Source organism: Nomascus leucogenys, chromosome 22a, assembly GCF_006542625.1.
Source record: "Nomascus leucogenys isolate Asia chromosome 22a, Asia_NLE_v1, whole genome shotgun sequence".
In the NCBI taxonomy this organism is placed as follows: Eukaryota; Metazoa; Chordata; class Mammalia; order Primates; family Hylobatidae; genus Nomascus; species Nomascus leucogenys.
In genome coordinates this window covers 11467643-11756000 of record NC_044402.1, presented here as the reverse complement: position 1 = coordinate 11756000, position 288358 = coordinate 11467643, and the positions used below count along the sequence as shown (strand labels likewise).

At 41.1% G+C, this 288358-nt stretch overlaps 6 protein-coding genes and 1 non-coding gene across 11 annotated transcripts in view; 3 read left to right on the top strand and 4 right to left on the bottom strand.

Moving 5' to 3' along the window:
- Positions 1-16869, top strand: part of OTUB2 (OTU deubiquitinase, ubiquitin aldehyde binding 2) — a 23252-nt gene extending 6383 nt beyond the window's left edge. Inside the window, exons 2-6 of the mRNA XM_003260916.4 lie at positions 4631-4726; positions 6203-6321; positions 11223-11307; positions 11833-12027; positions 12938-16869. Of these exons, the coding sequence (XP_003260964.1) occupies positions 4631-4726; positions 6203-6321; positions 11223-11307; positions 11833-12027; positions 12938-13144 (702 nt within the window). The 3' untranslated portion in view covers positions 13145-16869. The remainder of the gene's footprint in view (positions 1-4630; positions 4727-6202; positions 6322-11222; positions 11308-11832; positions 12028-12937) is intronic.
- Positions 16870-18164: 1295 nt separating this feature from the next.
- DDX24 (DEAD-box helicase 24) lies at positions 18165-46978 on the bottom strand. Its single transcript, XM_030803792.1, has 9 exons — positions 46851-46978; positions 44793-45509; positions 29339-29863; positions 28155-28308; positions 27331-27846; positions 25053-25128; positions 22239-22427; positions 20243-20372; positions 18165-18708 (listed from the first exon to the last, which is right to left on the bottom strand). The coding sequence occupies exons 2-9, from the start codon at positions 45502-45504 to the stop codon at positions 18440-18442; spliced, it is 2571 nt and encodes an 856-aa protein (XP_030659652.1). The 5' UTR covers positions 45505-45509; positions 46851-46978; the 3' UTR covers positions 18165-18439.
- A 79-nt stretch (positions 46979-47057) lies between these two features.
- On the top strand, positions 47058-72782 carry LOC100592736. The gene is made up of 3 exons (XR_004028000.1): positions 47058-47177; positions 61881-62042; positions 72213-72782. It is a non-coding gene; the product is annotated as an uncharacterized LOC100592736 (transcript).
- Positions 72783-78406: 5624 nt separating this feature from the next.
- On the bottom strand, positions 78407-80325 carry IFI27L2 (interferon alpha inducible protein 27 like 2). Its single transcript, XM_003260917.3, has 4 exons — positions 80184-80325; positions 79906-79935; positions 79140-79301; positions 78407-78618 (listed from the first exon to the last, which is right to left on the bottom strand). The coding sequence occupies exons 1-4, from the start codon at positions 80188-80190 to the stop codon at positions 78425-78427; spliced, it is 393 nt and encodes a 130-aa protein (XP_003260965.1). The 5' UTR covers positions 80191-80325; the 3' UTR covers positions 78407-78424.
- Positions 80326-117350: 37025 nt separating this feature from the next.
- PPP4R4 (protein phosphatase 4 regulatory subunit 4) lies at positions 117351-238745 on the top strand. Of its 4 annotated transcripts, XM_030803400.1 has the most exons (25): positions 117351-117617; positions 119067-119140; positions 152036-152138; positions 177171-177318; positions 177829-177902; positions 180250-180356; positions 181150-181257; positions 184146-184267; positions 187242-187364; positions 188356-188525; positions 188858-188977; positions 191528-191605; positions 192478-192561; positions 193245-193427; positions 197051-197156; positions 198608-198755; positions 205930-206074; positions 208261-208302; positions 208772-208846; positions 221339-221408; positions 221848-221934; positions 222252-222345; positions 223417-223487; positions 234431-234578; positions 237691-238745. In XM_030803400.1, exons 1-25 carry the CDS (start codon positions 117501-117503, stop codon positions 237713-237715), a joined length of 2622 nt encoding a protein of 873 aa, XP_030659260.1. In that variant the 5' UTR covers positions 117351-117500; the 3' UTR covers positions 237716-238745. The 4 variants fall into 4 exon arrangements, with proteins under 4 accessions (XP_030659260.1, XP_030659261.1, XP_030659262.1 ...); XM_030803401.1 differs by lacking the exons at positions 221339-221408; positions 221848-221934; positions 222252-222345; positions 223417-223487; XM_030803402.1 differs by lacking the exons at positions 177171-177318; positions 177829-177902; positions 180250-180356; ... (17 more) ...; positions 234431-234578; positions 237691-238745 and adding exons at positions 173896-173999; positions 174107-174829.
- A 3612-nt stretch (positions 238746-242357) lies between these two features.
- SERPINA10 (serpin family A member 10) lies at positions 242358-252283 on the bottom strand. Of its 2 annotated transcripts, none has more exons than XM_004091844.3 (5): positions 252207-252283; positions 248902-249669; positions 247313-247586; positions 245137-245287; positions 242358-243205 (listed from the first exon to the last, which is right to left on the bottom strand). In XM_004091844.3, the coding sequence occupies exons 2-5, from the start codon at positions 249617-249619 to the stop codon at positions 243014-243016; spliced, it is 1335 nt and encodes a 444-aa protein (XP_004091892.1). In that variant the 5' UTR covers positions 249620-249669; positions 252207-252283; the 3' UTR covers positions 242358-243013. The 2 variants fall into 2 exon arrangements, with proteins under 2 accessions (XP_004091892.1, XP_003260970.1); XM_003260922.4 differs by lacking the exon at positions 252207-252283 and adding an exon at positions 251627-252040.
- An 11008-nt stretch (positions 252284-263291) lies between these two features.
- On the bottom strand, positions 263292-283002 carry SERPINA6 (serpin family A member 6). The gene is made up of 5 exons (XM_003260919.3): positions 282933-283002; positions 273466-274097; positions 268775-269045; positions 265115-265262; positions 263292-263647 (listed from the first exon to the last, which is right to left on the bottom strand). Exons 2-5 carry the CDS (start codon positions 274076-274078, stop codon positions 263462-263464), a joined length of 1218 nt encoding a protein of 405 aa, XP_003260967.2. The 5' UTR covers positions 274079-274097; positions 282933-283002; the 3' UTR covers positions 263292-263461.
- Between the last annotated feature and the right edge of the window lie 5356 nt (positions 283003-288358).

Genomic DNA, 288358 nt, shown 5'->3' with positions numbered 1-288358 from the left:
ATAAGAAATTTTAGGTTATGTATGTTTTACCATAATCATAATAAAAAACAAATATACTCATAGAGACGACCTATAGAGGCATGGTGGGATGGAGGAATGGAAATAGGGATCAGGGACGAAGGAGACAAAACCTGAAAAAATTCCTTCCTGAGGCTGGTGCCGACAGTGTGTCCTGAAGGTGTGGTGAGCTCAGCTCTTAGCAGCTGAGAGGGCTCCGAACTGCTATGTAGTATTTTCTTTTTTTTTTGAAATGAAGTCTGTGGCCCAGGCTGGAGTGCAGTGGTGCGGTCACTGCAACCTCTGCTGCCTGGGTTCAAGTGAGTCTCCTACCTCGGCCTCCCAAGTAGCTGGGACTACAGGTGCCCACCACCACACCCGGTTCATTTTTGTATTTTTAGTAGAGACGGAGTTTCGCCATGTTGGCCAGGATAGTCTTGAACTCCTGACCTCGTGATCCGCCCGCCTCAGCCTCCCAAAGTGCTGTGATTACAGAGTTGAGCCACCAGGCCCTGCCTTATGTAATATTTTTCCTTAACTTGGCTCTTTTAAAGAGCTTAAGTAGATTTGTCAAAAATGCAAATTTTATGTTAATAGAGCAAGTGGAAACCTAACTTGACTTTCCTGGCATAGGTGCCACCCCCGTTCCTAATCCACCTTTAAATATTCCTCATTAAACTGTTGATGGCAGTTTTCGGCATTGAAGTACTTAACTCTGCCTGTTGAAGATTAATTCCTTAAATCCATTCCACTCCTCCATTGATTACCTTCTCAGACACTGCAGAGGAAATGTAGCTGATTTTGTGTCCTCATTCCGCCATTTTGGTTTCGGTTTCAGGCAGTCCAAGCACAAGCAGTATTAACTATAGTTGTTCTACTTTTTGATCTATGATTTAAAAAGACCCAAGCCATCATTTTAAGTCAGCTGTCTGTATAAACAACAAGGCTTTTATACAGTATAAACAAATTGTTAGATAAATAATGGGACTTTGGAATCAAGTCAGAGGGTGCGTGAGTGGGAACGAATTGGGCAGAGCAGGTGTGCTTGTTTTTCAGTATTACCTGTTTGTCCTCTTACCATCCACACAAGGCAGCAGAGGGAGAGCTTTCATTCTGAAACATATAGAATCCTATGAATATATGCTGTATTAGCACGCAGTATGAGTGCCAAATTAATTGTACAACTAGCAATTGTTATTATGCTAGTAATGTCAATCTTTCATGATTTAGAATAGACCAAAACATGTTAACTTTTTATAAATTTGCCTTTGAAGTCAATAAATCTGGCTTGGTTTAAGTTAAAAGAAAAAACACAAATGAAAATGGAATGATTTTAAGCTCCGAGTCAGAGGCCTGCCCACTCTTGAGAAGAGAGACTAGCAAAGTAAAAAGGAGTTCAAGGTATGCTAGAGGCTGTCTTTCTCCTTGATGCAATCAGAAGGCTTGAAGGAAGTGGAAAGGCAAATCACTTTCCTTCCAGATATCACTGATGTATTTTACTGCCATGTCTGGATATTGCCTGTAAATCGTGTCCTGTTCCACCTGTGATGAGCATCTCTTGGACCAGAAAATGCTGTTGTGGACACTGAACCCCCAGGATCAGGAGCTGGATGGAGAACTTTCCTGGGGGAGGCCTCAGGGGCAGGAGGTGGGGACCTGGCCTGTTGATAAGGCGGCCCTAGGCTGCCCTGCGTGGAATGTTCCTTTGTGTTTAGCAGCCTTGGTCCCTCAAGACCTCTGTGCTCTGCCTGCCTAGCAGTTTGGCATGGTAGAATTTCCATGGGCTTCAGAGTCAGAGAGATCTGCCTAAAATTACTTCTTAGCACAGGGCACCTGACCTTGTCAGTAGAATGGGTATAATACCCATCTCAGGAGGTGGTCGTGAGGATTAAGTGAGATAATGGGGACGTGTCAGCCTCTCTCCCTGAGCCTAGCACATAGTATTTGCACAATAATGGTACCTGTTATCACTTCATACCTCTTGGGCCTAGGGTAGCAGATCGCCAGATCATCTTCCGTGTGTTGACTTTCAGCCTCACACTCGCAGGATGGCTGCTGTAGACATTGCATCTGCATTAGTGGTGGGAAGGAGTAGAACATTCCATCTCTGTTCCTTTTATCCAAAACCAAAAGCTTCCCCAGAAGTCCCAGAAGTCCCCAGCAGACTTTTCATGGGTCCAGCTGGCCAACCCCAGCTACCTGGCTGCCCATAGCTGCAAGGGAGGCTAGGAAAATGGGAAAGAGGTAGGATTGTTGTGACTTACCCAGTCATTTTTCATCATGTGGGATTCCATTAGTGGGGAGGAAATGGGTCACAGCTGATGAGACAGAAGCCCTCGGCACCTGCCCCCAAGTGTTGTCTGATTCCTCCTGATGGTTTTCCTGTTGCTTTGCCAGCCCACGCTATGATGTCAGGGCAGAAGGAAGGAAGGAGCCTGGGGCTGGATTAATTTCGCAAAGAAGGGTCGGTACAGAGTGGAAGCTTCTAGAAGCAAAATCCAGAATCCCTTCTTCCCACCCCCGAAGTGTTTGCATGCCCTGTTTCCTCTTTCCTCTTTTGGAAACATTCTTCATCCAGTTTTTTTTTTTTTCGAGACAGAGTCTTGCTCTGTCACCCAGGCTGGAGTGCAGTGGCGCAATCTTGGCTCACTACAACCTCTGCCTCCTGGGTTTAAGAAATTCTCTACCTCAGCCTCCTGAATAGCTGGGATTACGGGCACATGCCACCATGCCCAGCTAATTTTTTTGTATTTTTAGTAGAGATGAGGTTTCGCCATCTTGAACAGGCTGGTCTTGAACTCCTGACCTCGTGATCCCCCACCTTGGCCTCCCAAAGTGCTGGGATTACAGGCGTGAGCCACCACGTCTGGCCCATCCAGTTCTTTAGGACAAGGAATTCATCCTCTATTCTTAAGCTATCTTCTGGGAAGTTGCCCTGAATCCCCCATGTCTGGGGGAGATCATGTTTGGTGCCACCAGAAAGGGTGAAACGGAATAAAGTGTAAGTTCAAGGGAGAGCCCAAGCCTGACTCAGATGAGGTGGGGAGATTAGGGAGGCTTCATGGAGGAGGTAGCTTTTATTCATTTGTTTGAAAAATATCTCACCTCCTTCTCCGTGCCAGGCCCTGGGTGAATGGAAGATGGCAGACAGTATGACAAGCTGTCATTCCAGGCCCCCTAAAAACACCCCTGCCCAGTCCCAGCTTCTCCCCTGACCTGACACTGGACACAGGATCTGGGCCAGATGGAAGTTTGCAGTCTGTCCCATGTGGAGAAAGGAGCAACAAAAGTCATTTAGGCCTCATTATCGAATCTCATGGCCCAGCTTCCTGCTTCTGTGTGCTGAGCTTTGGAAAAAGCTAATCATAAAAATCTGGATATATTTCTTCAGGTGGAGAAAGGGGTTTGTAGCATCAGAGGGCTCCTCTCTGAGCAGGATGGTGTTGGGTTGAGATCATTATCTAGTCAGTGATGAGGCTGAGAGGCTACCAGGGAAGGCCACTGTGGCCGGTGTGACATGAAAAAGGCCAGTTACAACTGCATATCAACAATGATGGTGATAAATGCCTGGAAAACTAGATTACTATTTACAAAAATCCCAATTAACAGTGACCATCCACCATGCTCTATTGCATAAAAATGGTCTGCCTGGGTTGTGTGCAGGAGCCAGCCTCATTTATTTTAAGCTGTAAACTATAAGTGACTTTAACACCATGTCTCTCACAGTATGTTCATGCTGCAATCAAAGCGGCTCTGGGTGGGTTGGAGGCTAAAGCTGCATCTCCCGCTTGTTTGAGCCCTGCTGACAAGATAGCACAAGGCGGAGACCAGGCCCACGGGCAGTTGGCTGCTAGAAGGTGTCTCCTGCAGTTTCCTTCACCCCGAAGCTTCCTCCTCTCTGTCCGCCAATTTCTTCTCGGGCCTGGAGAGACCCTGCCTGTAGGAGGCTTGTCTTTCTGGGTTGGAATTGACCTAGACCTAGAGCTGGGCTGTAGTATAAACTTTCGCCGGTAGGTGGTGCATGAAGACGCCCTCCCGCCCTGTGCTCCCTGAGCTCAGATCTCTGACAACTTCTCTGGCATCTCTATGTACCAGTGCCACACAGTGTGGCCTCTTCTGGTGACCTTATCGCCCCCTATCTTGATTGTTTTTCCCTGTAGTCTGTGAGCCTTGTGGGTGGGGGAGTGCTAGACGTCCTTCCTTCTGTATTTCCAGCATGTGACACAGTGCTGGGCACGTGGATGTCCAGGAATTGTTGGATGAATAAAAGAATGAATGAATGAATGAGAGAGGAGGGACGGAAGGAGACAAAGGGCCTTATCCTCTAGGATGAAGGTTCATTAGGTTCGAGGTATACATTCTGTGAAATGAATCAGGCTTCCAGTAACAAGATGAGTTTCCTTACAACCAGGGCTATCTCTTCACGATGGCCCCGACCCTGACTATCCCTGTCCTGGAAATGTGGTGATCCCAACAGGCATCTAGGATGCTGGTAACATACGCCCAGCATGAGAAGGTGGGAAGGTCTCATTCATTGTTGTCTGTAACCGGCAGTTCAGAGGCCACCAGCTCGGGGAGTCCCATCCGTTGCTTTTGAAATTGTCACAGCATTTCTTCCTTCCCTGTCTTTCAGAGTGAAACATCTTTCAACCTAATATCAGAAAAATGTGACATTCTATCCATTCTTCGGGACCATCCTGAAAACAGGATTTACCGGAGGAAAATCGAGGTGAGGCAGAGGGCAGGGAGAAGAGCATCCTAAACTAAACGGGCTGGAGTTGGGAGTGTAAAGGTGATGCCTCTTTGAAGGCTGACAGTTTGGGCCAGGTTCCTGGGCAAATGAAAGATTCCTAGGATATTTTGATGCTGGACATTTGCCTTAGCAATAAATCCTTTCATTCCTCCCCCCCAAAAAAAGAATTTTTTTTGTTGAAAAGTTTAGCACTATCCTAATGTTTTGTTTACTCACCAAGACTTCATTACCACTCTGTGAGATAAGTACTTTTATTACCCCCATTTTACAGCTGAGGAAACTGAGGCACAGAAATTAAGTGGTGGCCATTTAGTTCATGAGTGGCCAAGCTAGGATTTAAACCCGGGCAGCCGAGTCTCAAGCCACATTCCTAACTGCTGTGCTGGGAGACCTCTTGGAGGGAAAGTTTACTCCAGTGAGGCTAAAGGGATTTGTGGGAAGGCTGCAGGGATCGCTCACGGAGCACTCACCCGTGGGTGGCAGGAGGACCCGGGTGCCCACTCTGTCCCTCTGGCCGTAGGCCCCAGCTGCTCTCTTCACTCTGCGGGACTTCCTCTCGCTGCAGGACACGCTTGCTCTGGCACTGGCCCCCTTCAAGCTCCTCTCAGACACGCAGCACCGTTGCTGGGCCCCATTACTTATCCTCAGAGACTCTGATAGGTCCAGCTTGGGTCAGATGTCCATCAGCAGCCAGGGGTAGTGGTGTGGGCATGATGTGATCCGAATGCTGCTGCGGGGCATTTCCAGGGCAGGAGCTGGGCTCTGCAGCCCACTGACTTTTGTGTCCGCCAGAGCCCTCCTGGGAGATGAGCCAGGGGCTCCAGATAGTGCCTGCCTCCCCACTCCAGCTGGCCTCAGGTGGGCCCAAGTCGGCTCTGAGCCTTCTCATGGCTATGGGGGGAACAGGAACTCCAAGACCCCTTGAAAACCATCCTCTGCTGTCAAAATGCTGCTTATAGTCCCGTGAGGCAGGAAAGGGGATTCCAGGCCAGTTCAGAGGGACACCTACTTACTGCTAGGCGTGGACCTGGAGCCCACCCCTCCTGCCCCTGCTCACACACGCAACACCCCACCCCCTACTTCTGCCAGCTCCCGATTCTCAGTGCCGCTCCCCCAGGAAGGCTTCCCCAACTTCCAAAATCCAGTGCAATGCCAGTGCCCCGTGGCACCCAGCCGGGCACTCCTTCTGTCCTCACAGTGCCACTGTCTAATTATCCATCTTCCCTCCCAGACTGTAGGCTGCCTGGGGGCAGGGACGGACACACAGGACAATGCAGTGTATTTTTTTTATCAGGGGAATGAACGAGGGTGGGAGGCTGAGGGGATAGCAGCCTGAAGGGAGGCAGCAGGCATTTCCTGGGAGAGATGGGGGGCACCTGGCCAGTCCCAGTGCCCAAACCACACAGAGCTGTTGTTGGTGCACATGCCCACATTTCTTTCTGTCCCCCTCAGGAACTCAGCAAAAGGTTCACCGCCATCCGCAAGACCAAAGGGGATGGGAACTGCTTCTACAGGGCCTTGGGCTATTCCTACCTGGAGTCCCTGCTGGGGAAGAGCAGGGAGATCTTCAAGTGAGTGCCGGCATCCCCTGGGCTCTCAAGGCTGTGTTCTCTGTGCTAGGTCAGCCCCAAGTCTCTCGGAGGTTTTTGTTACACTCAGGCTGGTTAACCCAGAGAGTGAGCTGAAGGGCTGCCTGGCAGAGGCGTTTGATGTTGGGGGGGCCCAGCTGCCCACTGTGGTGGAGTTGGGGGCAGCCAAGGGGTGGAGGATGGAATCTGTGACCTCCCAGATGCTTTCCAGCCTCTGCTTCCACCACAGGCCTGGGTCAGCCCAGGTGAGTCGCATGGAGCAGGTACTTCGTGACCCACTCTGAAAAGAAAAGAAAACACAAACAAAAAGAAGCTTTGCCCCGGTGTTCTGCATAATTCCTGTTGACCTTGGTTTGGAGTGTGTGTGACCCAGGCATTCAGCTGGCTGGGTCTGTCCCTGAGGTTCATGCTGGAGAAGGTCTTTGTCCAGAGCTGCCCCTGTCATCTCGGCTAGTTCAGGGCTTCTCATATCTGAAGTTTGTACAAGGCCCCTGGTTCTCTAGTCCATAGCAAGAAAAAAAAAGCAAAGACAAACAAACCCCTGAGAGCTGGCTAGGCCCCGAATTCCTGTTCAGTGGGAGCAGGGCAGAGCTGGGACTGCTTTTGTCACTGGCTGCCAGGAGATGCTGATGCCTCTGGGCCTCAAACTACGCTTTGAGGAGCAAGGAGCTAAGAGACCCACCTAGCTCTTAACCTTTGGGGGTCTCAGAGCCCTTAGAGGCTTTGGCGAGGGCCATGGGCCCTGCTCATCCGAGACCCGCACCCACATGCTCTCTGGAAACAGTACGGGGGCAGTGGGTCACAGAGCACTTCTTTGGCTAAGGCAGGTTTCTCAACAGCGGCATGACTGATGTTTTGGGCCAGATCATGCTCATGGTGGGGGCTGTCCTACGCATTGTAGGCCTCTTAGCAGCATCCCTGGCCACCACCCATGAGATACTAGTAGTAACCCCCTCCCCAAGTCATGAGAATCAAAACTGCCTTCAGAGACTGCCAAGAATCTCTTTCGGTGGAAAAAAGTCGACCCTATCTGGTTGAGAACTACTAGGTTAAGGCCATCATCTCCTGTTCATAATATAGATGATCTCAATGAGGGTATAAGTTGAGCCATCTGTTCCTTGGTGGAACTGTTCAGATTGTTTTGCCAGTGACAGACTGGCAAAGCCCCTTTTCATGGAGAGTCAGCTATCTCAAGCCATTCCCCTCCCCAACTTTCTCACAGCCCTATGGGGACCAGCACAGCACAGTGCAGGGATTATGACCCCAACTTCATTTCCCCACGACCTGTGTCCCCTGGAGTTGTGCCATGCAGCAGCCCTGGGCTCTGAGGTCAGACCTCACTCTCTTGCTTACTTGCTGTGCGACCTTGGGCAAGTGACCTGATCTCTCTGATCCTCAGTTTTCATGCCTGTGGAAGGTGGACATTATAACACACTTCAGGGTGCTATTGTGAGGACTCAGTGGGTGATGCTGGCCAAGCCCAGCGCCTGCATCTCTCTCTGCACCAGCCCACGTGCTCTGTTTACCTTCACTCCATCCTGTCTCCCCACTCCAGTCAGCAAACACGGGTGCCATGCTCGGACCCTGCTCTAGGCTGTGGGGATACCGCAGTGAACAAGAGAGACAAAATCCCTGCCTTGTGGGGCTTGCGTCCTAATGGGAGAAGATGGACAGTACATGAGTATCACGTTTGAGGTGTCAGATGGTGATATGTATTGTGGGAAAAATCAGGCAGGAAGGAGGCCAAGGAGTGCAAGGTCTGGGGTTGGCAGTTTCAAGTAGGGTTGGAGAGGTAAGGGCGGCAGGGCACATAGGGCCTCGGGCCTTTCTAAGGACCTTGGCTTTCAGCCTGAAGGACACGGGAGCCACGGAGGGATTGCGCAGCACGGGGGACCTGCCCTGCTGGCTGCTGTGTGCAGGACAGACGGGGGCCGAGACACAGCCAGGGAGATGTGGTTGGGGAGAGATCCAGAGGGGATCTCTGGATCTCTGGCTGTGGCGTGAGCAGGTGGATGCAGTGGGCATGGCAAGAAGTGGGCAGGTCTAGACACCTGTGAAGGTGGCGAAGACAGGATTCGTGCCTGACTCACATGTTGGACATGGCAGAGTCAAGAATGGCTCCCAGGGGTTTGGCCTGCGAGTCAGCAGGATGGAGAAGCCGTTTGCTGCAAAGGAGGGCTGAGGAAGATCAGGAGCTGTGTTTTGCGATGCTGTCTGAAATGTCCGGGAGCCATAGAGTGGGGGTGTCTGGTGGGCAGTGGAGGTGTGAGGCTGGCGTTCAGCAGGCAGGCCGGGGCACACAGGTGATAAGTCAAACCAAAAGGCTGCATGAGACCACCAGCATTTTTCCTTTTTTTTTTTTTTTTTTAAACATTTTCTTTTCTCTCTTTATTTTTTCTTAAGAGATGGGTCTTGCTATGTTGCCTAGGCTGGCCTCGAACTCTTGGGCTCAGGCGGTCCTCCCTCCTCAGCCTGCATCTTCTTACACAAAAACCGAGATCATGTCACTCCCAAGCTTGAAATATGCCCCTGACCTCTAGGAGCAGTGGAAACCCCTGACACCAACGCCCTCCACACCAGGCCCCTGCCTCTCCTGCCCCATTGCCTGCCCACCCTGAGTTCTAGGCACAGGGACTCACTTATCCTACACACACCAGAGCTTGCAGGCATCACATGCCGCCTGACGCTGCCTGGGCCTAGGTAGCCTTGCTTCTGACCCGGCTGTGGGTTCCTCGGGCCCCAGGCAGGTTGCTTCACTCACTCCTCTCTAGCTCCTTTCCCCAGGTGAACAGTGGCCATAGCCCTGTCACGGACATTAAGTGATTGACTCTTGAGTACTTGGAACACTGACTGGGGTGTTCCATGCTAGCTTTTAGCGTCGGCGTCATGCATCCTCCACAACCCGCTGTCTCCCTGTGTGCAGTGAGCCCAGAGCCACCCAGGCAGACACTTGTTCTCTGCTCAGTGCTGCTGCAGGGCTGGAGCAAGCTTGTTGCAGCAGTATGCTTGTTCCAGCCCTGGATCTTGCATACTTGCTTTAGAAGTGTGCGAAGTACTTCTGTGTGCCAGAGGCTTGGAGAACACGCTCTTCCTTTGAGGACAGCCACTGTTACTACCCCATCTGATGAGCAAACAGAGCCTCATAGAGGTCAGATGACTTGCCAGAGGTCCCACACAGGCTTCTGTGCAGCCCCAGCTGTCTGAACTTGCCCCCCCTCCGAGCCCCAGTGCCATCCTTCTCCGTATCCCTGGCTTACCTCTTGGGGGTGCATGTCCTGGCCTGGGGCCTTGCCCCCTTCTGATAGGGCCTACGACTGCATGCTGCTTATCTCCGTGCCCCCAGTGCCTGGCACAGAGGGGCCCACAAGTCACTGGTGAGGAATGAATGTGGAATGAGGCAGAGGTTTGGGGGTGGGAGGGACGGCAGGAGAGCTGGGAGCAGAGCAGTGCACTTCATGGCCATGCAGGGACAGAGTGGCTAGAAAAGGGTCGGGCCCTTGGAGTGGCCCTGGAGGATTGCAGCTGCTTCCTGGAGCTGCTTCTAGTACTCTGGCCATGGGCCACCTAGCTGCAGCTGAAGACAGAACAGGGGGTGCTGATGAGGGTGGCTCCTGAGCGAGAGGCGTTAGCCAGCACTGACCATCAGATCCTTGCTCTGGCCTGGAGGGGAAACCCAGGCAGCAGGTACCACCGCAGTGGAGGCCTTGTCCTCCCAGGCAGCTCTCCGTTCGCCCTCAGCACCCCTGCAGTCAAGGCGTCATCACCATCCACACTTGTGCCAAAGTGGAGCCTATGGCCAAAAGCCACAGGGGGACTTGACAGGGCTGGAGGGGACGGCGGCTAGAAGCCAGCACAGACTCCATCCCTCCAATCCAGGCACCTCACCCCGCAATCAGGACAATCTAGTCCTGGCCCAGGCAGGACTGTTAGATATGCCAGGACCAGCCAGGGGTGAGCGGCATCTAGGCAAACACTCCTCCTTCTGAGTTGAGACCAGCTTCCCGTCCACACCCACCACCTTCTCCCTCCTCACCGCCCCGTCCTCCTACAAGGCACCAGGCTTTTCTGGAGCACAGCAACTTCTGAGGTGGCCCAGGCCTCTGTATTCCCTTGTGAAACCTTCTGCCTCCTGGGTGCTGCCAGAGCCTCATCTCTATTCCCAGGGAAAGTGAGGGGCTGGAGAACTAGGTGTGGCCTTAGTGTTCTGCGCCTGCCAGCTGGTCACCCAGGGCTGCTCACCTGGTCCTTGTGGGAGGCAGCCCTTCCTCCATACCTCATTGCTGCCACTAAACTTGGGAGTGTCCTGGAGCCAGGGCCAGGCCCAGGCCTGGATTTCTTGCCATACCCCCTGAGGGCACCAGGACAGGTCCCAGAAAGGGGCTGCGCCATGAGGGGGCCTGCAGTGGGTGCAGAGAGGAACAATTCAGCATGCACAGAGCAAAGGTCTGTGGAGCGGGTCCCCAAGGGTGACTCGGTGCTGGCAGATGCTTAACAGCCAGCTGTGGGCATGCGGGAGGCCTGGTGTGTGTTGTCAGCCAATTGCTGTGGTGTCAGTGTTCAATATTATCATGATTGAGTCAAGCTGCCCTCATGAGGTCACTGAGTAGGGAGTTGGAAAAGATGCAAAATCACACACGCCCTTGTCATGTTGTCTTTCCACCATGCACACACACACAATGCAGCTCAGTCACCAGGGCCCGGCAGGGCGGGGGTGGAGATGTGCATGGTGCGTGTGGCTGTGTGTTGGGGGCAGGGGCGGGAGGTTCTGCGGCTGGACTAGAGATGAGGTTGGTGGGCACAGTGGGTTGAGAGGGGGACGCAGTTGCCAATCACAGCACTCTTGCTGTGTTTCCCTATAAACACTCAGTCTACCCCCTCTGTAGGTTCAAAGAACGCGTACTGCAGACCCCAAATGACCTTCTGGCTGCTGGCTTTGAGGAGCACAAGTTCAGAAACTTCTTCAATGCTGTGAGTTCACCTGGTCCCTCCTTCCACACTGGCAGAGCAGACAGGAGTGGGCACTGGCTGGAGCCCCTGCACAGCCCACAGCTCTGCTCCTCCTGGCTGGGGAAGGACAGAGGGTTGCTTCCTGCTTGTGGGGGTGTGTGGGCACAGGGAGCCCTCACCCTATTCCCTCACCCTATTACATCTCCACGTCGTGCCTCCCTATCCAATTAGTGGAGGGGTGGGATCGAGGACTCTCAGACGCTTGCCACTCTGAGTGTGCACGTGAGAATCCCAAGCCAGGTAGTCATGGCGGGGAGACCCAACTGCTGCTCCCTAGACGTGCCTCTGGGCTAGCGTACAAAGTCTTGCTAACTCTGGGTTACTTAGCTTAGGCAGAATCTCAGACTGATTTTCTACCTCAACCCTGAGAATCTACAAATGAAAACGCAAGTGAGGGCTTCACGCGAAGGGAAAGAGCGGAGGGAGAATGCAGAGGGAGGGCTGGGGCTTGCTTGGCCTCCCTAGCTGAGGGCTGGGCGGGTGCAGTTTTACAGTGTGGTGGAACTGGTAGAGAAGGACGGCTCAGTGTCCAGCCTGCTGAAGGTGTTCAACGACCAGAGTGCCTCGGACCACATCGTGCAGTTCCTGCGCCTGCTCACGTCGGCCTTCATCAGGAACCGAGCAGACTTTTTCCGGCACTTCATTGATGAGGAGATGGACATCAAAGACTTCTGCACTCATGTAGGTGCTTGGGGTCTCAGCTCCAGCCCTGGGCTGTTCCTGTGGCCCTCTCCTGGAGACTTCAGCACCCATCCGTAGCCAAGGGACTCGGGTGTCACGACTGCCCTTGCAATTCAAACAGAGCTAGGTCAGCAAGCTGCAGACAGGTCCCCCCTGAGCTGCCTGAGCTGTGTGGCCTGAGGCAAGGCACTTCCCCTCCCTGAAGATTTCCCATCTGAAAAATAAGGGATTTGGACTGGCCTGTTTACAAAACCGGAGTCACAGTCCAAGAGTCACATTTGCTTGACGTGTTTATGATGCATGGTATTTACCAAAAAGAGTTGCCGATATTTAAAAATTAGGCACGTCTCATATGAATATTTGGATTTCTGCTGGAAAATCAGAAGATCCAGCCCCCAGGCCCTTGCTTTTGCAGGGCAGTATCAGCAGCTGCCCTCTCTATGTGGGACATACGCCTGCTTGCCACCGCCTCTGCCTCTTCCATCGTCTCTGCAGCAACCGGACTCGCACCCTCACTCACCAGCCTGGCCTCTGTAAACATTTAAGCTTGAAAGGCACCCCTGGATGACAGGGTGCCTTTTATCTCTAAGATTCTTTGATGCCCAACCTGAAAAATTTCTGCCCCCCCTTTCCAGATCCCTCTAAAGTGGTAGCCTGCTCGCAGGTGTAACTATAAGCTCTAGAATGGAAAAGATCCAGGTTCTTGCAATTGTAGTGATTTCTAGCTGTGCTGCCTCTCAGTGAGGCTGTTTCCTGTGTGACATGAGAATGTCCATACCCAACTCATGGGCTGTTGTGAAGATGACAGCACAGACGCTGTGACCATGACCCTGAGAGCCAGAGTTGAACTCACTTGTCCTTTGCCAGACCTCCCTCCTAAGCTGGCTTGTTTTCATTTTGGCCCCTGCAGGAAGTGGAGCCCATGGCCACGGAGTGTGACCACATCCAGATCACGGCGTTGTCGCAGGCCCTGAGCATCGCCCTGCAGGTGGAGTACGTGGACGAGATGGATACCGCCCTGAACCACCACGTGTTCCCTGAGGCCGCCACCCCTTCCGTTTACCTGCTCTATAAAACATCCCACTACAACATCCTTTATGCAGCCGATAAACATTGATTAATTTTAGGCCATGCAGTGGAACCTGTCACCTAATGGGACTGCATTCTGAATGGAACATTCCGGCTCTTCAATTTTTTAAGCAATTTAGACTATAGCAAGAAAATGTGCAGCCTTTTGGGCTGCACCTAGGAACACCTAGGAACGAGGCCTACCCATTATGGACTGTGGTAACTTGGTGGGATTTTTAGTATTTATTTTAATGGAGGGACAAATGCTTTCTAACTGGGCCCCTGACTCTGCACCCCAGTTCGCAGTGAGGCCTGGGTGGGTCACCTGCCCTCTCTGGACTTGCTTCTTCAACTGGAGGAGGTCCCCGCCTATGTTGACATTCCATTGTAGAAAAATAGGGCCTCTGGTTTCTCTTTACCAGGGGCAGTGCCTCTCTGCTGGGGAGGAGAAGCTCAAGGTTAGCTGTCTTAGCTCAAGTGACTTACCAGGCCTACAAAGAGTCCAGTCCTGTCACTTGTTGGACTGGGCTCTGACAGATGGCCTGTTGAGGTCAACTTGAATGTGAGGGCTGTGGTGTGGTTTCAAACATTCACGATGGATGTATTTTCCTACCCCTAACTTAAGGAGAAAAAAAAAAAAAGACTTCCTTTTTTTGCCAAAGTCCAGAAAGGGGCCTTTAGCCTTTAGCAGGAGCTCAAATTGTTGGGGCCCCTCTACCTCTCTGAGGGCCAGAAGTGCCTGACTTTTGGGAGACGAGCCCTTCAGGGTTCTGCTGTCAGCCCCACCTGGACAGAGGCTTACAAGACTAGGATCTGGACCAGAATCTGTGTGTTTCTGTCTGGGACCAGGAAGCTGCAGCTGTCCCGTCATCCCCAGCAAATCCTACAAGTGGAGTCTGGATACTTCAAGGATAGAGGTGTTGGCACACACAGCCATGGACCCAGCTGAGCAGAGCAGACGCTTTGCAGGCTGCCCCTGGCTTCTTTCTCCCTTTCTCGCTTCTGCTCTCTTTATGGACTGGTCAGAGGGTAGGTGGGAAAGAACAGACAAGCCATGGAAGTTGGCAGTGGGGAGATTTCCACTATGGAAACTGCCTGGGAATTCTGGCCAGCAGCTTCCTCATTCAGCCACCTGGCCATGTCTCTTAAATAAGCCCCTCACCTTGCTGCCTCAGGACCTTCAAGATTCCATCCGTGGGCTGGCCAGCGAGACGGCACCAGTGGGGACCCACACCCTGGCTGGGCGGAGGTGCTGCTATCAACCTCTCTTCCTCTGTAGGAGGAAATGGAAAATGCAGGGTGTGGAACTGCCCTTTGGGGTCCGTCCTTAATCGAAGGCCACCTTCTCACAGGTTTCATTCTGCAGGGATTTACTGGAATCTATTGGTGCTGCTGCGTGAGTCTGCTGACAACCTGACTACCCAAGGACTGGGTAGCAGACTCCTCAGAGTCCTCTTGACACAAATGTCAGATTTGTGTCACTCTTCTGCCTTCGTGAAAAGCCAATAGCACTTTTAGATGTCAGGGGATTTTAGTTCCAAGCAGGTCCCCTGGTTTCCATATTGCCCTCAGCTGGAGTTTGGATCCAAAGGCTCTGGCTAAGTCATTATGTCACTTTTTCACAGGAATGTAAATTTGACCATCATCTCTGAATTTGTTCAGTGTCCCACCATGGTCTATGAGAAGTACACTGGAAGCGCGGGTGGAACACATGACATGATTTGTGAATAGCATCATCTTTGCCAGACGAGTCTCCAGGGGATCCATTTCCCAACTGAAAGGTGTCAACGGACACACACAGGGCCTGGATGACGCCTTGGCTGTTCTAAGGGGCTGTAAGGTGGGCTCTGGGCCTTCCAGCTAGGCTCTCAAGCACAGCAGACGCCTCACTGGCTGCTGTCTCTGTATTTGTGGCTTGTGTGGTGGCCTCAGAAGCAGAGCTGTTTGGCAGACTGGCTGGAGAAATTCCCTCTAGGAGACTTGCCTGTGCTGTGCTTCCAGGTCACAGAGCCCCCCAGAAACTCACAGGGGCCCTCTTCCCAGGAAAGAATCTATTCTATCACTTCAGAATCAGGACACTCAAGCTCTGGCAGAGGCAGGCCAAGTTACTTTCATGGTCTTACCCTCTGCTTTTCCCCTTTTTGCAAAAAACCATTGGCCAAATCCGAACCATTGCCCTTGTTCCCCCCACGTTCCCTCTCAGATACTTGTCTCAAAGGGAACACATAGTGGATGTAAAGGTGTGGCAGGCTTTGGCAGCTTGTTAAAATCTAGTCATCTGTGGATGTTACCTTGCTTGTCCACAGCAGCCAGTCACCCTGGCCAGTCACCCTTCCTGGATAATTCTCCACCCTCACCCCATAGAGCCATCTCTCTCCAGACCAAAAGCTGGAAGGAGAGTTGCTTTGAGAGCTTGTTTTTACAACTGCATGTTTATTATGATACTTTCTCTCCAAAGGAAACTTTATAAATCAATGGGAACAATTAGCAACAGAAAGAGCACAGTCCCTGCTTTTGACTGGGTTCCTGTTTTAAGCACAAATGAGAGCTCTGGAGCCAGAATGTCAGGGTTCAATTCAAACCTCAGCATTGCCACTTACTAGCTGTATGATCTTGGCCAAGTCGCTTCACCTCCCTGAGCCCCAATTCCCAAGTTTGTGAAATGGCGACAATACCTATGTATCACTGGATTATTGGTTAAAATGGAATGAGATTCCTTGTGTGAAAATAGCTATTATACTTGACACACTCATTGTATGGGCTCTACAGAGGGATGTTCCCCAACCTGTCCTTCCCGACAGGAAGCACAGGGCACTGCAGATGGGGAAGTATGTCACCTTGGCAGTGACTCCATGGCTTCCCAAGCAGGAGTGTCAGGGGAACCATTAGAGAGAGTCTAGGAGCCAAACACATCGCCACCCTGAGCAGATACAGGAGTGGGGAGGGGGCTGTAACTCAGTGAGTGGCTTCCAGGGGCCCCAGGCCCTGTGGGATGTGGGCCAAGCCCTACAGCTTCCCTGGGCGGTAAGTAAAAACATTCTCCTAGCATTAAAATGGTTTCCATAACTACTTTTGTCCTGGCTTCTTACTACTGGGTACCTGGCATGCAGCCAAACTCTGCTTTTCCGTGGTGCCTATGTATTAAGTAGATTAGCTAGGGAGGGATATTCCTTGTTTAATGGCAGATCCAGGACACTGAGGAAGTTCTGCCCACCGACTTCACCTTACCAGGCAAGAGTAGCACTGCTTGGAAGGCTGCTCCTGTCTTTTAAAGCCTGTCTTATTAGCTCCTCCACCAAAAAAAGGAAAAGAATTTGCTGTTAGATGGCTAGGGCAGGACACCAACAGTCATCAGGGGATCTATCAGGGCATCTATGTTTGGCTTATGACAAGTGGCTTCACTCCCACGGCTCAGGTGCTATTAGGGGATATTGAGCATGCTTACTAACCCCACTGACCACCACTGCATCATTTGGAAAATGGAGAGTCTCCCTGCCATTCTCTGATAGCTGTCAGTCAGGAGCTGACCTCACAGACAAGGGCACTTTCCCCTCCTATCCAGGTCACTGGTGACACTGGGGGATGGGAGGCCATTCCTTGGCAACACTTCTGAGACTGAAGTAGTTTTCTGAACTTGTCCTGGGCCCCAGAAGGAAGATACTAATCCCACCTCTGCTACCTGGCTGCTGTGTGGCCCTGGGCAAGTCTCAATCACTGGGTGTCTATATGCTCAAGTACAAAACACACTATTAAGACTTATAGATGGGCACAGTGGCTCACACCTGTAATCTCAGCACTTTGGGAGGCTGAGGCAAGAGGATCACTTGAGGGCAGGAGTTTTGAGACAAGCCTAAGCAACATAGTGAGACCCCATCTCTACTAAAAAAAAAAAAAAATCAGCCAGGTGTGGTAGTGTGTGCCTGTAGTCCCAGCTACTTGGGAGGCTGAGGCGGGAGAACTGCCTGGGCCCGGGAGTGTGAGGTTGCAGTGAGCTATGATTGTGCCATTGCACTCCAACCTGGGCAACGGAGGAAGACCCTGTCTCAAAAAAAAAAAATTATTTCTCAGGACCTTCAAGACTAAATGCTAATTAGATAAAAGTGCCAACCATGAGGCTGAGAGAGGCTAGCTACTTAGATCTTGGGGCATCTTGGTCCATTTGTGTATCCTCTTCAATTCCCTAGCACCCCTTGAACTGAACAGCTGTATTATATTGTGCCCCGATGAATACCTGTTTGGAAGCCACACAGCTGTGCAGAAATCTATGCTTCTCCCATGGTTGTGGGAGTTGTGGATACTCACCTACACTGATCCAGACAAAGCTGGGGCAGCACTGGGAAGTCCCTAGTTCCCTGAGCACACATTTATACCAAGCTGACCAAGCCTTGAGTTCCTCTTCTCCCAAGGAGCTCAGCTAAGGGAACACAGCATGGCAAGTGCTATGAAGAGGGTAAGCACAGGACACTAAAGGAGCCCCAGGAGAAGCACTGCTCCCCCTTAGAGGCTCAGGACTAGAGGACCCATGGAAGTGCTCCAGGATGGAAAAGGCCAAAAGGCAATCCAGACCGAGGGAAAAGCCTATTCTGCACAAAGGCTCAGGACAAGAGAAGGGGTGCATGTAACCGTGGGCAGGAGCCTGCTCTGTCACAGAGGAGGGGAGTAGAGACAAGGCTGGGGCTAGATCCTGAGGGCTTCACACGCCAGACCTAGTGACTGTTACTGTTGGCTCTGTGATGTGAGGGAAGCCTGAAGACAGCAACCTTATCCCTGCCGGCCTCCCACGGTGGCTCAGACAATAACCAGAAGAGTGGACAGAGCTAAGGAGCTATTAGGATGCTGCTCTGGGTAAAGCAGGAACATGCACCTCTTGAACATTCCAGCCTCTTGCTCCATCCACACTGTCCAATCTTGGCCTGCAGCCAGAGGCCTGACACTATTCCTGTCCTTTCAAGGGCTTAGCACTGTGCTGGCCCAGGAGAATCACTAAGTTAATAATGAAACAAACTACACCACCACCCCCATCTTCTAGCTAAAAAAAAAAAAAAAAAAAAATCAGGATGACACAATGGCTCTGACCATTGTTTTTAATGTATGAAATCAAGTTGAACACACAAGAAGCCTATAAACACTGCAATACAGAAAAATTAAGCTGCTGCATAGAATTCTTACTCCAAAACAATGCAAATCTGCATGAGGTCTCTCCCGCTATGGGTGTGAGTGGAAGAGAGGGAGACTTTTTTACCTGGGGTTGGTGGTGGAGTGAAACACAAGGGTAGGAGAGGTTTTGCAAATAGCCAGAGAACAGAGACCAATGTGTAGTCACTGACACACTTGACCAGGGCAGTTAATTTGCACTTGTACTTGGCTGTGGCTGTTCCGGCTGCGGCTCCTTCGGCTTCTTTGTCTTCTTCTTCTGCCTGGAGAGACAGCTCAAAGCAGACTCACTCTTACTTGGGGCAGACACAAGCAGGGGCGGCTTGCCAGACTGAGTGGGATACTTGGTTTTCTGGCTCTCCGTAAACAGCGGCTGGGAGAGCAGGTGGCGCAGCTCCTTCTTCAGAACCTTCATCTGCTTTTGTCTCCGACGCTCTTCTTGCTGGTCAGCTTTTCCTCCTTGAAACACAATACAAAAAAGATCCTATTTACTATGGTTTGTAGGAACATTTTGTTTCCCTTGATGGATAACACAGTGAAAAATGTTTTAGAATTACTTTAGGGAGGCAGGGTTCAAAAGTTCTCTGAAGAAGCTAGTGGTGGCTTAGCAGGGGCTGTAAATGGATAATGTCTAACCATTTGCGGGGGATACGCAGGACCGCTCTGTCCTTTTTTACTTCATAAAAATCCTCCAAGACTGGAATTATCTTTACAGATGAGGCAACTCAGGCTTAGAGAAGTCACCTGGCTCACATCACAGAGCCAGCCATCAGACAGAGCCCAGAACCCAAGTCTCCTGACTGAAGATCACTTTTCTTCCTATGACCCACCCACTTACTGCCCACCTGGGGTTTGATGACTTCACAACTACAACCCCCTACCTGCCCCAGGAGACACTGAATGCTTCTTTGTAGGCCAGCTCTCCTATGCCTTGCCACCAATGCTGTGACTGCACATGGAGAGGCTGGCAGAGCCAAAAGGTTCCACCTCAGCCTGTCCTCAGGAAGGGAAGCCAGGGCCTCCACATCTTCAACCCAAGCCCCAACCCTGAGCCACCAGGAATAATAAGCTCACTGTCATCAAGCCCACTCGTTTGGCTCCTGGCTTCCATGCTGAGCAGAGAGCAGTAAGTCTGCCTCTGAATTTGCTGACTTGGGCACCGAGGTGTCAGCATCTCTGCTGAGCTGCATACTTGGTGGTGTGGAAGGAGCATGGAGTTCTAGATTTGGTTCTACCACTTTTTAGACCAGGAGCTTTCTCAAGCAGGGACTGAGCAGATTCATCCCTGAAGCCTCAGCCTCTGGTCACATATAGAGTAGCAGCTCAGTAAATGCCTTGTGACAGAGCTGTTTCCCTGCACAAACTGCCTCTGCTGTGGTATCTAGTTCCCATATGTAAAAGAAGAGTACTTCCTGCTGTGTTCATGTCATGAAAGTGGAGAAGATCAAATGAGATAAGCATGGAAGTGCTTTGTCAGTTTGGAAGGCAGGTGTAGTAGGAACCATAATGACAAATAACTTAAAATGTAACACTTTCTATTTGCCAGGCAATGCTGCAAGCACTTAACATTTTTTAACTCAATCAGTCTTCACAACAATCCCAGGAAGTAGGTAGTTGACTATTTCCATTTTATGGAGGAGAAAGCTGAGAACACAACAGAGGTTAAATAACTTGACTCAGTCATACAGTTAAGGCAATGAGCCAGCATTCTAACACAGGCAGCCTGGCCAGAGAGCCTGCTCCCTTCCTCACTGTACTCCACTGCCTGTCCATGTAAGTAAGAGGCGGCAGTTGAGGGCACAAGACAGTGACAGAGGAAACAAAGACTGACCGAGGGCAGCAGGCTCATCTGGGACTGGGGCCTGTTAGCAAAGAGGGGGAATGAGGTCTTGCTGATTTTGACAAGACCTACAGTAGTAGAGATGGTTCCAACAAAGCAAAAGTTAAAGAGAGATTTCAACTTCCTCAATTCCCATCCCGCCCAAGGGCTTACCCTTATACATGTCTTCTTCCAGCTCAATCTCCAGGGCAGCCGCTGCCTGCTCAATCCAAGAGTTGTGCAGGCAAGCCTGGAAGTTCCGATACTCAGACTTCTCAATCTGTCTAGCTAAACGGATTCGCTCCTGGGGGGAAGTAACAGAAAATATTCATCTGAAATAGAGTTCAGGCCTCTGGGAAGCAAAGTCTCACTTGAGTTGTGCTTGTGTGTTTAAGGCAGGTATCACTCTGCTGCCCAGGCTGGAGAGCAGTGGCATGATCATGGCTCACTGCAGCCTCAACCTCCTTGGATCAAGCAATCCTTCCACCTCAGCCTCCCAAGCAGCTGGGAGGCACCACCACGCCTAGGTAGTTTTTTTTTTTTTTTTTTTTTTTTTTTTTTTTTTTTTTTGGTAAAGACAGGGTCTCACTGTGTTGTCTAGGCTGGTCTTGAACTCCTGGGCTCAAGCAATCTTTCCACCTCAGCCTCCCAAAGTGTTGGGATTACAGGCGTGAGCCACTGTGCCTAGCAAGTAGTGTTTTTAAAAAGCTCTTGAGCTGGGCGTGGTGGCTCACACCTGTAATCCCAGCACTCTGGGAGGCCAAGGCGGGCGGATCACCTAAGGTCAGAAGTTCAAGACCAGCCTGACCAACATGGAGAAACCCCGTCTCTACTAAAAATACAAAGTCAGCTGGGCATGGTGGCGCATGCCTGTAATCCCAGCTATTTGGGAGGCTGAGGCAGGAGAATCGCTTGAACCCGGGAGGCGAAGGTTGCAGTAAGCCAGGATTGTGCCATTGCACTCCAGCCTGGGCAACATGAGCAGAGCTCCGTCTCAAAAAAAAATAAAAAATAAATAAATAAATACATAAAAAGCTCTTGAGATCAGTGGTGAGATGCAGTTCAGTTTCTATTGAAATGCATTTGTTTCCTGATAAAAGCCCAGTGGGCAACCATTACCTGTCTGTGTGTACACATCTAAACATAACCACCAGCTTTCCCAACAATCAACCTGAACAGCCACATCCTTTGGAAACCCTTACTGGTTTGACTGCCAACCTAAAGGTAACCAAAGTGAAGTCTTTATGCAGATACCGCAGCTCGCTTCCACAGCTGAGATAAGATAAAACATTACAACTCTCCCTCTAGGGGGTTTTGGGGCTACATTGCAGTGGCAAAATGAAAAGGATCTTGTGATGTGGGGAAAGAAACCACGGGAAGCCTGGGTGGCTCCTAATCCTCCTTACTAATGGGAATTCTCTATGATTTCCACTTTTCCATCCTTATCTCCACCCTATTTCCCCACAGAGCTAATATTCCTTTTGAGCCAGAGAAGCCAACATTCCTTGAACTGTGCCATGCTTTTGCTCCCTCAATTCCTGGAAATTCCACCTCCTCTGTACCCTTCCACATCTTTGCCAGCAGGAAGCTGGGATAGAACCTCTTCTCCTCCCAGTGTGACTATATGCCCAGTAATTCCATACTGCTCCATTGTACCTGAACTTTATTCACAGCTGGCAAACCTCTGGGAAGGAGAACCCACCCACTTTGGTCATTAATACAGTGTCCCACAGTAAGCGGCACCTACCTGGGGAATGCCTGCTGAGTTAAAACCCAAAAGACAGAATTTACTGGTACCTGCTCCAGGGATGTGCCACACCTGTAGCATCTGCCTCAGCAAGAAACGCTAACTACACCGTCTACAACCCTCTGACAGGATATCCAGGCAGCCATGACCACTGCACTGTCCGGTGAGGAGGGGGGACTTCAGGGCAAGACAAGGAACAAATGGTTCAGGAAGAAAATGCCTCACACCTTCGGTCACTCCCCTTTTCTCCCTTTTCCCAGATATGCTGCTTTCAATCCTTTCTATAAGTCTCCTTGTTCAGCTGTTGGCAGAATCATTCCTTAGTTTTCAAGGGTTATACTGCCAGAGTCCCACAGCAAGGTGCTCTGCAAGGGAGCAGCACAATCCCTTCATTAGCACTGGGGTTTTAACTTTGCTTTCTACCTTGACCACATCCATGTATTTTGTCTGCACGGGGAACAGTGGGATGTCTTCATCTTTCTTGAGGGTTTTGTAAATCTTCTTAAAGTTGATCACATCCTCAGGCCCAATGAGCATCAGGCTGAGGCCTTCATTGGTAGCTCGAGCAGTTCGACCACTTCGGTGGACATAAATCTCTGAGGTACGTGGGACCTGCCACAGGAAGAATTGGGAGATCAATACATGGCCACTGCCAAACACTGGTCGTCTCCTCAGGGCCACATCCCCAAACCAGACCCTCCTACCTCCCAGCCAGGCAGGTAGAAACTTCTGCAGCATTGTAGAGCAATCTAGCCCTCCTCTCTTGGCCCCACATTCAAAATGTTCCCAGGTTTAGCGCATTCACTGTGCAGGCTCTTCCCTCCCATGCCCCTGACCCTGGTTCAGGTCCTCAGGACCATGCAGCCAGACCACAGCAGTCACTTCTTATCCAGGATTTAAGCAGCCCAGCTCCACAGACCATGTTAATCCCTGGGTTATACAGTCTCTACTCCTATATATATATTATCCATAGATAATGTGGCATGGTTGCTGACACACCCACTGAGCCCCTGGCACACACCATTAATCAAGCACAACAGTCTTCTCCACTGGGCCCAGATAACATCTAGGAATCCTTTTCAATATAGTACTTTAAGCAGCCACTATGAATTGTTCATAAGAGTTCTAGAAATGAGATTTGCCATTCTTTACTTAGAGGATAAAGGCCCAACTCTTCAACCTGCCACTCAGGGCCTTTAGTGACTTGCCCTCAACTTACCCCTCCAGCCTCAGCAACTATTCCTTTCCCAACACATCCCCTCTTCTCACTCTGAGCCAAGTGCCCCTGAACACTGCCCATTTCTTTGCTCCTTCCTTTAATGCCTCTACATGTCCAAATCCTCTTCACCCTTAAATGCCAGGCATGTTTTTAGGAAGTACTTTCTAACCTCCCAAACGAGAAGTTACCTCTCTCTTCCACTGTATTTTGTAATTTTCTAATACCTTCTGCCTTAAATTATGGCTGTGGTCATCTCACCTCCTCTGCTGGATCCAATACTTCTTAGGGACTGGGGCTGTATTTGATTCATCTTGACTCCACAAAGGTTGACCCAGCTCCTTCCCCCAAAAAGGGAAGACTACAGAGATTTGCTAAACCAAAATTAGCACCTGTGATACAGTGAAATATGTATTTGCTCTTCATCCTGTTTCCTGGCAAAGGAATCTCAAAAGTAGTGTCTTTTTGTATGCTAATGACAAACTATTGACTGATGGCTGATAGCCCCCTAGGTAGTTTTAGCATGGGGGCTGGTCACCAGAAAGGCCAAAGCAGGATTAGAAGGTTGGGACTTGTGGCACTACTTCCCAAATGCCAATAGTTTAATTAATCATCTTACCCAATGAAGTCTCCATAAATATTCCAAAAGGACAGAGTTTGGAGAACTTTTGAATAAGCTGAATATGTGGACATTCCTGGAGGGTGGTGTACCCAGGAGGGCTATGGCAACTCCATGCCCCTTCCCCTGTACCTCTGCCTATACATCTCCCCATCTATATGCTTTGTAATATCCTCTATAATAAACTGGTAAATGTGTTTTAGTTCTGACAGCTGCTGTAGCAAATTAACTGAACCCAAGGCGGGGGGTCATGGGAACCCCAACTTGAAGCTGGTTGGTCAGAAGTTCCAGAGGCCCTGACTTATTGACTGGTCGCAAGGAGGGACATCTTGTGGGATCTGAGGCTATCTCCAGGAAGACAGCATCAGAAAATGAAACTAAATTAGAGGACACCCAGCTGGTGGCTGCTGCTTGATATGTGGTGAAAAACGCCCACACATTTGGTTACAGAAGTCTTCTGTGTTGATTGTTGTTGTGAAGTGAGAGAATGGGAAAAAGCACTTTGAGTTTGTTGTTTCTCTGAAACAGCAGCCTAAAAGATTTTTAAAAGCACAAAGAGGAATTAAAGAGGAAAAATAATAATGCCATACCAGCTACCATTTATTGAGTACTTACACTGTGCTACCGGCTTCATCAGCATCAGCTCAATTTAATTATCAGGATAACCCTATGGGGTAGCTAGCGTTGTTACTTCCAGTTTACAAACAATGACACAGAGGTACTAAATAACTTACCTAAAGCTAACCAACTATGAAGCAGCAGACTGGGGATTCAAAGCCTGGCAGTCTGGCTCCGGTGCCCATACTCCTAACCACAACTTTATGCTGATATTCACTAGATGCACACACTAATATTACTGCTACTATCAATGGCGGTTAACCTGAGTAAGTGCTTGCAATGTGCCAGGTGGCTTCTTAAGCTCTTTATACTTAGTAACTTATTTTACCTCAATAAGAACCCTAAGAAGCAGGTACTCACTGCCATTTAATACATAAGAAAACTGAGATACAGAGAGTTTACATGACTTGTTCAAGGTTACACAGCTGGGATTTGAGCCCAGAGAGATCTAAACTACCACACTCTTCTATTAATACTTCTCTACATCAGGGTAACCAATTACATGCTTTACTTATGCCCATTTCACAGAAAAAACTAAGACTCTAACCTGACAATATCAAGTAGCTTGGAGAGAAGGGCTACTTGACATCAGACAAAGCAAGGTTTTCTGGAGACCAAATCTCAGCAGTGTTCCAAAAGTGGGAGTAGTGGGCACTCGATGCCAGTGGTATTCTCTGATGCAAGAGCCTTGCAACCAACAATTCCTCCTCCCTCCCCCAACCTTTGCCTTAAAAATTCCCCATTCAATGCAGGCAGATGCCTATACATTTTCAGATGCCCCTACCTGGTAATGGATGACATGCTGGACTTTAGGAATATCCAGACCCCGAGCTGCCACATCTGTTGCCAAGAGAACACAGCTGGGGTAGAGAGAGAAAGTTTATTAATAATAACAGCTATCTTTAATCAAATTCTTACCAACTGCTGAGCATCCTAAACATTACAGTCCTTACCAATACTCTGTGAGATATCACTTGTATACCCTTTTACAGAAAAACTGAGGCTCGGAGAGATTAACTTCCCAAGCTATGTACATGGCTATTCAGTTGTGGAGTCTGGATCCAAATTTGGGACTCACTGACCCCAACCAACATGCCATACTCTGCAATGATAAAGACTCCCTCCAGTGAGTTAAATGAGGCCATACATATTCTGGGTCAGTGAACTCCTCTCCTGGCACCCTCTCACTTACTTCCTCCCAGTGGCACACAGACTTCCTTGCTCTTCCCCAAACAAACCAAGCATACTCTCACCTCCAAGCCTTTGCACTTGCTACCCCTTAGGCCTTAAGAGGGTCTTGCCTCAGATATCCATATGACTCACTTCATTACTTTTTTCAGCTCTCTGCTCAATTCTCACTTCCTCAGAGAAGCCTCCCTGACCACACATACCCAATCTCTTTTCTCCAACCCCTGCTCGACTTACTTCTTAGGATCACTTGGTAGACTGTGGGCTTACTTTGCAATTTATTATCTCCCTCTACTAGAATGTAAGCTCCATGAGAGCAAGGACTTCACATTACTCATTGCTGTATTACCACCACATAGAACGTCTGGTTCATGGTAAGCACTTGATAAATGTGTTGGATGATGTTTTTCAATGTGTGGTTCATGGAAAGTCAAAAGTACTTGAGCTGCTTCAAAACATAAGACTCTCGCCCTTTGGGGTCCTCACTCCCTGCATTTCTGAGCTGAGGCCGGGAAATGCAATGCAAATCCTAGTTTGTAAAACATTAAACCACTGCTCTGGGTCAAGGTCAGCAAACTTTTTCTGTAAAGAGCCAGACAGCATTTTCAGCTTTGTGATCAACTTAGTCTCTATGGCAACTATTCAACTCTGCCGCAAAAGTGGATATTGACAATACATAAATGGGTCTTGCTGTGTTCCAGTAAAACGTCTACTAAAAAAACAGGCAGCAGCCAGGTGTGATGGTATGCATTGGTGGTCCCAGCTACTTAGGAGGCTAAGGTGGGATTGCTTGAGCCCATGAGTTCAAGTCTAACCTGGGCAACATAGCAAGACCCCATCTCAAAAAAGAAAAAAAAAAGGGCAGCAAGCAAGATTTGGCACGAGGGCTATAGTTTGCCAAGCCTTGTTCTAAGCTAATCTCAGTAAACCACTGGTACTACTTACCAATTTTTAAAAACAAGTAAATCAAACACTTGTTCTAGAAACTACCCCGTGACCTGACAAAACACTGGCAAAAGACATTTTATAGTCTGCCTCAACTTCCCAGGCCCTCATCTTGACAATCTGCACCCCATTCCCTGAGCATCAGTCTGGTTCAAAGGCAGATGGACAAAGACATCAGGAATAAGAAATAGCATGGGCTCTGAGGTCCGACAGGCTTGTCTGAGGCCCAGCTCTACCACTTCCAGGCAGAGAAACCTTGGACAGACAGATCAGCTTTTCTAGACCTCATTTTTTCATCTATAAATGAGAATAGTGATAATGGTAATAAGTAGTAAAAGGACTAGAAATTATTAAAGCTAACATTTAGCAATATACACATACTATGTGCTAGAGACTGTTCTAAGCACTTTACATGCATCAATTTACAATCACTTAATCTTCACAACCCTAGAATGGGTTCTATTATTATCCCAATAATGAGAAAATTAAAGTACAGAGAAGTTAAATAACTTGACCACCTAAAGAGTGACAGAACTAGGATTTGATTTCAGGCATTCTGGTTCCAGGATCTGTGCTCTTAACCATGAATCTATTCTGTTTCCTCTTAAGGATGTTAGGAGAGTAACCGAATGTGATTCTGAATCTAAAGTCCCAGCATAGGACCTAATCTATTGTCTATATATTCAATATTATGTATTGTCACCCATATTCATTAGTACTGAAGTTTCTGTATGGCATTTAACAGCAACCAAATCCACTAAATGAGAGTAACCTTGCCAAATGCTGTGCAAAAAAAAAAAAAGGCTACCTACTACTGAGACAAGGTCCCTATGACAGAATGTGGCTTTTCTACCATTTCCTCACCATCTTGACCCCTTTTACCCCAGTAACTAACTAGAAGTTAAGCCTCTGGGACAGTCCTAACTTACTCTTCCAGACGGGCAAACTGCTCCAGGTTTCTGAGCCTCTGCTTCTGGTGCATACAGGCATGTAGGGTCAAAGGCATGATATCAAGGACTTTGAGGAGCCCAGAGAGGCGTTTGATGCAGGAGATGCTGTTGGCAAACACTAAGCTGCGGCCTGGATACTGCATCAGGAAGTAGTACAAGTAGAAGTCTTTCTCATCAGTCTCACAATGGATTTTGGTCTCTGTTAGCGTCTCCACCGTGGCCTCATTCCTTGTGAGGTCAATGACCTTGGGCTTGCCCCTCATGCCAATTTTCTGCATAAGGAGGTCAAGTTTGGCTGTTTTATCCATTTTCTTGGTGTGCTTCTTATGAAGGATTCGAGCAGGAGCCTGATGCACCAGGGTGAGTGTGGCAGAAAAAACAAGCGTTTGTCTCTTTGGGTTGTATTGGGAGTCATTGAGCATCTCTAGCAGCTGTGAGAGCTCAGCAAAATGGCCTTTCTCAACCATCCGGTCAGCCTCATCCACTACCAGGCACCTGCAGATCCAGAGAGACCCATATCATTGGTCAGCAGCAGGTTAAGAGGAATCATCTATAGCACACCCTACGTTCATCCTAAACACACACACACACACACACACACACACACACACACACCCCACTACCACCACCATCAGGGCCTCAACTAATCTCCCTCATGCACTCTTGGCTTTCTAAAGGCCAGGGTCTGGATGATACCACACCATGGCATTCTGCGATGGGAAGAAGGCATTGCCCACACCATGTCACCTGAGGCTCATTTCAGAAAAGGCAGTGAGGGGGAAAAGAGAAGTACCACCTATTACCTGAGCTGCCGAAGGTTCCTCAAATGATAATGCTTTTCTTTAATTAATTCCCACAACCGGCCTGGAGTAGCAACCACAATCTCAGGACGACGGTTCAGCATCCTCTGCTGTTTCTGTGTGGACATTCCACCAACCAAAATAGCAGTTTTAATTCCTATGGGACAGAAAACATAAGGGATACTTATTCAATCTGGGTGATCATTTTCTTACATGGCTGACACAGGCACCCCAGATTAGCAGAGACAGACATCAGCACAGTGTAATGCTCTAGAGCATTGCTAAAAGAGCAGGCCTGGCCAGACTGTTGATGCCACCCCTAGAGGGCTTACCAAGTCTTCTGTGATCTGGGCCCTACTTCTTCAACCTCATTTCTTTTCTACTCCCTCCCCTCCAACCACACCAAAGGGGCTGAATTTGAACCCAGGTATGCTTACCTCCAAAGCTCTGGGAAAACTGAGCACTGGGGCACCATAATGCTGGGGGGAATATGACCTGCAGCTGTGCTACACCTCTCCTAGGAAGCCCTTCCATTCCCTCAATCAGAATTATTCTGAAAGGTCCTCTAATGCCCTGTTGTTTTCTTCTCTGGTGCAGAAGTTCTCATAGTATCATGCAGGTAAAGGGCTTAGCAACAGTAAGAACTTAGTAATTAACTACTGCTTTTGTTATAAAATTAAAATTCCCAGAGTGAAGCCCTTCCCAGAGTGAATTCCCTGAGAGAATTAAATCCTAACTGCTTAGAGCAGGGATCAGCCAACTTTTTCTGAAAGGGTCACTAGTGAACATTACTGACCTCATAGGCCAGATGGTCTCTGTCACAACTATTAACTCTACTCAACTTCACCTTTGTAGTACAAAACCAACCACAGACAATATAAAACCAAATGAGTGCGGGTGTGTTCCAGTAAAACTTTATTTACAAAACAAGACAGTTTGTTAATCCCTGCCCCGAGCATCTATTGTATCCAATAAATTTCCTATGCATCCACAATGGCACCAACTATGTATTATCCTTGAGGGAACTGAAAAAATGTCACTCAATCAATTTTCTGTAGGGCTTAATTGTCTGGCTCATAGATGAGAGTGGCTTACCCTAGAGGGCAGGAGCCACAGCTCATTCATCTTTACCAACGAGCATTTGGGATTTGCCTAGAAAACATTTATTAAATGGAACTAAACCTCACCTGTAAACCTGGCCACAGCATCAATGTGCTGTTTGACCTGGACAGCCAGCTCTCGAGTAGGAGTCAGAACCAGTCCAAGCAGAGGACGCTTTGGGTATGCCTTACAGGTGGTGCTTTTGTCATCCAACTCTTGTTTTAGATTTCCAGTCTGCTCTTTATCAAGATTTTTCTCCTCGTTCTCATTCTGTTTGGGAACAGGCTTCTCCCTGATCAGGGAAGAAGGCCCTTCACCAGCATCATCGTCACCAAAGAGCAACGCCTGGTCTGAGATAGTGCCTCCAGTCTTGGCTCTGGCCTCGGCTGCAGTATCACTGGGCAGTGCTTCACTCTCAATTACAGTATCGTCAGGCAATGCACCAGACTCAGCTTCAGCCTTGACTGGTGATCTAGTCTCAGCTCCGGCCTCAGTTCTGGTCTCTCCAGGTGGTGCTTCAGTGTTACTTGGAGGAGGGGCAGCATTCCTCTTCTGCCACTGCAACACCGCATGAATCACTGGGATGGCAAAGGCAAGAGTTTTCCCACTTCCTTAAAAGTAAAAAAACAAAACAAAATAAAAACAGTGTGAATCAACAGATGAACATACTTTAGTCTAGAATTCATTCTTTTGCACAGAATAAGGTAGCCAAGTGCCACCCTGACCGACCCAAAGCTCCTCCACTCTACACAGATTTCCCCAGAAGGAACCAGAAGGCACATGTAAATTAGAACATGAAGAAAAGCATGGCAGGCTAGCACTGAAGTCTTAGGTCACCAGTAATGAATTACAAATGTTCAAGAAATGAAACAATAAAGAAATAAAGGGCAAGTTTTGGGTGTTTATGTGTTGTTTTTGTGAAGAGTGGGAAACAGTAATCTATACAATACTTTCCCAAGACTTTTCTTTGGTGAGAAAGGAGGGAGTAAAAGAAAATTTTCTTAAGTTTTCAGAAAATGTAAATATAAAACTTTTGTCTATGCCTGAACATTTTCAAACTGGCCTTTGAATGTACACAGTCCAAATCATCTGGGTGGTCAAAACAAAACATCTCAGGCTGAGAATTTAAAGAAGTTCCAAAGTGATAATGCCCTAGGCAGAAGCCAATAAATACTTTCTCAAGGGAGAAACCATTATCATACATCTCCAAAAATGTTCACAATTTTCAAAGGAAATAAGCAGCTCTCAGTAAAAAATAACCATACACACACAAAAATAAGATACTATAAGGAAAAAAGTGGGCAAAAACAGACACATAAAACTTTCGATAAGAAGAAAAGCAGACTTATCAGAAACAATGAAAAGCCAGAAGACAGTGTAGCAACATTTTTTATTTGAATGCCTAAAAATAAAACCCTGACGATCTATAACCCTACACCCAGCAAAACTCCCTCTCAAAACAAAATGTGAAATACAGACTTTAGGCATATAAAAGCTGAAATAATTCACCAGCAGCAAATGTGAGCTATCAGAAATATTAGTCTTTCATGCAAGAGAAAAGATAATATAAAATGAAAATCTGGATGTACCCAAAGAAATAAAGAGCAATCAAAACAGTAACTATGTAGGTAAATATTTAAAAACTTCTTTTTATGGCCAGGCATGGTGACTCATGCCTGTAATCCCAACACTTGGGGACGTCTAGGCGGGAGGATCAAGACCAGCCTGGGCAACATAGTGAGACTCCCATCTTTAAAAAAATCGCCAGGCATGGTGGCACACTCCTGTAGTCTTCGTACTTGAGGCTGAGGCAGGAGGATTGCTTGGGCATGGGAGTTCGAGGCTGCAGTGAGCCATGATCATGCCACTGCCCTCCAGCATGGGTGACAGAGGGAGACAATGTCTCTAAAAACAAACAAAAAAACCAAACCCCTTATTTTTCTTATTTAAACATCTTTAAAAATAATTGTTTAAAGCAAAGATAATAAAAATGTATTCTGGAATCTCTAACACATATGAAGCATACAACAAAAAGCACAAAGGAGGGAAGAAATGGAAAATATTCTTGTAAGGTTCTTACGTTGTATGCGAAGTAGTAAATTACTTGAGGGTAAACTATAATAAAATTAAAGATATATACTATGAACCCCAAAGCAATCACTAAAAAGACCTAAGAATTATAGCTAATAAGACAACAAAAAAGATAAAATGGTATCTATGTATATATATATAAAATAGTCTCTGTCCCTAATTCTTGACATAGAGCTTCTAAGAGCCTTGTAACTTTCTGAGTGACAGGAGCATTTTCTGTTGAAATATTTGGTCTTAGTCCTCAGTTGCTGATATAAAACCTTGTGATACCTTAAAAATATTTGTAGTAGTAAGAGCATCTTTTCGTACGTTAATAAGATGACTAGTGGCTGGAGTCCCTAGACAGCTTTAGGATGGGGGATGGAACTTTCAGCTGCCTCTCCCCACCAACCTCCAGGGTGGGGAGAGGGACTGGAGACTGAGCTCAGTCACTAACAACCAATGATTTAATAAATTATCAATCATGCCTATGCAATGGAACCTCCACAAAATCTCTAAACAATGGAGTTCGGAGAGATTCCAGGGTGGTGTACCCAGGCACCATGGAAACTCCATGCCCTACCTCTTCTGACTTCCGACCCCAGCCCATACCTTGCCCTAGTCATCTCATCCATCTGGCTGTTCCTCAGTTACATCTTTTATAATAAATTGTTAAATGCAAATAAAGTGTTTCCCTGAGTTCTGTCAGGCATAGCAAAGTGCTGAACCTGAGGAAGGTGTTGTGGGAATATCCAATTTGCAGCCAAGCTAATCAGAAGTACCAGTATTTGTGATCAGCATCATCAATGGGGGCAACCTTGTTGTGGGACTGAGCCCTTAACCTATAAGGAATGACTCTAGCTCCAGGTAGATAGCGTCTGAATTGAACGGAATTGTAGGATAACCAGTTGGTGTCCACAGAGTTGCAGAGTTGGCTGTGAGTGTGGGAAAAACCCACACATTTGATGCCAAGAGTGTTCTGTGGGTAGAAAATCTTTTTTTTTTTTTTTTTTTTGAGACAGAGTCTTGCTCTGTCGCCAGGCTGGAGTGCAGTGGCACAATCTCAGCTCGCTGCAACCTCCACCTCCAGGTTCAAGCGATTCTCCTGCCTCAGCCTCCCAAGTAGCTGGGACTACAAGCATGCGCCACCACACCCAAGTAACTTTTGATTTTTTTTTTTTTTTAGTAGAGATAGAGTTTCACCATGTTGGCCAGGACGGTCTCGATCTCTTCACCTAGTGATCCGCCTGCCCTGGCCTCCCAAAGTGCTTGGATTACAGCTATGAGCCACGGCGCCCGGTAGAAGATCTTAATAGTATCTCTCTCTCTCTGACACACACACACACACACACACACACACACACACACACACACACACACACAAATTCAGTGCCAAAGAAGGAAACAAAGAAGAGCTGGGACTAATAGAAAAGTAACAGATTTAAACCCAACCATTGATGCTGCTCCCGGGATCATTGCAGAAGGGAGGCAGGACTAGATTGCAGTTCCTGAAAGAGCAGCAAGGGGAGGCTTGCATTGTGAGTTTTAGCTCCAGATTGACTGCAAGAACAAACCAGTAATCCTGAGAGGACCCATAGACCCTCTGAAGGAAGCGGGCTGCTCCAGCAGGACCCGGGAGACCCCCACATACTGAGGGCCCCAACTGTGGAGAGGAGGGAGACTCTCCTCTCCCAAACACACATCCCCACTGGAGAACATGAAGGTCTGTTTGTAGGAGAAGTTTCTGACCTTACCTGGAGCTGAGTCAAGTTAGAGAGCTGAGCAAAATACAGGGGTAGGGGAAGCAGCAGAAAGGCCCTGGGAGTTTGCTGGGTTCCCAAGCAGCCCATTCCTGCCTGGCACTACAGGGATCCATTGGGAGGGTGGCCAGAGGAGCAGGGGATAAAACTCCACAGAAAGAAGGCATTCTCTAGCCAAACTCTGTAACAATTTGATGTAACAATCAGAACAGGAGGAGAAGCCTCCTGGCCAGAACTCGGGGGAGGGCACGAATCCAGACTTCACAGGCAGGGGAAGAACTAAAGCCCCTTTTCTTTCAGAGCTGGGAAGCGGATAGCCTTGGGAAAGTTTTCAAGCCCTCCTCCTGGAAACAGACTGGGGCTGCTGGGGAGGACACAGTGGGAGTAAGACCGCCCTTTGCCCTTCGGTTTGTGAGGGAGCTGGGTGAGGCCCGTGACTGCCGGCTTTCCCCCATTTCCCTGACAACCTGCATGACTCACCAGAGGCAGCCATAATCCTCCTAGGTACACAACTCCAGTGACCTGGCAATCTTACCGCCATCCCCCACAACAGCCACAGCAAGACCCACCCAAGGAGAGTCTCAGCAGGCGTAGACCTGCCCCCACCTGATGGTCCTTCCCTATCCACCTTGGTAGCAGAAGACAAAGGGCACATAATCTTGGGAGTTCTAGGGCCCCACCCACCGCTGGTCCCTCTCCATACTATAGCTGATGCTTTCTGGAAAGTGCCACCTCCTGGCAGGAGGCCAACTAACACAAAAATAAAGCATTAAACTACCAAAGCTAAGCACCCTCACAGAGTCCAACGCACCCTCTGCCATCTCCACTGGAACAGGCGCTGGTATCCATGGCTGTGACCCCCATAGACGGTTAACATCACAGGACTCTGTGCAGACAACCCTCAGTACCAGCCCAGAGCCGGGTAGACTTGCTGTGTGGCTAGACCCAGGAGACAGACAACAATCACTGCAGTTTGGCTCACAGGAAGCCACATCCATAGGAAAAGGCGGAGAGTACTACATCAAGGGAACACCCCATGGGACAAAAGAATCTGAACAACAGCCTTCAGTCCTAGACCTTCCCTCTGAAACAGCCTACCCAAATGAGAAGGAACCAGAAAACCAACCCTGGGAAAATGACAAAACAAGGCTCTTCAACACCCCCCCACCAAAAAATTATACTAGTTCACTAGCAATGGATCCAAACCAAGAAGAAATCCCTGATTTACCTGAAAGAGAATTCAGGAGGTTAGTTATTAAGCTAATCAGGGAGGGACCAGAGAAAGGTAAAGCCTCAATGCAAGGAAATCCAAAAAATGATACAAGAAGTGGAGGGAGAAATATTAAAGGAAATATATAAAGAGAAAACAATAAAAAAGTTCAGGAAACTCTAGACATACTTTTAGAAATGCGAAATGCTGTGGAAAGTCTCAGCAATAGAACTGAACAAGTAGAAGAAAGAAATTCAGAGCTCAAAGACAAGGTCTTCAAATTAACTCAATCCAAGAAAGACAAAGAAAAAAGAATAAGAAAAAATTAACAAAGGCTCTAAGAAGTCTGGGATTATGTTAAATGACCAAACCTAATAATCGGTGTACCTGAGGAAGAAGAGAATGCTAAAAGCTTGGAAAACATATTTGGAGGAATAATTGAGGAAAACTTCTCCAGCCTTGCTAGAGACCTAGATATCCAATACAAGAAGCACAAAGAACACCTGGGAAATTCACTGCAAAAGAGTCTTCACCTAGACACATTGTCATCAGGTTATACAAAGTTAAGATGAAGGAAAGAATTTTTAAGAGCTGTGAGACAGAAGCACCACATAACCTATAAAGGAAAACCTATCAGATTAACAGTAGACATCTCAGGAGAAACCCTACAAGCTAGAAGGGACTGGGGCCCTATCTTCAACCTCCTCAAACAAAACAATCTTCAGCCAAGAATTTTGTATCCAGCAAAACTAAGCATCATATATGAAGGAAAGATACAGTTGTTTTCAGATAAACAAATGTAGAGAGAATTTGCCATTACCAAGCCACCACAGGAACTGCTAAAAGGAGCTCTAAATCTTGAAACAAATCCTGGAAACATATCAAAACAGAACAACCTCTTTAAAGTATAAAGTAAAAATCACACAGGATGCAGAAATACAAGTTAAAAAAAAACAAAAAACAAAACTAAAGTACATAGGCAACAAAGAGCATGATGAATGCAAGGGTACCTCACATTTCAATACTAACACTGAATGGAAATGGCCTAAATGCTCCACTTAAAAGATAAAGAACTGCAGAATGGATGCAGAACTCATCAACCAACTATCTGCTGCCTTCAGGAGACTCATCTAACTTAGGACTCACATAAGGACTCACATAAACTTAAAGTAAAGGGGTGGAAAAAGGCATTTCATGCAAATGGACACCAAAAGCAAGCAGGGGTAGCTATTCTTATATCAGACAAAAACTTTAAAGCAACAATGGTTAAAACAGACAAAGAGAGACATTATATAATGGTAAAAGGCCTTGTCCAACAGGAAAATATCAAAATCCTAAACATATATGCACCTAACACTGGCGCTCACCAATTTACAAAACAATTACTAACAGACCTAAGAAATGTGATAGACAGCAACACAATAATAGTGGGGGACTTCAATACTCCACTGACAGCACTAGACAGGTCATCAAGACAGAAAGTCAACAAAGAAACAACCGATTTAAACTATACCTTGGAACAAATGGACTTAACAGATATATACAGAACATTTCATCCAACAACTGCAGAATACATTTCTATTCAACAGCGCATAGAACTTTCTCCAAGATAGACCATATGATAGGCCATAAAATGAGCCTCAATAAATTTAAGAAAATTGAAATTATATCAAGCACTCTCTCAGACCACAGTGGAATAAAACTGGAAATTAAAAGAAACCTTCAAAACCATGCAAATACATGAAAATTAAATAACCTGCTCCTGAATGAGCATTTGGGTCAAAAACAAAATCAAGATGGAAATTTAAAAATTCTTCAAACTGAATGATGATAACGACACAATGTATCAAAACCTCTAGGATACAGCAAAGGCGGCACTAAGAGGAAAGTTCATAGCCCTAAATGGCTACATCGCTACATCAAAAGTCTGAAAGAGCACAAACAGGCAATCTAAGGTCACACCTCAAGAAGCTAGAGAAACAAGAACAAACCAAACCCAAACCCAGCAGAAGAAAGGAAATAACCAAGATCCGAGCAGAACTAAATGAAATTGAAACAAACAAACAAACAAACAAAATAAATGAAATTGAAACAAAAAAGATAAACGAAACAAAAAGCTGGTTCTTTGAAAAGATAAATAAAGTTGATAGACCATTAGCAAGATCAACCAAGAAAAGAAGAGAGAAAATCAAAATAACCTCACTATAGGAGATGTTACAACTGACACCACTGAAATATGAAAGATCATTCAAGGCTACTATGAACACCTTTACACAGATAAACTAGAAAACCTAGAAAAGATGGATAAATTCCTGGAAAAACCCCTCCTAGCTTAAGTCAGGAAGAATGAGATACCCTGAACAGACCAATAAAAAGCAGCAAGATTGAAATGGTAATTTAAAAATTACCAGTAACAAAAGTCCAGAACCAGACGGATTTGCAACAGAATTCTACCAGACATTCAAAGAAGAATGGGTCCCAATCCTTTTGACACTATTCTACGAGATAGAGAAAGAAGGAACCCTCCCTAATTCATTCTATGAAGCCAGCATCACCCTAATACCAAAACCAGGAAAGGACACAACCAAAAAAGACTGATATCCCTGATGAACATAGATCCTAAAATCCTTAACAAAAGACTAGCTAACCAAATCCACCAACATATCAAAAAGTTAACCCACCACGATCAAGTGGGTTTCATGCCAGGGATGCAGGCATGGTTTAACATATGCAAGTCAATAAATGTGGTATACCACATAAGCAGAGTTAAAAACCAAAATCACATGATCTCAACAGATGGAGAAAAAGCATTAGACAAAATCCAGCATCCCTTTACAATTAAAACTCTCAGGAAAATCGGCATACAAGGGATACACCTTAATGTAATAAAAGCCTTCTATGACAAACCCACAGTCAACATAATACTGAACGGGGTAAAGTTGAAAGCATTCCCTCTGAGAACTGGAACAAGACAAGGATGCCCACCCACTCTCACCACTCCTCTTCAACATCGTCCTAGAAGTCCTAGCCAGAGCAATCAGACAAGAGAAAAAAATAAAGGGCATCCAAGTCAGTAAAGAGGAAGTCAAACTGTAATCCCAGCACTTTGGGAGGCCAAGACGAGCAGATCACCTGAGGTCGGAAGTTTGAGACCAGCCTGACCAACATGGAGAAACCACATCTCTACTAAAAATACAAAATTAGCTGGGCATGGTGGCGCATGCCTGTAATCCCAGCTACTTGGGAGGCTGAGGTAAGAGAATCGCTTGAACCCGGGAGGTGGAGGTTGCAGTGAGCCAAGATTGCGCCATTGCACTCCAGCCTGGGCAACAAGAGCGAAATTCCGTCTCAAAAAAAAAACAATGTTGGCATGGATGTGGTGAACAAGGAACACTTCTACATCCTGGTGGGAAAGTAAACTAGTATAGCCACTATGGAAAATAGTGTGGAGATTCCTTAAAGAAATAAAAGTAGGACTACCATTTGATCCAGCAATCCCACTACTGGGTATCTACCCAGAGTAAAAGAGGTCATTATATGAAAAAGATACTTTCACACATAATTTTATAGCAGCACAATTCACAGTTGCAAAATCGTGGAACCAACCCAAATGCCCATCAATCAATGAGCAGATAAAGAAATTGTGGTATACATAGGATGGAATACTATGCAGCCATAAAAAGGAATGGATTAACAGCATTTGCAGTGACCTGGATGAAATTGGAGACTATTATTCTAAGTGAGGTAACTCAGGAATGGAAAACCAAATATCGTATGTTATCACTGATATGCAGGACTAAGTTATGAGGATGCAAAAGCATAAGAATGATACAATGGACTCCGGGTACTTGGGGGGGAAGAATGAAAGAGGGGCGAGGGATGAAAGACTACAAATATGGTGCAGCGTATACTGCTCAGATGATAGGTGCACCAAAACCTCACAAATCACCACTACATTGGCACAGTGGCTCATGCCTGTAATCCCAACACTTTGGGAGGCCGAGGCGGGCAGATTACTTGAGTTCAGGAGTTCAAGACCAGCCTGGCCAATGTAGTGAAACCCTGTCTCTACTAAAATTACAAAAAGTAGCTGGGCATGGTGGCACATGCCTGTAGTTCATCTACTTGGGAGGCAGAGGCAGGAGAATGGCTTGATCCCAGAAAGTGGAGATTGCAGTGAGCTGAGATTGCACTACTGCACTCCAGCCAGGATGACAGGGCAAGACTCCGTCTCAAAAAAAAAAGAAAAACAAACAAAAAATACTTGCTCATGTAACTAAATACCACTTGTACCCCAATAACTTATGGAAAAATTTTAAAAAATTAAAAAATAAACATCTAAACACAGAAAAGGAAAAAAAATTTAAAAATAAAAAACAGAAATGTGAAAAAAATAAGTATCAGGTATGCTATCAGTCAAAAAATAAATAAGTAAATCCAACCATTATCAATAATAATTAAACGTAAATAATCTCAGTAACTCAATTCATTTTTTTTCTTTTTTTTTTTTTTTTTGAGATAAAGTCTCACTCTGTCACCCAGGATGGAGTGCAGTGGCACAATCTCAGCTCACTGCAACCTCCGCCCCCTGGATTCAAGCAATTCTTGTGGCTCAGCCCCCCAAGTAGCTGGGACTACAGGCACATGCCACCACGCCCAGCTATTTTTTTGTTATTTTTAGTAGAGACAGTTTCGCCATGTTGGCCAGGTTAGTTTTGAACTCCTGGCCTCAAGTGATCCACCTGCCTTGGCCTCCCAAAGTGCTGGGATTACAGATGTGAGCCACCATGCCTGGCTTCAATAATTCAACTCAAAGACACAAATTGTCTGATTAAACAGCAAAACCCATTTATATGCTGCCTATAAGAAATTCACATTAAATATAAAGATATAAATAAGGAAAAGTAATAGTATTAAAAAACACACATCATGCTAACATTAATCAATAAAGCTGGACTGGCCACATCAATACCAAAGCACATTTTAGAACAAAAAAATTACCAAAGATAAAGGGGGCCATTTCATAACGATAACAAACCAATTCATTCAGAGGATATAATAATCATCTAATGTTTTAATCCATAAAACATTTATTCACATAAACTGATCATCAGAATACATGAAACAAAAACTAATAAAACTGCAAGTAGAAAATTGTCACTCAAGAAAAAAATAAGTGGCCGGGTGTGGTGGCTCATGCTTGTAATCCCAGAACTTTGGGAGGCCAAGGCGGGAGGATCACAAGGTCAGGAAACTGAGACCATCCTGGCTAACACGGTGAAACCCTGTCTCTACTAAAAATACAAAAAATTAGCCGGGCACGGTGGTGGGCGCCTGTAGTCCCAGCTACTTGGGAGGCTGGGGCAGGAGAATGGCGTGAACCTGGGAGGCAGAGCTTGCAGTGAGCCGAGATCACGCCACTGCACTCCAGCCTGGGTAACAGAGGGAGACACTGTCAAAAAAAAAAAAAAAAAAAAAAAAAAAGTAACACAAATATCTCTAATCTATTAAACAAAGTAAATTTGTAGTCAAAACTCTTCCTACAAAGACAAGTGCAGCTCAGATGAATTCTACCAAACATTTAAGTTGGGGATAAAATGTCAGTCCCATATAAATTCTTTCAGAAAACTGAATACTTCAGAAATCATTCTGAAGCTATATTACTGATTCCAACACCAAAGACATTATGAGAAAACTACAAATATCCCATGAACATAAATTCAAAAATTCTCAACAAAATTTTAGCAAATCAAATCCAACAATATATAAGTAGAATAGTAAATTGTGACCAAATTCAGTTTATCCCAGGAATGTAAGTCTAATTTCATATTTGAAAATCAATGTCATTCACCATATTGACAGACTAAAAATGAAAAACCACGTATTTCAATATATGCAGTAAAAAAGCATTTGAAAAATATCCAACATCCATCCCTGATAAAACCTCTCAGCAAATGAGAAATCAGAGAACTTCCTCAACATGATAAAAAGCATCTACAAAAAACCTACAGCTAAGATCAGACTTAATGGTGAAAGACTAAATGTTTTCCCCAAAAGATCAAACACAAAGCAATAATGCCCACTTTACCACTACAATTCAAAATTCTGCTAAAGGTGTTAGCCACTGCAATACAACAAGAAAAATAAAAGGCATCCAAGACTGGATAATGATCATCTTTGCAGAAAATACCATGGAATCCTCAGAAAACTACTTGGTGGTACTAAGTTGCAGGACACAAGATCAATATACAAAAATCCATCATATTTCTACTTACTGGCAACAAACAATTGGAAATAAAAATTTTTAAATTACCATGTACAATAGAACCAAAAATATAAAATGCTTAAGGATAAATCTAACATAAGATGTGAAAAATCTATATACTGAAAATTTTAAAACATTGCTGAGAAAAGTTAAAGACCTAAAGAAATGGAGAGGTACCATATTCATAGACTGGAAAATTAAATATTGTTAAGATGTCATCTATCCTCAATTTGCTCTGTAATCAACAGAATCCCAATCCAAATATCAGCTTACTTTTTGTGTAGAAATTGATAAAACGGATTCTAAAATCCATATGGGAGGGCGAAGGCCTATAACAGTCAAGATAACTTTTAAAAAGAACAAATTTAGAGGACTCATACTACCTGACTTTAAGACTTATTATAAAGTTGTTATAACCAAGAGAATAAGAAACTGACATAAAGACTAGACAAACAGATAAATGGAAAACAAAAAGACTTCAGAGAAAGACCCACACCTATATGGTCACAGGCTTTCAACAAAGATGCAAAGTCAACTCAGTGGAGAAATAATGGTTTTTCAACAAATGGTGCTGAAATAATTAGCCATATGAGGAAAAACCCACAAACTTTGATCCATACTTCTCACTCTAAATAAAAGTTAACTCAATAAGGATCAAAGACCAAAACATAAAACATAAGACTATTAACACTTCTAGAACAAAACACAGGAGAAATCTTTGTGATCTTGAGTTAGGCAAAAGGTTCTTAGATAAAACACCAAAGGCATCAAAAGCATAAATTCATAAAAGACAAGGCTAATTTGGATTTCATCAAAATAAAGACTTTCTGCTCTTTGAAAAACACTGTTAAGAGAATGAAAAGGTAAGCCACAAACTGGGAGAAAAATTTGCAAATCTCACATCTGATAAAGGACATGTATCTAGAATACACAATGAATTCCCAAAACTCTGCAACAGAACATCCCTATTTTAAAATGGGCAAAATAATCGAATAGACAAATAAGCATATGCTAAAATGCTGAACACTGCTAGTCACTGGGAAAATGCAAATTCAAATGACAAGGAAATAACAGTAAAATTTTAAAAGTCTAAAATAAAAAGACTGAGCATACCTAGTTATTGACAAGAATATGGACCAACTTGAACTCATACCACCTAGTGACAACGTAAAATGGTATAATCACTTTAGAAAACTTTTTAAAAGTTACATTTACCACAAGACCTAGCCATTCCACACATAGGTATTTATCCAATAGAAATTAAAGCACATATCCATACAAAGACTGGTACAACAGTATTTACAATAACTACATTTCTAATAGCCAAAAACAAGAAAAAGCACAAATGTCCATCAATAGATGAACAAACTGCTCTATCCACACATTGGAGTACTATTCATCACTAAAAAGAAAGGAACTATTAGTAATTGTAATAACATGGCTTAATCTCAAATTATGCTGAGTCAAAGACTCAGATACCACCCCCCCAGTACATATTGTATTATTTCATTATATAAAATTCTAGAAAACGCAAATTAGGCCGGGCACAGTGGCTCACGCCTCTAATCCCAGCACTTTGGGAGGCCAAAGCAGGCAGGTCATGAGGGCAGGAGTTTGCGACCAGCCTGACCAACACAGTGAAAGCCCGTCTCTGCTAAAAATACAAAAATTAGCCAGGTGTGGTGGCAAGTGCCTGTAATCCCAGCTATTCGGGAAGCTGAGGCAGGAGAATCGCTTGAACCCAGGAGGTTGAGGTTGCAGTGAGCCGAGATTGTGCCACTGCACTCCAGACTGGGTGACAGGGCGAGACTCCGTTTGAAGAAAGAAAGAAAGAAAAGAAAGAAAGAGAGAGAGAGAGAGAAAGAAAGAAAAAAGAAAGAAAGAGAGAGAGAGAGAGAGAAAGAAAGAAAAAGACAGACAGACAGAAAGAAAGAAAATGCAAATTAATCTATAGTAATAGAAAGCCTATCAGTGGTTGCCTGAAGAGGAACAAGAACTGAGGGAGGGAAGGACAACAAAAAAAACCCAGGGCATCTTTTTGGGGGTAATGGATATACAGTTGGCCCTTTAACACAAATTTGAATGTGGGGGTCCACTTATACACAGAATTTCTTCCACCTCAGCCACCCTGAGACAGCAAGACCAACCCCTCCTCTTTCTACTCAGCCTACTGAAAGTGAAGATGAAGATGAACACATTTATGATGATCCACTTTCATTTAATTAATAGTAAATATATTTTCTGTTCCTTACAATTTTCTTAATAACATTTTTTCTCTAGTTTATGTTACTGTAAGAATAAAGTATATAATACAAAATATGTGCTAATAGACTGCTTATGTTATCTGTAAGGCATCCAGCCAATAATAGGCTATTAGTGTTTAAGTTTGGGGGGAGTTCAAAATTACATATGGATTTTTGACTGCACGGGGGACCGGTGCCCCTAATCCCCACATTAAGGGTCTATTTATTATTGCATGGGCAGTGGTCTGTTCACAGCCCCAGATGGAAGTCGTTTTGAATTCTGGACTTGTAGATTCACAACCTGACAGGAACTGTGGTATGAATCCAAATGTCAATCTCTGGCCACAATGGCTCATATAAACCTTGTTTCTGCCTTCCAGGGACTTACTTCCAGGACTCTGCTGCACATACCAAAGCAGTGCAGCAGAATGCTTAACAACACACAGAACTAGCCTGGAATCCAGACACTACCATTTCAGTTGTGTAATTTTAGGGAAGCTGTCTATGCTCTGTGAGGCTGAGTTTTCTCATCTGTAACATGGGAATAATGGTACTTAACCCAGGGTGGTTGTGACAACCGATTTCATCAACATAAAGCACTTAACACAGTGCATGACACATCTTAAATGCTCAGTAAATGTTCTAAGTTATTATCTCCATTCCCCTTTCCTGTAGTTCCTCACTCTTCCATCTATATGTCTGTCACAGAACGTCATCCTGAGTTTCCCGACCACTGTTCCAGAAACCCAAAGCACGTGTCTACTGAACACTTAAAATGTAGTTACTCTAAAATGACATGTGCTGCAAGTTTAAAACACACCAGATTTTGAAAATTTGGTAAAAAAAAAAAAAAAAAAATGTGAAATATCTCACTAATTTTTAACTTTTAAAAAATGTGGCTCCTAGTAAATTTTAAATTACATATGTGTTTCACATTATACAGTCACCCTTCTGTAACCATGTGTTCTGCAACTGTGGATCGACAATATACGGGGGGTTAAAAAAAAAACAAAACTGTGTGTGTACTAAACACTGTACAGACTTTTCTTGTCGTTATTCCCTAAACGATATGGTGTAACAATTTACATAAGACCTACGTTGTATGAGATATTGTAAGTAATACAGAAATGATTTAAAATATACAGGAGGATGTGCATAGGTTATATGTAAGCACTACACCATTTTATATCAGAGATTTGAGCATCCCTGGATTTTGGTATCCAAGGGAGGTCCTGGAACCAATCCTCCATAGATATCAAGAGATGACTAGATGTATTTCTAATGGACACTGCTGGTCTAAACAGACCAATAGTTCCAGGCAGTACTAGTTCCTCCCCCAAGTCAGCAGTCTAGTCTATCCAGCAAAGTCAACCTGTCATTGCTTCCAAGTCTTGCAGGAACCTCAAACACAGCATAGTCCTAACACTTCATAGCTGAATCTGTTTACAAAATCCACCCAATGACTATCCACCACACTCAAATCCTTCCAATGACCAAGAAACTCTTCAACTCCCAAAGCAGCAACCCTTTTCACCTTTGCACAACTCCTGAGAATTAGACAGTTCTTCCTTATACTCATGAAGATCTACCTCTCCAGAGGGCTGATCTTAGCTTTACCTTACCCCTTTGAGCCATTTAGAAGAGGCTCAAGAACAGCAGAAACTACCATTTGCAGACCACTTCCAATGTACAGTGTAAGCTTTAGTTTTCTGTAGCATTTAACCCTCATAGCAATGCAAGAGGTAGAAAGTGTTATCTCCATTTGGTTGATAATGGGGTCTACAGAGCTGAGAGAGATAAAAGTGATCTGGCTAGGGTACCATTCAAGAAGAGCGTATTTCAAACCAGAGGGGGCTGACTTCTTAACACCTTTATTCAGCGTTGCTTTTGTGGTTATGTTCTCAACATTCGTCTCTCTCCCAATTATCTGGCCTATTAGCAGCTATCGGCTCAATCCAGAAGCAATCCTGCCTTGGCGGGAGTTGCCCTTACCTGTCTCAGCAGCCCCAAGGATGTCCAGTTTGTCACGGATGGCAGGTGCCAAGGTCAGGGCTTGGATTGGTGTGGGTGCAGAGAAGCCTAGAAAGCTGAGTGCTCGGAGAACCGGCCTGGGAACAAACAGGTCCTTCCAAGCTGACACATCTGCCTTCTGATCACGAACTTCAAGAATCCATGTCTTTGCTTTTTTGGGCACCTTGGCAGCAGTGCTCTGAGAAGGCTCCAACCCTTTTTTCCCTTTATTTTTCTTCTTTTTTGGAGCAGTTTGGACCAGGTTTTCTGATGCCATCTCCCCAGCCTCCGGATCATCACAAACCACGCCATCTCCCTGGGCCTCCAGCTCAGGATCTTTGACTTCAAATTCTTTTTGGGTACTGGTTCCTTCAGTTGCTACATTTTTACTTTTCTTCAACTTGATCTTTTTCTTTGGTGAGCTAGACTCTCCCTCCTCCTCTTCTTCTGAAACAGCTTGTGCCTTTCTCTTGGGTGCTTCCTTTGAGAAGAGACTGGAGGGATTCTTGGCAGGGGAGACCAACTGGTAATCTGTCAATTCCTCAAAGCACACCAAGTCATCCATCTGTCCATCTGCAAACATATTTGGGTCAATCTTCACTTCCTTCCATTTTCCCACAACTTTGATTCCCTTTGTCTGAAATTTGCCATGGCTTGATGGCTTTGAACTTGATTTTGTGTCCTTCAACTTCATGGTTGCTGAAAAGGAGATATATGTTCTATTAGGTTGGTGTCTGAGAAGCAGAGGGTTCTGATGCAACAAACATTTTTTAAGCAACTAGGCCCTACAAAGAACTGAGGATACAAAGATGGCTATCACACAGTTGCTCCCACCTAGAGAAGAACAAAGAATACCACAGAACAGACAGCTCTGCCTGGAACACAGGGTACACATGTGATGGAACAAAGACATATGAGCTAGACCCGGTTAGAATTCCAAATCCAACACTTACTGCGTGTGTGACCTTGGATAGTGCCACCCACTCCTCTCTGAACTTCAGTGCTCTCATCTATAAAAAGGGGGGAGGGTACCTAACAATATCTAAGTTGTATATTTTATGTAAATAAAGGAAATTATGTAAAGCACGGAGGATGAAGCCTGCCACACCTAAGTCGTTCTGAAGGCAGAGTAAGAATCTGACGGGTTTTTCTTGTGGGGGCAGGAGAGGTGAGTTTTATTAAAAGTGTACTGCGCTTGCTTCCTTCTCAAGCCTTGCCTGAGAAAGCAAATGCCTGCTCCACCATCCTTTCCTTTGCCAAGCGTCTTAAAACCCATCCAGCTTTTTCATATTTTAAGTGGCTTAATGGCCATTTAGGCCCAACTCGTTTGGGTGGAACTTGATCCAGGTTTTTCCTTTTCAGAAAGGCCAAGAAAGGTAACAGATTCCGTGAAAAAGACCAAGGTAAACCTTGGTTCAAATCCGGATCCACCACTTGTCAGCTGTGGCTCTGCGGTGGACGTATTAATTTCTGAGTATCTGTTTCCCAGTCTGCACATTAGGAATAACGAGGACATCTGTCCACGGAATCGTTATACGCCACTACGAAAAAGTGACGCACGTCAAAAAACCGCTAAGCATGGCGTCCAGCGAGGAGAGCACGTCCGCACACAGTGCCCGCCGGACCCGCTGCGCCACGGCAAAAAAAAAAACAAAAACGCGGGGTTCAACGAGGAGAGGGCGGGGGGTGCCATGCGAACCGGGCGAGGGCACGGAGAGCGCCAGGCAGAGTAGAAGGGCCTGTGTCTCCTCGTGACGCCGGTCCCGCGCGGCGCTCTCGCTTTGTCTCAGGCACGAACGCGCGCACGAAACAGAGAAACCGAAAAGCCGAGAAGCCAAGGCCGTCAGACTCTGATGCCCGGACAAGGAGCCCAAGGCGCGGGGGCCGTGACACGCAGCTCGGTTGGACGGCTTGGGCCGGCGGCCGCCCTCTCTGGACCCGGGAACCCACCGGCCCAGAGAGACCCGCGATAGGAACCCGGGTTCCTGGCCTCAGCCCCTCTCCAGAGTTGGCTCCAGCCACGCTCGTTTTGGTACTCACCGTGTGGAGACGCCACCGCAGCTCCGTCGGTCGCCGGTCAGGAGCCTCAGAAACCGCCGCTGTACCTCAGCTGCAGCAGCAACTGCAGTTCCGGGGCGGGACCGTCCACGCACGTCCTCGTGCGCGCTGCGGAGGAAGTCCCGCCCCTATGGCAAACGCAGCTACCTGATTGGCTGCCTCGCGGACCGCCGCGGTGCTGTTGGGAGAACTGGCTTGGGGCGCCGGCCCCTCCTCTTACAGCTTTGCTCCTGCTGGCTTAGGAAAAGGCCGGAGAAGGTGAAATTCTGTGTGCTCCCTCCGGCGAGAGACTTTGTCAGCTCCTGCACGGTAACGTTAAGTTTTCTTGTATTCTTGGTGTAGTTTTGTTACCGGAAAGGGGTCCCGATCCAGACCCCAAGAGAGGGTTCTTGGATCTTGCGCAAGAAAGAATTCAGGGCGAGTCTGCATAGCAAAGCAAAAGCAAGTTTATTAAGTAAAGTGGTGGAAGTGCAGCTACTATTAAGTAAAGTGGTGGAAGTGCAGCTACTCCGTAGACAGAGTAGGGCGCTCCCGAAAGTAAGAGGACGAACGCGTCCATCCTAGGTACAATGCTCGTACCTAGATCTTAGGGAGATGTGCTCTGCTACAAGGGTGACCTGTGATGAGTGTTCCTTGTATTGTAATTGTTTCGGGGCGCCATGGACTGTGCCCATATAAGATACAAACGTAATTGATAAATGTTGTGTGTGTTTAGACTAATCCACTGACAGGCCGTTCTCCCTTCTCTCTCTCTTTCCTTGGGACTCTATTCCCTGAGACACAACAGTATTGAAATTAGGTCAATTAATAACCCTACAATGGGCCTCTAAGTGTTCAAGTGTAAGAAAGAGTCGCACATCTCTCGCTTTAACTCAAAAGCTAGAAATGGTTAAGCTTAGTGAGGAAGGCATGTCAAAAGGCAAGATAGGCTGAAAGCTAGGCTGAAAGTTTGCACCAAAAAGTTAGCCAGTTTGTGAATGCAAAGGAAAAGTTACTGAAGGAAATTAAACATTTTACTCTAATGAACACATGAATGATGTGAAAGTGAAACAGTTTATTGCCGATTTGGAGAAAATTTTAGTGGTTTGGATAGAAAATAAAACCGGCTACAGCATCCCCTAAAACAAAAACCGAATCCAAAGCAAGGCCCTGATTCTCTTCTATTCTATGATGACTGAGAGAGGTGAGGAAGCTATAGAAGTTTGAAGCTAGAAGAGATTATTTCATGAGGTTTAAGGAAAGACGCCGTCTCCATAACACGAAAGTGTAAGATGAGGCAGCAAGTGCTGATGGAGAAGCTGCAGCAAGTTATCCCCAAGATCTAGGTAAGATCATTGATGAAGGTGGCCACTGAACAACAGTCAATGTAGACAAAACAGCCTTCTATTGGAAGAAGACACCATCAAGGTCTTTCATAGCTAGAGAGGTCAATGTCTGGTTTCAAAGGCCAAGCTCACTCTTTTGTTAGAGGCTAATGCAGCTAGTGACATTAAATTGAAGCCAGTGCTTGTTTACCATTCTATTATAAAAATCTTAGGTCTCTTAAGAATTACGCTAAATATAATCTGCCTGTGCTCTGTAAGTGGAACAACAAAGCCTGGATGACAGCACATCTGTTCATAGCATGGTTTACTGAATATTTTAAGCCCACTGTTGAGGCCTACTGCTCAGAAAAAAGGATTTCTCTCAAAGTATTATTGCTCATTGAAAATGTGCATAGTCACACGAGAGCTCTAATGGAGTTGTATAAGGAGATGAATGTTGTTTTCATGTCTGTGAACACAAGATCCGTTCTTCAGCCCATGGATCAAGAAGTAATTTCGCATTTCAAGTTTTATTACTTAAGATACATTTTGTAAGGCTATGGCTGCCATAGATAGTTATTCCTCTGATAGATCTGGGCAAAGTATATTGAAAACCTTCTGGAAAGGGTTCACTATTCTAGATATCAATAAGAACATTTGTGATTCATGGGAAGAGGTCAAAATATCAAAACTAACGAGTTCGGAAGAAGTTGATTCCAATTCTCACTGATGACTTTGAGAGGTTCAAGACTTCAGTGAAAGAGGTAACTGCAGATATGGTTGGAAATAGCAAGAAAACTAAAATTACAAGCGGAGCCTGAAGATATGACTGAACTGTGGCAATCTCATGAGAAACTTGAATGGATGAACAGTTCCTTCTAATGTATGACCAAAGAAAGTGGTTTCTTGAGATACAATCTACTCCTGGTGAAGATGCTGGGAACACTGTTGAAATGACAATGAAGGATTTAGAATATTTCATTAACTTAGTTGATAAAGCAGTGGCAGGGTTTGAGAGGATTGACTACAATTTTGAACATTCTACTGTGGATAAAATGCTACCAATCAGCATCACATGCTACTGAGAAATCTTTCATGAAAGGAAGAGTCAATCCATGCAGCATACTTCATTGTTGTGTTATTTTAAGAAATTGCCACAGCACCTCACCTTTCAGCAACCACCACCCTAATCAATCAGCTGATTTCAGAAAAAAAGAAAAGTATATTATGGCAGAGGGAGACATAGTCAAAATGTTAATAATGGGTGAATTCTTGGTGCTACAGTAAGGGTACGTGAGTGTTCATTGTACTATTCTTTCAACTTTTTTGAGGTTTAAAACTTTTCAAAATAAAGAGTTGAGTAAATTATTTTGATTTAAAAATTATGAATTAAAAAGAAATTGGCTTAAGCCAGGTGTGGTGGCACATCCCCATAGTCCCAGCTATCCAGGAGGCTGAAGAGGGAGGATTGCTTGGGCTCTGGAGTATGAGTCCAGCATGGACAACATAGCAAGACATCATCTTTAAAAAAAGAAAAAGAAAGGAAAGAAAGAGAGTCAATTTTAATTTTTAAAAATGGGGTAGGGGGAGATGCCAACCAAGAACAAAATGATGGCAAAAGTTCCATTATAGTAGTGGGAACATAGGTATTTTTTTCCTTCTTCTCAATATTCTAATTTTAAAAAATAGTAAGAATAAATTATTTTAATGTTATTCTTATTTCACGGATGAAAAAACAGATACAGGAAGATTAATTTGCCAGAGTCATACAGCTAATGTTACAGAGCTCAGACCTGACTCGGAGATCTGTGACTTTAACTGGGTGCGGTGGCTCACACCTGTAATTCCAGCACTTTGGGAGGCCCAGGTGGGTGGATCACTTGAGCTCAGGGGTTCAAGATCAGCCCAGGCGACATGGTGAAACCCTGTCTCTACAAAAAATACAAAAATTAGCCAGGCTTGGTGGCATGTGCCCTTAGTCCCAGCTACTTAGGGAGCTGAAGTGGGAGGATTGCTTGAGCCCAGGAGGTCAAGGCTGCAGTGAGCCATGTTCATGCTGCTGTGGGATAATTAAGGAACCAAAGAGACCAAGGGGTTGAGGAGGAATTATTTAATTATTTAGGTGCACCAACCCAGTCATATTAACATCCAAAGGACTGAGCCCTGAACAAAGAGTCAAGCTACCTTTTAAGCATTTCCTGGGGCAGGGGGAGATTTGTGCAGTGGGAAGCATATTACAGAAGTGAGAAACAAAGACAGTTATTCAATTGAGACATGCATTACATTATTTCTTACTTTTCAAGGAACAACATGTTTTACGACTTGAGAGTATCTGTCTAGTGACCTTGCAGCTGCACAGCTAGAGAAACAGAGTCTTCACAATGCCTGGAAAAGGGAGAGATAAGGCTCACTAGCTTCAGAAAGAAAAACAGGCAGTTAATTTTAAAGGACTCCAATCCTTTCTCTTCCTTAAGGGGAATTGGGTTTTTTACATACAGCTGAGTTTTTGCTTACACAGTTTTTAATTTCTTTTAATTCCTGTTCCAATGCCACTAAACTCAGCCTGAGTGACAAAGCAAGACCCTGTGTGGGAAAAAAAAAAAAAAGTAATCAAGATCAAGAAACCCTATAAGGAATGAGTCCCAGTTTCCAAGGGACCCATACAGAAGCCTCTGTTACCAGTGGCTGGAGTGGGAGTACTTATGAATGTGTTGATTGACTTTGCAAAAAGACTGAAGGGTAGATGTGGGCCAAGGGGAACCAAGAATGCATATGGAGAAGTTGGAACAATTGAGCTCATAAATTCCCCAGCAAGAAAATGGCTCATCTAGCCAGGTAGGGCATCTAGAAAGGTGGGAGAATCAGATTGCCTGGAGTCAGGTCTGAGCTCTGTAACATTAGCCGTGTGACTCTGGCAGATTACTTACTTTTCCTGCATCTGTTTCCTCATCTGTAAAATGAGAATAACATTGTTGAGAAGATTAAACGTAAATGCATGTAAAGTTCTCGCTACAGTGCCTGGCACATGGTGAGCTCAATTGACCTTAGCAATTCCTTTTGTCATCACACGTTTCTTTCTAAGCATACACATACCTTTCATATAGTATAAATATGAAAAGGTGAGAAGTTGGGGGAAAATACATTTCGGCGAAACATCCCACAGTGTTAAGTAGTTGTTTTAAGGTGATGGAACTGAGTGTAATTTTTTCTTTTCTATATTTCAATTTTAATGTGATTATTTTAATTATATATATTATATGGAGGTATAATTAGTGTACAATAAAATGCAGAGTGCAGCTTTTCGGTTCAATAAATTTTAACATTTCCATATCATCATATAAGTATTGTACAAAACAAGATAAAGAACATTTCCGTCACCCCAGAAAATTCATTCATCCCCATTTCCAGTTAGTTTTTATCCCTACCCAGAACACAATTATATTTTAATTTAAAAATTAATTGGCAAATATTTCTTAAATGGGAACCATTTTGGTATTTTCATTTATTGTAAAAGTGACTTATGCCTGAGGCATTGTAATTCATCTAGCACCAAAAAACATACATATGTATAAGCATTCTACATGGGTGATATAGTTTGGATATTTGTCCCCACCCAAATCTCATAGTTGAATTGTAATCCCCAATGCAGGAGTTGGGGTCTGGTGGGAGGTGTTTGGATCATGGGGGCAGATGTCTCATGAATGGCTTGGGCCACCCGCTTCATAATAAGTGAGCTCTCGCTCTGAGTTCATGTGAGATCTGGTGGTTTAAAAGTGTGTGGCGCCTCCACTCAACTCTCTCTGACTCTTGTTTTCACCATCTCATGTGCCTGCCCCCCTTCCACCTTCTGCCATGATTGTAAGCTTCCTGAGGCCTACCTAGCACCTGAGCAGATGCCAGCAGCATGCTTCTTGTAAAGCCTGCGGAACTGTGTGTCAATTAAACCTCTTTTTTAAATAAATTACCCCGTCTCAGATATTTCTTTATAGCAATACAAGAATCGCCTAATATAATGAGGTCTTTCTTTACCACTGTTTTGTAAGTTGCCTCTTTCACTCAACAATATCTAATGAACCATTCCCCATTGCCAATAAATATAAATCTATAACCAGGGACGGATCCAGTCTATTTAGGGACCCGAAGCTTATGTAATTGGTGGGGCAGAGAGCTTAAAGAAAGAGAGTTATAATACAAAATACCAGTAACCCTACAATGTCACCTCAAACCAGGGGAAGTATGGCAGAGGGAAGCCAGATTGGAAAGCAATTACAAGACAACAGCCCTAATCAATTACTCTTAGAAGAACTTTTGCAAATAATAATAATAACAACAACAACAACAAAGTGAGCAATGGCTGGAGCTGCTCTTAGGGTCTTGGAAGGAACCAGTGCAAGCGAGGGTCCCTGAACTCAGGCTTCTTTTGCTTCAAGGTAAACGCATTTCTGCTTCTATCATCAGTGGCTACATATAATTATTTATAGAGGAGTATAAAATTTTATTTATTCAATTTTTGTTACTTCATACTTTTGCTGTGTCAACCTAAATAACAAACAGAGAGAAGCCCTCTAAAAGAAAATGACATTTATTTGAGAATACAGCATGGCAGTGGGAAAATTCATGCCATAGTAAACTATGTACATATTCAAGGACATAAAGGAAGACAAAGGTTTTTAAAGGAAAAATGAAGACAATTACATACTTGTTTTGAAGCCAGATTAGAAAGCAATTAAAAGACAACAGCCTTAATCAATTACTCTTAGAAGAACTTACTTTTACAAATAATAATAATAACAACATGTTTGGCTATAAGAATTAACAGCAAGGGTGACACCAGTCCGAGGCTGGGCAGGTAGTTTCTGGGCAGATGTGCCCACGGAAGTATTTTTTGTGTAAGGTTGTGATGGCTTTTGTGCAAGATTGCAATTTTTGCAGATGATAGTTTTCGTTCTCAGGCATACAAAAGTGTGAAAATCCTCTCTTCTTGGGTTTTCCCTAGCTGTGTTTGTCAGAGTTTGGGTGTGTTTTTTGTTATTATTATTTTTGTTTTGTTTTGTTTTGAGACGGAGTCTCGCTCTGTTGCCCAGGCTGGAGTGCAGTGGCGCATCTTGGCTCACTGCAAGCTCCACCTCCCGGGTTCACGCCATTCTCCTGCCTCAGCTTCCCGAGTAGCTGGGACTACAGGCACCCGCCACCAAGCCTGGCTAATTTTTTCTGTTTTTAGTAGAGGCGGGGTTTCACCATGTTAGCCAGGATGGTCTCGATCTCCTGACCTCGTGATCCGCCCGCCTTGGCCTTCCAAAGTGCTGGGATTACAGGCGTGGGCCACCGCACCCGGCCGGGTGTCGTTTTTTTTTTAACACAAGCAACTCCATTTGGACTCTGACTGCTTTTATAGCTGTCATCAAAAACACTGTGATCATAATTCATGTGCAGATATTTGTGCACATCTCTGATTCTTTTCTTGTGATGAATTCCAAGAAGTAAAATTTCTAAACCAAATAAACTTTCACGACATGCTGTCAAATTGCTGACCAGAAAGTATGGGTTAGAACACGCCATACCCAGCAGCGAATGAGGATCTCTATTCCTTGCCTCATGCAAACACCTCGTGTTCCGGTATTTGCTTCCTGAGGCAGATCATAAGGATGTAGTCACTCAGCTCTGTTTCATGCTCTGCTGTGAACCCTCAAGGATAGAAAGTTAATGACTCTATTCCCCTGGCTTCCCCATATGCCAGTTCTGCAAATGACCTCAATTGTGCCAAGCTGACTCCCCTGTGCAAGGATGTGAAGGTGGAAGGGACACAGGGGCTGTGCTTCTGCTGCTTCTACTGCCAAGCATTGTAGTAGGGACTTGGTTTTTTGCAGTAGCAGAAGCAGAGTCCCAGGATCCATTTCTTACCTTACTATGCGAGATGCAGAAGGTGAGGTTTCATTTTACTGGCATAGATGCCCCAGAGCCAACAGGTGTGGCAGTGGCTTCCCGATATCCCAGTTTCGTGATCATGGCACTGGCTGAAGCATTCTTGGTGGCCCCCTTCTAGGGTGGAGCCACATTCTAGGGGTGGGGCCATTCCTGGAACATCAGCCTAGACCCTCCTCCTCCAATCCTGGAACAATCTTTTTTTTTTTTTTTTTTTTTTGAGACAGAGTCTTGCTCATTTGCCCAGGCTGGATCTCGGCTCGCTGCAAGCTCCACCCCCTGGAACAATCTTATAGTCGCCTAATTCCCTGTGTTAAAACCCACTCTGCTTAAGTTGGCTGGAGTGACTTCTGTTATCTGCAGCTGAACTCTGACTAATAGATGCATGTGACACACATACAAAATGTTACCTCCTTTAAATCTTTTACTATTAGTAAGATTGACCATCTTTTTAAGTGTCTATTAGTCATGTGTAATTCTGTCTTGGGGAGCTGTCTCCTAGTCTTCAGAGTTCCTTGTTAAAGGCAGCTCCTTTTAAAAATTGATTCATAAGAAAAACTCTCTTTGAGTTGGGGATACTAATCGTGCAAAGGTATTATTTTGTTTGGTTTGTTTTCCCCTCAGTATGTCACTTGTCTCTTAACCTTCATGGTAAATCCATTTTTCACCACGAGGGACTTTGTTCATGGTGTTTTTTTGTTTGTTTTGTTATTTTGTTATTTTTATTTTTAGAGAGAGTGTTTTGCTCTGTTGGCTAGGCTGGAGTGCAGTGATTGGGTCATGGCTCACTGCAGCTGTTACCGGATAGAGGTCCCGATCCATATCCTAAGAGAAGATTCTTGGATATCTGCAAGAAAGAATTTCAGGTGAATCCATAAAGCGAGAGCAAGTTTATTAACAAAGTAAGGGAATAAAAGAATGGCTATTCCGTAGTCAGAATAGCAGCTTGAGCTGCTTGAATGATAATACTTATAGTTATTTCTTGATTATATGCTAAACAAGTGGTGGATTATTCATGAGTTTTTGAGGTGGGCAATTCCTGGAACTGAGGGTTCCTCCCCCTTTCAGACCATATAGGGTAACTTCTTGATGTTGCCATGGCATTTATAAATGGTCATGGTGCTACTGGGAGTGTCTTTTAGCATGCGAATGCATTATAATTAGTATATAATGAGCAATGAGAATGACCAGAGGTCACTCTCATCACCGTCTTGGTTTTGGTGGGTTTGGGCTGTCTTCTTTACTGCATGCTATTTTATCAGCAAGGTCTTTGTGAACTGTATCTTGTGCCTATCTCCTATCTCATCCTGTAACTAAGAATGCGTAACCTCCTGGGAATGCAGCCTAGTAGGTCTCAGCCTTATTTTACCCAGCTGTTATTCAAGATGGAGTCACTCTGGTTCAAATGCTTCTGACATATTTCCCCCCTCCCTTTTACAAGAAAACCCTTAAGCCTAAGGGTTGTAGAAGTATGTAGATCCATCTTCTGTAACTTCTTCAGACTGAATAGGGGCGATGGTATTCCTGCCTAACTATTAGGGTCTCTTGTATTCAGGGTAGAGTGGAGCTCAGTCAGAAAGTGTCGGTATGGCAAGGACCATTCATAACTCTTGAGTTCTGACAAAAGGTGATATATGGAAGATTAGTAAGTGTTCAATTTAAGAAAACATTGAGTAAGCTCATCCTACATTTCTATACAAAGAGTACAACAGCAACATATTCCACAACAGTAAAGTAAAATGAGCAAAATTATCCCAAGTAAACTGAATAAGAAGGCTTTCCAGGAACTGGGCAATTATTGGAACCAATCTCTAGCTGATTCCAATATGTGCCCAGAATTAGAATATTGATCCAGATTTTTACATTACCCATCCCTCTTGTTTCTTCTGAGCTGCAGCCAGAGATCACTGATTGGTTCACAGTAATAAGCAGGGTCAGTCTAAATTGCAGAAAAAAACTCCAAAACAACTGATGAGACTAGAATTTAATAACAGGTGTGCCATAGTTTTTGAAACCTAATTTTTCTCTCTCCAGTCCTCATTTTAATATAAAACAAATCATAATTCGACAAATTTGGTTTATTTACGGTATAATAATACAATACTTTGTATAAAGTGCAGCAAGAATGATTATTTTTCACATAGGCTTTTTAAATTGACTTTGGTGGAACTTTGTTCCATAAAAGGAATCTCAGATAAGCCATTTTTAAAGCTGAGGCCAGCCATGGGTTGGTAGCAGATACCTATGAGTTTGGGTAAATTCCTCTCCTTAAGAGGTTTCAAGATAACTTGGGGCTCTCGGGCCTGTCAGAAAGTGACATTCTTTGGTCAGGAACCCTGTACAGTGACTGTGTAGGCAAGGTATGAGGCTAGTTTTCCCAAGGGGCTTTTATTGGCTCTATAAGTCAAGTTTGATTCCTTAAAGGAAAGCACATCATTACAGTCAAAGCCTTGGTAAAATAACCAATGTCTCCAATTGTGTCCACTTACAAAATAAAATGGATTTTTATTGTACTTATGCAGATAACTATATTGCCATAAATTAAGAATATGCAATTTCCAAATTCTGGAGAAATCAGGTAGAGAGAAGCAAATATACTCCAAATTTTGTTCACAGGAGCATGCTTTACTCAATTATCAAAAGTTGTAAATAGCTCAAAATAAAAATTTTTTTGGCTCTGTAAAAGATCAGCAAAAAGTCAAAAAGATTGGTTCAGACTTCTATTAGTTTAGTTCATGCACTTAATTCCTGTTCTGTCTGATGCTCATGAACATTTCAGCTCTCCATGAAAGTCCTGAAAGATTTTCTCTATTCTAACATCACAATGTCCAAAGTTATCAGAAACCTGCATTCATGAACATCTGTCAAAGTCCTGTAGCTGATTAAGGGTCACCTTTCAAAGAGGATCAAAACAAGATAACAGTTGCCTGTGGATGACAAAAAGTTTTAGGACAGCCACTATTATAGCCACAATTGGCTAGAAATTGTGGTTACTTCTATGGCATACAACAATTTTACATAACAATGATAACTATTAGTAGCATACACTAAGTCATATCATGATTATAGGAGTGTCCCATAATTTTAGAACACATACCAATAACTTAGTTATACAGATACAGCCAAGAAAGCGAAACACCCAGCCATTTCATATTTAGCCATGCTTCCTATATGATTTTTATACCAAATAAGGCAAATATGTCATTTTTGGACTTGAGGAGACCTAATATCTAAAAGACTAATTAGGAGGTCAGAAGAAGACATAATTTATAATTTGATTTTGGAAATTTTGTCAAATATCGAAGGTTTAAAACACTTGATATTATAAAATAAAATCCCAGGTCACCATAAGTCATTTACTTAGCCGAAATAATAACTCAGAATTTTTTAAAAGGCAAAACCTTTACTCATTAGTAGAGGGAAGATTTAGCTTTCCAAACAGTCTGTCTCTTTCCTTTCCCTTTTTTGTCTATAGCTTATTCAAAAGGCAAACAAAAATCTTTTTTTTTTTAATATAACATGAAAATCAGCTGAGCACAGTGGCTCATACCTGTAATCCCAGCACTTTGGGAGGCCAAGGCAGGTGGATCACCTGAGGTTAGGAGTTCAAGACCAGCCTGAGCAACATGGTGAAACCCCGTCTTTCCTAAAAATACAAAAAAAATTAGCCAGGTGTGGTGGCAGGTGCCTGTAATCCCAGCTACTCAGGAGGCTGAGTCAGGAGAATCACATGAACCCGGGCGGCAGAGGTTGCAGTGAGCCGAGATTGCACCACTGCACTCTAGCCTGGGTGACAGAATAAGACTGTGTCTCAAAAAAAAAAAAAAAAAAAGAAAAAAAAGAAAATCTTGTTTAAGGGAGAAAGCCAGAGTTCACCTTTGCATTAGTGTACTATTGATGTCAAACTCAATTCTTAATAAAACCGGGCCGTGCACAGTGGCTCACATCTGTAATCCCAGCACTTTGGGAGGCCAAGGTGGGCGGGTCACAAGGTCAGGAGTTCAAGACCAGCCAGATCAACATGGTGAAACCCTGTCTCTACTAAAAATACAAAAATTAGCCAGGTGTGGTGGCGTGCACCTGTGATCCCAGCTACTCAGGAGGCTGAGGCAGGAGAATTGCTTGAAACCGGGAGGCGGAGGTTGCAGTGAGCCAAGACTGTGCCACTGCACTCCAGCCTGGGCGACAGAGCGAGACTCCATCTCAAAAAAAACAAAACAAAACAAGGCTGGGTGCGGTGGCTCATGCTTGTAATCCAAGCACTTTGGGAGGCCGAGGCGGGCGGATCACGAGGTCAGGAGATCGAGACCATGGTGAAACCCTGTCTCTACTAAAAATACAAAACAAAAAAAATTAGCACAAAACAAAAAAAACCTTACAGACAAATCAATCTTAATCAGTTTGTCTATGAGGCAAGATTCTCATAAACCTTTTATAACCCTTTCCAAATATTTGTTAAAGAGATCAGTGCTCTAAGAAAAACTCTGTGTGCTTTTATTCCAATGTTCAATTTACAGAAAAACTGAAGAATACCCGATATGGTTTAGCTGTGTCCCCACCCAAATCTCATCTTGAATTGTAGCTCCCATAATTCTGACATGTTGTGGGAGGGACCCAGTGGGAGATAATTGAATCACCGGGACGATTTCCCCCATGCTGTTCTCGTGGTAATGAGTAAGTCTCACGAGATCTGATGATTTTATAAGGGGTTTCCCTTTCTGCTGCGCTTTTCATTCGCTCTTTGCTGGCCACCCTCCTGGGTTCAAGCGATTCTCCTGCCCCAGCCTCCCAAGTAGCTGGGACTACAGGCACACACCACCACGCCCAGCTAACTTTTGTATTTTTAGTAGAGATGGGGTTTCACCATGTTGGCCAGGAAAATCTAACTCCAACACATCCCGATACCAGGAGCGTTACTTTTCCCATCAAAATGCCCTTCTTGGAGATGTGAGGAATTCAAAATCCTCCTTTTCATCAAAATTTTTGACTGTATTTCTTTTCTTTTTTTTTTTTTTTTTTTTGGGACGGAGTCTCGCTGTGTTGCCCAGGCTGGAGTGCAGTGGTGTGATTTCAGCTCATTGCAAGCTCCGCCTCCAGGGTTCACGCCACTCTCCTGCCTCAGCCTCCCAAGTAGCTAGGACTACAGGCACCTGCCACCACGCCCGGCTAATTTTTTTTTTTTTTTTTTTGTATTTTTAGTAGAGATGGGGGTTTCACCATGTTAGCCAGGTTGGTCTCGATCTCCTGACCTCGTGATCCGCCCACCTCGGCCTCCCAAAGTGTTGAGATTACAGGCGTGAGCCACAACGCCTGGCGCTGACTGCATTTCTTATGAACTTCATTTTGTATGGAGAACATCCCTCCATCCCACATAGAAGATTTATAGTACAAAACATGCTACACTAGCTGACAAATGGCATGGAGCCCTACTCCTATATTTGTGATAAGCAGGAAGTCAGCATGGATTGGTGGCTAACAGTATGATCTCTGACCAGTGGCCCTGGTTGAAATCCTTAGAGCTGTGGCCTTGAGGCAAGTTAATTAACCTTGATGTGCCTTAGTTTGGTGACAAATAGGGACTTAGTAGATATGTACTATTGTTTTTTGCATTTGCTTGTTTCTGTCCTTTTCCCCTACTGGAATACATTTCATGAAACAAGGATGTGTCTATCTTTTTCTCTTGCATCAGTGCTCAGGAGCTTGGTAAATATGTTTTGAATGAAAGAATGGATGAAGAGAAAAAAGAGGAAAGTGAGAGTCTCAGTGTGAAGTCTGTGGAGAGAGGAATACAGAAGATTAAAGAAGTGACAGAATCAGGGTGGGAAAGGCTCTGCTTGGGATACCCTCTAATGTCCTGGAAATGAGGCTGTGTCCCTTGTGCAAGACAAGGAAGGGAGAGAAAATGAGCCCTGCACCCCAACCCCAGTCCTGCAAGGATGCTTGACCAAACTTGGGTTTGAGGCCCAATTTAGGAAGGTTAGAGTCCTTCCTAAGATTTAGGGGGTTAGAGGTCCCTCTCAGTAAAGTCTCCCTTGGTTAAAAATGGATTTGGCACTACGAGGTATTAACTGCTATTCTCTTTGAGTTAATCTGCCTCGCACTCTTTGCTGATGGCTGTAGGTGGCAGGATTGAGCATGTAGAGGATCATGGGACATGGGGAGCTTTTTTCTCCCTAAAGGAGGAAACTTGAGAGCTGATCCCTTCAGGATGCAAGTGGCCCCATGAATTTTTGAGTCAGTGTTGCTGCAACGGGTGGGTCTTTCTGGCCTCCCTGAGCTCCTGGGGTGGTGGCTGAGCTCTCTCCAGCAGGCCCTGAAGTCTCCAGAACTTTGGTCCCAGCTGCCTAAGCACCCCAGTCCCTGCCCCTGCGGCATCCATTGTCAGATGTTCCTGCCAGCCCTGAGAGCTCAACAACTCAAGAGGCCCAGGCATGCTCTGCCCAGTGCTGCAGGGGGTGCAGCCACAAGGCTGGGCAGAGGAGACAGGTGACTTCTGATGTGGGGACCTGGGGAGGCTTCCTGCAGAAGGTGCCATGTGCAGAGCCCTGAGGATGGGGCCTTCACCTCTGACCTATGGCCTAGGAGGTAGGAGGCTTTAGAAGAGGGAAAGAATAGCAAAGTTGAATTTGAGACGGGGGTATCAGAGTGGACCCACTGTCATAGGTTTGTGTTTGTTTGTTTGTTGTTGTTGTTGTTTTGTCTCCAGGCAGGGCTGCTGTAGCGGCTGTGGTCGGAGGAGGTGAGTCTCTGTGGGAAGGAACTCAAGCCCCCATCCCCCGCCTCCCCCCAGCCCTGAGCCTCTGGGAGAAACTGGCTTTGACCAAACCCAGGATTCTCCAAGACATAGCTGGGTAGCGGTGGAGTGGGCAGAGTGATGGGAACCTTAGAGCAGCAGGAAGCAAAGCAAAGCCATTAAAGGCACAGGGCTTTGGAGGCAGCCAGAGCTGGGGCTACTCTCAGCTTCCACCAAGTACAAACCATGCAACCCCAGATGAGTCATTTGAGCAGTCAGAGCCTGGGATTCCTCCCCGTCTAAAGCAGGGCCCATGGTATCCTTGGGGACTTTTGTAGGGAGTTTGTCAGCTGAGCTGTGTCTCATTCCTCAAAATTATTTGACAAATGCTGGTAGCCCATCCACTGAGTCAGAAGCTTTTGAGCTGCTATGAAGCAACGTCCTCCAATGCAATGGCCAAAACTAAAGAAAATCTTAATGTTTCTCTGTCACCTGCACCACATTTCAAGTGCTAAACGTGGCTACCCTAGTAGACAGTACAGAAAACAAATGTGGCTATGATTGCAGATGGCTCTCTGATTGCACTGCTCTGGAGATTTTGGGGAGCCCTAGAGGACCCCCGCATGCTGCTGCAGGGCCTTCAGGGCCTCCATCCCCTCACCTCTCCAGAAAAGCAGCTCTGATGTTGTCTGCTGTCAACATTTTGCTTGGAGAGATCATATTTTCCTCGCCAAAAGGGAAAGTTTGAAGACTGCTGTTTGCTTCAGTGTATTTATTTTACATTAGGGGAACAGAGGCCCAGGGAGGGCCAGTGAGCCCTCGATGGTGTCTGTGAAACAGGCATAAACAAGCCTCGGATTCAGATTATCCTGAGAGCTGGTCCACTGGCTGTTTTACACGTTGACTGCCCTTGTTTTGGGATCCCATCCCTGCTCAGAGGCTTTCCTGAGAGCACAGCAGACCCCTCTTCCTCCTCATTGACACAGGAGGATGTCAGGGAGGTCTGGGGAACTCCGTCCCATGGGACCAACCCCAAATCTCCACTTCCTGCAGTTGTGGCTATGGGGACTGTGCCCGTGGCACTTGGTGCCATGGGCTTCACCTCAGTAGGAATCGCCGCATCCTCCATAGCAGCCAAGATGATGTCTACAGCAGCCATTGCCAATGGGGGCGGAGTTGCCGCGGGCAGTCTGGTGGCTATTCTGCAGTCAGTGGGTGAGTGTTCTGGACAGGATGACCAGAGCCAGGAGATGACCCAGCCCCAAGGCTGAACCCCAGGGAGGCCTCTCCTCTCCCTGCAGGTCCGTGATCCTCTGCCTCCTGGGCCCTTTGTCTTTCTGTCACTGTCCCCTCTTCTGGTTGGAGGTGGGACCAGGGGTGCAGCCTAGGAGATCTGCGTTCCTGGTGAACCCTACAAAACCCAGGCAGGTCCCCTCCCCTCTCTGGCCCTTTGGAAGATAAGGAACCTGCCATTTCTCAGAGGGTCTGCCCTGTTGCTGGGATTCCCCACCAGAGTTCTTGCCTCCTCTCCGGGCAGTGGCCTGCAGCAGCCCCTCCCAAAGCAGAAATCCTAGGGTTTTAGGAAGCAGAGGTGGGGAACAGGGTTGGGCTGCCTGGGCCTCAGGCCTCTGGAGGGACCCAGAGTCTCTGGCCTCCAACCCCCTGTTAGGAGCTGCTACCCCTCCCTGTGTCCTGTGCTCATCCTTTTTTCTCCCCAGGGGCAGCTGGATGCTCTGTGACATCCAAAGTTATCCTGGGCTTTGCTGGGGCAGCTCTTGGGGCCTGGCTGGGTTCACCCCTTCCAGCTGAACACCACACTGAGGCAGGGAGGTGGCTGTCTTGGTGGAGATGACTTTCCTGGGCCTCTGGATGATGGTCTTCCAAAGGGCAAGTCCCCTACTCCCAAAATTATTTAAGGAAGCATGAAAAATAAAGATGCTGGTGATCTTCTCCTAGTGTCGGTTCTCTGTTCTTGTGGTCAGGATAGGGTACAGCGCTGCTACAGGAGTGTGGGACAGGGAGGGACTCAAGAGGAAGCAGCATGGGATGTCCGTGACCGGAGCCAGGTCTGGCCCCAGGCTTTCCACTCATTCTGTGGTCCTGAGCAGATCATGTCTGCCCTTTGAGCCTCAGTTTGCTGCTCTTCAGATGGGAGAGTCAGCCAGAGTCGGCGTTATAGGATGGTGTGGCTCTTGGGTCATTGCTTGAGCCATTGATCCTCAATTATGAAGCCCTTTGTCCTCTTGCATGAATGATCCCTTCCTTTCCCACCCAGGACTCAGGGTGTGACTGTATGGTTATTCTAGAAGTTCAGCAACACTGCATTTCCCTGGCCTATGGGCCTTCTCCATATAGGTAGAGAAGTTTCATTCCTCCAGGGAGCTATGTCCCTCTCAGCACAGAGCCCAGGCTCCTCAGCCCCCAGGTGGACTGAGCAGAGCCTGTGAGGATGGGCAAGGGGCTGGGGCTCCTGAGAAGCAGGCCACTGCAGAATACCCATTTCCAGAGACCTACTGTGTGCCTGGCCCCAGATCAGGTGCCAGCTGTCCGATGCACACTGACCTGGCATCTGCCACATGGCACCTGCCTGGCCGTGAGGATAAGTAAACCACACTTGACTTCTGGAAGGCCTGTTTAGACTTGGCCTCTGACCTCAACATCAGTCCGACTCTGGGCTGTTTGACCTTCACACTTATTTTTCCTTTACAGCTGCACTCCTACAGGGCTCTCCCTGGGATGCTGGCTGAGCTGACTCCCACAGCTCCCAAAGGGGCCCCGAGGCTCCATCCCACAGGATTGCCCTGGCTACAGAGGATCACAGAGGTCCATCTCTGCCCAGGGTGCACAATGTTGGGGAAGCCAGCCCTTAACCAATGATGTGAAGGGACTTGGGGTAAATTACAGAAATGACCACATTCTCCGCCCTTTCAGCATGGCTGTACAGCTCCTCCCATCAAGAGGTAGGAATTTCTTTCCCCTCCCTTTGAATCTCTTCTGGCCTGGGGAGTTGCTCTGGCCTGGCTGATAGAACACGGTGGAAGTGATGGCGTGCTAATCTTGAGCCTAGTCCCTAAGAAACCTTGCAGCCTTCTGCTGTACCTCCCAGACCCCATCACTGCCGTGAGAACAAGCCAGGCTGGGCAAGCACACAAAGTCCATTCATTCCAGACAAGACCCCAGACATGGCAGCGAGCCCAGCCAAGTTCTGCAAAGCTGACCTGCAGCTGACTGCAGATGGATGAGGGGCCCAGCAGAGACCAGAAGAACCACCTGCCTAGATTGCTGACCCACAGAATCATGAGCTACATAACTTTTTTAAGCCACTAAATTGTGTGGTCACTTTTTATCCAGCCGTAGGTAACTGACAACATAAGACAATGTGTACAATCACTGAAGAGGATCAGGCTATATGGCTCGTAGGACAGAAAAGGAAGTGATAGATTCTAATTGTAGTGACCTGGGAAGACTTCCTGGAGTAAGTGCTGTTTTACTTAAGGATTATGGAGTTGTAAGTACTAGAAACTTGATTGCAACTTGCTCAGAGTTCAATGGACTTCATTGCTTTACTAAATGGAAAGGTCCAAAGGTAAAGTATGCTTCAGGCAGGGTTTGATTCAGCAACACAACACGGATGCCAAAGACCCGTCTTTTCTATTCTTTGTTTCTGAGGCATCAGCTTCATCCTGTGGCTGCCAGCTCTCGTGGTTACAAGACAGCTGTTAGCAAGCTCTGGAAGCTACCTTCTTTATTCATGTCTCCCAGAAAGAACATTTTTTCATGTACTTTCTCCTGAAAAGCAAAGAAACATCCTTCCCAAATACCTCTAGTAAATGTTCATGCGACTATCTTAAATGGAGTCATTTACTCATTCCTAAAACCCTTTAATTAGGCCCAAAGGATGGGTGGGATGTGATGACTGGTTTAAGTCCACCTGGATTCACCTTTAGAAAGTGCGAGGAGAGCCCATGCCTCTGATACACTCATAGGTCAGGGCAGGGGCTCCTATACCTGAAAGAGGAGGTTTCTGTTTCAAAGAAGAGAGGGAGGTAAGAGACGCTGAGTGCCCAAACACAGCGTCCTGTACAGACAGCATGGGCATTGTTCTCAGGGAAGACTGTGCCTCGAGGATCCCTGGGGGAAACCAAAGTGGGCTCCCAGCCAGATTCGCGGATTCTGTCTCTGTCTTGTTATCCCCACTGCTCCAGCCATTAAGGAAGAGCACACCGGACCCGAAGGCAAGTGGACAGTAGGTTACTGTCTTTTTGTTTTTAACTTTACAGTATGGGATTATATTATTTTCTAATGAAAACCAACATTTTATTGCATTTAAATTACTTAAGAAATCTTGAAGTAGCTTCTACTCTTAAAAATCTAAATTCGTATAGGTAAGGCTAAAGCCCCTTTGGCTCTGATAAGCATCCTTGCCCCTCATTACAGCCCCTACTCCCACTCTCAGAAGTAAAGCACTGCTGCAATTTCATACATTCCTTTCCATGGACCCCCCCTTTTATAGTGTGATAAAAATTCATAAAATTTACCATCTTGACCATTTTTTAAGTACAGTTCAGCAATGTTAGGTATATATTCACGTTGTTGTGAAACATCTCCAGAATTTTTTCATCTTGCAAAACTGAAACTCTGTTCCCATTAAACAGCTCCACTTTGCCCCTCCCCCTGCCCCTGGTAACCACCATTCTACTTTCTGTCTTTGTGAATTTGACTACTCTAGGTACCGCTTATTCGTAGAATTATATAGTATTTGTCGTGTGTGTGTATATGTGTATCGAGATGGGGTTTTTTTCTCCATGTTGCCCAAACTGATCTCAAATTCCTGGGCTCAGCTGATCCACCCACCTTGGCCTCCCAAAGTGCTGGGATTACAGGTGTGAGCCCCCATGCCTGGCCAAAATTATATAGTATTTGCCTTTTTGTGACTGGCTTATTTCAGTTAGTATAATGTCCTCATCCATGATGCAGCATGTGACAGAATCTCCTTCCTCTATAAGGCTGAATGACATTCCATTGGAGGTATAGATCACATTTAGTTGATCCATGAAGCACCCATCAATGGACACTTGGGCTGCTTCCACCTCTCGGCTATTGTGCATAGTGCTGCTATGTACTTGGGTATGCAAATATCTCTTTAAGATCCGGCGTCTTAGGCCGTTTGCACTGCTATAACAAAATACCGTAGACTAGGTAGCTTAAAAAACAGAAATTGATTTCCCACAGTTCTGAAGCTGGGAAGTCCAAGATTAAGAGGTGTCAGCCCCCTTGGTGTCTGGTCAGCATCCCTTTCCTGGTTTGTAAATGATGCTTTCTCTCTGTGTCCTCACATGGTAGTGGGATAAGGCAGCTCTCTGGGGGGCCTCTTTTATAAAGGCACTAATCCCAGTCATTAGGGCTCTGCTCTCCTGATTTAGTCACCTCCCAAATAGTTCCATCTCCCAATACCGTCACCTTTGGGGTTATGATTTTAATGGATTTGGCAGGGCCATGACATTCAGACCATAGCACCCTACTTTCAATTCTTTGGGGTATATACCCAGAGGTGGGGTTTCCGGATCATATAGTAGTTCTTTTAATTTTTTATGGAACTTCCATACTGTTTTCCATAGCAACTACTCCATCTTACGATCCCACCAACAGTGTACAACGGTTCCAATTATGTAACGGCCAACGCTTTTTATTTTCTGTTTTTTTGATAGCAGCCATCCTAATGGTTGTGAGGTAGTATCTCATTGTGGCTTTGATCTGCATTTCCCTAATGATTAGCAATCTTAAGCATCTTTTCATGTGCTTTTTGGCCATTTGTATATCATATTAGTTCATTTTGCACTGCTATAAAGGCATACCCGAGACTGGAGACTGAGTACTTTATAAAGAAAAGAGGTGTATTTGGCTCATGGTTCTGCAGGGAGCATGGCACTGGTATCTGCTCGGCTTCTGGCGAGGCCTCAAGAAACTTGTACTCACAATGGAAGGCAAGAGGAGCTGACATCACACAGTGTGAGAGCAAGAGGAAGGCAGGAGGTGCCAGGGTCTTTTCTGCAGTCAGGTCTTGCAGGAACTAATAGAGTGAGAGCTAATTCATTACTGTGAGGACAGCGCCAAGCACCCCCATGACCCCCGACTAGGCCTCATCTCCAACAGTGGAGATTACATTTTAACACGAGATTTGGAGGGGTCAAATATTTAAACTATAGCATATGTCATCTTTGGTGAAATGTCCATTTAAGTCTTTTGCCCATTTTATTTATATATTATTTATTATTATTATATTATTATTATTATTATTATTATTTCAGATGGAGTTTCACTCTTCTTGCCCAGGCTGGAGTGCAATGGTGCAATCTCGGTTCACTTCAACCTCTGCCTCCCGGGTTCAAGTGATTCTCCTGCTTCAGCCTCCCAAGTAGCTGGGATTACAGGCACACACCACCACGCCTTGCTAATTTTTTGTAATTTTAATAGAGACAGGGTTTCACCATGTCGGTCAGGCTGGTCTTGAACTCCTGACCTCAGGTGATCTGCCTGCCTCAGCTTCCCATGGTGGGATTATAGGCGTGAGCCACCACTCCCACTTTTGCTCATTTTAAAATTGGGTTATTTGATTTTTTGTTGTTGAGTTGTAGCATTTTTTGGTATACTCCGAATATTTACTCTTCATTGCCAAGTTTGATGTCATGAATAATTTCCCCTATGTTTTCTTCTAGGAGTTTCATAGTTTTGTGGCTCACATTTGGGCAATTAGTTCTCCATGCCCTTTTAAAGTTATTTCTGTGGATAGATGATAGAAGAGATATATAGGTATCTCCATAGAAAATATTTGTATGTAGTTCTGTTATATGCATTTTATTGCTATGGTTTTGTTTAACCTAATACATACTGTTCTGATGCTGGCTTTTTTTTACATTTTATAAGTCTTTTTCATTATTTTTAATTGCTGCTTAGTATTCTACGGTAATGATCCACCACATTTTATTTTGTCTTTTCCCTTTTAATGGTACTTGTGTCGCTGGTTGTTAAAGGACCATTTCCTAATTTGGAGGAATTTCTTTCTTTTTTATTATACTTTAAGTTCTAGGGTACATGTGCACAACGTGCAGGTTTGTTACATACGTATACATGTGCCATATTGGTTTGCTGCACCCATCAACTCATCATTTACATTAGGTATTTCTCCTAATGCTCTCCCTCACCCAGCCCCCTCCCCCCAACAGGCCCAGTGTGTGATGTTCCCCTCCCTGTGTCCATGTGTTCTCATTGTTCAACTCCCACTTATGAGTAAGAACATGCAGTGTTTGATTTTCTGTACTTGGGAGATTTTGCTGAGAATGATGGTTTCCAGCGTCATCCATGTCCCTGCAAAGGACATGAACTCATCCTTTTTTATGGCTGCATAGTATTCCATGGTATACATGTACCACATTTTCTTTATCCAGTCTATTATTGATGGACATTTGGGTTAGATCCAAGACTTTGCTATTCTGAATAGTGCCACAATAAACATACGTGTGCACGTGTCTTTATAGTAGCCATTCTAACAGGCGTGAGATGGTATCTCATTGTGGTTTTGATTTGCATTACTATTTACTAATGAAATTGTGTAGAACTGCTGGACAAAAACCGTGTCCCTATGCTGGCTGTGTATTATTCCATCCAGAAGTGATTTGAGCCTCAGCATTAGGGTGACCCCCACCCAGCCTTTGGTTAGGACATGGAGCCTGATGATGTCACATACATACATTCATTATGCTAATTTGCAAAGTCTCTGGTACTGATGTAGTAGCTGCACAGGGGCGTGTAGATTTCTGAATATACTGCCTCCCCGGGGGCCCTTCCCAGAGAGAAAGCCAGAGTGGACACCTGCTGGACCCCTGAATAGGAGTATAGATTGCCAACAGTGTGGCTTAAACTAGTTGAACCAACATGTTGATGTCACACTTGTGTCAACATAAAAAAAAAAGAGAGAGAGACGGGGAGACAAATCTTTAAGTAAAATAGTTTTACTTGGGAATAATACACAAGAAGTAGGATTGCAATCCCACAATATAAATATGGACCAGGGTGGCCTTTTTGTTTTGGAGAACAAAGGAAAAAGCTAGGGATTTTTTAGAGAAAGAGGCTGTTATGCAAGTTGTTTTGAAGGAAAGTTCAATGCAATTTGTTTTATGAAAGTTATGCAAGTTGTTTTGAAAGAAAGTTTAATGGCTGTGATCCCACAGCCGAAAGCTCACACCTGTAATCCCAGCAATTTGGGAAGCTGAGGCAGGAGGATCACCTGACATCAGGAGTTTGAGACTAGCCTGGCCAACATGGTGAAACCCCATCTCTACTAAAAATACAAAAAATTAGCCAGGCATGGTGGCAGTTGCCTTTGATCCCAGCTACTTGGGAGGCTGGGGCAGGAGGATCACTTGAACCCGGGAGGTGGAGATTGCAGTGAGCCGAGATTGCGCCATTGTCCTCCAGCCTGGGCAACAAGAGCAAAACTCCATTAAAAAAAAAGAAAGAAAAGAAAAGAGACGAAAACAGAAAAGAAAAGAAAAAGAAAGAAGGAAGGAAGGAAAGAGAGAGAGAGAGAAAGAAAGAAAGAAAGAAAGAAAGAAAGAAAGAGAAAGAAAGAAAGAGAAAGAAAGAAGGAAAGAAAAAAAGTTTATTGGTGCTGGCAGCATCTTACAAGACCTGGCGAGTTCTGACTGGCAAGTGTCAGTAGTTGTTAGGTAGGACTGGGAATCTTGGAATTATGGTCAGGTTCCTGCAGTTTTGGATTGGGTTTGTGAGACACTGTGCCAGGCAAGTGTTTTTGCATAACTGGCTCGCTCTCCCTGTGCTTCTAGCTGTCCTTGTGTGGCCCATGTGATAAGCTGCAGTTTGGAAACATTTCTTGTGATAGTTCCTGTTAGCAGGCAAACAGGAGAGCCTCATCTTGCCTGAGAGCCCTCCCTTTATAGCCTTGCTGGCTCTGTCTGCTGAGGTTTGACCCAAGTGACTCCATTTTGAATCTTAAACTTGCACACTACTCATGTGGAAGATTTAAATGTACATTTCAGGACCTGGTGCTTTCTCTTCCGCGTATTCTCAGAACAGCTGCAGAGTGAAGTTTGATCTTACTTCTCTTGACTTCATTATGTGTAGAGCACACTCCCATACCTGAATTAAATGACAAAGCATTTTATATTAACTGACAATGACTGATGCCGTGGGCAAATCCTATTTCTATAAATAACTGAATTTTCCTCTGGACTGTGCATGAGGGGAGAAAGATGTCTGCAGTTTCGGTTTCCTGGAAAACGAAACCTATCTCATTTGTTGCCTGTGTCAAGGGGCTGTGCCTCAGTCGGGGTGGAGCTGCTTAAAAGGCCTGGGATCAGCCCTTTGGGAACACATCCAAGCTTAAGACCGTGGGGTCAGCTTCACATTCTCAGGAACTCTCCTCTGGGTAAGACTGGGAGGGTGGGCAGGAGCTACCCTTCCCGTGGCCCTGAACCTTGGGTGGGCTGTGGGCTCAGGGAGCGGAGGGGAGGCCTTGAGCATCCACTCTCTGCCCGGTCTTTTTGTTCTCATCAGGGAGCCTTGGATGGGAAGGGACTCGAGCCCCACTTGTCCCTGGACTCTGGAATTTAAGGACAATTAGCTTTGTCCTTGCCCAGGTTTTCCTCAGGCCTTGAGGGCGGCTTGGGGTAAAGTGGGCAAGGGGAAGAGATAAGTGTTAGGAGAAACCAAGTCGAAGCCATTGCAAGTCCATGCCTGGGTGGGGTGTTGCTGCCCTATGGAAAGCTTCTGACCTGGAGCAAATCACGGAGCCAGATCACGTTCCCTCATCTGTAATATGCGGAGGAGGAGGGTCCCATCTTTTTCACCGTTAGTGAGGAGATTACACAAGAGCAGGCGCCTCGCCTGCCATATATGCCTTAAAAATGCGATTGGTTCTGATTTCCTAATTTTGGTGCCTTTTCAATTGCTCTGTGGAGAGATAAGGGAGTCCTGGAAGTGTCTAAGACATTGGCGCTGGGACTTTCAGGAGAAAGAAAGCAGCCCCCCTGGGGAAATAAAGTCCCTCAGGGCCCTGACCTAACACAGGTCCTTCGGTAGCCCCAACTCCCCAACATCCCTCCCTCCCTCACCCCAGGATCCTTTCCAGGCCTGCTGCCCCACAAGCTCAGAGCCGCCTCCCTAGCCCCCTGGAGCCCGTCACATTTTTCAGGACAGTGGGAAGCAAGCCAGGTTGTGTGCCCATCCCGTCCTCAGAGCTCCTTCCCTTCGGCAGGTCTGGCTGAAGTTGAGGATCTCTTACTCTCTAGGCATGGTGGCCTCTGCTCTTACCTCATCAGCAGGGACCAGTGTGGCCAAAGTGGCCAGGGTGGCCTCTGGCTGGGCCGTAGTTTTGCCCGTGGGTGAGTGTTCCTGGGAGGGGCTGGTGCTGGGGGCGAGGAGGTGCCTTATAAACTTCCTTGTGGTGACCACCTCCTTATGGGACACCTAGATACCACCTACTTGATTCACCTCTCAATCACAGTGTGACTCCACAGAAGTCACGCCTGCATGCTCTAAACCCACCAATTAGAACCCCCAAGGGAAACCTGCTTGGGTAATGCCCTGGACCCTCATAAAAGCCCACATGTCCCTCGCCCCCTCTCTCTGGCTGTCACCTGCTGTTTGAGCACATATGTCCTGGAGGGCACCCTGTTCCCATTGGCCCTGGGTGGCACTCTGCCCTCTTCTCTCTGGGACCTGTAAGCAATAAACTGTTTCTGTTATTTCATGCATTTTGTTGAGTTGCCTCCTCTGAGTCTCATCTGACTGATACACATAAACCTGACCCCTCTCCTAGAGTGTGACTATCTTGGTAGGAATAAACTGGACACAAGTCAGACAATAGCCACAAGGGCATGTGCCAGTATAAACAAGTTTCCTGTGACAAGACTGCCTCATCATGGGTTGAACATTTAGGCCTTAGGCTGTCCTCCAGGACAAAGAATAAAGAAGTTTCCTGTGCTTTTATGTTGTAAACATCCAAGACCAAATTTCTAGAGCCCCATCAGCACAGGGCTAGAGTTTATAGCCACTCTCCAGAGAGAGTGAGAGAGAATGAGAGGCCAAATGAGAGGGGAAAAAAAAGCAAAAAATGTGTATGTGGGTTTAGGGGGAGATTCTTCCCAGGCATTTTACCAGCCCAGGAAATGAAATGCTCACGTTCTGACACTCTGGGAAGAAACTGGCCATTGAAAGCCTGGGTCAGATCACAGTACAGTCCTCAGGTTGATGAGAACAGTCCCTGTGGCCAAGCCTGCCATTGGATATCTACAAAGGCTCAGATATGACAGGGAAGCAGGTGTGACCCCCTCATGTCTCTGATCCTCTCCCGCCTATCACCACCAGCTGCAGCCCATCCAGGAGCACTCACCCTCTGACAGCTGTGAAGCTTCAACACTGGCTTTCCCACCCACCAGGAGCCTCAAGGGACCCAAGGGAGACTGGAGTGGCTGCTCTGAGTTTGTGGAAAACAGTGGGCACAGAAAGGAGTTATGAGCTGTGAGGACTGCAATGAGCCCAAGTGGGAGATGGCTGGAGTGCTGTGACTTCCAAAGCACCTGGACTGGGGAAGGGAGGAAAAGAGCTTCTATGTCCTGCCACTCTGCCCTCTGTTCTCCTGAGTCCCCATACCAACCTCTGGGTCACCTGTGGGACACCCTAAATAGCCACAGGGCAGTCCTAAAAGTGCTGGAACAAGAAGATCAACAAGAAGATCAAAACAAATAACACTTACATACACACACCATGGTCAAGTCACTGCCCATGTCTCATTACATAAAATCCTCACGCCATTCCAAGAAAGGTGACGCTCCTGGTCCTATCTTACAGACGTTGTTAGAAGAACTTGTAAGAAGTGGATCCAGAGAACCCAACTCCTGCTGCTATTAAAGATGGGCATCTTTCCATGGCTGAAAATGATCAACTTTGCAGGTTATTTCCAGTAGATCTGCAGCCTGAATCTGGTTGCCTGCCCACTAGCTCTCTCCAGCTGCCTCCTTGAGCAACCAGCCTGCACTCAGGGAGGTAAATTTACTTTTACAATGAATCAAACAATTTCAGATTGATGAAGAGGTCTGGGGTGGGAGTGGGGGCAGAGTAGTTCAATAATTTTAACCATTTTGGGACCAGCCTCAGCCAAACTCTCTTGAGTGTCTTTGGTAACAGGGATTTACTAGTGGAAAAGATAACTGAGAAGAAACATTTAAAATTGAAATTGAACCAGGCTTTCCCTTGACAAATTGCAAAGACCTAGGGATCAATCACTGGTTTGAGTGATTTACCCCATTGCCCCATGCCTTGGCACATGGCACTGCCCAGGGTAGCCCAGCTGGGGACCAGCCCCAAAGTCGAGCTGTATCCTCTTTTAAGATTCTGACAGGTCAGGGGCTACCTGTAGTGCTAAGCAGGTGAATCATTGCACAGAGATGGCAAAGCCACCTGTCTGAGCTTTATCCCAAGGGAAGGAGATGGATAAGACCTGAACACAGCCAGATTTCAGGAGCAATATGATAGAGTGCTGTGGCTATCTTAGGCTGAGGCCTATGGGCTCCTGAGTGGGGACAGAGAAGAGAGTGGGAAGCAGCCTTATGCTGAGACCCCAAGACGAGATGTTATGTTTTGGCTGTGTCCCCACCCAAATCTCATCTTGAATTGTAGCTCCCATAATCCCCATGTGTTGTAGGAGGGACCCAGTGGGAGGTAACTGAATCATGGGGGCTGTGCTGTGCTGTTCTCATGATAGTGAATAAGTCTCATGAGATCGGATGGTTTTATAAAAGGCAGTTCCCCTGCACACGCTCTCTTGCCTGCTGCCATGTAAGATGTACCTTTGCTCCTCCTTAGCTTTCCGCCATGATTGTGAGGCCTCCCCAGCCATGTGCAACTGTGAGTTCATTAAGCCCCCTCCTTTTTTTTATAAATTACCCAGTCTTGGGTATGTCTTTATTAGCAGCATGAGAACAGACTAATACACAAGGATTTGAGTGCAAGTGGCTTATTTGGGAGGTGATCCCAGGAAACACCAACAGGGGAATGGGGAGGTGAGCAATAGAAGGGACAGCAGCCCAGAAAGGGTCGATTAATGAGTGACTTTGCAATGTAGGCCACTGAGGCTCAATCCCGCTGGGGACCACTAGAGACAACATGGAACAGGCAAGAGTTGTCCCACCTGTAGGGTGTTAATCGCCCGACTCCCATCCATCATTGGCTGAGGTCTATTCTGGATCAATGCGTGGACACTTTCAGCCTGTCTTGTGGGCCTCATGAGTGGGACCCTGGGAGGGAGGGTCAAAGGTGTTGGATGTAGGGAGCAGTAGGCAGGGACTAGAAGACAGAGTGTAGTGGGTAGGGGCAACAGTACAGACAGGACAAATGATGTTCATGCTGGGAAATGTGTATGTCTTTTCTTCTGGCTAGGCCTTTCCCTGGGGGTTGAGTCAATCCAAGCAGGAGTTGAGCTGGACTTGGGTTTTGTAGTTGCCCTATGCTATGGTTTGAATGTTTGTCCCAACTCACGCCGACATTTAATTGCCATTGTAACAGTATTAAGAAAGAGGACCTTTAAGAGGTAAGCCGCAAGGGCTCCACCCGCATGGGTGAGATTAATGCCATTATAAAAGGGTGAGTTTGGCCCTCTTTTTCTCTTTCTCATCTTCCCACTTTCTATCATGTGATGATGCAGCAAGAAGGCCCTCAAACATACTGGTACCTTGATATTGGACATCCCAGCTTCCAGAACTGTGAGCCAATACATTTCTATTAGTTATAAATTAACCAGTCTGTGGTTTTCTCTTACAGCGGCACAGACTAAGACACTGTGGTTGCTGTGAGTGTGCCACTGGCTTCAGATCAGTGTTACCCTGTGCTTAGGGCGGAGGCTGGCCTGCAGAGGAGTTTGCTCAGTGTCTTTTAGCTTCTGCACTGCGCCTGAGCCTTGGATATGGTCTCTGTACATCTGCCCCATCCCCAGTGGTAGACATCTGTTTGCTTGTTATTTGCTAGCCTGGTTGGATGGGAGAAGTTGGATTCTCTATGATCCTCAGCCAGCCTCAGTCTAGGCAGGCCCTGTATGTTTGGGGCTTAGGGGTGGCATTTTCTCAAGATCCCTGCCCCTCTCCTAAGGGTAGCAGGTCTCCAGGTCTGGGCTCAGGATGGTTTCTTGCTCTTCTCCAAGGGCGGAGGGTTTTACTTTTTCTTCTCCTTCTGCAATTGTCTTTGCATGAGCTTTGGAAGCTACAGGGTTGGCTGTCTTTCCCCCGTGGCTTAAGGTTCTTGTGCCCTTCTTCTAGAAGAGAAGGAAGGTGGAGGTAATTTGATGCCCTTCCTGCTCCCTTCCTCCAGTCTTGCCCTTCCCAGGGAAGCTTTCTCCAGGACCCTGCAGGGACCCAGTCCGCAGGGAAAAGGGTCTGCAGGTTGGTAGGACCCATGCTGTCTCTGTGGCTTCTGAAGGTCCTATGCACTCATGTGAGTCTTAGGTGGCCTTTAGCAATCACTTAAGACTTTTAGCTAATTCCTTACTCGCTTGTGCAGTGGACCCCAGGGGGCTCAGTGATCCAGAGTTCTGTCTCTCCTTGGAGGCACCTGACTGTCCTGAGAGTTCAGGCCATCTGGTGCCCCTGCAACCTCAGCTGTCCTAGGGGTTCAAGGAATGTAATGATTTTGTAGACTGGCTTTTTTTTTTTTTTTTTTTTTTGAGAAAGGGTCTTGCTCTGTTGCCCAAGCTGGAGTGCAGTGTGCAATCTCGGCTCATGGCAACCTCCATCTCCCTGGCTCAAGAGATCCTCCCATCTCAGCCTCCCAAGTAGCTGGGACCCAGGCATGTGCCAATGCACCCAGCTAATTTCTGTATATTTTGTATAGATGGAATTTTGCCATGTTGCCCAGGCCAGAACTCCTGGACTCAAGTGATCCACCCTCCTTGGCCTCCCAAAGTTCTGGGATTACAGGTATAAACCACTGTACCTGGCCAGCTCTTCCTTCTTGATAGGTTACCAAGTGGTCAATAAGATGCCTTGTGTGCACCCAGAAGGCTGCCTTAAGACCATCTGTTAGAGTGTGGGCAGAAATTTTAGAACTTGTATTTCTACTTATACCTCATTCTTTGAAACACCTCCAGGGAATGAGGCTTCTCTGGCAGGAAGTGAGACTTCACCCTAGCAGTGAATGGAGCATCAGGGGACACCCAAAAATGCCTGTCACCAGGGTAGGAGCTGTGAATACCCACGAAATTCCTCCTTGGGGAACAAGGGAATCAAAAAAAGTCTAACTTATAAATGTAGTCATCTCCCATCCTATGTTATTTCTCTTTTTTTAAAAAAATTATTTTATTTTAATTTTAAATTACTTATTATTTTTCAGTTTTCCAGAGGCTGAAGCTAAGAAATTCTCTCCTGTCCTTTAGGTCTTAGGCAAAGCGTCTTTGTTTCAGAGGCCTTCTTTGACCATCCCATCTAAGGAGGGCCTCTGTTATTCTCACATGATGACATTCATCACACAGCCTGGCTTAATGGTGGTGGGAGCCAAGGGTTAGAATAATTAAGGGAAAAGTTTCCATCCCGGTCATATCTGGGTCTCCAGACAGGGAGGCTGGAGCTGTCTCATGGGTTATGGGCAGCAGCCCTCAGTGGTGACGGCTTCTGAGGGGCCAGGAACATGGCGGGAAGGAGCAAGATGCTGAGACCTCCAGATGAGACAGAAGTAGACAGATGCCCCTTCTGCTCTGTTCTCTGTGTAGTTGATGCTGATCTGTTGGAGGAGAGGAGAGGCAGCCTTCTCAGTCACCCCTTCATACCTGAGCCCTTGGGGAAAAGGCCCCAGCTTTTGTTCCTGGACACTTGGCCTCTCTTTCCTAGGTTCAGCTGTGTAGGCCGTCCTTGGGAGGAAGATGGAGACCAGGGTGCTCCCCTTGTGGAGTCTGGGGTGCCGTTGTCCTCTGGGGGGCTCAGAGCCTAGGTCTCTGTCCCACAAAATAGAGGGGAGTTTCAGGAGCAGCAGACATGAATGTGCCTCAGCATAAGGAACCTAAAATGTATGGGGGCAGAAGGACAGCTGGGGGTCATCCAGACCAGACTTGCTTCCCTGTAAAACCTCCAGGCTTCGGAGTTCCCTCCTGCCTCTGTTGCTCTCCATGGCTGCCTAGAGGTCCCCTTCCTCTCGCTGGCTTCTGGGAGGTATTGCCTTCCACCCACGCTGCCATGGAAATGCCTAGTTACATCTCCCTCTCTAGTTCTCTCACTGAGCAGCTGGGACTTACTTCCTCCTGGGACACCTTTCCTTTTGCCTCCCTCCTCCTCTGTTAGACTTCCAGTCACCTTTCAAGGCCCAAGCCTTTTGCCTCCTCTTCCGGGAAGCCTCCCCAGATGTGAGAATAGATCTCTGCCTCCTCTGTGCTCCCTGCTTGTGGCTGGTGTCCATCACTGCACTGAACGTAATGCTCTGTGTCACTTTTGTTTGGGTAAGTGCCCAGTTTCTCCTGACATCATAGTCTCCTGGGGGTCCGTGTGAACTCCTCCCATCCACTGTAGCACTCGTCACATGAACAAAGACTGGAGTCTTTAGGTGACTGATATAGTTTGGATGTTTGTACCCTCCAAGTCTCATGTTAAAATGTGATTCCCGTGTTGGAAGTGGGGCCTAGTGGCAGGTGTTTGGGTCATGGAAGCGGATCCCTCATGAATGATTCCATCTCCTCCCCACAGTAAGGAGCGTTTTCACTCTATTTGTTCACAAGAGAGCTGGCTACTTAAAAGAGCCTGGCATCTCTCTTGCTCCCTCTCTCGCCACATGACACACCTGCTCCTCCTTCCCCTTGTGCAATTGTAAGCTTCCTGAGGCTTCCACCAGAAATAAATGCCGGCTTGTACAGACCATGCTTCTTGTACAGTCTGCAGAACTGTGGGCCCAAATAGACCTCTTTTCTTTATAAATGACCCAGCTTCAGATATTCCTTTATTGCTACCCAAAACAGACTAACACAGTGAGGGTGTGGTCAGGGTTCCAGGTCCTCATGCATGAACTCAGCCTCTCCTTCAGTTTTCCAGACACAGTTTGGTGACCATTCCTGACTCAGCCTCCTCCCCTCAAAGTGCCTAGAGCCTGAATGTAACACTGGACACATTGTCTTTTCCTGCTGGCTTGCTTATCAGCCTTCTGACAAGGCTTTGGGGTTGGGCAAGGGAAGGACGGTGTCCTGCTCATTCTGGGTATCTAGTGCCATTAATGAAGAACAGAGGGCTCTACAGTCAGTGGTTCCTGAAGTGCCCTGGCTACCCCTCACCCCTGCCTCCCAACAGGAGCCTGTGACAATGCCAACATTGAATAAGGGGGAAACTGAGGCCCAGAAAAGGCCCATGAATGGCCCTGGGTCACACAGCCCATCCCCGTAAGGCTGCGACCAATCAAAGCCTTCTGCCTACTGATTATCTGCATGGCCAACCACCTCCCTCTGCCCCTCCATGACAAGGCAGTCTAGGAGAGGGGGAGAACTGGAAACCTCCAGCTCAGAACTCCAACCAGAGCTGCAAGAAGCAAAGACAGGGAGATGCATCTGCATGTGACCTTTATTCCTCATGTTTCTCTGACTTGAGTGGGGGTTTTGGAGGTTCACCTTGGGGTACATTTTCTCTTGCCTCATCTCCTTTAGCCTTGGGTTCAGCTGGGAGAGAAGAAGAAGGTGAATTCCCCAAGCAGGCCCCCAACACTGACCCAACAGAGGCCAGGAGGATGTTGGATGATGTGGAGAGTCCGGCTGCTCCTGTGGAGGAGACAGAGAATGAGCACAGGGGTCGGGCAGTGGCCCAGAAATCCCACCCGGATCCCTTCTCCAGGTCCTGAAAATCCCAGGGCTCTGCCTTGGGTAGAAGCTGCTAGAGGCAACTAAAAGACAGCTCAGGGGTGAATTCACGGAAACTGAGACACAGAGGGAGAGTCATCTACAGACAGACCCTAAGAGCTACAGGGCCCCTCACTTTACACAGGAGGCCACTGAGGCCCAGAGAGGGCAGGGGACCTTGCCCAGGTCACCCAGGTGTCACAGCCCAGGCATCGCTCTTGGCCTAGGTTCCTTTCCTCTTCTCCCTACCCAGCACCCCATCACCCCTCCACTCCCACCCCAAACCTCACTCAGAAGGAGCCAGAAGAGGGGACAGTGAGGGAGAGACTGAAGACCCAGGAAGCTGAGGGTCACGGAACTGCAGGGTGAGAAGAGCTTCCCTCGGGCTCAGCCTCAGGGCTGGATCTTCTCGCAGCTCTGGTGGTCCTGTCTAGGACACTTACCCACGGACTGCAGAGTAGCCACCAGGCTCCCCGCAGAAACCCCACCCCCGTTGGCAATGGCTGCTGCAGACATCATCTTGGCTGCTATGGAGGACGCGGCGATTCCTGCCCCAGTGAAGCCCATGGCACTGAGCACCACGGGCACAGCCCCCACTGCCAGGGCTGTAGGGAGAGAAGCTGAGTGCAGAGGTGGGCTCAGGAGAAGGGATCCTTCCCCCCGCCCCCCGCTTAGGAATTCCTTGACAGCTTCTGGGGACTGTCAGCTTGAGCAATAGAGAGGTGGCAGCTTAGGGGTCTTCTGGTGAAGAAAAGGTGGAGTGTGGAGCCAGGTGAAGCAAAGATGTCATAGAAGGACCAGGCATAGCCCTGGTTTGTCTCTAACTTGCTGTGTGATGCTGAGGAAGTCAATACCCTTCATTGGGTCTCAGGTTTGTGTGTGTGTGTGTGTGTGTGTGTGTGTCCACTCATAAATGTGAAATAAGCCATGTGGAGTTTAGCTGCAAACCCTCTTTCAAACGATCTTCCTCCTATGCTTATTCGACATAAGGACTGGAAGAGAAGCTGGGGCAGGAATGGGAGTGAGCTTTTCCCTGGAGTATTTTGATGCTGCTCTCGGCCCCTATGGCTCACTCAGGCTCCTCAGGCAGCTTCGGAAGTGGAAGGTGAGAGGATGAGAGCCAGCCCAGTGCCTCATCTCTGCGTTCTCCCAGCACCCCCGGGACCAGGCTAGGTGAGGGCCTGGAGACAGGCGATCCGGGTAACTTACCTCCTCCCACTGCAGCAGCAGCTGCCCGTTCTAGAGAGAGAGTGCCAGGGGAAGGCAGAGGGAGAGGGGAAAGGGGAGAAAGAGGAGAGAGAGGGGGAGAAAGGGAGGGAGGGAGAGGGAAGCAAGGAGCGGAGGGGGGAAGGGAGGGAGAGGGAGTCAGTAGGTCAGCTGGTTGATGAAGTCAGGGAATGAAGCTGTTCCCTGTCCCTTCCTGGGCTGGGGTAGGGGAAGCCTGCTCCCAGCCCAGCCCGCCAGCCCCCTGGGGAAGCAAGACTCACTCATCATTGTGAGGCCGTCCGGATCCCAACTTGGCCCAGGAAATGACAGCGTTCTTGGGGTGTTACTTCCCCCTCCATCCAATAGCGACGCGCCCACTCTGGCAGCCCTAGAGAGACGCAGGCCCCGCCCCCACCCCACCCCGCTCGCCCCGCCCCCCACCCCACCCCGCTCGCCCGGGCGCCTTCGCGACTCCCCGACTCGCCTGTCCCGGCTTGACGGATCTACCGAAGAGAAAAGCGCCGGAAAGAACCTGGAAGCCATAGCAAGTGAGCCCTGCTTCCAAATTGCTGTAGCACCGCCCCCCACTCCAGCCCCGCCAATAACAGAAGAGCTGTTTGCTGCAAAAACCAAAACCAAAACCAACACAATAACAAACAAACAAAATGCAAGGAGAAAAACGATGTTTAATTTAATCAACGATGTTTAACTTCCAGAGAAACCCTAATATAAATACATTCTGGCACGTTTCCTCCCAGCCTATGTCTCCCCTGAATATGTAAACACCACCTCCACCACCGGCCAAGTTCCCATCACACTCTGCCTTGCAAATTACTCACTTTAGTTAATCAACCATTTAGATTTCCCCAGGCTGCTTAATATTCTTCAACAAGATTTTTAAAAAGTCAAGTTTATTAAGGTGTATGTAATTTACACAAAGTAGAATTCACCCTTTTAGTGTACACTTCTGTGAGTCTGGGCGACTTTGACAGCTCTGATTCAGACCATATTTTTTACATGCCCCGCCCCCTCCTCCATCAATTCTCTCATGCGCTTTTGGAGTCACCCCCGTCCTGCTCCAGGCAACCATCCCCGCCCATTTGCCTTTTCCAGAACTTCAATATGATATTTAATTGTCATTAAATATTCCATCCCCGTGGGTTCAACGTATCAGCCCTCCCTTTTAGGGGTCTAAAGTCTAATTTTTGCTGTGATAAGTTATTTTAGCATGAAGCGCTAACATTATGGGCTACAAGGGTTTTCTGTATATTCCTAGAGGTGGAACTGCTGGGTCAGAAACTGCATGTTTTACAGCACCTGATACCTATGTTGTTATGTTGGCATCCAAAAATATTGTCATCAGTTTACATTTTCCCAGAAGTATGTGAGAGAATCTATTTTTATTCTACTCCTCACTAACAATTAGCTTTGTCGTTAAGAAGCAATAACACAAAAACCCTTTGTTAATTTAATAGGTGACTTATTTTAATAGACTTTTCTTTTCACCATTAGTGAGACTAAACTATTTTTAAGTTTATTAGCTTCATGTACTCCTTATTTTGTGAGTTATCTTCTCATATTCTTGGACCCTTGTTCTACTGAAGTATTTTTTTCCTTATTGATATATAGGAATTAATGATATATTAATTATCTTCATCCATTCTCATAGGTGTTGCAAATTTTTATTTATACTTCATTCCTGCCTTTTTGGTGTTCTTTTGTTTTAAATAGAAAAGTGTTTAATATTTATGCAAACTTACCAATATTTTAGTTTATTATTTTTGTCTTTAGAAAAGGCCATTTCTACTAGCTATTCAATACGCTGTCACTTGTATTTTCTTTAGATTATTCTGGGGTTTGCTATTTAAGATTTACTTTAATCCATCTGGAATTTAGGTTGGTACATATAGTGTTTTATGTGTCCATATATGTCTTAGCCAGTTGTTCCACTACCATTATTAAATCATCTTACATTTCACCTTTGATTTGATATTCCATCTTTATATTCAAAACTCATTAGCTGGTATATATACCAGTATGTCTGTTTGGATATTTTCTGTTCTGTTCCAAAAAGCTATCTCTTCTGGCAACAATATCACACTGTTTCAATCTTATAAATTTATTATCTGATTTAAAATCTGACTGTGCACAGCAGTATTGTTAATCCAGGGCTACACATTTTTTGTGAAGATTAAAAATGCTCTCTACTATCCTGAAATGAAATTCATAGATAACATTCTCTATTATATTTACACACAAGGTATTGTCCAAACAAAAGAGAAATACAAGAAAATTATTTGTAATAAAATAGTGTATATTTCAATATGTACATGCTCAAGCACTATTACACCAAAAGGTATAATGAAAGAATGAGTTGTTTGCAACCATATAAGTTTAGATTTAAGATGATACAATATTCAATGGTAAATTCTTAATTTCTTTTTTCTTGAGATGGAGTCTTGCTCTGTCACCCAGGCTGAAGTGCAGTGGCGTGATCTTGGCTCACTGCAACCTCCGCCTCCCAGGTTCAAGCGATTCTCTTGCCTCAGCCTCCCGAGTAGCTGGGATTACAAGTGCACGTCACCATGCCCGGCTAATTTTTGTATTTTTAGTAGAGACAGAGTTTCACCATGTTGGCCAGGCTGGTTTCGAACTCCTGACCTCATCATCCGCCCTCCTCAGCCTCCCAAAGTGCTGGGATTACAGGTGTGAGCCACCGCGCCCGGCCAATGCTTACTTTTTTATATTTGATGTTTCAAAACAAGGACCTAAGAAACGTATCTATATATTTGTATACATATATCTACATCTAATCGCCCTGAATGAGGGAGCTGCAAATACAGGCTGAAGTACATTGCTGCCGGTGACATGATTTTCTGAAATGGTGAATAACTCTTGGTAAAGTTCAGAACAAATCAAAGTACAATTTCTCCCTGATTTACAAGATAACAAAGTTCCTAAAAATTCAATCTATATTAAAACTATGTCAAAAACACGTAAAGCGTGTTTAAGTTCTAGGCCTAAATAATTATGAGCTTTTTGCTTGTATGAAGAGACCTTTGACATTTATACAGGGTAACTTTTAGCTGTGCAGGATTGTCTTACCTATTTCATTTGTCAGCCCCTTGTCCCCATTCAAGAGCTAAATACAAGCATCCCCCGCCAATTGCTAATAAAAGCACACCATCAAATTTCCAAAATGCCCCCTAGGGGGCAGTACCATCCTGTTAAAAACTACTGCCTTGCCTACTGCCTTAGTATTAATAGTTAAAAACTACTGCCTGCTAAAAACTACTGCCTTTGTTAAAAACCTAGAAGTGTTTATAATTACTTATGGAGAAAATAAAACAAAATAAACAAAACCAATGGCATTAACATTTTTGGCATTCGTTTTAGGACTAATTTGTGCATATTGAGTATTTAACGTGTGTCTAAGAACTTGGCGTATGGGGCAGATTACTTATAATTCCAATTTTAATGATGTACTTCCATAAGAGACTTAATCTTATGATTATAAAGTTGAAAGGTATTCTACTTTAAAAACAATTTTGTTAACAAATATTGTTTAAGAAAACTTAACACTCAAAATTATGTTTATTTTATTAAATTTATAAAATTCATCTGTGTTCATGGGAAGTCTTTGCTTGTTAGAGACATATGCAGTGTTTAAAAAGAAAATTGACAATGTTTATATATTTATACACACACATACACACACACGCACACAAAAGGAAACTAGATTATGTTAATATACATGTAACCTAAAATATTTTGGAGAATTTGCTCAACTAAATTGTAAAAGTCCCCTTAGATGTATAAATAGAATATTAGGATTTTAATTAAAGCTAAGAACTTAAGGATTACTAGATTTTTAATTTATTTCAGTAAATTGAATATTAATCTAAAAACCCAAATAGCCTTTAGTGTTTATCAAAGCTGCTTTCAAGGATAACCCAAAATTCAAGGGTGTACCAGCTGCCTTTTTTTCTTTTTCTTTTTTTTTTTGCGGGGGGACAGAGTCTTACTCTGTTGCCCAGAGTGGAGTGCAGTGGCACTATCTTGGCTCACTGCAACCTCTGCCTCCCGGGTTCAAGTAATTTTCCTGCCTCAGCCTCCTGAGTAGCTGGGATTACAGGCGTGTGCCACCATGCCCAGCTAATTTTTGCATTTTTAGTAGAGACGAGGTTTTACCATGTTGGCCAGGCTGGTCTCGAACTCCTAACCTCAAGTGATCTGCCCACCTTGGCTTCCCAAAATGCTAGGATTATAGGCGTGAGCCACTGAGCCCGGTCACCAGCTGCCCTCTAACACACCCTGAGTAGTGCCAACTGGACCTTTTCTGACTTCCTGGAATATGCAAATAAAGACTGTAAGCCTCAAACAAACGCAAAAAAAAAGCACTTAAACCTAAAGGAAAACATTATTAATTATCTGAGCACAATAAAATTAAGAGTCTCTGTGCAACAAAAGGCACCATGACAAGAATAAAAAGTCATGCCACATAGTGGGAGAAAATACTTGCCATACACATAACTGACAAAGAATTGATATTCTGAATATATCAATGTCACCTTGATACCAAAACCTGACAAAGGCATTAAAAAAGAACTACAGAAAAATATCCCTTACAAACATACATGCAAATATCCTGAACAAAATACTAGCAAATCAAATCTATAAATATATAAAAGAGACTTATGTCATGACCTTGTGAGGTTCATATAAGGTGAGTTCAACATTTGAAAATCAGTTAATTTACCCCATATACAGAATAAGGGGAAAATATTGTATGTGCATATCAATACATGCTTTGATTAAAAATTCTGAGCAATTTAGGAATAAAGGGAACTTCCTCAACCTTCTAAAGTTTTCTATAGAAAAAAGCAACAAATATCATGCTTAGTGCTGCTGTATTGAATGTATTCTACTTCAGATTGGAAGCAGACAAGGACATCCACTTTCACCGCTTTGATTTAATATCATGATGGAAGCCTTAACCAGTGTAATGAAGAAGGGAAGAAAGAAGAAAAAAAAGAAAGATATCAAGATTGGAAAGAAAGATGTAAAACTTTCTTTATTCATGTACACCATTGTTGTTTATGTAGAAAGTACTAAGGAATCTACAAACAACTGCTAGACCTAAGTGAATTTAACAATATTGCAAATATCAATTGCATTTATAAATATCAGCTACACAAGTTAAAAAGAAACATCAATAGCATCCAACTGTTTTCAAATGACACAATAGCATCCAAACTGAAATATTTAGGAATAAATTATGAAAACACATGCAGGACATATAGATTGAAACTACAAATATTGCTGAGAGAAATTCAAGTGGACCTAAAAAAAAAGATAAATTATATTCATGGATTGGGAGACTGAATTTTAAGATGTATTAAGTTGTTAATACATCACAAACTGGTCTATAGATTCAAAGAAATCCCAATAGAAATTCCAGCAGGCTTTAATTTTTTGTGTGAAATTGACATGATGTTTCTGAAATATATATGGAAATGCAAAGGACATAGAATACCCTTTTTTCTGTTTTTTTTTTTTAATGAAAAGATAAAGTTGGAAGATTAACACTGGAGTACTTAATTTCAAGACAGTATAAAGCTACATAATTAAGACAGCGTGATGTTGGTGTGAGGATAGGCAGAGAGATAGATGGGACAGAATAGAAATCCTATAAATAAACCTAAACGTATGTGGTCAACTGAGTTTCAACAAAGGTACTAAGGTAATTCAATAGGGATGGTAATTGTTTCAATTGATCCTGGAATTATTGAAGATCCATGTGGCAGGCTAAATAATTAGCCCAAAGATATCAGGTCCTAATCCCTGGAACCTGTGAATGTTACCTGTATTAGTCTGTTCTTACCATGCTAATAAAGTCATACCCGAGACTGGGTAATTTATAAAGAAAAAGTGGTTTAATGGACTCACAGTTCCACATGGCTGGGGAGGCCTCACAATCATGGCAGAAGGTGAAGGAGGAGCAAAAGCATGTCTTCCATGGCAGCAGTCAAGAGAGCGTGTGCAGGGGAACTGCCCTTTACAAAACCATCAGATCTCATGAGACGTATTCACCATCATGAGAACAGCATGGGAAAACATCCCCCCCCCATGATTCAATTACCTCCCGCTGGGTCCCTCCCATGACGTGTGGGGATCATGGGAGCTACTATTCAAGATGAGATTTGGGTGGGGACACAGCCAAACCATGTCATTACCTGCAAAGTGTCTTTGCAAATGTGATTAAGTTAAGGATCTTGAGACTGAGATATCCTGGATTATCTGTATGGAAACTAAATTCAATCACAAGTGTCATTATAAGAAGGAAGCAGAGGAATATTTGACACATAGAGGAGAAGATGATGTGACCACGTGGGCTGAGATTGTAGTGATGCAGCCACAAGCCAAGGATTGCTGGCAGCCACCAGATGCCAGAAGAGGCAGGAAACAGATTCTTCTCTAGAGCCTCCAGAGGCAGCACAACCCTGCCGACACCTTAAATGTGGTCCAGTGATACTGATTTCAGACTTCTGGTCTGCGGAACTGTGAGATAATAGATTTCTGTTGTTTTAAACTACCAAGTTTATGGGAATTTGTTATAGTACACACAGGAAATTATATAATCCAAATGGAAAACAATGAACCTCCACCTTTACTTCATACCATGCATATATTTGATAAAGGATTTGTAAAGAATGCCTATAGCCACAATTTGAAAAAGACAAACTCACCCAATTTAAAAAGGGGCAAAAGGTTTGAGCAAATGCTTCACAAAGTAAAATATTTGAGTAGAGAGCACACAAAAAAGACTCTCAATGTCTTTCGTCATTTGGGAAATGTAAAATGACGCCGCCATGGAGCACCACTTCACACCCACTAGAATGGCTAAAATTTAAAAGGCTCACTACACCGAGTGTTGACAAGGATATGGAGCAACTATCACATATTCCTGTTGGGAGTTTAAAATGGTACTACCACTTTGGAAAACCATTGACTGTTCTTATAAAGATATTCCTATCCATTAATTCCCCTGCTTGGCATTTACACAAGAGCAATGAAAACATGTCCACACAAAGACTTGTACATGATGTTCAAACGGCTTTGTTCATAAAAGCCCCTAACTGAAAATAACCAAAAAGGTACATTAGCAAGGGAATTATACACACAATACGTGTTCATTAGAATATTTAGAAAACATAAAAACGCAAAGCTAAAAAAATCAAAGCCCCTGGTTTCCTAACACTAACCCTGTTAATGTTTATGGTGCAGAGCTTTTAGACTTTCTCCACATTTTGCCTGCATTTAATGTAGTCCTTAGGCTGGCCTCTAGCCAAGTCTCCCTGTACCCCTCTGAAAATTCCACTGGGGTTCTGAGCCAACCTTCCAGCTTAAAATGCAGTGACTGGGTTTGCTTGTGATATGCCATCCTTCATGAGATATGGCAGGGCCTGGGCAGCAGGCCAAGAGTTCTGGGATCGTGGGTCCCTGTCCTCTCTGTCTCTGCCAGCCTTGCAGACTTCCTACAGCCAACCTAGCTGGGCCCACGGCAGTTGAGTTGCAATCTGAGGACTGGAGTTTGAGAGAATGCGCTTCTTGCTTTGGAGTGCCCTCTCGTGGCAATATCTCAAACTGCAAGCGCAGTTGCTAGTGGGCTGGATAATGCACTCACAGCACCTGGGTTGGCTGGGATGGAGCTTTGTTTTCAGGACTGGAGCAGGCTTGTCCTGAACCTCAAACTGAAAGGGCCGAAAGGGCAGCTGCCTTTCTTGGAGCAAACTTTTGTACCGGGAGAGCGGAAGTCTCCCACTGGAAGAGATTTTGCAGTGCGTTATTTTAGATGTCTCTCCAGCTCTTGCCTGGTGGGCTCCTGGAAACCATGTTTGTGAACATGACCTCACTTTCCTGGCCACATCGATAGGACCAAAGATGATAGGCACATTTGGAAAGAGACAGAGATATCAAGGCACTAACTGGATAGCTGGATTTATAAGAAAGAACAGAGTAATCATGGGGCAGCCATCTTCTGTCCTCCACGTGGGCTGAGTAAGAGAAAAAGCAATTCTCCTGCCTTAGCCTTCCAAGTAACTGGGATTACAGGCATGCATCACCATACCCGGCTAATTTTTGTATTTTTTTTTTTTTTTTAACTAGAGACAGGGTTTCACTATGTTGGCCAGGCTGGTCTCAAACTCCTAACCTCATGATCTGCCCACCTCGGCTTCCCAAAGTGCTGGGATTACAGGTGTGAGCCACCACGCCCGGCCTATTCTCTAGGTTTTGAACGCACACATGGGAGCATTTAAAACTACCGTCAGAAAGGACTCCTTTAACTTGATTTCCTCAAGGGATTGGGTGCAGCTAGGAAAGCATGTAGGGCCAAGCTGCTTGTGTTTCTTGAAAACAATAGAAGAGATTTTTCAGAAAAGAACACCCCCAGCCCTGAGTCCAGCTTCTAGGATTAGGGCTCATGGCTCCATCACCGTGGATTTGAAACATCGATTAGCAGAGCCATTAGAGTTCAGCTGCTGGTGGAGGCCAAGGAAGGGGCTTCTGGGCCAGACCAGAGCTTTCGATTCATCTGCAAGACTGTGGGGAAAAGGCTAATTGCAAACCTGTGCTAAGAGCGGGCCACATGTTTTCACATTGAATGCTCACCACAGCCCCATAAAGTTGGTATTTTTAACCCCACAAAATGGAGCACTTACCTCCTTGCAACTATCATACCTCTCTCTGGGTAATTACTTGAATGGAGTCTTGTCGAGCATGATGCGGTCCATTTCCCAGCATTGCAGGGAAATTTTGAAACACAGGTCAAGTGCCCTCACCTTCGCGTTATATCAAGAAGCTTGCTTAATAGGAAAGCCAGCGTAATGAGAATACCGCTCGTTAAATGTGCAGACGATGCCTCCGAGACAGTCTGCAAGATTCCCTCAGCTGCTCCCTTTGCAACCTGGAGGATGGGGCTACTCCAGGGTTCCCCGATCCACTTACTGATCTCAGTCCTGGGTCTACAGGGGATACTCTGCAGCCTGGGGCAGGCTGAAGACCCTCCAGGACTCCTGGTGCTACTTTGGATATCTGACAACCAAGCAGGACTGTCCACTTCTCAGCTGCCTTTGGCCCACAGCTGACTTGAGGGTCCATGCCGAGAAGCTTGGGTGACTGAGGAAGTGTTGGGGTGGGGGTGAGCAGGGCTGGCAGGGGGAAGCACTGATCTCTCCCTGATCTTCTCCATTTCTTCTCTGACCCATTTTCTTCACACCACTGGGAAGGGGCTCCCTGTCGCTCAGCCCTTTGCCCTCTGCCCCCTCTCCTCTCCATTCCACATTCTCCTACTGCAGCAGGATGACACTTCTCCTACTGAGGGAACGGAGGCCCCAGCCACCTCCCAAGGCCACGAAGGACTTTGTGGCTGAGCTGAATTTGAACTCAGAGCTCCAGGATCCAGACCACACATTCTTCTCCCATACCACATTTCCGTTAGCGTATTGCAATACTTCTCATGCAAATCACGTGGGGTCTTGTTAAAATGCAGATTCGGATCCAGTAGGTCTGAGGTGGGGCCTGAGACTCTGCATTGCCAGCAAGCTCTCAAGTAATGCTGACACTGCTGGTCCATGGACCAAATTTATGCAGCAAGCACATAGCATTTAAAAAAAAAAAAAAAACCCTCATATATTTTTTATTTGTCTTGATCCTTGCCACAGTCCAGCAAGGCTGTCAGGACGGGAGCTAATGCCCTGGGTGGAGGGGAGAGGAGGCTGAAGTCTAGAAAGTTGCCATGACATATATGCGTTTCCCTGGGTAGCAGGCAGCATCGGGGAAACGGAGCCCCCACTTCGATTAGGAACCTCTTGCCTGGGGCGTCATGCTGCTCTCCTGCAAAGATGCAAAGGGCCTCCAGCCTGCCAGCATGGCCTTCCAGTGGCTGGAAACCACCCTATGTGTTTAATGTCACCCACATACCTGCCTCTGAGAGCAGCCTTGAAATTGTGGTGACTGTCCTATTATTCTGAGATCCCATTGTTCCTGCCCTAGTGAGGTGCCCCAGTAAAGCAAAAGACTTTGGAAAAGTTGCTCGTGTCCGTAGGTGGAAAGCACACACATCCCAGAGGGCAAAGCTCACTGTTTTCCTGTGCAGGATCAAGTGTGCTTTGTAGGCTGTCCTTGGCAGTGAAAATGGGCCATATAAATTATACATTGAAATAATAGAGGCTGCTGCAATCTGCCAGAAGGTCTACAAAGTTGGAGATGATGAACTTGTCGGCAAACTGTGGGCTGTGCCAAGGGCACCCAGAGAATTCAAGATAGCAGGGACATTGAGGCCAAGCGTTCGACCTCTAGGTTTCCAGTCAGCAAGGACGCGTGCTTTCATCTGTGTTTAAGCTTGCTGGCATTTGACAAAGGACTAACATGCTTGGGGTTTCAGGTCTTGGGTACGAAAAGAAGAATGAACTGCGGTCCAGTTAATGAGCGACAATGTTAGCTCTGGTGAATCTGAGAATGTCCAGGGTGGAGGGGTGCAGCTGAGAGTCTGAACACCCCGCTCCTCTGCTGAACAACTAGGGAAGCAGAGGTCCGTAGCCAGGGACATTTGGCCAAAGCCACTCGTTTATTATGGGCAGTGTTGGGGCCAGGGTGTGGGCTTCTGAACTGTAGTCTCAAGTTCATCACCTGGCTTCACCCCTGAGCCTTCTCCTGGACCAGCTCTTGTCTAACTTTTCGTAAGCAGGTCAGAGGGGCTCTGGATTTAAAACAGATGGTGGCCAGGCGCGGTGGCTCACGCCTGTAATCCCAGCACTTTGGGAGGCCGAGGCGGGTGGATCATGAGGTCAGGAGGTTGAGATCACGGTGAAACTCCATCTCTACTAAAAATACAAAAAATTAGTCAGGCACAGTGGTGGGCGCCTGTAGTCCCAGCTACTCGGGAGGCTGAGGCAGGAGAATGGCGTGAACCCGGGAGGTGGAGCTTGTAGTGAGCTGAGATCGTGCCACTGCACTCCAGCCTGGGTGACAGAGCGAGACTCTGTCTCAAAAAAAAAAAAGAAAGAAAGAAAAACAGATGACAGCAGGGCAGCACACTGGAGCGCCTTGGAGAGAAAGGCTCATTCAGGGGGTGCACGTGGAAAGACATCAGAAAAAGATACATTCCTACAGGTTGTCACCCTGTGCAGGGCTGTTTCCTTGGGCCACTATTCGATTTGACCCAAGGAAAGAGCATTCCAATCTGCATTTCAATCTGCCTTGCACTGTTTGTCTCCACCTCTCAATAAATGCTTGTCAATCAAATGAGGATGAGCTACATTCACAGGTCATATTCTCTCTCTGGGTTCTCATTTTCTTGGTCGACAAAACTGATTTGATGCTTCTCTCTACTAGTTAGGTCCTGTGCCACGCATTGGCTATCTTTAAATTGGAATATTCATTTTCGTATTGTTGAGCTTTACATATTTTAAATATAAATCTTTTGTCAGATGCATGATTTCTTTTTTCTTTTTTCTTTTTTCTTTTAAGATGGAGTCTCACTCCTGTTGCCCAGGCTGGAGCGCAATGATGTGATCTCGGCTCACTGCAACCTCTGCCTCCCGGGTTCAAGCGATTCTCCTGTCTCAGCCTCCTGAGTAGCTGCGACTACAACGTGCACCACCACGCCCAGCTAATTTTTGTATTTTTAGTAGAGATGGGGTTTTACCATGTTGGCCAGGCTGGTCTCAAACTCCTGACCTCAGGTGATCCACCCTTCTCAGCCTCCCAAAGTGCTGGGATTACAGGCGTGAGCCACTGCGCCTGGCCAGATGCATATAATTCAAATATTTCTTCCCAGTCTAAAGCTGCCCCAACATCCTCGCCCAGGCTGCAGTGGCGTGATAATAACTCTCTGCAGCCTGAAACTCCTGGGCTCAAGCAATCCTCCTGCTTCAGTCTCCCAAGAAGCTGGGACACAGGTGCACACCCACATATTTTTATTATTTTTTATTTGTACAGACAGGGTCTCACTATGTTGCCCAAGTTGGTCTCAAACTCCTGGCCTCGAGCTTTCCTTTTGCCTAGGCCTCCCAAAGTGGTGGGATTATGGATGTGAGCCACCGTGCCTGGCCCTTAACATTCTCTTAAAAGTGACTTTCATGAGCAAAAGTTGTTAATTTTGGTAAAATCCAATTTTTAATTGTATGGATAGTGCTTTTGGTGCCATGTCTGAGAACTCATTGCTGAATTCAAGGTCATGTAGATGTTCTCTGGCCTTTTCTTCTAACTGTTATATAATTGTACATGTTAAATTTAGATGGACTTTGTGTTTTGTGCAAGGAATGAGGTTTAGGTTCCCTTTTCTGCCTATGAATGTTTGATTGTGTAGTAAGTCCTCAATACTGTCGCTAGGTTCTTGGAAACGGCGGCTTTAAGTGAAATGGCAAAACAACGTATAATGAAACCAATTTTACCATAAGCTAATGGATATAAAGAAGAATTAAATTCCTATGGCATATTTCTCATCACAAAAACGTCACTGAGCTTCTAAATAAAGACCAAAACACTTCTAACATTAAACATGGAAATAAATGTGAGTTATGTGTATAGTTAAGAAAGATTATAAAAATAAGCAGAATTATTTTAATGCAGGGCGGTGGTTGGCTGGAGCCTATCCCAGCAGCTCAGGGTGCTAAGCAGGGACCCACCTTGGACAGGATGCCATTCTGTTGTGGGGTGCACTCACACACAGACACACACACACAGACACACACACACACACACACACACACACACACACACTGGCATGGGGACAATATAGACACACCAATTCACCCAATGTGCACATCTTTGGGATGTGGGAGGAATCTGGATTACCTGGAGAAAACCCAGGCAGACATGAGGAGAATGTGTGAATTCTACAGTGGCCCCAGCTGGAAGTCCTTTTGAGGATCTGCTGCATGTACACGATTGGGTGTAAAGACTGTTTTTTCCATTTAATTGCTTTGGCAACTTTGTAAAAAACTAATAAGCCTTATCTGTGTGGGTCTATTTCTGTATCTCCATTCTTTTCCATAGATCTGTGTGTCTATCTCTTTGCTAATGCCACACTCACTTCATTACTATAGCTTTACAGTAAGTCTTAAAATTACAGTGTGTGATTCCTGCAACTTTATTTTTTTTAAATTTTATTAGCTCTTCTCATTCCTTTGCCCTTCCATACACACTTTATAAGTAGTTTGTCTATATCTCAGAAAGAATCCTGCTAGGACTTCGATTGGTACTATATTAAATCTACGAATTTATTTAGAGAGTACTGGAGTCTTTACTCTGTTGAGTCTTCTAATCTATGAAAATGGTATGTCCCTGTACTTATTTAAATCTTTAATTTCCTTAATCAGCATTTGGTGGTTTTCAGCTTAGAGATCTGTTACTTTTTTTTTTTTTAGATTTATACCTAAGTATTTCAGTTTTTGAAGCTATTGTGACTACTATTATTTTAAGTTTTTGTTTCCATCTGTATATTGCTAGTGTATAGAAATACAATGCATTTGTATGTATTGACCTTGTATGCTATGACCTTGTAAAACTTATTCATTAGTTTGGGGAATGTTGGTTGGTTTTTTGTTTTTTTGACTTTCTACATAGATAAAAGTACTTCATATTTTTCACATGTAATATTTGCCTCATAGCTATCTCTATCAGGGGACCCTAAATAACAGTAGCTTAAAAAACATAGTAGTCTATTCTTACTTGGCTCTTCTCTGTGCCATTTTGGGGGCACATACACCTTCTATCCCCAGCATATGGCCTCCACTTGCAGGTCTGAGTTGGCTCTGCACTTACGCCTGCATTCCAGTGGGGACAGGAAGAAGAGGGTCGGTGCTGGAAATTCTGCTCACATCTAACTACAAAGGATGTGAGGAAATTGGGTCTTTATTCTGGACAGCCACTGTCTGTCTCTAGCCTCCTCCTTAAAATAGGAAGGGGCAACAATTACCAGTCTGCACCACAACAATGAAGTTAAATAAATGTCTCATTTCTTTATTTTTAAAATCAAATTAGAGATGGCTTAGAGCTGCCATTGTCAAGGTTTGGGACTGGCTGTCAGTCATCACAGGACTTTCTTCAACACACCCCACTCTGTCCAGCACAACATGGGGACCAACTGGTCTCATGCACTCGGTTGCTCAGTGCCACTAACAAGGGCGGATCCTTCATTCTCTGAGGAGCATTGTGGCTCTGAGGAGGGACAGAGGTGCCCCTCCCTGAAGGCTCAGCCACAGGGGCATATGCTTCTTCTGTGAAGTCTGTTGCCTTCATAGTGTGGCTTCCATGGCATCTTCCCAGCTACCCCTCATCCAGGGCCCAGGGCTTTAGGGCACTACATGGCAATAGGGCTAATTTCTCACCCTTGAAGAACACTCCAAATCTCGGTAAAATTGACACTTAATAATAATCTTAAAAATACATATCTATGGCTGGGTGCAGTGGCTCACCCCTGTAATCCCAGCACTTTGGGAGGCTGAAGTGGGTGGATCACAAGGTCAGAAATTCGAGACCAGCATGACCAACATGGTGAAACCCTGTCTCTACTAAAAATACAAAAATTAGCCGGGTATGGTGGCAGGCACCTGTAATCCCAGCTACTCAGAAGGTTGAGGCAGGAGAATCGCTTGAACCTGGGATGCGGAGGTTGCAGTAAGCCCAGACCGTGCCACTGCACTCCAGCCTGGGTGACAGAGAGAGACTCTGTCTCAAAAAAAAAAAAAAAAAAATATATATATATATATATACACATATATATATATACATATATATATATAAAATAGTCGTGTAAAAAGTACATCCAGAGGAGCCTCAAGGAACCTGAACAACCTATGACATTTGACAAAAAAAGCCCGAAACTTGGTTAGGTTTAATATTCAGAAAGTAGGTGTCTCAATTAGGGTCTTGGTAAGAAACAGATGGCAGAGTCAATCTGGGACATTTCAGGAGAATTTAATGAAGGGAACATTTACACAGGCGAGGATAGGTGTGGGGGAACCACAAAGGCAGTGAATACTTTGGGGCTGGCAACATCAGGGAGCCTGGGGGAGTGAGGCGGTGGGGCTGGTCACATCAGGATTTGGAGAGGGAGAGAGCTGTGGGGATGGGGCTTCAGGCCCTCAGCAGCCCACAGAGAAGGCACTGGAAAAACACAATACCCTGACAACACGCTCCTCCCTCCTCCTGTCCTCTCTCAGTGTTCCTCCTTCCTCCTTAGCTGAAGCCAACAGGAAGTTAGAGGCCAGGGGGCCTCCTGATGCAATCCCTGGAAGTCAACCCCTGTGGACAGAGATGGCACAGAGTGGGTTGGGAGGGACTTGTGGAGGCATCCAACGCAGTGGGCAAGGGAGGACAAGGACAGGGGTTAATAATGGCCAACGTGTTCACAGGGCTGGCTCTGTGCCAGGAATTATTCTAAGGCCTTTTCATAGGATAACTCATCTAATTCTCTCAGGGCCACAAGCAAAGGACACATAGAGTGAGGTGGATTCAGAGGCATTCCAGGGAACCTTTTTTTATGAGCTACGGCCTCGCTGTCACCCAGGCTAAAGTGCAGTGGTGCAATCACAGCTCTCTACAGCCTCAATCTCCTGGGCTCAAGTGATCCTCTCACCTCAGTCTCCTGAGTCGCTGGGACTACAGGTGCATACCACCATGCCTGGCTATTTTTTTCTATATATATATAAAATATAAATATATACATTTAAAGACAGGGTCTCACTATGTTGCCCAGGCTGGTCTTGAACTCCTGGGCTCAAGTGATCCTCCCCAAGTGCTGGCATTACAGGTGCGATCCGCCACACCTGGCCCAGAGAACTTCTGATTGAAAAGATGAGGAAGGGCTTCCCGAGGGGAGGTGGTTTTGAGCTGGGCCTCATAGAGGGAGTGGCTTGAAGAGTAAACACTTGGAAGGCCCAGCAAACAATATTCCTGGATTAAATTGACCATTCATCTCATGAACCAACAATGGCGAGTAGCATTTTGTGTGTGCTAGAAGGGAGCAACTGTGCGAGGTAGGTAGGAGGGGTTTGCATGTTCAGGCAGGATTGGGGTAAGAAGGAAGTCAGTGCTATTCTGCAACTGCTGCAGCCAGCTGGCTGTCTGTAATTCTGACCTTAGAGAAGTCCGGGCCAGCAGAAGGAGGACTTACTGCTCATTAACACCAAGGGTGGCCATCACTATTAAGCTCCCTGCGTGCCACTGCATTTATGCCCATTACCTCTAATAATCACCAGAATTGTGCAAGGTAGGCATTATTGTCTCTTTTTTATAGATGAGGAAACTGAGGCCCAGAGAGATTCAGTAACTTGTCCAAGGTCACACAGCTAATAGTTGGCAAAGCTGGGACTCAATTCCAAATGCAGTGAGCTTCCTATTATACTATATTCCCCTCCACATTTAAAAAGGAGACATAAAACACAGAAAAGTGTAGAAGACCAGAATAGACCATGTGCAGAAAGACGGGTGATATGGTTTGGCTGTCTCCACCCAAATCTCATCTTGAGTTGTAATCCCCTTAATCCCCCTGTGTTGAGGGAGGGACCTGGTGGGAGGTGATTGGATCGTGGGGGTGGTTTTCCCCATGCTGTTCTCATGATAGCAAGTAAGTTCTCATGAGATCTGGTGGTTTTTTTTTTTTAAATTATACTTTAAGTTCCAGGATACGTGTGCAGAATGTGCAGGTTTGTTACATAGGTATACATGTGCCATGGTGGTTTGCTGCACCCATCAGCCTGTCATCTACATTAGGTATTTCTCCTAATGCTATCCCTCCCCTAGCCCCCCACCCTGCAACAGGCTCCAGTGTGTGATATTCCCCTCCCTGCGTCCATGTGTTCTCATTGTTCAGCTCCCATTTGTGAGTGAGAACACGTGGTGTTTGGTTTCCTGTTCCTGTATTAGTTTGCTGGAAATGATGGTTTCCAGCTTCATCCATGTCCCTGCAAAGGACGTGAACTTATCCTTTTTATGGCTGCATACTATTCCATGTTGTATATGTGCCACATTTTCTTTATCCAGTCTATCATTGATGGGCATTTGGGTTGGCTCCAAGTCTTTGCTATTGTGATTAGCGCTGCAATAAACATATGTGTGCATGTGTCTTTATAGTAGAATGATTTATAATTCTTTGGGTATATACCCAGGAATGGGATTGCTGGGTCAAATGGTATTTCTGGTTCTAGATCCCTGAGGAATCGCCACACTGTCTTCCACAATGGCTGAACTAATTTACACTCCCACCAACAGCATAAAAGTGTTCCTATTTCTCCACATCCTCTCCAGCACCTGTTGTTTCCTGACTTTTTAATGATTGCCATTCTAACTGGCATGAGGTGCTATCTCATTGTGGTTTTGATTTGCATTTCTCTAATGACCATTGATGATGAGCTTTTCTGCATAGGTTTTTTGGCCACATAAATGTCTTCTTTTTGAGAAGTGTCTGTTCATATCCTTTGCCCACTTTCTGATGGGGTTTTTTTTTTCTTGTAAATTTGTGTAAGTTCCTTGTAGATTCTGGATATTAGCGCTTTGTCAGATGGATAGATTGCAAAAATTTTCTCCTATTCTGTAGGTTGCCCTGTTACTCTGATGATAGTTTCTTTTGCTGTCCAGAAGCTCTTTAGTTTAATTAGATCTGATTTGTCTATTTTGGCTTTTGTGGTCATTGCTTTTGGTGTTTTAGTCATGAAGTCTTTGCCCATGCCTATGTCCTGAGTGGTATTGCCTAGGTTTTCTTCTGGGGTTTTTATGGTTTTAGGTCTTACATTTAAGTCTTTAATCCATCTTGAGTTAATATTTGTATAAGGTGTAAGGAAGGGATCCAGTTTCAGTTTTCTGCGTATGGCTAGTCAGTTTTCCCAACACCATTTATTAAATAGGGAATCCTTTCCCCATTGTTTTTGTCAGGATTGTCAAAAATCAGATGGCTGTAGATGTGTGACGTTATTTCTGAGGCCTCTGTCCTTTTCCATTGGTCTATATATCTGTTTTGGTACCAGTGCCATGCTGATTTGGTTACTGTAGCCTTGTAGTATAGTTTGAATTCAGGTAGCATGATGCCTCCAGCTTTGTTCTTTTTGCTTAGGATTGTCTTGGCTATACGGGCTCTTTTTTAGTTCCATATGAAATTTAAAGTAGTTTTTTTCTAATTCTGTGAAGAAAGTCAATGGTAGCTTGATGGGGATAACATTGAATCTATAAATTACTTTGGGCAATATGGCCATTTTCGCAATACTGATTCTTCCTATTCATGAGCATGGAAAGTTTTTCCATTTGTTTGTGTCCTCTCTTATTTCCTCGAGCAGTGGTTTGTAGTTCTCCTTGAAGAGGTCTTTTGCATCCCTTGTAAATTGTGTTCCTAGGTATTTAATTCTGTTTGTAGCAATTGTGAATGGGAGTTCACTCATGATTTGGCTCTCTGTTTGTCTATTGTTGATGTATAGGAGTACTTGTGATTTTTGCACAATGATTTTGTTTTCTGAGACTTTGCTGAAGTTGCTTATCAGCTTAAGGAGATTTTGTGCTGAGACGATGGGGTTTTCTAAACATACAATCATGTCATCTGCAAACAGAGACAATTTGACTTCCTTTCTTCCTATTTCAATACCCTTTATTTCTTTTTCTTTCCTGATTGCCCTGGCCAGAACTTCCAATACTATGTTGAATAGGTGTGGTGAGAGAGGGCATCCTTGTCTTGTGCTGGTTTTCAAAGGGAATGCTTCCAGCTTTTGCCCATTCAGTGATATTGGCTGTGGATTTGTCATGAATAGCTCTTAATATTTTGAGATATGTTCCATCAATACCTAGTTTATTGAGAGTTTTTTTTTCTGCATCTATTGAGATAATCGTGGTTTTGTCATTGGTTCTCTTTATGTGGTGGATTATGTTTATTGCTTTGCGTATGTTGAACCAGCCTTGCATCCCAGGGATGAAGTGGACTTGATCCTGGTGGATAAGCTTTTTGATGTGCTGCTGGATTCGGTTTGCCAGTATTTTATTGAGGATTTTCGCATTGATGTTCATCAGAGATATCGGCCTGAAATTTTCTTTTTTTCGTTGTGTCTCTGCCAGGTTTTGGTATCAGGATGATGCTGGCCTCATAAAATGAGTTAGGGAGGAGTCCCTCTTTTTCTATTGTTTGGAATAGTTTCAGAAGGAATGGTATCAGCTCCTGTTTGTACCTCTGGTAGAATTCGGCTGTGAATCTGTCTGGTCCTGGGCTTTTTTTTGGTTGGTAGGCTATTAGTTACTGCCTCAATTTAAGAACTTGTTATTGGTCTATTCAGGGATTCAACTTCTTCCTGATTTAGTCTCGGGAGGGTGTATGTGTCCAGGAATTTATCTATTTCTTCTAGATTTTCTAGTTTATTTGTGTAGAGGTGTTTATAATATTCTGTGATGGTAGTTTGTATTTCCGTGGGATCAACGATTATATCCGCTTTGTCATTTTTTATTGTGTCTATTTGATTCTTCTCTCTTTTCTTCTTTATTATTCTGGCTAGTGGTCTATTTTGTTAATCTTTTCAAAAAACCAGCTCCCAGATTCATTGATTTTTTGAAGGGTTTTTCGTGTCTCTCTCTCCTTTAGTTCTGCTCTGATCTTACTTATTTTTTGTCTTCTGCTAGCTTTTGAATTTGTTTGCTCTTGCTTCTCTACTTCTTCTAATTGCGATATTAGGGTTTTATTTATCAAAAATCACATGGTCCATACAATTTTTATTTGTCAATTATATCTCAATAAAGCTGGAGGAAAATAATTTGGAGTTACCTTGGGACCATTTGCTTTCCTAAGAGAAGTGATTCACAAAACATTCTCCAGCAGCTCAGAAAGAAGCCACCTAGAGTGTTTCTGGACTCCAGGGTGGTTGTGGGACTCTGGGAAACTACAGCCACCAACAGGTGCATGGATGCCCAGCTGTCTGGACCAGCTGGACAGCGGGTCAGAGCTACTAGGAGGAAACGCCAATCACTTTTTACCCTCTCACTCCTCAGGGAGGAGAATGCCACCATAATCCCAATGGCCTTGGTGCTCCTTGGGCTGGGAGTGGGGAGTGGCTTAGGATGACGGTGACGACCACTGTGTAAATATTTCCCCTAACTCTACTGGTCAGTGTACATTATGGCACCAAGTCTTAGGTGCTCATACTTGACCAGGTGACAACACAGTATTTGACAAGGAAAAAGACAAAAGATGATAGACGGCCACCTGGTTTAAGTGTGGTCATTGGTGGGCTTCTGTGTATTGTCACATGAAGAATCATATTTACCTCCTTCCTCCTATATGCTCTCAGTTCTTCCTTGCCCTCTCTGTTCTTTCACCTTATTCTAGAAAACACTCTTTAGATGGCTGGACAATAATAGACTAACTGTATAGGTGATGAAAAATGAAATCTCACATCCCATTCTCCAGTGTTAAGTTCACTCTATTATGTTGGCATAATGAGTTGACACAAGAAACAGAGTGCTCACACACTCATACCAGGCAGTAGTGGTTACTTAGCAACAAACTGGAAACTGTGTTAAGTAGGTCTTGTTTGTGTCCAGGTTCATGTGCTATAAAGAGCTGGAGTCACTGTTGAATGTGGATGGACATTTTGTGCATGCATTGAGTTCTCCAGGGTCTATTGCAATGTATGTAGTTACCTAACAAAGAGTTTGAAAGGCTGTAGTATTCCTGAAACTGTTTCATGGTTCTAGAGCTAATTTAAGAGGAACTAATCTTATCTGCTTATACTTGTCATTAATATACTCTTTGAGTTAGAACAATTTTCCTGGAGTAGCATAGAATAGCTATTCTTAAGATCTGTCTTAGTTTCTAAATTCATCAATCCCTCCTATTTTCTGTTGCTTCAGTGATCTTAGTGAACATGCTTTATTTCCATTTTACCTCCTGCAGTAGAGGCTCAGAGAGGAAAAGAACAGGTCCAAGGTCACACAGCTAGTGAGGGGCAGGACTAGGATTAAGCCTGAAATCCACCTATTCTGTTATGTCTATGGTATTTGTAGGAGGTTTCTGGTTTGAGACTTAAACCATTAGAGTGTGTCTCCTAAAAGATGGCAGCAAGGGTGTTCTTGGGTGTCTGTGATGTATGTTATCACTCTCCCAAACTTCAGCATCAAATGGTCACTGTTCTGGCAGCCTTTCTCTCTGGATCAAGATGTAGGAGGGAATAAAGCCAGACTAGTCTCCACTGTATACCCTGCCTGCTGTGTCACTGGTGCCTTATTAGTATGTGCTGGATAAATGAATGAATGAATGGTTCTAATCCCATTCACCGCCAAGGTTTAAGCTTGCCATGAAAACTGAAGCAGAACATATGGTTTCTGTTACCCAATACTCAGGAGATTTTTTTTTCTGCAAATGACACTACTTTTGCATGTTACTAGAGAATTATAAGTTCTCATTGTTCAAATTATTGTTCTCAATAATTATTGTGGTGACACAGGGAGAGAAACAGAGCTGCCCCCTCTTATGAAACTGAGCCAGTGTGAGTCAGGAAGGAGCATCAGCGGGTATTGTGGTGAAACAGGTGGCAGCGGACTGCCGATAGTTCTATTTGCCAAGACAAATGTTATCCCAGGGCATGGCTTTAATGATCTCTGCATAGTCTTGCTGCGAAATTGTGTAGAAGCATTTGTACGTTGGCTCACTCCGTTTCATCCTGAATGTGAGCCGTTCTGACATAGGCTGACTTCTGAGGCATTTTGAGTTTTTGGGGCCATGGCATCTATTTATAAGCTGGGTCTCCAAATATAAAGGAACAGAAGCCCTGCGTCGCCTCTCGCTCCAAGCCACATCCTGGGGCAGCGCCCTCCTCGTGTGCATCCTGTCTCTCTCCAGTTGTACCCAGATGTGAGGTTAGAGAAATCTGTGCTACTTGACCATCGTTCACTCTCTAATCGTCTATTCATTAACTATTTCTTCTTTTTAAAAATCTCTCTCATAATAAATAGTCATCAATTTCTTGCCAAGTGCCAGACACTCTGGGAGAAGTAAAAATGAGAAAGTCATTTTTCACAGTAAAGCAGCCCCACTCATGGGACACAGCGTCTTTGTCTCTGGGGCCAATTGTCTTGAAGATTTACTGGCAAAAGAGGGGCCTTTACCACTCAGCAATGCAAACAACTTAATATTGAATATTAGACATCACCATCCTTTAGTATTTTTTTTTTTTTTGAGACAGAGTCTTGCTCTGTCACCCAGGCTAGAGTGCCGTGGCACAATCTCAGCTCACTGCAAACTCTGACTCCTGGGTTTAAGAGATTCTCCAGCCTCAGCTTCCTGAATAGCTAGGACTACAGGCATGCATCACCATGCCTGGCTAATTTATTTTTATTTTCATTTGTGACATCTAAAAATATTTGTTCATTTAAAAAAAATTTTCTCCATTCATTATGGGGGTACAGGCGGTGTTTGGTTACATAAGTTCTTTAGTGGTGATTTGTGAGATTTTGGTGCACCCATCACCTAAGCAGTATACACTGCACCTTTTTTGTCATCTTTTATCCCTTGCACCCCTCCCACTCCTCCCCACAAGTTCCCAAAGTCCATTGTATCATTCTTATGCCTTTGCATCCTCATAGCTTAGCTCCCACATATCAGTGAGAACATACGATGTTTGGTTTTCCATCCCTGAGTCACTTCACTTAGAATGATAGTCTCCAATCTCATCCAGGTTGCTGTGAACACCATTAATTCACTCCTTTTTATGGCTGAGTAGTATTCCATTGTATTTCTATATACTACAGTTTCTTTATCCACTCATCAGTTGATGGGGGTTTGTTCCACGATTTTGCAATTGCTGCTATAAACATGCGTGGGCAAGTATCTTTTTCATATAGTGACTTCTTTTCCTCTGGGTAGATACCCAGTAGTGGGATTGCTGGATGAAATGGTAGTTCTACTTTTAGTTCTTTAAGGAATCTCCACACTGTTTTCCATAGTGGCTGTACCAGTTTACATTCTCACCAGCTGTGTAGAAGTGTTCGCTGCTCACCGCATCCATGCCAACATCTACTGTTCTTTGATTTTGTGGTTATGGCCATTCTTGCAGGAGTAAGGTGGTATCGCATTGTGGTTTTGATTTGCATTTCCCTGATCATTAGTGATGTTGAGCATTTTTTCATATGTTTCTTGGCCATTTGTAAATCTTCTTTCGGGAATTGTCTATTCATGTCCTTAGCCCACTTTTTGATGGGATTATTTTTTGTATTTTTAGTAGAGATAGGGTTTCACCATGTTGGCCAGGCTGGTCTTGAACTCTTGACTTCAAGTGATCTGCCTGCCTCGGCCTTCCAAAGTGCTGGGATTAGAGATGTGAGCCACTGCACCCAGCCACCATCCTTAATTCTTTCCACCGTGATGCCTTCCTTGTGTTTTGGGCATCTTCTTTCCCTCACAGGGAAAGACTTTTATCTCTGCCTCCTGATGACTCAGGAAATATCTTGATGGCCAAAGATTCATACATGCAACCTCCTTGAACAGCAAACAGTTACCTTAGGTGTGATTCCCTGCCCTTCCTGTCTTTTATAAGGGAAAGGAGTTAATGGTATTAAGATTTAATTTATTCATGGATTTAAGTTATATCACACACTTTCTCCTCCCCTCCTGCTCCTGCCCTGCCCCTTAGAAGTAATTTCTGAGTAACTACAATCAGTTTTGGTTTTAAGCCACATATATTTGCATTATATGCAGCTGTACTTAACAGTTTGTATGTGTTGTTTCTTGTCTTAGATCATAAGCTCATCTAGGCAAGGGCTGCGCCTCATTTAGATGCCTTTTGTCCTGTCTTAGTTCCAAGCATGGTGCTAAGTGAGTAGAGCAAAGCTTTAGGAATGTTTTTGCTAGATCGAAACAGGGTTTGCATTGGGGCTGAATAAAGGGGTCATTTCCTTTATGCAACAGAGGAGAGCATGCAGGACAGGAACTAAAAACAGCCTTCAACTCTGCTTGTTGAAGAAACTGATGAATAAAGCTGGGATAAAATGCTCAGAGAAATAACAAGGGGGTGGCATGGCCAGGTTCTACCCCAACTAGGAGTAGTAAGGCCAGAGGCAACTGGGCAGCGCTATTCCCCTTCATAGTTTTGAAATTCAAATTCCAAAACAAACAAAGTATTGTACTGGCCTAAGAAACCCAGAACCCCATCCTCAGAAACCAGTGGGTGAGGGAAGTTTTCTCTTCCTTGGAATGAACAATAATATTAGCAAACCCTTTGCTATAGTTCGGCTGTTTGTCCCCTCCAAAACTCATGTTGAAATTTGGTCCACAATGTCGGAGGTGGGGCCTAATGGGAGGTATTTGGTCGGGGGGTGGATCACTCACAAATGGCTTGGTGCCATCCATGTGGCAATGAGTTCTTACTGTATTAGTTTCTGTCAAAGCTGGTCGTTCAAAAGAGCCTGGCATCTTTCCTCTCTCTCTTGCTTCCTCTCATGTGATCTCTGCACACATGGGCTCCCCTTTGCCTTCTGCCATGAGTGGGAGCAGCCCAAGCCCCTCACCAAAAGCAGATGCATGTGCCATGCTTCTTGTACAGCCTGCAGAACTGTGAGCCAAATAGACCTCTTTCCTTTATAAATCACCCAGCCTCAGGTATTCCTTTATAGCAACACAGATGGACCAAGACATCCTTAGGATAACACTTTCTATGCTGCAAATGCTGTCCTCAACATTTGACTTGTACTAACTCATTTAATCCTCGTCAACTCTATGAAAGTCAGTTATTTACTCCTTTTTACTTCCTTTAAAACTGTTTATTTGCTTGCTCTGTAAGGATGGAAACATTTTCCAGAATAATGAAAGAAAGAAGAAATTAGCTTTTTGGAGACAGGCACTGTGTTCCCAACTTGTGACCCCAGGGTTGGCTACATAATTTGTGGGGCCCAGTGCAAAATAAAAGTGTGAGGTTCCTTGCTCAAAAAGCAAAATAAAATAAAATAAAATAAAAAATATATATATCATTAGAGATACTAAAATAGAAAGCATTTTCCTTTCTTCCCTGGTCTCTCTCAGCTTATCATGTATATTTTATATATTATTTAATGTTGTAAGTAAAGAAAAATTAAAAACTTATTAGCATGAATTTCAGCATTCATCTTTATGTTACACAATGCCATTTTTAAATGCAAACGTGAGCGCATTAAACTTGTTTATGGAACCACGGAATTTTTTAGTTTGCATGTGCCTATGTATTTTATTTTTACCAGGACAGTGTTTGAAATGCTGCCAAAAACAAGCTAATCTGTTTTCCTTTCACTTCTTGATATGTGCACGTTTCATCAGCATTCTTTGCCTTCCTGTTGAGGGGAGTAGGGAAGACTGAAAGGAACAGGGGCTCTGGGACCCTTCTCTCCCCTTTCCTTCTAAGTCACCTTCGGTGGGTGTGGTTGGCCAATGCAGGGAAGCAGCACCAGTAAGGAAGGATGTGATGGGGCATCTTGCCATGGTGTAGGTTAGAATACCATGGCCTTCTTTCTGTGTTTGAAGCAAGTCTCCTAGTTTGAATAGAAATTTCGGGCTCTGGGCAGAACACAGTTACCTTGGACTCACTTTGAGCCTCTCTGAACCCCCATGCCTGTGGGTCCCCCGAACTCCATGTTCATGGAGCATTGTGAACACTCTGTGTAACTGGCAGCAAGGAAAGGTGGACATGCCTTGTACCTCCTTCCTCTGCTCACAGACATGTTCCAGCGTCCCATAGGACTTCACTTGCAAAACACAAGTTCAAAGATAAAATTGTTGAGAATTTCAAGATGGCCACAACAGGAAACCAAGCTCAGGGCCCCTCTGAGCTCCGGACCCTGTACCACTGCCCAGGTCATTTACCTATGCAGCTGGCCTGGCCATAGGAAATACTCAATAAATACTTGGTTAATGAATAAACAAATGTTACTTCTTAAGCACAGACCTCATTAACCAAAGCTCAATCTACTAATGGTAGACAACACAGATATATTAATCCCTCAGATAATTCTGTTTAAAAAACCTCTGAGCCAAGAGTTTTAATCTTTTCCTTTTATTTATTTATTTATTTATTTATTTTTGAGACATAGTTTCACTCTGTCGCTCAGGCTGGAGAGCAGTGGCACGATCTCGGCTCACTGCAACCTCCACCTCCTGGGTTCAAGTGATTCTAGTGCCTCAGCCTCCCCAGTGGCTGCGATTACAGGTGCACACCACCACATCCGGCTAATTTTTATATTCTTAGTAGAGACAGGGTTTCACTATGTTGGGCAGGGTGGTCTCAAACTCCTGACCTCAAGTGATCCGCCTGCCTCAGCCTCCCAAAGTGCTGGGATAACAGGTGTGAGCCATGGAGCCTGGCCTAATCTTCTTTTCTTATATGAGATTGGTTAATCAGCTGCAATTCTGAGTAGATTTGAGTTTCATCAATTCCATTTTTTTGCTAGACAGAGGGATGGGAACTGATGAGGCATGAAGAATTCATGTTTGGAGGAAGCAGGTCCCTGCAAGGGAAATATTAATTCTTGTTGCATATGAAATTTGATATATCAATAACCAGAAAGGTTCAGAAGAGCTTATATGAATGAATATGCTGAGGAAACAGTACTTCAAAAGTTTGAGGGTCTTGTGGGTTGTATCTGCATGCCCTGGGCTTTCCTAGGGGGATCTAGTGCTAATGCCAAGGGGACTGAATGCCATTTACAGGGGCTGAAATGCAGTTCTCTCAAAAAAGGTAAGTGGGGAAGAAATCAAGTAACAGATGCCTGGAGTCCTAATTGCATTTCATCTCTCTACTAAATGAAGTGAATTGTTGATTAAGAAAATCAGATTTACACTGCATTTATTCATTCAACCAGCATTTGTCATCTGCCTACTGTATGCCAGGCACTGCTTTAGGTGCTGGGGCTTTGAAGCAAAATTCGGCCAAGTCCTTGTCCTCCAGAAGCCCTCAGTATATCCTGAGATGAGAACTGAAATGATGATTGGGTCGGGATGAGAGAGGTGTGTATCCCTGCCATCTCCTAGTGCCTTTGGTAAAATGACCACAGACATCCAGAGTATTTGGATGTTGGAGGAAGTCATTTTACCCTACAGAGGTTGGTGAAGCTGCGATTGTCATGGCAACAGATTAAACGGAGCTGGAACTCTCGGGTGTGAGTGCCCCAGATGTGAGCACTGCCTCCTCCTCCTCTGCCTAAGTTCTAGCCTGACTGATTCTCGCTTACTGCAGAAACCATTTTCCTGGATGTGGGATTTGCCTGGAAAGGGGCTGCTGGGAAGGGGAGAGGGTAGTAGAGATACTATAGGTTCATACAGAATAATAAGCGGAAAGCCTAACATTTATTGGACTCCCCTGCCCCAAGGTGCCAGGCCCTGTGCTATGCTTGTGACCTTATCTCATCTGATTCTCACAGTAGCTGCATGGGTGGGAGTCCTTTTTCCTCCACTATACAGATGAGGAAACTGAGGCTTAGATGGGCTACAGATAGATTGTCCTGTCAGATCCCAAAGCCAGCACTTTTAATGACAGATTACAGTGGCTCTGAAACCCAGGTCCAGTGTATGTGGAAGGTGCAGGGTGGAATGGCTAAAATGCAGATTCTTAAGCCCAGCTGTGGACCTACTAATCACAATGTCTGGGGGTGAGGCCCAGGAATCAGAACACAAAGAGGTCCTGGAGGGTTCCTTGTCCAAGTGAGGACTAGAGGGCGGGAACCACTTGTTCCAGGTTCCAGGGCTAACCAGTTAGGATTAGGATCCAGGCCTTCTATGCCAGCTCAGTGGGCTTAGAGCAGGTGCTGTGGGGTTTTCTCAGGGAACCAGAACAGGATATGGGGGTCCAACCACGGAAAGTTATCCTTCATTTATGATCACAAGGCTCTATCGAACTGGTGCTCCAATCAAGAAAAAGAAAAGAGAAAATCCCTAAATGGTGCTTATCATATTTTCCTTCCAGCATTTGTCGGCAAGGCCAACCCACTTCCCAGCCTAGTCACCAGGGCAACCATCACCCCCACCTTGACAGGCAAGTGCAAATGCAGCTTCTTGCACCCACATCCAGGGCCATGGGACCCAGCCCTATAATCAGTCTCCCGCTGCCTCTGCAGGCAGCCAGCAGCGACAGTCACACACACTCCCTGCACTCCGAGCCCATCACCCCACCACGGTTCTGCAGGCATCCCCTCCCCACGCTCATACAGCGCATTCTGCTTCCCTCGCCCACTGCCTCCCAGGAGACAAATGTGCAATCTGCTCCTGGCGCGTATCATCACCTCTGGAGGGAGGAATGTGCCCTCGAGTCGAGGCACAGCCCAACACACACAGCCCACACATGAGAAAAAAACACCCCTTCCCGGAGAAGGGGAGTGGTGACAGCGAACGCCCTTTCCCCCTCCAGAGACAGCTGAGGGGGCGGCGGAGTTTAGGAAGAGTTTGCAAAGTGACGAGCACATGAGCGGCTGGCTGAGGCAGCTGATGGGGAGGCTAGTGGCTGGGGGGTTGGGAGTGGGGGAAGGTGGGCGGCCACAGCCTGTTGCTAATGAAGCAGCTCTGGCTGCCATGCCAGATCAGAGCCCCTTACCTGGCTGCAGACACCTGGAGTCCCACCCAGCAGGAAATGAAGCTGGGCTCCCTCTTCAAGGTCCCTGCTAAGAGCAGTTCCATGAGACCAGGCTGCCGGGGACATGGACCATCTGTCAGGATTTCAAACAAACAAAGCCAGCTCCTTGGGTCCAGGGTGCCTACCCAAGTGCCTGCCTGCTATACTGCGCTCACCTGAGCTCCCTCCTCAACTGCTGGAGCCCACCTGTGCTTCTGATCAGCTTTATCGTGGCCTCTGTTCCAGATGCCTCAGCTGTTCCCCTCACTGACTCCTTTCCCCCTTCTCACCTGTCTTGGACACATCCTGGGCATCTCAGAGTCTCTGGGTTTCCCCTGTCTCCTAGGCTCAGAGCCATTTGCCCAGACTGCAGGGATCACGGCTGCTGTCTTCATGACCCTCCTATCTCAGGTCCCTGCAGCCTGAGGCCGACCCCTTCAGGCTCCTCCATCCACTTCCTGGCTGGAGGTAGCCCTCTTCCTGAGGGGTTGAGCCCCAGAGGCTGCTGAGCCAGGTAAGACAATTCCAGTGCAAGGGAGTTAATCCCTAAGAAGACAACTCTGACCAATGGGAGGTGGCAGGAAGCCTGACAGGCCTCCTTCCCATGGGCAGTTCCCAGGCCTGCCTCGAGATGTCCTGTGTGGCCAGGTATCTGGCAGTGCCTGTTGGTAAACTGAGGCCTGGTGGGCAGCACAGTGCCCTGTATTTGCTTCCCTTCCTGCCCCATCTCACTGCACTCTCCCTCACCCCAGCTGCCCTGCGATTGTAACCCCCCCGCGTCTCCCCCACCGCCAGGAAGCATTAACACCTAAGCTTCACTGCAGACTGCTTTCTAGGTAACCCAGCTACGTTGGCACTCAGATTTAAATAAAACAGAATTCTTGCTCTGTCTTATCTAGCCTAATTCCCTTATTTGACAGAGGGAGCTGAAGCTCAGAGAAGTTAAGTGGAGGAGCTATGTCTATTCATTACTGTAACAAATAGTTAACAAGCATCTGTTATGTGCCAGGCATGATTCTAGACACTGGCAATGCAGTGGTGAATAAAATGGACAAAAATCCCTGCCTTTACAGAACATAGCATTCTATTAGAGGAGAAAAAGACCATAGACAAGGTGAATAAGTAAAATATTCAGAATGGTAGAGTGATCATTGCTGGTGGTGGCGATGGTGGGTGTCATGGGCTGAATTGTGTCCCTCTCAAAATTCATATGTTGAGGCTCTAACCCTTAGTATCTCAGATTGTGACTATATTTGGAGATTGGGCCTTTAAAGAGGAAATTAACTTAAAATGGGCCCTAATCCAATAGGACTGTGTCTTCATAAGAAATTTGGACACAAAACCAGGGAGGTCTATACCCAGAAAAAAGATCATGTGAGGCCCTGGCAGGAAGGCAGCCACAGGGGGCGAGCCATCCCTGCAGATGCCTTCATCTTGGACTTCCAGCTTTTAGAACTGTGAGAAAATACACTTCTGTTGTTTAAGCCACCTAGTAAGTGGTATTTTGTTATGGCAGCCCTAGCAAACTAATACAGTGGGATTTTAATTTCATGAAAGGCATCCCAAGTTGGCCTCATCGAGAAGATGATATTTGAGTAAAACCCTAAAGGAGGTGATGGAATGAGTTATTTGAAAATCCAAGGGAAAAACATTCTAGGCAGAGGGACTAGGCCCAATGGCTCTGATCTGGATCATACCTTGAGTGTTGGAAGAATAGCAAGGCAGCCAGTGTGCATGAAGGACGCAGAATGGGTGAGGGAGAAAAGGGAGGACATGAGATCAGAGGGTGAGGGCATGTGGAAGGACATTCTCCACGAGATGGACAGAATTGCAGGGTTTGGGGTGGGAAGGAGGAGTTTTGTGTCCAGGGGACATTTGGCAATCTCTAGAAACATTTTTCATCATCACAGTGGTGGGAAAGAAGGTGGAGTAGCGGTATGACACTAAGTGGGTAGAGGATAGCTTTCAATGCACAGGACAGCATTTTCCTCCCCTCCCCAGCAATTACCGGGCCCACAGTGTCTGTGATGCCAAGGTTAAGAAACCCTGGTTTCAAGCTCATGGTGACTAGGTCTGACTTTTGTGTTAATAGGTTCATGTTGCGTATGTTGGGAACAACTTTAGAAGAGGAAAGGCAGAAGCAGAGGCACCCTTGATCCAGGTGAGAAATAATGGTGGCTCGGACCAGGGTGGTAGATGGCCTCTTAATATTCCAGTTTATTGCTCCCCGCCTCCTCCCTCTTTCTCTTCTCAATTTCTCAATAAACATTAACAGGGCCCTTACTATGTGCTAACCATTGTATCAGGTGCTGGGTAGATTCCAACAAATATGGCCCACTAGGAGCCTGGTCTAGTTCACTTAAGATCCAAGCTGAAGAGAACTGCAGAGAACAGGTGCTGACTTGAGAGGCAGACTTTGTGACGTCCACTTGGAGCTGCAGATGGAGCTCTGGGGCAGTTGTCAGCAAATGCCATCTACTCAGACATTAATGAAAGCACAGAAGGAGCACTGGGTGGCTGATACTTCCATCTATCCAGCTCCACAAGCCAAAAACTTGGAAGTCATCTTTACTGCCTCTGCCTCCCTGACCGCCACGCACCGCCCCACACTGCCCCCATCTAATCCATCCCAGTTACCTGTAAAACTTCTCTTGAATCTGTTTACATCTCTCCACCACTATAGTAATGACTCGAGTCCAAGCTACAATCATTTCCCACCTGGTCCCTGTTGTCACTCTGTGGCCTGCAATTTTTATTAGTCAGGATATATAGCCAATGCTGCAGAAACAGAAAGCATGACCTCTCAGTGGCTTAACACAAAGAAGGTTTATTTCTCACTTACCCAAAAGTAGGTGGGGTAATGCTCCTCCATCAGTCTAACTACCTGTATTTTTTCCATTGCAATTATCATAGTTTGTAATGATATATTTAATTGTATGCTTATTGGATTAGATTGATTTTCATTGTTCTCACTAGGATGTATGCTACCTGATAGTGAGGCCTACACCTAGAACAATGCCTATAATATAGCAATAATCCTTGAAATATTTTTGAATGAATGAATGACTGAATGGATAAATGAAGTGGCTAACCTATAACTGGAAAACATTTACTTGCCCTGATCTAAAAAATTATAAAATATTATTTCATGCATAAAAAATTATATGTAATACATATGGATATTTTGAGCATAACAATAAACACTCATGTATGATCAATTCAAAAGATAACACATTACCTATGCCCTCTGTGTGTCCCTCCCTGATCACGTCTTAGTCCCAGAGCTAAACAATAGGTTGCATTTTGTGTGTACCATTCCTCTTCTTTTTTTGGTCATTTTAACCAAGTATAGATATTATATATTATTGTTTCCGAATATTGTATAAATGGTGTCATATGTAGATAAACTTTGGCAATTTGCATTTGTTGTTCAACATGTTTCTGAGATTTGTCTCCACTGAATTATGTAGTTGTGGTATGTTTTCACTGACAGTTTTCCATTGATTGAGTAAAATGCAATTAGTTTAAGTATTTAAATGTCCGTAAATGTTTGAGTTGTTTCCAGGCCTTTGCTATTGCAATATGTACTGCTATGAAACTTCTTGTGCATAGCTCTTTGTGCAAATGTGCAAGGGTTTCTCTAGTGTTTTACAAGTTAATGCCAAATTATTTTCCAAAGTGGTTGCACCAGTTTACACTCCACAAGCAGTATGTAAGTCTGCCTCTTGACATTTGCAAAACGTTTGATGTGATCAGATGTTTAAAATTTTGCCTGTTTGATGGGTATGTAAATTTGCCTTTCCACTTTTATTAGCGAGGGTTGAGCTTAATTATTATTAAGGTTATGTTAATTATTCTTAATTAAGGATTATTGAGATTGAGCTCCTTTTCATATTGGTGATTCTTCTTCTGTAAAATGACTGCCTGTTTATATATTTTGCCCATTTTTCTATTTAGTTGTCTTCTGATTTTTTTGAAGTTCTTGATTCTGGACAGTAATTCCTCTATGATCAATTGGTTGCCAATATATTTTCCCAGTTTATAGTTTGTCTTGTCATGGTCTTTGTGGTATTTTTTGATAAACACAATTGCTTAATTTTAAAGTAGTTACAGTTTTTTCTGTTTTCGAGATAGGGTCTGACTCTGTCACCCAGGCTGGAGTTAAAAGTAGTTAGATTTATCAATCTTTTATTTTATGGCTTATGCTTTTGTTTTAAGAAAATTTTCCCTATTCAGATGTCATAAAATGACTCTCTTATATTTTCTTCCAAAAGTTTGAAAGATTTGCCTTTCATATTTCAGCTTTTTATTCACCTAAAATTGTTTTTTTGTGTATGATATAATTGTATTAGTTTCCTATGGCTGCTATAACTAATTACCACCAACCTAGCAGCCTAAAACGACATAAATTTATTATCTTACAGTTACGGAAGCTAGAAGTCTGAAATAGTTTTCACTGGGCTAAAATCAAGATGTCAGTAGAGCTGCACTCCTAGGGGAGAATTTTTAAGTTTTTTTTTTTTTTTCCAAATTCTATAGGGTGCTGGCTTATGGCCCCATTTCACATTGAAAGCCAGCAGTCAGCCAGGTGTGGTAGCTCATGCCTGTAATCCCAGCACTTTGGGAAGCCGAGGTGGGCGGATCACGAGGTCAGGAGATCGAGACCACGGTGAAAACTCGTCTCTACTAAAAACACCAAAAAAAAAAAAAAAAAAAAAAAATTAGCCGGGCGTGGTGGCGGGCGCCTGTAGTCCCAGCTACTCAGAGAGGCTGAGGTAGGAGAATGGCGTGAACCTGGGAGGCGGAGCTTGCAGTGAGCCGAGATTGCGCCACTGCACTCCAGCCTGGGCGACACAGCAGGACTCCGTCTCAAAAAAAAAAAAAAAAGAAGGTCCCTTGTGATTACATTGAGCCCACGGAGGTAAGCCAGGATAATCTCCCTACTTCAATATCCTTAAATTAGTTGCATCAAAATCCTTTAGGCCATGTAAGGTAACATGCCCATATGTTCAGGGAATTAGGATGTGGATATCTTTGGGGAAACATTATTTTGCCTCCCATTATAATCAATTGATTCAGCACAACTTCTTGACTCTGTTCTGAACCTGGGTTCAGAGGGACACTGGTCTGGTGACAATAATAGTAGTAACAACAAACCCTCGTGCCAAGAATGTTTCTAAGCATTGTATGCATATTATCTCCTTTAATTTTCACAACACTTTGTACTAAGCGCTACTATTATTCCTAGCTTAGAGATGAGTAAAGTGAAGATCAGAGAGGTGAAATACTTGGCTGAAGATAGGAAGCAGCAGAGTTTGACTCAACCCTAAGTACCTGAGCTTCGAAGTCCATGTGCTTAGTTAGCACCATGCTATTTTTTTTTAATTTTATTTTTTGACAGGATCTCATTCTGTCGCTCAGGCAGGAGTGTAGTGATGCAGTCTTGACCTCCTGGGCTCCAGTGATCCTCCTGCCTCAGCCTCCCAAGTAGCTGTGACTACAGGTGTGCACCACCATACCTAGCTAATTTTGTTATTTTTTGTAGAGACACTATGTTGCCAGGGCTGGTCTTGAGCCCCTGGGCTCAAGCGATCCTCCCACCTCAGCTTCCCTAGCAGCTGTGACTACAGGTGTGTGCTACCACACTCGGCTACTTTTTGTACTTTTTGTAGAGACAGGGTTTCACCATGTTGCCCGGGCTGGTCTCGAACTCCGAGCTCAAGCAATCCACTTGCCTCAGCCTCCTAAAGTGTTGAGATTACAGGCATGAGACACTGTGCCCGGCCTACCATGCTATTTTTAAATGAATAAACAAAGTGGATAAATCTAGTTTCCGTTAGCTGTGTGTTCATGACTAAGTCACATAAATTCTCTGAGCCTCAATTTCATTATTTGTAAAATTAGAATAGTGATGCAGCTTTTCTGCATTCCACGGGGATGATTTGAGGGCATGTTGAGACAACATGCATGAAAGCAGTTCAGATAAGGAAAACAGAGATCCAAGAGTCATTCTGCCACATGTCAGTGGCAGAGCCAGGACTGGGACTCAGGTTTCCTGGCAGCCAGGCTGGGCAGGCTACTTTCACCACAGAGTGGTAATTAGAGCAGTTACAGATTCCAGTCATCAAATTGAACATTTTCCCTTCATCACCCTCCTGCCCTAGAACAGCCAACATTAAAGCTATATCTGTATATTCAATCAATTGTTCATTAAGAACGTCCTCCAGTTTTAGATAGATACTGTTACGAAATCCAAATGTGAGATAATACTTCTTAGCTGGAACAGGGTAAAGTTGACAGGTAATATTTTGTATCATTTACAAATCAAAAGGCAGAGAATTTCAGAAATTGACAGAAAGGTGAGGCTGTAAGATATTTGCTTAGGAAAACCACCTCCTCATGGGTTTGCCTCTTTTCCGTCCTCATCCCATCATGTTTCTGTCCTCTTCTACTTCCCTTCACTTCTCCTTAGTAAAGTAGGGATTAGAAAACCTGAATTTTAGCTGTGGTCATCATTACTGACCATTTTGCTTTGAATTTCAAAGGCAAAATTGAAAAACAAAAGAGACAAGAGTGGGAGATTCACTCACTTTACCAGATCTTAGGATGTATAATTAACCCACAGCAATAAAATCAGCACAGCACTAGCATAGGAACAGATATAGATCAATAGAATAGCTACAAGAGCTCAGAGACAGACGTGTGTGTCTCTAGGGACTTGGCATACAATACAGATGCCATCACGCATTGGAGGGGAAAAGATGAATTGGTGGGTGCTGCTGGGAAAACTGGCTCACTAAATAGAGTTAATAATACTGTATTCCTGCTCAAACTGTATGCAAGATGAAGGATTAAGACCCGTGACAGGTAAAAGTATGAAGCCAAATAGGGGAAAATGTAGGAGAATATTTTGCGACTAATAGGTGGGAAAAGATTCTTAAACAAGACCCCAAGACCACACTCCACAAGGCTAAAATTTGATGCATTAGGCTAAATGAAAATTAAGGATTTCTCCTCCATTGTAGCATAGCAAAGACCAAGCAAACAGGATGCATGAAAGATTGAGAGAAATATTTGCAGTGTTTTTCTAAAAAAAAAAATCTGACAAAAGATTAATATTTAGAACATATAAGAAACTCAACTCCTTCAATTCATTCAGAAAAAAAAAATAATAAAATCCAGCAGAAAATAGGTAAATGATGTAAATAGATAATTCACAGAAGGAAAACAATCTCGATGGTTCTTAAGTGTATGGAAAAATGGTTAACACCACCAATCAAAGAAATACAAATCAAAAGTACAACGTGATACTACTTTACTGATTTCAGATTGACATAAATTAGGACATCGGATAATACCAAATGTTAGCATATAAAATGGGAAACGGGTACCTTCCTACCTTCGTGTGCCATTGGTGGGTGTGAATGGCAAAGCCATCTGGAGGGCAACATGACAGAGTGAAACCAAACACTGTGGACTTCATGACCCAGCGACTCGATTTCTTATGTTCTGTAAGGGACACGTCTAACACCCATTCCAGCATGGTCTGTGGTAGCAAGGAACTGCTGGCGACCTAACTGTCCGTTATTTGAGGAATTGATAAGTAGAATATGATAGATACACAAATTAAATACTATTATTAGTCATAATTAATGAACTCTTGTTGTATAGTGTCACATGGATAGATCTCTAAGACACTGAGAGAAAAACAAGGAAGAGAATGAGTTCTCATCACGATGCCGTTCATGTATGTTAAAAAACAGATACAAACCATTTATCTTTCGAGGCTGTATACGGTGCATGAACTGGGACATACCTTAATAGAGGAGAGGGTGCATATGGCGGGTAGAAGAATGGGTGTGGAGAAGGAACGAGTGGAAAATAAAAACAAAAAAGAAAAGGGCCTTGCTGACTGACGAGCTGAACAGTACGAACTTGTCCCCAAGGTCCAAAAAAATCGCCCCAATCCCCCTTCCATCTCGCCCCATTCTTAACAGAACCAAGTGCAAGGGACTCAGCGTGGCTGTCCAGAGCAGGGCTTTTCTTCACCAAGGACCTAGGTCCTCTTCCTTCCACCCACCTCGCCACGCCCTCGGTGCCCGAGCCCCGAGCTCTACTTCGACGGCACTTCTCAAACACAACCAAACACACCCAGGCTTCAACCCCAGACCGGCTTGCTTTTATTATTTCTCTTGGGAAAGCCTTATCGGTCGCTAAGATTCAGTTTAAGTGACTCTTCTCTGGGAGGCCTTTTCCGAATGCTGCCCTTGCCCAAAAGCCAGCCCCTCCAGGGCTGTATTCCCACAGCCCCCTCCCCCGTCAGCCGGGCACCCCGCGTCCTAACTGCTTATTTTGGGCACTCAGCGCTCCTCTCAGGGTTGGAGCTGTGCTAGGGGGGTCTCCGGGTTCGCAGCGTGGACGGTCCTGGGAATAACTGGACAGTTAAGTCAGCAGGTGCAGCCGCAGCCCAGCCAGCTCCCTCTCCTCTGCTTCGGCTCTCATTGGCTCAGCCTCCCCGCCCTCAGCCCCCCGCCCCCCAGTCCCCCCCCCCAGTCCGCCTCAGCCGGCTGCGGAAGGCAAAAGGCTCTGCGCACGCGCCGTGGGGTGGGGCACCCTTGGTTGGGGGCGGACGGGGGTTTAGGAGGACGGCGAGGAGCGGGCGCAGAGGGGTGGCGGGGCCGCCGCGTCGTTGCGCGGCAGTTGCGTCCGGCCTCGTGCGCGCGGCGCCCGGGACGGGGCGGGGCCGAGGCGGGCAACGTGGCGGGCCCCCGCCCCTGGCCCCGCCCCCGCAGCCCGCCCGCGAGCCTCGCCCCGCCCCCTCTCCGGGCCCGCCCCGCCCCCTCGCCGGGCCGTGCTCTTGCTCCCGCCGCCCCGCAGCCTCACGCTCGGCTCCAGCGGCCAAGGGCGGGAGAAAGTCCTGCTGGTAGGCGGCCGCGGGGCTGAGGGCGTCCGGCATCCTGGGGCCGCTCCGGCCCGGGCGGCGAGAGTGCCCGGCAGTCCATGCATCCGCCGCCGCCCGCCACCGCGATGGATTTCAGTCAGAACAGCCTGTTCGGTTACATGGAGGACCTGCAGGAGCTCACCATCATCGAGAGGCCGGTCCGCCGGAGCCTCAAGGTGCGCCCCGGGGAGAGGACCTGCCCTCACGGCGTCCGGCAGCCTGCCCCGCGCGGCCCCGCGCTGATCTCCGCCCCACCCCACCACCCTCCCCGCCGCCGGGACCCTCTCAGTCGGACCGGCCCCTCCTCCTCCAGCCCCTCTTGCCGTGTCGCCCTAAGCCGGTTCCCTCCCGGACCCTTCCTCAGAGCGGACCTGGTCCTCTCTAGTCTGGACTCCCATCCCCAAGGGACGGGTCCCTGCCCTAGCCCCGGACCGGCGCCAGCCCCGCGGCCCTTGCCCCTCCTGAGGCGTCCGAATGCCTCCGGCCCACCCCCAGGAACGGCCGAGCCCCAGCCCTCGGGGCAGCCCCAGCGTCCTCGGTCGCGGACCCCCTTCCTTCCGCCCCCCCCCCCCACGGGAGCTGCCCCTCGAGGCCGCAGCCCACTTCTCCCCGGTCCTCTCCTGGGCTCCCCAACCTCTGGTCCGCTGACGCCGCCCGGGTTCTGGCCCCAGGCCCACCCCTCGGTCCACACATTCCCGATTCCTCCCCCCACCTCTCCCGGAGACACCACCCCGCGTCCCGTCCCCTCACCCCCAGCCCACCAAGTCAGATCAAGCTCGAGTCCTTCTGCCCTCGAGGCAGCCCGGCCTCCCCTCGCTTCCCAGTCAGTACTCTTTCTCAGTGTCGTCCCTCGCGACCCTTTGCCGCCATCCTGAGTCACCGCGCATCCTTTCCTCCCAACCCCTCCAGGACTCTAGCTGGGACCCTGCTCCCCAACCCCCTTGAGGGAGTCAACCTTCAGCTTGCTCCCCCCCACCCCTACTGGCTCTCCCACCCCGCAGAGTCATCTTCCTCCCGGAGGCTCCAACCTTTAGCGCCAGCAAACCTAGTTTACGGACGGGACCCCTTTCCCCTGGCCATTGCTTAATTAGCTGCTTTAGCTCCTCTCCCTCCCACCTGCCGCAATATCTCAAATCTCTGGTTTTCTTCCAGCCCCAGAGTTTATTTCCTTCCCTCCCCCACTCCAGATCTTGTCCTTTTCATGCCTACTCGGCTGCAGTCTTCATCCATCCCCCTTTTAGCATTTCTTGGGGTGGAAAATGCTGGAGAAATAGCCTTGAGGTATTAGAGATAAAAAGTGTATGTATTCGTTTTATAACATGCGTATGAAATGGATTTCAGCCAAGGTTCTGAAGCCACGATGTGATTTTCAAGCTGCAATCCAGGAGCTAGAAGGATAAAAACAGAAAAAAACAGTCCCCTCCCCAAACTCGACCACCCAATTAGAGACCTCCATGATTGATGTCGCCTGGTATCCTCAGCTGCTTGATTAGTTTTCATTGTTAATGCTTAATTGTGAAACTTTTTCATTCGTTTATCCGAATGAAATGAGGGTCACTGGGAGGTTGAGGGGCAAGATTGAACCAACGTTTGTGGTGCATAAATGTGTATTTTACCCTTGACAGACACCAGAAGAAATAGAAAGATTGACAGTCGATGAAGACCTCAGTGATATTGAAAGGGCTGTTTATCTGCTCAGGTATTTCCTAGTCTTTCTGTGAAATTGCTCTTTTTTTTCCCCTGTGGCAGCAGAGGTGAATGCTTTCTAAAATGTATGTTGCCGTTATGTTCAGATTTACTTAGCCACTTGAACAGAGTACTTTTGTGTGCATAGTACTTAACTATATTATAAATTAGATTTGGCTATGGACTTACGAATTTGAGAATTTAAATAAAATACCTAATGTATAGAATGTTGCTTGGAGGAGGAAGAGCAGATGGTTGGAGTTGAACCTCATCCTTTTTTTCTTTTCTGGCTTTGGTTTTTCTCACATAAGATTCAGTAAGTTTAGATGAGACTTGAGTATACAGCGATTAGTTTTAAGTTCATTGTAGAGTAGGAACATTATATGGGATCTACTATACGGAAAAAAAGATCCACAAATATGGTAGTTCATTTTGCTGTTCAGGATATCCTGTTTGTATTACTTTTGCTATGCAAGGTTTATGATTTTGCCTGAGGGGTTTTAGAAACGTAGTTGAGCCTACTGTCATTTAAATTTCAAACCATCTCACAGGCTCTACAGAATTGCTTAAGGCAAATGGTTACTGCAAATATTTACAAGATTTTTCTGAACTATTTAAAACATTGCCTTGTAGATTGAGCATCTTAAAAACTAATACAGTGAACATTAATGATGTTTTAATTAATTGATTAAAATCCTTTAGAAACAGAAATCTCCTACAGCATTTTGCGTATATTGAAAATTTTTCATTAGCTTACACAACGTATTTTTCCCTTTTGGCAAATTAGTCACTCCTTTTTTCCAGAATCAGGTTTTGAAAACTGATGTAATTTACCTCCTAGGATATTTGTTATCCTTGTTTCGTTAGCTCAGCGCCAGTTTCAGGTACTGGCAAGTTTCTTGTTCTCCTTTCTTGTTTACAGATCATGTTTCCAGTCCCATGTTATTCATTGAATGAGCCTGTGAAAAAAAATTCCCTCTCCAGGTCTTCAATTTTCTTAATTACTTTTTTAGCCTACTAAAAGTGGCATCATGAGTTTCTGTTGTAACTTTAGTCAGAATATCAGCATATTTACCATGTAGACCACTCCCTCTGATAATTGTATCATTTAGAAATGTTTCTGCATCTTAGACTTTATGTTGATGTTATTTTCCCCTCTCTTTGGGGTATCTGTGGTAGCATGCGCCCATCATTTCTACCTATTTACTTCAAAGAACACTTCTATTTATGTATGAATTCAACGGTATGTGTTTTGGGTGTTTACTTAGAGAATAATCCAACTTTTAACCCATTTTCATATTTTATTGTGTTATATTTGGAATACTTTATTCCTTAATAATTAACATGTTTATTATGGTGAACAATAGTTGTCAACATTTGCCTTTTCCCACAGTTCTTTTACTCAAAGTAGGTAGAAAATTGATGAAGGTGTGGATAAATGTGTTTTAATCTACAACAGTTAATGATTTGAAATAAACTCCTATTTATTCCTACTGAATTCTTTTCTTTAGTATAAACACTGGCTTAGAATTAGGAAATGGAGAGTCTTGCTCTATTTACTTGTGATAGAAGACACTGTATTCTAGATATCAGTGATAAGGCTTCTTTTTTAGGAAAGCTTATTTGTTTTCTGTTTTGCTTTTATTGTTTGTTAGCAAACCAGGTTGTCTGAGTTGTCTTTATTTCTCAGACTCAACATAAGTTTCGCTCAGTTCTGGAATTTACAAAGCCCTTAAAGAGAGAGATGGGCCCTCTCATTCTTAGACAAGAGAATTTTAAAAGAGATTCAATATCTCCTTTAGTTTCTTGTGGCTCACCTACCTTGAAGGAGGTTTGCAAGGTGACTCACAAGGGGAACACTGGTTTGGTTGTGTATGGGTTCTCCAACTGAGTTCTTCTTTTGTATCCCCACCATTTTACCACCTCCTGGGGGAATGTGGGATTTCACCTTAGTCCAGCTTTGGGAGGGATGATGCCAAGAATGCCTGAAAGGGTCTTTCTTCCCTGGGATTCAGGGGAGGGGACAGGATTGTTTCATAGAGATGTTCTGAACTTTGCCGCTGTTTAGGCCTTCTCATCTTCTCTCGTGTATTGAGCCTGCTATTGTAGATGTAATTTATTCCTTTTTTTTCAGTTTGTACTTTGCTGAGTCCTTTTTTCCGTCTGTCAGTGATTTTCAGGTTTATTTTTGAGCACTTTACCTTTTCCTCTGCATTGAATATTATATAAACGTATAATATATAACATGTTATATATATTTTCTCTCTGCTTTTATGTGTCAGGTTTGTTTCTTTAGTTCTTTTATTTTGTGTATCGAAACTATTTTGGAGTATTATGTTAAATTAGAATTCAAAGTCAGATGTGTAAGCATCAGTAAGCAATGCTTTATATTAGTGGGGTTTCTGATAGCATTTAGATTGAATCCAGTATCTGAAAAAAGCATTACATATAGAGTACTGTCATCGATAAAAAACAAATTATACTGTTCATTGTCTTACCCTGAAATATGACATGTCAGTTATTAATGACATTTTCACAATTAAGTTTAGAATATTACAGTCTTCAAAGATTTGACACAGATGAATTTGTGGTTTTGCATACGTACGATACTGATGTACCCATCTGTGGCATTTAGCACTGAAGCAAAACAACTTTCCTAATAGTCACAGCTTGTGTCTTAGTCAAAATCATATCATACTTTTTCCTGTTCTCTCTTCTTTGTGATTTTGCATATATTTTTGGAATGTACTTAAAACATGTGAATGATTTTATTATAGAAGAATCCTAAGTATGTATGCTGTGCTTTCATTAGGTAAATCTTTACTTGTCTATTTCTGATTGCCTACCAGATAAAGTGTAGACCCTGAAGCTTGGCATTCAGAAGACTCCATAGGTGACTCTATCTTAGCTGGTCAATGTGATATCCCTCCAGTCCCTCACTTTTAAAAATGGCTTTATTGAGATATAATTCATAGTCCTTGTAGTTCACCCATTTAAACTGTATAGTTAAGTGGGTTGTAGTGTATTCACAGAATTGTGCAACCATCATTGCAATCATTTTTAGAACATTTTTGTCACCCCCAAAAGAAACCTTGTACTCTTAGCAGTTACTCCTCAATACCAACCCTCTCAGCTTTGGAAACTACTATTGTGCTTTCTGTATCTATGGATTTGCCTATTCTGGACATTCCTAAACATGGAATCATACAGTATATGGCCTTTCGTGACTGACTTCTTTCACTTAGCATAGTGTGTTCAAGGTTCACCCATGTTGTAGCAGGTATCAGTAGTTTGTTCCTTTTTATTGCAGTGTAGTATTCTACTGTATGGATATAGCACTTTTGTTTAGCCATTCATCAATTGATGGATATTGGGTTGTTTCCACTTAATTCTTCACTTTTTGATTCAGTCAACTGGTGAGAGTGGAATTCTGTGGGCTTTCCAGAGAGTAGCCTATTAGCGACGAGCTTTCAGCTTGCAGTTGCAAGGGAGTAGAGAGAGTATTGGTTAATCGGCCACATCTTGTCACATCTCAAACACCTTTGTTTGAGAGAGATACAGACCATCTCTTTTCCAAGTGTGCTCTGTGATGATCTTGCTTCATTCTTGCCGGCCTTTTCACTGTTACTCAGTTTCATTGTGTTCATCCTTAACTTTTGCTTTTCTTCATCCTGGAGTACTCTTTCAATATATCCCCATCCAACATACACCATCTCTAGGATCCAGCTGTAATCTTACATCTTTCATAAAGTCTTCCCTAACTGCTTAAACCACATGGATCCCAGGCTTCTTTGAGCTCCCTTATCACTTAGTGGCGCTTTCTTCAATTGGCCATTAATCATTGATTTATATTCCTTAACTGTTTGCATGTTTTCTTCAGTAGATTGTAAGGTCCTGGAAGACAAGCTTTTAGAGGACAAGGGCAAGCTTTCTTGTTGTTGTTCTTTCTTGTTCTTTGCTTTGATATAAATATATACCTCTTAATGGAATAAAGAGTATTTAAGATGACCATACTGCCAGATGAATTAAGCAACTTCTGATATTTTTGATTTTAGGTATTATGGGTCATATCTTGTTCTATAATTTATTATCTATGTGACAGTGGTCAAGTTAGTTATGGTTTTCGAGCCCTGCCTTTCATTTGTAAAGTGGAAATAATCATTCCCTTTTCTGGTGTGGTTGAAGCACCTGGCACATAATAGGCATCCCATTACTGTTAATTCCCTTCTGTCTCCTTTTCCCTTTCCCTACTTCCTTGCTACTTAGGTGCTCAAGTTACATTTAAAACTTTAAAAGAGGATAATGGTATTAATTTTGCCTTCCAATAATTTAATAAAAAGACAAAGTATACCAACTGAAGTTTGTGATAGAGATCCATTAACTTCATTTGCCAATGGTATTTATCAGAAATTAGAATCTTCACAAATCATAATTAAGCATTTTTAACTGAGTAATAGTAAGGTCAGCCTATTGATTTATATATTTTCTTACCAAATGACCCTAAGTAATATTTGCTATTATGCATTAAATGTGTTGATTGGTTAATGTACTGAGCCTAGCTTTTATGTTGCTTACTTTTAAAGTCATTTGTGACTTTAACAATATTTTTCACTTTGTGCTGTGAGTTTTAAAGCATTTTGCACTTTGCTTTCCCGGGACAGTCAGATAAAGAGCTTTGCTTTTTTTTTTTCTTTTTTCTTTTTTAAAGACAGGGTCTCACTCTGTTTCCTAGGCTGTAGTGCAGTGGCTATTCACAGGCACAGTCACAGTGCTCTAACTCCTGGGCTAAAATGATCCTCCCACCTCAGCTTTCTGAATAGCTGAGACTACAGAAGGCACACACTGCCTCCACAGCCACTGCCCCCGATCATAAAGTGCATCTTTAATTGGAACTTTTTTTAAAATTTCTCTTCCTGTTTTTTAAAGAGTAAGTGCTCCCCCTAGTGATATGAAAGAGTGAGATTTCGGCAGTCAAATCAGTGGAAATAAACAAGTGTTGTACCATGTGAAAACTCTGGTGTACTTCTTGGGTTCAAGACTAGGATAGGGTAGCAATGAGACAGTAAGGAAGAACTGCAGTGATTAAAGCTTTGCTACCCACCTAGCTTTTGGTTGTTTTATCTTTTAAAATACCTATCTTATTTGCTATCCCAAAGTGGAAAGTTGTGTGAAAAACTCCTTTGAATGCCCTCCTTTTTAAGACCTGTGTCCCCACATTTACTTTCATTATTGTCTTGATTTCTGTTTTTGGTGCTTGCTGCCTTTCAGTATTGTTTTAGTGAGGTATGGGGTGTGTGTGTGTGTGTGTGTGTGTGTGAGAGAGAGAGAGAGAGGGAGAGAGAGATCACATTTGCATTGTGAGTGCATGTGTGTATGTGTATATAGGTGGTCTTGAGGGACCAATATTGCTTGCTCAGTTTTCTTAAGTGATAACACAGGAGATGACTTTTGCATTCTTCACAATTAAGATAGATAGTTGGTTAGTTAATATAAACAATTGGCTAGAATCATAAAATCATAAATGATACATATTTTCAACATTACATTTTCATGTAAACTATAAATATATTTTCATTTGCCAATCTTTTGATGTAAAGTCATGATCTTTTCTTTGAGTATGGGTCTGCTGATTAGTTTGAAATTCTTTCATAAATCACCACATAATGCATTTACAATATCAAGTTCAGTTTTCTTTAAAGTTGAACAAGAATTTAAATTTGCTTATGAAGCAGTCTGAAAGCATGGTTCTAGGTTTTTATGATTTTCTACTTGTGTTTTAAAAGTTTTGTTCTTCCATACTTTAATAGCAATTTTCTTTGACAACTTATGTTTATTGAATTTAGTTTTTCTAAAACTTTTAATTTAATTTGATAGAAACAAATATATGTATTCATATATTTAGGTAATATTTAATTAAATTATGTAATTGCAACAGCAAGTGAAATTTGAGATAGATAAACTGGTTTGGGAACATACTTAGCTGACTCTTAATTACAACTCAACTGGTGAGAGTGGAATTCTGTGGGCTTTCCAGAGAGTAGCCTATTAGCGACGAGCTTTCAGCTTGCAGTTGCAAGGGAGTAGAGAGAGTATTGCTTAATCAGGTCTTTTAACATCTTGTCACATCTCAAACACCTTTGTTTGAGAGAGATATATACCGTCTCCTTTCCAAGTGTGCTCTGTGATGATCTTGCTTCATTCTTGATATTCCTCTCCTGTCTCTCTGTTGAGTTCGTTCCCATGGTCTGGTTTGTTCTTTGTTTGCCTTTATACATTTAAGAAAGTAATGAATTTGGAATATCAGTTAAAGAAGTACTTTCATAAGCTTATATTTTATTTTTTAACGCGATCTTTGAATATATGCAGAAATGTGCACAAATCATAATACAGCTTGTTGAATTTTCACAAGTGAACACACCCATGTACCCAGTATCCAGATTAAAGCATAGAACATTATCACGTTAGCTTAGTAGCTCCCTTTGTATTCCTGCCCCAGTGCCCCGTACTTCCTGCAAAGGGTAGCTACTCTACTGACTTCTAACACTATACATTGATTTACCTGATTTTGAACTTTATATAGTAGGAAGCACTCTATGTACCTTTTGTGTATAGCTGCTTTTGCTCAATATTTTAAAAAAGAGATTTATCCATATTGTTGCATGGAGCAACAGATTGTTCATTCTCATTGCTGTATACTATTCCATTATGTGAATATACCACAATTTATTCATTCCACTGCTGATGGACATTTGGCTTAGTTTTCAGTGTGGGGCTTTTATGAATAATGCTGTTATAGTCATTCATGTACAAGCCTCTTGGTGAATACATGTGTGCATTTCTTTTAGGTATCATTATAGAAGCAGAATTGTTGGTCATAGCATATGCCTATGTCCAGCTTAAAAGATATTGCTAAACAGTTTTCCAATGTGCTTTGACCAGTTTGTACTTCTGCCAGCAATGTTTGAGTGGTGCCAGCCTATATTTTTTAGGAAACAAAAGCGACAAACTTCTAGTACATAATTTCTAGCATATCAATAATGAACTTCCTAGTTAATAGCCTTTAGATGTTTCGTTTCTCTGTGCATGACTTACACCATCTAACTTCTTTTCTTTCCCTACGAGAAGGGGAGTTCTATAAGGTTTTACTTGGCTTTGCTGTTGGTTAGAAGACTCTCAGTTATTAGATTGTCTCTTAGGAGATGGGGCATGTTGTGTGATTAGTTTTTCTTAGAAAAAGAGAAACAAAGTGGATATTGGAGTCTACCTGTTTCTGGGAGTACTATTCTCAGTCCCTGTGCTTTTAGTGATTCTAAGAGGTCCTCATTAAAAAAAATTGGCCACGTTGTCATCCTCTGTAAAGATGATGTACAAATGACTTGCCTTTCTACATGGAAATTGCAGGCATCTTCATTTGTATTTTTTAGGACAGAGGGATCACTGTTTAATATATTAAGAGCAGTATATAACGGATTCCAGCTGTATACCTTCCATTATTGCTAAGGCCAAATTACTGAAGTCTTTGGCAAACCTTGAATTCCCTGTTTTGGAAAAGTACTAGGTCTCTGAATATAAAGGGTTTGGAGATTGTTTGCCATCTCTGTTTCCTTGTCTTTTGTTATGAGAACAAGCATGGGAGGCATCTGTGTCTTTTTTCCTACTTACCGAAGATTCAGATAGGTTTCTGTGTGACATCTGTAGAAAGCAGAATGCTCTCGTGGGATCTGTAGGAAAAGCTTAAAAATAAAAAGTGAGATATTTTCATCAATGTAAAAGTGACCCATGTAATGTCATTGAAAAGACCTCTGAAAGTGTAATAACATAATGTGATGTGAGAGAATTCAGCAAACTTTTCATCTTGTAAGCATAGTGTTTTATTACTTTAAAAATGCCTGTAAAATTCTGTAACATAAAATAATTTCATATGGAATAATAAAATATATTAAAATTAATCTATAAAATAAATAAGATAATATATAAAGCAATATAAAATAAATGAGTATACATATTTGAATAAAGAATGTGTCAAGTTGTGTAACTACAATGTAATCATATTATAACATGTATATTGTAAATGTATATGCATGTGTGTGTATATGTTTATTTTCATGAGCAATTAATTCATCCCAATGCTCCCTCTTGGGAAGTAGCTAAGTGAGACACAGGGACACAAGAAGATTGAGTGCTATCGTAAATTATAACTAATTAGTTCCCAGTAAAAAGTGGGAGTTGTACTGCTTGGTTCCCAGTTTTGTAATGTTGAATTGTGCAGTAGTTTCTTAGTATTGACATTAAGAATTAAAGGGTTCACCATACCAAGTGGTAAAATTCATAGCTTTATTTTTTTGAGACAGGGTCTTGCTCTATCGCCCAGGCTGGAGTGCAGTGGTGTGATCATAGCTCACAATAACCTTGAACTTCTGGGCTCAAGTGTTGCTCCTGCCTCAACCTCCTGAGTAGCTGAGACTACAGGCACTAGCCACCATGCCTAGCTAATTAAATTTTTTTTGTAGAGTTAGGGGTCTTGCTGTATTGCCCAGTCTTGTCTTGAACTCCTGGCCTCAAGTGATCCACCTGCCTCAGCCCCCCAAGGTGCTGGGATTATAGGTATGAGTCACTTGGCCTGTCTTTTTTCTTAAAATTAAGATTGCATGAAGGGAATTAAAGCACTGAATAAGGTCCAATGATCTTTTAAATCAGTACATCTTTCAGTTTGATATTTTGGGTATTATAGTGTCTTTCATTGACTATGTTGGCTATCAAATGTGGAAAGCATAGAGAGAGTGTTTAGGCTTAGTTCTTCATTGTCATCACTTTTGGTTTATCCTTATACTGGTATAATATTGGTATATGGTAATCATGTTAGTAATAATTGCAAAATCTATTATACCCTTAGAATGTAATTTTCCCTCCAATGAGAAATGTTAATAATGGAAAAGATTTGTAATGCAACTAATAGTTGCTTTACAGTAAATCTTATGAATTTAGGTTAAAACATATAAAATACCTGAGTACTTATGTGCTAGGCATCTCCTGGGGAATGAAAGTCATTATACTAGCAGATACTTGTATTCAAGAAGATAGTTTAAGGAAGCAAATGCATTTTTCTTAAATTTCAGTAGAATAGAGGTTATCCCCAATTAACAGGTACTGGGAGTCAGTGTGTTGTATTGGAAATAGTTTAAGACAGACCCAGATTTATTCTTGGAGGCTGAGGCTTACTCATTTACTTACTGAGAGACCTTGGGTAAGTAGCTTATCTTCTGTGAGCCCAAGTCCCCTAATCTAAAATGGGAATAAATAGGCTGGGCATAGTGGCTTTCACGCCTGTAATCCCAGCAGTTTGAGAGGTCAAGGCAGGAGGATCAGTTGAGCCCAGGAATTCAAGACTAGCCTGGGCAATATAGCGAGACCCTGTCTCTACAAAAAAATTTAAAAAATTATCCAGGAATGGTGGCTTGTGCCTGTTTTTTGGCTACCTGGGAGGCTGAGGTGGGAGGATCACTTGCGCTCAGGAGTTTGAGGCTGCAGTAAGCCACGAGTGTGCCACTGAACTCCAGCCTGGGCAACAGGGTGAGACCCTGTCCCAAAACAAACAAAAAATAAAATGAGAATAATAATACCTTCATTGCAGGATTGTTGAGAAGATTAGAGGAAATGTATGTACAGGGCACAGTGCTTGGTACAGAGTAGTATTCAGTAAAGGATAGTTGTTGCTGCCCTTTTAAATCATCTGTTTGGGATTAGGAACATAGTTTACTTTGGATATATAGGAAACATCCCATTTAGAAACTTCTTGTGTTACAAAGTTTCCTCTCTAGGTTAGTTTTCTAGATTGGGCACCAAATTCCCCCATCTCCATTTTTGGAAAATAACTTTATTGAAGTATAATTTAAATAAACTAAGTTTATAGTTTGAGTTTTGACAAATGGGTACACCTGTGTAACTAGCACAAAATATAGAACATTTTCATCACCCCCACAAAAGCCACTGGTATCTCTTTGCAGTTAACTCCACACCCTAACCCTAAGCAACCATTAATCTGCTTTTTGTCACTGTGGAATAATTTTGCCTGTCCTGGAATCTAGACATAGTTTTTTATATCTGTTGGATAAATGCCTAAGAATGTTTGTTGGGTCATATGCTGACTATATATTTTTTTCATTTTTTGAAGCTTTTTGAGGTAGAATTCACATCGAATAAATCACACATATTTAAACCGTGTAATTTAATGAATTTTGACATATGTATACACAATTCAGATATTGAACATATCCATCACTCCCAAAAGCTACTTGTGTCCTTAGATTATCTCCCTCTCCCTCCTGTGAGCCCCTTCCATTCCAGGCAACCACTGATCTGCTTTCCATTACTATAAATTAGTTTCCAGTTTCTAGAATGTTGTAGAAATGGATCATACAGTCTACTCTTTTGTCTGGCTTCTTTCAATCTAATTATTTTGTAGTTTATCCTTGATGTTGCCTATATCATTAATTTACTGCTTTTTATTATTGATAATGATTCTGTTTAATGGGTATAACACATCTTGTTTATCCATTCGTCAGTTGATGGACATTTGGGTAATTTTCAGTTTTCAGCTATCACAAACTTAGTGACTATACACATTCATTTATACATCTTTATGTAGACATGTGCTTTCTTCCTCTCTGGTAAACATCGAATTGCTGGACCATATAGTAAATGTACGTTTATACCTTTAAGAAACTGCTAAACTGTTTCTAAGGTGATGGTACCATTTTACATTTCCACCAGCAGTATATGAGCGTTTAAGTTGCTCCTTATACTCTATAACACTTGATACGATCAGTCTTTTTAATTTTAAGTCATTCTAGTGGTGTGTAGTGTTATTTCATTGTGTTTATAATTTGTTCTATTGATTACAGAGAGAGAGAATTGAAGTCTCCAACTGTAATTGCAGGTTTGTCTATTCCTCCTTTAAAATATATAATTTTTTTACTAGTAGTTTAGTATTTTGCAACTGTGTGGCAAAATGCACATAAAATTAGGATTATTATGTTTTCTTGAATTGACCCCTTTATCATTACGTAATGTTTATTCTTTGAAATATACTTTGTTAGACTGGGCGCGGTGGCTCACACCTGTAATCTCAGGACTTTGGGAGGCCGAGGTAGGCAGATCACAAGGCAGGAGTTTGAGACCAGCCTGGCCAACATGGTGAAACCCTGTCTCTACTAAAAATACAAAAATTACCTGGGTGTGTTGGTGGGTGCCTGTAATCCCAGCTACTCGGGAAGCTGAGGCAAGAGAATTGCCCGGGAGGCGGAGGTTGCAGTAAGCCAAGATTGCGCCACTGTACTCCAGCCTGGATGACAAAGCAAGACTGTGTCTTGGAAAAAAAAAGAAAAAAAAAAATCTACGTTGTTTTGAAATCTACTTTAATATTCACATATTCATTCCAACTTTCTTTTGGTTAGTGTTTACAAAGTATATATTCTTCTGTCCTTTAATTAATTTTTTAAGTTTCGGAATAATTTTAAATTTTCACAAACATTGCAAAGTTAGTATAGAAAGTTCCTATATACCTTCCACCAGTGTCCCCTAATGCTAACATGTTATTAATACATAATCATGGTACATCTTTCAAAAATTCAGAAATTAACATTGATACATCACTCTAAACTTATTTGGATTTCACTAGTTTTTTCACTTTTTTTTTTTCTGTTTCAAGATCACCTCCAGGAAACTGCATTGTATTTAGTTGTCATGTCTCCTTAGTCTTCTCTTGGCTGTGACACTTTCATAACTTTTCCTTATTTTTCATGATCTTGATAGTTTTGAAGAGTACTGGTCAGGTATTTCATAGACTGTCCCTCAAGTTGGGTTTGTGTGATGTTATTTCTCATCATTAGATTGGGGTTATGTGCTTTTAGGAAGAGTACCATAGTAGCGAAATGCCTTTCTTATCTCATCATATCAGGGGGTTCATGCTGTCACCATGGATTTATCATTAGTTATGTTAATTTAGGTCATTCAGTTAAGGAAATACCTGCCAGGTTTCTCCACTGTGGGAGTGGTAAGAGATGACTTCCAGCCTTTCCTCATCTTAGGAGAAAGCATTCTATCTCTTACCATTAACTATAATGTGGTTGTACTTTTTTATAGATACCATTAGGTTAAGTTTCCTCTATTCCTAATTTGCTAAATTTTATCATGACTGGGTATTGAATCTTGTAGAATTTTTTTTCTGTATCTATTGATATGGTATATGGCTTTTCTTATTTTGTCTTTTAATACAGTGAAGTACGTTGATTAATTTTTGAATGATGAACCAACCTCTCATTCTTGGAATAAATCCTACTTGTTCATTATGTATTAGTCTTTTTATATGTTTCTAGACTCTATTTGCTAATATTTTGTGGAGGATTTTGTCGTTTATATTAATGAGAGGATTAATCTTCAGTTTTCTTATAATGTCTTATTTTGATTGTATTTTATGAAGATGACCCTACAATCAAAATGCCTTTTATTCTGTTACACTGCTTAGTTTCTTCATTATTACTACATAAATAGCATATGGACCTAGTCTTTGGACAACATATTGAAATCTTGACAGGGATATATATATCTTGCCTAAAATATATATATGTGTGTATACACACACACACACATATATAGAGAAACATTTATATCTTGATATTGTACCTAAATTATTTGCTGTTGAATTACATATGTTGTAATTAATAATTATATTTCCTTAGACATTTGTGTAGTTGAAATTTGCTAAGAGAGTAGATCTTAAGTATTCTCACCACAAAAAGTCAGTATGTGAGGTGACGGACATGTTGATTAGCTTTACTGTAGTAATCATTTTACAATGTATACGTATAGCAAGACATCATAATCACTTTGTAGCCTGTAAATACATAGTTTATTTTTTCTCAATTTACAATTAAAAAGGGTTAAAAAATCCCATCACATTGTATATCTTGAATATGCAGCATTTTTGTCAGTTATGCCTCAATAAAACTCAAATTATTTTAGAATAACTAGAGGACTGATAATTCATATATTGTTGAATGAGAAGTGTGTCTAAAACAATTACCATAAGAGAAATCAGGGAGAAAATTGACTTTTTTTCTCTTAGAGAAGAAAATATACATAGGTAAAATTTATTTAAATGAATAGTTATTTAGGAACCCATGAGAGAGATTATAGGATCAATAGTTTTTAAAAATTAGCTCTTGCTTTGTGGAGATGACATTTTGACCCTGATAGTAACTAGCTGGTTGACCTAAGTTCCATAATCTCTGTAGATGTTGGTTTCTTCATTGTCACAATGTGAAGGAGATGTATTTTATTTCCAAGACCCCCTTTTAGTTTGAACATTTCATTGTATTCTGTCTTATCCTGTCCTTATTATTAGAGAAAAGAAATAATTATTTCACGTAGCTTTTACAGATTGATTTTGGATTGACTGATGAGTTTTTAAATATTATAACTGATTTGTTTGTATTACATTTCTTCTGATTCAGTGCCCCATTTACAGTGATAATCAGTCAAATGAACAGACAGGAGCCACTGTGTATTATTTGGGACTTTCTTTCTGGGTCAGATTATACACTCCGAATTTCAGTCATCATTTCCATGGCATGATTTCCAAATGTGGCTGTAGCCTTGGCCTTTCCTTCTCAACTTTGGATCATTTCTGTTTGCTGGGCACCTCCACCAGGGTGTCTCCACCAGAATGTCTTGCTGGCTTTTCAAACTGAATGTGCTCGAAACTGCATTCATCACTTTTTATCTAAATATGCCTCTGCTTGTTATTGAAGCCTGACCATCTTTCTATATCATACTGGAGGGAAACCTGGGAGTAATTTTATACTGTTTTTCTCTCAGTACTCTTGACAGTCTTTATTGTCTGACACATTCTGTGCTAGGCATAAAGCATTATTAGATTGTGTTGGAGAATCCAGAACCAGTGCCTGGCACCCAGCAGTTCCTGAATGATTGAACATGTCACTTCACCTATTTAGGTTAGGTAATTGGGTCTCTTCTCCTTCCTGTGATACTTGTCACCCCTTCTTCCTGTAGGTGCCAGGGATTTGGCCTGCTTTTATCTTTTTTTTTTTTTTTTTTGAGACAGGGTCTTGCTATATTTCCCAGCTGGTCTCAAACTCCTGGCCTCAAGCAATCCTCCTGACTTAGCCTCTCTAGTAGTACAGGAGTGTGCCACCACACCTGGTTTGTTTGTTTGTTTGTTTATTTATTTATTTTTAATAGCTGTCGGTTACTATTCTGTTTTCCGAGTTTGTCTTACTGGCTGGGTTGGCAGTATGTTATCTTAGCTAGCCCTTTTCCCCGCTATGTCTTAACATATCTATATATTTTTAAAAAGTATTTTAGGCTGGGCATGGTGGCTCATGCCTGTAATCCTGGCACTCTGGGAGGCTGAGGTGGGTGGATCACTTGAGGTCAGGAGTTCGAGACCAGCCTGGCCAATGTAGTGAAACCCTGTCTTTACTAAAAAATTAGCCAGGCGTGGTGGTGTGTGCCTGTAGCCCCAGCTACTCAGGAGCCTGAGGCAGGAGAATTGCTTGACCCCGGGAGGCAGAGGTTGCAGTAAGCCAAGATTGTGGCACTGCACTTAAGCCTGGGTGATGCAGGGAGACTCTGTCTCAAAAAAAAATAAAAATAAAAAAAAATAAATAAATAAAATAAAAAGCATTTTAAAGGAATTTTTACTGCTATTTGTTAATGAGGAAATAGAAAGGCTGGTTAAAAAAAATTAACAGGAGGGAACTTACAATGTTCCCAGAACTCTTCCAAGTTTATGTAGTTATTCCTGAACTAATGTTTTGCATACTTTTCAATATTCCTGCTATAGCTCATACATTTAGGACAGACTTTGATAATATTCCCTTTTACTCTATGCAAAATACTGTAGAGCAGTGATTTCCAACTTTTTTTTTTTTTACGATGACCTTATCATGTAAGGAATACATTTCAAATTGTGACCGTACATATACAGACATGTTTGTGTGCATGTGTATTAATATATATAACTGAAACTAAAATTTAATAATTTTTCTTCCATGTATAATGCAGTAAAACATATCAAAGTTAATATCAAATGTAATCTTTATATTGTGCTATAATATGGAACAAATCCAAGATAAACAATACAAAAAACCAAGGATTTATTAATGCTACAGGTGTACTTGCACCTTAATAAGTTCTTTTCACTCCAGAACAATTGGGAGTCATACACATCTTGTTATACTTTTGTGAAATATGCTGTGGGGTGTGAGAAGAAAGGGAAGGTTGAAATAATTCTAAACTGTATCGTGAGGAATCAGAGGGGTGTTTGTACCCTCGTTGGTATAAAGAGGGAGGGGAAAAATAAGCTCATCTGTTTTTTTCAGGCAAATTTTGAGCCTTTATTTATTTTTTCTTTTATTTTAAGTTGACATGTAATAATTGTATGTATTTATGGGATACAGAGCATATTTCAATACATGTATGCAGTGTGTAATGATCAAATCAGAGTAGTTAGCATTCATCACCTTGAACATTTATTATTCCTTTGTGTTGTGAACATTCAGAATTCTCTCTTCTAGCTTTTTGAAAATATACACTAAATTGTTGTTAATCATATTCACCTTACAGTGGTACAGAACAGCAGAACTTATTCCTCCTATCTTGCTGTATAAATTGTTGAAGAGTCACTCAAAAGGCAATACTCTCTATATCATTGGTGATAAAGGTTTAATCTAAAGAGGAGTTTATCTCTTCGCAAGGAACATGAAACTTTTGTATACTGTTTTGACATGGCATTGATAGTAAACGATACATAGTGGACTTTATTAGTAAAATATTGTGACATAAATATTAAATCATGAACATAACTCTTACGAAATTATCAACTTAGAAATCCTTTCAGGCTGGCATTTAAGCCAGTTCTTATGATGTGACTATGATCTGAGATGGTATGATGGCTATAGGCTATGGACTGAGAAATCATAGGTTGGAATACTGCCTCTAATCTTTACTAGTCACATGACTTTGGGTGAATCCCATATTTTTTTTCTGAGCATCAGTAAGGATAGAAATATACTGCTCATATATTGTGATGATTAATGTGATTATGTATGTAAAGTGCCTTGTATAGCACATAGTAGGCCCTTAAATGTTAACTTTTCTGTTACTCTTTCTTTGGTCCTACTAAAAAATATTATTTGTTTCTCTATGGTCTTAAGCATGAAGACTATAATCAGGTTTGAATGGTTTTCTACATAAACCTTTTAAGGCAATGTTTTAAAGATTTAACATTATTAAGAATTTCATTTTACAGGACTAACATATGGAAATATGCTATATTTGAAAAATTACTGATGTTAGGGCTTGGTATTCAATATCTTCTGCTTAAGTTTCTTATGTCCCTCTATCAGTCATCTTTGCCTTACAAGAAGGTTTTGTCTTTCTTGGAAGGTTAATTCTCTAAGGTAATCATTTAATTTATTTTGTTCTATTCATTAAAACAAACTGTTTAATAATTTAATTTGAGTAAGGAAATAATTAACTATCAACTATGTAAAGTTTAGTTTTTATTGTGAACTCAAAGCAAGGCTTTTGTGGCATCTGCTTTATTGTTATAAATTCAAGCACAGTATCAGCAGCTTATGAGTTATATTTTGGATTTTAAGTGAGAGCTGCTAGGAGTAGGATCACTGGCTCTCTATAACTACAAACATTTTATATCCTACACATAGTTGAACAGTAGCAAAGCTGGAGTTCTCAGATATAGTACTGACCGATTATGTCACATCATCATTTTTGGATAGCATCTGCTCATCTCCTCTCTCTTGTCTAAGTGGTTTAGGATTAAACAGATTATGAGGGTGTCCAGGCTAGGAAAAGAGGACTTTGTTCTATGTAGTCAAAATTTTTAGTGTGTGAATCTATCTTCCTTATTAGATTTTAAGTTCTTAGAGGTAGGAGCAAGGTACGAGAATAGAGGAAGATAATACTGTTAGTACCTGGATTTATTCTAACATGTGGCTTATTCTTTGTGGAGAAGGGCAAGGATTTCATAAACTAGCACAGGTAGCCTCATTTTGAGAGATCAAAGATGTTTCTGAAAGTGCTTTAGGCAATATCATAAACTAAGAATTTCTGGTTCCTTTCTTAATTGCAACAAATTGGTTATCATTTTGTGTTTTTGTCTAGCATCATTGATCATTGAGGACAAGCTTTTTTTTTTTAACCATATGTTTTTTTTAAAGCATTAAGCAGCATAGTTACACAGTTTTCTCTAGCAGTGCTGCATAGCTTAGGAGCAGGAGTGGGATAGGAAAAGCTGATAGATGTGTTTGGTATTGTCTGGATGCACAGTTTGGACAGGAGTCAGTGTAGTATAGTGGTTGGTATGAGTTTTGGAGTAGTACAGGCTGCATAACTTTAGGCAAGTACCTTAATTTTTCTAAGCTCTAATTTCCCCATCTACAACATGGGATAATAATGCTATCTACCTACCTTATAAAATTAGTATGAGAATTAAATAAGATGAGTGCAAGTAAGGTGCTTATTTATTAGCACAATGCCTGGCTTATAGTATATTAGATACTATTTTTATTTTGTTGTGATTAGAAGGAGGTTATTAAAGTAAGGTTATTGGCGAGAATCTAATTGAAATAATAGGGAGGTTCAGGCTGGCAAGGAGGAAAGTGAAACTAGGAAGAATGTTAGGTACTGGAGAATAAGAAGGTTAATAGGTTAGAAATGTGATAAGGGTGAAACATAGGCTTAGCAATAAAAAGTAGAAAAATAAGAGTTAATGGCCAATAAGTGAGATCACAGTTTGAGATTCTAGAGATGGAATATTTCCAGATAATAAGATCCAGCCTTTGACAAAAGGAGTGGGTTGCTGATATGAAGTGGAGATGAATTCATTTTAACAAATATTTATGAAGCCCTTACTGTGTGCTGCTTTGCTAGGCATTGGGGAATGTCACATTTGGGTAACACATCCTTGGATTACAGGAAATCAGAAACCAGCTATTGGTCACTCACCTGAATGATAAAGTTTACCATGGCAATGGCAGAAGCTGGGACAACAAGAAAGACTATAAAACTTTTATTGTAGCAAAGAATACTTCAGTGGATTGACTTGTTTTTCATTGGCTTAAGATTTACTATAAATGGCTCTTTAAAATAGGTGCATCTCCCAGTAGGGATAAAATAATTAGTAACATTAATTTAGAGTTTAAAAGATAGGTGTCCTAAATTCATTTATTTAGTCTTGTTTTTTTCAGCTTTCCTTTTTAGCCACTAGTGTACAGATTAGATGATTAACCCAATTCTTTTTAGTTTTAGAGGAATGGTTTGTTGAGTGGGCTGGTGTTCATTTTGTTTCTGAGTTAAGTATCCTAGAAAAGGAGCATGTCCCAAAGAATAGCACAACTGGGGCAAAAAGGAGCAGCTCAAGTTGTAACCATGATGATTGTTTCCTGTGCCGGCTTTTCAATAGGAAGTTGTAGATTTTAAAATCTGGGAAGCTGGGAAGCTTACTTTGAAACAAAAAGAATAATGTTGATCAAATATTTAAAAATTACATGTGTGATATAAAGTAGCAAGAAAGTGGAATCCTCTTTGCTAGTTTTTTTTGGGTTTCTTCTAGTCAGTGATGGTAGCATAGCTCCACACATACTTTTTTTTGTTTTGTTTGTTTTTTTCTTAAGAGATAGAGTCTGGCTGTTCTGCCCAGGTTGGACTTGAATGCCTGAGCCTGGGCTGGAGTGATCCTCTTCTCTTAGTCTCTTGACTAGCTGGGACTACAGGCGCAGCACCCCACACCGGGCAATACTTGGTTTATTTATACTGATTATGACTAAAGTCAGCAGAACAAAACAACATGTTCACAGCCCCAAGAAATTCCCAGGCATGCAAGTTAAGAACTCCCATTTTAATGCAAGCCAAGTCTAGTCAATGACTCTGTTGTCTGATACACAACCTTTTCACAAACTCCTTATACTTTTCTCTAATGTACATTTAAGTAGACTTACATGTTATTCCATCTCTGCTATTTTTTTTTTCCATATTACTTCTAACATCATTATGAAGAACTCGGTAGCCAGGACTAACAGAAGTTGTGAACATATGCAGTCTACTGTGGGACCTTCCGCTTCATTTGGGCAAACTGCTACTGTGCACTTGGCTCATTTCACTCACATCTAAAAAATGTTAAGATTCTGCAGTCTCCTTTTCCTCTTTTTTGTTTTTGACTGTCCTTCTACCATAGTGACTCTCAATGTGTGATCCCAGTAGTATCACCTGGGAACTTCTTAGAAATCAAGTTCCCAGGCCTAAACAAGACCAACTGAACCAGAATCTCTGGGGGTGGGACCCAGTTTTAACAAGCCCTGTACAAGTTGATTCTGCCACATGCTGAAGTTTGAGAACCACTGCTCTAGCATGTTGTAGTTACCAACCTGTATACATTTTCTTGATGTCACTGACTTAATATGTTTCTGCTAAGCTCAACATATATGTGGAACTATGGCCAGTAATTAATGTTGGTGGTTTCATGTGGCTCAACTAATATTTGCTTTGTCTAAACCAGGATTTCTTAGACATGTTTTGTTGAGATATTGACATTCTTTGTTGTAGGCAGCTGTCTTGTGCATTGTAGGATGTTTAGTGGCATTTCTGGCTTCTACCTACTAGATTACAGTAATATTTCCTAAATGATGATTAAAAAAAAATGTCCCTAGACCATGAGTGGAGGGGAGGGGAAGGGGGAGATCACTCCTGGTTGAGAACCACTAGCTAACCCAGTTTCTTTTCCTTCAAACTCATAATACCCAATGTACTACCCATAATATATCACTTTTTCTCCCTGGGTAGGAAAAGGGTCAGATATAAATTAATTATAGAAATTAAAGATTATGGTGATTATAATTTTTTATAATTTTACAAAATTTATATTTCTTTTTATATTTTTTCGTGTCCTATTTATAGTGAGCAATATCACCCTATAGACTAGTATTATTTGCTTTCTTTGTATCTTATTGCTGTGAAAGTCTAATGATAATTTGCTTTTCTTTTTGTTCCTAAGTAACTTGCTTATTTTACTTGGATGCCCAAAGGATTTTTCTTTTTCTTTAAGATTCAACAGTAAATCTCAGTATTGGTTATATTGGATTGATTTTCTCAGGTTTGTGGTGTGTGCTTTTGAATATTTTTTTTTTTTTTTTTGACTTAAAAAAATTCCTTCCCTTGCTTTGGTTTTGGTTTTCTTCTTCAGGAACTCCTATTAAAAGTTGTTAGATCTTCTTTGTCTATCTTATATATTACTTTCTGTCAAGCCTATATTACTTTCTTTCAAAGTTTTTTTTTTTTGGAGACAGAGTTTCATTCTGTCGTTCAGGCTGGAGTGCAGTGGCACAATCTCGGCTCACTGCAACCTCTACCTCCTGGGTTCAAGTGATTCCCCTGCCTCAGCCTCCCAAGTGGCTGGGATTACAGGTGTCCGCCACCACACCCAGCTAATTTTTGTACTTTTAGTACAGACGGGGTTTCACCATGTTGGTCAAGCTGGTCTTGAACTCCTGACCTCAGGTGATCTGCCTGCGTCGGCCTCCCAAAGTGCGGGGATTACAGGCATGAGCCACCGTGCCTGGCCTCAAATCTTTTTTATTTAAAAATTTTTCTTCTTTTCACCTTTTATTTCTCTTGAAGTATTATTGTGTTTATTCATCTTTTTCTTCTTTCTAGTTTAGTCTTTTTTGAAATATTTTCTTCTAATTCTTTCCTGAGTTCTATCACTTCATTTCTGAGTTTTCATAATTACGATTCATGTTTTTTCATATATTATACATTAAAAATTTCTTTGCTTGTGGAGAAATAGTAGGTTATAGTTACCTGTAGTTTGAGTATGTCTTTCATTGTCTTTAGGAATATTAGTCTGCTCCTTATTCTGTCTTTAAAAAATAACTATCTGTGTAATTTAATCATGATCCTTATTTTTCATTTTTATATTAGTTTTCATAAACCTTAGGAGGTGTGGTTCAGGATAGCTTTTCTAATTTCAGGGTTCTAGAGCTCCCTTTTTTGTTGTTTTGTATAGTGTTCGAATTAGGATACCTTACTTTGTGAGGTTTCTTGGTTCTGTTTCTCTCCTGTACTTTTATGTGGACCTTCTCTGTTGTTCCTCTGCTGCTCAGTTTGGATTCTGTTTCCCAGAATTTTTCTTCATCTTGGGTCTTTGTTCTAGAAGTTTTGAAAGTTCATGGGGATAAGACTGCTTGGTCCTCTCAGATGTTACTATGGACTTGTTGAATTCATCAGCTGTTGGAGGATACAAAACCATTTGCAGTTTTAGCTGCTGTTCACACATGGCATGCATTTTTGGTTTGTGTGGGAAATCTTATCATGTAGTTATGGTGTAGATGTTATGCATGTTTAATTTTATTATTTTTGTCCTAGTTGCTCTGTTTTTTATGAGGGATTCAGGAAATTTTAAAAAATGATGTGTTCACTGCTGCCATCTTTATAGGGGTACTTTCATTAGTCTTTTTGTATTTATATACTTTATTTTGCACTAATTTATTGAGGTATTGATGTATAGTAAACTACATATATTTAAAGTGGGGAATTTGATGACTTTTCACATATGTGTATTCCCATGAAACCCTCACCATGATCAAGATAATAAGCATATCCACCTCCGAAAATTTCCCCATGTCCCTTTGTAACCCAGCTTTCATTCTCCTTTCCTCATTCCCAGGCAAAAACTGCTTTCTGCCACTATAGTTCAGTTTGTATTTTCTGTGATTTTCTGTAAGTGAAAACATACAGTAGTATTAATTTTTTTGTATGGCTTCTTTCATTCAGTGTAATTGTTTTGAAGTTTATCCATGATTTTGTTTATTTCTTTTTATTGCTATATGGATATATCACTGTATGGATATATCATAATTTGATTATCCACTTGTTAGTGAACATCTGGATTGTTTTATCTATTACAAACAAAGCTGCTATAAATATTTACATTAAAGTGTTTCTGTGAACATATGCTGTTATTTCTCTTGGATAAATGCCTAAGTATGGAATGTCTGGGTTGTTTGGTAGGTGTATGTGTATCCTTTAAAGAAATTGTCAAACTTTTCCAAAATGATTGTATTATTTTATATTCCATCAGTAGTATATGAAAGTGCCATTACTCCTCATCCTTGCCAACATTTGGCGTGTTCAGTCCTTACAATTTTAGTTATTTTAGTGAATGTGTAGTGATATCTCATTGTGGTTATAATGTAATTTTACCTAACGATTAAAATTTTGTTGAGCATTTTAAGATGTATTTATTTGCCATTTTTATATTTTCTTTGGTGAGGTGTTCAAATCTTTTGTCTGCTTTTTATTGGATGTTCTTACTCTTGTAGTTAAGAATTCTCTATATATTCTAGATACAAGTTGTTTGCTAAGTATTTATTTTGCAAATATTTTATGCCAGTCTATGGCTTACATTTTCATTTTTGTAACAGTGCCTTTGTAAAACAAACATTTTTAATTGTGATGAAGTTTATTTGGTTGATTTTTAAATTTTTTGTACTTTACCTTTTGTGTTTTCTTCAAGAAATCTTGTCAAACCCAAGGTCACTAAGATTTTCTGCTGTTTTCTTCTAGAAGTTTTACATTATTGGCTCAAATTCAGGCCTGTGATCCACTTTGAATTAAATTCTGTTTATTGTTTCAGGTTGAGGAGAGACTCATTGTGTTTGTATATGGCTATTTAATTGTCCCATCACCACTTGTTGAAAAGATTATCATCTCCTCATTGAGTTGTCGTTTCACCTTTTTAAAAACTCAATTGCGCATTTATGTTTGGGTCTATTTCTGGACTTACTGTTCTTTTCCATTGATCATATGCCAGTATTGCACTACATTGTCTGTTGTAGCTCTGTGATAGGTTTTAAAATCAAACCTGCTAGTATTAGCCCTACAGCTTTGTTTTTGTCAGTTTATTTTAGCTATTCTATATCCTTTGCATTTCCATATAGATTTTAGAATAAGCTTGTTCATTTCTGCAGAAAGCCTACTGGGTTTTAGAAGGGGATCATATTGAATCTGTCTTCAATTTGTGAGATTGACATCTTAACAGTATTGAGTCTTTGATCCTTGAATATATTTAGTTCTTCTTTATTTCTCTGAGCATGTTCTGTAATTTTTGGTCTACAAATCTTGCACATCTTTTGTCAAGTTTTCCAAATATATTTCATATTGAAATAGGAAAAGTTCCCCAGTCCCCCTCGCAGGGCGTGCAGTGGGGGAGTGGCTTGCTTCTTTGGTGCTCCACTGCTCAAACCTCTAGGGGGAGCATGCAGACGGGCAGGCTGTGGGACTCTGACCCCATGGCAGTGTCTAGAGGTGAATGTTTAGAGCTCCCGAAGCCCCGGTGGGCGTGTGTTACAGGGTGCTCTTTCAGTTTTGCAGTCCGTAGGCGGCTTGTGTTAGTCAGCTCAATTAGACCCTTGCCTTATCGCAAGGACAGAGGGCTTTCTGTATCTCGGGGTTTCTTGCCTTGGTGTACTGGAAGAATCGGATCACACGTGGACTTGGAGAATAAGTGCAAGGTTGTATTGAGTAGAAGTAGCTCTCAGCAGATGGGGGAGCCAGAAGAGAGACAGAGTGGAAAGGTGGTTTTCCCCTGGAGTCAGGCTGCTTAGCAGCCCGGGCTCTCCTCTGACTGCCCCAGCCAAACTCCACCTCATTCCGGGGGTTGATGGCTTGCGGATCTGCCAGTGCCTGTTATTGTGCTCTTATGCGGATGCGCTCCTCTTGATGGCCTCTTGATGGCCTCTCAACATCTAGCTGCTTGTGTGTTCTTCCGCTGGAGTGTTCCTTTACACGTCCAGCCACTTGCGTCTCTGCCTGCTAGGGTCTTGGGGTTTTTATAGGCACAGGATGGGGGTGTGGTGGGCCAGGGTGGTCTTGGGAAATGACAGCATTTGGACGTGAAGGCAGGAGTTCCTGTCCTCACCTAGGTCCGTGGGCACAGGCCCAGGGGTGGTACCCTAGGCAGGGAACAGCCCTTCCCTTCCCAGCACTTCCCTGTACTCCCTCCCATATCAATATTGTTATGTTAATGTACATTAGATTACTTTAAAAATTATAATTTATATTTCTTTTCTATTATATGGAGAATGTAATGTATAAAAGTAGAGATACTTTTGTATATTGACCTTGTATTCTGCATACTGCTAGACTCACTTATTCTAGTCATTTTGTAGATTATTTAGGATATTCACCATAGACAACTGTGTTGTTTGTGAATAAAGACAATTAAACTTCTTCCTTTCTAATCTGTAAGTCCTTCATTTCCTTTTCTTGCCTTATTGCACTGGCTCAGAGGTCCAACACAGTGTTGGATAGTGGTAATGGCCTAGTTTCAATAGGATTGGTACCAATTCTTCTTTGAATGATAGAATTCAGCTGTGAATCTGTCTGGTCCTGGATTTCTCTTTGTTGGCAATTTTAAAATTACAATTTCAATCTTGCTGCTTGTTATTGGTGTGTTCAGAGTTTCTATTTCTTCCTGGTTTAATCTAGGAGGGTTGTATACTTCCAGGAATGTATCCATCTCCTCTAGGTTTTCTACTTTGTGTGCATAAAGGTGTTCCCAGTAACCTTGAATGATCTTTTGTATTTCTGTGGTATTGGTTTTGATATCTCCCGTTTCATTTCTAATTGAGCTTATTTGGATCTTCTCTCTTCTTGGTTAATCTCGCTAGTGGTCTATCAGTTTAGTTTATCTTTTCAAAGAACCAGCTTTTTGTTTCACTTATCTTTTGTATTTTTTTGGTTTCCATTTCATTTAGTCCTGTTTTGATCTTTGTTACTTCTTTTCTTCTGCTGGGTTTGGGTTTGGTTTGTTGTTTCTCTAGTTCCTTGAGGTGCGACCTCAGTTAGTCTATTTGTGCTCTTTCAGACTTTTTGATGTAGACATTTAATGCTATGAACTCTTAGCACCGCTTTTGCTCTATCCCAGTGATTTTGGTAAGTTGTGTCACTATTATTCAGTTGAAAGAATTTTTTAATTTCCATCTTGATTTCATTGTTGACTCAATGATCATTCAGGAACAGATTATTAAATTTCCATGTATTTGCATGGTTTTGAGGGTTCCTTTTGGAGTTGATTTCCAATTTTATTCCACTGTGGTCGGAAAGAGTACTTAATATAATTTTGATTTTCTTAAATTTATTGAGACTTGTTTTGTGGCCTATCATATGGTCTTTCTTGGAGAATGTTCCATGTGCTGATGAATAGAATGTGTATTCTTCAGTTGTTGGGTAGAATGTTCTGTAGATATCTGTTAAGTTCATTTGTTCCAGGCTATAGTTTAAGTCCATTGTTTCCTTGTTGACTTTCTGTCTTGATGACCTTTCTAGTACTGTCAGTGAGGTATTGAAGTCCCCCACTATTATTGTGCTGCTGTCTTAGGTCTAGTAGTAATTGTTTTATAAATTTGGGAGCTCCAGTGTTAGGTGTATATATATTTAGGATTGTGATATTTTACTGTTGGACAAGTCCTTTTATCATTATATAATATCCCTCTTTGTCTTTTTAAACTGCTGTTGCTTTAAAGTTTGTTTTGTCTGTTGTAAGAATAGCTACTCCTGCTCACTTTTGGTGACCATTTGCATGGAATATCTTTTTCTACCCCTTTACCTTAAGTTTATGTGAGTCCTTATGTGTGTTAGGTGAGTCTCTTGAGGACAGCAGCTGGTTGGTGAATTCTTACCCATTCTGTGATTCTGTACCTACTAAGTATCTACCCAGAGGAAAAGAAGTCATTATATGAAAAAGATGCTTGTACATGCATGTTTATAGCAGCACAATTTGCAGTTGCTAAAATATGCAACCAGCCCAAATGCCCATCAGTCAATGAGTAGATAAAGAAAATGTGTGTGTGTGTGTGTGAGGAATAGCATTAGGAGATATACCTAATGCTAAATGATGAGTTAATGGGTGCAGCACACCAACATGGCACATGTATACATGTGTAACCTGCACGCTGTGCACATGTACCCTAAAACTTAAAGTATAATGATAAAATTAAAAAAAAGAAAATGTGTGTGTGTGTATAAAATATATATATATACACACACATATATATACACACTCACCATAAAAAGGAACAAAATATTGGCATTTGCAGCACCTTGATGGAGTTGGAGACTATTATTCTAAGTGAAGTAACTCAGGAATGGAAAACCAAACATCGTATGTTCTCACTTATAAGCGGGAGCTAAGCTATGAGGACGCAAAGGCATAAGAATGATACAGTGGACTTTGGGGACTCTGGGGAAAGGGCGGGAGGGATGTGAGGGGTAAAAGACTACACACTGGGTACAGTGTACACTGCTTATGTGATAGGTGCACCAAAATCTCAGAAATCACCGCTGAAGAACTTATTCATATAACCAAACACCACCTGTTTCCCAAAAACCTATAGAAATAAAGAAGTGCTTAGATACGAATCTAAGAAAATGTGTGTAAGATCTGTTTGTTAAAAATTACATAAAACTGAATAAATTATTCAAAGATCTAAATAAACTAAAATAAATATTGTGTTTATGGATTAAAATAAAGAAGTGGTAATGGTCAACATCCCTGCCTTGTTCCTGACTTGGGGGAAAGTATTCTTTCTTTCACCATTAAGTATGATGCTAACTCTAAGTTTGTCATAGATATTCTTTATCTGGTTGAAGAAGTTCCCTTCTATTTGTAGTTTGCTGATAGTTTTAAATCATGGGTACATACTGGATTTCTCAGATTTCCACGTGCAGTGAGGTGTATCCATGTATTTTTTGAAAATTCTGTTACATTGACTGATTTCAAAAATTAACCCTTTTGGCCTGGTGTGGTGGCTCACTCCTGTAATCCCAGGGAGGCTGAAGCGGGTGGATCATGAGGTCAAGAGATTGAGACCATCCTGGCCAACATGGTGAAACCCCGTCTCTACTAAAAAATAAAAACAAAAACTTAGCCAGGCGTGGTGGCACGTGCCTGTAATCCCAGCTACTCGGGAGGCTGAGGCAGGAGAATAGCTTGAACCAGGGAGTTGGAGGTTTCAGTGAGCCGAGATTGCGCCACTGCACTCCAGCCTGGTGACAGAGCCAGACTCCGTCTCAAAAAAAAAAAAAAAAAAAAAAAAAAAACTTTTTATTTTGAGAAAACTATAGATTCACATACAGTTGTAAGAAATAATACAGAAATACCCATGTTCTCTTTATCCAGTTTCCCCCTATAGTAACATCTTGACAGGATGTTGACATTGATAAAATCAGGATGCATAAGATTTCCATCACCATAGGATCTCTCACATTACACTTGTGTAATCACACCTATTTCCCTCCTGCTCCTATATCTCTCCTTAGCCCCTGGAATTCACTTACCTGTTCTCTATTTACATAACTTTGTCATTTCAAGAATGCTATATAAGTGGAATCATATGGTATGTAACCTTTTGGGATTGAATTTTTTTCACTTAACATAATTTCTGGAGATTCTTCAGGTGGATACACATATAAATAGTTTCTTTTCCTTTTTATTGCTGAGTAGCATTCCACGGTATGGTGTACTACAGTTCATTTATCCATTTCTTCACTTAAGGACATATCATTGTTTTCATATCTTTTTGTTGTTGTTGTTGTTCAAATAAAGGTGTTATAAACATTCATCCACAAGTTTTTATGTGAACAGAAATTTTTATTTCTTTGGGATAAATGCCCCAGAGTACAATTTCTGGCCTGTATGGTGTTGCATATTTAATATTTTAAGAAACTTCCAAAGTGTTTTCCAGAGTGGCTATACCGGCTTACATTCCTAGCAGCAATGAGTCATCCAGTTTTTTTGCTTTTGGTAGTGTTTTTAAAATTTTAGCCATTCTGATAAGTGTGTAGTGATATCTCATTGTCCTTTTACTTTGTGTTTGCCTGATGGTTAATGAATTAAGCATCTTTTAGTGGGCTTATTTGCAATCTGTATATCATCCTCAGTAAAATGTTCCCTCATGTCTTTTACCCATTTTTGAATTGGATTGTGCATTTTATTTCTATTGAGTTTTGAGAGTTCTTTATATGGTCTCGACACTAGTCCTTTTTCAAACATTCATTTACAAGTATTTTCTCCCAGTCTGTGGCTTGTCTTTTCATCCTTTTACAGGGTCTTTCACAATGCAAAAGTTTTAAATTTTGATGAAGTCTAACTTTTCTTTCTTGTGGATCATGCTTTTACTGTCAAGTTTAAGAATTCTTTGTCTAGCCCTAGATCTAGAAGCTATTTGCCCATGTTTTTCCTGACAGCTCTATTATACGTTTCACACTTGATCTTAGTGAAAAGGCTGAGAAGTGATTAGTTTTATGTTTTAGGTATAAGTCTGTGATTTACTTTAGTTAGTGTGAGGCATAGGTCATGTCAGTTTTTTTTTTTTTTAATTTTAAACACCTGTGGATATCTAGTTGCTTCAGTGCCATTTGATGAAAAGGCTATCTTTTGTCTACTGGATTGTCTCTGCACTGTTGCCAAAAATCAGTTGGGCATATGTGTGGGGGTCTATTTATGGGTTCTCTCTTCTGTTCTGTGGATCTGTGTCTCTCTGCCTCCACCAATACTGTGCAGTCTTGGTTACTATAGCTATATAATAAGTCTTAACAGTGGGTGGACACAATTCCTCCTACTTCATTCCTCTTTTTTAAAATTGTTTCAGCTATGCTCATTCCTTTGGTTTTTCATACAAATTTAGAAAATATATAATCTATGTCTCCCAAAATCTTGTTGGTATTTTGCTAGGAATTGTGTTAAAGCTGTATACCACTTTGGGGAGAATCGCCATATTTACCATGCTGAATTTCCCAATGTGTGCCTCTCTAATTGCTTAGATATCCTTTGATTTCTTTCAGCATTGTGTATTTTCAACCTACAACTTCTGTACATATTTTGTTAGTTTTTTGGAGTGATTATAAATTATATTTAATTTGTAATTTCAGTGTTCATGTGTTGACTTTTGTCAAATGTTTTTTCTGAATTGGTATGATCGTGTGATATTTTTCTTCTTTAGCCTGTTAATATGATGGAGTACATTGATTTTTAATATTGAACCAGCCTTGCATCCCTGCAATAAACTTCATTTGATCATGGTATATAATTATTGCTAAAATTTTGTTAAATATTTTTGCATCTATATATATGAGGTATACTGCTTTGCAGTTTTTCTTCATGAAGTGATTTAGGAAGTGCCACCTCCTCTTCTCTTTTCTGGAAGAGATTGTGTAGAATAGTGTTAATTTTTCATTAAATGTTTGGTAGTATTCTCTTTGAAACCATCTGGGCCTGGAAAATTTTTTTAGGACTTTGAAAATATTAATTCAATTTCTCTAATAGTTGTAGGAGCATTCGGATTATCTATTTCATGTTGGATAAGTTGTGACTATGTTTTTCAAAGAATTGGTCCATTTTGTCTAAGTTTTCAAATTTATATGTATAGAAGTATTCGTAGCATTCACTTATTATCCTTTTAATTTCTGCAGTCTGTAGAGATATCTACCGTTTCAATCCTGATGTTGGTAATTCATGTCTTGTTCTTTTGTCTTTCTTGCTGAGGTTAGTTGATTTTTGTTGATCTTTAAAACAACTAGGTCTTTGTTTCCTTCCTTTTCTTTATTTTTTTCTATTTTTATTATTAATCTCATCTCTTTGTTTCTTCTGCTTGTATTGTGATTATTTTGTTCTAGGTTCTTGAAGTGGAAAGTTAGATTATTGATTTGAGATGTTCCGTTTTTTTCTAATGGTTACATTTCCCTCTTTGAATATGTTAGCTGTATCCCACAAATGTTGAGTTTTTATTTTCATTAGTTCAGTGTATTTTTTGATTTCCCGTGAGACCTTTCTCTTTGATTCATGGGAATATATAGAAGTTTGTTGTTTAGTTTCCAAGAGTTGGGAGATTTTTCTGTTACCTTTCTTTTACTAACTTCTAGTTTGATTCCTTTGTGGTTAGAGAAAATTCTGTATTATTTAAATTTTCAAAAATTTGTTGAGGTTTGTTTTGTGGTCTGTCTTGATATATATTCTTTGGGCACTTGAATGGAATGTGTATTCTGCTCTTGTTGAATAGAGTGTTCTATAAATGTCTACTAAATCTTGGTTGATGGTATTCTTGAGTTCTTCTATATCTTTGCTGATTCCCTGTGTAGTTCTGTCAGTTGTTGAGAGATGGGTTCTGAAATTTCCAGCTGCACCTGTGTATTTGTCTGTTTTTCTTTTCAGTCTCATCAGTTTTTGCATCACATATTTTGCAACTCAGTTTGTTGTATGCACACTTAGGATTGCTATTTCTTGGTGGATTCATCTCTTTTATTGTTTTATAGTGTCCCTGTCTGTCTCTGGTGATTTTCTCTTCTCTGAGATTTACTTTACTTGATATTCATATAGCCACTCCTGCTTTCTTTTGATTCACATTTCTATGATACATTATTTTCCATTCTTTATTTTCAACCACTGATACTGTTATATTTGAAGTGAGTTGCTTGTAGGCAGTACATAGTCGAATCATTTTTAAAATCTACTCTGCCAATTCCAGTCTTAAATTGATATATTTAGACCACTTATATTTAATGTAATTGTTGATATTTTGAGGCTAAAGTATGTCATTTTATTTTTTATTTGTTCTCTTTTTTGCTTCTGTTTTCTTTTTCTTGGCTTCCTGTGAAAAGTTTTGTTTTCACCTCCGTGAGGTATTAGAGATTATACCCTTTTTTATCTTAATTGCAAATTAGTGAATAAAATTCACTGAACATTCAATATTGAATTTTCCTGACATCTGTTCATCTAGTTAGCTGTCTATTCATTCATGTTTTCAAGAGATATTTATTGAACCTCTACCCTGGGCCAGGCATTGTCATTTTCTTTTTCTTTCATATTATTCTCTTTCAGTTCTTTAGTAGTGTAGTAAATTTATTTCCTCTGGTTGTTGTAACAAATTACCGCAAACTGGGTGGCTTAAAAATAATAGAAATTTATTCTGTCACAGTTCTAGAAAACAGAAGTCTGAAGTCAAGATGTCAGCAGGGATCTAGAGGAGAATCCATTCTTGCCTATTCCAACTTTTGGTGGTTGTCACCATTCCCTGACTTGTGGCTGTATTGCTCAAATTTCTGCATCTGTGGTCAAATGGCCATCTATTGTGTTTTATTCTGTGAGTTTCTCTTTTAAGGACACTTGCTGTTGGATTTAGGGCCTAGCTAGTTTGGATAACCCAGGATAATCTCTTTATCTCAAGAGCCCTTTAAAAATTAGGACAATAATCTCAGGTTCTGGGATTAAGATGTAGACATATCTTTCAGGGGGCCACCATTCAGTTCACTACAAATAGTATTTTTCTGTGCAACTTTAATTTTTCTTTTTTTGATCCTCTCTCCATTTGGCATGGGTTCTCTATTTCACACCCTTTGCTATTCCTTCTGAATTTTGTCTATTAAAGGATTCTCCTAGAGAGTGATGAGAACAGTGGAATGATGATGTCCTGTATTTCATAGCTTGCCGTATTGCAACAGAAAAAGCCTTTCTTCATGACAGGGCAGCTTCATTTAGAATCAGAATATGTTTCTTTCTAATATAACTTACTCTGAAGCAAAAATAATATTATTTAAAAAACTATGTAAAACATGTATTAAAGTCTTATGTACATATAACTACAAATCATTTGAAGAGATAAGTAAAAATAATTCTAATCAATAAGTAAATATTATGGAATCAGCAATCAATATTTAAATTGGTGTCAGTTAAGAACAGGTAGAATTTCCCTCTGAAGTGATGCCATGTTTATTAGCATCTTTTTGATATATATATCTATATATGTTTTTATCTATATATATATCTATAAGTATATGAGATATATAAGTATATAAGATATATATATAAGATATATATAAGTCTATAAGCCATATATAAGATTATATAATCTTATGATTATATATAATCATATATAATCTTATGATATATATATCTATATATGTTTTTATATATATATCTATAAGTATATAAGATATATATATAAGTATATAAGATATATATATAAGTATAAGATACATATAAGTATATAAGATATAAGTATATATATATATATATGTATACTTCAAGTCCTTTCAGAACTTAGGCCACTTTGGTTATATTTGAAAACAGTTTTTTGCTGTTTGCGGAAATGGTTTTTTTTTGGAAGAATCTGAACATTTTTTTCAAGGTATTTAGGCCACTAGAGTATTGCTGAGATTATTTTGATAACTCCTTAATGAACGTTAATTTAAAAAGGAATTATGTAAATATACCCTGCTGATCTTTAAGAGTATTGAGTGTATCTTTAAGAAGTTTCTGACATGGAGTCAAATCTAGTGCAACAAATGATTTCACTGTACCAAGAGAAAGTTGTATGATTTTGCTGTAGTTGATTTTATTGCTGTCCCTGTTGCTATGATTATTAATGTTTTACCATAATAAAATGTTACCATTTATATATTTTTATAAAGTATGGCGAACTGACAGGTCACAGGAAAAAATGAGGTAGAATTAAAAAATATGTATTTAATAATAGTCTCAAAACTTTTAGACTTAAGACGTATAAAACAATAGACAATCTTGTTTCAGCACAAGCATAATTAATATCTTCATGTATTTATTATAAGATTTGCTTAATGAAATTTCAGTTTTGGTTTTAGTTTTATATCTAAATGATGTATTTCTGGCTTAAAACTTAGAAGTCTGAGTGTGTAATATTCAAAGTAGTCATTTTTCCAATTAGTCCATACTTTTTATAACTGTGCAGAGGAATTCAGCTTGTAATTATAAATTTTAAATTTGTGTTTTCTTTGTAAGTGCTGGTCAGGATGTCCAAGGAACAAGTGTGATTGCAAATCTCCCATTTTTGATGCGACAGAATCCCACTGAGACGCTTCGGAGAGTGTTGCCAAAAGTCAGAGTAAGTTGGTATGAAATAAGATTGGAGTTTCCCATTTTTTCCCAGCAGTATGTTGTCATTGTTGAAAGAGGATTTTGGAGCTTTGATGGCTGCTCTTTTACACCTAAAAATTGAGTGGAGGAAGTGTTATTATATACATTTTGAATTATAACGAAAATATTTAGGGAAATTAGCTGATGGAAATGGAGAAATCCAAATCTTAAGTTGTAAAATTTCTTTAGTCATTTTCTCAGTAGAGACATTTTACTAAAGGTAGTTTTTAGTAGCTCAAAAACACCTCTTAATTATTCTTAAAAAAAAAGTATTTAATATTCTGTTGACTTAAATCTATATTAATAGTATTTGTATAACATTGATAATATAATTGAGCTGATATTCCTAACAATTGACCCTATGATGACTTCTGAAGAATCATCAGATAAAGATTGAATTATAGCCATCACAATTTTAGATGTGTATGTAATTTATTGCTTTATAAATTTCTTCAGAATTAGTTTTTCTGCTATGAACAAAAATGTTTGATCTACTATTACATTCGTTCTTCTATTTAATATTTATTGATTATTAATATAAAATTAAATAATTTCAACTATTAAATATTTAATAATTATTTATTTGTACTTACATGCAAAGTGCTTTTCTTTATAAGAACTTGAATGAACAAAACAGACACCAGTGTGTGTGTCCTCCAAGAGTTTACCTACTAATGGGGTCAGTGAGGTTACATACTAATGAGGATTATGTTTGCTAATAGAGGTTGGTAGATTTTGCTTTGTTTTTTTATTTGGATATAGCTCTTCTCATAATTTTTAATTTATGTGTTTAAAATACTGAAGTTATTATTGAGTCCTTGAGTTTTATTTTTAGGCATGTGTAGCATGGTTCTAGTTACTGTGATTTAGATCAGGGACATACCATGTTATTTTCATGAGATGCCCACCTATGCAGGCACTATGAACGTTTTGACTGATTCCAATGGTGAATTAAGATGATATTTATTTTGGCATTGCATGTGATTCAAAAGCAAATCAAGCTTTTTTATATCTGTTTTTCCCAGAATCATGCCATAATTTCAAAGGAATTAGGCCCACACAGACCAGGTTTATTTTTACATTCAATTTCAGTGATACTAACTGACCTACACTTGTCAGCATGACACCTGGAAGTGCCAGTTAAACAATAGCAGAAAGGAACAGGTATTTAGGTCCTCTTGGCTACAGAGTTAATGTAAGTAAGCAAATTAGATTTATAGCTAAGAATATTGCATGCTGCACACTCTGCATTGAGCAGGTGAAATCTGGTCCACAGAAAGCATATTAGATATCCAAAGTTTCATATGCAAGAATAAAAGATGAAAGAGAGCAGTGAACTTTAGAGGTCTCTAAATTACTTTGCAAAAATCCTTTTGTTGAGTTCACAATAAAGGAAATTAAGTAACAGCTCCCCCAAAACCTTAATTTCATGGGAGTGTATAAAGAATATTATACACTCATATGTATAGCATATTTATACAAAGAATCAAATGTATCTTTTGAAACCGTAAGGTATGCCTGAGTTATAGAAGATATGGTTTTAATAAGCTTTAAAAGTAATAAAAATTAATCCATAATACAGAGTATATTAACTGAATAATGGATACAAAGGTAGTATATACTAATGAATATGTGCTAAGGAAACCTTTATTTATAGGTGAATGATTTCACCCATTTATTTTACTAATTAACATGCAACCATTTATTTAGGACCATCGTCTTGCTGTACTCCGTTTAAAAGAGATACCAAAAAGGTAGAAGAGTCCAGATTAGACTGTATATTAGGAAGGTCTAGTGACCGTGGAAAACAGTGAGAGAACAAGTATAATAGAGTATTGTGTGCTTCTGATTTGATGTAAAAATGCTGAAGAATAAGGCAAATGAGAAGGGCTTTATGGGGGTAACCCCAAAAATAATGACTTTTATTGATAGTCTAATATATACTGTAGACAGCCAAACATTTAATTACTCCCATTTCAAATGATAAAATCTGTGTTTCTGTGCATATTATTTTAAATTCATTGTATTCAGATTTTGTCATGACTTACTGGTACTCCTGGTTAGCACCTTTGTCAATTCCACCTCACTTCTGTGAGTGTTTACTTTCCAGTGATGAAATGCTGACAACATCTTGGATAACTGCTTTATTTACTTTTGCTTGGCCATGATTTCTCAATTTTTAAAAAGAAAGTGATCTTGAGCATTTAGTAATAATGGCATTCTCATTCATTCATAAATATTTACTGAGTCCTTTTATAAGGCAGGCACTGTTCTAAGCACTGGGAAAATAGAAGTGAACAAAAGATAGGGGACTTGCCCTCAAGGAGGAGGCTACGGTTCAGATGGAGAAACAGACATTAAACAAGTAAATCCCTACCCACCCAAGAAAGGTATAATGGTCATTTGTGATAAGCACTCTGAGTGTACAGAACATGAATTGATGAGATAAAGTAATATAGTAACGAGGGCACCTGCTGTGCATTGGGATGGCAAGGAATGCCTTTCTGAGGAGCAGAAAACTGAAGGGATGGAAAGAAGCAGCCATTTGAGAGTCAGGACCAAGTAGTTCAGGTGGAGAGAACGGTAATTAGCCCTAAGTTGAAAGAGCTGGGTGGGACTGAGAGAGACAGGTGTGTTTTGGACCCAGTGGATGGGGTGGGATGTGATTGAGAAGAGGTTAGAGAAATGGTTGATGACAGAGCATGCAAACATTGGTTTTCATTCTTGGGACAGTGAAAAGTCGTTGAAGGCTTTAAAGCAGGCAGTGACTTAATTGTGTTTCTATTTCACAGTGATCATTTTGGTTATGGTATGGAGAATAGATTGGAGTGGGATAGTTAGGAAGCTTCAGTACTGGCCCTCATAGCTAGTATGAGCACAACTAATTAAGACAGTAGAGAGCAGTGGACGTATCTGAGATACATGGGTTAAGGTAGAATGAGCAGAATTTCATAACAGATTGGGTTTGTGAAGTGAGAGATGACTTCCAGATTTCTGGCTTGACCATGCTATGGTTCTGCTGGTTTTCAGTTATAGTTGATAGTCTGTTAAATTCATAAGGAAAATAATTTGTGTACTAGATAATACTAGTCTTTTATGAATGATTTACATTTAGATAATTTAAAGATATGAACAATACATATTTTATGCAAGAAGTTAATACCAAGATTTTTACCACATTTATAATAGTAGTGTGTGCAGCTTTTAGAGCTCACTTTTTACCTTGTCTTTACCTTTAAGAATATCAGATGAAGTAATGGAGATTTTGCTGGCCTTATGTATTATAAACTTTCACCAGTGATATTTTTGTTTTATTGCATTTGCATTTTGTTCTTATGATAATGGATTAATTGAAAAGTGATTTAAAAAATAGGTTGCTATTTTCACTGTTTTAGAGATAAAGGAATTTAACGTTTAAAAATAAAATGTCAGAAACAGAGTTAGTGTTACAATTGAGCTAATCCATCAGATTGAGATTGCTGTCTAGAATAACTAACAAAAGAAGAAAAATAGAAAGTAAGAAAAATAGAATTAAGCCAATCCATAGTATTTCCCCAATTTATTTTCTAAATTGTGTGCAAAGTGTGCAATGAATGGTAGTGAAGTTAGGCCACTCATCTCAAGGTTAAATTTAGCTAGAAATTTAGAAAGGAAATATTTTGACCTCCAATTTAAATTTCCTAAATGTGGAGACATTTTAAAATATAGTTCTTACCATATATTCATGTTGCATGATTTAATCCTAGGGTATCTATTAAAGAATTTTTTTCCTGTGGTTTTATTAAGTTTTAATTCTTTTTCCACAGTATATTAAATTGAAATCTTAGATGTTTGTTAGACTTCAATATTTGATTTGAACTTCTTGTTATCTAGAAGTGAAAGAATTTGATTGTCAAGATAAATATTGAAAATATTATACCATGGCCTTTTATAAAATTCAGAATAATAGCGATATAATTACACCATATAACGAAGGTGATTCCATTACAGTCCAATGCAAAAAACACTCTCTACTTATCGAGTTATTAAATTTATTTAGTTGTTTTTACACTTACATTTTGGCAACCATAATATATGTCATAAAATTATATAATAGAAATTGAGCAATTCCAGGCACAGATAAAAATAACATAGCAAATATTTATTGAGGTCTTACTATGTGTCAGGCACTGTATTCTGTCAGATATTCTACACATTTTAATCTGAATAGTCATAGTGGTTCCATAATGATCACTTGACTGTGGAAGAAACAACTTAGTTAAGTAACTTGCTCAAAGTCACAAAGCTTGCAAGTGGTATAATTAGGTTTAAACAGGAAGTCTGAGTCCTGAGTCCTCACTCTTTACTGCTCATTAGCTAGCTGATCATGACTGTAACAGATATAAAATGTGTAATTTAATGTCTCAAGACTTAATCATCTCCTGTCTGTACTACAGCAGCCTCCTCACTGAATCTGTTGCTTCCATTTTGCCTCCTAGAGCAAACTCACCCAGAGAGATCTTTTAAAAAGCATCAATCATATCTTGTCTCCCACTTGCATGAAAATTACTTAAGTGGTGTGGTAGGTAGAATCATGCTCCTTTCCAAAAGATATTGGGCCCTAATCCCTAGAAATTGTAAATGTTACCTTATTTGGAAAAAGGGTCTTTACAGATATAGTTAAGGATCTTGAGATTGGGAGATTATCCTGGATTATTGGGGTGGTGGTCTAAATGCCATCACATGTGTCCTTATAAGAAGGCAGAGGAGAGTTGACACATACATGTAGAAGAATGCAATGTGAAGATGGAAGTAGAGATTGGAGTGATGTGGCCACAAGCCAAGGAATGATAGCAACCACCAAAAGCTGAAAGAAGCAAAAAGCAGATTCTACCCCAGAGCCTCTAGATGGAATGTGGCCTTGCCAACACTTTGATTTTGACCAGGTGATACTGATTTTGAAATTCTGGCCTCCAGACCTGTGAGAGAAGAAATAGCTGTTGTTTTAAGCCACTCAGTTTGTGGTAATTTGTTACAGCAGCCACAGGAAACTAATGAAAGTGACTTCCCATTTCAGATAAAATACGACCCCCTGCCATGTCCTTAAATCACCCCCATCTACCTTTGTGACCTCATCATCTGCCAGTCTTTTCCCTTTCTTTCATAAGGGCAGGATATTTGTCAGTCTAGTTTCTCACTATACCCCCAGAACCTAGAATAGTGCCTGGCAGATAATAGGCACTCAAAAAAATTTTGTAAATGAGTGTTCATTGAACTTAACATTTAGAGACAATATAAATATCTACCTGAAAGACCAAGGGAACATTGGCCTGATCCACTGATGGCATTCTTGGATGAGAAATAGGAACAGAATATGTTTGGAAATTTGACACATACATGTAGAATGGTATATAACGCTGATTTATGTTCGAGAGAGACTTTTTGGGGGTTTGGAGAGGATTCGGGCAATCTATAATAAAGAAAGGATAAAAGGGACATAATCAATGTGAAATGTGATTTTCTTTTATTTCGGTGTGTGCCCATAGTCTCAGCTACTCTGGAGGCTGGGGCCCAGGAGTTTGAGGCTGCAGTGAATGGTTACTGACTGCACTCCAGCTGGGGCAGCATAGCAAGACCTTGCCTCTAAAAAACAAAACAAAACAAAAAAAAAAGAAAAAGAAATAATATGAAAAAATAATAAATTTCTCCTAATATGATTATTTATTGTAGAATTTTGTATCTCCTGTGTATGGGTAGTTTTTTTAAACATCTTATTCTAGAATTTTTACAGAAAGCATTTACTTTATAAATACATTTGTAAATACAAAGCTGAACTTTACTTTTTTAAAAGTCCTGTTTCAAGTAGCATAGTTAAGTGGACAAACACAGATTGAGCATTCCTAATCCTCAAATCAAAAATCAAAATGCTCCAAAATTTGAAGCTTTTTGAGCATAAACATGGTGCTACAAGTAGAAAACTCCCCATCTGACCTCATGTGATGAGGTGCAGTTAAAGTCAAAATGCAGTCAAAACTTAGTTGCATGCACAAAATTATTTAAAATATTGTATAAAATTACATTCAGCCTATGTGTATAAGATGTATATGAAACAAATGAATTTCATATTTAGACTTGGGTCCTATCCCCAAGATATTTCATTATGAATATGCAAATATTCCAAAATCCCAAAACATTCAAAATCTGAAACACTTCTGGTTACAAGCATTTGGGATAAGGGACACTCAAGCTGTAATAATGTGTGGAACACTGTAGGCCAGGCACTATGCTTAATGCTTTAGATATATGCTTAAAAAAATCCTCCTAACAGCTCCATGTAATGTATTTATACTCATTTTACAGTTGGGAAAGTCTAGGCCTAAAAAATTCAGTGTTTATGAATATTTTGTTGGGAGATTTCTAGGAAGCGTGAAAGTATGTAATGTATTCTTATAGTTCACCAAGAAAAAGAAATAGTCTTGACTAAAGGAATTAAAGAGCATAAACAAATGATACAGATTTCTTTCTTCTTTGGTTTGCAGCTAAGAAAACAGGCATTTGTCTTCCTCATTGAAGGTGATGTGTTTTGAGATAAGCATAATAAGCAGATCATGATGTTCCAGACCCTTATGGATAATAAAAAGCCTGCAATATAGTGTTCTTTAGACAGGCTAAACATTTAGGGACACTGTTAGGAAAGAATGTAAATAAGAAAGTGAAATAATTCCTATAACGTAAGGTTGATAGAAGATAATCATCAGGGTCAGAATTAAGAGGTCTTGTGGCTTAGGAAGCATAAAATTATATAACTTATTTTTTTATTTCACTCAGAAAAGAAAAGTATTAATGAAAGGAATTAGAGATGAACAGATTGATACAAACTGTTCTATGGTTTACAGCTTAAAAAATAAAGGTACATTTAATGCTATGCATTTTGAGAATAATGTCTTTTATGCTTTTTCTTTTTACATATATATCTATTTGTATTTAAGGACAAAATAGATTGACATTACTAATTACTTCACAATAATAATTAAAGTTCTATGAAACATTTACTCAAAAACAAAGCAATCCATTTCACTTCCATTTAGGATATAGAAAGCTGCAAGAGAACATTACTCGCATTCTAGTAACAGTAGGTTATCCACAAAATACACACAGTCATAACTTCTTGAGCACATCAGAGTTGGTCACAAGGCAGCCAAGTGAGCTGAATTCACAAGAGTAACACACCCCTCTAAGGATAGATGGGACACAGGAACACTGACTTGGCAGAGCATAGGAGGAAGAGGTGCCCACCACATAAAGCAGTTAGCAGTATCAGCTAAGATTTTAACAAATTTTTAAAGGGATAAGGAGTCAAGACCCATCAGTGTGCTGTATTCAGGAAACCCATCTCACGTGCAGAGACACACATAGACTCAAAATAAAGGGATGGAGGAAGATGTACCAAGCAAATGGAAAACAAAAAAAGGCAGGGGTTGCAATCCTAGTCTCTGATAAAATAGACTTTAAACCAACAAAGATTAAAAGAGACAAAGAAGGCCATTACATAATGGTAAAGGGATCAATTCAACAAGAAGAGCTAACTATCCTAAATATATATGCACCCAACACAGGAGCATCCAGATTCATAAAGCAAGTCCTGAGTGACCTACAAAGAGACTTGAACTCCCACACAATAATAATGGGAGATTTTAACACCCCACTGTCAACATTAGACAGATCAACGTGACAGAAAGTTAACAAGGATACCCAGGAATTGAACTCAGCTCTGCACCAAGCGGACCTAATAGACATCTACAGAACTCTCCACCCCAAATCAACAGAATACACATTTTTTTCAGCACCACACCACACTTGTTCCAAAATTGACCACATAGTTGGAAGTAAAGCTCTCCTCAGCAAATGTAAAGGAACAGAAATTATAACAAACTGTCTCTCAGACCACAGTGCAATCAAATTAGAACTCAGGATTAAGAAACTCACTCAAAACTGCTCAACTACATGGAAACTGAACAACCTGCTCCTGAAAAAACTGGGTACATAACGAAATGAAGGCAGAAATAAAGATGTTCTTTGAAACCAACGAGAACAAAGACACAACATACCAGAATCTCTGGGACACATTCAAAGCAGTGTGTAGAGGGAAATTTATAGCACTAAATGCCCACAAGAGAAAGCAGGAAAGATCCAAAATTGACACCCTAACATCACAATTAAAAGAACTAGAAAAGCAAGAGCAAACACATTCAAAAGCTAGCAGAAGGCAAGAAATAACTAAAATCAGAGCAGAACTGAAGGAAATAGAGACACAAAAAACCCTTCAAAAAAGTAATGAATCCAGGAGCTGGTTTTTTGAAAAGATCAACAAAATTGATAGACCGCTAGCAAGACTAATAAAGAAGAAAAGAGAGAAGAATCAAATAGACACAATAAAAAATGATAAAGGGGATATCACCCCCGATCCCACAGAAATACAATCTACCATCAGAGAATACTACAAACACCTCTACGCAAATAAACTAGAAAATCTAGAAGAAATGGATAAATTCCTCGACAAATACACCCTCCCAAGACTAAACCAGGAAGAAGTTGAATCTCTGAATAGACCAATAACAGGCTCTGAAATTGTGGCAATAATCAATAGCTTACTAACCAAAAAGAGTCCAGGACCTGATGGATTCACAGCCGAATTCTACCAGAGGTGCAAGGAGGAACTGGTACCATTCCTTCTGAAACTATTCCAATCGATAGAAAAAGAGGGAATCCTCCCTAACACATTTTATGAGGCCAGCATCATCCTGATACCAAAGCCTGGCAGAGACACAACCAAAAAAGAGAATTTCAGACCAATATCCTTGATGAACATTGATGCAAAAATCCTCAATAAAATACTGGCAAACTGAATCCAGCAGTACATCAAAAAGCTTATCCACCATGATCAAGTGGGCTTCCTCCCCAGGATGCAAGGCTGGTTCAACATATGCAAATCAATAAATGTAATCCAACATATAAACAGAACCAAAGACAAAAACCACATGATTATCTCAATAGATGCAGAAAAGGCCTTTGACAAAATTCAACAACCCTTCATGCTAAAAACTCTCAATAAATTAGGTATCGATGTGACGTATCTCAAAATAATAAGAGCTATCTATGACAAACCCACAGCCAATATCATACTGAATGGGCAAAAACTGGAAGCATTCCCTTTGAAAACTGGCACAAGACAGGGATGCCCTCTCTCACCACTCCTATTCAACATAGTGCTGGAAGTTCTGGCCAGGGCAATCAGGCCGGAGAAGGAAATAAAGGGCATTCAATTAGGAAAAGAGGAAGTCAAATTGTCCCTGTTTGCAGATGATATGATTGTATATCTAGAAAACCCCATTGTCTCAGCCCAAAATCTCCTCAAGCTGATAAGCAACTTCAGCAAAGTCTCAGAATACAAAATCAATGTACAAAAATCACAAGCATTCTTGTACACCAATCACAGACAGAGAGCCAAATCATGAGTGAACTCCCATTCACAATTGCTTCAAAGAGAATAAAATACCTAGGAATCCAACTTACAAGGGACGTGAAGGACCTCTTCAAGGAGAACTACAAACCACTATTCAATGAAATAAAAGGGGAGACAAACAAATGGAAGAACATTCCATGCTCGTGGGTTGGAAGAATCAATATCGTGAAAATGTCCATACTGCCCAAGGTAATTTATAGATTCAATGCCATCCCCATCAAGCTACCAATGACTTTCTTCACAGAATTGGAAAAAACTACTTTAAAGTTCATATGGAACCAAAAAAGAGCCCGCATCGCCAAGTCAATCCTAAGCCAAAAGAACAAAGCTGGAGGCATCATGCTACCTGACTTCAAACTATACTACAAGGCCACAGTAACCAAAACAGCATGGTACTGGTACCACAACAGAGACATAGATCAATGGATCAGAACAGAGCCCTCAGAAATAATGCCACATATCTACAACTATCTGATCTTTGACAAACCTGACAAAAACAAGCAATGGGGAAAGGATTCCCTATTTAATAAATGGTGCTGGGAAAACTAGCTAGCCATATATAGAAAGCTGAAACTGGATCCCTTCCTTATAACTTATACAAAAATTAATTCAAGATGGATTAAAGACTTACATGTTAGACCTAAAACCATAAAAACCCTAGAAGAAAACCTAGGCAATACCATTCAGTACATAGGCATGGGCAAGGACTTCATGTCTAAAACATCAAAAGCAATGGCAACAAAAGCCAAAATTGACAAATGGGATCTAATTAAACTAAAGAGCTTCCGCACAGCAAAAGAAACTACCATCAGAGTGAACAGGCAACCTACAAAATGGGGGAAAATTTTCACAACCTACTCATCTGACAAAGGGCTAATATCCAGAATCTACAATGAACTCAAACAAATTTACAAGAAAAAAACAAACAACCCCATCAAAAAGTGGGCAAAGGACATGAACAGACACTTCTCAAAAGAAGACATTTATGCAGCCAAAAAACACAGGAAAAAATGCTCATCATCACTGACCATCAGAGAAATGCAAATCAAAACCACAATGAGATACGATCTCACACCAGTTATAATGGCCATCATTAAAAAGTCAGGAAACAACAGGTGCTGGAGAGGATGTGGAGAAATAGGAACACTTTTACACTGTTGGTGGGACTGTAAACTAGTTCAACCATTGTGGAAGTCAGTGTGGCGATTCCTCAGGGATCTAGAACTAGAAATACCATTTGACCCAGCCGTCCCATTACTGGGTATATACCCAAAGGACTATAAATCATGCTGCTATAAAGACACATGCACATGTATATTTATTGCGGCACTATACACAATAGCAAAGACTTGGAACCAACCCAAATGTCCAACAATGATAGACTGGATTAAGAAAATGTGGCACATATACACCCTATGCAGCCATAAAAAATGATGAGTTCATGTCCTTTGTAGGGACATGGATGAAACTGGAAACCATCATTCTCAGTAAACTATCGCAAGGACAGAAAACCAAACACCGCATGTTCTCACTCATAGGTGGGAATTGAACAATGAGAACACATGGACACAGGAAGGGGAACATCATACTCCGGGGACTGTTGTGGGGTCGGGGGTGGGGGGAGGGACAGCATTAGGAGATATACCTAATGCTGAATGACGAGTTAATGGGTGCAGTGCACCAACATGGCACATGGATACATATGTAACAAACCTGCACATTGTGCATGTGTACCCTAAAACTTAAAATATAATAATAATAATAAAAAAAGAAAAGGGGGACTGTGGGCTTGCACGGTTTATGTGTTTAGGATAACTTGTAGCTTAGACACAGAGGAGCTTTGCATCCATTTGCAAGCTCTTTTTCATACGTCTCCACTGTTTGCTCTGTGAGAAAGAGTGGGGGACAAGGCAGGAGATTGGAGAGCATCTCCCTTGGTGATAAAGTTGTGGTGGTGATGAGCTGTTCCTGAGGGACAGGAACCAACTCTGCCCATTTCCTGAAAACCTCCTTTATGAAGCAAAAGTCTAAGCTGTGTAGGGAGAAGCAGTGAACTTTTCTGTTCTACAGCCCAGGTGAAGTGCCATTGCTTCGGTGGGTGTGGTAGGAGCAAAACCCACTTGCTTCTGGAAGAGAGGTAGAAAACCCTCACTCCTCCAGGACCATGCAAAGATCACTTATTTCTGGGAGAAAGGTGGGAGCATAAGCCTTTTGACACTAGGGGCTGAGTGTGGAAGGCAGGAGATGTTAGACCTACGACCCTGTACTGATAAAAAGCAGAGGTCTGCCACCAGTGGGGATAGGGCAAGAAACTTGACCCTGGCAAAGGTCCCCCTCCCGCACCCCAAGATACAAAGTTATAGGACAGGAACACTGAAAAAGTTACATTCCTGAGGCCCAGGCTCAAAGACCCCCTACCTAAGATGAGGCTACACCAAGATACCTGAGAATACTCTACATCCACCATTAGCCTAATGTGTAGTAACAAGCAACAGTTGTCTACTACTAGCGAAGGGACAAGAGTGTGGAGAGAGACCCCCTGCTGAAAACTGAGGGTGGAGCAGGAACACTGAGGAAAACCCTTTGGCATCTGAGGCTGCACGTTAAACAAAAGATAATAGTGGCCCACTATTGGATGTTTGAAACCTGTGGTGCTGTGATTGCCATAGCAACAAAAATCCTCAAACCCAGCTCAACTGCTAACTAGACTGATTATTCAACCCCCTGTACTTAACAGCCTAGCAGAGGAGGAATGTTCATTTCTGAGCATAAATACTGTTGCCCCTATCGTCACTGAATATCCAGCATTCAACATTTCAAAATCAAAAATTTCTGGGCACACAAAATAAGAAGACTTACCAAAACATAAAACAACAACAGGTCTAGTGTCAGAGATGACCCAGATATTGGAAGTATTAGGGAATTTAAAGTAACTATGATTTATATGGTAAAAAAAATCCACTGAAAAAACAACATGCCTGGATGTATAGGGCATTTCAACATAGAGAGGATCTATAAAATAATCAAATGAAAATGCTAGAAATAGGCCAGGCGTGGTGGCTCACGCCTGTAATCCGAGCACCTTGGGAGGCTGAGGTGGGCGGATCACCTGAGGTCAGGAGTTTGAGACCAGCCTGACCAACATGGAGAAACCCCATCTCTAGTAAAAATACGAAATTAGCCGGGCGTGGTGGCATATCCCTGTAATCCCAGCTACTCAGGAGGCTGAGGCAGGAGAATCGCTTGAACCTGGGAGGCGGAGGTTGTGGTGAGCCGAGATTGCGCCATTGCACTCTAGCATAGGCAACAAGAGCAAAACACTGTCTCAAATGAAAAAAAAAATGCTGGAAATAAAAAAGATGATATCTAAGATGAAGCATTTCTTTAATGGGCTTATCAGGAGTTTGAACATGTCTGGTGAAAGAATCAGTGAACTTGAAAATAGAAATTATCCAAACTGAAACATAGAGATAGAAAAGAGTGAAAAATGAGAAGAGAACATCCAATGGCTTTGAGACAGCATAAAAAGATCTAATATATATGCGATCGACATCTCAGAATGAGAAAAGAGAAATGGGAAGGAAGAATTATTTAAAGAAATACTAGCCAGGACAAAGCATAGATCTAAGAAGACCAGAGGACTCCAAGCAGGATAAATGCGTGCGCGCGCACACACACATACACACCCTCACCCCTAGACACCGCGTGCATGCACACACACACACACACCCTCACCCCTAGACACCTCATAAACTGCTGAAAATAAAAAAAGGAATAATCTTGGAAGTGATCAGAGACAAAGGTGACAATTGAACAGGCTTCTGATCAGAAACTATGTAGTCTAGAGGACAAAAGAATATACATTAAAAGTACTGAAAGTGAAAAGCAAAAATTAAAAAGTCAACTGAAATATATACCCAGTTAAAAGACCTTTCGAGAGACAAAGTAGCTTTTTTAGATAAACAAATTGAGAGAATTAATTATATCAAATCTATACCACAAGAAATGGTAAAGGAAAATCTTTTTTTTTTTTGAGATGGAGTTTCACTCTTGTTGCCCAGGCTGGAGTGCAATGGCACGATCTTGGCTCACTGCAACCTCTGTCTCCTGGGTTCAAGCGATTCTCCTGCCTCAGCTTCCCAAGTAGCTGGGAACAGGTGCAGGCGCCTGCTGCCATGCCCAGCTAATTTTTATATTTTTAGTAGAGACAGGGTTTCACCATGTTGGCCAGATTGGTCTTGAACTCCTAACCTCAGGTGATCCGCCCCCAAAAGTGCTGGGATTACAGATGTGAGTTACCGTGCCCAGTTGTAAAGGAAATTCTTTAGGTAAAAGTAATGTGATACCAGATGGAAATTGATTTACATGAATAAATGAAGAGCACTGGAAATGGTAAAAAATTAGGGTAAATGCAAAGGAAATAACAATTCTACACAAATTCTTTCAGAAAATAGAGGAGGAGGTAAGAACTTCCTGATAAACTTTCAGGCCCAACATTACCCTGATGTATATATACTCATGAGCGTAGATGCAAACACCCAAAAAATGAGAAATCAAATCCAACAATATATCAAAAGGATGATAATACGTTATGACTAGTCAGGGTCTATCTCAGGAATTCAAGATTGTTTCAAAATTTAAAAACTAATCAGTATAAATCTTATCAGAAGACTAAAAAAGGAACACCACCATCTAATCATCTCAGTAGATTTAGAAAAAGTATATGACAAAATCCAACAACTATTTCTGGAAAAAAAAAAAATCTTAGCCAGGTGTGATGACACACACCTGTAATCCCAGCTATTAGGAGGCTGAGGCTGGAGGATCTCTTGAGCCCAACAGTTTAAGTCTAGGCAAGATAGTGAGACCCTGTCTTAAAATAAAATAAGGCCTGGCATGGTGGCTCACACCTGTAATCCTAGCACTTTGGGAGGCCGAGGCAGGTGGATCATGAAGTCAGGAGTTCGAGACCAGCCTGGCCAACATGGTGAAACCCCATCTCTACTAAAAATACAAAAATTAGCCGGGCATGATGGCAAGTGTCTGTAATCCCAGCTACTTGGGAAGCTGAGGCAGGAGAATTGCTTGAACCTGGGAGGCAGAGGTTGCAGTGAGCCGAGATTTTGCCACTGCATTCCAGCCTGGGCGACAGAGTGAGACTCCATCTCATAAATAAATAAATAAATAAATAACCTCACAACTCAGTAAACTAGGAATAGATGGGAGCTTCCTCTGTGAGAAACCTACAGGTTCATTTAAAGGTGAAAGACTTTTTCCTAAGATCAGGAAAAGGCCAAAAGTGTCTGCTCTTACCACTTTTGTTTAACAGTATACTGGACATTCTAGCCAGTACAGTAAGGCAACAAAAAGAAAAGGCATTCACATTGCAGAGAAAGAAGTAAAGCTGTCTTTTTTTCTCAGATAACATTATCATATGTAGGAACCTACAAAAGAAAAATACTGGAACTTCCAAGCAAGTATAGAAAGGTTATGGGATATAAGATCGATATACAAAAATCAACTGTGTTTCTACAAACCAGCAACCAACAATTGGAAATTGAAGTTTTTCTTAAACTATCAAAATAGCATTAAAATATGTATACTTAGTGATAAATCTGGTAAATGTTACATAAGATCTATAAACTGAAGACTATAGAACATTTCTGAGAGGAAATAATGAGAGAACTAAGTGAACTGAAATATAGATCATATTCGTGGATCAGAAGACTCAATATTGTTAAGATGTCAGTTTGCCCCAGATCAATGCGTATGTTTAATGCAAAATAACCAAAATTCAAGTAGGTTAGGTTTTTGTAGGAAATGACAAACTAATTCATTCTAAGATTCATATGAGAATGTAAAGGACCTAGAATAGCCAAAACAACTTTGAAAAATAGGAACAAAATTGGAGGACTTATATTACCTGATTTCAAGACATAATATATAGCCACAGCAATTAATACTGTATGATTGGTGTAAAGACAGATAAAGTAATCAATGAGATATAGAGAAAGTTTAAAAAACCTCACACCTACCCCACAAATTGTCAGTTTGTTTTTGACACAGGGGCAAAGGCAATTCATTATGGAGAGGATAGGCTTTTCAACAAATGATGATGCTCAGTTTGAAAAATAAATCCATACCTTGCTCCATATGCAAAAGATTAAATAGATCATAGACCTAAATGTTAAAGACTGAAATTATTAAAACTTCTAGAGAAAACCATAAGAGAAAATCTTTGTGACCTTGGGTTAGGTAAAAGTTTCTTACATATGACTCTAGAAGCATGATCCTTAGAAGAAAAATTTGATAAATTAGATCTGTTCTTCAGAAGACACTATTAAGTGAATGAAAAGACAAGTCAGAATGGGAGAAAATATTTGTAAATCACATAGATGACAAAGGACTGTGTTCAGAATACATAAAAAACTCAAAACACAATAATAAAACAACCCAATTTTTAGAAATACGGAAAAATTTTTAAGATGCTTCACCAAAGAGCATTTGCAGATGGCCATTATACATAAGAAAAGATGTTCAACATCATTAGTCATTAGGAAAATGCAAGTAAATCTCCAACACTTGTTAAAATATCTGTACTAAAAATAACAAAAAACAAACAAAAAACAGCAATTGACCATACGAAGTATTGTGGAAGACTGTAGAGCAACTCAAACTCCCTTACACTGTTGGTGGGAATGTAAAATGCTACAACTTTAGAAAACAGGTTCTCAAAAATTTAAACATACATCTACTATATTACTAAGCTGTTTAACTCCTAAAGATTAAGAGAAAATGAAGCATCTTTTCATATAAAGTCTTACACGTGAATGTTCATTGCAGCTTTACTTGCTATAGCTAAAACTGGAGACAACCCAAATATCAGTCAACTGTTGATGGATAAGTCAATTGTGGTATAACCCATTCAATGATACAATACTTTACATATTCTGGTTATGTGTTGAAATTTCTTCTTCGACTCTGTGGCTTCTCCTGATATTTTAGATTTTATTTTGTAAACAACATGATTGGGTTTTGTTTTTTAATCCAATCTCACACTGTTTTTTAATTAGAATATTTTTCCCATTTACATTTAATGTAATTGCATAGGTCATCTTACAGTTTGCTTTTCTTTTTGCCAACTGCTCTATGTTTCTATTTCTCTTATTTATTTTATTTGAATTGATTAAGTAGTTTTATTATTTCACTTTCCCCCTCTTCTGTTAGCTTGGAAGTTACAGACTCTTTTACTTTTCTTGTGTTAGTGACCTTAGACATTACAAAAAGGACATATTATCAAAGTCAAATTTCATTGGTATTTTTACCCTCTTCCTAGATAATAAGAACCTTCCAGCTCTCTATTTAATCCTCTTCTGACTTACATGTTATTGTTGTTAGCTATTTTATTTATATATTTCAGGTCTCCTAGATATTGTTGTTTTATCTAATCAATATCTATTTAGATTTACCCACATAGCTATCATTTTTTATTACCTATAGTATTTCCATTTGGAATCTTTTTTTTTTCTGCCTGAAGAACACCTTTTAGTATTCAGTACAAGTCTGCTGGTAACAAATTATCTTTGTTTTTGTCTGTTTGAAAATGTCTTCCACATGCATTTTAAATAGATGTTTTTATTAGCATAGGATTTTACACTGTATCTGTAGATTTCTAGAAATATGGAGGCATATTTATGGCTTCTTGACTCTGGCTTATTTTCTTTGGCCAGTTTTGAAAAATTCTCAGATATCTTTTTACATGTGCCTCTGCCTAATCTTCTCTCTCTCCTCTTTCTAAGACTCCAATTTTATATATATTAGATCTTTTAATAGTATTTCCCTGTCCTTTATCTTCTTTTCTTTCTTTTCCATCCTTTTTTCTGTTTGTGATTCATCAGTGTTTTATTCTAATACACCTTCTGTCTCACTAATTCATCTGTATCTAACCTGATTTTTATTTTGATTATTGTATTTATCTAGTCTAGAATTTCCATTTAGCTCTTTAAAATCTGCCATTTTTTATATCTTAGAGAATTCTCTGTTGAAATCCTCAATTGTATCTTTTATCCTCTTGAACCATGTATGTATCATATAGCACTAGTACCTGGAGCTCCTTTTGGTATGTTTATATTGTGTATTATTTCTGCTTATTATCTTATCTCCTTATATGTATTGGTATTATTGATTATGTGCTTGGTCTTGTATTCAACAAATTATTTGTAGAAATAGTTTGAGGCCTAGGATGATATCTTTCTCATGGAAGGGATATGTTTTCTTCTGGCAGACACCTAACTGCACTAGCAATAGAGTCTTACTTAACCTGATTTCAGGTACTGGATGATTTGAAGCTGAGCTGTCCTCCCCTGCAAAGAACAGTCTATTCAGGACTGCCCTTATTCCTACTGCAGAGGGGCTTACCAGGGACTCTGCAAGCCTGTCAGAGAAGTCACTTAGGCTCTCAGTCCCTCCCTCAAGACCCTCTTCTAGAATCAGCAAATACCCCAAGGCCCAAAGCAGGCCCCAAATTACATGCTCACTTTTCTGGATATTTGTTGTCTCTTAGATCTTGGAAGGGTAATTTTTTACTACCTTGTTAGTTTCCATAGGCCTGTATGCAGATGATTTTTATGTTTTGTTCAGCTTTAAAAATTATCCTTGCCAAGAGAGTTGATTAGAGTTACCTAGTCTGCCATTATTGAATGAGGAAGTTCCCTTTCCTGTTATTATTCCTTCTTGATTTAATCTTAGAATGAGATTAACCCCAACGTTTCTATTTATATACCTGCATAGGTTCTCTGTGCACATATACCCCTCTACCATACCCTGTCACCATCTCCACATCCACACAGATCAACTGACTGTTTTCTAACAATATGTTAGAAGTAACTAAGAACCTAAAATTAAATATTTTGCCAAAACCCTTGTGATATAGTCCTTAATTTGCACTTCTAGTTCTTAAGCTTCCTTATTTTGTTGGTGTGACATTACATGTATGAAGAGAAATAATTAGATGAAGGGCAAGATAAGGGGAGATAGGAAAGCAAACATTCCCAGCATTGAGAAGGAAAGAGAAGCATGCAGATTGAATGCAGATTCACTGAGAGAAAATCAGTGTGCCTAGAGCATGAAGCAAGAGGAGTTGCTGAGACAGTGAAAAAGCCCAAATTATGCAGATCCTTAGGTGCATTATGCAAGAGAATATTCAAATTATAGTTTTAAATGCTTTGAAATCTCTTGCTGACTGTAAAGTCGAAAATGAATCAGAAAAGAGTTATGTAGGATGGAATGGAAGGGATGTAGTGGGTGAAGATCACTTGGAATCTGTTACCCTTACCTAAGCAAACCTTCAAAATAGCTTGGACTAGGGTGGAAGTAGCCTGGTTGGAGAGGTGGATGGATTAAAGAGATAGACAACAAAACAAAACCAGGACTATACGAGCAATAAAAAACCAAGAGCATCAAGGATAACTCCTGAAATCCTGGTTTATAAACCAGGTGGGTAACAGTGGCAAACACTAAGATGGGAGGCTAGAGAAAGCCCACATTAGGACAAGAGACTGGAGGAGGCCCAGGTGTTAGAGGAAATACCATGAGCTCAATTTTGGACTTGTTACCTTTGAGATACCTTTGAGACATCTGAAGTAGAGTTTGCAGAGAGTTGTATATATGGATGTGATACTCTGAACAGGTCTGCCTGTTCAGAGTATAAAAAAGTAAAATTTATACAGATTACATTTAAACTCATTTGTGTGGAGGAGATTGTCTACAGAGAAAATGAAGACCAAAAGTGGAGAACTGCTATTGGAAACATAATTTTACACCAAGAAAATAAGGAAGCTTAAGAACTAGAAGTGTAAATTAAGTACATATATCACAAGGGTTTTGGCAAAATATTTAATTTTAGGTTCTTGATTACTTCTAACATATTGTTAGAAAGCAATCAGTTGATCTGTGTGGATGTGGAGATGGTGAACAGGGTATGGTAGAGGGGTATATGTGCACAGAGAACCTATGCAGGTATATAAATAGAAACGTTGGGGTTAATCTCATTCTAAGATTAAATCAAGAAGAAATAATAACAGGAAAGGGAATTTCCTCTTTCAATAAAGGCAGACTAGAAATTCTAATCAACTCTCTTGGCAAAGATAACTTTTAAAGCTGAACAAAACATAAAAATCATCTGCATACAGGCCTATGGAAACTAACAGGGTAGTAAAAAATTACCCTTCCAAGATCTAAGAGACAACAAATATCCAGAAAAGTGAGCATGTAATTTGGGGCCTGCTTTGGGCCTGGGGGTATTTGCTGATTCTAGAAGGGGGTCTTGAGGGACTGAGAGCCTAAGTGACTTCTCTGACAGGCTTGCAGAGTCCCTGGTAAGCCCCTCTGCGGTAGGAATAAGGGCAGTCCTAAATAGACTGTTCTTTGCAGGGGAGGACAGCTCAGCTTCAAATCATCCAGTACCTGAAATCAGGTTAAGTAAGACTCTACTGCCAGTGCAGTTAGGTGTCTGTACGTTGTTAGTCCTGCTCATTGCTGGGTCTCTAGGTCTCTAGCACCTCGCAGCACAGTGCCTTGAACGTAACTGAGAATTTGAGTGAGCATATATAGTCAACAGGAATCACTCAAAGGTAAAGATCCTTATCTTTGACTTCCTTCCAATTTCCCAGAATACATAGTATGATGCTGGGACTTGAATGAAATTAAAATGTTATTATCTTCAGAATTAGATTTTCTTTGGGCTACTTTTGAGAGAGATTAGGATAGAAGGTGAAAGTATTATGGCTGACTTGGGGGAAAAAAAGCCCTATTTCCTCTTGCTTATAGATATTTGCTAGACTTTCCATGGCTGCTTTTTTTTCTAAGAGAACTGTGTATAATTTTTGGAAAAAATATTGAATTAATTAAATATTGCTACAGTGAATCATTTGGAAGGAATGGTTCTTTATAGCTGTCACATCCATTAAAAAGATATTTCTTTGAAAAGCACATCCTTTCTTTGCAAAGTTTTGAATTGCTGCTTATTTACATTTTAAGCCTAAATTATGAAATTCCTGTGATTCTAATTTGTTATGTTTAAAAATGACTTAGCAGAGTACTGCAACTGGAAGGCTCAGTTGTAAAACCGTGGTCTTTAAATTGATTTGTTTGTTTTGATGTTCTTATGATTTGCATGGCAGCATATTTTATTGTATATTTACAATAGTCATATGATACTTACTATTGGTATTTCCTTTATGGAAAGAGTTCTTAAGGATATTTTATGTGTACCTCCTCATGAACCTTGCTAATCACTGAAATACAGACTTAGGAATGGTAAAACATACCTCCCTTTGTTATTTGTGTTTATTGTCTTCACTTCATTTTTCCCTCTCAGATTTTGATTTTCAGTGATCTCATCTAGTCCTTTACACCCTTTATTTTAGTGGTGGAATGTGGCAATCAGGGATAGGGAAAATATTGAGGTATAATCATTAAAGGTATCTTAGAACCTGGCATATTTCAATTATTCATATTTAACCTATTTGATAGTCTTTTATAAATATCATGATTTTATAATAAAGAGGGCTGTTACACTATTATGTTAATTACTGAAAACTCCCACATTTATGATCTTTAATACCCCAGATATTTTATATGTCCCAGATCTTCAGTATTTTAATATAGAAGTCCCTATTATTTAATTTCAAAATAATCAATGCTATCTCTAAAAATACACAGATAGTTTGTAATTTTAGAGTTCTTTACCTTTTACTAGCACTATTCATGATAAATATATTTTTCAGATTTATTTAATAAGATTCTTTTCAGAATTTGTGAAATTTAAACACTTGCTCTTTTGGAGTAAGCCAATGATTTATTTAATGCTTCTCTATATTGTGTATTGTAAGGAGAAATATCTTCCTGATGGATACAATACAGGCTTGTTGGAGACAGAGCTATTTCCCTCTCTGCAAGGAGTGTATTATGTTGTTTTACAAAATGTTTTCTTGCACCGCTAATGCTAACTAAAGAGCGAATTTAAACACAGACGTATCTACTACACTTTCCTTCCTTGAATGGATACAGTTTTTAAAACTTGGAAATGTACCATTAACTCTTAATGTCTCATTCCATTTTTGAGGAATTCAAGTTGGGATGCCAGCCGTACAATAGTAATGTAAGAGGAATGGTAACTGGCATTAAGGCATGCACTTAAGCAATAGAGGAATTTACTTTTCAGTGTCTTCCAAGGTCCATGAGGATGCACACTTATTTATCCAGAGAGTATGGATCTCACATATGTTTGTCCAGAGGGTGTGACTCTGTGGAGGAGAACACTTACTGGTAAGTATCGAACTCTTATTGTATTATGTTTCAGAAAAATATGTTTAGAAAATCAGTTGATTTTTAGCAGTGATGAAATCTCTTAGTCTGTGCTGGTTTCTTAACAGTGGACAGTCCCAGATGTTGAAGTCAGCACAACAAGAGAAAAACCCAAATCCTGATAAGACTTGAGGATTTTTCGAAAATTAAATGCAAAATAGTTGGGGCAAATGTTGCTGCGGGAGTCAAGACTAAATAATACAGTAAGAAGATATGAAGTTGGAGAGCTTCTCATGTTCTTCTTTTGTATAAAGTTTGCATACGTACAAAACCCAGGACTTTAATGACTTTAAGAGGGGGCAGAATTGCATCTCTTGGAAGTTAACAGACTCATGTGAACTGGAATGTACATTGTGGCCCTCACAATTGATTTTAATATTTATTTGCAAAGTCCTTTCTGTTTCTAAATAAAAGCTGTGCCTTCTGAAACCTGTAAGTGATGTATACTGGCCACATCAAATCTTTTAAAAGTGTTTTCCAGACCCCAGATTGTTAGTGTGGAAGAAATGTTTCTTTTGGGAACACTAAAACAAAGCGGTATGGGAGGATTGATTTCAGAGACCAATTGCTGCTTCTGCTTTATACTCTAACATTCTTACCCTCTTTCTCTCAGCCAAGAACTCTCATGATGTGTAATTAACTTTTGGTTGAAAAAACATGTAAAATAATGTTTTTGTGTGTGATACAAAAGTTTAGGATAAAACAAAAATCAGCCACTCTAATATGTGGTAGGTTTTCTGGCAATTAACCATAGCACATAGACATTTGCCACAGGAAATGCCACTGCCAGATCTCCCACACCACCACATGAAGGCTTAGCATTGCTTTAAGTCATGCCTTAATAAATGATGAATGGAAGTGCAGAGTCTGTGAGGAAGAATTCAGTGCGTAGGAGTGTTTTGGCATCTGGTAGACAATTGTTTGTTAGAGTTGCCAGTTATTAGCTTGCTGGCCTTCATCAAAGTGCTTTACTATTCTGTTTCTTTTGCTGTAGAAATCCCCATGTTATCTCCTATTGTGATGACTGACAGTGTCCCACTGTGCTGAATCAAGAAGACTGGGTATATAGGTCCAAATCATCATTATGGTGATGTTAGGGTAGAAGACAGCAGCATGGACATGATAGAAAGAGGATTGAGAATACATTTCTATGTGATCCATTTTTGCTTTGCCTTCTATCTAATTCTGCCAATTCCTAATCTTTAGGACTCACCTCAAAATCTCTTGAAGCCACTTTTTGGGAGATGTGCAAAATGTGTGTGAAGGGAGAGAACATCAAGAGCAGAAAGCGTAGGTGAGAGGGTAAGAGACATTTAGTCACCTGGCAGCTGCTTACTGAATGCCTGCTGCGTGCTAGGAGATGGGGATACATGATACAGTTTTGAAAGATAGGCCATAAACAAATAAACATGTTGTGTATTGGATGATGGTAATGAATAAACCGGTAAAGGGGGGTAGTGAGAACTGGGGTAAGGAGGTGACTTTCAACTCGAAGTAGGGTCATCAGGGAAGGCCTCATTGAAAAGGTGGTATTTGAGTAGAGGCTTGAAAGAGGTAGGGGAGCCAGCCATATGGAAATCTGGGAAAAGGGGAACTGAGAACACATACTGTAAGTCATTAAAAGGACTTTGACATTTCCTTTGAGTGAGATGGAAGCCCATGGGAGAGTTTTGAGCAGAAAAGTGACATTATCTGACTTATTTCTTAAAATAATTCCTCAGGCTACAGTATAGAGAATGGATAGTAGAGGTACAGTGATGGAATCAGGGACTGGTTAAAGGTTTTTTGAGTAATTGAGGCTGGAGAAGATGGAGACTTGGACTAGGGTGGCAACAGGAGAGGTGATTAGTGTTCAGATTCTGGATCTGTTTTGAAGGTAGACCCTTCAGGATTTATTGGTCTTTTGACTGTGAGGAGTGAGGGAATGAGAGGAGTTAAGGATGACCCCACAGTTTTTGGGCTGAGCAGCTGGAAGGGCAGAGATGTCATTTACTATTTATCAGGATGAGGAAGATTACAGGAGGAGCAGGTTTTAGGGAGAGATCAGTGAAGGTGCGAGCAACTGAGATTCCAACCAGATCCAAGGGTGATACAGACAGAAGACAGTGGATAATACAATAATAATTATTTAAACATTCATTTTGTACAAGTTGATAAATCACAAAAGTTCTGTTTAAATGATTTAAATCTTCATGAAGATGTTGCTATAATTCACATTTTATAGATTAGGAAATAATGCAGAAGGATTAATATTCCTAAGATCACTGATATGAAACTTTATTTTATGACTAAGTTCCAGGTTGTTCTACTGACTTTATTATATTATAAAATAGGCATATAAAGGAAATTTTCATTATTGCCATAATTGGTTGAACAAGTAATACTTCTTGTTGCCTTTACATTACACATACAAACACACACACTCTCTGTCTCTCATAGAGAAGTACAGTAATATCTTTGAGGCTTATGTAAAAAGATAGTTTTTTTGACCCTTTGGTGTGTTGAAAACATACTATAATGTAGGCTTTAATTTTGGATATGCATTTTAAAATTCTTTAAGTTGTGAATGGAGATGGCTATGAATATAATTAATTTTTAAAAGCATATTCTTAAGAAATTTTCTTTTGAAAACAGTTTACTTCATGGTAATTTGTGTTCTCTTCAGTTGTTTAAAGGGGAAATATTTTGCATACTCTTAAGTGTATTCTTTTTTATAGTAGAATGTATGATATTTATTTTTTGAAACACAAATAATGGAAACACATGTGACCGTCTGAGCTTTGACATTGTTCTAGGTAGGATGACAAGCTGTCACAATCCAAACAGGAAAACAGAAAACCTATCAAAAGTTTCCACTCTGTTGCTTAAAGGTTTATGTACTGTTTATAAGTTTTATTCAATAAAGCGATGGAAAGTTACTTATAAAATCCTAAGATACTTAAATTTTATGTAGTCTAATGAGTTAAATGATCAAGAGCAGATTAATATAGTTCTCTAAAATAAGTACATATCCTTTAAGGTCATATGTCTAATTTTGTGGAATATGACTAGTTTCTATAACCTTGGATTTTTAAAAATTATAATTTGTGATCTCTCATCTATGTAAATAGCAAACTCTTTCTGATTATACAGGAAGCCCTGCATGTTGCAGGAGTGGAAATGCAGTTAACGGCTGCAGTGTCATTTCTGACCATTCTGCAGGACGAATCAGTGTCAATTCATGCATATACCCACTCATTCCTCCAAGTCATTCTCCTGCATCTGGAGCACAGGGACACAGGTCAGGGGCCCGGCATGCTTAATTATATACTTGTTTATTGTTTTTTTGTGTATGGCCATGATATTATATAAATACTGTTAGCCTGATGAGGATAACTGAGTAAGGCCATGCTGCCTAGGAGTTGAGCAGTGGAATGACTTAAAATAGCTATGGCTGTCTTCTTATAAAACCCACAAAATTTAATCTCCTTGAAAGCTGAAGATCCATTAATTCATCTTATGATTTATACCTTATTCTTAGTTTTTTTCCTTTTCTAGCAGTCATGTTTATAGTATTGTACAATAAAAGAGCAAACCTTGCTTTAAAGATATCTCACCAATACTATTTTTAAAAATATAAAAATTTTCTAGATGTTGGCTGAGACAAAATAATAGAGAAACTTTTTAGAATAGTAATGAAAATAATTATTTCCATTTTAACATTAAGTGCTATTGTAACTATTAATGGCTGAGTTGAAACTGAATTTGAAGTGAGATGTTTAATTTGGTATGTTTTATCTGTGTCAACCAGGTGTCAGCAATGCATGGCTGGAAACTCTTCTGTCTGTTATAGAAGTATTGCCAAAAGAAACCCTACGGCATGAGGTAATACTTTTCATGGGGGCAAATACTAGTAAGTAAGTCACTCTAGGGTATTTTTTTTTTTAAAGGTTTCTTGTCAAAAATGATTTTTAAAAAAGAAAGTTGTTTTTCATTTTGAATGTAACGTGCACATTGGAGAAAATTTGAGAAATATAAAATATAGAAGGAAGAAAAAAGAATTCATAGCTCTGTACTTGTCCACTTTTAAGGTCCTGATGTATTTCCTTTCAGATTTTTTCCTATATATGGTTGCTGCTTGGCTTGCCATATCAGTGATCATACTGAATTTATATATGGCTGTTTTTCACTTAGCATTACTTTCTATATTATTTTAAACCTATTTGATAGTAGCTGCAGAATATTTTACTTGTGAAACATTTAAGCCTGTTTTCAGGCTTATATTTTACTATTGAATAGGACATTAATGAACATTTCTGTAGAGCTCTTCCTGTTTTTCAGATAATTTAATTGTAGCTTTCAAAAAGGAATTAATGGATCAGAGGGCATTAATATTCTTAAGCTTTTGACTAACAATATGTGAAGATGTTCTTTTCCTGGACTTTTATTGGCAATAGGGTTTCTATTACATTTAATGGGCCAAAAATGGAATTACATTTTGATTGGAATTTTTAAATTATTATGCTGTTGAATATTTTCTCATATTTATATCAGTTTCTCTCTATTCCTTTGCAATTGTTTGAGCCTATCCTTTAATCACTATTTATATGTGCTGTTTACTTATTATGGTTGCTAATTCTTTGTTATACTTACAAATATTATTCCCAACATGTTGTTTGCCTATTAATTTTCAACATTGAACAACATACTCTTCTCTAAAGACTTTAAATAAATTACAATGAGAGAAGAAGAAAAATGGAAAGAAAATGTATCCACTAATGAAAAGATTTCGTATTCTTTGAACATTATTCCTATATACATTTCTTTCTAAATATATCATGATTGAAAAAAGGAGTCATCAGCCAATGAAATGTCCTCTACTGACTTCATTAAGTGTCTTTGTCCTTTCTTTGTCTTCATACAGTTTATGGTCCTATCACAATGCTTAAATACTGGCTTGAAAATGGGAAGATTTTCTGGTTATAAGGATGTTTGCATACTTGATGCCAAACATCTAGATGATTATGCATATTTAAGTGTTGAACATAATATAGACATGCGATTTTTATATTTTTTGAAAAGCAATATGCTGTATAATGCAATTTTTACTCTAGAATACCATATTATTTAACATGTGGTTTCAAAGATTTTAGATATGTAATTTATTCTAAACTTTTCACTTCTAAATTATCAATGCATATTCAGTAATTCCAGCTACTTTGAGAGGAAACAAGCCAGTTGACTATAGAGTCATAGAATTTTAGAAATTAAAGAGATCTTAGTAGGACATATTCTCATTTCCATTTTAAATAGATGAGAAACTGGAGATTAGAAATAGCGAGATTATGGGCTGGGTGCGGCGGCTCATACCTGTAATCCCAGCTGTGTAGGAGGCTGAGGCGCGTGGATCACAAGGTCAGGAGATCCAGACTGTCCTGGCTAACACGGTGAAACCCCGTCTCTACTAAAAATACAAAAAATTAGCTGGGCGTGGTGGCAGGCGCCTGTAGTTCCAGCTACTTGGGAGGCTGAGGCAGGAGAATGGCATGAACCCAGGAGGCGGAGCTTGCAGTGAGCCAAGATTGTGCCACTGCACTCCAGCCTGGGCGACAGAGTGAGACTCCGTCTCAAAAAAAAAAAAAAAAAAAAAAAAAAATAGCGAGATTATTTGGACAAACTAAAGAACTGGGACTAGAATCAGAGTCTGATCTTCATAGTGTTTTACAGTCTGTCAGGTTGTAGTATTTGAGTGCCCAGTATATACATAATGCAATATCAGACTTGGCTTATTGTATTCAAATGACAGAATTATTTAATAGGATTTATTTGAAGCTATCATGTTTTTCATCCCATTAGGATACATATAAAAATTAATCTATATGGAATAAAAATACATTTCAAGGTATTTAGTCATTAATTTGCTTTTTTCTTTTTAAAATATGTATTTCAAAATTCTACTTTTATCCGTGCATACAGAGCATTGTAAAATCACCATAAACTTTACTTCAGTTTTTTTCCTAATTGTTTTAATTGCATAATTTGTAATTATCTTTACCTTAATAACTCAGAAGACAAATAAGATAATCCAAGTTATTGAATCATGAACCTCAAATCGTAATTCAGGTTCTTTAAAAACATTTAGAACTTTAAAATACTCTGAAGGAAATAGCTGACATGAGTGGCATGAATGTATAAAATTTTGTGAATTTTTTTCTCTAAATTTTCTCTTTAGATTTTGAATCCACTTGTTTCCAAGGCACAACTTTCCCAAACAGTCCAGTCTCGTTTAGTTAGTTGTAAAATTTTAGGAAAATTGACCAACAAATTTGATGCCCACACGTGAGTATTTTTATGTAATTTTTGGTCTACTTTATTACATTGATTTAAAATGTATAATGACTGTGTAACAATATATTTGTATTATTTCCTACTGCATACAAATATAGTTATATTAACTATTTTAACTTTATAGAATTCTCATGACGAATTTACTTATTCAGATGCCTTTCTTTTCAGTCTCAACTTTTCAGAATTGATAAGGTTAACTTTTTTCCTACTTCCTATCTTAATCTTCCCTATCTCATACCAAATATAGTTTTGAGGATAAAATGGCGTTACCTTATTGACTTTCAAAATTGGCAGCGGCTTAAAGATAGAATTTCTGCTTTTTTACACTGTTGTTATGAATTTGTTATTTTGAATAATTTAACTTATTGTGATGTTTTATGGAGCATGTTTATAATTCATGTGCTACTTCTTGCCTGCTTATTAAATACCAAATGAAAGGAATGGAGTGTTTTGTAATTATGATACAAGAGTAAAGCTGAAGAATATTTTGGTTGATGGTTGCTAGATTCAGATATTCTACTGCTACAGCCTTTTATCTTAGCTATAGACATTTCAACTGCCAATCCAAAATTAACCTTTATTTTAAAAAGACTGTGTGATATACATAATTTACAAGTAGCTAATAACATCCAAATTTAATAAGATATGTAAAATACCTTGTAAACTTTTTTTTCTATTAAAGTACATTTGTTATTATTAAGGTGAGTTAAGATTTTAATGATAATTGGGAATATTATTCCGAAACACTCATTCATTTGCATGTTTCTTTTCTCCCCACCTTCAGCATTAAGCGAGAAATACTTCCTCTGGTAAAATCACTCTGTCAAGATGTAGAATATGAAGTTCGATCTTGTATGTGTAGGCAATTAGAAAATATAGCCCAGGGCATTGGGTAGGTATACTTTAAATTCCTTATGCCATTTCCATGAAAGCATGCCATTGAAAGGCTATATTTGATCTTTAAAAATGGTCATAACAAGTACCTCCTGTATGTCTGGATTAAAAGAGATAAAGAGGAATGTGCTTAGCATGGTGGTAGGCATTTGATTAATGTTAATTTCTTTTTTTCTCACCTTAGTTGCTCAGTTATCATTCCAGACACCTAGATTCAGGAAAGAAAAGATAGCCCAATATAAACCATACTTGGAATATGTTTGACTGGCTATTCTTTGACTATATTATTGGGTCATTTCAGATGGGATTGCAGTTGTCCCTCCATATCCTTGGGGACTTGATTCCAGGACCTCTTTTGGATACCAAAATCTGAGGATGCTCAAGTCTCTGATATAAAAGTGTAGTATTTCCATATGACTTGCTTATATCCTTCCACATGTTTAAAATCATCTCTAGATGCTAATAATACCTAATACAATATAAATGCTATGTAAATAGTTATGCTGTATTGTTCAGGAAGTAATGACAAGAAAAAAGTCTGTACATGTTCAGTAAAGAAGAAATTTTTTTCTGAATATTTTCTATTCATGGTTGGTTAAATCCACAGATGTGGAATCTGCAGATGTTGAGGGCCGACTACACTCTAATGGAAGCCTTTCTGTAGCTCCTGTGCAACTTCAGGCTTCCAATGTTTGTTTTGTTGCTCTCCTTGTTCTTTTTTTTTTTTTTTTTTTTTTTTGAGAGGGAGTCTCACTTTGTCGCCCAGGCTGGAATGCAGTGGCGCGATCTCGGCTCGCTGCAAGCTCCGCCTCCCAGGTTCACGCCATTCTCCTGCCTCAGCCTTCCAAGTAGCTGGGACTACAGGCGCCCACCACCATGCCTGGCTAATTTTTTGTATTTTTAGTAGAGACAGCGTTTCACCGTGTTAGCCAGGACAGTCTCCATCTCCTGACCTTGTGATCCACCCGCCTCGGCCTCCCAAAGTGCTGGGATTACAGGTGTGAGCCACCGCGCCCAGCTGTTGCTCTCCTTGTTCTATGGGTGCCTGAAGCTCCAGGAGAGGCATAGCAGCCAATCTCTTCACCCATAAGAACTGATCTCATTTCAATCTTAGAAATATGATATTAAAGGGAGTCTTACCTAAAAACCATCTTGGGACATCTTTTCTTTTAAAAACAAGATTCAAAATTGGTACAAAAATCATTGGAACCTCTCATTTTTAGCAGAAGTTGTACTGATTTCAACTGGTTCTTTGTTGCACAAGCTAGGACAATCAGATTGTGGTCATTTGTACCTTTGTTAATTTTTTAAAAATCTGGGCCAATATTTAAGGCTCTGAAAAGGCTTTTGAATGTCACACAGGGTATGGTAGAATGTCACACAGGGTATGGTGGAATGTCACACAGGGTATGGTAGTGTACTCTGTCTTGTGTCCACTCTTGCTAAATAGTATTTAAGTGTTGTGTTGGAAGTTTAACACAATTAATGAAAGAGTTATTTGTTGTGATTATTTTCATTTTTAATGCCCAGAGATAATTAAGTTGAATTTGCATCACTGTCACGTTTTTGAAAAAAAGAGAGCTCTATTTAAAGATTGAATGGAAATAACTTTTACTATAGAGATGAAATTATTTTTCTTAAACTATTTTCTTTCATTGTTAATAAATTCAAGGATTTCAGTAGGTATACAAATATATTTTGAGCAAAATTTATATGAAATAAATTTTTATGAACTTTGGATATGTTCTGTCACATTTTACTCTTTTACCTCCTCTGTCTGCATCCTGTATTTGCTGAATGTTTGTGAAGTACTGGTAATGTTAACATCTCTATCTGTATGATCTAGATCAGTCTCTTAGAAAAGTATTTTTTTTTTTTGTGGCTCTTCAGTTGCTCAAGTCCTTGTCATGTGGTATGCTGCCTAATATGGTAGCCCCTAGTCACATGTGGCTATTTTAGTTTAAAATAAGGAAAATTAAAGAAAGTTAGAGCTTTAGTTCCTCATTCATAATAAACTTATTTTAAAAAATGCTCAATAGTACCCTACTGAAGAGCACAAATGATAAACATTTCCATCATTGGAGAAAGTTCTACTTGACAGCATTGTCTTAGAGTCTTTGAGATTTGCCCTGAAATTTTTAAAAGTTTTCTACAGCTCTTAATAACTTTCTTGGACTCTATCAACATCTTATGTCAATTATAATTGATGCCATTTTCCATCTTGTACCCAAGAAAGCTAACCACATCACAAGGCTCTCCTTGATCAGAGTGTTTGTCATTACAATGACACCTTATCATGAGGAATAAGCAGAAACAAAATGTTGAATACAAACTATTTGTGATTGTATTATAAATATTGTATACTCCCTAAAAGTATTTATATTATGTTTCATTCTGCTAGATAGGACACCTAGAGTCATATATCGTCTTCTATATAGAAATTAGTTACCGTAGTTTCATGTATTAGGTGAATGGAAAATAATTTATACCCTGAAATCTAGATAGAAATATATTATTTAGGTTTCTGCAGTTACTACTGATAAGTTTTTCTAATTAGTCCAGATTTTTGCTGAAGCTGCTTAAAATGGAAAACTATATTATAATTTATAAAGTTTAATATAAACTCTTAGTTATTAAGATTTCTGTAGGTAATAATATTATGCTAGAGGAAGTGGGATTGATTTAAATCATTATGAAATTACTATTAATGTTTCTTATATGTATGATGTGCTTTCCCAATAAGACTGAAAGCTTCTGGAGAGCAGGAACAGTATCTTTATGATTTTTCATATTTTCTGCAGCAACTAGCCCAGTCACTGGTTTTTAGTAAGTTCTTGCTACACATTTATTGATTTGATTTATTTTCTTCTATTGCTTATTGTGCAGGACAGAACTTACAAAAAATGTGGTGCTCCCTGAATTAATAGAGCTTTCTAGGGATGAAGGCAGCAGTGTACGACTTGCAGCTTTTGAAACTTTGGTTAATCTGCTTGATATATTTGATACAGGTAAATCATGTGGCTACATCTTTGCTTCTGAAAACAGTGTTTTTCTACATGTTTTATGTCACTAATAAGGAATAAAAGTAGATTTAGAATTTCTTATGTTAAGCCTCACTTCCTCTCCCTCTTTTTATGTTTCATCCTGTTTTGGTGTCTTCTTGGCTTTCACTTTTACCCTCATGGTGTTGTAGTCCATTTTGTGTTGCTATAACAGAATACCTGAGACCAGGTAATTTATAAAGGAATTTATTTTGGCCCACATTTCTAGAGGCTGGGAAGTTCAAGATCAGGCAGCCCCATCTGACCTGTTTCTGATGAGGAACTCATGCTGCCTCATAATGTGGCAGAGAAGTGGAAGGGGAAGCAGGCCTGCAAAAGGGAGAGGGAACAAAAGAAGCTGACTTTGTAACAACCTGCTCTCCAGAGAACCAACCCAGTCCCACGAGAGCTAACCCAGTCACTTGTGAAGGAGATCTCAATACCACAGGAACTTCACCAGTCAACCCATGAAGGTGGAGCCAGTGGGTGGACCCATGTGGCCCCACCTCTTAAAGATTTCACCTTCCAGTATTGCTGCACTGGGGCCAAGCCTTGACAGGCATTTTGATGGAGACAAACCATATTAAAACCAGTACCACATGGCATACAGTGTTGCTACATATTCCATCTCTCTTTTCTCCCATCAAAACTTAACTGACTTGTGTGTGTATAGGGCTAAGGATTTGACTTTAACTTTTCACCTAATTGACATTAAGACAGATCCTGAGACACTGTCTACATGAGTTTCCTCTCCTTAATAATATTTTAATGCTAGAGATCTCATGGCAATTGGGGGAGAAATTTGGGATGGGGTATTTGAGTGGGAGAGGGTAAAGAGATATTCGTTAGTGTTATGTAAATCATGTCACAAAGACAGTTAACTGCTTTACTGAATGTATGACTAGACTCTTGACTAATGCTGGATATTAGTTATCAGTAAACATTAACTATTTTGATAAAGAGAAATTTGGAGGAGTAAATGTCAAGTACTTAGGTACAGAATTCAATCGTATAATTATAGTATTACATTTACTTGGATTACCAACATTTTATCCGAACTCTAGGAAGCCTCTTAAAGATTATTGCAATATGGGCAATAATTGTGTTTGGAAATTCCAGAACAATCATTTAGACAATATGACAAACCAGAGGAGTAAAACTGCAATACATGATAAGTGAATGAATAAATCTTTTTTCCACTAATAATGGGGCATCCCCAGGCTCCAAACTAGAACCTTGCCATCATCTTTGATCTTTTCTGTTTTACTGCCCACACCCATTTATCACAGAGCTGGGCCTAACCTGTGTTTGTGGCTTTATTTCCTACCATTCTTTCCCACTCCTCTTGTGTCTGATGCTCCAGTCCCACTTCCTTAGCATACCAGATTCTTTCACACCTCTAGTCTTTTCTCATACTTTTTCTTTCTCTATTGTTTCCTTCCCTCTATTTTTCTCCTAGCCAACTCCTGCTTCTTTTTTTTTTAATACTTTAAGTTCTAGGGTACATGTGCACAACGTGCAGGTTAGTTACATATGTATACATGTGCCATGTTGGTGTGCTGCACCCATTAACTCGTCATTTACATTAGGTATATCTCCTAATGCTATCCCTCCCCCCTCCCCCCACCCCACGACAGGCCCCGGTGTGCAATGTTCGCCGCCCTGTGTCCATGTGTTCTCATTGTTCAATTCCCACCTATGAGTGAGAACATGCGGTGTTTGGTTTTTTGTCTTTGCCATAGTTTGCTGAGAATGATCCTTCTGCTTCTTTAGTTCCCAGTTTAAATACAGTTTCCTCCCTGACATCTTTCTAAATCCTTTACACCAGGGGTTGGCAAACTATGGCCCTTAGACCAAATCTGGCCCGCCCCCTGTTTTTGTGAATAAAGTTTATTGGGACAGAGCCACACTTCTTTGTTCACGTATTGTCTGTGGCTGTTTTTGTGATGCAAGAGCAGAGCTGAGTAGTTGAGACAGAGCTTGCAAAGCCTAGGATATTTACAAAAAAAGTTTATAGATCCCTGCCTTATACCAGCTATTAAGACAGTGATCACACTGTCTTGTATTTTTTGTATTTGGCTTTTTTGCCGGTTTACATTTCTCAAAATCAGAGACCACTTATTATTCATATTTCTACTTCTACTTAGTTACAAGGCTTGTTCTGTAAGAAATATAGTGTGTTGAATGAATGTCATTTAACAAAAATAGTAGATATGGCACCGAAATGTAATGATAATAGTAATAATAATACTCATAAGCCTGTTATAGCATTTTACTTAGTATTTCCAGACAATAAAGAAGTGATTCATTTCTGAAATTTAAGAAAACTGTGAGAAATTTGGAGAGCATTTAGAATTGAGACTTAAAAATCGCCAGTATATCAGATACTTGTGACCTAAGCAGATGTACTCAAATAACTGATTAATTGTTTAAAGAAGAGCCATCTAAGAAGTAAAAGTGATGAAATTCAATACATAGAACATATTATAAGCTAATGTAATTTTAGTAAAAAATGAAATGATAAAATGGGCTTAAGCTGTAGCATGGTATGAGATGTGCGTAAAAGAGAATAAGAAAAGTTTCCTTTGCTTACTATTTATCTATTTATGTTAATGGTGTTAGAATTCTTTTAGTTATTCAGACTCAAATCCTCAATCATCTTAGCTTTTTAATTCATAATCACTCTTTATATTCTGTTCCCAATGGCCTGCAGTATGAAGTCCAAACCCCTTAACCTGACATTAAAGTTTTTGATCATTTCAAGCCTCCTCTTACCCCTTTTTCACCACCCACCTCCATCATTGTTGCTTTCAGGTATTTTCTGTTACTATGAGGCTAACATAGTAATTTTTCTTTCTGGAATTTGTGTGTGTATTAGTTTCCACATGTGCAGTGTGGACGACTGAATTTAAAGTATGTATTATTTTGTTTTGTTTTCCAGATGACAGAAGTCAAACTATACTTCCCTTAGTGAAATCATTTTGTGAAAAATCTTTCAAAGCAGATGAATCAATTCTTATTTCTTTATCTTTCCATCTAGGAAAACTATGTCATGGACTATATGGTATGATATATCCTAAGAATTTTGAGACTGTAGATAATTTTTCCCTTTTTTTTCTACCTCAGTCATTAAACTTTGGCTCTTCAGTTAATTGTAAAGCCTAACTCTTAAGTATATAAAAATCTTATGAGATCTTAGAATTTTGATAGCATCATTTAGAGCACATTTAGGAATGACTTTTTCACCAATAGAACCTATTTGAAAGAACAATGACAGAATAAAGTAAGCATAGCTCTTTAAATCTCTGAATATTTTATACTTATGTATTATTTGGTATGTGATAATAGAAGCTCAGGCTTATTAACTATTTCTATGTAGTAAGTATACACTTATTAACCATTTATTGAATAATTATATCATTAGAGAAGTTCAGCTTGGGATGTGGAATAATGCCATAACTCTTGGCATTTTGAACACATAGTTCTTAGCTTACTGTATCAATGTGAGATAGACTGTTTAATAATGAACTCACAACAATATATTATGAGTTTCTAGCTCCTTGAGATAGTTAATGAAGTGGAACCATTCCATTGATTAAAAATATTTTGAATTTACTTTGCTGTCTTTCAGATTCGATTTTTAAGCGCCTTCCCTACAGAGACACATACACACATGCATGTGTCTTTTCTGCCAGCAATTTTAGAACATTTACTATAATAGCAGATGTATAAATAGCCACAGTGTTACTATTAGTGACTTTTTAGTGGCCTCTAATATGATACATGCTTGCAGCAATTAATGCAGATATAGTTCCTGCATTATGTAAGTTATACTTTTGAAATTAAAATATTACTGGTATTAACATGAGGTAAAATAATGTGATCTGTTAGATTCCTAACAGATACTCTTTTCATGTTCCTTTTATTTATAAACTATCTGTAACCATTTATTTAAGTATTTGGCTCCAATTATATTTTTATTGTACTTTGATTTTCCCTTTTTAAATTTTGTTTTCAGTTGAAATGTTGAGCATATGTTTTTATATTTGTTTTAGGAATTTTCACTCCGGATCAGCACTTGAGATTTTTGGAATTTTATAAGAAACTTTGTACATTGGGTTTGCAACAAGAAAATGGACACAATGAAAACCAGATTCCACCCCAAATCCTAGAGCAAGAGAAGAAATATATTTCAGTACGGAAGAACTGTGCTTATAATTTTCCGGTAATAAATATGTATTTATATTTACTGAAGATTTTTATTATAACTTTAAAATATGTGCATAGATGGCATGCAAAATATTGCCATTTTTGACACTTGCTGCTTAGCATTATGTCTAGCATACATAGTACGTGCAGAGTAAATATTTGTGAAATTTATATCTCTATGTATAAATCAGAATGATAGACACATATCTGGATCTTCCAAATATGATTTCTAATTAAATTACAATTCAGAGAACATGATTTCAATTTAAGTGAAATGATTATAATATTAGGTATTGATGCATGTTTTTCTTTCCTTCCCACTCATCTCCTCCCTTCCACCTCCACCAGGCCATGATTGTTTTTGTTGATCCTAAAAACTTCCACATGGAACTCTATTCTACATTCTTCTGCCTTTGCCATGACCCGGAAGTACCAGTCAGATACACTATTGCTATTTGCTTTTATGAAGTAAGTCTGGAGACTTGATATCACTTTACATTTGTTGTTAATTCTACCTATGTATACTAGATGATTTTGTGCTTATAGATTATAAGATATAGACTGGATATCTCTTTCACGTTCTAGTCTTAAATCTTGTTTAAAAATTTCCATAATTTTCTTCTTTTTTAGTATGTTTACAGAATCCATTTCTATAAATACACTGTATTTGTATATTCTTTTATTAACCCATTCATTCAGCATATCTATACCAAGTGTTTAAACCAGACATTGTGGTAGATATGGGTGATGCAGATTTTAAAGAAAAATCAGTTTTTATATGCTTTATAATATTTACAGTTAACTTTGCACCTAAACTTAAGCACTTGAGAACCAATAGAAAATTGAGACACATTAATTATTTTTACTACAAATGGATGGTGTTTCGTGAGCATGGTTTTTAGATTCTGCTATTATGACTATAAAGTAAGAGCAAAAGTGAATTGAAACTTTTATGATGAGTTTAACTTTTTAACCCTTGAAGTTGAAATTTGGGGCATGTTTCTTGAATGACAGCAAGAAATGCAAGTATGCCATGGTTGCAATAAATATGGATAAGCTATAACTTTCAGCTTCAAAACTGACACATAAAAACCTTTGGATAAGTGGTACAAGTTCTTATTCTCAGTGAGAATATTTCACCCCCTTCCTTGCACTGTTCCTATGTCAGAGCACTTTGATTATCTGCAAGTGTGCAGGATATCCATCCATAGCATCATTATTAATGTTGCTTAGATTCTTTTTTGGCTATTGGGTGATAGTTTTGCTTTTTTAAAAGAACACTTTTTCTGGTATGAAAATATGTATGCATTATACAAAATCCTGGACATCTTCCCTTTAAATTAAAGTATAATTAGTTAAAATAATTTCAGTGCTGCACAATTATATCATCTTTGTAAAACACACCTGTAGAACTCTGCTTTCTGAGGAGCAGGGATAGGGCAGAAAGCACTGGCCAGCTGAGCAGAATATTCACCTCCAAGATGCATTAAATGGTCATTTAGGCTTGGTTACCATGTCCACATGTCCTTGTTAGATCAGTGATCTCGAGAGAGGGTTGTACAAGATTGGAGTCTGAGAATGCAGTATTTATGCAATTTTAGACTTTCTATTTGTTTCTCATCACTTTAATATTTAATTTTATTTATGTTTATAGTGGACATAACATAGCACCATGTAATTAAACATATGGAACTGTACATGTGTATACAAATATGTTTCACTGGTGGAAATGAGTTTGATAATCATTGATCTATATTTGTTGGGTGGCTAGTTTCCATATTCTCCCACAATCATACCATGTAGGTAGGGTAAGAATGATGTGCCTCTCCATAAAATGAAGGGCTATTGTAAGTTTTTTTTTTTTTTTGAAGTAATGAAAATCCACCGGTGGATTTAAATTTTTCTAACAGTGTTAATGCTAGAGTCTGATAATTGCTTTTATATTCTTTGTTCTCATTTTTCAGAATAATAATACTTTGGAAATATTTTCGACAAGTCAAAAACAACCCTGTTAGAGCAAAGAATTTTAGAACACTTTTTTAATTTTTTAATTTTTATTTTTATTATACTTTTTATTATTATACTTTAAGTTTTAGGGTACATGTGCACAATGTGCAGGTTTGTTACATATGTATACTGTGCCATGTTGGTGTGCTGCACCCATTAACTTGTCATTTAGCATTAGCTATATCTCCTAATGCTGTCCCTCCTCCCTCCCCCCACCCCACAGCAGTCCCCAGAGTGTGATGTTCCCCTTCCTGTGTCCATGTGTTCTCATTGTTCAATTCGCACCTATGAGTGAGAACTGCGGTGTTTGGTTTCTTGTCCTTGCGATAATTTGCTGAGAATGATGCGACCATTTTTTTTTTTCAAATAAAACTTTATTCAAGCCCATGTGTTTTAAAAAGAATAAGGTGAAGTAGAAACTGGTAAATTCACCATTGTTGGCTCCGAGTTTATCTGGAGGAGACAAAAAAACTACTGTCCACAAGGGGAACTCTATTATTCTGGACTCTCCCAACTCCTCTCATGCTGGTTAAAGTCTTTGATGGGGAAAAGGAAAGTTGGTTTGCTTTCTTAGGAGTTAAAACTACCCCAATATCACTGTAGGCCTTCAGTAGAAGTTACCCTCTGGGAAGTTCTGAACTGGTGTGAATACTTGTATGCCTAGAATATCCTTTAAGACCCTGTTGGCGCCTCTAAGACTTTAAAATGTGAACTAGAGGCCCCTGTGGGCTTGTTATTGCTGTTGATGTGAAAGTTATGACTCTGGTAAATCCCATTCTTTTGTATTTCCTCACCCCATGTGTGTCCACACATTCCAGCATGTCATGAGGCAGACTAGAAAGCTGGTTATTTGTGCCACTAAGTTTTATAGAATCTAATTTTATATTTGTGTTATAACATGGCTTTATTTTAGAAGAAATATGCAACAACGATGTATTTTTAAAAATTATTACTGTAACCTGTATCTGTCTCGTAGTCTCAAATCTGAGAGACTTTATTGCTATGTTTTAGGTGTCTAAGCTTCTGAATTCTGGAGTATATTTAATACATAAAGAACTAATAACATTATTACAAGATGAATCACTTGAGGTAATATTTTCTTACTCTTTGATTTTTAATTCTTTTATGTTTGGTCCAAATATACCAATGCCTTTTCTCCCCTACTTCTTGGAATTGTGTCAACTCTTTCAGCTGACTAGCCCCAGAAGCTTCAGATTGTTGTACCACTATATCATAAACAGGATATTGGGAAGATAGTTTGAAAAATTAGGTTTTAAAATATATTCAGTTCTAAAACTTAGTATATGTATATTTGTTTATTAAGAAAAATTTAGGAAGTGCCGAAAAACAGACAAAAGAATGCCTTTAATTTCAATTACTGTTACTATTTGTTTTCTTTTTCTTTTTTATATGAATATTCTTTTCTATATAAAGGTTTTTATTTTACTCAATTGTAATCATATATCACATTTTATAACTTTTTTCTCTTGCCATTGTGTGGTATTTTACCACTTAATATGTACTGATGAAAACTTTGAAATACTTTATTTTGATGCTATATTTAGATATTCCTTTCACCTAAATGACTGTTAGTTTGCCAAAGCGCAGCTCATGAATATTTTGATATCACTGAGAATATTATCCAATTTAAACAACCTGTCAAAAGTTTGGAGGCAGTTTTTGAACATGTTAGTTTTGTAGAAGTAGCTGTCTCAGATTTAGACTATTTGAACAATGTCAAGAGGCAGGTACACTAATCTCTTTTCGAAGGTTGTCCAAGGCAGTTGATCATGTTTCTAAGACTTTTCAGCAAGAAGATGGCAGAGTAAGAAAATAGAAATCCCCAAAATGTTGTTTGGGAAAAAAAAAACCCACTATTACTGTATAGAAATTGACATGTAGAATTAATCTAGAAAAAACATAGTAATCACTATAACAGTAATCAATATCTCTGTTAAAAGGTACTAGATGCTCTTATAGATCATCTTCCAGAAATCTTGGAACTTATGTCTACTGGTGGAGAAAGCAGTGTGCAAGAAAATAAGGTAAACTTCATCTTTCAGAAACATTTTGAGCTGTGTAAATATTATCCTACTCTACAGGGTGTTGTGAGGCATAAATGAAAGAATGTTTGGAAAACATGTAAAATAGTGCATGCCACATAGAAGGTGGTCGGTAAAAGCCTATTAGAGTTTGAACAGCTTGAATTTCCTCTATCTTTCTTACATTAATAATTTTAAATTACCATCATTGTTGTATTGTCTTTGGAGTTTATATTCATATTTTCATTTTTAATTAGCATTAATGATTATTCCAAGAATATCAAATAGGACAAAAGGGTAGAAATTTATTCTTTATTATTATTTTTTAAGCCTCTGTGTAACCTAAGAAAAGGGTAGGATTTAGGAGGTCAAAGCTTGTTGACAGTAATAATATGTAATACATTTTACTGTAGTTGGAAGAGTTGCTATGATAATCTGACAGGAAGAAGAATGAGTTGTAGTTTTTATTTCAAAATTTGGTTTCCAGGAATCATACTTTTTACTTAATGATTTCTTTTAAAAGTGTTTGATTTAACCAGATAATTATCTCCTTGTGACAACTAAGATGTCTCCTAAACTCTGAAATTAGAAGTATTCCCGTCACCAATGTGTTATAAGACTGAGTAATTTTACTGAGTGCTGCAATTTATTTATAATTGATTTTTTTGATGCGTTTCATTTTTCAGTTATCTTCTCTGCCTGACTTGATTCCAGCACTCACAGCTGCTGAACAGCGAGCTGCAGCCTCTTTAAAATGGAGAACTCACGAGAAGCTACTTCAGAAATATGCCTGCCTGCCACATGTCATATCAAGTGATCAGATTTATTACCGTTTCTTACAAAGAATGTTCACAATCATGATGACAAATGTGAGCTCAGTACCTTTCATCTTATTCTTTTGAACTCATGGTTGGTTCTGGAATTACCAAAACTCTTCATATTTTCAAAATAGTAGAACAAACTCAGTTCATTCCATTCTACCTAGGAGGATGTCAGCTTCCTAGGTCCAGAGGAGGGGACTCAGGTTTCCCTTTGCTTCCCCACTAGGTCTCCCTCTGAGAATCTTCTCTCTAGCTGGAGAGAGGAATAACTAGGTGGCACTTTCACCTACCCTTTGTTTATATACTGCCAAGAACAGGGTAGACTCACTTCAAACTTGAAATAGTTCTTCTTAAGAGGAAGGTTGACAGGACTCAGTGACCTTGACTGCAAAGGACCTTCTGTTCTGACGTGCGCCTCTGATGCATTCACAACCTGAGTGTCTGACCCCAGCTATGCTGTTTTGCCAAGGCACCCCTTAAGCTTCCTACTATAAGTTTGGTTACTTTTATAGTGTGGCAGTGGAATAGAGAAAGCTTATACAAATACATGGATTCCCTACTATTGATAACCTTATAATTAGTGTTAAAAGAAAAAGACTCCTCCCTCAAAACAAGGTGGCACTCAAGCCTCCCCACAAACTTAGTTGTCTACTTTTTTCACAGAAATTTCCAAGGGGATTATTTAACTCATAATTCGCTGTACATTTAACATGACATCCTATTGCAATTTTTTGAAATATAGAAACCTTCCATGGCTCTGTGATCTGGGCACAGAAGGCTTGGGACAAGCCCAACTGGTCAGGCCTGCCTCTGGGGCAGACGCTGAGTTGGGGTAGTGCAAGCTGGGTGGGCCCCACACTCATCTGCTGGGCTGAAAACCCTGGGCTGCATGTGCCTACCTGGTTGTATACCAGTTGTACCACTGCCCTGCCCAGGGATCTCCCACCTTTGACCCACTGCACTGCCAGACTACCAGCAGACATACCTTGCAACCTGCTCTGAGCTGGAATCAATCCTACTGAAACTATCCAAAAAATTGAGGAGGAAGTGTTCCTGTTTAACTCATTGTACAGTGCCACCATCACCCTGATACCAAAATCTGGCAAAGACACAACAAAAAAAGAAAACTACAAGTCAGTATTCCCAACGAACGTCGACATAAAAATCTTCAAGAAAATACTAGCAAACCAAATCCAGTAGCACATCAAAAAGTTAATTCACCACAATCAAGTGGGCTTCATTCCTGCAATGTGAGGTTAGTTCAACATAAGCAAATCAATAAATGTTATTTGCCACATAAACAGGATTAAAAGCAAAAATTACATGATCATCTCAATAGATGCAGAAAAGGCTTTTGATAAAGTCCAGTGTCTCTTTGTGTTAAAAACCCTCAGCAAACTAGTCATTGAAGGAACATACCTCAAAATAATAAGAGCTGTCTATGACAAACCCACTGCCAACATCATACTGATTGGGCAAAAGCTGGAAGCCATCCCCTTGAGAATTGGAACAAGACAAGGATGCCCACTCATACCACTCCTATTAAACATAGTACTAGGAGTCCTAGGCAGAGCAATCAGGCAAAAGAAAGAAATTAAAGGCATCCAGATAGGAAAAGAGGAAGTCAAATGATCTCTCTTTGCTGATGATATGATTCTATACCTAGAAAACCCTAAGGATCTTGTCAGAAGGCTCCTAGACCTGATAAACCACTGCAGTAAAGTTTCAGGTTACAAAACCAGTATACAAAAATCAGTAGCGTTTCTATACACCAATAATGTTCAAGCTGAGAGCCAAATCAAGAATGCAATCCCAATTATAATAGCCACAAAAAAAAAACATCCAGTAACACATCTAACCAAGGAGACGAAAGAGCTCTACAAGGGGAACTATAAAACACTGCTGAAAGAAATCATAGATGACATAAACAAATGGAAAAACATTCTGTGCTCATGGATTAGAAGAATTAATATTGTTAAAATGGCCATATTGCCCAAAGCAATCTACAGATTCAACACATTCCTATCAAACTGCCAATGTCATTTTTCACAGAATTAAAAAAATTATTCTAAAATTATTCTTAAATAGCAAACGCAGTCTTCAGCTGCTATTTCAGCCCTCTGATTACCCAGTTTCCTATCAGCCTTTTACCTGTTAGTTTTAGAATCCATTGATGATCCTTGCTTGAACTGGTGATTTCATTATAACTTGCAAAATAATTTTAAAATTCCATCATTTATGCATTTTTGATGGTGGCATTCTGTGAAGAAGTGCATTCCTTTGTTCTCATTGGTTATTTGATTACCTTGAGCTACATTTACTAATGTAAAGACAGGATGGATTCTTAATTTTTTCCCTTGAATTATCAATTTTCAGAGCTAGGAGGTGGCGTAGTAGCTATTTTTAATGGTGACAAGTGCACTTTGTTTTTAATGTTGACTCTCTTTTAGATAAAATAATGTTATTGCAGTTATTATTTTTTATGTACAAATTGTTACAACTTCTTTAAGCTGGCTCTTATGTGCTTTTGACTTGATTACATTTATCTTTGACTTCTGGCCCAAAAGAATACCTTATGCCATAAACTACAATATATATTTTATATGAGATACAAAATATGTATATTTTCATATGACTATATGTATTTGAAATTCTATCAGTATACATAAAATGAAAGAAAAGAATAATATGCTTTTATTTAGTTCACCATTTATCAAAAATTAATTTTCCTTAAGTCTAGTCATATTTCTGCTTATGTATATTTTTTAAATTTTCTTTTCTAAATCATAGGAAATACCCTCTTTTTACATTCAACACATTAAAAACCCCACTCAAATTGTACCCGATAGAATGTGAATAGCTCGTATAAAATATGAGAGGAGGTAGCAGGCAACACTGTCTCAGCAATGTAAAGTTTCATTCTATTTGAATTTCCAGGATCCCCACTATAATATTTGGGATCTTTAGTAATTCAACATTATATTTGTATGGAACATGAATTTATACTGGACACAATATGTCTGGTTGAGAGATTTTTCTCTAATGTATGGTTTGAACCCAAACCCAGGAAAGATAAATGGCCATATTTATTTAGAATTAAGGTTCTGCCTAGGGGTGTGACAGAAATCGAAAGGACAAAGGGACTGGAAATACTGGTAAGAATGATTGACATTGTGTCCTTTGGATTCTAAATGTCATCTGTATCATGAAGAGCTAGAATTAAGCCAGAAGGATTGAAGAGTATACCTGATCACAGGATCTCTAAATTAATATTTCAGTAGTGGCATATTTTTGGTGATGTACCTGACACATGGCATGTTATAGCAAATGTTTGTCAGATGAATGAATGACAAAGTCCAGGGAACAGCTAAAAGAATAGGTGGCAGGGGTGTATTTGATCATGTAAGATGAGACGGCAAGGAAATGAGAGTCAAATCTGGAGGATTTGGACATGACTATGCCAAATTAACTTTGTAATATAATTATTGGTTGATTTGCCTGAATGATTTACATTAAATTATGAAGCTACTTCCAGAAGGTTGTAAGTTCAATGAGTTGAGAGGCAGTGAACACTTTATTTTAGTCAATAACTTAAAATTGATTTGGTGGGGCCAAATTGTCTAGACCGGAATTAGCCTAGTGTAACTGTCTTTCTTACTTATTTCTTCAAGAATGTTTTACCTGTCCAAAAGGCGGCTTCACGAACTCTATGCATTTTTCTGCGTTATAATCGTAAACAAGAACAGAGACATGAGGTCATTCAAAAATTAATTGAACGTAAGTAATCATTGTCTACTATTTTGAAAAAGGAAAGTAAAACTAGTTGGCTTTAGTTATGTCTGACTTATTTATCATTTTGCTGTGAATAATTGGGTTTTATAAGTTGATTTTTATTGTTTAGAAATCCTTATGGCAAGATTAGATCTGTGATGAATGAAAGTAATAATTACTGTTTTCTTTTGTGAATGTCTACACTTTAGAAATTAAAATATGTTTACTTATATTGAAAGCCCAGTTTCTACCCTGATGAAATAACATTTGGAACTAAAATATAAATAGAATATCCATGCATCTAATCATTTAGTTTATGATCCTATTTCAATATTCACATAATTAATAGAATCTGGGATTTTTCTTTGAATAGAGTTGCTAGTATATTTGAATATTAATTTGGTGAGCCTACTTGGTTTATAATGTCTTAAGAAACTAAGTCAGTTTACAAATGCAAATTTATTTTAATTTGGTAAGAGCTAAAATCAAGGCAAAAACATTTGGTTTGTAGTATTGATTCTAGCAATTGTTGCACACACCTATATATACTTAGTGAGTTTGTTAATTATTGTATATTTGCTTTGCCCATAATGTCTTAATATTTTTACTAAACTATATTATCCAGCATAGGCAGGTAATGGGATTTTCTAGTTATTGGAGTTTACCAGTTTAAGTGTGTATCACTACTTTTCAAAAAATTAGAGTACTTTTATAAAATTCCATTTAAGAAAAAACAAGCTCAGTATAGTTTAATCTTTCTTTTTTATAGTCTTATTTTAATTCAGTTTTCATTTTTCAGTGGTAAGAGCTCATGTTTAGAATGTTTTATTTTGAAAGAAGATTCAGTTTGGTTTTATTTTTGAACATTTATGTAAAAAGTAGAAAATTAACCTTTTTAATATTGACCTGAATTATTGTCAGTAATGCTGTTTATATATGACTGTATCTACTTTAGGCATTTTTAAGGAAACAAAGGGAAGAAAACAGTTAATTTGATTATTAAAATACTTACAAGTTATGCAGACCTGTGTTTGAATTCTAGCTCTGCACCTGCCAGCTGTGTGACTTTAAACTCACTAAATCTTAGTATCCTTATCTTTTAGGAGGAAGAAGTATGTGCATCCTTTGGGCTGCTTTTCAGGACTAAATAAGATAATATGTGTAAAGTACTTAGCACATAGTGGGTGATAAAAAGTAGTAAATACAGTCATTCCATAGTTAATAAATGCTTATGAAATTGAATGAAATGTTTGACAAAACTTTTTTATGGTTTTTGAGGTGTCAATTTGGGGATTTACAAACCTGAGGTATATAATAATGATATTTTTCCTCTTATCTCTTGTATTTGCTAGCCAAATTGTGGGTATGAAGAAACTTGTTATGCATTTTGTGTGTCTAACTTTGTCACATTAATTTCATGTAGGAAAAATTAAGATAATTTTTGTTGTTTTTTCTAGAATTGGGACAAGGAAAAAGTTACTGGAATAGACTTCGATTTTTGGATACCTGTGAATTTATTATAGAGATATTTTCAAAATCGTTTTTCTGTAAATATTTCTTTCTACCTGCTATTGAACTGACACATGATCCAGTAGCAAATGTGAGGTATGTTATCAATGAAGGAAAATATTTGAAATTGTATTTATTTTTGTCTACTCTAGTGAACATATGCAAAATCTTTTCCTTAGCCAATTAAAAACTTAAGAATTTGCACGTGCTTTGAAATTCTTAGTATTCATAATTGATGGGTATCAGTAAGACTTGGAAGCATACTCTTTCAACACTGTCTCAGATCTTTTGTCTTTACTGGGTTGAGAGCAGTAAGTCAAAGCCGGATTGATAAGCTTCTTCGGCCATTTGGATATACACATTGAAATGATTAGAAGATTGAGTAGATATTATTAATTTATCTACCATTAAAACTAAAGAAAAGACGGTCAGTAGCCTTATCACTTCCAAGTTGTTTGGTGAGCATCTGTTAGTTTTTCGAGGCCCATTTATTCAAAGAAGTAGAACTGCTTCAAAGTCATCTTGTCTTCTATGTTTAGCTGCCTTATATTATTGAAATCCAGTAAAATGTTAATTGCATTTGATTAACTGTTAAGTTGGAAGGAACAGACCTGAAAATGGCTTGCCTGGAAATGGAAAAAAATAATAAATATATTTTGTCCTTTTTCTCTCCAAATGAGCATATCACTTCCTTTTTATATTGTGGTAAAATATGTATAATATAAAATTTACTATTTTAACCATTTATAAGTGTATAGTTCAGTGGCATTAAAGTACATGCACATTATTAAGAGCTATTTTTGTACATTTGATAATGGAATGAAAAGAATTTTAAACCTTCAGCCATTAGATTTCTGTGTTCTAAGTCCTGTTTCTCTATTTTGAACTTGAACTCAGATCTGCAGGAAAGAGAGACATCAGAGTCAGTTGGCCAAAGGCTTTCCTGAACAAACTCTAGAACTCCCTGCTGAATGTTCATACATTGGGGCACTTAGTCTTATGCATCTGAAAGATGCATATGTACCACTTTAATAAACAACTGATGTGAATTTTAGGCAATATGTAAAACATCAAAACTTTTTAATAGGAAGAGTTGGTGAGATAATAAGCTAACTGAGATTAATAGTCTTGGTGTTGAGATATATATGAAGATGAACTGTCAAAAGATATTGAAAGCCTGGCAGAGACACAACCAAAAAATAGAATTTCAGACCAATATCCTTGATGAACATTGATGCAAAAATCCTCAATAAAATACTGGCAAACCTAATCCAGGAGCACATCAAAAAGCTTATCCACCATGATCAAGTGGGCTTCAATCCCTGGGATGCAAGGCTGGTTCAACATACGCAAATCAATAAATGTAATCCAGCATATAAACAGAACCAAAGACAAAAATCACATGATTATCTCAATAGATGCAGAAAAGGCCTTTGACAAAATTCAACAACCCTTCATGCTAAAAACTCTCAATAAATTAGGTACTGATGGGACGTATCTCAAAATAATAAGAGCTATCTATGACAAACCCACAGCCAATATCATACTGAATGGGCAAAGACTGGAAGCATTCCCTTTGAAAACTGGCACAAGACAGGGATGCCCTCTCTCACCATTCCTATTCAACATAGTGTTGGAAGTTCTGGCCAGGGCAATCAGGCTGGAGAAGGAAATAAAGGGTATTCAATTAGGAAAAGAGGAAGTCAAATTGTCCCTGTTTGCAGATGACGTGATTGTATATCTAGAAAACCCCATTGTCTCAGCCCAAAATCTCCTCAAGCTGATAAGCAACTTCAGCAAAGTCTCAGAATACAAAATCAATGTACAAAAATCACAAGCATTCTTGTACACCAATCACAGACAAACAGAGAGCCAAATCATGAGTGAACTCCCATTCACAATTGCTGCAAAGAGAATACAATACCTAGGAATCCAACTTAAAAGGGATGTGAAGGACCTCTTCAAGGAGAATTACAAACCACTGCTCAATGAAATAAAAGAGGATACAAACAAATGGAAGAACATTCCATGCTCATGGGTTGGAAGAATCAGTATCATGAAAATGGCCATACTACCCAAGGTAATTTATAGATTCAATGCCATCCCCATCAAGCTACCAATGACTTTCTTCACAGAATTGGAAAAAACTACTTTAAAGTTCATATGGAACCAAAAAAGAGCCCGCATCACCAAGTCAATCCTAAGCCAAAAGAACAAAGCTGGAGGCATCACGCTACCTGACTTCAAACTATACTACAAGGCTACAGTAACCAAAACAGCACGGTACTGGTACCACAACAGAGACATAGATCAATGGAACAGAACAGAGCCCTCAGAAATAATGCCACATATAAACTACAACTATCTGATCTTTGACAAACCTGACAAAAACAAGAAATGGGGAAAGGATTCCCTATTTACTAAATGGTACTGGGAAAACTGGCTAGCCATATGTAGAAAGCTGAAACTGGATCCCTTCCTTATACCTTATACAAAAATTAATTCAAGATGGATTAAAGACTTACATGTTAGACTTAAAACCATAAAAACCCTAGAAGAAAACCTAGGCAATACCATTCAGGACATAGGCATGGGCAAGGACTTCATGTCTAAAACATCAAAAGCAATGGCAACAAAAGCCAGAACTGACAAATGGGATCCAATTAGACTAAAGAACTTCTGCACAGCAAAAAAAACTACCATCAGAGTGAACAGGCAACCTACAAAATGGGAGAAAATTTTCGCAACCTACTCATCTGGCAAAGGGCTAATATCCAGAATCCACAATGAACTCAAACAAATTTACAAGGAAAAAAGAAACAACCCCATCAAAAAGTGGGCGAAGGACGTGAACAGACACTTCTCAAAAGAAGACATTTATGCAGCCAAAAAACACAGGAAAAAATGCTCATCATCACTGGCCATCAGAGAAATGCAAATCAAAACCACAGTGAGATACCATCTCACACCAGTTAGAATGGCCATCATTAAAAAGTCAGGAAACAACAGGTGCTGGAGAGGATGTGGAGAAATAGGAACACTTTTACACTGTTGGTGGGACTGTAAACTAGTTCAACCATTGTGGAAGTCAGTGTGGCGATTCCTCAGGGATCTAGAACTAGAAATACCATTTGACTCAGCCATCCCATTACTGGGTATATACCCAAAGGACTATAAATCATGCTGCTATAAAGACACATGCACACGTATGTTTACTGCGGCACTATTCACAATAGCAGAGACTTGGAACCAACCCAAATGTCCAACAACGATAGACTGGATTAAGAAAATGTGGCACATATACACCATGGAATACTATGCAGCCATAAAAAATGACGAGTTCATGTCCTTTGTGGGGACATAGATGAAACTGGAAACCATCATTCTCAGTAAACTATCGCAATGACAAAAAACCAAACACCACATGTTCTCACTCATAGGTGGGAATTGAACAATGAGAACTCATGGACACAGGAAGTGGAACATCACACTCCGGGGACTGTTGTGGGGTGGGGGGAGGGGGGAGGGACAGCATTAGGAGATATACCTAATGCTAAATGATGAGTTAATGGGTGCAGCACAACAACATGGCACATGGATACATATGTAACAAACCTGCACATTGTGCACATGTACCCTAAAACTTAAAGTATAATAATAATTAAAAAAAAAAAATAAAACCATCCCTTCCTTCCACGTAAACCTGGGCAGGCTTGTGACAGCCTAGACCAATAGGAGTGCAGTGGAAGTGATACAATAAAAAAAAAAAAAAAAATGATATTGAAAAGTTCAACCTAAGACTTTTATGAGCATTTTTTAATGGAAACAAATCTAGAAGTTTTTGTTTTGTATTTTAAATCTGAGAAAATACAGAAAGCACAACTGCATTGATTTTAGTTTTTGTTGCATATTTCTTGTGCTTTATAAATGCGAGGCGGAGTATTGCTGACATTTAAAGTGAATTGAAAAGAACCTTTTGGGCTGGGCGTCATGGCTCATGCCTGTAATCCCAGCACTTTGGGAGGCCGAGGCAGACAGGATCACTTGAGACCAGGAGTTTGAGACCAGCCTGGCCAACATGATGAAACCCCATCTCTACTAAAAATACAAAAATGAGCCGGTCGTGGTGGCACATGCCTGTAGTCCCAGCTCCTTGGGAGGCTGAGGCAGGAGAATCGCATGAACCTGGGAGGTGGAGGTTGCCGTGAGCCAAGATCGCACCACTGCACTCCAGCCTAGGTGACAGAGCAAGACTTCATCTCAAAAAAAAAGGAACCTTTGTTAATTCTTTAGATTTTAGCTCTTCCTAAACAACTAATGTGTCCAGCTTTATGAACATTTTGTGAATTGAAATTGTGATTCTATAAAAGCAACTTTCAATGTGATGTATTGTCACTTATCAGGCAGTTGACAAAAATAATTTGAAAGGAAATGAAATCATCTCTACTTTGATCAGTGTAACTAAGAGCATAACATTGACTCTACGAGAAAGAAATCTGCCAATTCAAAAAACCAAATGAAGAGTAATTAAATATTACTCTATTAATTTGAGAGATCTGCAGGGCAGCAGATTATTGTATAACTGTGTGTCTTGGTTCCTACTCTCTTGCCTGGCCAGCTGCCAGCCAAGATATGTGTCCAGCAACACTGTATGCTAACTGGCTTTGGGTATAAAAGCCCTTGCTCAGTGCTTTTGGGATGTGTAGATAGAATGAAAGCCATCACAGGCAAGGGTGGTGGATCATGTTGGTTAGGAGGACAGTTTCCGGAACCACACTCCCTGAGCTAAAATTCTAGCTCTATATTAAATGTGTATCTTTAGCCAAGTTACAAAACTTCTGTGTGCATGGATTTCCTTAGTACCTAATTTATAAAGTATTCTGAGGTACAAATAACTGAGATAATATACATAAATTATCTGAAAGGTGTGGTCCCTAATCTCAAGAATTTGATCGTCTCATGGGCCCAGGAGTCTCATAGAGATGAATCACTACAATGGCTTGGGTAGCTTCTGCTGAATATCTGTTTTCTAGACATGCCTTGGGTTATAAAGAATGGAGTGTGCATAGATTGTTAAGTGTTTTTGTTTTTCCTTAAGTTAATGTTTAAAATTTAAATTCACCAAGTTTAGACAATATCAAGCTGGAAAAAGACTCTTGGTTTTCAGAGAAGCCTTTTCCACAGCTGCCAGAAATGAAATAATTTCTTTGGGGGGATTGATACTCCTTAATTAGAGAAAGCATTACTAGGTTTAGCTGTATCCGTGGTGAGCTGTGAATGAGATTGAGACCATTGTTGCTATTTACAGTGCTGGAAATTCTACAGGAGGAGCTTCTTTACTCTTTTTGGTTAAATAAAAAGCAAATTTTGTTGTATATGAAGAATCCTCAAGTAAAGATTCAGCTGAGAAAGTGTTCTGGAAACTCTAAAAATGGGATTCAGGTGTCTTAAGGGTTGTAATAAAAATAAAAAATAATAATTTGGAGAGCATTCAGATGAATAAATGAATATAGCAGCTGTAAAATAGATACCCACCTAGCATCCCTCTCTAAAACAGCCATGGAAAAAGAGTGGACTTTTAGCTTAGTAAAGGAGAGTATTTCCTCTGAAATGCCTCCTCCTGGAAAGGCTTTTTTTTTAGGCTCTGGGATTTACTCTTAACTTCCTGGCATTCTTCAACCTCCTTGTTTCTTCCTTTCCAACCCAGTCTAGACTGTGGTAGTACCTTAGACCACCTTAGATTAGGTCCTTTTATCCTCTTCTTCTCTAACTGTACACATTACTTTGGTGATCGCTCCCATTTCATGGTTTAAATATCATCTACTTGCTGAAGATTCCTTACTCTATCTCCAGCATTGACATCTACCCTGGACAGCCAACTTATTGAGCCTGTTGCCCACTTAGCATTTCCATTGCATATCTGATAGAAATCTCAGACTTAATCTGTCCAGAATTAAATCTTCATCTTTCTTACCTGCTTTTGCTCCTTCTGTAGTCTTCTCCATCTCAGGAAATAACCATCACATCTGCTTAGATGAAAACCTTAAATAAATTCTTCTCTCTGTCATTCTGCCTCCAATTCCTCAGCACATCCTGCTGCTTGTAAAAGATATTCAGAATCCGGGCCAGGCGGGGTGGCTCGTGCCTGTAATTCCAGCACTTTGGGAGGCTAAGGCAGGCGGATCACGAATTCAGGAGATCGAGACCATACTGGCTAACATGGTGAAACCCCGTCTCTACTAAAAATACAAAAAGAAATTAGCCAGGCGTGGTGGCGGGCACCTGTAGTCCCAGCTACTCGGGAGGCTAAGGCAGGAGAATGGCGTGAACCTGGGAGGCGGAGCTTGCAGTGAGCCGAGATCACACCACTGCACTCCAGCCTGGGCGACAGAGCGAGACTGTCTCAAAAAAAAAAAAAAAAAATGGTATTCAGAATCCAACTACTTCTCACCACCTTTTACTGCTACCACTCTGCTTCAATGTACCATCATCTCTTGCCTGAATTATTGTAAGAGCTTTTCCTATTGTTTCTCTTTTTCTGTTCTTGACTAGCTGCAGTCTAATTTCAACACAGTAGGCAGATGATGCTAGTAAAACACTGTCAGATCATTTCACCCCTCTGCTGAAAACCTACCAATGGCTTCTTGTCATACTCAAAATAAAAGACAATTTCCTTACAGTGGCCCTCAAAGCCTCTTATTTACCACTCTGAGCTCTCCTGCTAGTCTCACCTTCACTCTGTTTAGGCATAATGGCCAATTTGCTCATTTGGACCAACAGTAGAGACAAGCTCTCCATATTTGCTGTGATGCTCTTTTCCAGATATTCACATAGCTCATTCCCTAATTTTCTTTAGGTCTTTGGTTAAATATCATCTTTTCAGTGGAACTTTCAGTGGCAACCCTCTCTGGCCACCTGCTTTAAAACTGATTAATCCCCTGCCCCTGGTACTCCCTTGCCTTTATTCCTCAGTTTATTTTTCTCCATAGCATTTAACACTATCTAACAGATTTTACTTGTTCTTTTCTCTTCTCTGCTCCCATACTAGAATGTAAGTTCCAGGAGAGCAGAGAATTTTGCTGGTTTTATTTACTGTTGTATCTCAGCATCCAGAATGATGAATGTTTGACACATAATAGACACTCCATGAATATATCTTGCATGAATAAATGAACTCTCAGGCTATCTAAAACTTGATTTTTCTTTGTTTCATGTTACTGTTATTCTTAGTTATTAAATTCACTCAAGAGTAAATACTATTTTATTGTAGAATGAAACTTTGCTACCTGTTGCCCAAAGTGAAATCTGCTCTGAAGATTCCTGCTGATAAGCATCTACTTCAGCAGTTAGAAATGTGTGTGAGAAAACTCCTGTGTCAAGAAAAAGATAAAGATGTTCTGGCTGTTGTAAAAAGAGTAAGTATCACTCTTGCCACAATGTTGCATTTTTTGCATTAAGGCAGTAAGAATCATAGCTTCATTATTTCAGCTTGACAGGATAGCAACATATTAAAATATTTTTATCCTTGCTAAAATTGTAAGAATTAGTAAACGATTTGGTTGATATGTGCTACAACTGGATATGAAAGTTTTGAAGGGCACCTAGACATTAAACCTTTATTACTAGTAATATAAGCCCATGTTGAGAGAGTTTTGACACGTTAGGTGCTCAATAAACACTGTTCAATTAATAATGAATGTTTTATTCATCAGACTTTCTTTATAAGTGATTATAATCCAGTGAAACTTTGTTGGTAAAATTGGGAAAGTCACAATTTATAGAAACTTATCCCTGGAAGGGCCCTTTGAGTTAATTCAGGGGTCTGTTTGCCTTTATAGAAGTTATATGCCTAGAAATGTTGTGTCTACTTGAGATCATATTAGTAAGTAGCAGAATCAGGAGGACTGGAATAGAGACCTCTTACCTACTCCTGAGTGCATTTCTTTGTAAATAATGTAACATTGTATCCTATGAGTTTTTTGTTTATTTTAGCATGAGATCTTAGTATACGGATTCTTTGGAAATGTTGGAAAAACTAAACAGTAAAAATTTGGGTTAGTGAGCCACATCTTAGAATAATTTTTACTCTTCAAAAATTGTTTATGCTGAATATATAACTAATATTTTTATAGGTTCAAGTGAAATTATTTACTTTTATGAATCTGAATATAAACTTCAGGACACATAGTTTTTGAGCATTTATTTGTAGTGAGGGAAATTTTCTTATTAATGTCATAAATAAATTAGCATACATGGTGAGAAAAGAGAGAATTCTTATTTTTTTCTCTTTTTTTCTAGAAATCATTGCCAGATGTCACGAGGAATCTTTTAATTAAGTGATTTGATGACTTAGTATGAATTAGTATAGTTTTAGTTTTAATGAAATGTGAATTCTTCTTTCATTAACTGACATAACCAGAAATATAGAGTTGGACATGCATTTAAATCTAAACACACACACACACACACACACACACACACACACACACACACACACTTGTTTCTACCAGACAGTTCCTTCCTTACTATTTAATATTTAAGTATAGAAGTTTAGGCAATGGAGTTAACTTGTCAAAATAATAAACATGAGAGGGTTAATTACTTTTCCAGAATAATTCATTAATTCAAGAGACAATATAAGCTAACCCTATACAGGTGTGACAGTGATGTAATAAAATTAATGGATTATTAGTCTATAGTGGATTATTCTGGAGTACAGCTCTTATTTTCAGTATGCTGCATATAGTGAAGCCAGTCTGTCCCATGGAAATTCTGTAGTATAATGAGACATTAGTATGGAAAACTCCCAGGAAGCTCCACAAAACTTTTGGATAAAAATTGAATAGTTTCATCAGTTTCATAATATGAGAAGTAACTTTATTTAAAAAGAGAGTATTTCATGGCATGTATTATGAATTTTTCATAAATTTCAGCAGAAAAAGCTTCCACTAAATTTTGTTTGTCATGGATAGCTTTGGGCATATGCATATCCAAATGTACTTTATTTTGGCCATTAGGGTTACTCTTGTCGAATAAGTTTTAGAAGTACTGCCCTCTATCAGAGACAGAACCCTGGGTTAGATTGACCATTGTTTTTATTGGAATAATTTGTTTCAAACTAGTGTATTCCAAAAGACAAATAGTAAATTGAGAGAATATTGTCAGAGCAGATATAAAATTTCTACAGAAGGGAACTAAGGATTATTAGGCCACATGATGGCTTGTCTCATTCATATATAACTAAAAGACTTTTTAAAACTTCAAAAGCTACATTATGTTTCTGAAAATTCAGAAAAGATTGGCACTGGGAGTTACTAGAAATTAGTTAGATTATATGCATTTGGTATTTGAAATATGCCTGTAGACTTGGTCTTCTTAAGGTTAAAAACTTTCAAAAGTTAAAATGGACCCTGGCATGATTGTATAAAGATCGATTGTAAGTACAATGTAGAATTGGGCAGAACTTTAGTTTTCTGACTTAGTCTTCCCCCTAGTGCAGAAGTCTCCTATTTGAACCTCCATCTGCAAAATAAGTTGCTGAGAAATGATTGGTTGTTTTAATTTAATTGCTTTAGAATAATTTTAAAAACTTTCCTTATAGACTGTATTAGAGTTGGACAGAATGGAAATGTCTATGGATGCTGTAAGTATACTCTCTTTACCTTATTGTGTTGGTCCATTTTCATGCTGCTGCAAAAGACATACCCAAGACTGGGCAATTTACAAAAGAAAGAGGTTTAATTGAACTCACAGTTCCACGTGGGTGGGGAGGCCTTACAATCGTGACAGAAGGCAAGGAGGAGCAAGTCACATCTTACATGGATAGCAGCAGGCAAAGAGAGAGCTTGTGCAGGGAAAATCCCCCTTACAATACCATCAGATCTCGAGTGACTCATTCACTATCATGAGAAGAGCATGGGAAAGACCCACCCCCATAACTTAGTCATCTCCCCCTGGTCCCTCCCACAACATGTGGGAATTAGGGGAGCTACAAGATGAAATTTGGATGGGGACACAGAGTCAAACCATATCATTTATATTGAAAGGAATATTTTAAACTTGGCAGAAACTCATCACTAATGTTTCACAATTTAATTTTAAACTTTAAACAGTTTCAGAAAAAGTTTTATGAGAAAGATTTGTTGGATCAAGAGAAAGAAAGAGAAGAACTACTTCTTTTGGAAATGGTATGTTGTTTTCGCATGCACACACATATACTCTTTTCTGATTAATAACTGTTTTTTTATTAAACTTAATCATTTCTTTCCATTTCACCATTTCACATTATTCTTTTTTCTTCTTAAATGATAGTCCAGTTTTTTGAAATCTGTTCTTTTATGAACTAGAAAGAAAACTATATTTGACAGCCTTTAAAAAAACTACTTTGCTGAAGTATAATTGACAACTACATATATTTAAAGTGTACTATTTAGTGAGTTTTGACATATTGATGAAACCATCACCACAATGAAAATATGAAACATTTTTATTCCTTTAAAGATTTCTGCCCCTTTGTAATCCATGTCTTCTACTCTAGTCCCCAACAACCAATGATCTAGTTTCTGGCACTGTAGATTAGCTTGCATTTCCATAATTTATATAAATGAAATCATATATTAGGTATTAATACTATTTTTGGTCCTGCATCTTTCTACCAACATAATTACTTTGAGATTCATCCATATTGTTGTATGCATCAAGAAGCCATTCCTTTTTATTTCTGAGTAGTAGTCTATATTTTGGATATATCACAATTTGCTTATCCATTCACCTCTTTATGAACATTTGGCTTACTTCTAATTTAGGGATATTACAAATATAGTTGCTTTGAACATTAGTGAAGAAGTCCTTGGGTAGACATGTTTTCATTTCTCTTGGGTAAATACCTAGGAATAGAATGGCTGGATTATATGGCATGCTTAACTTAAAAGTAAAATAAAGCTAAATTTAAAAAAATGGTTGGGCGTGGTGGCTCATGCCTGTAATCCTAGCATTTGGGAGGCTGAGGCAGACGGATCACGAGGTCAGGAGATCAAGACCATCCTGGCTAACATGGTGAAACCCCGTCTCTACCAAAAAATACAAAAAATTAGCCAGGCATGGTGGCGGGTGCCTGTAGTCCCAGCTACTCAGGAGGCTGAGGCAGGAGAATGGCATGAACCTGCGAGGCGGAGCTTGCAGTGAGTCGAGGTCGTGCCACTGCACACCAGCCTGGGTGACAGAGTGAGACTCTGTCCCCCAAAAAAACCTGTTTTCAAGTGGTTGTACCATTTTACATCTACATTGTCTATGCTGGAAAGCTTTAGTTACCAGCCATACTATTGGGTATGTAATGGTATCTCATTTTTTTTAAAATCTCTTTTTCTATTCCTGATGCCTAAAGATGTCAAGCATCTTGTCTTTGCTTACTGGCCATCTTTATCTCTTATTTGATAAAGTTTGTTTTCAGAATTTTAAGTGGATTGTTTATTATTATTGAGAGGTAAGAGCTTTTAATCCATTCTGAATGTAATTTCTCTGACAGATATACGTATTATGAATATTTTCTTGGAGTCTGAGGCTTATCTATTCATTTATTAATGGTGTCTTTTGAACAACAGAAATATTTAATTTTGATGAAGCCCAGTTTATCAATTCTTTCTTTGACAATTTTTTTGTTCGAAGAATGCTTTGTCTATCCCAAGATCATAGACTTTTTCCTCTATTTTCTTTTAAAAATTTTCATTTTAGGTTTTACATTTAGGTTTATGATTCATTTCAAGTACATTTTTATATATGTTTATTTTTTTCCATAGGGAATATTCATTTATTCCAGCACCATTTGTTAAAAAGCCTTCTTTTCCCCATTGAATTGTCTTAGGGTCCTTAAGAAATATTAGTTGTACACATATGTGTCTATTTTTTTCTTTTTCTTTTTTTTCTTTTTTAATTTTTTTATTCTTATACTTTAGGTTTTAGGGTACATGTGCACAATGTGCAGATTTGTTACATATGTATCCATGTGCCATGTTGGTTTGCTACACCCATTAACTCGTCATTTAGCGTTAGGTATATCTCCTAATGCTGTTCCCTCCCCCCTCCCACGACCCCACATCAGTCCCCGGAGTGTGATGTTCCCCTTCCTGTGTCCATGAGTTCTCATTGTTCAATTCCCACCTATGAGTGAGAACATGTGGTGTTTGGTTTTCTGTCTTTGCGATAGTTTACTGAGAATGATGGTTTCCAGTTTCATCCATGTCCCCACAAAGGACATGAACTCATCATTTTTTATGGCTGCATAGTATTCCATGGTGTATATGTGCCACATTTTCTTAATCCAGTCTATCGTTGTTGGACATTTGGGTTGGTTCCAACTCTTTGCTATTGTGAATAGTGCCGCAGTAAACATACTTGTGCATGTGTCTTTATAGCAGCATGATTTATAGTCCTTTGGGTATATACCCAGTAATGGGATGGCTGGGTCAAATGGTATTTCTAGTTCTAGATCCCTGAGGAATCGCCACACTGACTTCCACAATGGTTGAACTAGTTTACAGTCCCACCAATAGTGTAAAAGTGTTCCTATTTCTCCACATCCTCTCCAGCACCTGTTGTTTCCTGACTTTTTAATGATGGCCATTCTAACTGGTGTGAGATGGTATCTCACTGTGGTTTTGATTTGCATTTCTCTGATGGCCAGTGATGATGAGCATTTTTTCCTGTGTTTTTTGGCTGCATAAATGTCTTCTTTTGAGAAGTGTCTGTTCATGCCCTTTGCCCACTTTTTGATGGGGTTGTTTGTTTTTTTCTTGTAAATTTGTTTGAGTTCATTGTAGATTCTGGATATTAGCCCTTTGTCAGACGAGTAGGTTGTGAAAATTTTCTCCCATTTTGTAGGTTGCCTGTTCACTCTGATGGTAGTTTTTTTTGCTGTGCAGAAGTTCTTTAGTCTAATTAGATCCCATTTGTCAGTTTTGGCTTTTGTTGCCATTGCTTTTGATGTTTTAGACATGAAGTCCTTGCCCATGCCTATGTCCTGAATGGTATTGCGTAGGTTTTCTTCTAGGGTTTTTATGGTTTTAGGTCTAACATGTAAGTCTTTAATCCATCTTGAATTAATTTTTGTATAAGGTGTAAGGAAGGGATCCAGTTTCAGCTTTCTACGTATGGCTAGCTAGTTTTCCCAGCACCATTTAGTAAATAGGGAATCCTTTCCCCATTTCTTGTTTTTGTCAGGTTTGTCAAAGATCAGATAGTTGTAGTTTATATGTGGCATTATTTCTGAGGGCTCTGTTCTGTTCCATTGATCTATGTCTCTGTTGTGGTACCAGTACCATGCTGTTTTGGTTACTGTAGCCTTGTAGTATAGTTTGAAGTCAGGTAGCGTGATGCCTCCAGCTTTGTTCTTTTGGCTTAGGATTGACTTGGCGATGCGGGCTCTTTTTTGGTTCCATATGAACTTTAAAGTAGTTTTTTCCAATTCTGTGAAGAAAGTCATTGGTAGCTTGATGGGGATGGCATTGAATCTATAAATTACCTTGGGTAGTATGGCCATTTTCACGATATTGATTCTTCCAACCCATGAGCATGGAATGTTCTTCCATTTGTTTGTATCCTCTTTTATTTCATTGAGCAGTGGTTTGTAGTTCTCCTTGAAGAGGTCCTTCACATCCCTTGTAAGTTGGATTCCTAGGTATTGTATTCTCTTTGAAGCAATTGTGAATGAGAGTTCACTCATGATTTGGCTCTCTGTTTGTCTGTGATTGGTGTACAAGAATGCCTGTGATTTTTGTACATTGATTTTGTATCCTGAGACTTTGCTGAAGTTGCTAATCAGCTTAAGGAGATTTTGGGCTGAGATGATGGGGTTTTCTAGATATACAATCATGTCATCTGCAAACAGGGACAATTTGACTTCCTCTTTTCCTAATTGAATACCCTTTATTTCCTTCTCCTGCCTGATTGCCCTGGCCAGAACTTCCAGCACTATGTTGAATAGGAGTGGTGAGAGAGGGCATCCCTGTCTTGTGCCAGTTTTCAAAGGGAATGCTTCCAGTCTTTGCCCATTCAGTATGATATTGGCTGTGGGTTTGTCATAGATAGCTCTTATTATTTTGAGATACGTCCCATCAATACCTAATTTATTGAGAGATTTTAGCATGAAGGGTTGTTGAATTTTGTCAAAGGCCTTTTCTGCATCTATTGAGATAATCATGTGGTTTTTGTCTTTGGTTCTGTTTATATGCTGGATTACATTTATTGATTTGCGTATGTTGAACCAGCCTTGCATCCCAGGGATGAAGCCCACTTGATCATGGTGTATAAGCTTTTTGATGTGCTCCTGGATTAGGTTTGCCAGTATTTTATTGAGGATTTTTGCATCAATGTTCATCAAGGATATTGGTCTGAAATTCTCTTTTTTGGTTGTGTCTCTGCCAGGCTTTGGTATCAGGACGATGCTGGCCTCATAAAATGTGTTAGGGAGGATTCCCTCTTTTTCTATCGATTGGAATAGTTTCAGAAGGAATGATACCAGCTCCTCCTTGTACCTCTGGTAGAATTTGGCTGTGAATCCATCAGGTCCTGGACTCCTTTTGGTTGGTAAGCTATTGATTATTGCCACAATTTCAGAGCCTGTTATTGGTCTATTCAGAGATTCAACTTCTTCCCGGTTTAGTCTTGGGAGGGTGTATTTGTCGAGGAATTTATCCATTTCTTCTAGATTTTCTAGTTTATTTGCATAGAGGTGTTTGTAGTATTCTCTGATGGTAGATTGTATTTCTGTGGGATCGGTGGTGATATCCCCTTTTTCATTTTTTATTGCATCTATTTGATTCTTCTCTATTTCTTCTTTATTAGTCTTGCTAGCGGTCTATCAATTTTGTTGATCTTTTCAAAAAACCACCTCCTGAATTCATTAATTTTTTGAAGGGTTTTTTGTGTCTCTATTTCCTTCAGTTCTGCTCTGATATTAGTTATTTCTAGCCTTCTGCTAGCTTTTGAATGTGTTTGCTCTTGCTTTTCTAGTTCTTTTAATTGTGATGTTAGGGTGTCAATTTTGGATCTTTCCTGCTTTCTCTTGTGGGCATTTAGTGCTATAAATTTCCCTCTACACACTGTTATGAATATGTCCCAGAGATTCTGGTATGTTGTGTCTTTGTTCTCGTTGGTTTCAAAGAGCATCTTTATTTCTGCCTTCATTTCATTATGTACCCAGTAGTCATTCAGGAGCAGGTTGTTCAGTTTCCATGTAGTTGAGCGGTTTTGAGTGAGTTTCTTAATCCTGAGTTCTAGTTTGATTGCACTGTGGTATGAGAGACAGTTTGTTATAATTTCTGTTCTTTTACATTTGCTGAGGAGAGCTTTACTTCCGACTATGTGGTCAATTTTGGAATAGGTGTGGTGTGGTGCTGAAAAAAATGTATATTCTGTTGATTTGGGGTGGAGAGTTCTGTAGATGTCTATTAGGTCCACTTTGTGCATAGCTGAGTTCAATTCCTGGATATCCTTGTTAACTTTCTGTCACGTTGATCTGTCTAATGTTGACAGTGGGGTGTTAAAATCTCCCATTATTATTGTGTGGGAGTTCAAGTCTCTTTGTAGGTCACTCAGGACTTGCTTTATGAATCTGGGTGCTCCTGTGTTGGGTGCATATATATTTAGGATAGTTAGCTCTTCTTGTTGAATTGATCCCTTTACCATTATGTAATGGCCTTCTTTGTCTCTTTTAATCTTTGTTGGTTTAAAGTCTATTTTATCAGAGACTAGGATTGCAACCCCTGCCTTTTTTTGTTTTCCATTTGCTTGATAGATCTTCCTCCATCCCTTTATTTTGAGTCTATGTGTGTCTCTGCACGTGAGATGGGCTTCCTGAATACAGCACACTGATGGGTCTTGACTCCTTATCCAATTTGCCAGTGTGTGTCTTTTAATTGGAGAATTTAGCCCATTTACATTTAAAGTTAATATTGTTATATGTGAATCTGATCCTGTCATTATGATGTTAGTTGGTTATTTTGCTCGTTAGTTGATGCAGTTTCTTCCTAGCCCCGATGGTCTTTACAATTTGGCATGTTTTTGCAGTGGCTGGTACTGGTTGTTCCTTTCCATGTTTAGTGCTTCCTTCAGGAGCTCTTTTAGGGCAGGCCTGGTGGTGACAAAATCACTCAGCGTTTGCTTGTCTATAAAGTATTTTATTTCTCCTTCACTTATGAAGCTTAGTTTGGCTGGATATGAAATTCTGGGTTGAAAATTCTTTTCTTTAAGAATGTTGAATATCGGCCCCCTCTCTCTTCTGGCTTGTAGAGTTTCTGCCGAGAGATCAGCTGTTAGTCTGATGGGCTTCCCTTTGTGGGTAACCCGACCTTTCTCTCTGGCTGCCCTTAACATTTTTTCCTTCATTTCAACTTTGGTGAATCTGACAATTACGTGTCTTGGAGTTGCTCTTCTCGAGGAGTATCTTTGTGGCGTTCTCTGTATTTCCTGAATCTGAATGTTGGCCTGCCTTGCTAGATTGGGGAAGTTCTCCTGGATAATATCTTGCAGAGTGTTTTCCAACTTGGTTCCATTCTCCCCATCACTTTCAGGTACACCAAAAGTGTTTGGTCTTTTCACATAGTCCCATATTTCTTGGAGGCTTTGTTCATTTCTTGTTATTCTTTTTTCCCTAAACTTCCCTTCTCACTTCATTTCATTCATTTCATCTTCCATCACTTATACCCTTTCTTCCAGTTGATCGCATCGGCTACCAAGGCTTCTGCAATCTTCACGTAGTTCTCAAAACTTGGCTTTCAGCTCCATCAGCTCCTTTAAGCCCTTCTCTTCATTGGTTATTCTAGTTATCCATTCGTCTAGTTTTTTTTCAAAGTTTTTAACTTCTTTGCTATTGTTTTGAATTTCCTCCTGTAGCTCAGAATAGTTTGATTGTCTGAAACCTTCTTCTCTCAACTTGTCAAAGTCATTCTCCATTCAGCTTTGTTCTATTGCTGGTGAGGAACTGCATTCCTTTGGAGGAGGAGAGGTGCTCTGCTTTTTAGAGTTTCCAGTTTTTCTGCTCTGTTTTTTCCCCATCTTTGTGGTTTTATCTACTTTTGGTCTTTGATGATGGTGATGTACAGATGGGTTTTTGGTGTGGATGTCCTTTCTGTTTGTTAGTTTTCCTTCTCCCAGACAGGACCCTCAGCTGCAGGTCTGTTGGAGTTTGCTAGAGGTCCACTCCAGACCCTGTTTGGCTGGGTGTCAGCAGCGGTGGCTGCCGAACAGCGGAATTTTCGTGAGACCGCAAATTCAGCTGTCTGATAGTTCCTCTGGAAGTTTTGTCTCAGAGGAGTACCTGGCCGAGTGAGGTGTCAGTCTGTCCCTACTGGGGGGTGCCTCCCAGTTAGGCTGCTTGGGGGTCAGGGACCCATTTTAGGAGGCAGTTTGCCCGTTCTCAGATCTCCAGCTGCATGCTGGGAGAACCACTACTCTCTTCAAAGCTGTCAGACAGGGACATTTAAGTCTGCAGAGGTTCCTGCTGACTTTTTGTTTGTCTATGCCCTGCCCCCAGAGGTGGAGCCTACAGAGGCAGGCAGGCCTCCTTGAGCTGTGGTGGGCTCCACCCAGTTCGAGCTTCCTGGCTGCCTTGTTTACCTAAGCAAGCCTGGGCAATGGCGGGCGCCCCTCCCCCAGCCTGGCTGCCACCTTGCAGTTTGATCTCAGACTGCTGTGCTAGCAATCAGCAAGACTCCATGGGCATAGGACCCTCCGAGCCAGGTTCGGTACACAATCTCCTGGTGTGCTGTTTTCCAAGCCCGTTGGAAAAGCGCAGTATTAGGGTGGGACTGACCCAGTTTTCCAGGTGCCATCTGTTACCCCTTTCTTTGACTAGGAAAGGGAACTCCCTGATCCCTTGTGCTTCCTGCGTGAGGCAATGCCTTGCCCTGCTTTGGCTCGCGCACAGTGCGCTGCCCCGACTGTCCTGCACCCACTGTTTGGCACTCCCTAGTGAAATGAACCCGGTACGTCAAATGGAAATGCAGAAATCACCCGTCTTCTGTGTTGCTCACGCTGGGAGCTGTAGACTGGAGCTGTTCCTATTCGGCCATCTTGGCTTCACGCCATATGTGTCTATTACTTGACTTCCTATTATTCTGTTCCACTTATTTATAAGTTTATCTTTTAAGCAATACCAAACTGTCTTGATCACTGTAACTTTATAGTGTTTTTGAAATTTGGTTAGGTAAGTTTTCCATCTTTGTTCCTTCTTAAGATTGCTTTGGCCAGTCTAGGGCCTTTGCATTTTGATATGAAGTCTAGAATTTATTTCTAGCTATTTTATGTTTTTGGCATTATTATAAATGGAAGTATACTTTTTTTATTTCACTTTCCAGTTTTTTGTTGCTGGAGTATAAGAATACTGTTGATTTTTATATATTAACCTTGTATCTTATAAACTTTCTAAATTTGTTTATTTGTTCTAGAAATTGTTTTTTAGATTTTCTAAAACTAAAATTTTATATGTAAGCGATCATATCTTCTTTAAATACAGCAATATTACTTCTTTCTATTCAATATTTATGCCTTTTGTTTCTTTCTCTTGACTTATTGCAAGGTGCAGGACCTCCCATAAAATTAAAGTGGTACAAATAGGCATCCTTGTCTTTTTACTGATCTTAGGGGGAAACAGTTCAGTCTTTCATTATCAGGTATGATGGTAGATATAGGTTTTATGTAGATTCCCTTTATCAGATTGAGGAAGTTACCTCTTACTCCTGGTTTGCTGAGAGTTTTTGTGAATGGTTGTTGCATTTTGTTATATCTAGAAATGATATTTGATTTTTCTCCTTCATTCTGCTAATACACTGAATTACACTGATTTTAGCATTTTGTTATATCTAGAAATGATATTTGATTTTTGTCCTTCATTCTGCTGATACACTGAATTACACTGATTTTTCAAATGGTAAACCAATGTTGTCTTTTGGAGATAAACCCTATTTGGCAATGGTTTATTATCATTTTTCTCCATTGGATTCTTGGCTAATGTTTTTGTTAAGGGATTTTGCATCTGTGTTCATAGATTCATAGTGAAATTGGCCTATAATTCCCCTTTTTGTCATTTTTGGGATCAGATTTGGTATTAATGTTATTCTGGCCTCATAAAACAAGATGGATGGTATTCCCACCTTCTCTATTTTCTGACCAAGTTTGTATAAATTGGTTTTATTTTTGCCTTGAGTGTTTTATAGAATTCACTACTGAAGTTATCTAAGCCTAGAGTTTTCATTTTGAAAAGCATTTTGATAATTGATTCTATTTCCTTAGTAGACATTAGATAATGTAGATCTTTTATTTCTTCTGTTGCCAGTTTTGGTAAGTTGCTTCCCTTCCACCCCAGTTTACATGTTATTTAAACTGACAAATCTGTTGGCATGAAGTTATTTATAATATTCTATTATCCTTTTAATTATGGTGTTAATCTATGGTGATAACCATTTTATTCTTGTGTTAGTGATTTCCTCTCTCCTGTCACTGGAAATTTTTTTGCTTGTTTCTCTAGAGATTTGTAATATCCATACCTAACCTTTTACAGTCTACATATTGTTATTATTATATCATGTCATTTAACAATAATACAACTCTCTTTACTCCCTCCACACCCATTCTTCATGTTACAGTTGTCATATGAATTATATCTGCATTGAAGACCCCACCAGACAGTGTTGTAATTTTGCTTTAAGTTGTCGTATGTATCTTGAAGAATACACTCTTAGTGTAAACTTTTACATTTACTCAGATCTTTATCATTTCCAGTGCTCTTGATTCATTGCTTAAGATCTAAATTTCCCTCTGGTATTTTTTTCCTGAAGATAAAAGAATTTTCTTTTTTTTTTTTTAGAATGTTTCATATCATTTAAATAAGGTTTAAAAACATGTAAAACGCTTTTATGTTTCTGAAAAATGCAGTAAAAATATAAAGACATACATAGGAATGACAAATATCTAAAATAGTTCATTAAAAAATAAAGTTATTTTTCTTCCAGGAACTTATAATCTACTGGTGGGGGTGGGGGAATGGACAGGAGGGCAGGTCAAATTTATATATTTACACAAATAACTATACTTTATAAAGGCCATGAAAGGAAAAAATGCTTTAGAAGCTTATGGAGGAAGCACTCTCATATTTGTGTTTGTGTATTTAGAAAATATTTTAATAATTTAAGGATCAAGGCTTGGCTTGGATGCAGTGTTTCAGACAGAATGGGCAATAGCTGTTGTATCCTAGGGTTTGTAAGGCTGAATGAGAGTCATGCAACAGGGGATGTATCTGAGCTTTCTGTCATTGAACCTACCTAAACATCCATTGGGCTGTGTCTTATTCATCCTAATATGCAACAATGCCTTACAAGTACACAATAACATGTGTACAAGTTGTTCTCTCCACTTGGAAATTACCATATTCTCCATTCCACATCTAGAGCTTCTAATTTGTGATTCAGCTCTAATGTCACCTCTTCTGGAAAGCCTTTCCTAACTCCCTGGATGGTTTGGCTGTGTCCCCATCCAAAACTCATCTTGAATTGTAGCTCCTATAATTTTCTTTAGCAAATCTTGAAGTGCAGGTCTTCTGGTGACAACTTCTCTTATTTTTTCCTTATCTAAAATGTCTTATTTTTACCTTCATTCCTGAAGGATATTTTCAATCGGTATAGAAGTCTGGGTTGATAGCCTTTTCCTTACTGCATTCTAATAATGTGTTACTGTCTGTCTTCTGGCCACCATAACATCTGATAAAATAGCTACTCTCATTTGAATTGTTGGTGCTTCTGTATGAAGCATTGTTTTTCTCTGGACACTTTAAATATTTTTTTCCTTTAGCTTTTGTTTTTAGCAGCTTGCTTTTGGTGTGTCTAGGCAATATTTACTTGAAATTTATCCAGTTTGGATTTAGTCATCTTACTGAATCTGTAAATGTATATCATTCCCCAAATTTGGAAAAATTTGGTCATTGTTTATTTAAATACATATTCTCTTCCAATTTTTCTCTCTCTTATTTCTGGGTCACCAGTTGCACATATATTCAATCTTTTATTATTGTCCATAGGCCTACAAGGCTTTGTTTTTTCTCAATTTTTAAAAAAACTCTGTGCTACTCAGTGTGAATAATTTCTCTTGATGTATCTTCAGTGTTACCAACCCTTTCCCTGTCATCTCCATTGAGCCGCTGAGCCTATCCAGTGAATTTTTTATTTCCAATATTATATTTTTCAGTTCTAAAATTTCCATTTGGTTCTTTTAGTATTTTCTATTTCTGTGCCAAGAATTTGTGTGACTAAAGTGGAAATTTTATTATTTCAGCAGCCTTTCAAAGCAAGATTAGAATTCAGGATTGCCAGTGGGAGAAGCTGTAGGGAAGACTCTAAAAAAATTTAGGACCAAATGACCTAGCCCAAGACAAAAACAGACAATAGAAAGAGAACCACAGATAATCCTGATACTGGAATTAGTAGACAAGGACTTCAAGATAACTGCAATTAATATGATCAAGATAATAGAGGCAAACATGTAGAAAATTGATAACTCTGTTAATCCCACCCAAAGAAAATTTTCAGTTTTATGCTTTATTTCTGTTTTAGAATTTCCATTTGATTTTTTTATATAGTCCACTTCTATGTGGAAATTCTTTATCTTATTTTCTCCATATTTTTCCTTAATTTACATGTGCATTTGAAAAGAATGTTTATTCTCCACTTGTTGACTGTAGTATTCTAGCATGTCAGTTATACCAAGTTTGTTCAGAACTTGCTGTGTTTATTGATTTTCTTGCCTATTTGTTCTGTTGGCATAAGGGCCTCCTGTGTTTTGGTAACGTTTTGTTTCATGATATTGGAGCTAGTTATACAAGTGCGTCTATTTTGGGAAAATTCATTGAGTTATGAATTTGTATACCTATAATTTGTGTACTTTCTTTATACATACATATATATATATATATATATATATATATTTGAGATGGAGTCTCACTCTGTCGCCCAGGCTGGAGTGCAGTGGCATGGTCCCGGCTCACTGCAACCTCCACCTCCCGGGTTGAAGTGATTCTCCTGCCTCAGCCTCCTGAGTAGCTGGGATTACAGGTGTGCATCACCATGCCTGGCTAATTTTTTTATGTTTTTAGTAGAGATGGGGTTTCATCATGTTGGCTGGGCTGATCTCAAACTCCTGATCTCAGATGACTCACCCATCTCGGCCTCTCAAAGTGCTGGGATTACAGGCATGAGCCACTGTGCCCAGCCTCTCTATGTATATTATACTTAAATAAAGCATTTAAAAATACCCAAGACCATTTTCTTTTCTCTCAATCTTTTTAAATAAAGATATTATTTAGCCATTTACCAATCTGAAATTGAAATGACCAAAGTAATGGATATTTTGCTAATGCGATTTAGGAAATACTGTCTAGAAAATGAAGGGTCATTATTACAATGATACCAAACTCATTGTTTTAGCTTGACAAACCCCCAAGGGCATAATTCTGTAGATATGAAAAGAGCACAAATCTGAAAGAACCCTGAATTCTTTAGACAGTAACATTGGAAAAAAATACTTCTTTTAGGCATTTTTATGAACTTTACTTGAATCTCTAATGCTTAATTTCTCAGAACAATTTTCTAAACCTACTTCAGTTGTACCTTTAATGCAAGATACTGTCTTAATAACAGGAACAATTAGAGAAAGAAAAGCAACAGAATGATGGAAGGCCCATGAGTGATAAAATGTTTGAAAAGAAACGTAAGTAGTTTTTCTATGTCTTCACCACTTAATTACATAATTAATGTTGCATCCTGGTATTCTGAAAGACCATGCTGAATTTTTTATTTGATATGGAAAATTGCTTTACTTTCTTTCATTTTTGAAAAGTTGTTTTTGAAAATTGGCCACTTAATGTGGTACAGATGTTAAGAATACATGAATGAAAGGCAGGAACCAGAGTGGACGTTCAGATCCTTCAAAAGAAAAGCTTCAAGTCTGATAACAGCTGTAAGATTGTGAAATTGATCACTGAATAACAAAGATTGAAATATGTAAATATTACCAAATAAGAATATTTGGAAAAGAAAGCTGCTTAGCTAGGGATAGTGATTCATATTGTCTGAGTTGTCTTGTGTATTTATGGAGATTAATAAGGACTTAGAGGAAATTATAGAACTTAAAGCAGAATGTATTTTAGGTAGAGACACTAAGACACCAACGCAAAGTCTGCCCAAGAACATCCCCATTTCTGTTCCTGGACCCTCTTCTGTCACCCCATCGACAAGTAAGAAACAACTTCTTTTTATATCTTTTTGTAATTTTTCTTCCTTGTATAAAAATTGCTGGCAAAGTCACTCTGTTAGATGAGATACAGTAGGATAATAGATCTCATTCTAAAGCACTTTTCAGCTTCTATAATTAGTTGTTTTGGTAGTTTTTAATTGGTAGTAAGGGTAAGATACTTCAGTGAGCTCAAATTAAGGAAAAAAGGCTAAAGCCATCTGTCTTTTACTGAAAATGATGGTAGTTGGGGAGGGAATGGGGGTTGGAGCAGCTGAGGATGAACTGAATACATTTTCTTTTTTCTGCTTATTACTCTAGGTAAAGAAATCAAGAAATCCAAATTGATTCGAAGCCAGTCTTTTAATAATCAAGCTTTTCATGCAAAATATGGCAACTTAGAAAAATGTGCTAGGTATGATCTGTCAGCTCTTCAATTTTTAACATAATTTTTATCTTTATTCACATCTTCATATATATGAGTTTACATTTTATAAAAATCAGAATTAATTTTGAGGTTTTTTTATAGGCCAATAGTTTGTGAGTTTTCTTCTGTAGGGATTGTTATATTTAAAAATAAGAGACCTCAAACAATTTTCACAAAAATAGGTATTCTGGCATTCTAGGAAGAATACTGACATGATACTATTTAATAATATCATAGAATCCATATATTATTTCATGAGAGAGATAGTAGTATATCACATATGCCACTTAACTTTTAATACCTATGAGTATGCTCCGTTTGCTAAATGTATATAGACGTCCCTTTGCTACTAATATTGTTTCTGTCTGTAAAGAAGCCATTGGCATGTTCATATGATAAAGTGATCACAACGGAGTTAGCCTGACAATAGATGAATGTCTGTTTTCCCCTTTAGCCCAGGAGACAAAATTACAAGCAGTTAAGATTAGGAGAGAATCAATATAAATTAAATTACCATGATTTTTTATATGTGCTGTACAAACTGCTGTATGTCAATTGACAAGCAAAATAATTTTAAGAAAACAAATATCTTTAAAACTATTCCTTTGTCTATCAAGATAAATTACATGTTTCAGGAAAAAGTATTTTTCTTTTATTAAAGATAGCTTCTTACAGAATTTCAGCTGTGTTTTTAGGTATTATCAGTAGATCCATCAAGAGTACCTGGCCAATAGAGTGATCTCAAGATGGAAAAAAGAGATTATAACTAAAGATAAGTTTTACTTCCAAGAAAATTTTACCCATCTTAGCTGCCTTGCTTGAACCTCAAAAGAAAAACTGTAATTCTGATGAAGCAAAAGTTTAAGAAAATGCTTTCAAGTTATAGACGAAGTAAGTGTTGTGAGGCATGAATATAAAAAAAATGAGAAATAAAAGCAACAAACGTTTCATAAGTAGAAGAAAGCATTAAAAAGAAGATTAAAACAGTGCAAGTGTTAGATGACTGAGATTGTAAGAAGTGTGTTTTTGTATTTTAAACTAAATCATGTTGTTTTCTAGTAAAAGTTCTACAACAGGATATACAACTTCTGTCTCAGGGTTAGGAAAGACTTCTGTGCTTTCACTAACTGGTAAGTAGCAATCTAAGTTCTTCAAAAAGTTGCTAAATTTAACAAAATATTATTTTCCTTAAATGACCTATTTCTTTAGTACTAGATATAGTGTTTTCTTAAATCTATAATCTTTTATCAGATCCCTAAGAAATTAAACTTTTGTCTAGCAATTGAGAAAATATTTGACTAAACTATTTTGTCTTCACTATGTCAAGACTCAGAGTTTAGTACTTTTAAAACAGAAAAAGAACAAAAGTGATAGGATATGTTTTACCATACTGGGAAGGCTTACTGAGGCACAGACAAAAAGGTTTTGCAATGATTTTTAAGGAAGTTAAAAACAACAAGACTTCACTGTAAATCTAGATGAACAGCTAAACCTTTACAATATTATGTATTTGGAAGTCTGTGGCAGGGGTCAGCATATTTCCCTGAAGGGCCAGAAGGTAAACATACAGGCTTTCTTGGCCAAATTGGTCTGTCACAGTTTTTGAACTCTGCTGTTACTGAGTAAAAGCAGCCATAGACAGTACATAATGAATAGATATGGTGGTGTTCCAATAAAACTTTATCTACAAAAACAGGCAGTGGGCAAGATTTGACCCATAGACTAATTTGCTGGCCTCTGGTTTATATAATAGAGCATAGAATTATGCTATAAATAATGTAGACTATATTGTTAAAATTACTAGTGGCTAAATGTGTGTTTTTAACTTTATGCTTTGGAAATACTGGTTGAAAATTTTACTATTGATCTATGGTAATTGTTTTAGGTGTAAATAGTAGTGAATCTGCTCAAAGATCTGTAATTTTTAGAGCTTAGTTACATTTTCTTTTTAGGTTACATTTTGAGTATTCTGTCTTCTTTTTCTTTTTCTTTTTAGTTCTTATGAGGAATGTATATACTCTGGCTGTTCTGTAAACTGTTTCATTTGCTGGAAGAGAAAATCTTTCTAGCATTAAAGCATTGACATTCACATACAGTATATAGAGTGGTTCTGCAAGGTAGACTATGATTATCACAAGAAATAATTTGATAACAGAAAGTTGATTAACTAAAATTTTCCCCATATCTTGGACTATAAATAATAAAACTATTGATTACTTTCAGCTCAGTAAAGCTGTGAATTCTTTAGGAGGTACTAAGGAACATTCAGAGTTTAAGAACTTCGTTTAAAATATAGAGTGCCTTTAAAAATTTAAGTGTACAAAACCGGTTTGAATTAGCTTCGAGCTAATAGATGATTATAGATGTTCATAAGGGGTTCTTCAGATTTGGATGGATCTCATCTGTCCTCTTGGTACTTCTTCACTTAGCTGTAATGAGCATATTTATTCATGATCTTGTAACATTTTTTGTCAAGAAATTTCTTTGTCTAAATCATTAAGAATATTGATTCAGAAGTGGTTTTTAAAAGTTTTAATTAAGTGCATTAATTTATTTAGTTTTAACTTTGCTAGTTTTTAAGTGACCTTAAGAACCAAGAGAGTAGATATGGTCCACAGATTGTAAAACTTACATCCAAAGTCTTAAGTTATGTATTTTATGAGGTGTATTTGTCTGTTTTCATGCTGTTAATAAAGACATACCCAAGACTGGGTAATTTATAAAGGAAAGAGGTTTAATTGACTCACAGTTCCATATGGCTGGGGAGGCCTCACAATCATGGCAGAAGGCAAAGGGAAAGCAAGACGTGTCTTACATGGCAGCAAGCAAGAGGGTGTATGTAGGGGAACTGCTGTTTTATAAAACCACCAGATCTCGTGAGACTTATTTACTATCATGAGAACAGCATGGGAAAAATTCGCCCCCATGATTCAGTTACCTCCCACCGGGTCCCTCCCACAACACATGGGGGTTATTACAGTTCAAGGTGAGATTTGGGTAGTGACACAGGGCCAAACTGTATCATGAGAGTAAATATTTTATTAAAATATTTGAAAAATATTCTGTCTTAATATCTCAATATTATTATTTATTTATTTATTTATTTATTTTTATTATACTTTAGGTTTTAGGGTACATGTGCACAATGTGCAGGTTTGTTACACATGTATCCATGTGCCATGTTGTTTTGCTGCACCCATTAACTCGTCATTTAGCATTAGGTATATCACCTAATGCTGTCCCTCCCCCCTACCCCCACCCCACAACAGTCCCGGAGTGTGATGTTCCCCTTCCTGTGTCCATGAGTTCTCATTGTTCAATTCCCACCTATGAGTGAGAACATGTGGTGTTTGGTTTTTTGTCCTTGCGATAGTTTACTGAGAATGATGGTTTCCAGTTTCATCCATGTCCCTACAAAGGACATGAACTCGTCATTTTTTATGGCTGCATAGTATTCCATGGTGTATATGTGCCACATTTTCTTAATCCAGTCTATCGTTGTTGGACATTTGGGTTGGTTCCAACTCTTTGCTATTGTGAATAGTGCCTCAATAAATATATGTGTGCATGTGTCTTTATAGCAGCATGATTTATAGTCCTTTGGGTATATACCCAGTAATGGGATGGCTGGGTCGAATGGTATTTCTAGTTCTAGATCCCTGAGGAATCGCCACACTGACTTCCACAATGGTTGAACTAGTTTACAGTCCCACCAACAGTGTAAAAGTGTTCCTATTTCTCCACATCCTCTCCAGCACCTGTTGTTTCCTGACTTTTTAATGATGGCCATTATAACTGGTGTGAGATCGTATCTCATTGTGGTTTTGATTTGCATTTCTCTGATGGTCAGTGATGATGAGCATTTTTTCCTGTGTTTTTTGGCTGCATAAATGTCTTCTTTTGAGAAGTGTCTGTTCATGTCCTTTGCCCACTTTTTGATGGGGTTGTTTGTTTTTTTTCTTGTAAATTTGTTTGAGTTCATTGTAGATTCTGGATATTAGCCCTTTGTCAGATGAGTAGGTTGTGAAAATTTTCCCCCATTTTGTAGGTTGCCTGTTCACTCTGATGGTAGTTTCTTTTGCTGTGCAGAAGCTCTTTAGTTTAATTAGATCCATTTGTCAATTTTGGCTTTTGTTGCCATTGCTTTTGGTGTTTTAGACATGAAGTCCTTGCCCACGCCTATGTCCTGAATGGTATTGCCTAGGTTTTCTTGTAGGATTTTAATGGTTTTAGGTCTAACATTTAAGTCTTTAATCCATCTTGAATTAATTTTTGTATAAGGTATAAGGAAGGGATCCAGTTTCAGCTTTCTACATATGGCTAGCCAGTTTTCCCAGCACCATTTATTAAATAGGGAATCCTTTCCCCATTTCTTGTTTTTGTCAGGTTTGTCAAAGATCAGATAGTTGTAGATATGCGGCATCATTTCTGAGGACTCTGTTCTGTTCCATTGATCTATGTCTCTGTTGTGGTACCAGTACCATACTGTTTTGGTTACTGTAGCCTTGTAGTATAGTTTGAAGTTAGGTAGCGTGATGCCTCCAGCTTTGTTCTTTTGGCTTAGGATTGACTTGGCGATGCGGGCTCTTTTTTGGTTCCATATGAACTTTAAAGTAGTTTTTTCCAATTCTGTGAAGAAAGTCATTGGTAGCTTGATGGGGATGGCATTGAATCTATAAATTACCTTGGGTAGTATGGCCATTTTCACGATATTGATTCTTCCAACCCATGAGCATGGAATGTTCTTCCATTTGTTTGTATCCTCTTTTATTTCATTGAGCAGTGGTTTGTAGTTCTCCTTGAAGAGGTCCTTCACATCCCTTGTAAGTTGGATTCCTAGGTATTTTATTCTCTTTGCAGCAATTGTGAATGGGAGTTCACTCATGATTTGGCTCTCTGTTTGTCTGTGATTGGTGTACAATAATGCTTGTGATTTTTGTACATTGATTTTGTATCCTGAGACTTTGTTGAAGTTGCTAATCAGCTTAAGGAGATTTTGGGCTGAGATGATGGGGTTTTCTAGATATACAATCATGTCTTCTGCAAACAGGGACAATTTGACTTCCTCTTTTCCTAATTGAATACCCTTTATTTCCTTCTCCTGCCTGATTGCTCTGGCCAGAACTTCCAGCACTATGTTGAATAGGAGTGGTGAGAGAGGACATCCCTGTCTTGTGCCAGTTTTCAAAGGGAATGCTTCCAGTCTTTGCCCATTCAGTATGATATTGGCTGTGGGTTTGTCATAGATAGCTCTTATTATTTTGAGATACGTCCCATCAATACCTAATTTATTGAGAGTTTTTAGCATGAAGGGTTGTTGAATTTTGTCAAAGGCCTTTTCTGCATCTATTGAGAATATCTCAATATTATTTTTAGTTGAGGGAAAACTGTGGGTTGAATGAAATATCTCCTAGAGTTCTTGGTTAGAAAAAGGTGCTTATTATTGTTATTCATTACTTAAAATAGAAACTGAAAATATTTACTATATAATACATCTATAAAGAGAAAATGGAAGCAGAACGTCTTTTAACAAATGTGTCAGATGTTTGCATAGAGAAGAGATCTTATTTGTCAGACTGAAAACAGGCCTCAAGATGATTATGTCATTTGAGATGAACCTTAAGGTATGCTAGGATTTTGACAGGCAGAGATGTGTATAGAATAACATTCCATTCAGCCGGGCGCGGTGGCTCACGCTCGTAATCCCAGCACTTTGGGAGGCCGAGGCGGGCGGATCACGAGGTCAGGAGATCGAGACCACGGTGAAACCCCGTCTCTACTAAAAATACCAAAAATTAGCCGGGCATGGTGGCGGGCGCCTGTTGTCCCAGCTACTCGGAGAGACTGAGGCAGGAGAATGGCGTGAACCCGGGAGGCAGAGCTTGCAGTGAGCTGAGATTGCGCCACTGCACTCCAGCCTGGGCGACAGAGCGAGACTCCGTCTCAAAAAAAAAAAAAACAAAACAAGAATAACATTCCATTCACAGTACCAGTCATAAACAAAAGATGATTGTTGGTGTTTTCAGGGAGCAACGGCTGACTAGTTTGGCTGGAGTGTGGAGTGAGTATAATGGAGTAGTAGTGTTAGATAAAACTGTAAGGAGGCCGGGCGCTGTGGCTCATGCCTGTAATCCCAGCACTTTGGGAGGCTGAGGTGGGCGAATCATGAGGTCAGGAAATCGGGATAATCCTGGCTAACATGGTGAAACCCTGTCTCTACTAAAATACAAAAAAAAAAAAAATTTAGTCGGGTGTGGTGTCAGGCGCCTGTAGTCCCAGCTACTCAGGAGGCTGAGGCAGGAGAATGGTGTGAACCCGGGAGGCAGAGCTTGCAGTGAGCCGAGATCGCGCCACTGCACTCCAGCCTGGGTGAGAGAGCGAGACTCCATCTCCAAAAAAAAAAAAAAACCAAAAACCAAAACCAAACAAACAAACAAAAAAAACTGTAAGGAAAGGTCAGAGTCAGAGCTTGGAATGCCAGATTGGATACCTTTTACTTAACACGAATCCACTGTGCATTGTGTGGGGACTTATGCCTGTCTTCAGTTATACTTCTTAAAGCTGTTGAGGAAAGTCTGAGAAACTGTCACAGCCAAGGAGAGCCTAAGGAGAACTAACAAGTAAATGTGATATAGTATCCTGGATGGAATCCTGAGACAGAAAAAGTTGTTATTAGATAAAATAACTACTATGGATTTTAGTTAATAATGTATCAGTATTGGTTCATTAAATAAAATAAATATAGCATACTTATGTAAGCTGTTAATAGAGGAAATTGGTTGAGGGGGATATATGAGAATTATTTGTTCTGTCATCTCAATTTTTCTGTAAATCAAAACTGTTCTGAAAAAGACAGTTTATTTAAAAAAATAATATTTACAGTATCTTCAAAAACACTAAGTTCTCAGGGACGAATTTAACAAAATGTGCTAGAGATACATAAAAAACTTTAAAATATTGCTGAAAGAAGCTAAAGACCTAAATAAATGGAGAGATATAACATGTTTATGGATTGAAAAACTTAATATTGTTCCAATGTCAGTTTTTTTTATAAATTGATCCAGAGATTCAGTGAAATCCTAATTAAAATTCTAGTAGTCTTTTTGCAGAAATTTATAAGCTGATTCTAAAAATCTGTATTGAAATGCAAAAGGACCCCAGTGTAGCCAAAATAGTTTTGAAAAAGAAAAAGCTGGAGAACTTAAATATAAGTTTGATTTCAACAATTACTATAAAATTCTGGTAATCAAGATATTGTGTTCTATGTCATCATATACAGTCAGTTGATTTTAACAAAGGCTTCAAAGATAAATCAATGGTGATAGAATAATATTTTTTAAAATGGTGCTGGTTGGACCCATTCCTTGAAAGACACAATTCATCCAGGCACACGCCTGTAATCCCAGCAATTTGGGAGGCAGAGACGGGTGGATCAGCTGAGGTCAGGAGTTCAAGACCTGCCTGACCAACATGGCAAAACCCTGTCAACTAAAAATACAAAAATCAGCTGGGTGTGGTGGCATGCACCTATAGTCCCAGCTACTCGGGAGGCTGAGACAGAAGAATCGCTTGAACCTGGGAGGCGGAGGTTGCAGTGAGCCGAGATTGTGCCAGTGCACTCCAGCCGGGTAGACAGAGTGAGACTCCATCTCAAAAAAAAAAAAAAGACACAATTCAAAACTCACAGAAGAAATACACAATCTGAATAGGCTCATATCTATTAAAGAAATTGAATCAGTAATTAATAATCTTCCAAAACAGAAAGCATCTAGCCCAGATGGGTTCACTGATACCAAATATTTGAGGAATAAATTGTACCAATTATGTACAATCTCTTTCACAAGATAGAAGCAACAGGAATACACCCTAACTCGTTCTGTAAGGTCAGCATTACCCAACTACCAAAGTCATTCCAAGAAAAGAATAATACATACCAACATCTCTCAAGACCACAGATGTGAAAATTGTCAAAAAATATTAGCAAATCAAATCCAACAATATATAAAAAGAATTATACACCAAAACTGAGTAGGATTTATACCAGTTATAGAAGACTAATTCACCATTTGTAGAACACTTAATGTAATACATCACACTAACAGGCCGAGGGAGAAAAATCACATGATCATAGTAATACATGAAGAAAAGACATTTGACAAAACCCAACACCTATTAATGATAAAAACCATCAGTAAGCTAGGAATAGAGAACTTCCTCAACTTGATAGGGAACATCTACAAAAAACCTACAGATAACATCACAGTAGTGAGGAACTAGAAGCATTCCCCATAAGATCAGGAACAAGACAATGATGTATTCCTCTCACCATTCCTTTTTACCATCATACTGGAAGTTCTAGAAAAGGAAAGAAAAGATACACTGATTTTGGAAGGAAGAACTCAAATTGTCTTTGGTCACAGATAACATGATCATCTATGTAGAAAATCCACAAGAATTGGCAAAAACACTTCTGGAACTAAGAAGTGATTATGGCAAGGTTGCAGAATATAAGGTTAATACATGAAGGTCAATGTAAGGTTAATGTGCAAAGTTCAGTATGCCCTATATTCCAGCAGTGAACAAGTAGGAATTTAAAATTAAAAGCAAAATACCATTTACTATTAGCACTCAGAAAAATGAAATCCTCAGGCATAATTCTAACAAAATATGTACAAGATCTATATAAGGAAAACTACAAAATTCTGATAGGAGAAATCAAAGAACTAATAAAGAAGGAGATGTGTCGTGTTCATTGTTAGAAATACTCAATATTGTCAAGATGTCAGTTCTTCCCAACTTGATCTATAAACTAAATGCAGTCTCAGTCAAAATCCCAACAAATTATTTGGTGGATATCAACAAACTTCCAAAGTTTACCTAGAGAAGAAAAGTCCCAGAATAGCCAACATAATAATGAAGAACAAAGCTAGAAGATTGACACCACCTGACTTCAGGACTTACTGTAAAGCTACAGCAATTAAGACAGTGTGGTATTGGCAAAAGAATAGTCAAACAGATTGAAGGAACAGAATAGGAAGCCCAGAAATAGACCCACGTAAATGTAGTCACATGATCATTAACAAAGGAGCAAAGCCAATACAATGGAGAAAAGATAGTCTTTTCAAACAAATGCAGCTGGAACAATAGGACACCCACATGCAAAAAAAAAAAAAAATAGATCTTTTACACCCTTCACAAAAAATGTATTCAAAAATGAGTCACTGTTCTAAATGTAAAATGCAAAACTATAAAATTCCTAGAAGTTAACATAGAAGATCTAGATGACCCTGCTTACGATAATGACATTTTAGATACCATGTCAAAGGCGCAATCTATGAAATAAAGAATAAGCTGAAATTCATTAAAATTAAAACTAGTATTTGAAAAATACTGTCAAGAGAATGAGAAGGCAAGCCACTGACTGAGAGAAAATGTTTGCAAAACACATAATCTGATAAAGGACTTTTATCCAAAATATACAAAAAACTTGTAAAACTTAACAGTTGGAAAACTAACAACCTGATTAAAAAATGGGCAAAGAGTTGAACAGATACCTCACTGAAGAAGATATATAGATGGAAAATAAGTATATGCAAAGATGTTCATCATATGTCATCAGGTTTATGCAAATTAAAACAATGAAGCCCCGTGACACACCTATTAGAATGGTCAAAATCCAAAACGCTGACAACAAATGCTGGTGAGGATGTGAAGCAATGGGAACTCTCATTCATTGCTGGTGGGAATACAAAATGGTACAGCCACTATGGAACATCAGTTTGTTGGTTTCTTACAAAACCAGACATACTCTTGCCATATGATCTAGCAGTTGTGCTCCTTGGTATTTATCCACAGGAGTTAAAAACTTACATCCACATGAAAATCTGAGCATGAATGTTTATATCAGCTTTACTCATAATTGCCATAATTTGGAAACAAACAAGTTGTTCTTCAGTAGGTAGATGAATAAACAAACTGTGATACATCCAGACAGTGGAATATTATGCAGTGCTAAAATGAAATGAGCTATCAGGCCATGAAAAGACATGAAGGAACCTTAAATACATAGTACTAAGTGAAAGAAGCAAATTGAAAAGGTAACATTCCAGCTATATGACATTCTGGAAAAGATGAAACTATGGAGACAGTAAAATGATAAGTAGCTGTCAGGGGTTCGGGGGAAGGAGAAATGAATAGATGGAGCACAGGTAATTTTTAGGGCAGTGAAAACACTCTGTATGATACCAAAACGATGGAAACATGTCATTTATATATTGTCCAAATCCATAGCATGTACACCATTAAGAGTGAACCCTAATGTGAACTGTGGACTTTGGGTGATAATGACATGTCAATGTGGGTTCATCAATGCAACAAATGTACCACATTGTGGGAGACATTGTGGGAGACGTTGAAGTTGGGAGGCTATATATGAATGGGAAGATGTGGGAGATCTCTGTACCTTCCACCCAATTGTGCTATAAACTTAAAACTGTTCTAAAAAATAAAGTCTACTTAAAAAGTAGTGCTGGAACCATTGGATATCCATATGAAAGAAACAAAAACAAAAACCCTGAACCTTAATTATTTGTTGAATTTGTATAAATTTAAGGCATACAAGTGCAGTTTTATTACATGGCTATATTACATAATGGTTAAGTCTGGGCATTTAGTGTAACCTAATAGTGTACATTTTACCCATTAAGTAATTTCTCATCCATCACCCCCTCTGACACTCCCACCCTTCCTAGTCTGATGAGTATTCTACATTCTATGACCACATGTACACGTTATTTAGCTCCCACTTATAAGTGAAAACAGGCAGTATCTGACTTTCCATTCCTGTGAATCTCAAGTCTTATCACTTTACACAAAATTATACTATACTCAAAATGTATTATAAACCTAAGCATATTTTCTTTAGAAAATATAGAAGAAAGTCGTTGTGATTTTGGAATACACAAAGGTTTATCTTGACCATAAAACAAAAATATCAACACACTGGACTTAATCAAAATTAAAGCATCTGGGCTTTGAAACAGAGCATTAAAAAATAAAAGGCAAGGCATAGATTTGGAGGAAATATTCATAGTATATATACCAGACAAAGAATTTGTATCCAGAATATATACAAAGATGTCTTTATAAAAAATTAGGCAACCAATTTTAAAATGGGAAAAAGGTTTGAACATGAACTTCACAAAAGATACACAAGTAAGTGCATGAAAAGATGCTTAACATCCTAATCATTGGGGAATGGAAATTTAAAAGCAATAAAAAAGCACCCAAGGAGATACCACTTCACACTTGCTAGAATGTCTAAAACTAGAAAGACTCACAATATCAAGTGTGTGTGAGGATGTGGAGTAACTCTCCAGAATACTCACATGTTCCTGGCAGAAATGTCAGGAAAGAAAAGAAACTCTGGACATCAATTTGGCAGTTTCTTTTGAAGTTAAATATATATTTAGTGTATGACCCAGCAGTTCCACTCCTTGGCCTTTACTGAGAAGAAACTAAAACATATGTCCACACACAGACTTGTACATGAGTGTTCATAGCAGCTTTATTTGTAATATATGAAAACTGGAAAAAAATAGAAATGTCTATCAACAGATATTATGGGTAAACAAATTTTGACATATTCACACAATACCAGTCAGAAATAGAAAGGAGGTATTGATACATAAAACATGAATGATTTTCAAAATTATGCTGAATGAAAGAAGCCAGACAAAAAAGAGTATATACTGTATGTTTTCATTTATATAAAATTCTAGACAATACAAACTATAGTTGACAGGAGTGGTTTGGAGAGGGAGGAGGAGGATTGTGATGGGGTATGAGGGACTGTTTTATAGCGATAGACATGTTCACATCTTGATTGTGGTGATGACTTCATGGGGGTGTACATATGTCAAAACCTTAACTTTTTGGAGTTTGTTGTATGTAAATTATACCCTCATAAAATTGATTTAAAAAGTGAAAAAGTTAGCTATCATTAACCTTTTCTTCTCTTTGGTTACCCTCTTAGTATATTTGATATGTCTGACTTTATATGTATTACTTTCAGATGATTCATTCCGGACTCGTAATGCCAGTAGCGTTCCATCTTCCTTTTCTCCTAATACTCCCTTACCGAGTACTTCCCGTGGGACAGGTAACTCAGTTGATCCCAAGAGCAGTGGAAGTAAAGATACACAACCACGGAAGGCTACCTTGTAAGTAATCAAGTGATGTCAGACTGAGTGTATTATCCTACTCTTTTGCTCAACACACTTTCCTTCCCACTTAAGTACTTTCCCAAGAATAGAAAATGTCTATAATGAGAAAATGTTATAATTTAAAGGGTATTATTGTCACATGTGACTCTGTTATGTTAGTTTATATAGAATAACTTATATATGGCAAAGGCATTATAACCTTAGGGAATCATCAGGAAACATTTAAATGGCTCCCACTAATGTCTGAAATCTATTTTTTTTTTCAATGAAATGTTTACATTTAGGGAATTTATCTCTAAGAAGGCATCCCTTTAAACACCTAGCTTAAGGATATGGTATTTTATCACCCAGTGTGCAGAAAGATTGGTACAGCTGATGTCACTTAAGAAATAAGTGGCAGCGTGGAACCCAGAATTGTGAGTGCAATAAACTGGAGAGATTTACAGACTATACTTATGTCTTGAAGCTGAGGTTATAAATGGCCTCCATTCTCCTTTTCCCCCATGATTCCTTTTAATGTGCTATTTGTATCTTGTTTGATTTGTTGAAGTCTTTCTTTTACCTTAAATATTTAAGAGAGGGGTACCATAAAAATCACCATGATAAGAGACTATATCAAGGTATAAATGATTCAGCCAGGATACCCAAACCATAGTTACAAGTTAGCCATTTCATATAGGACACCTGAACCTTCTGGTTGGAACAGACTTTTAACAAGATTTAGATTTTCTTTTAAACGTATTTTAGTGAATGCATGGGCATTTTTGAATAAAGTTTCTTAAATGCATTCTTTTGTAAAAACTGTGCTGGAGTCCCTTTTAGGATCTGATTTAGGCTGTTTTGCATTGCTATAAAGAAATACCTGGGCCTGGGTAATTTATGAAGCAAAGAGGTTTAATTGGCTCATAGTTCTGCAGACTTTACAGGAAGCATAGTGGCATCTGCTTCTGGGGAAGCTTCAGGAGGCTTATTATCCTGGTAGATGGTGAAGCAGGAGCAGGCATATCACATGGTAAAAGCAGGAGCAGGAGAGAGAAAGTGGGGTTGGGGGAGGTGCCACACACTTTTAAATGATCAGATCTTGTGAGAACTCACTAACACAAAGAAAACACCAAGCCGTGAGAGATCAGCCCCCATGATCCAAACACCTCCCACCAGGCCCCATCTCCAGCATTGCAGATTACAATTCAACATGAGATTTGGGCAGGGACAAACATCCAAACTATACGTATTCCAAATTGTAATTGGTCGTTGGGTATATGCCCAACTTCATTCAAAATTTAGAAATAAGCTTAGAAATAATTTTATTGACTAGAGCTCAAGGAAAGAGGACCAATGTACTATTACAAAAATGTAATAGTAATCGAAAAAAAAGAACATTGATATTACAGGTTAGTGTCAATGCAGACTGTATTTTTATTTACAGAGAATGCTCTTTAGCTATACAATTATTGCTCCCATGATTATACTATGGAAGTTCCACTTAAAAGTCATGAAAGTGCCAGGTGCAGTGGCTCACGCCTGTAATCCCAGCAATTTGGGAGGCGGAGGCAAGTGGATCATCTGAGGTCAGGAGTTTGAGACCAGCCTGGCCAACATGGTGAAACCCTGTCTCTACTAAAAAATTACAAAAATTAGCTAGCTCTGGTGGCGTGCGCCTGTAATCCCAGCTACTCAAGAGGCTGAGGCAGGAGAATCGCTTCAACCCGGGAGGCGGAGGTTGCAGTGAGCTGAGATTGCGCCACTGCACTCCAGCCTGGGCAACAAGAGTGAAACTCCATCTCAAAAAAAAAGTCATGAAAACAGAGGCAGAACATGGTAATAGTGTACAGAGAGCTTTGTGTGCCTCGTTCCCAGCAGCAGCTAAGTGGCTGTGCAAAGTTCAACTCAGCGCACTGGCCCTCGCTGTGCATGTCTGTCACATGACAGGGCTGCCTCATGGTTCCTCCTCCTCTAAGGTGCCTTCTAGCTCTGGCATCCTGAAATCCTCTTCATTACCCTAAACCCTCTTCCTCTGTAAAGATTGCCCTGAAATTCTTCTGTTGAAGAGCATATTTAGTAACATCAAAAGTAATGTATTCTCTTGTCCACTTAGTATATTTTCCTAAATGCCACAGGCATTTTTTACAGTAAAGACCATTGAAACCCAGTATATTTATGCTGGTTCTCCTTTATTTCAGATTGCTCTCTTTATCTGTTGTTTCATTGTTAAGCATGCTTTTCCTTTTCATAGACTGAATTTTTTCTTGTTCAACATACATAATATGTAGTTATTTTTATAATTTATATATATGTATAATTGATTAAAAAGTGAATCTAGAAACAAACATTTTGATAACAAATCACATCAGGTTTATTTAGTCTTTTCTGATTCTAAAGGAGGAACGTTGATATCCACAGTTGCTTTTTTAACTTGTGACTGGGTATACAAGTTTGTAACTATATTTCCATCTGATGTGGCACTTATATGGATCTCTCTTGAGTGTACACTGCCATATGGCTGGATGGGTGATGATATCCACATTGGTCTTTCTTCTGTGAAATAGTATCCACAATTCAAAACAGGCCACATCCAAGTGAAAATATGTTCTTTTCATTTAAAATAAGCCTGTGAGGTGATTTTGGAAAGTATAATTTATCTTAATTTTTGCTTCTCAAATTCTATGCAATACATTCCCCAGCTTTTCAGGGTCATTGAGATGACACATTTGGTATTTAGGAATATTAGTATCTTAAAGGAAGCATAGGTATGTTATTATATCTTGTCTTTTAAGGCAGTTCATGTATTTATGCCTGTGTAACTTCCATTATGGTTACACAAAATTAAAAATGTAGGAAAAATATGAATTAAATTGAATGCTATGTTATATATACACAGAATTTTTGGTAATTAAAGATCATTCCAAGTAATCTTTAATATGTAATTCATTTTTTCCCTTAATCAGACTTCTCATGTATTAGAATTATTCAAAGTAGAGTGTCTATATATTTTTAATTTACTTTGTACACATTATATGAATAACATTTTTCATATTTTTTGCCTTTTCTCCCTTTCTCACTCTCTCCTTCCCCATCCTCCCTCTCTTCCTTCATTTCTTTCTTCCCAAAGAAAATCCAGAAAATCCAATCCTTAAATCAACTGCTTGATGAAGGAGGCAAAACAAAGGCAGCAGGAGATAATGTGATTGGTACACAAAAGCTAAAGCAATGGCTGGGGCTTTGTTTTTAAATTTTGGGTTCTTTTTTGTTGTTGTTAAAAGAGAGACATAATGTTGTTGAAAGAGAGACATAATGACAGCTGATGTTAAACTTTTCATATTTCAAATTAGATTCCCTAGGAGGTATAATATATATTTCTTGAGTAATAATGTGGTTACAGAATTCCAATGTTATAGTGAAGTGTAATGAAAAACATCTCTAGGAATGTACTTTAACCACTGCTGCAAAAGAGACAAGTCTGCATTTATTTGTGCAGGAAACCAGCTATTTAGTTGTTCTAGAGTTTTAGCATTTAAAAATCGTATGAAAGTCTACATCAGCTGAATTGTCCTAGCTTGATAATCACTTGGAGGGGGACTTGGAAGGTAAGAAAGGTACTGCATTTTCTCATGACTCTCCAAGCCCACTTGAAAAGTCACACTGAAAGGATGCAAATAGCCGTCTGCGATTTTGGCAGCCCTCCGGATTGTGGTGACAATATGTTGTACCCGGATATTCCCAAATTTAAATTTGGCATTGAAAATTCCACAAAGATTTCTGGTAACTTTGAGCTATAAATACCTTAAAAATAATAGATTGCTGATTTTCTTTATTTCCTAGAGAATTTATTTTATAAATACTTTGTTTACATTTTAGATTGTACTTGTCCTTATTTAATTTAAAATGATGAATCTAGTCTGAATCAGCTGTTATTCCAAGCTATCATGCTTAAGCTATGTCAACAGCATTTATTTGTACTAATGCTAATATTTCCATCAAAATTTGCCTGTGGAATATATACAGTTCTTAATTTTAAACTGTCAGTTCTTGAGATATACTGTATGAAGCTATTGTCAGCTTCTCTATTTCAAAATGCAATCAGCATATAACTATATTGGTATTAGAAGATATTTGTTTTTTAAAATATATTGATGTATGATAAAGATGATCTAATTTGTGAATGCATATGTGTGTGTGGTTACTTTTTATAATGTGAAATAATGAATAATGAATTCACTCAAAATAAAACATAGGTTAATGAGATACCTGTGTTTGTGAAAAAAAGTTTTAAATACTTTCCTGCAGTTTTTATTCTATAATTAAAGAGTAAGTTCACTTTTAGGTAGTGAATAAAAGAAATATACCAGTGTCAACTCTAAGAGCATAGTTACTCAGTGAGAGACCTTTTCATGCCATTTGTTTTCCTTCTTCCTTCCATACGGCTTCTTTTCGGCAATTTTTAGCGATTCTTAATAATATCCTTTGCCAAAGGACAACCAGGTAAATGGAATTGTTACTGCTCATTTTGTCAATAGTTAAAATTCAATAGGTATGAGAAATTTGACAGCACTGGTTAATCAGTATACTCGCTGTGGATTTCATTTAACTGTTTTCATTATGTCTCCTGCTAGCACCAATAATGTGGAACTGAATATATTAAGATCTGGAGAATGTGGTATAGAACGAGACATCAAAATTGCATCAGTTTTTTTGGTGCTTTGATTCATAACATTCTATTAATTTAATAAAATGGAGAATTTCAATTTGTCATAATAAATTTAGCAGAATTATAAGCTTTTACTTTCCCATGATGCAAATGGGAAAAGGGGAAACTGATTTGATGGAGAGAAACAACTACTGCTTATAAAGTTCAGAAATGTAGAGCAGTCAATTGCAGTCTTAGTCCTAGTTAGTACTAAGTTATCAAAACTGTTCATCAAAATTACTTTTGGAAGTTTTTTAACAGAACATGACATTTCCTAAAATCTTTGAAATATTTATTAAAATTATACTCTCAAGGACAGATATATAGAAACAGGATAAACAGCAAATTAGTGACGGTTATGAATAACTACATGTATCTCCATTTATATCAAAAACAAGATGGATACTTTTGTGAAAGTTCTCAGTTTAAGAACTTATCAAATTAATCCTTTAAGCTAGTTGTATGGCAAAGAAAAATCTCCCTCGATCTGTAGCTGTAGTGAAAAGGGACATCTTCATCATCATTTTGTTAATTACTAAAACTTGCATTTTTAAGAACAAGTCCAAGAATTTCACTAGTTAGCCTTACAAGCTAACTGTAGAGCTCACTTTTACTGCAGAAATGGAGATAGGTCTATAAAGGATTTTACTTAATAGAGGTTAAATAAGGAGCACATAAAATTTTTCTTTATAACCTCATACACATTTAAAAAATCATTTCTATAATTTGACTTCCTGAGCTTGAATATCTTAGTCTGGAGATGGGTCAGTTTTGCCGTACAATTAGTGGATATATGAGAAATCTTTGAATTGAAATGAAACAGGCTCTTCAGCTGGAGTAGAAGTTTTACAATGAGGATAAAATGAATTAGATTAAGTCAGTAACCTGTTCTCAGTTGTTACAGCATGTATATGTGAGAATGTGTGGTTGAGTGTGTCTGTGTAGGAACAATTTTTAAGACTCGACACTTGGCCGGACGTGGTGGCTCATTCCTGTAATCCCAGCACTTTGGGAGGCCGAGGCAGGCAGATCACGAGGTCAGGAAATCAAGACCATCCTGACTAACACAGTGAAACCCCATCTCTACTTAAAATACAAAAAATTAGCTGGGCGTGGTGGTGGGCACCTGTAGTCCCAGCTAGTCGGGAGGCTGAGGCAGGAGAATGGCATGAACCCAGGAGGTGGAGGTTGCAGTGAGCTGAGATCGCGCCACTGCACTCCAGCCTGGGTGACAGAGCAAGACTCCGTCTCAAAACAAAAACAAAAACTCGACACTTATATATAGTGAAGACTTGTACAATGTTAAGATTTCCCCCGCTCAGTGGGAAACCCTGAATTTGTGTGTGTGTATTTGTGTAAGGTAAGTTACATTTTTTATTGGTCTGCGTTTTTCTGTCATGCCTGTGTACTTGGGAAATCTGAAACTGAGTGTCTTAGGAACTTCTTAAAGCAAATGTGGGGGAACATTAAACAGTATATTTAAAATATAGAATAGGTCCATTTTCTACCTTAAAGAGTAGTATATTAAATACAATTATTATGCTGTTGTTGCTTTGCAGTGTATGTGGTGGGAAGAAGGCAGGAGTTTTTTATCTGCATGCTATATGAATCCTTCGATAATAATGTACCTTTTTATTACTGGGTTTGGCCATATTGATTTCAGTGAGTATTGTGCTCTCACAGACTTATTTTTCCAGATTTCATCTCTTAAAAGTGGGAAATTTGACTGGATTCTACTTTATTCCTCTTTCTACTATTTTTCCACAAACAAAGCTGACTAATTGAACACAAACAAGGTGACTTAAGAATGTCAGTTAGAGTTAGTCCTCTGTCTTTGGCTCTCTAGGGCCTAGAATTGCCTGTCCCTTCATAAGTGTCAATTAGTACTCTTGGAATGAATACAGGAATGAATTTTATTATATTAATATGCAGTCTAAATACTGACTTTTCATCATTCCATAAGTCAGTATTTAGACTGCATATTAATATTATTACCTATTCACATTACCCTGAATTATATTAAACAACTCATCAATAAATGAATTTTACGTTTTTTTAAACATTAGATAGCAGACAGACAGAAATGCAATTAGGCATTTAGTTCACATAGTTGACACTGTAAATTAGCTTTATTCAGAATTCTCTGAATATAGTCTTTTCTGTTTCTGTGACAGAAAATGACTGCCTAAGGAACATCAGGGATATTTACGATTTTCCTTTTCACCCTGGGACAAAGTTCGTGCTTATATTCTGTTTAACCCCCATGGGTAGCTGTAGTGCATGCTGTTTACCTGGTCCGCATCAGATGTTTTATATGGAAGGAAGAGTAAAAAGGGCTTGGGGACTAGAGTCAGGAAAGGTAGGCCTCTGACTCTGCCACTGCCACACTGGAAGACCTTGGACAAGTGTTTTGTTCCCACTGTATGGGAATATAAGGTATGACTTATCCACTAGATGCAGAAGACACAGTGGCCAAGGCCAACAGTACTGTAAGGGCCCATGAAGGTGTTTTGCTTATTGCCATATGCTAGACATATAACTTTGAAGCTAGATATGCAACTTTGAAAGACGAACATTTTCGTCTTTCTACCAATGCAGCCATATCTTCATGAAGGAAGGAGGAGTCTATGAGGTTAAACGTGCCTAGGGCCCATGAAAGTAAGAATGTGGACCTGTTTCTGGGTTCCTCTTTCCTTCCTTTGTAAAATGAAGGTATTGAACTAGATGATCTGTGGTTCAGCCAATGCCTCTGCCAAGCGATTTGATGCACAATGGAAGCAGATGCTGTGATCAGGACTGGTTAGAGCTATTTTCTTCTGATGTCAGTCAGCAAGAAATAACTCCATAATAGATTAAAATAAAACATTTATTTTGCACCAGAGAGAAGGAAAGAGAGAGAAGCACACGACTCAAGGAGAATGTGTACATGTCTTCCTCCCAAAGGCTTCCTCTTGACATAGCGTTCTCATCTATAACTTTTTAAAAATCCAAATATGTGAGCAACAGAGAAAAGATATTCTACCCAGCTAGTCTTTAGCCAAATAACTAAGGTTCTTAGAAACAAGCTTAAAATACCAGATTGCACAAACATCTTAAAAAATGTGTATCAATTTAATGCTTTTGTAGTAGTCCTCCCTTATCCATGGTTTTGCTTTCTGCAGTCTCAGTTAACCATGGTCAACCATGGTCCAAAAACATTAAATGAAAAATTCCAGAAATAAACAATCTAAAAGTTTTAAGCAGTGTGCCATTCTGAGTAGTGGGATGGAAATCTTGCTTCGTCCTGCTCTGTCCCACCCAGGATGTGAATTCTCCCCTTGCCCAATGTCTCCACACTGTCTATGCTCCTCGCCCATGAGTCACTTAGTAGCCTTCTCTGTAATTAGTTTGACTGTTGTGGTATTGCAGTGCTTGCGTTCAAGTAACTCACTTTACTTAATGTTGTTATTAGTGTTGTTAATCTCTTACTGTGCCTAATTTATAAATTAAACTTTATCATAGGTATGTATGTGTAGGAAAAAATATATACAAGGTTCAGCACTGTCCACCGTTTCAGGCATCTGCTGGGGGTCTTTGAATGTATCCCCCGCAGATAAGTGGGGACCATTGTATTTATTTGAGAACACCCTAAACTAGTTAAGAACAAAAGGAACACTCTCCCCTGCCATCCATTGCTGGTATCCTGTGTGTGTTTCATACCTCAGATTCAGCATCTACTGCAGCACGAAGTGCTTATGCATGTCCTGAATTATAGGAGAGTTGGATTCACCACCCTGCCCAGAAACAGAAGCATTCCAGAGGTTTCTTCATAGATCATGAAATGAAATGGCCGGTCAACTTTGATGACAGGAGGCATGGAATAAGCAATAATTTCTGACAAGATTCCTGCCACTGCTTCAGTGCCCCTTTCATCAACTTCAATCACTGTTCTTTGTAAAACCTGGAAAAGGAAATAATGTGAAAAACCATTTGTGTGGCAGTGCAAAGGAGGAATTAAATGAGCCCCTTGAAATTCTTCGCAGTGGTCCTACCCATGGGGTCATGCTCCTGGGATTTAGTGGAGCAGGCCCATCTACGTTAAGAGGAGTGGTCTGGGGTTGCACCAGGGACTGCCACAGGAGTCTCAAACAGTACCAGGAGACCTCAGGAACCCAATGTGAAGTATTGTGGAATATGTGAAACACATTCCAGGCGTGGACTCGGGATGCACTCATGCATCATATCTTTATTGAGCATGTACTTTATGCTACTAATTCTTGAGCTGATCTGGTGCTCCTAAAAGGTTTTCAAGCTGCCTGGAACCCTTGAGTCCTCTAACTTTCCTTTTGGCAGGCAAGGTGAAGGCAGGGAATGGCTAGTCTTCTGTAGCAGCTTCCCAGCACCTGATACTACCCTGAGGCATTTTCTGGGCCAAGCCCAGGGGTCCCTGGAGCCTTCCTGAATTCTGGCTGCCTATATTGTGGCTGCTTGCTATGTTTGGCAGGCCCTTTTTTACAGAAACAAGATGTGATATGAGTGATGTACCTATATAATTACTGTGTTATAAGAGATAATGAAAACGTAACATGTAATTACACTGATATTCACTCCAGGAAATTCCCTGATTTCCTACAGGAAAATTAACTTCCCAGAGTAAACAGAGGGAGAATATTTAATCATTTACAGTTTAAATTTCAGGATGACCCTTCATAAAGCAGCAGCACATTTCAGTTTTTCATGTGTTCATAGCAGAAACACTTTCAGGTGCTGGTCTGCAGGATTGTTTTATTTAATTGTCTTATCTCTCTTGAGGTTGTAAGACCTGATTCCATGCCACAGTTACCCTACTGTGTCCAACTTAAGTGGATGCCATTTTTAGTCTCTCTTGGAATTGAAAATTGCAATTGTATGAGAAAATATTAAACCACACAGCTAAGGAAGAATGCAGAGAGTTGTAGCTGCCATTTGGAAATGTGTAGGAGCGTTTTTATAGTGATGACTGGAGTTTCCTACTGGCATTAGTGAACATGGGCCAGCAATGCTAACCAGTTCCCTGCAACATGCACAACTGCTCTGGACAAGAAGCAGTTCCCCTCAAAACCAAGAACCCTTCCACTGAGAAACACTGAGTAACTAAAGGGATTCTATGTGGATGGTGACTAAACTTGTTCTTAGTAGTTTTAGAGATAGAACTAGGACCAAAAAGCATGAAGTAGAAGTTACAGGACTCTCTCTCTCTCTCTCCATATATATATATGTATGTCTTTCTCTCCATATACATATATATGTGTGTATATATATATACACACACACACATATATACACATATACATTTATACACATACACATATATATACACATATATATATATACACATATAACAATTTTAGCTATTTGTGTATTGGGCAGCTTTTCAAAGAAATGGTGAGTTTGCTGTCACTGGAAGCATGAAGAGGAAGAGACAGAAGCTGGAGGGCTGTTTCGTAGGGCTATGGAGGGGATTTCCACAAGGAGGGAGAAGTTGGGCTAGATGATGTCTAGGGGTTTCTTTCATTGTAAAGGTGGTGTAATTTCATGAACTATTCAAGTTGTATTCAACATAAATGGTGATGCATCTGTAAACCAGTTCTATTTCAGGGTCAAATTTCTCCCTGAGCACTTTAAGCAGAGGGAGAGAGGTCTGTTTAAAATAAATTAGTTGAAAAGTTATTTTAATAAAATTGCTTGAAATTCTTAAAACATCCAACCTGGGTGCTATTTCAAGTATTTGGGACTTAAATCTAATTTTCCACTACCATTAGGTATTTTATCAAAGTTAAATGGTTTATAAAAACATTTGTTTTGGTGACATTTCATGCTGACGTTGGGTTCTGATGAAAGATCCTGACTTACCCTGGATACTTGGAGATTTCTTCCAGTAGCTGAGAGTTCACTAAGGTCAGCAAAGGGTGAGAAGATTCTTCTGATTCCCATCTGCCTAAGCAGCTCATGCATCTCATACTTCTGATCTAGCTTGAACTTTGGAAAGAAAACTTCCATGTTTCTGTGGTACAAGAACAGATGATGGTGAAATGTAGACAAAGCCTTAGTCTATGGACACCAAAAAGGTCACAATTTTTGTTCTTTAAGATTATTTCCATTAATGAGTCTTTCAGTTGACTATGCAGTTCATGCCATTCTTTTACAATGGTCTACTGAGAGAAAATATTTCTAGCTTATCAAATAGTACTTCAGCTTCAGTGAACGAGTTTTATTCCTCAGCCAGTGACTCACGTTCTCTTTAGCAAAGTACTTATGTGTTCATTTCCTTATATTTTAAAAACAACCTGAGTTAACAGCTGCTTTCAGCAGTCCTGCAGCCTCCTGGATGATGGCTGTTTTCAGCTCCTGGATTCTGCAGACCCAAGGAGTCTGGGGATGGATGGGGAAGGGAGCAAAGAAAACTTTCAAACCCTACCCGTCTTTAGCCAGAGAAACTCTGATACCATCTATTTTGTATAGTGGAGTCCACCTTTGAAAATATGTTGCTTGGAAAGATGAGTTCTGTGGCTCAAAATAAAATTTTTTTATTTATTTAAAAATAATTGAGGACATGACATGTCTTGAAGATTGATTTAAAAAGGTATTCATTCAGCAAACATTTCTTGAGGGCTTATGATGTTTGGGGTTCTTTGTTAGGTGCTAAAGATATGAAGAAAAATGAAAGAAGAATAATGAAGATAAAACTAACCCTGGAGACCTTTAGCTGCACTTGTCTCTGCCAAAATCTGAGTCACAGGCTTCAGAAGCCATTGCCATGGAATTCGTATTGCAGCCATTTTCCTTGTACTTCAATAGGTGGATTAATTTATTGGGCAGACATTTGAGTGCCCACTCTGTGCTTTCTGTTCCTCTCCTCTATATTTACAGACCCCAACCCTGTCATGTGTCTAGATTCTAGTTCTATGTTGATGACTGAATTTATATCTCCAGCCTGGACCTCACCGTAGACTCCAGATCCACCTGTCGTCTTGACATCTCAACTTGGATGTCTAATAGATATTTCTGATCCAAGTGTTTAAGACTGAACTTCTGCACTTACCCCAGACCTGTTCCTCTCACTTTCAGTAAATGGCAAATCCATCCTTCCAGTCGCTAAGGCCAAAAACTTTGTGATCGCCTTTGACACCTCTCTCACCCACATCCAGTCCATTAGCAGATCCTGAACTTCCTAGTAGATCCAGAATCCAGCAACTTCTCATCACTTCCACTACCACCACCGCAGTCCAGGTAGCAGCATCTCTACCTGGATTGCTAGTAATCTTCTCACCACTCTCCCTTGCTTCCATCCTTACCCCCTAGTGTCTTTTCTCAACACAGGAGCTTATGTGATCCTTTAAAAACAAGTCAAATCAGGTTGCTCTTCTACTCATAACCATCCAGTGGCTTCCTGCCTCTCTCAGGAAAGCCCAAGTCTTTTCTGGGGACTGGGCCCCTGTTTCCTCTCTGATCTTATCTCCGACTGCTGAAGCCACACTTGCCTCCTTGCTGTTCTTCAAACGCACCAGGTACACTCCCATCCCAGAACTTGTACACTTCTGCCTGTAACATAAGACTTCTCTCCCCGAATATATCCACATGGTTTATCCTTCATCTTCAGATGTTTGCTTACTGTTACCTTCTTGGAGAGGCCTTCTCTAACCTCCATCTGCGTCCTGATGATGCTCCCTGTCCCCTTCCCTGCATTATTACCTATTTTTAATTTACTCTTTGTCTTCCTTCAATAGAATGTAAGCTCCATGAGGGCAGACTAATTTTGCCTGTTTTGTTTGTTGATGGATCCCTGGCATCATACATTTATCACAGTCGCAGAACGTAAAATACTGATGGACTCAATGAATGAATCAGCCAGGCACTCTGTGACAGATACTGGGGATAGAGTGGAAAAAAAGACAATGCTGCCCTGCCCTCAGGAAGCTTATAGCTCACTGGAGGAGACATTAAATCACGGTGCATTCAATGAAATTGTGCTGAGTGTTTGCCAGTACAGAAAGGTAGAGATTGTATAGGGTGTGGGCAAGAGTTGTACCTGGTTTTCATGTTTCTGAGCCATGTCTCTACCAAGTCTGTAGTCAGGTAGTCTTCAAGGGCAAGGTGGTCACCCATTTTCTCCATGAGGACCACCAGCATGGTGGCATTTCCTTGGTAGGGCAGTTTGAGGACATGACAACGAAAATTCTTGTCAAAGGTGGAGGCAAACTTGCCTGCAGCATACATCATAGGCACCTTAATGGTCTTGTACTTGTCCAGGTGGAAAGTGTCGACTTCGGTGAAGACAGGGTCAAATGGGGTTAGCCATTTCCCTGAACAAGTAAGAGAAGAACTCATTACAGAAATCCCCTCTTTGAAAAGCATTGTTCTTGCTCAAATAATAGAGAGGGAGCCTTCTATCTCACTTCTCTCACTTCTCATCTTCTCGTTCCAACTAGGAAAGGCGTTCCCTAATTGGGTTGGCTTTTCCACAGCTCAGGCAGGCAAAATAAATTTCCCCAAAATTTTCCCCGGCCTCTAGCCCAGCTAGCAAAATGCAGCTCCACTCGCAGGCCCTATTGGGAATCACACACGAAAGCAGAGAAATGTTTCCTAACAATCCCTGGCTCCCCTCATTGCCCTGGACCTGAACAGAATTCACAGTCGTTCCCTCATAGTTGGCTCCAGCTTAGAGAAAAGCCTTTGCCTGGCACCTCTGACTGCCACTTTGTCTCATTCACACCAGGCACAAGCACATGCAGAGTCCAAGGTGGCAGGAGTGACACTTCTTACCCACCCACTGTTCAGTGTGGTTCTGAGAGAAGGCCCCACGATGCAGAGGCCACCAGCAGGCAGGTACATTACTCTCTACACAAATGTCTGCCCTGGTGGTGTGGCCTGGCTGGTTGTAAAGTGGCTTCCCCTGCCGGGGCTTTGTAAGTCTGGTGCCAGCTCTGCAAAAGTGGCATCCAACCCACGTCCAGTGCCCCATTAGGGAGGCAGGCCTGGACAGAACGTAGGATCAGGGGGTCAGGAGGCCCTTGTTTGGGTTTTGCCTCTGCCACTTATTGTGTGACCTTGATCAAGCTAACCTCTCTGAGCTGGTTTCATCTTTAGAAAGGAGACAACTCCTGCTCTACCTGCTGATTGGCAGTTAGGAAGAACAAGTAAACAATAGATACTCGGTGTCTGCTATGTGCCAAGCCCATCTAGGCACTTTACATTCATTGTCTCATTTAGCCTCTAACACTATAGTAGGTGGAGTGTCCCTATTTTCTATAATAAGAATCTAAGGGCAGAGAGTTGGTCAAAAAAGTAAAAATAAAGGAGCAATGATGCAATCCTAAATCCCCCAGACAATCCCCAGCCCCCCTTTTTTGGAATGACCCTATGTTTCTAAGTGTCAGAGGGGAGCTGTGTAGAGTGCTCTGAAAATTATAAGGACTACAAGCACATAGGATACCAGGGCAGGGCCTCAAATGACAGCATCTGACACTGTTCAATATGTGTATCAATCTGTTTTGGAAACGTGAAAACACATTCATAGAAAATGATTTAGCGTTAACCATATGCTGGCCTAACGGAAGGAAAGGGAGAGACAGTCGTAGGGCCTTGCAGCCTTGGGAGAGCAGAACATTATCAAAGTACCTTTGAACAAGATGTAATCCACAAGAATTAATTTGGTTTCGGGATTAATCTCATCAAACAGTTTGGGAATTTCCCCCTGAGTCTCTTTGTTAATGTAATGATTCATGAGCCTTTTGGCCTGTGAGGCATTGCGAAAATTCATAGGCACACACTCTGTATCAAAATACCTCTTGGATAAATTGAGGAAGGTCTCTTTGACATCAAAATCCTTATGGATGAAGGCAAAACTCCCCTGTGTGAGGCTCAGTTCCAGGTTGCGGGAGAGGGTCTTTCTGAGTCCCTTAAAGAGGGAAGGCAGGAGCCCGGGCTTGGTGGGGTTCAGGGCCTGCAAGTGGAGCCCTCTCTTGGTCTGAGTTTCGGTCGGCCCTTTGGCCCCCAGCATCAAGCCTGTCATGGCCAAGGACACACCAAATGGAGAGAAGACCATGTTGCCATCGTGCCTCATGGAGATCTTTCGCAGCAGGCTGAATCCAAAGTTTGAAGTCTCCTTGGCAAGCTGCTGCCTGCTGGCTATCAGCCAGGCTTTCTCTTCCTCACCGGCCTTCGCCTCGCTGGCCTCCTGCTCATCTTCCTCTTCCTCCCTGGGAGCCTGCACTACCCTGCTGGTCTGGTTCTGAGGGGCCGGGGCCTCTGGCGACTGAGGACTGGGGGCCAAGCCGGGTACCAGCCACACCTGTGCCAGGAGGACGGAGAGCAGGAGGCTTGGCACCACCTTCATGTGGTCGGCTGTGGAGGCCAAGGAGTGCCTCCCTTCAGCTGCAAGACTTCCTGTGGAGAGGATAGAATAGAGATGGTTTTAATGCACCTAAAATGTCTTTGTGGATAGTAAAAGCTTCTTCAGGGACCCTGCCTCCTTCCTGTGGCTCAAGTAGGTTAGCCCTGCCCCAGGGAGACCTGGAGCAAGTGTCGGTGACATTTGCTCACCCAAAGAGGGGACATTATGTCACAGAGCAAAACCTCCTCCAGTTCGCATTCCCTGCCAGGCTGGTAGGCAGCTTTCAGTCCTGACCCCTTTTTCATTCATCCTGTCTCCTCCCTGAGGGCCAGGGCAAGAGAGCCCGCTCTGGGAGCAGGAGGCAGCACAGAAGGTGGGGGTCCGAGCAGGTGGAATCGGGTCCTGACACATCTTTCTCTGATCTGCTTCATTCATTGCCCTGACCATCAGGCTGCCCATCCAGATGGGTGGCTGGCCTTGCCCTGTGCCCTATTTGGCTGGGGATTGGAGTGCCTGCATGCCCATTAGGCAAGGAAGGGGGAAAGTTTTGGAGCTTCCCTGGATTTTTGATCAAAATTCTCTTCGCACTGCACCTCTGCTACGCAGTTCCTTGGAGGTCTTCCTTCCTTCCTATAGCTGCGGCTCCCGGGTAGCTGGAGGCCCCACAATTCATACAACCCACTGCTGGGCTCCCTCCACTGTGGCCTCATAGGGCGCTCACAGCCACCTGGGCTGCGTGCCAGTTCTCACTGCCCTAGGCTGCACAGCGTGGGAGCTACACTTCTTCACCGTTAGCTGTCCCCTTCTCTGTCGCCTTTTAGGCTCCCTCCACATCCTTGGACACAGAGCCTGGCTCCCGAACACTTGCATGTTTTCCATCCAAATACATGCCTTGGGACTGGGCTGGGCCATCGGTCTGTGTCCAAACTCAGTTCTGGTGTTCAGCCGCACTGCAGGCCTGATCCCAGGAACACCTGCCCTCCCTGGGCAGGACCCCTGGGACACCTGCCCTCCCTCATCCTCTCTCTGGGCCCACTGCCCTGGGAGGGTCTGGGTGGGGTAGGCCACCCAGCCCAGTGAGTGCAGGGTGGATGCTGCCGGCCTCACTATAGTTCCCATCAGCAGAGACCCTTATTCTTGACCAAAGTCACCAGCAGCAAAATGTGTTGACAGGCGGTGCTCCCAGGCCTCTTCTCCCTGATGCAGGGGCTGAGTCCTTATCTATGCCTGGGACAAAACCGCCTCCAGCGCCAGGGCCCAGCATGTTGCTCCTTGCTTAGGCTGAATGGCACCCCGGAATTCAGGGCCTCACTTTGCAGTCTGAACGGCACTACCCTCTACCCTATAGAAGCAGTGAAATACTTCCACTGTGTTTCCCAAAGGACACTGTTGAGGAAACTCTGTTTGACTCTAAATGGCAAGCCTGCATTCAATAGGTCACTCAAGTATTGTAAATGTTGGGTAAATAGCTCTTTCAGTGTAAACGCAGCCCAGTTTCACGCTTTTATTATTATGGACTGAATGTGTCCCCCTAGAATTCATAAATTGAAGCCTGAACCACCATTGTGATGGCAGTAGAGTTGGGGCCCTTGGAAGGTGATTAGGCTTAGATGAGGTCATGAGGGCAAGGCCCCTGTGATAGCACTAGTGCTGTTATAAGAAGAAGAGAGCAGACTCCCCCTCCGCACCTCCTCTCCATGGGAGGACACGGTGAGAAGGTGGCCATCTGCAAGCCAAGAAGACAGCCCTACCAGAATCTGGCCACCCTGACTCGGACTTTCAGCCTCCAAAACTGTGAAAAATCAATGGCTGGTGGAACCACCCAGTCTGTGGTGTTTTGTTAGAGGAGCCTGAGCTAAAACAATTACGTGGCATCGTTTAGTGCTATTTTCTACATTAAGACCATACAGAATACTCCTGAATTCAAGGTTCCTTCTCCCTGTCACAATGGTCAGGAAATTAGCCCAGCACGCCAACCAGATGTCACCACTTCCAAATGCTGAGTCTTACCTTCCTGTTCTTGGAGGTTGTCCTGCAGTCTGCAGTGGTAGCCCAGTAATTCCTGGGCGCTCCTGGACACATATCGCCTAAGGTCTTTGTAAGGTCTTTGCTCATCTACCCAACCCTTTGGAGTCTAGGCCAGGAGTTCAGGGGGCGCTCCTGGACTAGGGACACCGTCCAGCATGGTGAGGACGCACCTTCCTAGACAGAACCCGGGCAGTAAGGAATCACCAGCTCACCTGCCACTTCTCAGCCCTGGGAGAGCACACACCCCCCCCTCCCCTCAGCCCTGGGAAGGGGAGCCCCGCTTACTCTGGCAGTGAGTTGTGGTGGGTGAAATATCAAGCCTTTCAAGCCTCTTTTCCTTGGCTTCTTCCTGCAGAGGAGCCCCTTGTGTCTATAATTCACCTCTCACCCCACTCCGGCTCCCAATCTGTATGTACAGTCCCCGTGGAGTGTAGGATGGAGGTCTTTGCACTGCTCAGCCACGCAGCTGTCACATTGGAGCCCGCCAAGGGATGATACCATCCTTCCCGGTCCCTCCCTGATTAGACTCATTGAAGGTCTCCTGTAACCCACTGCCTCTTACCAGCGTGTGGCCTTGGGTCCTGGAAAGGTCCTTCATTCAGAGCAGAAACCAAAGCTTCAGCTTTGCAGCCCAGAACCTTCAGCAAATATTTGCTATTCCAAAGTATGATCCCCTGTGGGACAGTTACTGATTAACATCCTGCTTGTGATGGTGGAGTTTCTGGAAAACCAAAGACGACCAAGTGGGAGGCTTCCCATACTCCCCAGCTCCTCCTGTAACCTGGAATATGACCCAAATCCCATCACGAGAGCGTCTGCCTTGCAACTCAAGGCTTCGCCCCAGTATGATTCAGCTTCGTCTGGGTGGGGTGTGGGGGATTTCTCTTGAGCTGTTCTAGGTGCTGAACACCTCAAGAAAGAAGGCACTGGGGGATCCCATGGATGCTTCCTGAGTCCCCAGCCTGGTACTGGACACTATGGGGATGTGGGTTGGGGGGCACAGCAGAAATGTTCAGGACCTGTTCTCTCAGCCCCCAAGGAACTGGTCAGTCCAGTGGGGGAGGCAGACAGGTAAATCACTACTTAGAGTGCATAGCTCCTTTCAAGGTAAATTTCCTGCTTCGCAATGTTGCTGGACTTGAGACTGAATCCTTGGGTACTCAGAGTTGAGGCTGGTGGAGACTGTTTACGGCAAAACTTTTCAGACTTCTCAGACTCTCTTTTTTAATATATATATAAGTAAATATTTTGTTATGTGCCCCTTACTACTACCATTGAAGTGAAATGTATAGCTAATATATCCTACCCACAAAATTAAAATAATAATAATAATAATAATGCTGTAATGATAATATGGAAGCATAATAAAAGAGAATAATGTGTCCCTGAATATGGCAGTGCTGTGGCCTAAGGGCCTGGGCAGGTGCAGTGAGGCTGTCCAATGTGGAGCCCACGGGAGGTCACCTGTGTGCTGCTCACTGCTGGCCAGTGAACATGACAACCAATGTTACTACCAGGGATAGAGTTTTCAAAATGGTAACTAATGCTTGGTAAAGTTTCAAACAAAATAAAATATAGATCTTTCCCTGATTTACACGGTCATTGTCTTCACAGAAAATGCAGTGTGTAGTAAAACCTTGGATAAATATTGTATTTTTATATGAAATAAAGCAGCCCCAGGACTGAGAGTCTAGGCTCAGATAATCCCATGTGAACTTGAGGTGGACATGTGAGTCCTGGGGAACCTGGCGGCCTCTTCATCGTGGGAGACTGCCCTGCTTGTTCTGGTATGTCTGGCATTGCTAACCCTCAATCCTTAAATGCTAGTAGTACTCCCCGCAGTTTGTGAAGGGCAGAAGTGTCCCAACAAGTTTCCAAAGTGTTCGTTTTGGGCAGTACCTGCTCTGTTGATAGGCAGTTCTTTAAGAGGTGAAAGTGAGGGTGTAGAGGGGCCAGGTTGGACTCACACCAGGCATAGGAGTCAGCCTTTGCCTGCCCATCCAGGTCAAGCTCTGCAGCTGCGGGCTTGTGGATTCCCAAAAAGCAAGGGCTGTTTCCTCCAGGCCTGAGAAGGTGTCTGCTTTGCTAAATGTCTGAGCGGAGCCAGCGAGTGTGTACGTCTTAGGGCACAGAGTTTCTTTCTTTCTTTCTTTTTTTTTTTTTGAGACAGAGTCTCTGTCTGTCACCCAGGCTGGAGTGCAATGGTGTGATCTCAGCTCACTGTAACCTCCGCCTCCCAGGTTCAAACGATTCTCCTGCCTCAGCCTCCCGAGTAGCTGGGATTACAGGCGCCTGCCACCATGCCCAGCTAATTTTTGTATTTTTAGTAGAGACGGGGTTTCACCATATTGGCCAGGCTGGTCTCAAACTCCTGACCTCGTGATCCTCCCGCCTTGGCCTCCCAAAGTGCTGGAATTACAGGTGTGAGCCAATGCGCCTGGCCAGGGCACAGGATTTCAGAAATGGATACTTATAAAGGAAGGCAGCAGAATATATTGGAAAGATTGTGAAGGCTTCTGCCAGGCCATCGCGTCCTGCCCTGGTGTGAATCTGAGGTCCTCTGCTCCCAATTCCTAGCTGCTGGGATGTAAGTTAACCTCACCAAGCTGGCGTTTCTTCCTCTGTTAAATGGCCAGAACTCAGACTCTTTCTTATGAATATCTCAGCAGCCCCAAGGAACCAGGAAGGGGGTGGATGATCTTGCTCCTGAGGCTGTGAGCCCTGGACCCCAGGGTGTGGCTCAGAAGTCCCCCTCCTTCAGCGAGGACATTATTCCTGTACAGCTCCCAGCAAGGGAGCTGCCCACTCATTGACCTTTAGCCCTCCAGTTAGACGGGCAAGTGAGAAAACTCAATGCATAGCACTGTAGCCTGAGCTCTTTTACCAGCAGCATGACCCTGAACAAGCTACCTAACCTCTCTTAGCCTCAGTTTCCCAATCTGTAAAATGGGGCTCCCCAGGCTGAGCTATTAGGACTTCTGGGAGGATGAACTGAGGTGGTGCTTGTGGAGTTTAGTACCTCACCCAGCAGGAAGGAAGTGCTACAGGAATGGCATTTGTTGCATAATTTTAGAGCCAGATTGAGCCTCAGAAGTAAGTAACCCTGTCCCCAGGCTTTGATTTTATAAAGGAAGATATTCAGGCCCCACCATGAAGGCCTTTCCTGCTAGAGTTAAAGTAGAATAGACCAGGCTGTCTGACTTGCAGTTGTTATGAACTTTAGCTTCTCACACTCCTTGGCCAAAAACGATTGGGAAAGCTCTGACGGGAAGGCCTCTGGTGATCCAGATAAACTCAGAGGTGATGCAGAACCCTTCCTGGAGCTCCCCTCAGGCAGGAGGCATAACTTCTGAAAGCCACTCTTCAGGGCGACATCTAGGGGCTTCTAAAGCAAACTTGTCCAGAGACCTACAGGGTTAAACATCTGAAAAACAAGTGTTAGGGCAGTCTTATGAGACCAAAAGCAGACTCCAGGAAACAGTGAGAGAACTGCAAGAGTTTACTTTGTGTGGACCAGATGAAGGGGGTGCTTGGATAGGTGGGTAGTAAAGGAAACCAGACTATGTTACCCCCTGATATGGTCTGTCTGTGTCCCCACCTAAATCTCATCTTGAATTGTAGCTCCCATAATTCCTGTGTGTTGCGGGAGGGACCCAGTGGGAGATCATTGAATCATGGAGGTGATTTCCCCCATACTGTTCTCGTGGTAGTGAGTAAGTCTCACGAGATCTGATGGTTTTATAAGGGGATTTATAAGGGGTTTTATAAGGGGAAACTTCTTTCACTTGGCTGTCATTCTCCCTCTTGCCTGCTGCCATGTAAGACCTGCCTTTTGCCTTCTGCCATGATTGTGAGGCCTCTCCAACCATGTGGAACGGTGAGTCCATTAAACCTCTTTTTCTTTATAAATTACCCAGTCTTGGGTATGTCTTTATTAGTAGTGTGAAAATGGACTAATATACCCCTAAATATGCCTTTCTGATATAAAAATTATTTTTGAACTGAAGGTAATTAAGAAGCAGCAAATGGAGAAATAGTTTTCTCTATCTTTCCCCCTTTCTTCCTAAAGACAAATAAAAATTCCCCTTTACTGGAAATGACTCTAGACTCTTATCAACCCAGAAATGGCATCAGAGGAACATGCAAACAAGCCTTATTCCTTTAGTTTCCTCCCATATGTTTACCTTCCATGATTTCCTGCCCTTGGAAGCATAAAACCACTTCCCTTGTCCTGTCCATGATTTTCCTACTAATTTATTGCGCTTTATTAAAGGTAAGTGGAGTTCTAAGGCACGATTTTGAGTTACTTTTCATGCAGGTTTCTCCTGTGTGAAGTGCATGGCCCATGTTATAAACTGATTTTTCTCTTGTCTGTCTTTTGTTACAGGAGTCCATCCCAACAAAGAACTAAGATGGGAAGAGGTCAAGTTTAGCCTCCCCCTACAGTAGTACAGAGGTAGGAAAAAAAGGGCTTTCCAAGTCCTTGCAACATACACACACACATGAGCATGCACACACAGGTGCAAATTTCTTGCTGATTTCCAGACATCCCTCCTGCCTTGAACTTTAAAGACATCTTTCCATTGTGTTATGGCTTATGTGATTTCTTCTTTTTAAACTTCTGATTTAGAAATAACTTTAAACTTAAAAAAAATTGCAAAAATCATGGTCTCCACATCTACCCTTCACCCAGCTTCCACAAATATGAACGTATCATATGACTATAGTACGTAACCACATTGTATTAGTCCATTTTCATGCCGCTGATAAAGACATACCTGAGACTGGGAAGAAAAAGAGGTTTAAATGCACTTACAGCTCCCCATGGCTGGGGAGGCCTCAGAATCATGGTGGGAGGCAAAAGGCACTGCTTACACAGTGGTGGCAAGAGAAAATGAGGAAGATGCAAAAGCAGAAACCCCCAGTAAAGATCTTGTGAGACTTATTCACTATCACAAGAACAGTATGGGGGAACCACCCCCATGATTCAAATTATCTCCCACTGGGTCCCTCCCACAACGTGTGGGAATTATGGGAGCACAATTCAAGATGAGATTTGGGTGGGGACACAGAGCCAAACCATATCATTCCACCTCTGACCCTGCCAAATCTCATGTTCTCACATTTCAAAACCAATCATGCCTTCTCAACAGTCCCCCAAAGTCTTAACTCATCTCAGCATTAACCCAAAAGTCCACAATCCAAAGTCTCACCTGAGATAAAGCAAGTCCCTTCTGCCTATGAGCCTGTAAAATCAAAAGCAAGCTAGTTACTGCCTAGATACAATGGGGATACAGGTATTGGGTAAATAATAGCTGTTCCAAATGGGGAGAAATTGGCCTAAACAAAGTGGTTACAGGGCCCATGCAAGTCTGAAATCCAGCAGGTCAGTCAAATTTTACAGCTCCAAAATGATCTCCTTTGACTCCAGGTCTCACATCCAGGTCACATGGATGCAAAAGGTAGCTTCCCTTGGTCTTGGGCAGCTCTGCCCCTGTGGCTTTGCAGGGTACAGCCTCCCTCCTGGCTGCTTTCACGGGCTGGCGTTGAGTGTCTGTGGCTTTTCTGGATAAATGGTGCAAGCTGTCGGTGGATCTACCATTCCAGGGTCTGGAGGACGGTGGCCCTCTTCTCACAGCTCCACTAGGCAGTGCCCCCATAGAGATTCTGTGTGGGGGCTCCAACCCACATTTTCCTTCTGCATTGCCCTAGCAGAGGTTCTCCATGAGCACCCCACTCCTATAGCAAACTTCTGCCTGGGCATCCAAGCATTTCCATACATGTTCTGAAATTGAGGCAGAGGTTCCCAAACCCTAATTCTTGACTTCTGCGCACTCACAGGCTCTACCACGTGGAAGCTGCCAAGGCTTGGGGCTTGCACCCTCTGAAGCCATGGCCTGACTCGACGTTGGCTTCTTTCAGCCATGGCTGGGATGGCTAGGACACAGGGCACCGCATCCCTAGGCTGCACACAGTACGGGGACCTTGAGCCCAGCCTACAAAACCATTTTCTCCTAGACCTCTGGGCCTGATGGGAGGGGCTGCCATGAAGACCTCTGACATGCCCTGGAGACACTTTCCCCATTGTCTTGGGGATTAACATTCTGCTCCTCATTACTTATGCAAATTTCTGCAGCCAGCTTAAATTTCTCCTCAGAAAATGGGTTTTTCTTTTCTATCACATTGTCAGGCTGCAAATTTTCCAAACTTTTATGCTCTGCTTCCCTTAGAAAACTGAATGCCTTTAACAGCACCCAAGTCACATCCTGAGTGCTTTGCTGCTGAGAAATTTCTTCTGCCAGATACCCTAAATCATCTCTCTCAAGTTCAAAGTTCCAGAAATCTTTAGGGCAGGGGAAAAGTGCCACCAATCTCTTTGCTAACAAGACAACAAAGGTAACAAGAGTCACCTTTGCTCCATTTCCCAACAAGTTCTTCATCTCCATCTGAGACCACCTCATCCTGGATCTTATTGTCCATATTGCTATCAGGCTTTTGGTCAAAGCCATTCAACAAGTCTCTAGGAAGTTCTAAACTTTCCCACATTTTCCTGTTTTCTTCTGAGCCCTCCAAACTGTTCCAACCTTTGCCTGTTACCCAGTTCCAAAGTCACTTCCACATTTTTGGGTATCTTTTAAGCAGTGCCCCACTCTACTGGTACCAATTTACTGCATTAGTCTGTTTTCATGCTGCTGATAAAGACAAACCTGAGACTGGGAAGAAAAAGTGGTTTAATTGGACTTACAGTTCCACATGACTGGGGAGGCCTCAGAATCATGGCAGGAGGCGAAAGACACTTCTTACATAGTGGTGGCAAGAGAAAATGAGGAAAATGCGAAAGTGGAAACCCCTGATAAATCCATCAGATCTCGTGAGACTTAATCACTATCATGGGAACAGTATGGAGGAAACTGCCCCGTCATTCAAATTATCTCTCACCAGGTTCCTCCCACAACATGTGGGAATTATGGGAGTACAATTTAAGATGAGATTTGGGTGGGGACACAGAGCCAAACCATATCACATAGTATAATGGTCAAAACCAGGAAATTACAGTGATTCTGTATATTGTCATTATTCAAGCTTTTTTCAGTTGTCCTACCAATATCCTTTGTTCTTGTACAGGGTCCAATCCAGGAACTCATGTTGCATTGGGTCATCACATTTCTTCATTCTCCTTGAGTATGGCACAGCTTCTCAGGTTTTGTCTTTCTTGACCTATGACCTTTTGAAGAATACTGGCTAGATATTTTGTAGAATGTCTTTCAATTTGCAATTTTCTGATATATTATCATGTCAACTTTAGGTTGTATATGTTGGGCACAAATATGGCAGGGGTAATATGCCTTTCTTTGTGTATCATTTCAGCTGGCTGGCATAATTTCTGATGAGAAATCAATCCTTATTTTTATCTTTGTGCCCTGTGTGTAATTTATCCTTTTTACTAGCTGCTTTTAAGATTTTCTCTTTATCCTTTGTTTTAAGGAATTTGATTATTGAAATTGATTTTTAATTATTGATTATTAAAAGAGTGCCTTGGCTGGTGTTCTTTCTCCTGCTTTGGGCTTGTTGAATTTCTTGGAACTGTGAATTTATAGTTTTCATCATGTTTAGAAAATAATTTAACCATTATTTCTTAAAATATTTTCCTGTCCCCTAAACTGCCCCCTTCCTGGGGCTCCAATTTCATGTAGTAATGTAATGGTGAAGGCTTAGGTCATGTGTAGTTTTATGTGCACTATTGCTGATTTTATAGCTTGTTGGGGTGATGTGTAAGAAATATTCATGCAGCTACCATTATCCTATGGTCAACTAGAATTTTATGACTTATAGAATAAATTAGCTATTTAAGGATATGAGTGGCAAGATTTTTGGTACTTTGTTATTTGCCTTTTAAATTTGATTATACTTTTAAAAATGTTTGTGTGGTTGAATGTATCTATCTTTTCTTTAGTCATTTCTGGATTTATAGCATTCTTAGATAAGTCTTTCTCATTATGAGATTATTTTTAAAACATTCATTATATACTTCTTATTTTAGGATTTCAATTTTTATATATAAATATTTGATCTATCAGGAATTGATCCTGGTGTAAGGATGACAGTGATTCTAATTTACACTGTTTTTCAGATGACTACCTGATTGTCCCCAAACATTTTAAATAAATGTTTTAACACAGTTTGTTTGCCCCATTTATTTGAGATGCCTTTTTTTTTTTTCTTTTTAGAGAAGTCTCATTCTGGTGCCCAGGCTGGAGTGCAGTGGCATGATCTCAGCTGATTTCAAGCTCTGCTCCTGGGTTCAAGCAATTCTCATGCCTCAGCCTGCTGAATAGCTGGGGCTACAGGCACATGCCATCATGCCTGCCTGGCTAATTTTTTGTATTTTTAGTAGAGACGGGGTTTCACCATGTTGGACAGGTTGATCTCAAACTCCTGACCTCAACTGATCCACCCGCCTTGGCCTCCCAAAGTGCTGGGATTACAGGTGTGAGCCACTGTGCCTGGCCTGAAATGCCACTTTTGGTTTGAAAATGAAAATTTTAAAACTGTATTGGTTAGCTTATAAAAATGAACGATGTAAAAAGCATACTAAAAAAATAAAAACAGAAAAAAAAAACCAAAAAAATGAATAAGACCCATCTACAACCATCTGATCTTTGACAAACCTGACAAAAACAAGAAATGGGGAAAGGATTCCCTATTTAATAAATGGTGCTGGGAAAACTGGCTAGCCATATGTAGAAAGCTGAAACTGGATCCCTTCCTTACACCTTATACAAAAATTAACTCAAGATGGATTAAAGACTTAAATGTTAGACCTAAAACCATAAAAACCCTAGAAGAAAACCTAGGCAATACCATTCAGGACATAGGCATGGGCAAGGACTTCATAACTAAAACAAAAGCAATGGCAACAAAAGCCAAAACTGACAAATGGGATCTAATTAAACTAAAGAGCTTCTGCACAGCAAAAGAAACTACCATCAGAGTGAACACGCTACCTATACAATGGGAGAAAATTTTTGCAATCTACTCATCTGACAAAGGGCTAATATCCAGAATCTACAAAGAACTCAAACAAATTTACAAGAAAAAACAAACAACCCCATCAAAAAGTGGGCAAAGGATATGAACAGACACTTCTCAAAAGAAGACATTTATGCAGCCAACAGACACATGAAAAAATGCTCATCATCACTGGCCATCAGAGAAATGCAAATCAAAACCACAATGAGATACCGTCTCACACCAGTTAGAATGGCAATCATTAAAAAGTCAGGAAACAACAGGTGCTGGAGAGGATGTGGAGAAATAGGAACACTTTTACACTGTTGGTGGGACTGTAAACTAGTTCAACCATTGTGGAAGTCAGTGTGGCGATTCCTCAGGGATCTAGAACTAGAAATACCATTTGACCCAGCCGTCCCATTACCGAGTATATACCCACAGGAGTATAAATCATGCTGCTATAAAGACACATGCATACGTATGTTTATTGCAACATTATTCACAATAGCAAAGACTTGGAACCAACCCAAACATCCATCAGTGATAGACTGGATTAAGAAAATGTGGTACATATACACCATGGAATACTATGCAGCCATAAAAAAGGATGAATTCATGTCCTTTGTAGGGACATGGATGAAGCTGGAAACCATCATTCTCAGCAAACTATCACAAGAACAAAAAAAAAATGCCACATGTTCTCACTCATAGGTGGGGATTGAACAATGAGAACACTTGGACACAGGAAGGGGAACATCACACACCAGGGCCTGTTGTGGGGTGGGGGGAGGGGGGAGGGACAGCATTAGGAGATATACCTAATGTAAATGGGTGCAGCACATCAACATGGCACATGTATACATATGTAACAAACCTGCACGTTGTGCACATGTACCCTAGAACTTAAAGTATAATTAAAAAAAAAAAAGAAGAAAAAGCTAAAAAAAAAATGAATAAGATGAATTCAATCATTCACCAAATAGAAACAGTGTTTCTGGTGCTGTAGGGGGTAGGATCATATTAGCTCAGTGTTAGGGCAACTGCCATAAGATGGCCCAACCCCAGCCTCTACCTGGGGTTTTGCTTCAGTGCATGTTGCTTTTGCAATAAGAAAGGAAAACCAATGAATGTTGGAACTGATTCTGTGTTACTCTGTTTTCACACTGCCACAAAGATACTACCTAAGACCGAGTAATTTATAAACAAAGGAGGTTTAATTGACTAATGGTTCCACATGGCTGGGGAGGCCTCAGGAAACTTACAATCATGGCGGAAGGGGAAGCAGACACGTCTTACTGGCAGCAGATGAAAGGGATAGTGTGTACAGGAGGAAACATCAAACAATTATAAAACCATCAGATCTCATGAGAACTCACTATCATGAGAACAGCCTGGGGGAAACTACCCCCATGATCCAATCACCTCCCTCCCTGGACAGATGGGGATTACAGGCTTCTTCCTCCACATATGAGGATTATAATTTGAGATGAAATTTGGGTGGGGACACAGAGCCAAACCATATCACACACATCTGCTAAGTCTCCTCCTATCTTTCTGGAGTAAGACTCCACTGTTCACCCACAACAGGCTTCCAGCGTCAGCTGCTCTGGTGGGAGCCCAGAAATGTCCAACCCCCCCTCCCAGGAAACCTTAAAGACTAGAAACCTTAAAAGACCTTCAGTATCTTAGCTCTCATGGACCTGGCTGGGATTCTGTCTCTTTCCCACATACCTTCCTGCACTGCCTTGACCCCTAAGACCTATGACAAATTAAAGATGCCACATTCGTCTGCAGTTGTCAGCGCTGTTAAATCAAGTTTAGCCTAATGCGGCCTCCTTACATATTTTACATTTGGCCTAAAGGTTTCTCAGTACATTATGAACTATAACAAGTGGAGGGATGAACAGACCATAGCCTACACTTGTGCCAGTCACCAAGTTTTGGCTGATCAAAAGTAGCCAAATAAGACAAACATCAACCTATAACCAATCCGGCTGTTTCTGTTCCTCACTTCTGTTTTCTGTACATCACTTTCCTTTTTCTGTCCGTAAATCTTCTTCCACCACGTGGCTGCACTGGACTTGCGAATCGTTCATTCCTCATTTATACTTTAGATTTAGCTCATCTGAAGTTTGTCTTTTATTAGGGAAGAGGGGAGGGTTTGTTGGCCAGAGGAGTTGGTCCTCCTGTGGCAGTACCAGGTGTTACGACCTGAATGTTTGTGTCTCCCCAAATTGATACATTAAAACCAAATCCCAAAGTTGATGGTGTTAGAGTTGGAGCTTCTGGGAGGTGATTAGGTCATGGGTAAAACTCTCATGAATGGGATTAGGACCCTTATAAAAGAGGCCCCAGAGAGCTTTCTCTGCTGTTTCTGCCCTGTGAGGACACAGCCAGAAGATGCCACCCCTGAACCAGGAACCGACCTTCCCCAAAACCCAAAAAGAGTGGCTTCTGATCTCAGACTTCCAGCCTCCAGAACTGTGACAAATGCATTTCTGTTGTTCACAAGCCTATGGTGCTTTGTTATGGCAGCCCACACAGAGGAAGATGCCAGGCCTGGGGATTTGCAAACACCGCTTTAACACAGTAACCTCCAGAACCCCCCTGCCCTTCCCTTTAACCACACTGGTCATCAGAGTCGCAATGACATTTATTAAAAGATGCCTAAAGGTAGACACAACTCTGGTTGGAGGGAGAAGAACTTGGAGGAGATTGGGGGAAACTTCCCGCTCTCCAAAACATTTCTGTGGGATCCCTGGTGCCCAAAGTCAGACAGTGCTGAGGCTCTGGGTGGGTGGTCTCTTACGCTGGGTTCACAACCCTGGCCAGGAAAAGGCTGCTCCAGGTGAAGTGGTCGAAGATCATGATGATGAAGGGCTGGTTGAAACGCAAGACGATAGTCTTGGACGTCAGGTTTAGGGTGACCCCAGTGGAGCCAGCTGTGTCCACACCCTCCTCAGTGAGTTGCAGCACAGCTTTATGGACCACCTGTTAGGTACAGAACGAAGATGGGTAGTGAGACCTGCTGTGCGTTCTCGCTTTCCTGACTCATTGCTGGGACCCCTCACGTCCTTGGTTTTAGGAAGGTAAATCCAGGGTCAGAGAAGGTCAGTTGCTGGATTCTTATCCAAGTGGCAGCCCCAGGATTACACAGCCCAAGTTTGTCCACCTCCAGAACCCGGGCCGCACCTACACTTCCTATAAAAAGGGCAGATTGGGTGCATCACATGGAGATTAGAGGTCTCATGGCTTGAACTGGGCTTCACTGTCCATGTTGGGTGCTTCTTACCATCCTGGGGTAGCGGAGGGAGATCTTGCTCCCTTTCCACTCTGCTGGCTAAATGCTAGGGTTCAAGTTATGCCAAGTGCCTATGCCTGTTCTGTTTGGAAAAGCTGAGGCAGAATCTAAAGATGTAAATCTTTGACTGTTTATATGTCCTTGTTGTGGTCAAAATTAGGAGGAGTTCTGAAGTCAGCAAAACGTCTGCCTAGCTTGTGTCAAAAGACTCTGGTAACTCATAACCTGGCTAAATAAGTAACAGGTGATATTGGTGAGCTCACAACACCCTAAGGGTTGGGAACTTCCAGCGACTCTTTCCAGCAAGCACACTCAGGCTCTGGTGGCTCTGTGAGTGGCACCCATGGCTAGGAAGAAGCTGAGCTGGGATTGGAACCCCTGCAGTTTGTCTTGAGCAGATGAGGTTTTGAGTCAACAGGCCTGAGATCAAACATCAAACTGTTATTTACTAGCTCTGTGACTGTGGGGAAGCTGCATACCCTCCCTGAGCAGGAGATTCCTCATCTGAGAAACTGGGATAATACCTGCCTTCTGAGAAGGCAGCTGTGTGGACTCAATCCACTCACATAGCATGCATTTTACTGAGCACATATTACGTGCCAGGTACCACAGTGGCCACAAAGTCCTTGTGTCTTGAGGTCAGGGGCCACAGATCTGAGTAATGGGGGCATACACAGGGCCTACACAGTTTGGGATACATAGTAGGTGTTCAGTAAAAATTTTCTGAATGCATGAATAACAACATAAAGCTGAAGGATTTATGTAATTGAATGGATGTAACTGGGTAGAAGGCTCAATGTGATCCCAATTAGACATTTACCACTTTTCCTGTTTCTTTTTGCCAGGGGCCACTCACAGTTCTGCCACGACAACTTGGTTTTCACAGTTCCCCCTCTGTGTGATCTGGTGGGATGGGTAGGTGCCTGGGCTGTGGCCCTCCTGTGTCAATAGCTTCCTGTGTGATCTTGGGGATGTCATGTTTTCTTGCTGAGCCTCCATTTACCTCATGGTGAGACAAGGGGCTTGGACTCAACCTGGGGTTCTCAGCCAGGGACCTAGAGGCTCATTCATGAATGAACTCAGTGCCACTTCCTAGTATTATATTTATTTTGTGAATTTTGGAGGGGGAAGAAAAGGTGGGTTCCCACGACATTTACCTTTGGTGACTTCAGCTGGGCGTCCTGGGTGATGCGTGAGAAATTTGCCTGGTTGGTGAACAAATCTGCAATGCCCATTTCCTCCAGCACATCTCCGAGGTCATAGACTCCAGAGATGGTGATCTTTGGAATGTACAGGTCCACCTGGCTGCTCGGGGTAAGCAGACAGAGTTAGACATTCCAGGGCTGGGCCTGGCAGAGGGGAGAGCAGCACCTCTTCTCCTGGCCAGACTCTTATTTCCTCGTGCGCTCCCTCCAGGTCCTGCCCTCCAGCCTGACTTGCTCTTTGTGGGTAGGAGAAGGGACAGAGCAGGAGGCAGGATCTGTCTCTGCCTCCATGACACAGGCAGCTTTCTCACGGGGCCTCTGAATTGCACATTCTTTTCTTCTCTGCAATTCCTTCGAGCTGATTCCACCTGGGATGCAGCTGCACCATGGAGCATTTAAGACAATAGTCCATAAAGAAGCCTTTTTAGTCCCAGGAGAACCCCTGCTAGAAGCAGAGGACTGGAGGGAGCGCCCAGCTGGGAGCAGTGGTCCCTGGCTCCAGCTGTGCCACTAATGCTGTGTGGCCTTAGCCAAGTCCAGCCCCTCTCTGTGCTAATGTCCTCACCTGCACACAAAGGTGGTTGAACACAGGCTCTCCCAGGGCAGGTGGGTGCTAAAGCTCTGTGATTCTGCAAGAATCTGATTCAGCTGGCAGTTTCTACCAGATGAAGCAGGTGGGGTTTCTAGAAAGGTAAGTGGGGTCACACTAGGGGCAGCACGGGCATCTACGCTTTTTTAACATATCAAGGCCTTAGTGTTATTTTTAAATTCTTCTTGTGCCTTCTCCCCAGAGGGAGAGCAGATGTCTAAAACACTGAAACTGAGGGGTGTCAGTGAACTCACACCGGCTCTCTGGGCAGATGGGAGGGAAGGCACGAGACCCTCTCCTCACTGAGCAAAAGCAGCCCTGAGTGAGGCCCGGAGACTGGCAACCATCCCGTGTGAAGTGGAAGCCGTCCTTTTCTAAAGGAGAGGAAGAAGAACCAGAAGCGAGTGGGTGTGTACCTTCTCCAGGTGCGGAAATAGTAACAGAAAGAAAGAAAGGGAAACCAACTTATCCCAAACACCTGGTCTATGTTCTTTACTTTTTTTTCTCGTCTCTCTGTCTCTCTCACACACACGTGTGTGCACACACACACACATACACACCTATGAAGTCGGAATCAACATCTTTAATTTCCAGGTTGAGAGACCAACACTTAAGAGAGGCTGAGGAATTCCCCCAAAGTCACACAACTGGGAGGCAACAGAACTGAAAAGGCCAGGACTAGTTTTGCCATCTGCCGCCTGCTGTGTTGTTGACAGCTCTCTGAGAGCAAGGTGATGGGGCTTTAAGGTATGTATTATTGATTAATGTTGCTCACATTGAAGTATTTTCATGAAAAGATTATTTTTGGTGTAAAGAAAGATAGTCCTTCCCATCATTTTCAGTGGAGTATGATCTGGAATGCATTGTTTGCATGATGGTGCGTTATCACCCCCTTGTGGTATTACACCTAAATTACAGGTTTTCTTTGGTGGGTAGAAAGGAGCAAGAGATGGCAAATGGATCCCTAGCATCGCCCAGACACAGGTTCACACCCACGCATATACATGTGTACACACACACACACTCAAGCGTAGTTATGGATGGTTTAAGAACTGTGTCTTCCACATAGCTATAGGGGATTGCTCAGAAACACAGGGCTGACCACATGACTTCCCTACAGGAGAGAAGTCAAATTCCCAGACACTTCCATGTGCATTCACAGAACTGGATGAACTTCTCTAGAAGCACCCAGCATCAAATAGCTCTCTGAAGGTATCATTCAAAATGAAAACAATCTGGAACCATAAACCACAAAACCTACATATTAATACAGTAGAGGAGCTTCCTCCTAGATTATCTACTGCAACATTTTTAGACCACAAAATTTGTCCAAGCCAAATTTGTCTTCTTCATTACTGCTGGCCCTGCATTGTTGGCACTCTGGGCATGGTCCCCTGACTTCATGTCGTGTCTGGAGGCCACTTCCCACTGGCTGAACTTCCATTCACACTCAAAGCAGTTTCAAGGGAAAACAACCTGCTCTGCAGCCCTTCCCCATTCCCCTGGCACAGTCAGGCATTCCCACCTCCCAGCCAGTGGCATGTTACATTTCTCTCTCTGTCTCTCTCAGAACTCACATTGTCGTATCACTATTAATTCCACCAGAATCTTTTTTCTGCTCTAGAATGCATGTCTTTAAGGGCTCTATTTTTTCCTATTCACCACTCAGTCCCCTGTGCTTAGCTAGGGCATGGTACATAGCAGGTGCTTCCGTTTATGTGCATTGAATGAATGAGTGAATGAAATGCACATTGAATGAATGAATGAGTGAATGAGTGAATGAAATGCTGCCTGATCCACCAGCCTTCCTGAGCTACTCCAGATCTACATGCCCACTCCCTCCTCAGCATCCCCTCTGATTTTGAATCTGCATCGGCCCACCTGCCACCAGGTTTCATGCTGGTTGGCATTTTCTGACTCTTCTGCACAGATGGAACTTGAATCTCCCTGAGAGTGAGTACCATGTTCTAAGAACACCTCCTTCCTCCTTTAAGGTGAGGAGCAGGGCTGGGCACTTGCATGACAATAATTTCAATTGCTCTCTAGCTCAGGGGTGCTTGGGAGGAAAACCTCATTTGTTTGTCCATCCATCCATCCATCCATCCGACGATCCACCCACCCATCCACTCACTCATTCATCAATTTACTTATTCATTCATCCATTCATTTACTCATTCTCCATTCACTCACTCACCCATCCCTTTCACTCACTCACCGTTCTATGCACTCACTCACTTATTCATCCATTAATTCACTCACTCATTCATTCTTCCGTCCGTTCACTCACCCATCCATTCATTCACGCATTCATTCATTCATTGCTGACTCACATCCTCAGCTGACCTTGCCTGAGTGTCAACCCTGCACCAGCCCCTTGCTTGGGCCTGAGGTCAGAGATAGAGGGAATCCATTGGCTGCTTCTCCTACTGGCTACTGCCTCTTCAGGATATGTAGCCCTTGCTTTCTTTCTGCTTACTCGCTAATTACCTGCTTTAGCCTTGCTTTCTTAGTTGTTTACTGATGATTGATTGATTGAAGAGTTAGATGCCCTGAGTGACTTAAGAACCATTCATAGATTTTGCATTGGCTCCATGATGTATACAGAGGTCATTTTCATTATATTTCTATGGGGTTTCCCAAGAATCTTTAGCAGGGCGTGGTTTCAGGTAAGCAAGATCACAAAACGGATAAGTGTGTAGCTGGGTGGTTGGTGAACTTACTTTAAGAAAATGCTGTAAAAATATGACAATGCAGAGGGTATGTATGAACCTCACAGGGAAAGGGAAACTCACTCTGTGAAATGCCCCAAAGTATTTCAGTGTTGATGGACAGATCGATAAATAACTGTGAGCTCTAGATTAAGGAACCTTACAGCCTTTGGGGGCCCAGCAGACAGGAAAACAATGAGCCCTGGAGGGTGAGTCCAGGGAAGGCAGGATGCCCCAGCATACTCCCTTTCCACCTGCCCCACTTTCTGGGGACATGTGCATTGCAGAAATCAACACGATGGCTGGAGGGTTTACCTGCTGGTCAGACCTGCGGACCACCTGTTAATCGTGTCCCGGCTCAGCGCAGCGATGACCGTGTTCATCTTCCCCTTGTCTGGAAGGATGAAGAAGACAGTCCCATTGCCCACGTAGTTCAGCTGCACCAGCTGGCAGGGGAGCTCCGAGTCATGAAGGTAACTGATGGTGCTCGACTGCAACATCATGGGCACCTTCACCACAGTCGTCTGGTCCACATAGAAGTTCTCCTCCCTGGTGCTTGCCAGGTCAAAGGGCTGTGTCCATGTGCCTAGGAAGAGGAGGAGACAGGTCTGTAGGGCAGACAAGAAAACACAGTTCCAGGTGACCTCACAGGCCTACTATCCAAGTGACACAGTGGCCTTCTGCATGCTTGGAATGTCCCCATTCAAGCCTCAAGGGTTTTTAGGTAAGACATAAAAATTCCCAGAAATTTAAAGCCTGTTTCATCCTCTGCTTCTTGGAATGGGTTGAGGATGAGCTCTGTTTCTGAGATTGGCTTCTAAACAAGGAAGTAGGGAGAGACCAAGAGGGTGCTGGTCCTTTGATTTGGGGGTAGGTCAGACTGTGCCTCGGCTCCCCATGCCTAGAGTGGGTCCCAGTTCCGAGGGCTCTGGAAGTGGTGCTAGACCTCAAGTCTCAAACTCAGAGTCCCTGGTGGGAAGCGAGGGGGCCATCTCCACCCCTGCCAGCCTGGCCAGCCCAGCTGAGGCTCCTCACCCTGCTGAATGGTCCTTCCTTCTAGGCCATGTTGTCCTAATGAAGAGTCAGGGTGAGAAGACTCCTTCAGGGTCACAGACTCCCACCCCCAGCAGGCCCTCAATCCCATCTACCATGTTCCAGGGTGCCACCATCCAGCTTGTTTTTTTGCCTTGAGATGGGGAGCTCACTACCTTCACAGATGGGACTTGGCAGTACTGGTCAGCTCTGATCGGAAGGAAATTGCTCCTCAGACTGAGCCAAAGCCTGCCCGATTGTCCGCCACCAGCGGGACCTCTTCTGTCCTTCTGAACTTATTCCAGACAACTGAGTCCACCTGCAGGAAACTTACTTGGGCTGAGTGTCACAGGGTCTCTCTGCTCTAGGTGATGTCTCCCCCGTCTTAAACTGATGACTGAGGCCCTTGAGTCCCGCAGGTCCCAGGTGTCCTGGCTGCCATTGACCACAAGTTCTGAAGCCCTTGCCAGGCCACCATTTCCCAGCCAAGGCTCCCTAAAGGTGGCCAGAACATCACTCCAGGTAGCCCCTTCTCCATCCTACTGTCTGTGGGATGTATGGATTGCTCAGCCAAAATTCTTGGTTCTGAGCCAGCCACAAACCTCTTGTAATAGCTACTGATGGAGACAACAGGGAGAGACTGATGGATGTAGAGAAATCAGCCATAGCTGTAGAGTTTAGAGACACCAGGGCTATGCTGGTCCATTCTGAATGACCTCACTAACTTTGATGTCTGCAGACACTGATCAATGGTAGTAAACTCACCGTCCATCTGTCTCATGGCAAATGAGATCATTTGAGGGTTCTCAAATCATCCTCCTAAGGAAGTCTAAAATCCTCAGAACTAGAGGGCAGTTGTATTTTGTGGCTAACTTACAGCAAAAAAAAAAAAAAGTGGGTAAAATATTTTTCATTGTTAGGTTTTTTTTATCCTTAACATTTTGCTCCTTGCTTTTTATGGAGTATTTCTTTTCTAGAAGTAAGCATAATGTATATAGTTTGACACAAAACAAAATACAAAATGGGGTTCAGCCTCTACTTTAAGGGATCTATTCTCAAAAAGGCCTCGGAGAATTGGTGGTAAGAAAAATATATTGGGGACGATCTGAGAGAGCAAGGATGGCTCCTCTGGAAAATCTTTTAACAATATTTTTAATGTTGTTTAAAAAAACTGTCAAGAAAGTCCAATAAATAAATAACACATCAGGTGCCGGGCGCGGTGGCTCACACCTGTAATCCCAGCACTTTGGGAGGCTGAGGCGGGTGGATCATGAGTTCAGGAGATCGAGACCATCCTGGCTAACATGGTGAAACCCTGTCTCTACTAAAAATACACACACACAAAAAATTAGCTGGGCGTGGTGGCGGGCGCCTGTAGTCCCAGCTACTCAGGAGGCTGAGGCAGGAGAATGGCATGAACCTGGGAGGCGGAGCTTGCAGTGAGCCAAGATTGTGCCATTGCACTGCAGCCTGGGCGACAGAGCAAGACTCCGTCTCAAAAAAATTTTTTTAAAAATTAAATAAATAAATAACACATCAGGGCCATTTTACATATTCTACATTTAGTGACAATAGCTACACTAATCTTGATTTCTGTTTATTATCCTGGCCTGCTAGAAATATTTCAGAGTATTTTCCCAGAGGTTTTAACCAAACACTTGCAGATTCGTTTTGTTGTACTATAGAAAATCTGTGTACAGTGAGGCATTTCACCTCCATCAATGTCTGGTCCTGCATTCAAGTGTTCAAAGTTTCTCTTATTTTGTAATCTAAAGCTGTGATCTCCTATCCACTTAGCCCCACTGTGGTCCTGAGGACACTGTGAAATCTCCTACAGAATGACACCAGGCCAGCACCCATTCCACCAGCAGCCGTTCCACCAGCACCCGTTCCACCAGCAGCCGTTCCACCAGCACCCATTCCACCAGCACCCGTTCTACCAGCAGCCGTTCCACCAGCAGCCATTCCACCACACATGCTCAGGCCTCTCTCTGGCTCAGGAGGGCCCTCCCTGCACCTGGGTTTACTGTGCCTTTTCCCCAGGTTGTGTTGCCTGAACCTCTGTGCAACCACTGCTGAGCTCCTTCCACGCACCAAGCATTACACAAGGGCACTGGAATCTCCCAAAGAGACAAAGATACCCTGCACAAGAGTGCACAGTCTCATGGGGGAGATGGTCTATGGAATTTGTGGGAGCACACAGAAGAGTTTCTGGGCAAATGTTCCCAGCCTCCCTGGCCCTCCCATGGTCAGGTGTTAGGAAGGCTGCCTTTGCCTGGCCAGCCTCTCAGCCTCGCCATCCTGCGAGGAGGGCAGCCTCTCCTGGGAGTTCCCAGCCTTGTGCTGCAGAGCAGGAAAGACCCAGAGGCAGGTAGAGAAGAAGGACTTGTAGAGATGCTAAGGCAGTCCAGGCAGTAAGGAGGTGTGGGACGGGAGGGGAGGTGGGCGCAGTCTGATGGGAGGCCCTGAGAGAGAGCTGGGGAGGAGGGGAAGGGGGCATGAGGAGTCCTGGCTGTGGATTACACCTCCACTGATCTGATGATCTTGTCATGAGACACATGTTCAGTAGTGATACTGGCTTAGTTTGCTTATTTTACCTGCATTCCTTTGAATATGATTGCTTAACTGAAACTCAACCACTTGGGTGCTAAACAACACGTATGGCAAGATAATTGCCCAAACGAGGCATGGACAAACTGTTGAGCATGCATATGAGGGCAAAGGCTTTCCTGGGTGAATCTGGGGAGGCTTCACAGAGGAGGTGACTTTTGAGCTAAGATTTGAAGTGAGGGAAGATGTTTTAGGCAGTCAGATAAGTTGCAAGAGGGCTCATGAGACAGAAGAGGCCTGGGCTTTGTGGCAGGCAGAATAATAGCCCTCCAAAATGTCCACATTCTAATCCCCAGAACTTGAGAATATGTTAGCTTTCATGTCCAGGGGGAATTAAAGTTGTAGAGGGAATCACAATTGCTAATCGGCTGGCCTTGAGATGGGCAGGCTATTCTGGATCACCCAGGTGGGCCATTATCCAGTGTAATCCTGAGGGTTCTTGTAAGTCAAAGAGGAAGGCAGGAAAGTCAGAATCAGAGAGATGTGATGATGGAAGCAGAGGTGGGAATGATGCAATTACTGGCTTTGAAAATAAGAGAGGCCCACAAGCCACGTGGCTTTTAGAAGCTGGAAAAGGCCTGGAAGTACATTCTCCTAGAGCTTCCAGGTTTTTTTTTTTTTTTGAGACGGAATCTCGCCCTTTCGCCCAGGCGGGAGTGCAGTGGCGCTATCTCGGCTCACTGCAAGCTCCGCCTCCTGGTTTCACGCCATTTTCCTGCCTCAGCCTCCCGAGTAGCTGGGACTACAGGCGCCCGCCACTACACCAGGCTAATTTTTTGTGTTTTTAGTAGAGACGGGGTTTCACCGTGTTAGCCAGGATGGTCTCGATCTCCTGACCTCGTGATCCACCCGCCTCGGCCTCCCGAAGTGCTGGGATTACAGGCGTGAGCCACCGTGCCCAGCCGAGCTTCCAGGTTTTTTATGAACAGGAAGATTGAAAAACTGAAGCAGGACCTGGTCAGAGCAATGTGTGCAGGACGGCTTTGGGGGCATCTGGGAGTTCCCGAGGGGGTGGGTGGGGTTCTGTCTAGTTCTAGGCCATTTTTCCAGTCTCTGGCCCAGTGCTTGACAGTCAGCATTTGTGGAGCATGAAGCAGCCAGACTGTTCATGGTTACAGGTGTGGGCCTCAGACCAACCTGCCAGACTGTAGGCACATTGCTCAACCCTTCTGGGTGTCATTTTGATCTTTTGTAAAATAATATAATTCCACCTACCCAACAGGATTGTGGAGAAGATGGAGATTCCCAGATGTGTATGTGCTTTACAGAATCAAAGACTTTGCCCAAGAGTGTGCCCTGGATTTTAGCGGCTGTTATTCCTGGCCATAGTGGATGGGCCTTCAGACTGGGATGGGTGGGAATACCTTTGAAGAAGATATAGTTGACCAGGACGAGGATGGCTGGGCTATCCAGCCCTGACAACAAGTCGGCAATTTTCCCCTGTGTCTTACTCTTGACATAGCTGTTGATCTGTTTGCTGGCTGTTGCCCAGTCCTGGAAATTCATAGCCAAGACCTCTGACTCATAGTAGTGCTTGATATCTGTTGAGAATGACTCCAGCAACTCCAGACTGCCATCAAGAAACAAGGCATTGCCCATGGTCATTTCTAAGCTGGTGTCTGACTCTGCAAGGAGTTGGTGGAGGTGCTGGAAACCCTGGTGGATCTCAGTCTCAGACCTCTCAGTGAGGTTGAAACCCAGGCCCTGGAGAAGTTGGGCCCGTGTGTGGCCACAGGTGCCCAGGGACAGCATAGCTAAGGCCATGGAGATGCTCACAGGGGAGATGAAAATGTTCTTCTTGGGACTCAAGGCCACTAGGTGCTTATACAGGCTGAAGGCAAAGTCAACATTGGTTGAAGCCAGGCCCCGGTGATGGTTACTCATGTTCATATAAGCAGCATTAGGATCCATGGCCTGGACGGTCCAGAGGCCACTGGTGGACAGCCAGAGAAGACAGGTGTACAGGAGGAGTGGCATTGTCCAGTATAGCCAGGCCCTGCCAAATCAGAAAAGGTTGTTAGATGATGTGGCAGTCTCTGAGTCAATGGGGTGTACTGCAAGAGGAGGCAGGCAAAAGACTGCATTCGAGCCCCAGTTCCTTCCTCCACACTGGCTGTGTGACCTGAAGCGCATCACAGAGGGCGCTGGACTTCAGTTTCCTCATTTGGAGATATGAATAACACCCGTTATGATTTATCCAGTGCCTAACAGGTACCCAACACTGATCTAGGTAGTCTGGCTATATTCAGTCATCTAACCATTACCAAAACACTCCTAATGTAAGTATTATTAACCTGATTTTAGGCAGGCAGAAATAGGTGCTCAGAAAGGTTAAAACCCACCCAACGGATATGTTCAAAATGCTGGAAGAAAAACAAAACACAATTAAAGCATTCCCAGAAAAACAAAAGCTGAGTAAGCTTTTTTCCACAATACCTACCCTGCAAGAAATGAGAAGCATTTTATTTCAGATTGAAATGAAAGGACACTGGACAGTAACTTTAAGCTGAATGAAGAAATGAAAGACCTCTGGTAAAGGTAGATGCATGAAGAAATGAAAGACCTCTGGTAAAGGTAGATGCATGAAGAAATGAAAGACCTCTGGTAAAGGTAGATGCACGAAGAAATGAAAGACTCTGTAAAGGTAGATGCATGAAGAAATGAAAGACCTCTGGTAAAGGTAGATGCATGAAGAAATGAAAGACCTCTGATAAAGGTAGATGCATGAAGAAATGAAAGACCTCTGGTAAAGGTAGATGCATGAAGAAATGAAAGACCTCTGATAAAGGTAGATGCATGGGCAATTATAAGTTACGTTTTTGGGCACATGATGCATAGATATAATTTGTTACATCAGTAACTGGAAACAGGTAGGAACAGAGCTACAAGGAAGCAGAGCTTTTGTATGCTATTGAAGTAAAGCTGGTTATATCAAATATATTATGGACTAAATGTATTATGAGCATACATACTACATTTTGGTTTAATTTATTTTCTCTGTTGTTTTTCTATTCTTGATTTTATTTATCTCTGCTCTAATCTTTATTATTTCCTTCCTTCTGCTATTTTTCAGTTTAGTTTGCTCTTTTTCTAGTCCCTAAATTATAAACAGACTAAAAATTAGTTTTACACATTAGCCTTCTAAAATATGATCCAAGTATATGCTGTCTACAAGAGACTCATTTTAGATCCAAAAATGCAAATAGACTGACTGAAAGTGAAAGGATGGAAAAGTTACCCCATGCAAATAATAATCAAAAGAGGGCAGGGGTGGCTACACTAATATTAGACAAAATAGATTTTGAATTTAAAAAGTTCCAAAAGACAAAGAAGGCAATGACATATTAATAAAGTTTTCAGTACAGCAAGAAGATATAACATTTTTGGTTCTTCATTTCCTATATTACTGTCCTTTTTTGTATTTAGTTTTTGTACTGAAATGCTTTTTTTGTGTTGAAACACTTTAATAATTCTATTCTCATCCCTTTGTGGGGATTACATTAACATCCTAAAGTTAACACGTGAATTTGAATATATGCCATTGTTTATTTGAGATCTTCTTGTTTTTAATGTGTTTACAGCTTTACATTTCTATCATCACACTGCTTTCACTCATTCCATAATTTTTGGTATGTTGTGTTTCCATTTTAATTTGTCTTTAAGTGTTTTCTAATTCCCCGGTGGTATCTTTTTTGATCCTCTGGTTGATAAAGAGTGTGTTGTTTTTTCCACAATTTGTAAAATTTCCAGTTTTCCTTATGTTATTATTTCTAACTTCATCTCATTGTGATTGAAGATACTTAGTATGATATCTGTCTTTTTAAATCTATTGACTCTTGATCTGTGGCCTAACATAGGGTCTATCTTGGAGAATGTCCCGTTTGCACTTGAGAAGAATGTGTATTCTGTTGTTGTAGGGTGTTCTGTATATGTCTGATACATCTAGTTTTTACTGTGATATTCAAGTTCCCTATTTCCTTACTTATTTTATGTCTGGTTGTTCTATTCATTATTGAGAATGAGGTATTGAAGTGTCTAAATTGCTGTGGAACGATTTCACCCTTCAATTCTGTCCGTTTTTGTTCAATTTATTTTTTCCCAGACACACTCAAAAATAATGTTTTACCAGCTGCTAAGGTCTGAATGTTTGTGTCCACACAAATTCATATGTGGAAACCTATTCATGGGGGCTCTACCCTCATAAAAGGAGTTAGTGCCTACATAAAAGAGGCCTGCAGCAGTATTTCTGGAAGAAATTGGCTTATGAATCAGTAGATTGAGTAAAGACAGCCACCTTTATGAATATGGGCGGGCATTTTTAATCCATTAAAGGCTGGATGGAAAAAAGAGGTAGGGGAAGGGCAAATTCTCTCTTCTGTCCCTGAGCTGGACGTCTGTGTTTGCCGGCCCTGAACACTGGGCCTCCTGGTTCTTGGACCTTTAAACTCTGGGACTTAAACCAGCAGCCTTATTAGGCCCTTTTCCTATTGTGGAGCTGCACCATTGGCTCCTCCGGTTGTCAGGCCTTCAGACTCAGACTGAATTACATGGCTGGCTTTCCTGGGTCTCCAGCTTGCAGATGGCAGATTATGGGACTTCTCAGCTTCTGTAATTACATAAGGCAATTCCCATAATGCCTCCTCTTATATGTATATTTCTATATATCCTATAAATTCTGTTTCTCTGGAGAACCCTGACTAATATAATGGATTAAATTAATTTTGAGAGCCTATTAATAGGATTATATGCCATACCCAATTTGGATTTATCTCTGTAATGCAAGGATGTTTCAACATACAAATATTGATCAGTGTAATACATCATATTAACAAAATAAAAGAAAAAATCACATGATCATCTTAACTGGTGCAGAAAAAAGTATTTGACATAATTCAACACACCCTCGCATGATAAAAACACACAACAGATTGAGACAGTCACGTGTAAAGAGGTACCTGGAGAACATTCAATTGGCCTGCGCACTGGGAGAATGGGGTGGAGCTGTGGGAAGTTTGTGCCCTTTGCAGCCGGGAGGAGCTGGGCCTCTCTCTCCTGATCTGATGTGGTAATCTGGGGATTCAATCAGTGAGATGAGGGCCTGTTAACAGGACTCTCTCTTGCTTTGCTGAGTTGTTTTCCTTTTCGCCCAATAAATTCCATTTTATTCACATTTCAAAGTGTCTGGGAGCCTAATCTTTCATGGCCATGTGACAAGGACCCCGTTTTTAGCTGGACTAAGTAGAAAGTCCTACAACAAAATTAGTAATAGAAGAAAACCACCTCAACATAAGACTACATGTTTATAAAACCTTTTATACTCAATAGTGAAAGACTGAAAGCTTTTCCCCGAAGATCAGGAACAAAACAAGGATGCTTGCTCTCACTAATTTTACCTAATATAGCACTGGAAGTTCTAGCCAGAGCAATTGGGCAAGGAAAAAAAAAGGTATCCATATTTGAAAGGAAGAAGTAAAATTATCTGTGTTCACAGATAACATGATCTTATACGTACAAAACCCTAAAAATTCTATAGAACTAATAAACACATGTAGCAAAGTTGCAAGATATAAAATCAAAACACTAAAATCAATTGCATTTCCCACCACTAACAAAGAAAACAATTTGAAAAGGAAATTTAAAAAAAATTCCATTTACAATAGTATGAAAAAGAATAAAATACGGATTAATCAGGGAGGTAAGAGACATACACTGAAAAGTACAAAACAGTGTTGAAGGCAATTAAAGAGGACATAAATAAATGGAAAGACATCCTGCATTCATAGATTGGAAGAAATTGCTAAGATGATAATACTATCCAAAGCAGTCTACAGATTCAATGCAATTCCTATCAAAATTCCAGTTCTGTATTTCACAGAAATAGAAAAATTTATCCTAAAATTTATATAAAAATCTCCAGGGACCCAGATAGCCAAAACAATACTGAAAAAGAACAAAGTTGAAAGTCTTGCACTTTCTGATTTCAAAATTTACTACAAAACTATAATAATCAAAACAGTGTGGTACAGAATAAAGACATACATACAGACCAATGGAATAGAATACAGAACCCAGAAATACGCCTTGCATATATAGTAAAATGATTTTGACAAGGGTGCCAGACCATTCATAGGGAAAAGACAGCCTTTTCAACAAGTGGTGCTGAAAAATTGGATATTTACATGCAAAAGAATGAAATTGGACCTTTATCTAACACCATATACAAAAATTAATTCAAAATAGATCAGTGACCTAAAGATGAGTTAAAATTATAAAAATCTTAGAAGAAAACATGGGGGAAAATCTTCATGATACTGGCTTTGGCAATGATTTCTTGAATATCACAGCAAAGCCATGGGCAACAAAATAAAAAATAGACAAATTGGACTTCATCAAAATTGCAAACTTTGTTCATCAAAGGATATTACCAATAAAATAAAAATGCAACTCTCAGAATGGGAAAACATCTGCAAATTTCATATCTGATAAGGAATTGATATCCAGGATATATAAAGAACTCCTAAAACCCAAGAACAACAACAACAAAACAAATAAACCCAGTTAGAAATGGGCAAAGGACTTGAGTGGACATCTTTTCAGAGACAACGTACAAATGGCCAATAAGCACATGAAAAGATGCTCAGCATCACTAATCATTAGGAATATCAAAACCACAATGAGATACCATTTCATATCCATAGGGATGGCTACTATAAACAGACAAACAAAACAGAAAACAGTAAGTTGGCACACCAGGAATGATGACCTGGGCCTGTAATCCTAGCTACTCTGAAAGCTGAGGTGGGAGGAATGCTTGAGGCCAGGAGTTTGAGACCAGCCTAGGCAACATAGCAAGACTTCATTTAAAAAAAAAAAACAAATTTTTTTTAAATTTAAATGTTAGCATTGCATGTGGGGAAATTGGAACCCTTATGCATTGCTGGTAAGAATATAAAGTGCTACAATGTGTGGAAATCAATATGGCAGTTCCTTAAAAATTAAACAGAATCATCATTTGACCCAACAATTTTGCTTCAAGTATATACACCAAAGAACTGCAAGCAGCTAGTCAAGGAACTTGAATAGATAATTGTAGACCAAAGTCACAGTAGCATTATTCACCATAGCCAAAAGATGAAAACAACCCAAATTTCTATCAATGGATTAATGAATAAACCAAGTATGGTATGAACATACAATGGAATACTATTCAACTTTAGAAAGGAGTGAAATTCTGACATTTGCTACAACGTGGACGAACCTGGAACACATTATATTACGTGAAATGAGCCAGACACAAAAGGACAAATAGAGTCTAATTCTACACCTAGAGCAGCCAAATACATAGGGACAGAAGTCAAATTGTGGTCACCAGGGGCTAGGGCAGCGGGAGATTGGGGAGTTATTGGTGCGTGGGTATAGAGTTTCAGTTTGGGATGATGAAAATGTTCCGGGCATGGAAGGTGGTGATGGTGGCACAACAATGTGAATGTACTTTGTGAACTGTACGCTTGTAGTTAAAATGTTAGGTATTATGTTTTCCCACAATACAAATTTAAGGAAAAAATTAAATATAAATGATTTAAAAAGAGTTCCATAAGAGCAATTAAAAAAAATCCACCCAATGTCGAATCAGTAAGTGGACACTGTCTGCCTGCAAGGTTAGTGGTTTCAGGCCCTGTGCTGTATGGAGCTACCTGTATCACAATAAATACGGGATGCTTACAGGAGAAGCAGGTCTCACTGCACCACTCACTGTTGAACTAGCCACTCTGGGTGAGGGGCTGGGAACCCTCATTTAAACCAGTGCTCCAGGAGGCTGTGGTGTGTTAAAGATGGGCTAAAGCTGCCTCCTCATGTAGCAAACTGTAACCTAGCTGAATATGTAAACAAACTGCACCTAACTGGAGAGAATATTCTTGTAACAAGCAACCAAGTCTCAGCCAATCACAGCAGCTGAACTTTCAGTCAATCACAGTCTGCGAACTGCTCAGACATGTTCAAACAAGGCAAACACAGAGCTGTAACCTATCAGCCTATGTATGTATGTCACTTCCTTCTTCTGCCTGTAAATACTGCCTACGTTGCTGGGTGGCACTCTCTGAACCTTTACTGGTTTAGGGTGCTGTGTGATTCATGAATTGTTTCTTTGCTCAAGTAAACTCTGCTACGTTTAATTTGTCTAAAGTTTTCTTTTAACAGGCGGGCTCCGAGCGTGGGAACCACTGTTCTGCTCTGGAATTCCCTAGAGGCCCCTTTCCTGGTGTGTTCCAAAAGCAGAATCTCAAGAAAGACAGGTGGGAACACCCCCCAGAAACCCTTAGTTCTCCTGCGTCTTCTTTCAACCCTCCTTGCGTGTCTCCCTTATCTCACCAGGGTGGAAAACAACCCCTGTTGGCTGCTCTAGTCCCTAGTTATCTGCTTTGATAATAGAGGCAGGTGTGACCTGCTCCCCACTCCCTGTGCCCAAATGCTGGGCTTTATTGAATTCTCCATCGGGTTTCTGACTTGGATTTCTGGGTCCTTGGGACAATTCTTTCCTTTTGCTGGGTTTTGTGGCAGATCAAGCTGGACTGGGGCCCTAGCACTGCTGTGTATGAATTAGGTGATGTGGGACAGGCTATTTAAACTCTGCCTCAGTTTCCTCAGTATAAAATAGAGCTGATAATAGTACTCTAGCCTTACCCATTGTTCTGGTGTTTGTCTCTTCTCCAGTGCCTCTGCACAGCCTCCTCATCTCTCCCAGGACTCAGCAGTAGCCCCTACCTCGTCTCCTTGCCTCCTTCCTGTTCAATTCCCTCCAGCCCTTTTACCTATCTGCAGCTGCATCTTTTTAAATTCTTGAAAATTCAAGCTGATCAGTTCTGCTTTGAAGTTTTCAGGGACTCCCCATTGCCCACAATGCGGCTGATTCTCACTAACGTAGCCCAGAGGGTCTTTGTGACCCAGTCCCTGGTGACAGTTCTGCCTCCGGCCTCAAATCTGGTCCTTTGGGGTCTCAGCCACAGCAACACTGGGTGTCAGGGATTCTTCCAGCACACAGCAGCCTTTTATCCCACTGTGGGGCAGGGCAGGGCAGGGCAGGTCACATCACTACAGGGCAGGTTACAGCAAGACAGGTCACTGCAGTTCCCCAGGGCAGGTCATTTCGATTTTTCCATGTTTGCTGAGTCCAGCTCTGGGCTGGGAGCAGGGAACAAAGATGGACCTGCCTCAGTCCTGCCTATGTGGCTCCAGTCTGTAGGTCCCTCATCTCCCTACCTCACCTGGCTCACTCCATCTTGTCCTTTGAGACTCAGGTCCCAGGTCACCGCCTCCAGGAAGCCTTGCATCTGTGCTTCTCTATGGCCTTGCCCCATGACAGGCAGTGAAATCTTTGCTTAGCTTTGGTCACTGCCATACCCGTCTGGGAATCTCCTGTTGGGCACAGGCCCTGTGCGGTATGATGCCAATGGTAGGATGGGCTCCCATCCCTTTCCTGCCACCTCTGGGGAGATTGCATGCCTCACCTTCTCCTGTGTTAATTCTCTAAGATGAGGGTGAAAACTCCATCCACCCCACAATATTGTTGTGAATACCAGACATGGCTGTTATCAGTGCTTGGCTTATGTGACCCCACTTAATGGGCCATCCTGGGGCCCATTTTACAGATGAGAAAACTGAGATCCAGGGAGACACAGTAACTCCCCCTGAGCTGGAATTCTAAGCCTAGATGTCTGACATTAGAGCTTGTGCCATGCCATTCTGCCTGTCTCTACAGAGAGCAAAATGATGAGTAAAACAGCTCTTAAGAGTAACCAGCCATGGCCGGGTGCAGTGGCTCACGCCTGTAATCCCAGCACTTTGGGAAGCTGAGGTGGGCGGATCACCTGAGGTCAGGAGTTCGAGACTAGCCTTGCTAACATGGCGAAACCCATTTCTACTCAAAATACAAAAAAATTAGCTGGGCGTGATGGCACGTGCCTATAATTCCAGCTACTCAGAAGGCTGAGGCGGAAGAATAGCTTGAACCCAGGAGGCAGAGGTTGCAGTGAGCTGAGATCGCACCATTGCACTCCAGCTTGGGCAACAAGAGCGAAACTCCATCTTAAAAAAAAAAAAAAGTACCCAGCCGTATAAAAATGCAGAGTATCAATATTATTCATGCATTTCATGTCAAGTATGCCCTCTTTGTTCCTCATCTCTGAAGAGACTCACTTAGTAAATATTCACTGTGTTCTCTGTTTTCACAAATGCCCTATGAGCCAGGCACAGTTCTTGACCTTCTATAGTGAAACCTCATGACATGTGGTACAGCGCAGACAGTTCTGTTCTCCGTGCATTATCTCTGCCACAGGTCACTGAGTGAGGAGTTGTGGTGGAGACAGGTCTGCGTGACTCAGAAGAATACCTCTGCACTGGGCCAGCTGAGCCCTCCCTGGCCCACACCCCCGGCCAGCATCCTTCATCAGTGGTGCCGACTGGAGCAGATGCATCGTAGCTCGCAGGCTGCGACTCTGTGGCTGTTATGGCTGTTGTGGCCATCTGGCTGGGCTTAGGAGCATCAATCATGGCAGTGGACGAGAATGGTTCTTAGCTACAGCCCTCTGTGGCAGCCCCCTGCATGGCAGGAGCCCGGGGGACATCAGAACCCCTGTGGATGACTCACAGACTCTGGGATCTGGAAAATCCTAACAAGATTGCCCCATAACACTGCTGGCTGCCCTAATGTTCAATGTACCGTTTAAAAAAACAACACATCTCAACAAACCAAACAAGCAAGCGAGCTGCAGACATGGCTTTGCTCTGGAGGCCGGGCAGGGGGAGGGACAGAGGGTTCTCAGGTGTTACTCACAGTCTGCGGTGGGCTCAGGCTGTTTCTGCTGGCGTGGTCCTGCGGTCCTGGACCCTAGCATGTGTACAGTAAGCCTGCGGTGGATGCTGCCTGTTAAATTTTGTTTGCCAGCTTCCTGGGTGGTTAATGGTTAGAGGGGCCAGTGGCCTTCACCGCTTGGTAGTCCTCTCCCCCGAGTCATTAACCAATGGGAGGCTTTGTCAGGAGAGTTGAGTAAACACAGTAATGCTGCAAATTAACTTTGCTCTACGTTCAATTCTATGAAGTTTTTTTTTTTTAATACCAAAATGTGGCTGGAGTTGCATCAATGCGGTTGCCCTGTGTCAGTTGGCAGAGATGTCTTAGGTGCCCTTAATTAGCACCAAGGTACAGATACTTGTAAAAAGAAAAATAGGTGTTTAGCTCCAATTGGTGATGACTTGGGCAAGGTTCTGCCTTCCAGGGGTCTTAGTCTGGTGGGAGAGACAGACATGGAATAATATCTGCCAAGCTCTTCCTCTGGATTATCTCACGAAATCTTCACAATGACTCTGTGAAGTGGGTACCATTATCACTCCTCTGTAGATAGGAAACTGAGCTGCATGGAAGTTAAGTTAAACGCCCTTGAGATTCAAATCCAAGACCATTCAGCTCTAAAGTCTAGCACCTTCCCCTTTCCCCACGTTTTATTTTTCATCAGTTTTCTTTGGATTACAGGTGACAGACATCAAATCTGAACTGCTTTAAAGCAAAAAGGAATGAATGAGAGGTCCAAGGGTGGAAAGGACTTCAGGCATGGATCTACGGAGTTCCAAATCAGGCATCAGATCTCTCCTTCTCTCTTCTCTCTCTCTCTCTTTTTTTTTGATTCCTTCCTAGCTCTGCTTTCTTCTACTTTATTCTGTTTGCACTGAGGACAAAGGCGGCCACTGTAGCTCTAGGTAATTTAGTTCTAGCTGGTTAGTTGATATCAGAAGTAGAGAAATTCTCATTTTTCTCAATGTTCCTAACAGTTCCCCCCAAAAGTCTATCTCATGGTTGCCCCCCTTTGGACTGATTGATCACAGTGTGGAGAAGGATGAGGCATTGTGAATGCCTCGCTAGAGTTCTTTGCTCTCCGTTGGGTTGACAGCATCATTGCTTCCATCCAAAGGAGGAAAGTAGGGCCTACAATTGGGTCTGCAGTTTTGGAGACACCTTAGTTTTGTTGCTATTTATTGGTCTTTTCAAGTTTCCTATCCTATAAGGCAAGTTTGAACTTTATATCTAGGAAATTATCTATTTCATCTAGATTTTTAAATTAAATACTAGAGAGTTATTCATTAGGCCTCTCCATTATTATTTTTACATTATTATTTTATATCAGTAATTCTTTTTTCTTTTTTGTTCTGTATTTTATGTCTTTTATTTTATTTATGTATTTTATTTATGTCTTTTCTCCCTTTGATAAGTCCTGTTACAGAGATCTATATAGCTAATTAATCTTTCCAAAGATCCACCTTTTAGTTTTGTGACTCGTTTTTAAAAAAATTGATATTTGATTGATTTCTGTTTATATCTTTATTTTTTTAATCACCCCTTTAAATTCTCTGGGTTTCAGTCTGTTGTACTTTTTTCTATTTTCTTGAGATAAATGCTTAGCTTTCTTACATTTTAATATTTCCAGTCTCTACATAAATGTATTTAAGGTTAAAAGTTTTCATCTAAATACTGATTGAGCTATGTCCCACAAATTTTTGATAATTACTATTTTCATTGTCATTTTTTTCTAAGTATTTTAAAATTTCTTTTCTGGTTTCCTTTAAAACCCAAGTGTAGTTTAGTAACATCTCACTGAGTTTATTTAGAATTTTAGGCTATTCTTTTGTTATTAACTTCCAATTTTATTTCACTATGGTCAAAGAATATTGTCTATTATAATATTGAACATTTGGAATGTTTTGAGGTTTGTAATAACCATATATGGTCCTTTTTTTTTTTTTTTGAGACGGAGTCTTCCTCTGTCGTCCAGGCTGGAGTGCAGTGGCTCACTCGGCTCACCTCCGCCTCCTGGGTTCAAGGGATTCTTCTGCCTCAGCCTCCCGAGTAGTTGGGACTACAGGCGCGAGCCACCATGCCCAGCTAATTTTTTTTATTTTTAGTAGAGACAGGGCTTCACTGTGTTAGCCAGGATGGTCTCGATCTCCTGACCTCGTGATCTGCCCGCCTTGGCCTCCCAAAGTGCTGGGATTACAGGCATGAGCCACTGTGCCCAGCTCATATATGGCCTATTTTAATAAACATTTCATGTTTTCTTTAAAAAATAATGGATATTATCTGTTTGATATGTATATATACACATTCATATATGTATATATGTAATAACGAGCTTATTTTATTTAAATCTTCATATTTATGTTGATTATTTAAGCTTTCAGTTTCTCAGTGGGGAATGTTAAAATCACCAATAGCAATTGTTCACTTATTTCTCTCTGTCAGTTGTTGCTTGATTCACTTCGAGACTGTATATTAAAGCATATATACTTTTGATAATTATATCCTCTTGTATTTATTTTTCTTGTATCTTTTTTTCCATATAGCATACTTTTGTCCTAAATTTAATTTTATCCAGTGTTATGATTGCTTTCCTTTCTTTTGGTTCACTCTTACCTGACATTTTTCATCCTTTTATTTCCAAACTCTCTGTGCCTTCTTTTTTTTTTTTTTTTTTTTGAGACGGAGTCTCGCTCTGTCGCCCAGGCCAGAGTGCAGTGGCACGTTCTTAGCTCACTGCAAGCTCTGCCTCCTGGGTTCACACCATTCTCCTGCCTCAGCCTCCCGAGTAGCTGGGACTACAGTTGCCCGCCACCACGCCTGGCTAATTTTTTGTGTTTTTAGTAGAGACGGGGTTTCACCTTGTTAGCCAGGATGGTCTTGATCTCCTGACCTCATGATCTGCCTGCCTTGGCCTCCCAAAGTGCTGGGATTAGAGGTGTGAGCCACCATGCCCAGCCTCGTGCCTTCTTATTTTAAGAGTGTCTCATGTACAGAACATTTTGTTAGATTTAGTTTTTTATCCCCAAAGGAGGATCTTTGTCTGTTAATTGGCAAAATTAACCTTTTTACGTTTATTTTAATTGTCTTAGGATTGACATATTATCTTATTTTATATTTCCCATTTGCTATATCTTATTTTTGTTTTTTTTTTGTGAATTTTACTGACTTACATTGAAAAGATCGAGTTTTATTCCATTGGGTTAAAATATATTCATTAAGTTTTTGATCTTATGATGGTTTCTCTTTACTAAAAACACTAAAACCAACTTTAGTTTAGTTTGATAAACTAACACTTTACTAAAAACACTAACCCAAGGTTCTAGCCATCATCAAATAGAGACAAGCCATCCCCACTGTATCTTTTCTGAATTCCTGTCCCAAGAACCCAAGAGCATAAAAAATGATTATCTCAAGCTGGTAAATTTTTGGATAATTTATGACACAGCCATAGTACCTAGAACACATTTGGGCACCTGGAAGTGGAAAGCTGCATATGAAAGCCAAAAATGTGGCAATGACTTTGGGATCAAATGGGAGTTGGAAAGTCCTTATAAAGATTGTGAGTGGAAGCGTGATGACCCATGAGGAGGCTGTTGATGAGGGCTTAAAGGAAAGTGAGAAACAGGCTATAGCCAGAGGAAAGAGAATCCTTGACATGTAGTGGTAGAAAGTTTAGCAACATTGTCACCTGTGATAACATGAAAATTGAATATATATAGCAAATGAAGTGGTGGTATAGCTGGTGATATTTCTCTGAAGCTAAGAAGGTTTCTGAAGTTATTGTCTGACTTCTTGATACTTACATTAAAATGTGAGAGGATATAGATAAGCTTAACATTTTTGTTAAATATAAAAGAGCCAGGGCTTATTGGGTTAAAAATAATACAGTTTGTCCTTCTTAGTCTTTCCAGGATTACCCAATTAAGAAGGAATTTCAAAACAAACATATATCTAGAGTGTAACTGTAAAAGCCTTTATAAATACCTCAGAAAGTTCTAAGGCGTTGCCTTAGCAGACCATTGGATCAGATATAAGACCCTCTAACGCCAAGGATTTTAAGGTCAGTGTTCCATACCAGGTTTATAGATAGCCAAAGATATAGAAAAGCTTATCTTGAAAAGATTGATGGTTGTGGCCTTTATTATAGTGGAGAGGATTATAAATTAATTCATATAAAATTCACAATTAAAAAATTAGATTAGCTTTGTCTGAAAGGGACAAGACAGTGCAAAATGATGAAAGGCCTTTGAACTTTCAACCTTCTACAGGCAGGAAACAGGATACAGAGGCTCAGCCTCAAACATGAGGTATTTTTATGGAAAAGGAAGCATGACACAGGCAGAATCAAGATCTCAAAAGACACAGCAAGGGGTCATGGTGAATTATCCCCAGGAGCAGATTGAGAGTGCCAATTGTTTTAAATTATGTGTGTCTCAATATTTTATATTGTGTGTGGAGAAGTGGGAGGAAAGAACTTGTCTCTTTCATTCACATCTTCTCTCAATCTTCTCTCTTCTCTTTTCAATCTTCAATCTTCTCTCAATCTTCTTCAGATTGAGAGAAACTACACACTTAAGGAAGGACGTTTAAGGACCCTCCTCTGTACCGTAACTGATTTAAATTAGGGTATCTGGATTTCAAGGGGGTGTTGGCAGTTGGATGAGACTTTGGGAGTCATAGGGGAGGTGGGTGTATTTTTCATGTGTGAGGGAAAATGAATTGTTGAGCCCATAGGGTGGACTGCAGTGTTTTTTTTCCGACATGGCTGCCGTCCTTCCTTCTTTCCCTCTGTTAGCGTGCTGCACCATCATAAAGAGATAGAGTCTATTCCTCCCTTCTTGTGAATCTTGGCTTGTTTTACTGGCTTTCTTGACTAATAGAATGTAGAAGTGATGTTCTGGAATTTTCAAGGCTAGTTCGTAAGTAATCTCGCAGCTTCTGTCTTGGGCTCTTAAAGCCCTGAGTCACCTTGTAAGATGTACAAGCGCTCTGCTAGAGAGACTATGTGGAAAAACCCTGAGACAGTATGTGGAGAGATAAAGAACCAGCTAAGTCCTGCCTTCTAGCTATCCCCACCGTTGTGCCACACATGAGTGCAGCCATCTTGGATCAGCCCAGCCCAGCCCAGCTACCTAGTGAATACTTCTGAGTGATCCCAGTTGATGCCGTGTGGAGCAGAAAAAATCACTCAGGCATGCCCTGCCTGAATTCCTAACCTGAAAACTGTGAGTAATAACGGAATTGTTGTTCTTTTCTTTGCTTCTCTTTGTGGAGATGGCATCTCACTATGTTGCCCAGGCAGCTCTTGAACTACTGGCCTCAAATGATCCTCACATGTTGGCCTCCCAAAGTGCTGAGATTTATAGGTGTGAGCCACCTTGCCCAGCCAAGATTGTTCTTTTAATCCATTA

Bases quoted from the DNA above. Each gene is read 5' to 3' on its own strand.
- DDX24 (XM_030803792.1), bottom strand. From the start codon at position 45,504: ATGAAGTTGAAGGACACAAAATCAAGTTCAAAGCCATCAAGCCATGGC. The intron at 27,847-28,154 runs GTAATAGGTGGT...CTGGATCTGCAG, and splicing joins AGGAACCTTCGGCAGCTCAG to GTGCCTGGTAGTGGATGAGG. The intron at 18,709-20,242 runs GTAAGCCCTTGG...TTGTGTTTCAAG, and splicing joins GGAAGAAGACATGTATAAGG to GAGGAAAAGCTGACCAGCAA.
- IFI27L2 (XM_003260917.3), bottom strand. The intron at 79,302-79,905 runs GTAAGTTACCCG...CTCTCCCTACAG, and splicing joins TGCTGCTGCAGTGGGAGGAG to CCCTGGCAGTGGGGGCTGTG. The intron at 78,619-79,139 runs GTAAGTGTCCTA...TCTCCTCCACAG, and splicing joins GGCTACTCTGCAGTCCGTGG to GAGCAGCCGGACTCTCCACA.
- PPP4R4 (XM_030803400.1), top strand. From the start codon at position 117,501: ATGCATCCGCCGCCGCCCGCCACCGCGATGGATTTCAGTCAGAACAGC. The intron at 177,903-180,249 runs GTAATACTTTTC...TTTTCTCTTTAG, and splicing joins AAGAAACCCTACGGCATGAG to ATTTTGAATCCACTTGTTTC. The intron at 184,268-187,241 runs GTAAATCATGTG...TTTGTTTTCCAG, and splicing joins GCTTGATATATTTGATACAG to ATGACAGAAGTCAAACTATA.
- SERPINA10 (XM_004091844.3), bottom strand. From the start codon at position 249,619: ATGAAGGTGGTGCCAAGCCTCCTGCTCTCCGTCCTCCTGGCACAGGTG. The intron at 245,288-247,312 runs GTACAACTCTTG...CTTGTACCACAG, and splicing joins CTCAGAAACATGAAAACCAG to AAACATGGAAGTTTTCTTTC. The intron at 243,206-245,136 runs GTAAGTCAGGAT...TTCCTTTTCCAG, and splicing joins GAAATCTCCAAGTATCCAGG to GTTTTACAAAGAACAGTGAT.
- SERPINA6 (XM_003260919.3), bottom strand. From the start codon at position 274,078: ATGCCACTCCTCCTGTACACCTGTCTTCTCTGGCTGTCCACCAGTGGC. The intron at 265,263-268,774 runs GTAAACCCTCCA...TACCCCGAGCAG, and splicing joins TCCGCAGGTCTGACCAGCAG to CCAGGTGGACCTGTACATTC. The intron at 263,648-265,114 runs GTAAATGTCGTG...TGTACCTAACAG, and splicing joins CCCAGCTGAAGTCACCAAAG to GTGGTCCATAAAGCTGTGCT.